The 225,588-nt window shown below is 39.3% G+C and overlaps 2 protein-coding genes across 3 annotated transcripts; both read left to right on the top strand.

The window, feature by feature from the left end:
* The first annotated feature begins 6,427 nt into the window (after window positions 1–6,427).
* On the top strand, window positions 6,428–7,482 carry LOC121642187 (hepcidin antimicrobial peptide). The gene is made up of 3 exons (XM_041988731.1): window positions 6,428–6,725; window positions 6,826–6,903; window positions 7,064–7,482. Exons 1-3 carry the CDS (start codon window positions 6,639–6,641, stop codon window positions 7,169–7,171), a joined length of 273 nt encoding a protein of 90 aa, XP_041844665.1. The 5' UTR covers window positions 6,428–6,638; the 3' UTR covers window positions 7,172–7,482.
* Window positions 7,483–80,491: 73,009 nt separating this feature from the next.
* iglon5 (IgLON family member 5) lies at window positions 80,492–217,772 on the top strand. Of its 2 annotated transcripts, none has more exons than XM_041988009.1 (8): window positions 80,492–81,090; window positions 183,228–183,306; window positions 187,546–187,778; window positions 189,107–189,226; window positions 200,205–200,336; window positions 200,613–200,733; window positions 201,304–201,455; window positions 208,888–217,772. In XM_041988009.1, the coding sequence occupies exons 1-8, from the start codon at window positions 81,030–81,032 to the stop codon at window positions 208,983–208,985; spliced, it is 996 nt and encodes a 331-aa protein (XP_041843943.1). In that variant the 5' UTR covers window positions 80,492–81,029; the 3' UTR covers window positions 208,986–217,772. The 2 variants fall into 2 exon arrangements, with proteins under 2 accessions (XP_041843943.1, XP_041843942.1); XM_041988008.1 differs by lacking the exon at window positions 80,492–81,090 and adding an exon at window positions 182,944–182,986.
* The last annotated feature ends 7,816 nt before the right edge of the window (window positions 217,773–225,588 follow it).

Genomic DNA, 225,588 nt, shown 5'->3' on the forward strand with positions numbered 1-225,588 from the left:
GATCCTGACTGATTTTGTGTGGTTTATCCCAGTTTAAGTGGCATTGCTGTCAACAAACAACCCACTGACTATCATTAAAAGTAAGATTCCAATCATGTTAAGTCCTGATTAGTGCTTAGAAGGATTTGACATCACCTCTCTTAATGAAGCTGCATCCATCAATAAGAAACTAATTAAGAAAATGAGATTTCAGGGTCTTTCAGATGAACCTAGATATTCTTTAAGACTACGAGGATTTCTCATAGGTGAGTTCTTTGCAACATTAATAACATTGAGTGATCTTGCAAATTCTGTTGGGGTTTTCACCTGTACATTGCCCTGCAGCAAAACAACGAATTCAAATGACCATCAGTGGAAAGACCAGCTGAATCCCCTCTGAAATTAACCATCTACAAAGCTCCAGTAGATGTTCTCACATAGCAGACCTAACCTTACATAAATCTGGATCTCATACATTTTATTAATTGGCATATGTCTATCCTTGATGCAGACCTCAGTGGAGACCCAGAGTATTCTGTTGAAATAGAATTCATATGTCTATGTTATAGATGATATGTCTGCAGGAATTATGTTTGCACTGATCAACACATCAGTAAACTTGAAATCAGTTAGTAGTTTGGAGACACAGAGGGCACCTTGGATTAGAAAGATCAATAGTGAATGAAAGGCCAATCTAAACCTTAAGTAAGACTGAGTTTAACACAGCAGATCTGAAACATGTTTGCAACATTCTGCTGCTCCAAAAAGAAAAACAGTAAAATATGGATATCTTTTAACCACAGACTGCGATGCTGTTTGAAACCAAAAGACTCATTAATTGTCTGTATTATTTGTCCTGACCAGGATTACAGTTGCTCTGGTTCTGTTTTTCTGTCCCTCTCCATGTTTCCAGGCTTGTTAGCTGTCATAAAACATACACAGTGAGCCAGGCAGGCGTCTGTGTGTCCCTGTGTCTGTTTGATGTGGATGATCTCTGATCCCACGTACCTCTCTGATTGGGACATACATTCGCTCTGTCTGTCTGCCTTTCACCCTGAACTTGTAAAAGCCCTCTGAAGAGAACCTGACAGACTTAAAATGAAGCTGGTTTGGGGAGTAAAATTAAATAGCATAAAGATATGAGAGTTTATTTCGCCAATATAATATGAGGCAAGTGGCAGGGAATGCGATTTTCACCTCTCAGTGAAGATAATTCACTTATAATTAATTGATGTATTAATTGGAAGAGTTTCTCCCCTTTGAGAAATAAATTGTTTTTTTTTCCCCTGAAATTATATGTAATGGATTTGAAACAGTGGTCAGAGCTGAGATTTTTGCCTGGAGGATGGGTCAAAACCACTGCTGTAAAATCCTTTATGTGAAGTATAGTTTTTTTTTTCTTCCTCTTTTCTTTTATGCTAAAGCAAATCTACCTAACTGCATGGCTGACTGATTTTCACTCAACTCACGCTGGCCAACATATTCAGCTGGAAAGCCACAGTTTCATGTCCTGCAGGCTAGTCTTACCTTTGTGCTTTTTTTAGGCTACAAGAGCATGCTGTTGGGAATGCATATTGTCCACTGCCACAGCCTTGCTCACATTGCCTCTCTCTCATCATTGTTGTGTATTGAAAATGGCTGACAGAAAAAAAAAGCATTATTCCATCAAAAATATGATGCTCCTCATATCTTGTGTACCATGCTCACTCTCATCTTACTCGAGTTTACATTAATAACAACATAGTGCCTGCCTCGTTCAGAAGAGATGTGCAGCATAAAAGGTACTGTATGTATTATGCTGCTGTCAGAGATGGAGGACAGCAGTGTGCTTGGATTTTCTTTCGTTTCCATGTTTGAACCACCAGAGGCTTGTATTTGGCAGTATCTTGAGCTGTGATCAAAATTATAGATCAAACTGTTTGAGCATGCTGAAAGACATTTTGGCTCCCACTTTACAGGTTCCTTTTGTGGCAAAATTGAAAAAGAATGATGAGTATCAACAGAATTGAAAATAGCTAATACTACTGCAACAAAAAAGATGCCTGTGGACTGAGCAGCTGAAATACTGTCTATCACTGAGATACTTCGGAGACAGATGGCATCGTCCTGTAATACCACATTGTACCTCTAGGTGGGACATAAGTCACCATGTAGTCTAATCTTTCCTACAGAAAAAGAAGCTGAAGCAGTGGCCGGCCATGCAAATAAACTGCTAGCTAACATAGCGTAGAGATGAGTAAAAGTTATACACACGACAATTCTAACAATGGCAAATGTTTCTGGCAAGCAAACACCTTCTCCATTACCTACTCTCACAAAGAAACCACATTCAGCAACTAACAGTGTGGATGTACATGAACATAGCTACAACAAATTAATGTAGCTTTGCATTTTCTTAGCTGATTCAAAGATGCCACGGCACATATTTTGGTGCTGATCTGCCTGTTTGCTATGTGTGACTTACCATAAAGTAACAGCAGCAGGTAGACAAGGACAGCCTTTTTCTGCTAAAATGGCAAAACTCAGATAAGTAAAGACTTTACTATTTATGCTTGCTACCACATTTGCACTAAAAACTCAGCCTATCCTATAAATTGTACACATGTAAAGGTAGCTGTCTTATTTTCACTGGCCAACACTGTATCCGTAATAAGATCAACTTTAGGATATGCTTGTAGACAGCCATTTTCTTCATATTATTGTGGATTTTTTTTTTCCATTTCAGTAAAAAATAAGCCAGACATTCATTGACAGTCAACAGAATTGATCAATAATAATTTGTGTCCAATCTATTGGCTGTCATTTGTCAGGATAAAAAAAAAGATAAATGAATGACAAAAACAAAAACAAATTATATATATATATATATATATATATATACACACATATATATATATATACACATATCAAACCAAGAATGAAAACGTACTCCTAACTTGCTAAAACTCTGCCCTCTTGTGGTAAAATTTTTTAAAATGCAACGCAACAAAGTAGACCTTTAAGCTTGGGGATTGCACCTATAAGTAATCTTTGATCATTCAGGATAAAATCTCTTATCACCATGGATACGGATGTCTGAGAGCTTAAGTCCGAATCAAATGCCAAAAAGAGTATCATGTAACCACTATAATAGCTCAGTTAAGGAGCTCTGAATGGTCATAATTAATAATGAGATGTAACTGATTTAAACAACATATTATTGTATGAAATATCTAAAATAAGACAGAGATGTAGTAATGGCTAAGATGCAGTATAGTGACTATTATGTGTTCTACAGCAGATCAAGATATTAAAGAAATAAATACTAAATGTTTCTTTAAAAAGTTTAGAATTTAACAGGGAATGCTCAAAACAGAGTCCATGTGTCTGATTCAATCATCTTATTCTTTTGTTGTATTTTAAACGATTTAAATGGAAAACTAACCAGAAATACTGTTCATGGATTTTATAAATTAATTTAAACTCTCTTAATGATTATTAATGATGGTTAAATTCTTAAACCAGTTTAATCTAAATGATTGAACAACTCTTAAAGCAGTAAAATGCCATGCTTAATTGCTTGTTTTAAATAGAACACAGCTGATAAGGGTTGCAAGACACAGCTTTTTACATTTGTAGATAATATCGGGTATGTTTTCTTTTCTTTTACTGATATGGCAAAAGCTGCATTTGATTAGATTTCACAGATAAATCACACATCAAAAGAATGAATGTAACAGCAGTCTTTCCAGTCCAAAATAATGCCATGGTGTGGGCTTTCATAAACATGGAAAATTCTGAAAAGCTCTTTCAAACCTCCGTCTTCATGCAAGTTTGCAATTATGATGCACTCTTTTCTGGTTGATCAAACTTCTACAGGGAATATGTTCTGTGATACATAAAAAAGCACCAGCTTCTTGTATCTGTCTGTTTTAAAGATATCACTTTTTTGTCTTTGTTAGTTTTCTATTTCCTCTTATTTCCCATGTTTTGTGTGTATTTTTGAAACCTCAGTCAACATTTCTTCGAAAACATAAAACATTTAATAGATTCCAGATGCTATTTCAGCTTGAAAATTGAGATATGACAGGAAACAAAAGGATAGAGATAAGCAAAGAAAAATGCAACTAGGTTCCAACCCTGGGCTAAAAGTATTGCAAATTTCACATCATGGTCAGTGTATTACCCTCTAAGCCATCAGATTTATTTCCTAGCTTTTTATCATGTCTTTTAGTTCTTGCTTTTAGTTGAACTAAACATGCTTTAAAAAGTGTTAATTAATTGTATATTCTGAGGGATTTTTACCTCATCTGTGCATAAATTAAGGACTGACCCTGCTCATAAGTAATTTGGAAAATCCAGTAAATATATTGTAACATGCCTGATCCAGCACAGACTGGGGAAATACCAGCAGTCATAAGCAAAACCACTGCCTCAACCTCCATACTGCCCCCTACATCTGAAAGTGATATTGCAGTTGTCTAGCATTTTTGCCAGCAGAAGCACATGATTAATGGCCATCATCATAAAAGGTTTTATCATGCCTGTTTACAGATTCACATGTTTGATGCACCAACAGACATTTGTCCATGGCCCATTTTTGAGGGAATACATAAATAATTTGGGCAACCAGTGTTGCAAACAGTGTATGTGGACCGAATTGCAGCACCATATAAAGCAGGTAGAGAGATATGGGAGGGGGCGATGGATATGAACAGTGGACAGTGATGAAACAGGGACAGATGGGGGCAATGCCCTCAACCAGGAGTGAAAAGGTAGAGTGGCGCCTGCTGAGGTGAATCTGTCCGCCTTGCTGGTGCCTGGTTTTGTTTGGCCAGAAGATTCCTAATGATAGCCTCAGAGGCTGAAAGAGACACGCATGCTCAGGAAAACACAGGACAAAACGTGTATGTTTGGAAAACCCATTAGTTTATCTTCTTTTCAACTCTTTAATACTCTTACCTCTGTCTTCTCTCACAGTCAGGACAATCTGGATCTAGAACTTTTGTGTTTATACAGTTAACAAGTGTCATATTTAGATCTCATGAGCTTAATCATGCTTTGTGAATCACGAGTGGAAATCATGTGTTTATTCTAAACTGTGGACCAGAGCCTCTTACTGTTGCCTGCTGAAGCGAGCAAAGATTCTCCCTGAATATTAGAAAATTATGGACAAATTCCAACAGAAGTGGAGCCATTCCTGATTGTATTTGTTGACTCTGTCGATGCGGTCACCCAAAGCAAGCCAGCAGGGTTATCAGTGAACGAGACAGACTGACGCAGGGGTCCTGCAACATGTTGTTCCCTAATTGAGTCAGCACAGGCAATTTGGAAAGACTTTGAAGGTGTAATGAGAATTCAAAAGGCCTCTGATTTTATCAGCATTAGCAACCCCCTTTTTATCAGTTTTACCCTTATTTTTCCATCTGTTATTTCAATTCCACTATTATTGATTTTATATTTATTCACAGTCTCATGTTGCTGCAAAGGAGATGTCCTACACTGACAGGTTAATTAATCCAGAGGTGTTTATCACTGCCTCTGGGATAATAGGAAAGTAAATCTAATGAAGTAGTTACAATTTGATTTATTATAATTATGTCCAAATCTTATGACAAATTAGTCTTTATTCAATCTGTTTAAAATACTAATAATTCTACATGATACACATTTATGAAAGAGAAATGTTTTAATGTAATGAACAGCTGTTTTTTATATATTGTTGGGTCTTCATTTTCGAAGAATTATACATGGAGGTACAGAGAGAAGTCGTATCCACAATGTGCAGAGTGAAACACCTGAAGTAATGCAATGCTGAGCTGTTCAGATATAATAAACCTTATTGCATTACTTTATTAATCTTTAATGCATATTGAAAGACTGTGACTGCTGGTTACTAGTCCACTGCTATGAAAGGAATTTAATTTGGTCCAACTGCAGGTTCCTGTATATTATGCAAAAACTGAATGTGTTAAAAATGAGGGCTAATTATTCCATCTGAGAGGTTGTAATTACACCCTTTAGACTGTGCAATGGATATTCCAAAGTGCCTCCTTCTCTGCCATGAAGGGTTTCCCAGGTTGAAACAAGGGCAGATCACTCAGCCATGCAATAGAGTGACCTGAGCAACGTTAGCCTTTGCAGTGGAATCTGCTTTTTTCAGGTTTGCTCAAGGAAAGGCCCTTTTTTTTTTACGTAATACATAATTAGATAAATTAGTGGTTTGTTCATGTGTGGGATGAGTTGTTCTTTAAGTAGAAAGTAATTCTATTTAAAAGAAAGTAGGAACCCACAATGAAAAATAGATGAGAGAAATTCCCCCAGTGTTGCAGAACTAAAGCATGACTACAAGAAATGGAGAGGTCAGAACTTCCCCAGTGGAGTTAGGTAATCACTGCCAGGAATGGGCTGGGCCCCAGCAGTGATGAGGCAACACTGGGACCATGTGTATATAAATACATAGGAGCTCTGCATCAACCATCAGACAGCGGAAGGACTCGTAAAAGAGCTGACAAGGATCAGATCTGAAGAAATCCTCTCACCCAGACAATCAGCATCCATCACTGAAGCTGAAGAATAAATTGAGGGCATTGTGGTGCTCTTTGGTGGACGGACACCCATGAGAGAGAAGACCTATCAGCTCTAATCTTCAAAAGACTTAATAAGCAAACCCAACAAAAATGAAGGCATACAGCATTGCAGTTGCAGTGACACTCGTGCTTGCCTTTATTTGCATTCTGGAGAGCTCTGCTATCCCATTGACTGGGGTAAGAATATGACACAAACTCACCTTATTTCCTTATTAGCTTTAAATGTTTTGTCAGGATGAAAAGATGTGACTGCTAAATGTGCATAATTCATTAACAGGTCCAAGAGCTGGAGGAGGCAGGGAGCAATGACACTCCAGTTGTGGCACATCAAGAGATGTCAATGGAATCGTGGATGGTATGTTCAATTGACTGAATGAATTAAGCCCATTACCATGGGCAAATTAAAATTTAAGTAGGTGTGTGTTCCTCAGAGAGCACCCTGGTGCTCCCTTCACACAGGAGGAGGATGAAGTGCTGGAGACGGCACTTTCTTCATGTTTCTGTCTTTCCCACAGATGCCAAATCACATCAGGCAGAAGCGGCAGAGCCACCTCTCCATGTGCAGCATCTGCTGCAACTGCTGCAAAGGCTACAAGGGCTGCGGTTTCTGCTGCAAGTTCTGAGGATTCCTGCAACAACCACAATATATTAATTTATTCTTCTTTTTTCCCATCTCTCCACAAGAATTACCTTTTCTTTACCTCCTCTTCTTTTAGTGCATTTACTGTTACCATTTTGAAAGAAATGAATAACAGAACAGCACAATGTCTGAGGATATACTCTTTTGTATTTATTTTGTATGTTTTAACTTTTGAACCGTTTTTTTTACAAGCTCAATGATGTGAACATTTCTTATTTAATAATAAGTCTTCTGTTGCATTCTTTTTCATTGAAAATAATTGGTACTGAATAAAATTATTACTATCTGAGGCAATATCAAAATATCTTTTGTGTCATTTATTTGGAAAAGAAAACTAACAGATCTTCACTGAGTAGGTCTAAAATAAATAAACATACATTTTCTTACACTTTGGTTTAGTGATATAAGTTCTACTTGGTATTTGGAACAAATTAATGTTATACTTTACATATGAAACCAGTCCTAAAATATTTCTGCAGTTGCTTTGGTAGCATGTCCACACACAAATTTACATCTTCAGATGCTATACAGTGTAAAACATTTTCTAGCTCATATAAGTACTTCCTGGTTCATATTTATTGTCTTCTTGGAATTCGATATGATTCACAGAGTTCATTTACAGCGGAAGCGTCAGCAGATGATCGTCATAACTTCACACAATCTCCACATAAAATGTATATTGTGCTCATCTTGGCTTGATTATCATCTATAGAGGCTTCTGATATCAGTTCAGTTCCACAGCTTTAACACTGAGTTACAAATCAGCTCGATTTATGTTCAGATGTGTGGACTTTCATTTTATCAGTTAAGGCAGAAGGTTCTGCCTCGGGATCTTTGTGAGGCATGTTAGTTAAAATTAAGGAGATTAGCAGGATCTCCTGGTTACGTCTTTTAACAGTGTGCCCTCTACTTTCTTAGTTAGTAACTGCAGCTGTTCATGGGTTTTTTGTTGTTTTTTCTTTATTAAAGATGTAATTGTCTTGATTTCCACTACTGAAATGTGATGTGATACAGTCCATAGAAAAATGTTTTTTTTTAGAAACTTCCACAATGTTTACACACATAAATAGCCAAAAAGATTGTATCTCCTATTTTCTTTCTCTCTCTCATTTTTTGTCATACCACCGAAGGACAAGCAAACCACATGCACATTTTGAATTTTAAACATGTTTAGGGCACTGGAATATTTGTGTTGCATCTCTTGTCCTTTAATGGCACATTATAATGTCACCAGCCATCAGCTTTAACTAACTTATTGTGTGTTGTTTTATATAATATTTTTATATTCAGTAAGGACCTCCATGATTAAAGATCAAAGTTTGGATGGCATCAGTTACTCCAAAACCTGTATAAGGCATTCAGCATGTGGACGTTACCCACAGCATAGGTTTTACTGTAATCTCATATCACCATGCATGCTGTTTAACTCTGCATTATTAACTTACTGTATGGACCCTCCCATATTTTCATCAAACCACAGCACAGTTTCCTACCTCACCTGTCCATCTAAAATTAACCCAGGTCCAGAAAAGGTAGCAACAAATCCAATTATGCAATGTATTTGTAAAAATATGTTTATGCAAAGATGAATTGTGTTCACTTAAAATGAGTTTCAGAAGTATTCTTGACTCAATGCAAATGTTTCAGTTACGAAGTCCTGTTTGTTTTTTTTATTTCGGCACCCAAAGGATGCAGAGCTCTGTTACGATTTCAGCCTCAGCTCTTGTGTGTTGGGGATAGCTGAAATACATTGAGAGATAATATTGCCTTACTAAACTTCTAGCCCACTTAATCTTTTACTGCATCATATTTGGTGTTGAAACATCCTGAATATCTGGGATACTCTTTTAGTTCCCGTTCATACAGACTCATTGATAATTAACCCAGTAAGTTGAAGATGGTCTGTATGTTTTTCTTTCTTTCTCTAAGCATTACATGGCTTTTCTGCTCTTTTTTTCTCCCTAATTTTTCCTGGCACATGCTTCAAGCACTGAATTGAAAATAACTGTGTCTCTTTGAAAAGATAAATAAATACAATTTCTCAGTTTCAACACATGTCATAGGGTTTCCAATTAATTACGAGATTGAATGACCTGCAAATCATCACACTGTTTTAATTTAACGTCTCAATTTTTTAATAAAAAAAGATTTCTGATTAAGAGCTTCCAAAAAGCATCAGATTATAATTAATAAAGTTGTGACCAGTTTGTAAAAACATGCTAACATTGGAAAGTCATTTCAGGCTACTATGAGTTTAATGTTTTGCCTGCAGCTGATTGCACAGACAGGAATTTCTACATACACACACACATGCACTACACATGAATAAACCAGCAAATACATGAGAAAATTTCCTGCCATCAGTCTTGTTTTGACAATAATAATCATTGCCTAATGATGGGTGGGCATTTTATAAATTACCATGTCTCTTGCTCATTGTCACCACAACTACCATGGAGATTATTCCAACTGACATCTTTCAAGATGCATTACAATGTAACAGCAGCTATTTGTAAATGCAGCTGTCATTCTTTTCATATGGCAGCAGCATGCAGGCAGTGTTGGTCTGATACGTCGATTTGAGCTTCCACATGAAGCAAATATTAAAATAATTGTGTGCAAAGAGTTTTTTTTCTTACCTAGCACAACATGTTTATTGACTTCATCATTATAGCCAATTTTATAAAATATCCGATAAATAGCTGCTTTTTGAAAGGCACATTCAATGCAGAGTGAATATGAAGATCTATTGAATCAAAAGATGGAAATATATTGTTTTAGAGCCACTAAAAGCTGGCTCTGCACACTATACACTCAAGGTATTTCAATGCATTTGGCCCTCCTTCAGTATTATTTCAAACTAAACTTAGAGTTATTCTTGGAATCAGGTGGCTGCCAAGGTTCGATCGCTGCACATCATGGAAAACCTCTCAGTACTACAGTGGCAGAGAATTGAATAAACCCTGAAAATGTCCAATCCAAGTCTGAGTTCATCCAATAAACTCTGCTGGCCTATATAATATAGCCCTGGTTTGGCCTTTAATTTGTCCAAGAGAGTTAAACGCATAGGAGAAAAGAGTCATCAAAAGAAAATCAACACTGCTGTCGGCAAATAGAACTTCAATAAGAATTTTTAATGACCCAACAAGAATGAACGCCGAAGGCATAACAAGCACAATGATCCCTGTGTTGTCTCATCTTTGTTTAGCAGTTCAACCCCAGGCAAGTTTGTTTATTGGATTTTATTCAAATTAAACTAGTCTTATTGAGTGTTTGAATACGTGCATGTGGAATTATATGCGTAGGAGGAAGAAGTGATGAAGGGCCCACGCTAGGAACATTCTGGTAATCAAAGGTCAGAAGTATGATGATCAGGCATATAGTTCACAACAAACTAGGAGATATGGAAGATTCAGTTAACATACAACTTAATGACCAACAGATGTGTATGAAAAGCTCCTTCTTCTTATACTGTGCACTTATTGGGTAGATAAAGAGCTCTAAATGCAGATGGTCAGTCACAGTGACACAGAGGTGTCAGGGGAGACTCCCTGAGACTATTTGGTGGACAGGTATGTTATAACAGAGACATCAAGACAAATATACATTACAATTACATTCTGCATACAGCAAACAGTGAGAACCAGATATTTAGCAACTCTGCAAATAGGGTAAATACTTGTATGAAAATCCTTGACAGGGTTTATACGCAAGCTGGCAATCAATCTTAAGGTTCAACCGGTGTGTTGGTTTACATCTGTCTCGCGTATTGTTGGTGTGTGCACCTTTAAAGTTGTCTACATTTTTGTTTCGCTTCAGACTTGTATTAGAATTAATCTAATTTTTCTGTCATAATTATCTAGCAAACATAAATAATTATGAATTAAATACAACATTGTATAAGCATTTAAGTACTTTTAATGACTAATGCTATTTTTATCTATATTTACTGGTGGTCTTTGAGAAGCTTATAGAAGTGGATTGAAGCCCAGCTTTGCTTAATGAAATTCACTGAACATAATTAAGAAGGCTCACATCTGTCTACATAGGTCTCACTGTTAATGGTGTATGTCAGAGAGAAAACAGAGCCAATACTCTGAGAGAATTGTCTGAAGACCTCTGAGTCAGGATTGTGTCAGGGTTCAGACCTAAGGAAGAGTAAAAGAACATTTCAGCAGGATTTAAAGCTGTACCTGAGAGGAGTGTAATCTAAAATGGAAGGAGGAAAACCATCAGCAGGGTACTCCAGCAATAAGGCCTTTAGACTTTAAAAGACTTTTAAAAATAAAAATACAACAGCTTTGTGGAAATTTGTTAAAGGCAGGTTAATAATTCTCACAGTATGAACATGAGAGATGAGGATGCAGTATTCAAAGATACAGATATGTTTCCATCCTTTTTTACCAAAAAAAATCACATCCACACAGCACCATTTACTAAAAAGAATATCTCGATCCCCGTGCACTGACACAGCGTGCTAGCAACTTTTTTTTGACTGACAGGTGATTTCATAACATTACACATGTGTGTAGCATACTAGGGATGGTAGGGATGTGTACGTTCTGCCAATGTGAAGCAAATTTTGACTTTGTCACTTTTCCCTCACACAAACAAACAGAGAGGTGAGTACCCTCTGTACTTTATCTTTTAAGGGATTGCTGCTATAATTTCAACTAAACTGATTGGCTCTTTCATTTTTTGCTGAAGTGATGTTCCCATTGTCATGTTGAAATAATTAGTGGCGCTAACTAGTGACAGAGAGCGTTGCTAACGGTAATCGAGTCTTCAGATGAATGTCAGGAACAAAGAAAAATAAAGGAGTTTAAGTTAGTTTAAGAAATTATTTTCTCAACTGCTACTACTGTAAGTAGTCAATAATAGTAACAGTCACTGAGCAAAAACTTGTTTTCTTATTGTGCTTTGACATGCAATATTAACAGGTGATAGAATCAAAGTTGCCAGGCAGCTCAGAGAACGGAGAGGCTGAGGCTGGTGAGTTTTAGTATCAGTTTCTGTCAGTGTGCCCCAAGGCAGCTGTAGCTACACATGCAGCTTACCATCACCAAGTGTGGATGAATAATGGATCCAATGTAAGCACGTTAAGTGCCGTCAACAGTAAAGGGTAATATAAATCTAATCCATTATTATTAGTATTAGTAGTCCTCAGAGTTGTGACTTGGTCTACATAACTAATTAAATTTTATCAATGTCAGAATATGGCATACTAAAGAGTTTACCTGGTTTTCACATAATATTGTACAGACTTAGAAAGACATTTTTCTGTGTTTCCAGATCCCTGCAAACATTGAACCTTAACAATTTTAATATGATTTTCATTAAAATAAGAAAAAAATAATCACGTAAAAATGAACAGTTCCTCTAATACCACAAATGTAATTGCAATGAGTCAAAATCATCACATAGATGTTTTCCAAAATCATTACAACTGCAAGGATGATGATTCACTGTAACACATGTCTTCAGATCACAGATTGCAAAATTATTTAGATAATCCTGTAATTAGTAGGCAAAAAAAAAAAAAAAATCTATTTTCAAGTCAGTCTCTTAAATTTTGAATTATAAAAATTTTACTTTTTTAGGTGTTCTATCTGCTCTTAATTGCATAATATTGCAAAAAAAAAAAAAAAAAAAAAAATCTCATAGGGGCTTCTAAGGTCCATTTTTGTGTTCTGACCAATAAGAAAATCAAACCTATGCCCTTAAGACCAGCCAATTAAATCAAGGAGATAGCAAAGCATTATTTAATGTTCCAAGCCAGTTTTTCCACTGTCAGAGTTGGTATAAATCGTTACCTTGGAACAAGTTTTCCAAGCTTTTCGGTTTCAGTGCTCAAAACTGCATTTGGATGGGGACATGCAAAGAAAATATGTGGTTATATTTCAACAACAAGAGGAGGCATGCCACTAAGAAATCTTTCTGAAGTTCTACATTATCCCATATAGACATTGGACCTGAACCCTTAGGGACCATTTCCTTAAAATAGTCCTTAAAACCTTCTGTGTTGCTTCCCATCCAAATGTCTCTGCCAAGAAGAATGGGAGACACTTCAAAGAAAACCAAGCTTGCCAAGCTTAGACCCTTCCTAGGAAGACTTGAGACTGCCATTGCTGCCAAAAATATTTTTACCAAGTGCTAAGTGAAAGTCTTTTAATGAATTCACATGACTCTCCAGACGTCTGTTTCTGCTTTGTCATTTTGAATACAAATCTATGTGTAGGTTGATAAGTTAAAATGCCTTCATTTAATTCCAAGAATTGATAATCTAAAATATTAGGAAAAAATGGAGCATTTTGAAGGATCTACCTGGACATTTTTAAGACAGCTGTGTATATTTTTTTGCTGACTACTGTGTTTTTATCATCTCAGACACAAATATTTAGATTAAAAAAAATCCTGCAGGAACCACAATCCCTCATTCAGTGATGCCATTTTCACCAAGATCATGCAGGAGTTTATATCATTTTTTTCTTTTAAAGTTTACCTCATATAAGTCATTTTAGTGTGTCAGCAGGATATGATACCTGTGTCAGTAAATACTCAGCTTGAACTAAAACATTGTGGTCTTCAAAATACCTTTTACTCAGATTGATTTTCCAGATTTAAATTCAACCATATTTTATACTTGTGATGGTGCGGGCAGTATTAAGAAGCTTGCAATTTGTCATAATTATGGATCTGTGCTGTGCAGCCTGTGGGTAGATTTGTGCCCTGCAGTGTGTGCTTGTGTGTGTGTTCAAGGAATGTAAGGATAGCTTTTGGGCTACAGAGATTTAGTGTGATTTAAAAAGATGGGAATGGGAATAGACAAAGTTGCTCTCTCACTCGCTTCCTGTCTTCCATTGATCACCAGATACCTCAAAGGCTGAGCAGAAAACATGTTAATCGACTCCTTCGCTGCCAGGAAGCAACCTTCCTGAATGCAAAGCTTTTTGAGGACATTTAGAAGTCTGATACTGTCATTGACTTGCTGCCAAAATCCAAGCCTTACCTCTTTTGCTTAAAGAAAGCTTTTCCATCCTTCTGTACATGTCACATTCTCACGCACCTTTATAAAGCATCCCACATAACCATTTGCATTTAGATCACCCCCCCTTGTTTTTTCTTGCGTTGCTTATTGTGTGGCTGGATCCAAGTCAATACTGTGGTAGTTTCCTAAAGAGAATGGATGAGGGTAGTAATGAAGGTAAACCACCAACACAAACAAGCCGCCTGGCCATTCCTCCGTTCGGCACCATGCAGCACCTGGAGTCGTTAGTTTTAATTAGTGGAGGGGAGTGATAGGAGCTCCTCTCTCCTATTATCCCTTTGGTGGTGAGCAGCTGAATACGGATGTGCTTTCATACCTGTGCATGCAATTTCTTTTTTTTTTTTTTTTTCATTATTGGATTAATTGTTATAGCAGATGCAGATTATAGTGGATTCTGAATGCTTGGCCAAAGTAAATCATCAGGTCAACATATTGATTCCCTCAATTGGATTGTTGATCAAAGTGCTTATCCTCATTTGTTTTCAGTATTAACGTTGCATACATACTGTACAGCAGCAGCAGCAGTGTGAGCTTTGTTGTAAAATCCGCAGAGGAGAAAAACGATGGTTAAGAGAGAGGGATGTGATTTGTCAAGTGGGCAGCTTTTCGCAGATGTTTCAAAGAATTAACCTCCTGACAGCTGCAGAAAGTTAAGCGGAAGATTCCAACATCCGTAAAATTCAGCGCTCCTTGCTAACCCTGCTCTCAACCCTGATAAGACCAGCAGTAGCTTACGCTGACCTGACACTCCTCCCACACACTAAGCAGATGCCTGCTAGTTCAAGAAGACAAAAAAACAGCAAAATTCTCTAAAATTTTAGAAAAAGAAAAGATTAGTCAGTGCAAACTGATAATGTCTCTTGATATTTCTGAGAGCAGTACTGCAAACCTCCTGTTTGTTTAGTGTTTAAGTTCCAATGATGGCTCCTCCAAGCTTTATCTGTTTCATTCTTATTCAAAGCAGCATGTTGAGGATTGGAGTCCTGATAGAAGTGCTCTGCTTCACCCCCCTCCCTTTTATCCATTGAGGCAAGTTCCATGATTTACATTACCCATCAAATCTTCCAATACCTTGCTGTCAAATACTCAAACCAGCCTCCCAGCCAACTGGAATAGCTTAGGCTCCACCTCATCCTTGGAGTGCGTGAATGCCAAGCTAAAGGAGCAGGGTGGAGATGTGCAGCAGTTTTGACAGACTTATTTCTAAAAAATAAGTCCAGTGTTTTGGAAACCACTCAGTAACACTCCGGCGGTTCCATTGGTATGTAAAGTCCTATCTTGGTTTAGAGATGTAGAACTTTTTTTTCACTTCACAAGGTCTCCTGAGTTCCAGCCAAGATGGAAAAACGTATACGGCTTTTAACTATTATGCTCCCACCTCAAGCCTGCGCTGGGATATGAGACGAATTGCGTGGGTAAGGTAATGCATCTGAGGTGAAGCATAGCCATTACGGCAGCTTCTCACACAGCTTGTCTCTGCAAAAATGAACAGGCAATATTTCCTCTTGGAGTGGAACCATTTACACACTTTATACACATGTATACACACAGCAGAATGGGCATACTGTATGCTTACACAGTGACTTTTTAAATATTTCACAGGTCTCCAAAAACCTGTCACAAAATTGTGTCCTCTCACATGTGCTACTGCACATAGCCATGTCTTAAAATCTGCATAAATCATGTCAGTTTTGCTCAGCCTTATATTACCCTTGGGAGGGTTGTGTATTTGAGTGCTGCACAGTACCCTCTGGTCCATGTTGATTATATCAAACAATATGCAGCACGACTGGAATACATAAGGAGATGGGGCACATCTTCCCCCATGGCTGAACTATGTAAGAAGCCTCTTTATCTCAGGGCTCAGTTTAATACTCTAGACTTCGGTAGAGCCACCCTGGGATGGGTAGATAGGGCTTGTCATTGTTTTATTGGCTTAGACTCCACTATGAAGCTGCACAGGCTCCCCTGTGTGACTCAAGTTAATGTAACGGTACTGCAAAATCATACAGCATGGATTTGTCATTCCAGTTTTCTATCTCCTACCAGCCAATATGAGCTAAAACATTGAATTGAATGTCACTAAGTGTTGCTGCATAAATGTAACTGTTTCAGATTAGAAAGAAAGATAAAAAAAGAGATAATGAGATTCCTTTCTCTGCCCTTCCCCAAAGAGACTCTTTGCCAATTGATGCATGTTAATATTCCATTGTATAAGCTTGTATAGAATTATACCTGTAGCAAAGGATTATATTGCAAAACTGTGAAAGCGTGTCCAGACTTAAGTAGTTAAATTAGTCCAGGATTTATGTAGAAGACTACTAGCAGGAATATACATTGCACTGTGATCATGCATTGGAGCATTTTCATGTAAGACTATAATGCCATAGATGACTTACATAATCTGTTCACACATTCTAAAGGTCTCTCTCGTTCTCTGTCTCTCCTTTAGCCTTCATTCACATCCATCACCACGAATGGCCGGTGGCCTGAAACAAGCCTGCCCCCCCATAATGGATGGTTCTGATTAGCTGGCTGTGTGTATATGCTCGACAGAGCCACAACGAATTTAGCAGTGTGTGGCTGGTGATTTGTAAGGTCATGTGTGTCGATGCAGTTGGGACGGATATTAGCAGAGCATTTGGAGTCTCAGGAGAGCTATGTTTCCTGCTGATGCCATCACATCTGTAAGCAAATGTGCACGTATGGCTTACGCACCCCATCTCCAATGCCACAGTTCTTGCACAAATAACTTCCTCCCTGACTTAAAAATGAGCTTTGGGTTGCACCACCCATCGATCCGGCATTCTTTCTCTGTTTTCCCCTCCCCAGCTGTTGTCAAGGCCTTCTGAAAAGAAATTCTCTACATTTAGCTTGCTAACCTGTTACAGTAGCATGAACTTCCTTTTATCACTTTATTTGGTTATTTCCAAAGCTGTTAAGGTAGGTGAAAAAAAATCTTTTATCTGAAAATATGTCAGTAAAATACAAGGAGACAAGTATATATGTTTGATTAAAGGGGCTCTATTATACTCATTTCGGGATAATTTGTTTTAATATGTGAGTCCACAAGGGGAAGAATCCAGCATTTTTCACTAACCCCTTTATTTATTTTATATCGATCCTCTCCATAGGCCCTCAGATCAGCCTCTGCCAGAAACTAGCAGAATGAGACTCTTCCACCTGAGCCCCACCTTCCCCTGATGCAGGCTACCTTTGGTTGGTTAACTGCCGGGCGCGCACCATTTTCATTATAGAAACACCGGCAGAACTCGTAAACAAACTGAAGTAATATAAATACTCAGTAAACAATGTCAACACAAAACATACAGCTGTACATGTCCAAGCCCAAATCAGACCTCGAAAACGAGAGCAAACAACTCAGCAACCTGCAGCAAGGAATGCAGCAGGACATGTCTGTTTGGTAAAAACTCTGCTTACCAGCTAGATGTTTACCATCCTTTACTCACCTTATATATTTATACATGTCCCTGTTAATAGGTGTACATGTGGCAGGTGTACCACAATGCCAACAGAGGTGGAAAACGTATGGCAACAAGATAAGTTGATGATGCTACTTGATCTCATTTTCATGCATTGTTACACTATAGTTAGCTGTATTTCTAGCCACTCCATGTACAGCTATTGTTTCATGTGGCTCAGCTGGGTCTTTTTAGCCTGGTTGTTACGTTTGTAGCATTTCTATCTACAGTGTTGATAGTTAACTTTGTGAACCTCATTACACGTGTGTAATAAGTGTTGGTTAATTACCTTAGTTTGACTGTCACTCACACACTAACTATCAAAACAGACAACTTATTTGGTTTTACTTACAGCATGTAGCTCAGGATCTGAAACGCGGTTCTTGATTGTAGGAACAGACCCCCCATTCAGCTAAAGCCTGGTCAAAAATCCCTCATTGTACCGGCCCTTATTCACCCAGCAGTTTTCGGTGAAGTGCCGGTTACAAATACAAACATTGGCACAACTCTGTGGCTGGCTCTCAAAATCAAGCTCCATCCATTGCTGCCTAACCATTGTTTTCCTTGGGAATTTGAACAAATGATGCTTTCCCTCTCAGCCAGTGAAGGATTTCTTGTATCACATGTTGACACTGAAAACGTTGTCAAACATGCATTTATGTGATAAAACAAACGGCGCCGCTTACTTGTCTGATGAGGCTTCAACACTATAACACTGTAGAAAGTTTAGAAAAGTCAAAATAGCATAACGGGGCCCCTTTAAAGTGTAGCTGTGCAGGCTTGTGGACAGATGATGTGAAACTCATCTCCAGTGACTCTCCATGGAGGCTTGAGACCACAGCATTATGGGAAGGAGGAAATTCATTTTGAAACCGATGCTGGAGGAAAATCATCTCTAATTAAGAAAACTCTTGACTGCTTTCTTTGCTGTGCTGTACTCTCATATGCATACGCCTCCCAAATTCCTTACATCCTCTTATGTAATTCTGAACCGACTCCCAAAGAGAAGTCCTCTGATGGATTTTCTAAGCACCTCTTGAAAGTCATACATTAATGAAAACAACAGCTTTGTTTGATTTTCACGTCACCTTGGAGGGATTTCAGGAGAAGTCTTTCTTCTTTCCCCTTAACCATTTTCATTCAAACCATGTAATAAGTGTACACTCAGCACTTTGACTGCAATTTATAGGATCAATAAACTTGTTGTAACTACTGTCAAGTCATCAGCTGTCCTCTGAGATCAGTTTTCATTAGAAAATAAAGCTCACACCAGCTCCATGTTGGGGCGCCTTCAGAAGGTTCCTCTTCTCTTCTATGGGTGAAGACACTAACCTGAAGAGGAGTTATTTATTACAGACACATGCAGCATCTCTACATCTTGCTGATTCAGGTCTCTAGTGGCTCTCCACAACATAAATCAGCAAAGCCTGTTCCTCATTCCCCAAACATTCATCCATCTATCCTGGCAGTGGCCCTGTGAAGTGCTGCAGTGTGCGTGTGTGAATCATCTGTTGCAACCAAATGCCACACCCAAACCAAATGTTTTCCAGTCGATTTCTGGTAATCAAATAGCTACTGTGTGGCACAGTGCTCTGGATGGGATCCCTTAAGTCCTTGAGTGTGGTTTCCCCTAAAAAAAAATCCAATCTGTGATTGCTGCTGCATGAAGAGCTAAATGGAGAGAAACAGTTTTGAGAAGGGGAGCGGGGATACCCCCCAGCTGTTCTCTGTGTCACAGGGATTGTGTAAATCTAGGCTCTAGTTAGTTTGGGTTATTCCCTTGTTGTCATATCTAGTCAAGTGGCCATCCACCACAATTCACTTTACATTCTGAATGAGTCCTTGTCCAGTCATTAAGGAGCAAGAAGGGTTGCCAGGTGTGATCCTGGTGCCTGCTTTAATCTGGAGCTTTCAAACAGTCAGAAGTCAGTATTTTCCATGGTTTATTAAACATAGCTGCCAGATGCAGGCCTGACCCATAGACTAGATTCTCCACAATAAAATAATTAAAATGATTAAACATTATTCTGACACAAGTCAGTCAGACACAAAACAGTTTGCAGTAATCCAGTGTGTGTTGTTTTGTTTTTTACTGTCTCGTGGCTGTTAAAGTGCCTTCAACTTGTTTGGATTCACAGTCTTTATATTTCATATCTTCAGGTAATTGAAGTTATAAATAATAGCTGTTTACTGACATCCAATTTTATTCATTGGACTGTCTTTATGTGGCATTTGTTCACTATTTAGAATGAAAAAAAATCAAAAGCTAAATCTATTGTTGCAGAAACCAAGCCTTTTACGTGAGGCAACACATTTTTACACATTTAATGAAGGCATGCACCACAAACCTGAAAATATGCAAGCTGTGCTGGAGCTGTCAAGGCCAAAACTGACTAACTCTTTTGCCACTCTTTTCATTTCTCATCTCCTTTATAAATTGTTTGTGGTCAGATAAGGGCCTTGGAGCAAACTTGTATAAAATTCAACTTCCTTCTGCTCCTGTTTTATGCTGTCCTCTATTCTAGCTGGGCTGATAAAGTATCGACTTCTCAGACTGTAAAATGTAATTACCTTTTTGCCATTTTTTTCTTTTTTTTAACTATCATGACAACACAAAACAAAGCCACAGAAAATTTACCATGGATAGTTTAGTCAGGGTGAATGCCTGGAAAAATTAATGATAAAATAAACATTACTGACACCAAATGATTACCAAGAATATCACTTAGTGATGACAGTTTTATTTAAGTCATTCCTTTGAATTTAGAAGTTTGGAAATTGAGAATCATCAGCCACCGTGGGACTACGTAACCATTCATTCAACTGGTTCTTTTTAAAATATAACTCATCAATGAGTCATGAAGAACAGTATCATGACTTTGAGCCTCTTTATTCTGTCTCATCCTCTGTGCTTGGGGTATTTTTGTAGAGCACTATATTTCTCAAATGTAATATCTCTTTCTTCTCCGCCTTCTGAGCCTCCCTTAAAACATAAATCCACTCCAGACTAGCGTGCTCCCATCCAAAGAACACTGTTCCTGACACTGCACTGATTTTAGATTAATCTAAACAAGTGTCATTTAGAATAATAATAATTAAAAAAGGCCAATAACATAGACTATAAGCAGAGGATGGCAGTAGAATAAAACAAGATGAGAGGAAGGGTGAGAGGGAAAAAAATGAAGCCATAATACTGACTGGGATGATGCAACCCACAAGATGGGGTGGGGGAGTGGCAAAAGATGTGTTAGCTTCATTTAGACAGGCAAAAAAAAAAAAAAAAAGAGAGAAGGGAGGAGGGGAAATAGAAAGCTGCAGCTCCCTTGTGTCTTCTTTTAAAAAAAAAAGACAAAGCTAAAAGAGTATGAGATTTTTGAACGAGTAGCATAAAGAAGAAAGTCATTTAGGGACTCTGGGCTAAGACAAGGTCAAAAGCATTAAGGCATCAAGAACAGAGAAACAACACTTTGCCAAAAATAAATGTCATGGAGAAGACAGTGATCCCATGTTGCTGTAAGGGACTAGTGTGTGTGTTGGTGCAAGTGTGTGCATGTGTGTGCATGCTCAGTCACAAGCCAACAGCCAGCCTCTCAATATGGGGCTACAGTCCAGAGAGCTCAGGTAATTTGACGGATCGTGCCACTCAGGCTGTGATGCTTGCAGCTCTCCCTTGCTAGGCATTGTTTCCCCAAGCTTGTTTGGCCAGGCTGGCATGCCGACAGAAGATGAATAGTGGCTTCTTCTCCCTCCCTGTCTGTCTCTGATCTGTCCTCACTGCTCCAAGGTCGGCCAGCCACAGAGTTGGGGAGAATGGGAATGTGGATATGGGAGGGCTGGCTGGCTGATTTGGGGAAAGGGAAAAACAGAGGTGGATGGGGCCAGACGGAGGTGTGTGTGTGTGTGTGTGTGTGTGTGTGTGTGTGTGTGTGTGTTTGAGTGTATATTAGAGGGAGAAGACAGATGTCAGGGAATCTACTAGGCAGGTACATGACTTGGGTCTGAGCAGGTCTGCTTATGCCCTCTGTTTGTCCTGTGGGTTTTTTAGTGTGTGCACATTTTTGTGTGTGCAAAGAAGTGGAAAAAAAAAAAAAGTGAGAAATACATCAAACGCCATCAACATGCTGCTGAGAAGGAGCCTGCCAACATGCAGTTTGCTTGGCCCACCTGCAGCTCAGTGTGCCGGGTCTTTCTTTGGTTTCTGCTGCCTCTTTGAACAGCAACCAAAACAGGGAAGAATGTACTGACCTTAATCTATAACAATATGACATACTGTATATAGATTACATTTCAGTTGCAGTCAGTCAGAACGGTAAAAAAAAGATTCTCCTGGTGGAGGAAATATTCATCTATAAACATCCAATTTTACCAAAGATACAACATCCTATTTAAGGTGGACGTGGCAGTTGAGGAGGGAGCTGCGTCTGCAGAAGGTGTCAGCAAGTGCATGGTTGTCACAGAGAACAGTGATGAGAGTGCATTTACTAAAAATACTTTCCCAAAAAAGATACACTGTTTGAACATTATGATTTATTACCATATGAAACTAAACTAAAAATAAAAAATTATGCAAAGAGCAAAGTCAACAAACTAAATGGTGCATCTGAAAAAGTTATGTCTTTTGCTGAAAGTGATAATTTACATTAGAACACAAAGGCATTCAAAAGGAAAAAGAAAAAGGATTCACCATCCTATAAAGAACTACATGCTTACATAATTTTGCAATCAAAGTGAAATTGGGTGGAGGGGGGGCATAACTCTAGTGAAAAACATTGCAAGTTTTCAGGAGCATTTTCCAAAAAGTGAGCATTCAAAGAAAAACACATACTAAACAAGATCAAGCAATGCTTCTCTGATGTTCTTTTAAATTAACGTAGATAAGTGTAGAACAGTTTTATGGTCTGAAAAATGAACATTTCAGGGCTCTGGGCTAAATACGAGAGAGAGAGAGACCATCTGTTTGTTATTGTTGTCAGCAACAGTTCAGAAGCCACTGTCCATGATGCTACAGTGAACATCAGTGAAGGCACCAGCAATTAAGACATTATTAATGCTGCACTTTGCAGTACACACAGCCAGTATATTAGGAGCAACATATGTTGCATCCAGATTATTTTCTGGAAAGACAGTGCTTTTTTTCACCAGGGCAAGACTACACCACATTTTGCATCTACTGCAGTAAGATGACTCTTGTGGGTGTTTAACTTGCCTCCATGCAGCACAACTTGTGCAACATTTGATATTGCTATCTTTGTGCTGTTCTCTTTGCTCACATTTTACATAGTTTTGGAAACAGGGTTGCAGCAATGCTGCAGTAAATAATTGAACAGTAACTGCGTACTGTACTTTTATGCAGATTCACCAGTTTTAAACTGAAGCCATACTTCATTTTTAAACCTAACATCATTTTGAATTAAGCTTTGTGGAAATCTTCAGCTATCTTAACATATCTGGATAAGCAAACGTTTTATTTTAAAGTTCCTGTGATAAAGTAAAACAACAACACACAAAGAAAACTAGTTAATTTTTATGTAATGACACCCTTTACCTCAGAAGGTTGCATTAGACCTTATAGAATAAATCACTTGCACTGCAGCAGTTTTGCATAATTGTCCAGTAGTCTCTGACATGAACTTAATAGAAGTTTTAACCTTTCTTCTTGCAAAATTCCTTTAGTTGCAAGATGTTTAAAGGTTTTTCTTGCGTGTACTGTCTGCTCTAAATCCCCTCACAACGTTTCAATAGGATTTAAATCTGGGCTTTGAGTCCACGATTCCATAGCCCAAGCACTCTTTGATATTATGCAGAATTCATTTCCACCACCATGCTTCTCAGTTGGTTTGGGGTTCTTTTTGAACAACTTTGATTCATCTGTCCGGAGCGCATTATCCCTAAAGGCCTGGTCTTTGCCTTTACAGGATGTTGATTTTCAAACTGTAGTTCTATAATGTTCGTCTTGGAAATACTTTTACCTGACATGCCTAAAATGTCTCACTTTTATTGAATAAAAAAAAAGCTACCAAAGTTACCTGCTAATCCTGTAATTGACTGATGGGCATTTTAGAGATTTTTTTTGTGCATTAAACGGTTTCTGCTTGAGGTGAGTTTGCCTGCGTGGTGAGTACACATTAAAAGTGGTTTTCTTTACAATGTATAGGGTAAAAAAATTATGTATATTCAAGTCCTTTGGTGGACTAGTTGCCATTCTTTTCTAAAGGGTTTAACAAAAGTTCTTTAGATCTTGTTATGATGACATTTTCTTAAATGACAAACAGTCCAGAATTGAGTTTTCTTTAGTACATGTACAGTATGAACAGTACCCAGTACACAGTGAAAATATATTTAGACATGTAACAATATTTTTTTTGTGTGTGTGTTAGGTGGGTAAGTTGTGCAGGAGCAGCCTGACTCTTTCAACATCAATGAAAGATCATAACTAGAAAATGAAGGCAACTCTTGTGCCCTCTGGATGGAAATCAATGTTGTGACATTGAACATATTTATCAAAAAAGTTATGGAATGGTGGTGATCTAACAAAATATAAAATAACACAACTGTGTATCTTTATTTAACATTAAATTAAAACAATAACCTATTCATTTTATTTTATTTTTAGCCAAAAATTTCTGCTTTAAATTTTTTCTTTTAAGTTTGTGCTGTTACGTTTCATTTAGTGACGTCATTTTATAATTTTAGATGGAGAACATGACAAAAGCAATTAGGTAAAGATCATAGTTATGGTTCAAAGATAATATTATAAGCAGTCCTGTACACATGCTGGTTTCTCTTGGCTCCAGAAACTCATTTTTGTATTCTTACTTTAATCTGCTCTTCAATCACAACCAGGACTAGAAAAAAGCTTTGAACCTTTTTTGAGGTTTTTTGAGGAAATGATTTGAACTAGAATTGTAAGGTCAAGACTTAAGACTCAAGATAAAGAAAATCTCAAAGCTTTAAAAAAAACTTCAGATAAATTAAAAACATGTATTGCTAATGTGACATTTCTGGGACAGTTTTCCACAGCATTGCTAATGCTGCTGTGTTTACTCGCAGTCATTGTTATTCTCTCTTCCGCATCACATGTGGCTTTAAAGCAGCTCCCTTCAGATCATCCTCTGAAGCTATGATTGGACTTTCCACTTTGTGGCCAGAGCCCGCTTTATTCCTACTGTATCTGGCTGTGCAAGGAGGATCAGACGTGACTGGCAGTGAGAACCATAAAGAACATGTCTGGATTACAAGCTTTTCAGTCCTGGTTTCTGTTTAGTCATTTAAATGTAGTATTTTTAAATCATTTTCTTTAACTCACATTGTGTGTGTATTTTTAACTATTGAAGGACCATTTGGGGTATTGTTTTCCTTTTTTATTTAATTTTAGTGTTTTTTTATTAGTGATTTTATTGGACAGTCATGTTTGGTGTATATGATTGGACTGTATTGTTTGATGTAATGTCTAGAGAACCTGTCTGTAACAAAATTTCCCATTAGGAATAATAAATGACTTGAACTTGAAAACAACTTGAACAGGCTGGGATTTGCTGCTGTGCTTTGTTGCAGATGTCTTTTTCAAATTTTTATTTGTGATGGTATGTTTGTTTTCTTTGGAAATCTAATCTTTTGCTCTGGATTATTATAAATTTGCTTTTGGCTATAGCTGTTACTCTTGACACCCACAACTTCAGGTGTGTGGCTATTTACATGTAGTTCTTGTTAAACCTGTGTGTTTTTGTTTGTGTTTGCACAAGAGTGCAAGTGTGCATATGTGAGCCTGTGTACTGTACGAGTGTCACCAGATCATCTCTTCATGGATGCGGCTGAATAAGTATAGCTCAGAAAAATCAATTTTGTGTGCCACAAGGGTAACATAAAACCCACATAACATTTTTTATGTGTCAGCTAAGCTTTAATCTCAAAGCGTGGACTGCAATTTTTTTAGTATTATTTTTTTTATTTAACTGACTAATGCAACTGAAAATTGCAATGCATGTGGATGCAGCTCTTTCTACACTATATAATTTATTTTTCTAGCAGGCTGCTACTCAGGCGCCGCTTAAATTAAAATGTGATTTCCCTTACACAACATTTGATTTGTGTTGGAATGGAGTTTTTATAGCAAATAAATTGTTCTCCTGTTTGGGGGGGGATGCGTGAAACACTTGTCTCTCTTAGAAAAATGTGGTCTCTTGTAATGTGAGCATTGCAGCTACCAGTAATGAGAATTTGATGTTTTTCCCAATGCGCAGTCCAAGAAAGAGCCTGTACATTCTTCAACTTATTTCATCAGCTCTCACTTCACCTCTGTCCCATTCACTCTTCCTCTTAACTAACCTCCTCTCCTCCTCCCTCAACCTACCGCCCTCTTCCCTATCCCCGCACCCCCTTGTTCAATCTCTGCACTGTCAGTTTGTGGCTCTCGCCTCTCCTTCAGTCATTGATCACGGTGGCAATAGCGCGGTGTTTGCTGGTCTGGAAATGTGTGTCTCGACGGGGAAGGGAGGGAGATCAAACACTTTAATTACAGCAGACTTGTAGGTGGTGCCAGCTACAGGCAGCAGTCATGTAACAAGGACAGGTAGAAGAGAAATGCCAGGGAAAACATGGATGCATCAGAGCACAAACCTCCTTAATCTTGATGCACTCACATTCACACTTGCACACATACATGGAGGAACATCATAAATACCTTGACACTCAAGCGCTCATACTTCCTGTCTGTACAGCGGGGGCAGAATGTGTATGCTAGGTGAAAGCTGTGCTGAGCTTATTTATAGGAGAGGAAATCAGTCACTTGTGTGCAAACACTACAAAAGCATTACTGCACACACACAGTCAAATCACAATTCCACTTCTAATCAAACTAAAAAATTTGATCAGCCACACTAAAATCCTAACTTTATTTAATAGCTAACCATTGCCATTCAGCCTCTATCCCCTCACGGATTTATTTGTAGGACCTGCACTGATCCTGCAGAGAAATACATAGAAAAAAAAAAGGCTGACACACTCACTATGATTGATGCCCTGTCTCGCTCATCCTAGTGCTGATTCAGAGCTCCAGGCATTGTGAAACCTATGCTCTACTTCAATGGGCTTTATTTCTACCAGAAGTGCTTCCCTGTCACTCAAGGTCCAGACATGACGACAGACAGCGTCAACCAGCTGATTCCAATGTGTGAGACACCTGGACTTGTCAGAATTGCAGTGTTTATAAAACAGAGGGTCAGGAGGTTGTGTAAGGTCTAAAGGAATGTATATGTGAGCTAAAGGTCCATACATTATTATAGAATGACTGTCAGTTGTGGTGAACATGGTAACAAGAAATGAAGGTTGGATGTCAGTAACAACAGGAAGGACAGAAGAACAGGTGGATCACAAAGACTCCTAAAGAAAAGAACAAGATAAGCCATGACCAGTCTAATTTCTGCTGCGACACAAAGCCTTTTGCTGGTGGGATTCTGTTGTAATTGTCAAGAACTCTTTGTTTGTGGGTTTCTAGCTAAATGAGCAAATTAACTCAATAAAGATTTTAGTTAAGCTCGGGTGATGAGTTGTTTTTCCTCTGAAAAATTTAAGCTTCTGGGTACAATGCAATCAAAAAGACCAATTTTGTCTTATTGTCAGTGAACATAATTCATATTTTCACTAAGATCCTCTGCAGGGGGTACTGCCCCTCAAAGGCCACCCTGAAAATGAAGAGATAATTAGAGAGATATGTGAAATAATGCAAGAAGATGATTATTCTCTTCTTAGTGTTTATCATTTCTTACCTCAACAATACTTTTGCAGTCTGTTTAAATGTGGTTTTTCTACCAGTCCCTCAGGAACTGTCTAAGACATATCAGCTTTATGGTTGTTTGGTCTGGCTTGCGCCTCAGAAATGGATTTTTTTTTTTCTTTTTTCATAGAGAAGCGAGGTCTTTGATATGGCAGATCAATTTTTCAGAAGTGTTTTTCTTTGATAAACAAGGGCCTTTTCCTCAGCGGGTGAGCACAGGCACAGACTTGGACCTCACCCAGCGCAGGTTGGAACAAGAGCAGTCAAAGAAATTATGGAGAAAATAGAGAAAAAGAGAGACTAAGGAAGAGAGAGGAAGGAAAGGAACAGATGAAGATGGAGGCAGCAGCAGTGAAGAGTAGAGAATAAATATTTATGCCCTGTAATGTTTCTGCATGACAGGTTCTACATTTTATTTGAATGTGCTACACCTCAACCATGAGGAATATGCAATGAATTACACACCACACCAATAAAGCACATTATTGGATTTGGAACAAAATAGAAAAGCTTGTGCAGAAAAGAAGGGAGGGAATTAAGGAATGATGAGAAAAAGATAGAAACACAAAGAATGAAAAAGAAAACAAGTGTGAAGAGAGGAGCTGAGGGAGGAGATACATACGAAACCTTGACGGGAATTGACATCTTGGGTGCAGAAAATGGGACACTGTACATCAAACAGGTCGCAATAGTGTACACAGACAAAGATGGCAAAAGAATGAAAGAGAGATTTGTGGCCTGTGGAGTGAAGGGCATGAAATGAATAGGGCCAGGAGGACCAGTGGAGTGTGTCCTGGGGATATGTGCAGCTAGATCAGGGAAGGGAGTGGCTGTGGGAGCAGGGATGGTTGCGGGATGGATCCATAGAGCCGGCTATGGGAAAAAAGAAGAGACGGACAAGGCCCATTAACCCACCGATAGTAGCTACCAGGATCACCCAGGGAGGTGTGGCAGTTTGGGATCTGCAGCAATGGGGAAAAGGAATGAGGATGTATGTTGTGTAAAACCCTCAGTATCCCATGTCTTTGTAGCATCTTTTTGGTAAGTAGGATATTTTTTGCCACCCTTATGTTTACTGAAAACCCAAATCTTCAGCTTCTTTTTGTTTATCATAAAACTACAACCATGCACATCAAATATTTGAACCTGTCAGGGCTGGTGTAAGGATCCAAGGAAGAGAAAGCCCTGGGAAAAGTCAGTGAATACTTTCTTGTGAGATAAACAGTGGAATACGAAGAGTTCACTTGGAGGGCGGGCTGGAGCGGGCAGACAGGATTCTCCGAAAACACAGGCGATTTCCAGGTTGGGTTCTTGTGGAGAGAAAACACAGGAGAGTCAACAACAAGTTCCGAGACGGAGACAAAACTTAGGTCATGACTGGTTACCACAGATTGTAGTATAATCCAGCGAAGACTGAAGGTCCGCCTGGAGTTCTTATGCGCGAAGAATAATCAGTCTGATGTCTTCCAGCCTTTGTGGACACGTCTGTCTGATCATCCATTTTTCAGCCAAAAAAAAAAAAAAAAAAAGTCTTTAGAGATTTCTTGGGCCATTCCTGCCACTTCAGTTTGTGAATCTATTCAGCGGTGGTCATTTTTCACCCTTTTTTACCACTTCTCTGAGCATTGTACTTGTGGACTCTTGAGGTAGCTTCAAGGTTTGAAATACCAACGAACTGCAGGATAATGGCTTCATGCTGCTTACTTTCAACTCTTTTTGTAGTCAATTTGTTGCTTTTCTATTCATTTCAACTGCATATTTTTGTTGACGTTTTATAACAAAATCATTGATTATGCGGTACTCATGCATCAATACTTCAAGGAAAAGAGTGTTGCATTCATCTTTGACTATACCAAGTTGTTTTTCTTATCATCACATTTTATGTGAGGTTGTTAATACATACGTTAATATAATGTATCACTTTATCAATGTTTCTCATTATATATATATATATACACATATATATAGCACTTTTCTGTACCTGGGATGATACCCAAAGTGCTGATGGCAGAAACTGCCATGCAAGGCGCTCGACCACGACCCATCAGGAGCAATTAGGGGTTCGGTGTCTTGCTCAGGGACACGGCGACATGAGCTCTACAGGCGGAGGATCGAACCAGCAACCCTCAGGTTACAAGACGGCCACTCTACCCATTGAGCCATGCCGCCCCTAATTATTATTAGTATTCAAGTTTCTGTGGTTTAAAGTTTAAAAATGTAAATCAAAATACTTCATTAATTACAATGTTTATGTATATACTACACAGCATTTGTAATAAACCTAGAATGAACTGAAATTACATTATACATAAACATAGCTATATCCTCATTAGCTGCCTTGAGCACTAATTTGTGAACTAAAGATTTTTTTCAGATGATTTTAAGATTTTAGTGCTTTCAGCCATGAACTGATTCCTAGATTTTTCTGTTTCAACTCTGTAAAAAACAAACAAACAAACAAACAAACAAACAAAAAAAAACAGTAATGGGGAATCTTACAGTTCAGAAGGATAAAAACAAAGGACTGAAAGGAGCACATGTTCCAAACTGACACACGACTGAGGAAGAATAATGAGGAAAAAATTAAATATTGTCGATAACAAAGAGGAAAAGTTCCATTCACATGGGACTAATTTCTCTTGGGCGTATCAAATGATTTGTAGAAATTGCAGAACTCAGTGGTGGTTTTAATCCACAGGGAATCTGCCACGTCTACTGTTTTAATCTTCCTTGTGCCATGAAAAATGAAGGCAGCTAGCAGAGGAATCGATGAAGGCATTTTGCTTTGCTTTTTTGCTGTGCTGAACAGGAACGTGACAAATGGGGAAATTTAGAAAAACCTGCACTAAAAGTAGGAGATGTGACAGTTTAAATAAGCTGAGCAATGTCATTTATGTTAATATTAAATCAAATGACAAAAGGAAATTAATTTATTATAACTTTTGCGTTATCAATGTTCAATCATATCTGCAGACCTGGATTCACTGTTTCGGTTTCCTCGTCTATACTGATGACTCATTTCTGATGCCTGCATATTAAATTGTGGGTTTGGCTCCCAGGAGATAAGGAAGGCCTCATGCCCACTGTGAAATGATGGGGAGCCAAAGTATTTGAGTGGCTAGTGAACATAATTGAGTAATATGAATGCTAGAGGGAGCCAGATGTTTTTCCCAGAAGTAGCACTGCCAGGAAATCCTGGACTTGATTCAACAGGTGGTGAGACAGAGGTTCAGCTGAATGCCTACACTGCTCTACTTGCTCAAAATAAGTAAGCAATACTTGGTAACCCTTTTCTGACACATTGATACCATAACAGATTATTTGTATAAGCCATGTTGCTGTGAATTTGTTTTGGCCAAATGATTTGTTCAGCCATAAATTGTCAATTTTGAAAGTTTACAACAATATGTATTTGGAGCTAATACACAGTTAATAGCCTCTGTACCAATCAATCCCCCTCTTGCATTTTTCTTGGTCCCTAATACAGGGACAATTATGCAAACATTTTCTCATGCACTTTAATGCCATACAGCACTGAGAGCATGCACTGATGTGTGACAAAATTGCTTGGTGGCTGATGCAGTGCTAGCCTGCCATATCAATAGAACTGTCTTCCTTGCTTCTCCTAAATGCACTCAGACAGAAACAAAGTCAGAGGCTGCAGACTGAATCCCTGAAACGGACAGCCCTGGAAGGCAGAGTGAAAGTCAAACAGTTTAGAGCAAAGTAAGTATATGGACCTCTGTCTATCTTCTCCACAGTCGAGCAGGTTAATGGTGCAGTGGTCCAGAGGCTGACGAAAGTCAAGCTGAAGGAGTGAGACTGGCACAGCTGGGCCTCTGCTTTTACTGCCATCTGTCACAAAAGGGAACTACGTGAGTGAAAGTGAGTTTTTTTGTGTGTGTATGTTCATGTTCTGCTGTGCAGCAGTATGGAGCAAACGGAAGATGAAGCAGAGAGAAAAACAGTAGTGACAGAAAACCTGGCAGATAAAACATGCAAGCACTGCTGCTGTGTATTTATAGTTACAGCACTCAGAACGGTGGAATAACGGGTGAGGTAGAGTTAACTCTGCATCCAAATGAGTAAAATTGAGAGAAAAAAACCCCTAAGCTATAGCTTGACTGCTCTGAAATTTCCAGATATATTCTGGAAGAGCAGAAAGTGTGAACATAAATGTCAACATTTCTTCTTGACTTCTTGTGAAGGTCAGTCCGCCAGCCATCTAGAGAGAAGTCTGGAAGATCAGCAACTGCAGCAACGCATGTGTGTGCTGATAATATTGTTGCTTGTTGCTTTTTCTGCTGACCAGTGTGTTACTTTTCCCCTCACTGTTCGACACATAACACAAAAATGCTCATCAACACTCTAATTTCAACAAGCTGTATACAAATGCAGCATTTCCTAGAGCAGACATTTTACATCCTGTCCCGTGTCTTGTGTATTTTATCAAGAGACATTGAGTCATGACAAACATAGCATTGATTAGTTTTGTTAGCTCATTGGCTAATGCAATGCTAGTTTAGATTAAACTTTAGTTTTGAACTTTTAATTAAATTTTGTTTAAACTTTAGATGCTGGTTATCTAATTATTGTCTACTGTTGCTCAAAAATATACATCAAGTCTTGGACTCATTTTTACGGAAGCGTGGAGCTGTCACCCAAATAAAAAAAAAATTGGACCATATCATGTTATAACGTGATAAGTTTATTGTAAAAACGTGAAACCTATCACGTTATAACGTGATAAGTTTATTATAAGAACATAGCCTGTACTGTATGCAGATGTTGTTACGACCTATATTGGAGCAAAATACATTTTATGGAAAATATACTCATCAAGCAGAAACGTTTCAGTTCTTTTTGACAATGATTAATTGTTCTACTCTGGTTTATTGTTGTACAGAAATGTGGGAGAGTTATGAGAAACACGTAGGTCCCCTGCCCGTGAGACGGTGCGTGCCTGTGTGTCTGAATTGCCACAGAGCAGGCATCCCCAACTTGGGACCTCTTGAGCCAGTGTCCTGCAGGTTTTCAGTATGGTTTATTATTTCCAGAGAAATTCCTAATTTACTACATGGGATTAAGTTTTACTTCATTGGAGAGATTTGATGAAGTTTGGAGGACACTTGTTGACGTTGCACCCTTTAAGCAGACAGGACCACGTCTCTGTGTCGGCAACTTATTTCTCCCAGTCCCAGCGGTGCATATAGCCTTTATAATTTTCATTATTATTGTCAAGAGACAACATATTATTAACTGAAAGCAGCGCGCACACTCTATTGCCACTCAGACACATGCACGCACCGTCTCACTGCGTGCAGGCAGGTGACGCACCGTGTTGCTTATAACGGTCTTGTGTACAATAATAAACCAGGTCTGCACCAGCCTCTTAACGACCTATTATTTGAGTCAGGTGTGCTGCAGTATGGACATACTGAAAACCTCTATTTTTGTCTTCTCCTCGTAAATAATCTCTGTTAGACATTCCTAAATTGTCTGTATCACAAATCATCCTGTTAAATCCTTCAGATTCACCTCCTCGGCACGTCTGTCCTCGCTCCCTTCCTGTCTCACTCTGTATACAGGTGACAGAAGTGATGCTCTTACTTTGCCAATAATAACCATGTTTTTTATTAGCTAGAAATATACTAGTACTACGTAGACGCATGCTGCATCTACAGGCATTAGTAACCAAACATTCTTTAATTAACTGACAACACCACAATCATTAATAATAAGGACATCAATAAATAATTTATTGATGTCTTTATTGTATTGATTTCCTTTCAGTAAATGAATTTATTGATGTGGCAGGGTGATGCTTAAGGAAATTTTAGGGCAGCTCAAGCCACTAACAAAAGGCTCACAACATCCATTGTTGGAGCTTTGTGTTTTAGCATCAATTTTATGCATTTAAAAAGTTTTGCAGCACCCATCGAAGTAGTTTCTCACACAACTGAAGTACCGTATTTATCTGTAGAGGTGGAAGTAAAATGTTTTCATATCTGTCATTTGACAAACTAAGTATAGTGAAGAATCTCAAAACATTTTCTGAACACGTTAACTGTAAGCTACCAAGATAAATTTACTTGCACCTAACAAAAACAGGGAGAAAACTTTTCTTTATCTTTTTTTCTATCGATTTGGTCACATCTTAGCTCTTAAAGATTTATCTGTACCAAAGTAATTACCTCTAAATCTTTGATATTCAGCTTCCCATTCTGGATGTGAAATAAAGTTGGTTCATAAAAGAAAAAAGTCAATTCAGCAGAGCAGAATGCCAAAAAGTCATTCATACTCAGGCACATAAGCACAATACTTTATTATTCATGCAATTCCCCATTTTTATTTGGACTCTCTTTTTTCTTCTTTTGATGGCAAGCTTCAAACCCAGGCCATTCTTTGTCACACTTCTTTTTCTGCTTGTAACACCATATAACCCCCTCTTGAACTTCAGTTTATTATCAGTAGGCTGAATGATTGCTTGCTGAGTGACTTACAACCTGCAATGTTCCCTTTCTTCATTTTATTGTGATGGCAAGAAGGACAAAGCTTTGCAATGAAGTATTAAAGCCAATCAAAGCTCAATTTGCCCTCAGCATTGATGGTGAGATTAAAACACTCATTGTGGCTCAAGTGTGCACTTAAGAATGAAAAACTACACAGCTTAAAACCTAATTTATTATTTCAGTTGTAAATTTTCTTACTGACCTTAAATATGTCAAAATAGTTTGTTGACCAATGGGTTTGGTATTATAAGTCATTTTTTCTTTCTTTATTTTGCAACTGTATGTGTCCCTGCAGGGAGTTTAGTCTGTCAAAAATGCTACTTAATCTGTCTATCTCTGTTTTGAAAAGACCTTTTTCGCCTCCATCACTGTTGCACTGAGAGACATTTTGTTCTGACTACAAAGGCGTCTGCCTTGCATGTCTGTCTGCCTATTTTTTTTCCATTTAACATCTTTTCTTCTCTTTTTGCTCTGGGCATTGTATGTCATTTTGTGTGTTGCTGACAGTGTGTGACGTTTAGGTGAGGATTCACAATAGCCTTGCAGGTCATTTTAATTTATTACAAAGCTCAGACTGCTGTGAAATATATTTCAAAGCTGTTAATGTGTCACCTGTTTTGTCAATGTTGAGCTCCAGTCACAAGGCCTGAGCTTAACCAACAGTGGACATGGAAAGTTTTTATACCTTTAGAAACTTCCCACCTTCTATTTTATGTCACACTCACCTTGAAATGTATTCCATTTATTTTTTTCTTTACTTGTCTACACACAATTCTCAACAATGGCACAGTGGAAAAGGTATTTTGAGTGTTGTGTGCATTTATAGTATATATAAGTATATACTTCATCCAGTGCCCTTGCTGCCAGCCACTTTGTCTATGCAGCCAGATTTAGTAAGCCTGTGGGTGGTTCCTCAGTTCCAAAGTAAAACTTTAATGTCTTTTCGGGCAAATTTGTTTTCCTAGATAGTTTTCCACCACACAAAATATGGAACAAACCTCAAACAACATACAAAATTCATCTGGCTCACTATCAACACTGCCACTATGAATCAGGGAGGAAAAAAAACAGAAATTAGGAAGGAATGATAAAATGTTATCTTATTTTAAAGAATAATTGCAGAGTGATCAGAAGAGTCTGTCTCTAATAGCGCTGACTTTGAAAGACTAAACTAAAACCAAAATCAAAACCTGGCATTTAAAGGATATTTAATTTAAAACAACTGACTGTGCTTAAGACACGACCCTCTTTTAAACAGATGCTGACAGTCATTAAGAATAGTCTTCTTCTTGCAACACACACATCTTGACCATTTAAGTTTGTTCTGGTTTTGAAAATTAAACCAGTAAATCAAGCTCAAAGAAATAACACATTAAAAAAAAAAAAAAAAAAAAAAAAAAAAATGTGGCACCATCTGTGGGGGTATATTGGTACCTTTAATTAAGAATGTAGCTCTTTGGTGTGATGTTTAGCTCAAATGGTTGAGCAGTTACCCCATGTACAGCCACCCCTGGTTTCAGTCCAGGCACAGAGCCCTTTGCTGCTTACCACATCCTCTTTTCCTGTCAAGCTAGTGTCAGATAAGGGCCAGTGGAGCCCAAAAAATCCTTAGAAAACAAGAAGGAATGTAGCTTCTCTTTGAGAGTGGGCTTCCTTGCTCATTACAGTCAAATGTTGTGCTGCTCCATCAAACTCGGCTTATAGTCTTATACTAGGCCTTTTAACTGCATCATAGTGTATCCAGCATAATGTGTCAAAGTTAAAAGTTAATAAGGGAAAGCATTAAATGCTGCGTGATAATAAGTAACTTAGGGTGGGAGAAACAGAAACCAATTAACTAGCTATCTTCAGTACCCTACCAGGATTAGCACTTTCTGGACACGCATAGTTCATGGAGTCTGACGGCACCAACATTTTGGTCAATTTCTAAAACTGTGTATGATGCCCACTCTTTCTGAGTTGTTTTACCATGTAAACTCACAGTGCTCTCTTTGCTAAAAAAAAAAAAAAAAAAAAACATTTTCGCCACAGATTTGGGGAAAAACAGGTGGGAAATATTAGATAAATATCAATAACTGATATAAAATAAAATCTGTTGTAGAAGTATGACTATATTTATTTGTGTATATCTAGAAAAGCTGTATGAGCGTTTCATCTGGTTCAACTATCAGGGATCTTCATTTTACTCTGCTGGCTTGTCTGAGAAAAATGCTACCACGTTGGAGTATAGAAAGTTAGATAAAATGCACATCCCTAGTCCATAGAGAATATCTCACAGACAATTCTCTATGAACTAGGGATGGGCATTTTAGATCATTTTTGAAGTCGACTAGTTAATCTTTCAAAATCAGTTTGTCGAATAGCTGTGATGTAATAACGACGTCATCAGTATAAAATGAAAAAAAGGAAAAAGGAAATTATAAAACATGTGTGAGATATTTTTTGTATATGTGTGTTCCAACAGCGAGTATTTTTTTTACTTTGTTATATTTTTAACATTGTGTGGGCTCTAGTGTGCTTTATTGTTCAGCAGGTAGATAAGAAAGTGGATCAGGGAGATGTCAGGATTGAACCTGGGCTGGCTGCGTTTATGTGGCGGCTGTTATGCCAGATGAATTAAACACTGGCACACGAGCTTTCATCAGAAACAAAACCAGTTATTTTCCTCATCTCTCCATCTGTTTTTGATTTTATATATTTTTGGTCCTGAAGTGCAGCTTTTCTGTGAGGGGTTGCATAACCGTGTTTCTCTGTTTTGTTACTTCCACTAGTGGGGAAAACTCTGAGAAACAGCTGTTTAAACTTTCATGCTTCCCCCTCCAAACCCAGCTTGGAAGGCAGAGGAGAGGTGGTTACTTATGGGTGAAGCTGCAGCTAGCTTCAGGATTAGCTCCCCTCACTTTACCCAGCAGCAGTGAAGCAGACACAGGACTGTGCTGGAACTGGAAGAGTTGTGTGGTGTTTATTGCAAAAGCTTGTTGCAAAAACATTCACCACTAAGCAGATAGTTTCTCACAGCTAGCTTTCCCCACTCCGACGTCCCCCCGCTCTAAATAAGACCTGCGCTGACATGCTCTCTCTCTCTGTCTCTCTCTGTCTCTCTCATTAGGTCGACTTCAAGGCGACCATGCTGTTCTTTTACCACGGCATAATAAACAGCACCATGTCTCTGTGCAATGACACAACTTTTATCCAAACAAAAAGTCAACTTAAGAAAAAAGTTGTCAACTAATCGACTAATGGACTAATCGATTAGTCAATTAACTAGTCGATTCGTTGATTAACTAATAGATTAGTCATACACATCCCTACTATAGACCCAAAACTAAACCATTACTGACAAGGATGCAAAATAGGATAGGATAACATTTCCCTACACATTATTGAATGAATAGTTGTCTTTTGAAGTTTTATTGGTACGAAAAGAAAATTTACTATGCAGTGTAGACATAGAACACACTGATGCACATCAGGTGAGCATTTGTGGAAAGTACATCTCCCTCCAGTGTATGCAGATGCAACAACTACAGTAGAGTGCTCCACTGGGAATGAGTAATAATAGTCAGTATAAATGTGTTTAGATAAGCTCAGGCTGAATCATCATGGTGTTAGAAGGCCGTGTATTGTGTTCGCTGCTGCAGAGGAAATAAATTTGTGAGAGCTGCTGCAATATGTGGCCTACAATTATCAGGAAAAGGTAACAATCCCTGCATACAACATTTAAACCTGATGTTTAAAATGAGTCAGAGCCAGAGTATATTAAACTTTTGTGACTTCTTCTCTAGGATAAAAAATAAACAGCTTTTGTTTATGAACATAACACCAAATTAGCTAAAAGCTAAAGATAAAAAAGAAACAAAAACAAGAGTTCATTGGATCATCAGTAAATCAAGAAAACAACTGCCTAATTTACAGTTACATATCATACATGCAGTAATCGTGAAACATCTGTAACTGATTGAAAAACAATTTTAAGAGCTCCTTCAGCTGCTCCACTGGAAAAAATGTGTAACATTTTTAACTGCAAAATCTGATTCCGTTTTTTATTGTGATTAAAAATAAATAAATCAATACTTTACAAATGCTTTCAGGAATGAAAATGTGTTTAAATACTGGAACTCATTTAAAAAAAATCCACATCATTAGAAATTAACTGAGAAGTGATTTTATAGACTAAATAATAAATAAATAAATAAATAGTTGAAGTGAAAAAATACCAAACTGATCTCACAGAAATACATGAAATGACCACAAGATCGCAACACGCATTTATGTGTTTGCAGCACATATTGTTTAAAATGTGATGTGCTGAGAACACAGAAATCAGGGCAATGTTAAGTCAGTAATGGAGCTTAGTCATGGTGAAGAGAAACTGGAATGTCAAAACTACAGTATTTACACAAGGCAGTAGCATATAGCTTTGAAATTGGTCATAAAACATTTTCAGTGTTTGCTTGTGCATAAGTAATTAAATGATGCACCACGGAGGTTTTAGTGCAATGCACCAAGTCCAGTTTGATTAAATAAATGACAGTAAAGCAGGGTAAATGAGGGATGCAGTCTATAAAGACCTGTGTAACCCCATATTGATCATGTTTTTATGGTAATAGTTCAAGATTCGGTCCACACACACAGTCTTTCCAACTATCCCTGTAGGTAAGTGTGATTTTGTAATTTCAAGTTACCATTGTGACATAAAAAACCAGCTTTACTGGATGTCATGGCAAACTGTAAAAACAAAAAGAAAACAAGCAGAAGTATATTCCTGAAAACTACATAAAAATAGATATAGACACAGCCTATGAAGCTCCTAATGCTGCTGGCTGACCATAATTTGAAACGGAACGCAACCCATGGACGACAGACAGCACAAAAAAAGTGTCTGCGACGTGTTTTGTCATAGCAAGGTCTATAGTAACCATGTTAGCAACAATTTCACGAAATCCGTGTAAACAGTTCTATTCATCCAGGACTCACAGCAGGGTGGTGGCCCTTAAAATCTTGGAATGAAAAGTTATTTTGTCTTCCATTTTAAAAAGATTTAATTATCTAATATCACAATCACAGTCAGTTTACCTGAGTGAAGGTGCAGATGGAATTAATTTTGAGCTAACAATAATGAAGGTTCTTTGTGGGCTCTACAACTGTGCAAAATGGTTTAGTCCATACCTGCACTGGTCTGTTCACCCAGTTACACACAGAGTTCAGCCTGACAGCCAGAGGAGAAAATCATGTATTTCCCAAAGAAAGTGAAGTCTTGACACCAGAAAAGGGAAAGAAAAAAACAAAATGAAGTGAGGGAAAGCAGTTTGTTTGTTTTGTTTATTTTTTGTTTTGTTTTTTTCTTAGAGAAGGGCGGAGCAGCACCTGAGCTGGGACAACACAGATTGATTACCGTCAGAAATTCATCAAAGTTGTTCCCGCAAATCATTTGACTTTTGTGGACCTCGTGATAAAAACAGTTCAACATTGTATCAATATTTTAGCCCTTTTAATATTGATCAATCATAACATTTGGTGTCAATGGATTCCTTGTAATTTCAGGATTGTGAAAATGCCACTGCCATCACGCTATCTGAAAAACTGAATGCACCATTTTCAGAAGTCTGTAATGTTGATAACAAATAATTATCTACAATATTTTTTTATTAATAAAATAAAACAGGGGGAGAATTTTCAGAAGCTTTTAGTACAACTTTAACATTGTAACATCAGTATTAGCAAAGCTTAACATCAAGAACCACATGATCCTCAGTTTCATAAACAGCAGCAGGTCCATCATCATGTCCAGATGATGACTGAGGATATGAGACAAGATGATCTCATGTAGGCAGTTATGTTTTTCACTTAACAATCAATCATCTGCAGCTGATTCATGTGGAAGACTCTTAGTAACACATAAAGTTTTATTCTATCATATGTTATGCTATAAGCCGCTAAGATAATCTTGTATCTATCTAGCTCGTATGGGGTCTTTTCTCCTTGTAGTCGAGAGAGAGAGAGATAGATAATGTAAGTGAAGAAATGAGAAGTTGCTCTGAAGGTAGTGAGGAGGTAGAGGAGAGGAAAGATGAGGAACAGGAAGACAGTGAGAAGATGAGCAATGCAGAAAAGTGTCTGCCAGATGAATCAGGACTATGGCCAGAAAAGCCATTTTGCTATTGAGAGGTTAAACTAAGATCATGTGTATTATTGCCGTCCTAATTATGCATGAGAACTATCGATCAAGTCCACATAAGGGACAACCAAGATGGTTTGTTCATAGGGCCCAGAATATCCTGCTACGCCCCTGCCTGTTATTACCAATATCAGTGTTAAGTTGACAATAGAAGAGCAAAATGATCTTTTCGGTAATATAAATTAAACAATCCAAGAGTCAGTAGTCAGGCTTCATTCAAAATCAATGATAAAGATATTAAAAACAAGATGTTACAAGGCAGGTAGCTTAGATATTTGTGTTTCAAATCGAAACACAGAGGCATGGCACCGCTGGGTATTGGTTGTTGCAAAAAGGATTTAACATGACTAAACTGAATTTGCTGTAAGACAAAGGGGAATTAAATCCAACAAAATTTAAGAATAAAGTTACTGCAAAGTACAAGCAAAACAAAGACTAAGAACTGGAACAAAAAAAAAAAAAAACACACACACACACACAAACTAAGTGAAAAGGGGAGAAACAAGAGTTTATACACACAAGGTTGATTGAGAAACAAACCACAGGTGGGAACAATCAAGACAGTCACAAAGAAGAGAACAAGACAAGCACAGGAAGAAAACAGGACAAGGCATACTAGGAAAAAAACAGAAAAGAAAACCTGACCAACAACTAAAACAATACAAGCAAAACTGAATTAATGATAAACAGTTGATTTCCATTAAATTAAAGGTTACATCATGCAAAGTATGGCTGTTTAAAGTCTCTAAACACTTGATTTTACCATTATTGTCATATTTCTATACTCTAATAACTAGTTATTTATTAAAAATATAGTTTCTATCCTATTAACACACAAACATAGATTGGATGCATCACTAGGCATCCGACCATATGGAAACAACAGCCTCCGTGGAAATACAAGGCAGATTTACCAGGGAACCGAGCCTAACAGGGAAACGCGTCCCACTTGGAAGGAACACCAGCAGTGCATCTTGAAGCTAAGGTTTTGGAAGCAAGCAGCTACCCAGAAGTAGTGCCTGAAGCCAGAATTATTCCCTCTTCACTCTATGAGCCAATCTTAACCGTGGGGATATGGACATGTTTGGCCTCCTTAGGGAGGGATCAGCGTCTGAAACCGGCTGCAGTCTGGGTTTACAGGTGCATTTTGTCCCTTCAGGGCATTAGTTAGCAGCTCAGACCAATTTCTTGAAGTGGGACCTGGGAGAGACAGGAATAAATCAAACTCAAGTTAAGAGAAATCTGATGGATTTTAGGACATAGTTCATGAAATAAGTGGTGTTACGAAAGCATTTGACAAGCTGACAAAGGTTTGACAATTATATTTAACAAGCACAAGTGCTTGTAGAGTGGCAAACATTGAAATAATTTAACAAAATTTTCATAAAACTAAATGCTTCTTCAATTAAAGGTTATATAAATCCACTGCAGTGTGAGAAGCAATTTATATTTCTGCTGGAAATATTATGTCTATTTCAATCATTTTTTTTTCTGTCAAAGTACAATCAGCAGAGCACTGTGCCAATATAACTCAAAAGTCTACAAAAGAACATAACTAAAAGGAAAACCTTGAAAAACTTTTTAATACTGCTGCTTGCTTTTCCTGTGAAAAGCTTTTTACTGTGAGACTTAAATGTTTGGGGTTCAACATGAGAGCCATCTTTGTGTGCTGCCCTCTTCCAGCACCACTTTTCACACGTGGAGCTCAACTCATCATCTTTTTAATCCAGAGTTGAATTCTAAGCTATGAGTTTAGTTTGTCAAGACCTCATGTTGTGAATACTCAAAGTAAAAAAATGTTAAATTCTCCTCATTTCTAGTTTGCCCAGAAGACAGAGCTGTAGAGCATTTCTACAGGGGAGGGGGAAGAGGACACAACACAAGACCTGTGAACAGGCTGCACTTTCCCATGGAGGAGATTTCCAAAGGTCACAGTGCCCATTCACACACCAATTTACACTGATCAGTGTTCCCCCTCCATTTGTTTATGTGCCAGGAGTTCTGCCCAGAAACCCCACCATAAATCAACCCCCGATCTAATCCAGCATCAAGAATGATCTTATAAACTCCTTTTTCACATGAACTCAGTTGAACAGTCTCAGCGAAGGCTTTTCCTTGACGTATTTCTTTGTGTTGTAAAACACCATTTGGTTTTCTTTCCCCATGTTTAGTTTGCAGTTAAAGCAGATCAAAGCACCGCACATTTCACAAAGAATCAAGCTGTGAATCCCAGTGGTCACTTGAAAGCACAGACAAAATAAATAAACAAATAAGGAAGAAAATTCTGCTTGACATGTATTCAGTCAGTCTGTGTTTCAGCATTGTAGAACTATTTGTCTAATAAAAATATTACTTGTTTGGCTAGGGTAAAAGGAATAATGAATACAAATTACTTATTGAGTTTATCCACTTATTTTATTTTGTCTATGTTTCTCTTTTTTTTTTTTTTTTTTGTCTCTCTTAGAACTCACAATTGTTTACCGAGGTTGCTGGATATTAGACTTCAGAATTCACTACAGCTGAATACACACTGTACATAGGCTACAGCACAAAAAACCATGTTATTGAGAATGGTGGACAGCGGGTGATGGAGTTTTCCTGTCATATATGTAAGTAATCATCAGTAACCCCATTGGCAAATTACTTTCAGTAACTACATTTTTGTGAAATTTTGTATTTCACACACACACACACACACACAAAAACCTGACAGTTGCTTGAACTGACAAGTAAAAAGTACTGTAACAGAATTGCAGCCAAAGCTTGAGACTGTTAATCTGTTGTGGTATGTAGTAACTGATAGAGACCATTTGTTGCAGTATGGCATGATACCATTATTATTATGATCATAGCAGAGTAAAAATGAATGGTTTAGCAGTTGCCTTGGCAACTAAACTTTGTGGAAAGTCTCATGCAGTTGTCTGGTTGGGCAATGGAAAACAAATATGATGCCTTCATTTATTTTTCAGTGCTGAGAACAAATTTAAGCCCAGCAATGGACTGGCAATCTGTCAAAGGTGTACCCACTCTCTCACTTCCTGGTTGGCCATAGGGTCCAGCCCACTCATGACCCTGAAGCAGGTACTGAAAATGGATGGAGGCAGTGGCATCACCAGCCAATTTTTCCAGGGCTGCAGCCCCTGATGTTTTGAGTCCCAGATAGACAAAACAATTGTAACCTGTGTTGTAGATTTAAACTTTACTGTCACTGTTGTGAATTCTCCAAGTGACGGACTTGTGTTTATTTTGAAGGAAGCGTTTTACGTTGCATTAGTTTGAGTAGTTCCGCTTCCGGTTCGGCACGTAATTCTTACGATGCGTTCAGCGCCTTAATGCAGTCCTTGACAACGTAAGTTATGTTCATATCTGGAGAAAGTAGAGTATGAATATGACCTGTTATAATTACTAATGTTGTTTAGTCTGTTATATGTTTACACTTGGGTGTATGTGAGATTACCGCCGATGTTATGTTGTGGATTAGCCGTTAGCCATGTACAGTAGTAGCTAACTTCCGGTTCTGCGCACTACGTTACGGTTTATGTTGTAATGATGTCAATCAGTCAATAATCTCGAATGTGATAAGGAATTGTGACCAATACGTCCCCTTTCTGTTACATTCCAGAAACTGCCTAAAACAGCCTACACTGTTTATCCTGCCTGCTCATGATTATAATGTTGTATCTGGCTGCTCTCAAGTAAAGAGTCAAAACTCCTTGGATGACGTGTCAGCTTTCTCACCGAAGCCCTGCATCGGTCAGTCACCCTTTCTGAGTCAGCAACCGGGGGTCGTAACTTCCCCACACAGTGGTCCTTCGAGCCGGATACTGCCTGCTGCAGAACATGTCATCAGAGGAGGACGTGACACGACTCCCACAGACTGATATTATAGAGCAGCATGCTAGACAGCGCCGCACGCCCAGGCATCTGGAAGACTACGTCCTCGCCTACCATCAGCGTGGAGCCGCCCTTTCCTCCCAGCCCAGCAACGGAGGGCATGAGGAGCAGAGAGGAGCAACCGCCACAGCAGACAGTAGGCGAGCGGACGCTGGTCCCCATCTTGAGGACAACAGGCCTTCAAACTACTGCAGCCCCGCCGATCCACTGAGCTCTGCATCACTCAGGCAACTGGCGGCAACCATCTCTAGGAGTGAGGAGGAGGAGAAAGCTAAAATGGCTCGTGTCGCCCACCAGCTCCGCCAGTACGAATACCGACAACGCCGCCGCCAGGAGCTACTAGAGCACATCAACACGTTCCTGCAGGATGAAGAGGAAGAGTACGAAGGGAGAACGGAGGAGGATCAGGCCGTGAAAGGCACAACACCCCCTGCCATATTACGGCCGCCCCAATGTCCTCCCTCGCCCGCACACTCAGCCGAGCGCCCACCGCCAGCGGACAATCGCGTGCTCCAGAAGCACCCCACAGAACTACACGCCTCAGCGAACGAGACAATCATCGGAAAGGTGGAGACTGCTCTGAGAGACTCCCCCCCTGTAACTGCCGGCAACGCCACAGATTCGGCATTTATGCCAATACATCCGTGTCCCCCAACACGAACGGAATCCCCTTATTCCAGCATCTCATATGGCGTGGTGACGCCAACCCCGCTCTCGCCACAGCTTATCAAGCCAATTCCCGTACCCTCACGGGCAACCAGACCATACGAGTGGGAGGACAGACCCTCCCCGGGGAGCCTATACCAGCCAAGCGGGGCCGTCAATGCTATGCCGTACACCGACATTGCCCGACAACACAGGGCACCACTGTCAGGGGGTTATCCACTACCCGACTTCACCCATATCCAGGGCCCAGCTATGCAGCTCCCACCAGCTCCGCTCATGGCTAACCCCCGAGCGGCGGGCATCACACAGTACCCCGCCAGTGCACCCGGGGCATCGCCCCACATCAGCCTGCAAACACGCTCCCTATACGGCGTTCCCAAGCCAAAGATCCCAGACTTCACCGTGGACAGTGAGAAAGAGTTCGCTAACCTGAAGTTAGCCATGGACAATTTACTTGAGCCCTACCCAGAACTGACTGAGAAATATAAATACCACGTGCTGCTTGAACACCTTAAGCTCCCAGAGGCGCAAATGATTGGCCAGGCCTGCAGACATGACTCACGCCCATACACAGCCACCATGCACGCACTACAGCTGCAGTATGGCCAGCCACACCAGCTAGCCCAGAGCGAGATAGCAGCCATCCTCACCGCACCTGACGTGAGGTCGGGCGATGCACGCACCTTCCAAAGCTTCGCCCTCAGGGTCCACCTCCTGGTCAGCATGCTGTTGTCACTGGAGGGGCCCCAGGGGGTGGAACTCAGCTGCTGCTCACACGTCGACCGCCTGCTCAGTAAGCTCCCCAAATATCATCGAGATGGGTTCATCGACTACCTACAGCAGCAGGGCAAGCTCAACACCGTGAGCCTCAACCCCTACAACTTACGAGACCTGAATAACTGGCTTCAGAGTAAAGCTCAGCAACAGCGGCTGTCCGACAGATTAGTACAGCGTTATCAGCCCGAAAGACCCCCCAGCAGCGGGAGGGAAAGAGCCCCCGTAAAGAGCAAAGGTCAGAGCGTAGCCGTGTATCATGGTGGGGAGCCCGATCAGCTGAGCGGCCCAGGTAAAGTAGCAGCAGCCGGCCACAAGCGGCCATCGAAGGTGCATTGCATTTTCTGCGGCAGCAAAGAACATTATATCAGCCGCTGCCCCAACATTAAGGCGCAACCAGTGGCAGAGCTGGAGCGGTGGATATTGGAGGGGAGGCGCTGCTGGAAATGCGCACGCACCCACTCATCCGAATCTTGTGATCTCAAGAAGCCCTGTAGCGACTGCGGTGAGATCCACCTACAAGTACTGCACAACGTCGCTCGGCGACGTCCCACCGAACAAAGGCCACAGGCACCCGAGAGCCGCATCTATCTGACGCCCAGTATAACCTCTAGTAAGGTGTTCCTAAAGGTAGTTCCCGTCCAGCTACACAGCGGCTCTAGCTCCATGGAAACGTACGCCATACTGGATGATGGGGCACAGCGAACTATGATACTACCCGCAGCAGTACAGCAGCTTCGGTTGGAGGGTGAGCAGGAGACCCTCACCCTACGCACCATACGGACAGACGTCACACACCTGCGAGGGTCAAGGGTCGACTTTCAAATCTCCCCCAGAGATAGACCACGGAGGCGGTTTAGGGTGCAGGGGGCGTATACTGCCGCAGGCCTAGATCTAGTGGAACAGACCTACCCCGTGCAGCTGTTGCAGAAACGGTACCCCCATCTACGCAGCGTACCACTAGTATCATTCACAAGAGTACGCCCCTTAGTGCTGCTCGGCTCAGATCATGCGCACCTCATTACCGCCACGGGACCAACCCGTAAGGGTCCGGGCGGGCCCATAGCCATCCGCACAGCTCTGGGATGGGCTTTGCAAGGAGCTGGGAGGTGTACATCGGAGCCAACCTCAGAGACACAGTGTCTGTTCGCCGCACAGGCCGGCCCCGATGACTTGCTGCACCAGAACGTCGAGAGGCTGTGGCAATGGGACATTTTGCCCTTTCGAAATGAAAAACTGGTTGTTCGCTCACGAGAGGACAAGGACGCCATGGATATGCTGGAGACAAAGACCCAGCGACTACCAGCAGGGGGGGTCCGACGGTACGCCACCCCCCTCCTGCGTAGGTTGGAAGCGCCCAGGCTCAACAGCAGTGTACACTCAGTCATGGCTCACCTCCGGGCCACCGAAAGGCGCCTCGCGAGGGACCCGGCGACAGCTACAATCTACTCAGCTGAAATCACCAAACTTGTCCAAGCAGGATACGTCAGGAAACTCCAAACGAAGGAGGTAGAGCAGTCGGCGGAGGCATGGTATATTCCCCATCACCTTGTGAGCCACAACAACAAGTCACGCCTGGTCTTCAACTGCTCGTTCAGGCATCAGAACACCTCCCTGAATGAACAACTGCTGCCCGGGCCTGCGTTGGGACCATCGCTAGTTGGTGTCCTCATCCGGTTCAGACAGCATCGGATTGCAGTAAGCGGGGACATCCGAGCGATGTTCCACCAGATTCACCTCCTACCCGAGGACAGGCCTCTCCTCCGGTTCCTCTGGAGGGACATGCGCCGAGAGGACCCGCTGGATGTGTACGAATGGCAGGTGCTACCATTCGGCACCACCAGCAGCCCGTGTTGCGCTATCTTCGCCTTACAGCTACATGCACGCCACCACCAAGGCGAGTACCCCGGAGTACTGCAGACGGTACAACAGAACTTTTACGTCGACAACTGCCTCGCGAGCTTCCCGACGGCATCGGCAGCCAAGCAGCAGGTCGACCAGCTGCGCACCGTGTTAGCAGATGGCGGATTCGACCTCAGGCAGTGGGCCAGCAACCAACCAGCGGTGGTGGCACACCTCCCCACCGACGCTAGATCATCGGCGACAGAGCGGTGGTTCAGCCAGAGCCGCACCGACCCGCTCGAACCCACGTTGGGCCTGAGATGGAACTGTGCCACCGACACGCTTGGCTACCAGTACCGAGCTATCGAGTACCCGGCACTGACGATGAGGACCGCCTACCAGGTACTAGCCAGCCAATATGACCCCCTAGGGTTCGTGGTGCCATACACCACCCGGGCCAAGGTGCTAATCCAACAGCTCTGGCACAAACAGCGCGGTTGGGACGACCCGGACTTACCTCTAGCCCTCCAAGCAGCCTGGCGGACCTGGGAAAGCGAGCTGGCGCACCTTCGATCCGTGTCCATCCCCCGCTGCTACTCGCCACTTCCTGCTGAAGGTTTGGACGCAGGATATGATCTCCATATCTTCTGCGACGCCTCGGAGCGAGCATATGGAGCGGTGGCGTATCTCGCCGTGAACATCGGGGACAACATCCACGTCTCCTTCGTGATGGCCAGGTCCAGGGTCGCCCCAAAACGGCAGCAGTCCATACCCCGCCTAGAACTCTGCGCAGCCCTCGCCGGTGCCCAGCTGTTTAAGCTCATCGAGACCGAGCTAACACTTACCATTCGACATGTGACATTGTGGTCTGACTCCACCACGGTGCTGGACTGGCTCCAGTCAGCGTCCTGCCGATACAAGGTGTTTGTTGGGACACGCGTGGCGGAGATCCGAGAGTTAACCGATCAGCAAGCCTGGCGGTATGTTGACAGTCTGAACAACCCGGCGGACGACATAACCAGAGGGAAGCCGCTACAGGAGCTAGCAGGGCCGGGTCGCTGGAGTCAAGGGCCAGCGTTCCTAAAACAGAGTGAGGAGCACTGGCCGAAGAGACCCCACTCAAATCCAGCACTGAGCTCCTCAGAACTGAGAAGTACTGCTTCCTGCCACTTCCTGGCTGCGGAGTCCAACGAGGAGTTACCCGACGCCGCTGAGTACAACACTTGGAAGGAGCTGGTGGAAGCAATGCGGCAGGCGCACGGGGCGGCGGCAGAGGACCCCACGCGCCAACTTCTCAGTCACAGAGAGGCGGAGGTCCTGCTGCTGAGGGGGTGCCAGCGCCAGAGTTTCCCAGGTGAAATTGCTGCCCTCGCGGCACAGAGACCCATACCAAGCAACAGCCGTTTGCTCAACCTTGCCCCAGAGTGGGACACCGAGACAGGTCTCATTCGGGTGGGAGGGAGACTGCGCAGGCTGCGCGACCCCAACATCGGGGAGATCCACCCGATTGTACTAGACCCTAAGACTTCGGCCGTCAAGCTCCTCATTAAAGACATGGATAAACGTCTGCTGCACCCGGGCACAGAACGAGTCTACGCGGAGCTACGGCGACAATACTGGATCCTGCGCGGACGGCAAGCCGTCAGGCATCATCAGCTTAACTGTTCCGCCTGCCAGCGCTGGAGAGCTCAACCAAAGGTGCCACAAATGGCGGATCTGCCCCCGCAGCGGCTCAGGCTCCTTTGCCCGGCCTTCTATTCGACTGGGACTGACTGCTTCGGGCCTTATTCAGTGAAGGTGGGCAGAAGAGCAGAAAAGCGCTGGGGCGTGATCTTCAAGTGCCTCACCACAAGGGCGATTCACATAGAGGTTCTGAACTCCATGGATGCGGATGCTTTTCTCCTCGCCCTTCGCCGCTTCATTGCTAGGAGGGGGCGGCCAAAGGAGGTGCTCTCCGACTGTGGCACTAACTTTCGTGGAGCTGAGAGAGAGCTCAGGGAGGCCTTCGCCGCTCTGGAGCCAAGGCTGAGGGACCAGCTAGCGGAATACCAGATAGCCTTCAGGTTCAATCCGCCGAACGCTCCTCATTTCGGGGGGGCGTGGGAGAGAGAGATACGCTCTGTTAAATCTGCCCTTCAGGTTGCTGTGGGCAACCAATCCGTGTCAGAGGACGTCCTGCACACGGTGTTGGTGGAGGTGGAGGGTATCCTGAACTCTAAGCCACTCGGCTACGTGTCAGCCGATGTGGCAGATCCGGACCCAGTCACTCCGAACATTCTCCTCATGGGGCGGCGGGATGCAGCTCTGCCTCAGGTGGCATATGCCCCAACGGACATTGGGCGACGCAGATGGAGACATTGCCAGGCGTTGGTGGACCAGTTCTGGTCCCACTTCACGAAGCACTACTTGCTGCATCTGCAGACACGGCAGAAGTGGCAGAGGTCGTCGGAGAATCTTGCAGCAGGTACTACCGTGCTGGTCGTCGACTCATCGACTCCACGAGCTCACTGGCCGATCGGGCGGGTGGTTAAGGTGATTGCTGGTCCGGACGGCTGCGTGAGGACGGCGGAGGTCCAGGTCCGAGATAGGATCTACGTAAGACCGGTGGCCAAGCTCATCCAGCTTCCCGAGCTTCAGGAGGAAGCTGAGGACACTTGAAGAATCCGTGGTCTTACACATTCACCAGTGAATGTGGGGGCGGCTGTTGTGAATTCTCCAAGTGACGGACTTGTGTTTATTTTGAAGGAAGCGTTTTACGTTGCATTAGTTTGAGTAGTTCCGCTTCCGGTTCGGCACGTAATTCTTACGATGCGTTCAGCGCCTTAATGCAGTCCTTGACAACGTAAGTTATGTTCATATCTGGAGAAAGTAGAGTATGAATATGACCTGTTATAATTACTAATGTTGTTTAGTCTGTTATATGTTTACACTTGGGTGTATGTGAGATTACCGCCGATGTTATGTTGTGGATTAGCCGTTAGCCATGTACAGTAGTAGCTAACTTCCGGTTCTGCGCACTACGTTACGGTTTATGTTGTAATGATGTCAATCAGTCAATAATCTCGAATGTGATAAGGAATTGTGACCAATACGTCCCCTTTCTGTTACATTCCAGAAACTGCCTAAAACAGCCTACACTGTTTATCCTGCCTGCTCATGATTATAATGTTGTATCTGGCTGCTCTCAAGTAAAGAGTCAAAACTCCTTGGATGACGTGTCAGCTTTCTCACCGAAGCCCTGCATCGGTCAGTCACCCTTTCTGAGTCAGCAACCGGGGGTCGTAACTTCCCCACAGTCACCTTTGCCTCCAGTGTATTGCATCTCTGTTCTAGTGCCTGCAGACCAGAGTGCTTATTGAATGGATGGAGGTGTTGTATATCTGGACTCATTTGCAATAACACAAATGTAATAACACTATCGTTGTCTTTTTACACAATGACTTTATTTTAAAAAAATTCAGGAAAAGTGGTCTCCTTCTCCTAACAGGTGCCTCACTGTCATGGTCCAACGCCAAAACAGATTATGCTGAAGGTGAAGCAGTTTGCAAATACATAATAATGAGATTCATACTGAGTTGCAAATCTGTTTGCATCAGAAATGTCAGTGAACTATTGTATAACAACATCTGCTGGCCTGTCATGACAACTCTATCAAAGGAGACAAAGCATCCATTCTCAGCAGTCATTTCCACTGTTCCACATGATTGGAGTGAAAAGAAAAAAAATGCAGTTTAAAAAGTACCACCTAAAACTTGGGACAGAACATCTGATTAGGCATGATCAATGTGCATTGAGCAAGAGCGATATTGAGGAAGGTCAGAGGAGAGGAAAGAGAAAGCTGGAGGGGCAGAGAGATAGATGGATATCCGCCGAATGACTAAGATGCACAGCGACAGGGACGGACAAGCTGAGGAGCAGGTGATGTATCACTAATTGACACCGTCATAAAGCCACATCAGCACTTAAGTGCTTGACTCAAAGTGTATTGACGAATGTTCCCTCATGTTTTCTAAGGTTAGGATGTGTTTAATTAATGGACAAAACAGGGGGTATATGTAGGAGAATTTAGCAGGGGCAGGGCAGAGGGGATGAACAAATTTTACACAAATTGCAGAGAAGCTTGGCAGTGTCTACAATCAATACATTAATTACAGCAGTGTGTGAGAATCATGCAGAGATGTTGGTGACGGCAGTACTTTGATTAATGATTTCACTGGGAATCAGTCCAAGTGAAAAGCAAATGTGCCAGAACTGTGACACTGACAGTATAGCATATCCTGTATACGGCTGTTTAAATGTCTATTGATTGACCGCAGTAAATGAGTTAAGACATGCTGCAAAATAAACCGGCAGGCCTATATACAATCAAATATTTAATCGTATATTCTATTCTACCTAGCATCTCCATTAGGTAAAAATAATCTGTGTTAAAACCCCTGAGTTAACTTTCAGAAATGCTTTATCTGTTTTGAGTTAGATTTAATGCATTATTGATGTATTACCATCATATTGAAACCCTAAAGTATTCAACTATGCAAAGAAATTATAGCATTTATGTGAGTATCTCATTCACTGCAAAATTCCTGATCTTTTCCTTTCTCTCTATTTCTTTTCTCCGGGAGCATTACAAATCCCCCCCCCCCCAAAAAAAAACTAAGAAAATGCAGTATGGCACAGATTGATTATAGGTCTCTACTTATACACGTTGTAGGGATGTTGCTGAGTTTTGAAGAGGAATAGATCAATCTACAGGCATATGCTTGTCTGATTGCACTGCACAAACAGCTGACTGCAGCTTGTTTTAAAATTGTTTTACATCTACAAACCGACGAGATGGTTATTGTAATGATGAGCGTATATGTTTTTGTATACATCTTGAGCTGTCAAACAAAAATATGATTTTGTTATTCTTTTCCTATCAATCACATATTCATCAATTCACCCTCAGGAATAAACTGTTTCCAAGCAACTGCTCACTAGCTTAGAACTGAGAATCAAGCGTTGAAGAAAAGGATGAAATCACAACTCATTCATGACAGAGGTTGAGGGTTAAGCTGAAGAAATCAATTCTTGCCCTACAATGTTCTTGTATAGCCGTTTGTTACGTAATAGAACAGCACGGAAGCATATAGTATACCATATTTAGCACACTGATTGCTGATTCATCAGTCAGGGGATGAGTTTCTTGACTGGAAGTGATGCATTTTCTGTTGTAACTCATATAACTTATATATTTGGTTGATCTAAACAGTCTTAAAAGACCTTTTTTTAAAATGGTGGCTTTCAATGTTTTGAAAAGCAGCTGGAAGCAACCACGTATGGCATCTGCCAGAAATACATTGGATTTTTTATTAAGCTGCAAACCAAAGTCAATATGGTGCTTACATGTTTGGCAAGATTTCCTTCCTGCTTTGAAACTTGCTCCATGTGTTGCTAAACAGCACTTTGCAGGGCAATGGATTCTTTCTCTCAACTCGTTATTTTACTCTGAAGTTGGAAGATTGCACCAGTCGTTTTGCCCAGTTTTCAGCCTGGTTTTAATCTAGTAGGTTTATTGCAGTCAGGCCTGTCACAAGGTGTCTGAGAGGCTCTCTGTAATACTATGAGATGCAAAGCCTGTGCTCATACTTGTGCACTCAGAAATCATATTCGCAGGGAGAGAACTATAAGTTCTCTTCTGCCTGTAGTATAATGAATATGGACCCAGCCAGCTTACATTCATACTTTGGATTATATTTCAAAGTGGTCCTTAAATAAAGGTATTGGTTACATTTATATGTAGAGACCTTTTAAAAATGGCAAGCTGAGTAAAAGACAATGCATTTCAACCAAGAAGGCTAGAATGATATCCGCGGATGTTCGTTGGCACCTCAAACAAAAGTCAGACAGATTTTTTTTTTAACTCATAGAAGGGATGGACAATGGCAGCTCTGTGGCATGGAGGTGAGCAAATATTTGAACTTTGATCAGATTCACTTTCTCAGGTACCGGTGTGGATCTTGTAAGCAGAGGCTTTAATTTTTTAATCTAAAATAATCTCTTTAAATAGCCTATCCTCAGCTCAGGAAACACACCTCTTTGTGTCCTAAGATTTGGATTTGGAGTTGGGCATCTCCACTGACCTATGAAGAATCCCATACAACAGTTCTGGCTGCTGGAGCACAGGTGATAATACACAAATTCAAAGTTCTACTCGCACTGTCCATCCAACTCAACAGACTAAATTGGACCTGAGATCTCGAGGCTAGCTTTAAAAAAAAAGAGGCTCAGTTTGTTTGCTTAGAAAATACATTTACAGGTTTTGCTTTAACTAAAACTGTTGAAAGCCAACATTTCTTTATTTGGTTATAGATTTGATAGCTCAATGCACATCCTTCATTGGTTAATGAGAATCTTCCCGCCTTTGCCTCCAAATCTGTGTGTACACACTTCATTCACAGTTTGTTGCACATAAAAAAAGAAACTGCATATGAGTGAATGGATGGATGGAAAAAATGTTTTAAAGCACTTGTAATCTTGGATGAGTTTAATTTAGTTTGTTTAAAAGATTAATGTGTTAACCATTTACCAATTTTAACATCTGTGTGCACACAAAATTTTGATCTGAGTACAGTTTATAATCTTTCAAACCAAGACAACTTTGATTACAAAGCCATTTAAAAACATTAAGTACTGACCAAAGTGCTGCACAGTAAGAATACACAAAACATTTAAAAAAGACATAAATCTGACCGAATTCTTTATAACTAGTTTAACCTTTAAAAGGTACCAAATGTCAGTGGACGGTTTTGTGCTTTTGAGGGGTGTAAAAGTAACACCAGACTTTATCCTTTACCTGCTGATCCTCACCTGGCAACAGATGGCAGCTGAAATCATAGCAGCGGCAACTTAGAGCGGCACTTCCTGCAGCTGCCATAATGCTGCGAATCTCCACAGCTTTCCAGAGCTGCTGGAGCTGTTGACAGGTCAGCGCAACAGCGCCAAAGGCTCAGCCTGATACCGTTCAAGACCACCTTGTTCCTGTGTAGCTGCAGTGATTCAGAAGGGGAAAAGTCTTCCACCTCAAATAGCGTTCTGTGGTATAGGTGCTTTGTGAATCTCGCTTTCCATCTTGCCAGTGGAAATAGCAAGATGGAAAGCATGATTGACAGACAGCATCAACAGACAGACAATCATTTCTGCTAATCCCGACCCACCCAGTCTCCGCTCCCTGATCACCCCACACCACGCACCCAAGCAGCTACCTCTGCCTGTAAAATGTGAAGCTTATGCGGAAGTGCAAAAAATTGTAGTTCACCCCTAGTCCGCTAGGGGCTGGCTAAAAAACAGAACAAATCCCCATAAACTCCCATGTTAAAAAGACTAACTTCACAGTAGAAAAAAACATGTTTAAAGCCTGGTACAAAAACCCACTTTGGATTAATAGTGTTTACCTTCATGGCAACTGTGAGGGGAGTAAATTTTTTTCTAACTCATCCATTTTGATGTTATTTAATCTTGAAATTTGGCATGGGGCATGTCCTTTTGATTGACAGGTATCCAATATCCACGGCAGGAAGGGAGAGTGCAGCACAACCGCGGTTTTTAGCCGGCTAACATAGTGCCTTAGCTTTAGCCCGCCTACCTCCGTTAGCTGGTTAGAGCTGGGTGGAGCTAGCCAACTGCCCTCCACACCCATACTACTTTGAAAAGTTTTTGCATCTCAGTTTGTAAAGTGAAGTTGCAGAACGAACAGAGTAAGCATCTAAAGCATAATGTCCAAGCATAAGTGTAAAAAGTGGTTCAATAATATGGTTTATACAAGCTACAGGGAAGGGGTGTGTATATATTCTTATATATATATATATATATATATATATATATATATATATATATATACACACACACACACCTACGTATGATGTAGAGAGATAGAGATCTTTTATTTAGTTTTTCTTTGTCACTTATATAACTACATATTATAAAACCCTGCTAAGTAAATGAGATTTTGCTATTGTTGCTACAATTGAAAACTCACTTGGACTTTATGATTCCAGTATATAATTTACATAGAATTTCACTGGCCCTTGGGGTGTCACATGGCTTGAATGTGCTCTTTGTGATTCTGACTGGTAATCTGTTTACTGTGTCAAAATCACCACAGCTCAGCTCTGTCCCTGTGGGCACAGTTCTTTGGCTTGTCCAGCTGATAAATGTAATTAGTTATTTTGCTGTCAGAGCAGTTCTGTCACATATGTATACTCCAAGTATATATATATATATATATATATATTAAAAAAATCATCTAAATATGCAGTGTGGTTTCTGTATGCATGTCATTGATTCAGTGTGAATAAACTGTCACTGTTGTTGCCCCTTACAGACATGTGGTTTTGTTATTTGTGCTGCAGCTGCAGCTGGTAAAATACAAGGTATGTAACCTGTTTTCATGACAGATGTGAGTGTTGGATTGAATTATATCTGGACATGGTGAATTACATATAAAATGCATCAGTGTACATCAGTATTACTGGTGAATCATACTTTGATGTAAACATTTCGACTGGAAATCTGTCTTCACACTACTCTCTATCAGCAATCTGATAATGAACTGATAGCTGCCAACATGACGTGTATGCAAGGAAATGAGTCTACAGCACAGAAGCTTAACAATGCCAACCACTTTCAGTCATTGTCATTTCAGTCAGACATTGTTCTGTAACTCAGTTGAGGATTCAAAGTACAAGAGCAGTAAAGGAGCCCAGTTTGTAATGAGTTGCAGGGAACACAGGGCAAAAGATAGATCTGAGTAGAACTGGATGAGGGAGAACTGCAGAATTGCACCAAAAATAAGAAATGCCAAATCAATTCTGGATGAAAAGAGAGAGATTGATTTGTCGGTGAGACAAAGGAAATGGGAATGAGAGCAGGTGTGGGAGTAAAGAGGGAGCAAGAGGAAGGAAAAGATGACAGAAAAATAGATGTCACTTACAGGTGACTGAAAGTCACTGACATGTCGAAAATATCAAACAGCTAGGAAGTTGCTGAGTACTGTCAAGGATGATATAAAAACATTTTTTTTCAATTAAAATCTCAGTGGAAATCACTTTAACATGCCCATTTAATGTTTCTTCTTTTTTTTTCCTTTTTTTTTCTTTTTCTTTTTTTTTTTGTACAACATGATGGGAAAGAAATCGTAAGTGAAACAAGCTATCATCACCATACCAAATCCATGTAACTACATAATGTAAAACCAGCCAACTTATCTGAACAACCAGTAGTAAACTAGGTGTATTTAATATTTAGGTTATAAAACACATTACTAGCTGTTTGCAAAAAATTACAGTTTAAAGGCTCATTTCATCTGGTTTTCACTTATTTGAAGACACAAGGGCCATGTGAACACAAAATTCAGTTTGTGTCATTTCAGTATGTGGTCCTAGATCTGACTTTCATCTGTAAAAAGCTATGTGACATGAGTCACATCACAGATATTTGACTGCATGCTGAAACATGTACCAGGTGTTGTCGCATAAACCTGCAGCACTTCAGCAGCACTGCTAGCAATAGCTGCTATAAGAGCAGGAGCTAGCCTGCTAGTGTTGATTGTCTTTCTCAGTATTTTTCTGTTTAGCTAAACACATGTTGCCATCTTCATCCACTACCTTGCTGCAATATCTACCATTTCAGAATTGTCTGTGTCTCAGACTAACCCCCCAAGTGGTCTCAGAAGTATGATGGCTTCTGTAGTTGCTAGTAGAAGTTATGCATTCAAAATGGCTGGTAGTGTTTTTGCTAACCAGTTCAGCAAGCAGGCATGTTCAAATAAAATGTAAGACACTGGTAGATATGATCTAGAACTATAAATCTGATCTGTATTGGATCAAAAATTGTATTACTATTTGAAAGCATATGTATGTGTTTAATCTGCTTTTGTGTGACTGGCTTATTCTACGCTCCCTAAGTTGAGGCATGTGCTGTGTTGTCCGCTACTCTTAATAAGTTCTAAAGGTTTGCTAAAAAAAAGAAAAAGATGTTAAATGTTTTAGAATTGCATTAGCCTATTAGCCACAATGCTTTTTTGTTTTGTTTTGTTTTTATTTTTATTTTTTTTAGCCCGTTACATACTGATGCTTTGTTAGGACTCTGCTCCGTTGGTTTTGAACACAGATGATACTCCCAAAGTGGATACATAGTTATTCCAGAGTTTAGTTTAGTTTGAGAATCAAAGACTGTATTGATGAACAGATCCTTGACCAAGCATCAGTATGCGATAGATTTTTGTAATTTTTTTATTTTTTGAAGAGCTGTTAAAGTGGAGGTGAAGTGGATCTCCATGCATACATAAAACAAACTTGTAGATTTATATCAAGACCATTTTATAGCATGAGGAGAATATTTTCTGGGGAAACATGTTTTTCTAATTCTCATGAAAACAGATGAGTTTTAGGAGCTAATGTTTAGAAAAGGACTTGTTTGAAACAGATCATTCACTTTGTCACTCAAATACAAGTTACATTTAATTAGTTTTCTATTTCCTTTTCTTATTCTGCAAACTATTCCTTCCCATGGTAGTGTTATCTCTCCCAAGTGGTCTTTCAGATGAATGAGAATCTCAATAGCACAATTCACTCCTCTGTGCAAAGCTGATGAACTGTGTGGGTTGCTTTGTGTGCTTGACAGTATGTCCATGTTTGATTTTTAATTTTTATTAACCACAGGATCCTTGGCAAGGCAGTTAAAAGATAATAGTTGGAAGTTTTGTGAATATTTCCATTATATTGAAATGCTAAATGACTGATTGTAATCAGTGTTGATAAAGCTATCAATATAAGCCTGAAACAAGTGCAGAGATTTAAATGTGTTTGCTGAATTTGCTTTTGCAACTGCGAGAACTATCTGTTTGTCCCTGGCCTTGTTCATTCATCAACCCTATCTTTACCACAGGCAAAAAACAAGGTTCCCATCCTCATTAACCTCCCTGCTTTTCTCCAGCTCACCTCAGGCCAGCTCCACCTTAAGCTCCACTCATTACTGCTGCATCAAGCTGGGGAGGCAGAAACTGAAGTAACACAGAAGTAAGAGCGAGTGAGACAAATAGTCGTCTGGAGATGAGAAACTGTCATAATGGGTGTGCGGAGGAAATGAAAAAAGGGGCTAGAAACTACAAAAAAAAAAAAAAAAAAAAAATCAAAGACAGGTGGAAAGAAATGGTGATTCACTTTATATGGTTTAATGAAAAAGGATGAAAGACACCGAGCGACACAGACGACTGGGGCAGAGAATCCATTAGGGAAGTCGAAGGTGGCTAAGATGATGTGTGAGCCAGTCATAAGCAGACATGCTTAAAGCTTTAAACTGTGGCACTTGCAATGCTAATCCATGATTGATATCCACCTTCAGAAACCAGTTATTCATCAATGCCATATTTTTGTCAGCTTCAGACTGCCAATTGTCAGAGCATCTCTGGGTAAAGTGCTTCACAGCCTCGCCGATGTTCTCTAAATATTCTTACTACTCTTGTTCACCCTTCTGCTGCTGTCTTAGCTTAGTCAGAGTTCAATAATCCCCACAAATACACCATTGATTAATGATTTGCTGCCTACGATGCAGCAGTTATGGAAACATATGGATGCAAAAGCAGTCTTAAGGATAAAGAAGCATTTTGTTTTCTTCCTGCCACTCAAAAGTTCTGGTTTTGTGTCTAAGATCAGCAGGATATGTAGATGATTAATGGCATAAAGATCTACTCTGAAGGGCTATTATTAAGATTATGTTAATTAGTGGGGGATGGCTTGAGGATTGAGAGGAAGCATGTATTCTTGGACAGAAAGAAAACACAAATTTGCAGCCAAAGTCTTGTCATGGCCAGAGGGCAAACAGCGGATGCTAAGCAGGCTAAGGCATTGGTGTGACATGAAACGTGACCATCTGGTGTGACATCACTTTTGCCTAGTAAAGCAATTATGTTGATGTTCTTGTGTGTTCAATAACACATTCCAGTGACTTGGATCTAGAAAGTAAGACCATTTCAGTGGTGGAAAATTGCAAAGAGCAGAGAACTAAAATGAAGGGAAAATTGCAGTTTCACTTTGAAAGCCATAGAACAGAGGGGGGAAAAGAGGAGAGATAGTGTTAGGCAGCAGACGTGATTAAATTCAAACATCTATTAGTGCTTGGCTCATGGCTTTGATCTGGCTTGAAGGCCAAGCTCTTTGACGTGCTCAGGCTCCATTCACTTCTTAAAATGACACTCTTCCCATGTCATGTTTCATCATTTACTATCCATCATTCTCTCCCTACGTGGAAACCACATCCATTTGGATGAGCACACCTACCCCCACCCACACACTCATCATGCAGTTACAACAATCAACAGCTTGGCTAGGAACATCAACATTTTTACCCTCAAAATAAAAATTCTTTTTACTAATATTTTCACTTTTTTCGTGTTTCCCATTTCTTCCTTTTTTACTTGACAAGCTCTATTTCTCATCTCAGTTTCAAAAACAGCTCTTCAATCTCAAGGCATTTTACAACTGTAGCACGTAGGAGCAGCAGCAACCAGCAGTGAAAACAATAGAGTGCTCAAGGCGGATGTAACGGCTGAGGCACTAAAAACCCAGGGTTTTGTTAGTTGTGGAAATTAAACAAATTAATAGGCTTTTTTTTTTTATTTATTTATTTTTTTTAGACTGCACTGTTTGTTACTTCTGGACATTTTTAAGGTTTTCAGAGGATAAAAAATTGTATCTTCCCAATCAGAGAATACAGAAAAGTTTTTATTCTGAATATGCAAGACAAAATAAATACAAAGGAGTGAGAAGAAGTATAACTTGTAAACTCCGACTCCTTCTCCTTGAATAACAATAATAATAAGTTTCCTGGTTTAAATGGCCAAATGGTGATTTAACCTGGCTTTATGGTGACATGGTCTGTAGTGCAATTGTGCAATGCACAAAATGTTAAACATATCCACATTACAATTCACACAGAAAAAAAAATAACAAAATGGGCATGGAATGTTTTCGGGGCTTGAAATGTGTTATATCATGTATGACAGTTAAATGTACAATAATGGAAAATGAAGGCTTGTTAAGATTTTAAAAGATAAATTTAGTCACCAGCAGAATTATTCAGCCGTTATTGTACTTTACTCGGCACGAAGTAGGGGGTGAATAATTTACTGGCAACTGTAGACTGTGGAGCCTAAAAGGTGTTGTGTTTTTACAATTCAAATTCTGTTCCTTCTTATCTCAAGGATTGTTCATGACAGAGATAATGGAAAGCTATGTAACATAACATGTTAACCTGTTTCTGGGAATGGATCCAATCACCTTGTTCCTTGAAAAACCCTCATAGACATGTTAATTTCAGTGTCAAAAGAGTATTTTTAACAAAGTGGAAATGACACCAGAGTCTTCAAGCTGAGAAATGTTAGGATTATATGCCTCTGGTCTCTTGAAACATAAAATGACATTTTAACCTGGTTGAAATTAGATTAGGTGCAGCTTTAATGTCAATCATCTTTTGTCATCCTCTACTGAACCACTACTCCCCTCTTTTTCCTTCTCATCTTCTTCAAGTCAATTGTATATCCTAACCTCCATCTCCTTGCAGCTTTTCTCTCAGATCCAACTATCCAATCTCCATCAGTAATCCCTTACATGAAACTCAGATTTCTTCCCAGTTTTTTTTTCTTTGTCCATCTGTCATCTTCAATTTCTCTGGCAGCAGGAAGCTCACATCACAATTTCCTTTCCAGCTTCAGTCTGTTTTTTGTGATTGTTACATTTCCTCCAGTCTAGCTTTTCCCCCCTGTCTTTCTGCTTTCTTGCACCTCTTGGGATAACATAATTCAAAGAACTCTTCCTTGCTCTTCCCCTATCCCTCTTTCCTACAATCTTTCTCAGTGGGGTTCTCAAAGGGACAGTGATTACAACCAAGTGACTGCTGCCTCTACCATGCCAATTAATGTTGGGGGATAAAGATTGAGAAGAGAGAAAGAGGAGGGAAAAGTGCCTGTGCCCACATCTCCATACATTACCATACAAAACAGGCTGCTGGGGTGTTTCAGCTCAACTGGTTGCTCTACAGCAGACACTTCAGGGACGAGTTTCCCAGCCAGACGCACTCCAAGTTAGACATGTTTGCATAAAAACTGTCCCGCTCTCTAAACATGCTCTGTGAGGTGTCCTTCTGTGTTTGTCCTTTCAGTGGAGTTGCCAACATCTGACATCAAAGTATGAATTTTTTTTTTGTGTGTGTGTATTAACTGGCTGTTAAATTGGTCGTTTCAATCTAGGGGCTCAAATATTTATTGTGGACAAAATGTGCATAAAACCAAGTACCCTTTTGAGTTTTCATTTTATTGATTAACTTTACTTCCTGTTTTAGTCCTAAAAGATTATTGTTCCTTCTGTATTTCAGAAAGTTTTGCTTCACGCTTGAGTGTTAGTTGATTGCAACTCATTTTGTTAGATATTGCCTTCCCAATGGATTTCAACAAACTCCTCAGTTTTGTTTCTTCTTGTCTTTGTTCTGAAGCAGTCAAGGGTTTGACATAGTTTCCTTGTTTAACAACTGTTTTTTTTTTTTTTTTTATTTGTTTTTATTAGCATATTTTCCTACCCTTGGATATTTCTAGCTGTTTGGAGATTCAGGATTCGTTTCTAAACTTTGCCTTTTGCCACCTTCTCTTCGGTTTTTGTCTGCAACGCTGACTACATGCCTTTGTACAGAGTCTGAAAAAAACTTTAATTAATCCTCCACCTAGGTTAGGTTTTCAACATAAATTGCAGTGATGATGCACTCCAGTAAGAGGTGAACGGGCTTCCTGATGCTGAAGTTTATATATAATAATGCTGTAAAATACAGCTCCTGATCAAATGCACACAGCAATGCTGTTAATATGAAAAGCAAAGTGAGTAAGTATGTGTATATATATATATATATATATATATATATACATACTTACACACATACATACATACATACATACGAAATACTTTATATAATTAATTGTGCTAACATTTTTAATGCAATTAATGCATACTCTCTCACCAAGTTCTGTGAGACAAAGATTGTTGTGGCAGAGACATCATTCCATGACCTTATAAAGAAAATGAAATGAAAACATTTAGAGATACTGGCCACAGTACACACACAAAAGTTAAAGGAAAAGAAATCACACAATCACACACTAATCCCACCAAAACTTGTTTGTCAGATTAATTGTTGTGGAAAATGTCAGACAAACAAACATAAATGAAAATCTCTACAGTCTGGGTCCTTTGCCACAGTCCTGTGCCAACTTTGATGGCTCTCTAGTAAAGACGGCCAATTTCCACTGGGTGCATGAGCGCCGCGTTCTGGCTGCGGTGTGGCCTCCGGTGCTATTCGCGGCCCTTTTAGTCAGTGGTTCAGTTCATATTAGGCGTGCCACGGTGATGGAGCATGCCTCTAGCACACGTCAAGCTCAGCAGTTCAGACCAGACAGGAAATCAGACACAGGAGCAGTGTAAAAGCTTCTGGTAATTTTCAAAATCAAAGCCCATTGATATGGGATGCTGTGGCTCTGATGCAGCAGCTAAAGCCACAGCCAACATTTGGCTTATATGCTGACCATGTCTTGAGGACACTGGTCAACTCAGCCAAGGAAACCAAGTCGACAGAGCTCCATTTATTGTGTGACACATACAAACACAATAGCATCAAACACGCTGAGTGAAACTAGTGGGCAGAACAAGGCTGTCAAAAACCTAAAATATATGGCAATGATCAAAAAACACCAAATGCTATAAAAATTAAATACTGCGGGTTCAGGACTTGGAGACAATCCAGGAAGAAACAAACACTAGACTTATGTTGCATGCCGCTTATGCAGCAAAATACAGTAGTGACTTCGTAATCAAGAGCCCAGACACCGATGTCTTTGTGCTGGGTTCTGCAGGAAAATTGATGACCACCTGTTCTTCCACACATTCAAGGGCAGAAATCCACATATTATTAACATTAATGGACTTTATGCTCATCTTGGTGTTGATAAATGTGATGGTCTTGTTGGTCTGCATGTATTTCCTGGATGTGACACTGTGAGTGCTATGTATGGGGTGGGGAAAACCAAAGCTTGTGAAAAACTAATTTCCCAGAGACAGTACAGTTATTTGGAAGTACTGCAAGGCAGTGGAAGCTTTCATGTGTGATCTGTACGATTAGGAGTGTATGGATGTTAACAAGGCAAGAGTTAAGCTGTTTAACTCAAGAAGGTGTTTTGAGAGAGACCTATCTCCAAACAAAGACTCCTTGAACAAGCACATCCAGCATGCTAACTAGCAGGTTGCAGTCCACAGAAGGAGCCTGGAGTGTAACGCTGACATTCCTGCCCCTGAAAACAATGGCTGGAAGATTTTTTATTTTTTTTTTAAGAAGTGGATTGGATGACACTTCCCCCAGCTCAAGAGGCAATACTTGAACTGGTGCATTGCCTCTGTAAAAAAAAAAAAAAAAAAAAATCTGTGTTAAGGGGAGCTGAACCTGCAAACTGCTTGAGCAGACATGCACAACCCTGTGAAGATGACTAGGGGTTCCAGGGTTTAATGTTTAGGTAAAGTTATCTTTTTTTTTTTAAATCATTTAGTTTGTTCCTATGAATATGTACTTCAGCAGTCAGAGTTAATCAATTAGTGCTCAATGAATTGAAAAATTTCAAATAACTGATATGCTACTAAGCTGGTTAAAACTTATGCTTAGACAACAAGCTCCATTCTGTATCTAATTAATCAATTACTTATTAGCCTAACTACTAAAATATACAACTATCAGTTCAGAGATACACCAAAAAATTGCATCCTTTGTAGTAGTGAGAAGTATGTAATAAAGTTAGTTAATTACTTATGTTTATCAAAATTTAAATTTGCTGACTGAGGTATACCACAGAGGATGTTTTTAGATCATTTTTTTTCCATTCTCTCTCTCTCTCTCTCTCTCTCTCTCTCTCTCTCTATTTACATTTCGTTACCACCAATAAAATACATTAAATAAACTAACCAGTAACGTTAATTATACTTCAACAATGTGAGTGTGTGGCTTAGCGATTAAAGGCCACCTGCCAAATTACCACACATTATAAAAAAAACTATAAAAACTGAACTCTGATATTCTGTATGTCAAAGTTTATTTTCTATAGTGTTGTCCTTTGAAACTATATAATGAAAAATTAGCAAAAAAGTGAAGGGTCTCTGCCCTCGGGCGGTCCTTGAGAGGCAGGGGCGCCTACAGCGGTGTTGGTCGCCCAGGAGAGAGTTCTTCCTCCCAGTTGTGCCCCTCTCCTCCCCTGCCACCCCACACCATACACCCCACATACGGCATTGTGGGGTGTGTAAAAAAAACATTGTGGAGGCAGTGGGTTTGGCTGAGGGGTCCCCAGTTACGGGATCCCTTGGTGGACCCCTGCGATTTCCTACCCCACTAAATTTTAATTACAACTTAGACACCAATATACATTTAGGGCCTTGTGGGGATGGGCATATGGGCTGTGGGTGGGGGGACAGGAGCCACTGAGGTGGCCCTTCCACCATCCCCTACCATTGTGACCTCTCTCCCCATGATTTTATTTACACTTTAGATACTACCATATTTAACACCTCAGCACTACACACATAACACACACACACACACTGAGGGAGCCCTGAGGGGGTCCTGCTGCCTGGCAGCAGTGGAACCCACCACCACCTCATGGCTCCTTCCAGTTTTTAAGTGCATTATAAATAGCCCACACTCATGCACACACAACTCAGGCGGGGGGACAGGGGGGAGGGGGTCTTCCTATGCCCTTGTGTCCTGGGACTTGCTTGGGGCCGCGGTGGGTGGAGGTGGGTGTTCCGTTGGGTTCCTGGGTGGAGCTCTGCCGGGGGGGATGGCCCTTGGATCTGTGGGGTGCCCTCCATATATATATATATATATATATATATATATATATATATATATATATATATATATATATATATGGACTAGTTATGGACACTAGTTTCTGTAAAAAAAAAACAATCCTCAGGAGGCTTTCCTGCACTCTGAAGAACCTCAGTTCCTGAATGCCCTGAATGTTCGCAGGAGTGGTGATTTTACATTACCAGCTGTTTAGTTTTTCCGGTATTAATCTGGTTGCAGTCCTAGTCACACCAGGCTGCAAAGTTCTGGTTAAGTTCTTGGTATTACTTCTATTCAACGCTGTTGATGAGTCCCAACAATGACTGAGTTGACCAAGAACTTCTGTAGATGGCAGCTTGTGGTGTAGTATGTGTTTGTGTGTATGCATGTGTGCATGTGCGACTGTGTGTGGAAAAGACTAGTGGGCAACCTTGACAGAGTCCAACCCTCACCAAAAATTGATCCAATATATCAGCAATGAAGACCAAGCTCTGGCACCATTCGAACAGGGACCGAGCAAGTTAATATTTCAAGGTTCAAAATATTTAGTTGCAATAAAATTTCCTCATTATTCTTAAATACATTATTCTTGATCTAGCAAACTTTAAATGTTTTCTGACTAAAACTACAACTAAAACTACAACTTGTTCTCTGAAATTTTGCATCACAAAGTACATTTTCTATAATTTACTTTCATAACAAGTCTAGGTCATTCAAATGAAGACAGAGCCAAACTTGGCAATGAAGTAGTGTTTGACAGTGATTAAATAGAAATACTGAACGTCAAACACAGGAGTGTTTTTTAGAGAATTGTAAAAATGTCATTCAGCTAGTGGAAGCCTGCTTCAAAAACAAGGACTTTAGTTTCAGTGTGAACAGAAGTGGTGCATACCCGGTGTAGGATTGGCCGGATTTCCTTCACGATGGAGAGTTCAGGTCTCTTGTACATAAAATCCAGCAGACTCATGACCAGCATTCCAAAATCCATACAAACATGATCTCTGTAGATAAATGCATTGTTGCATTTCACAAAGTTGTATCTGTCATGATCAAAAACCCTCAATCTCATGAGTTCATTCCCCTGGAGGACATGAGAAGTTACATTTTAAGTTAATATTGAATTTTTCAATGTCAAAGGAAACTATGTTTTATTACAAAGCACCAGTGTCCTACCTCATGCCTGGCCTCAATTGAAATGTGCCTTGTCTTGATGATCTTTACAGCAACTATTTCCTTTGTCGCTGCTTTGACTCACTTGGCCATTTTAACGAAGATGCCCTCCCAAATGAAAGATTGAATCAGGTAATTAGAGGAGGGAGAGGTGAAGATGCCCAGAAAGGGCTGAGGTTCCTCATCTGAAGAGAAGGATGACGTTTCATCCTCACTCTCAGGTGTAGCATGAAATTTGGTTTGTTCACGATAACATGTGACCTATTTAACAAAAGACAGGCACAGGCCCCCAGCTGGTTAAATCTTAAACATAAAAGTTATATTTTAGGTGACATGAACTTAACTTGCTTCCTGTTACTATAATACAGCTGCTACTGGAACTGAAATAACTGATACAAGAAGAAAAGGTAAGCCAGGGATAAAAATACTTACATTAAAAAAACAAAAAAAAACAAAACATAAATCAAAAAAAAAAAAAAAACATTTTAGGCTTAAAGATAAGCTTTGGTCTTATCTTCATCACTGCTTCCTGCTCCTCCAGAGATCATAATTTCTGTAACACTCAAAAGACAGACTCTATTGAACTTTCAACATTACATGGATAAACATGGTAAAAAAAAAATGTCCCAACATTAAATGACACATTTGTTACATTAATTTAATTCTCACTATTGAACAAACAATTATTTTTAGATCATGGTGTTTCTTGTTCATTTGTTTTAATACCATGAAAGAGGAACAAATATGTGTATAAAGCAAAGGTATTAAGGAATTTAATTAAGTGGATTGTGAATGTCTGGGCAAAATTTTTGTGACAATCTAATCACTAAAATATTTATTTCTCCACCAACGTTTTTGTTTTTCATATTAAATCTGTCCTTTAAGCATATATATAAACCTTAATCCTTTTTAGCATGGCTTTAAATTTACACTACATAACTTTCTGACATTAAAATTCTGTTCTTTTGTTTTGGTTTGATGGTACACTGATATTTATTATGTATATTAATGGAGCTGTCATTGCCCTGCAGTGTCCTGAGGCTGAGAAACAGCACTTCTCGACTTTCTTTTCCATCCTGGAGCATGACATGACAGCTGCATTTCGTTTTATGGCACCACATCACACACACTGGCACACACTAAGAATGTGCACTGTGGCTGAGTCAGCAAAGAAAGTGCAAGATTATTATTATTACTATTATTGGGAGACGAGATGAAAAGAAAGAGATAAAGGGACATAGCAAGACTCACCATCAGGCTAACTTTTACTGGCTGGAGAGAGCTCAGAGAAGAGACAGGAGTTAAACAGATGCTTAACTAGCATTGGGGGAGGGGGGGGGGGGTTAGTAGTGTTGAACTCCTCTTCAATTTTGGTCTTTTTTTTTTTTGTTTGGTTTGATATTGTTTTATTTGGTTCTCTACAGATGGAGCCTCAACTTTTTGCAGACAATGATTTATCTATAACCTCAATGTTAGTTGATGGCATTATTTTCAGCATGCAATAATCTAGTTGTCATTCTTAGTTTATGTAGCAGTTAATTCAATATTGTTTAGAATTTGTCGCTCTGCAAATCAGTTATTCCTGTTTTTTTCCTGTTGATGTATTAAATCTGAGAATAATCTGCATATTAACTGATAACTTATTTTTTTCTGTCATGAGTGAATTTGTTGTCATAGAAAATGGTTACACAAGTTTATCATTAAATTTGACCAGAGAAAATTGCCCTTTAAGTACTACATTTGTAAATGTCCTGTTCCTCTCACAAACACATTACATTTAAGAACAAACTTTTCTCTTTAACTCTTATTACACAAGCTTAACACATTCTTCTCAATTATGTGAAAAGATTCAGATATGATAACTTTCTTGCTGGATGCGGTTGGATTTTGTTTTTTAGTGCTATAGGGTAGAAAGGAAACAGAAGATGGTGAGGAAACTGCAGCATATACAATACTGAGATCACACACCGTTGAACTCTGCACATCCAAGCAGGCACTACAACTGTTGCCAGTACAATGCATAATTTGCAAACACAAAAAATACAAACATCAATCATACACTCAAAAAAGAATCAAAGAAAAACTGAGTCAGTGTGAAACACACAGCCGGGATACAGCTTCTTGCCGGTGAATCAAGAAAAGATGAGTCTGCTTCTGCATAAGGACAGGGATTTAGTGGCCTGCAAAGCAAGTTACCACTTCACCTGTTTCAGAGACTATACTTAGTACCTTTCTAAAAAGGAAAAGGAGACAACAAAGAGCAACTTGACTGAAATGGTACATCAGAAAGGATAGGTCTTGGCTACTATGTCATGCAGCTCTCAGACTCAAAGACATCATTCAGAACACAGCAAAAACTTCACCAAAGTTCCCTTGGTCTCTAACAGCATAAGATCTGACATTTAAAAGTGCCTTAAATATAGTACCAGACAAACTTTTTAACTGTGTTTGTCAGACAATGAGCCTGTTAAATCACGTAAGAAGACAGCAGAAAGATAGTCTCTACCTGTCAGGACATCATTACCTTATGCACCAAAGGACAGTGGCTCGTACTAACACAGTGCTCACTGGTGATGGCAGTTTGTCACGACTGGCTCAGCACAACTCATAGCCCTGCTAAATGGCCTTGGCCACTGCCCATCCAGTTCTCACGTTCTTAAACATGACACAGCTCTTGAACAAACTGAAAGAGGAGAAATATACATCCCAGACAACATAAGTGCTGAAGTACGTGCCACACTTGTCTGGGACAATACAGACTTTGGAGAGGAGACACTATAAAGTAAAGGGACAAGACACAACAGCAGTGATATAATTATTCAGCAGGCCATGGCTGGTGATTTAGGATATTTACCTAGGACATCATCAAGACAGAGAACAAGAGACCCATCTATTAATCCTCCACTTAATCTGGTGACATACACAAAAGAAACAAAGACTGGTCCACAGAATTCTGCAATTAAAGGTAGATCTCCAGCAGAACAAATACAGACATGCTCAAACAAATGCAAGAAAAGTTGATGCTACGTTCTTCCTCATGAAAATGCCATAGCCCCAGGGGAAAATCCCTCCTGGGTGGACAGGTTTCACCATTATATCAAAGCAGGACACAATCCTACCCCCTACAAATGTAGACTACTTACCGGTCATTGATGCCAGCCCAACATATCTCAACACTGTCATACTGCCACTCCATTGCTGTTGCTGACAGTCTAAAACAAAAAGAAATGGGGATAACCATGAATCAAGCCATATATGCCAAAACTTATGAGTTCTGCTGGCAGACCAGCTCTTACATAGAGAAACTTATAATAAGGATGGGAGAGTTTCACACAAACATGGCATCAAATAAATAGCATAGCTAGCATTTTCAAGCAACTTTAATACTTACCAAAACACACAGAAGCAGCTTCTTCAGCTCATGATATTTAGGTTTTTCACATGCATCCACCTCATTTCCACCAGCTGATGTTCTTGAGATCAACATGTGGTCTTTACATCTGATTGACTGAAGAACAACATGTGATTTGTAGCTTTGGGTGCCATTGGTTCAACTGAATTAGTAAGCTGAAGTGTTTGCCTGTAAATTCAACAAACTTCAAACTATTATTATTTAAAAAATGTGCAAGAATTACGAATGCCAACAAAGAAAATCTGATTAAGAAAAAAAAAACTCAATTTAAAAGATCCAGGTCCTCTCACATTGGGGATCCTTACTTTCAAAAACTAAAACTGATACTAAAGTGTCCTTGGCCCACCGCCTATGTATAATGTACTTTATTATGGGGGAGTGGTGACATCTGTTAAGGACACCTCCTGGACGTCTACCTGGTGAGTGTTCTGGGCACATCTAACTGGGAGGAGGGTCTGGATCCAGAATACACTGGAAAGGCTACTTTCTTGGCATGGGAGAGCTCCAGGATCTGTCCAGACAATAATACGAACTATGAGGGAGAAGTGGCCGGAAAAAAGGAAAGTTTGCTGACTCTGCAACCCATACCCTAATAAGTGGAAAAAATTGGATTGGTAGATTAGGACTGGATAATACTGCAATTAAACTAAATTAAATTAAATTAAATTAAACTATTAAACTAAAGTTTGGTACTGAAAACTTACTCAAATGACCTTTTATATGTTCATTTTTTTTTTTTAAATTAATCCAAATAAAACATTAAAAAACATTTCAAATATAAATATCATGTGCTTGTGCTTGTTGAGATGCTAGCCATTTTGGAAAGACAGGAAAAGGAAAGTTGGCACGGCCACAACCCCACACGTGTGATGTCATCTTAAAGCTAAGGTTGCCCACTCTAAGAGACATTAGGACTTAGCAGAGTGGCATGTATAGTATGAGAGAGATGAGCAGAAAATAAATGTGTACTACAGTGCACAAAAATGCATTGCTGGGTAGGCTACACAGAACAGCCGACTTCGGTAAGAACAGAGGAGGGGGACTTTGTGCGTACATCAAAGCCAACTGATGTACCAATACTGTGACTGTAGACTGTCACTGCTCCCCTGACCTGGTGTATGTGGCCGTTAAATACAGGCCCTTTTACCTTCTGAGGGAAAGAACCTGAAGAAAAAGTGGGTATCCTGCCTGGTCAGGATTGACGTAAACCCCCTTTGGGAAATATCACAGCTTGTAAACAATTTTTTTAACAAGCTGAGAGTCCTTCAGTTTTTATTTTGGGGGGATTTGTCCTACCTATAAAAGACTCCTAGTTTTGTGAAATCTCATGTCACCTGCAGCGTGGCGCAGGGGGGCCGTGGCTCAGTGGGTAGAATGGTTGTTTTGCAGCCTGAGGGTTGCCGGTTCAATCCTTCGCTCGTCAAGCTCATGTCGAGGTGTCCCTGAGCAAGGCATCGAACCCCAAATTGCTCCTGATGGGTCGTGCATGGCAGCTTCCACCATCAGTGTGTGTGAATGGGTGAATGTGATGTATAATGTAAAGTGCTTTGGGTAAAAGTGCTATATAAAGACATTACCATTTACCTGGCACAAATACAGCCAATTTTCTATATCTGTTAAAAATTTATTTATTTATTTATGTTTGATATGAATACCACAGTAAAACTTTTACTTTATGCAAAAGTATAATATATTTAGATGCATTTAGGTAAGGTAAAACAAATTCAGTTAAACAGCACAATTCAACAGCAAGATGATTGAAAGTGTTTTGCAGAGAACAAAAAAGGTACAGTACAGTTAATGTTATTAATCAAAGTCCTTCAAGTGAATTCAATCAGTTAAAAGCAGTAGCAACCAGGAAAGTCTTCAGATTTGATTTAATAGAAGAAAGAGCTGAAGCAGACCTGCAGTTTCCTGGCAGATTGATCCATGTATGAGGAGCATAGTAAAAGGTTCTTCTCTATCATTATTTTTTTACTTTGGGGATGGGGACACAAAGCAAGCCTATTTCAGATTACTGAAGACGTCTGGCCATTTCATGATCCACAAAAGGATCTAAAATATGTTTTGATGCAAAACTCTTAAAGCTTTACTCACCAACAGCAGGCTATGAGTAATAGAAAACAGGTTTAGGGACATATGAATTGGACTGATATGGATCACTTTTCTGGTTTTAGTAAGGACTTGAGGATCATAATTGTTGTAGAAGTTATCCGTCTTCATCATCTGTTTGTTTTTTCTTCTTTTACAGATGGAAAGATGTTTGCAACCAGAATTGACTAACTGAATCATTCTCCTCCTTTAGTGTAGTGCTCTGTGAAGTGGCTGCTACACAAAGCTCTAGCGTGATTGATCCATCTCTTAATGCAACAGTTGAAAAGGTGAAATTGTGCCATTTTTATTAATTATTTGTTTATTTTTATCAGATCTCCATTTGCTCAGTGTGGTCAAAAGGTTGAAGATTGATTTTCAAGCTGTATCACTCATCTTTAGATGCTATTTTTTTAACACTGATGATGAATTTTTTTGGGAGTCTGTTAAAAATGTTTTCTTTTATTGGCTCTTATATTGGGTCATGTTTGTAGAGTTTATCAATGAAATGATGGCTATGATTTGACTTTTTGGCAATTCTACAAACAAATCTCTTTAGAAAGTGTTCTTGCTCTTCTAGATCTTAACCTTCTGTAAACCGTTATAATTTATTTATTTTTTAATTGGTTCATTAACTGAGGAAACTGTTATCTTTCTATCTTATTTTTGTCTATGTCAGTTTTGTAGAGGGCAAAGTAGTTGCTTAGTGGAGGTCATGGCATCTGGCTGTTTGGACGGGAAGCCACATTGCTTATAAAACTTTATCATTTTAATCATCCTCACAGTCAAAGATGGTGAACAAGCTGCAGCCCTGCCAAGCTAATTAAAGACATAATACATGGGTAAGACTCATCTTAGCAAACTCTCTTGAGGTGTCAAACCTTTGACTTTGAACTCCTTAACATACAAAAAATTATGCTCAAATCTTGCTCTAATCGTACTTAAAAACTATTAAAATCATGTTTCATCTGTAACACCAGGCCTCGAGGAGATCGATTTATGTTCTCCTTGCAGTTACAGACATTTTCATCACGAGTATCCAAACATTAGCATGCTACTGTATTCTGCACAGACGTGCTTGACTACAAGAAGTGTGTATCTCTGTGACTCGCAGTAAAGCTGAAAGAGGAATGAAGGAATCTTTTTAGTTCACTTCAGTAGCTCCATGACAACACTGTGAAGCTTGTTAGCTCTGTACAAGAATAACTACCAGAAAATGGACGATCATTGAAGTAATGAGTCACAGCGATGGTGACGGAGTAACATTTCTGAGAGATGACTGCGATTAAGTCGGAGGTTAGTTACAATAATTGGTTACTGAAGCTAAAAAAAAAATTCTTTTAGAGAAATTAGAAATTGAAGGTAAAAGAAAGTCTGCAAAAGGTCAGAGCTCTGTTATCACTACAGTAATTAGCGTTACCTCTTCAGCTAAAACTCTCATGTTCTTCTGTGAGCTGGAGAGTAAGAGGGTTTTTTTTTTTGTTTCTGCAGTATTTCCTGCTCTGTTCCATTCCAACCACTTCAAACATTACCCCATACAGAGCTTCTCTAGCCTCCTTTAGTCCTTTACATTATTTTGCCATCAGTCAAATTACTGAGTACTTGTTTCTTAACCCTAAACATACACTCAGCTGCCTCTTCTTTCTTACCTACATGTGTTTCTTATGAAACTCTACTCTCTCCATTTGCCTTCTCCACTAAAGTGTCTCCCTGCAACATTTGGTCTAAAAATGAGAGTACACTACCAGTCTTTGCAAGTTATCATAGTGACTCTCTTTAGTCTCTGCAGGCTCTTCTGAGTTCCAGCTTGGTGATCATTGCAATGCTGCACATTGATGCAGGGTTAATATGATTGCTCATGTTCTTTTCTGCAGAGTTGCCCTCAAAGGAAAACAAACTAGACATAGATCTAAAAAAGAAAAAATGAGGTATATTTCAATAGAAAATTTTCAACATAATGTCACTGAGTAATCTGAAGCAAAATGAGATTAAACTCTCTTCTGTCCATTTCTAATGATTTCAGCCTTTGACTGCATTGAAAAAAGAGTAGTCAATGCAGAATTTATCATTGTTTTTCCAACACAAGTTACCCCCCATTTAGAAAAATAAGCTTCTCTTAAGCACCAAATGTTTGGGAGATTTTTTTCTCTTACATAAAAACTAGCTTGTGATGTTGTTTGTCTTCTGTTTATTTGCTGTGTGTACACTAGTGTAAATCTCATGTTTTGTGGCTGCTCATACAGCACAGGTCATAAAATGATGAGACATTTGCTGTGCTCAAGAGACAAAGAAATTTGCGTTTGTTTGAGTAAATGGCCTGGGCTAAAATACAGCATAAACCAAACAAGTTCACTATGAACTTGTTTGGTTTATGCTTTATTTTAGCCCAGGCCATTAGCCACTTTACCTGCCACCCATACCTGAAATGTTTTAAGGGTAATGCTTCCGTCTTCATCAGAGGTCGACCTCTGACGAAGACGGAAGGAAACTAAAAATAACATAAAGCATGATTTGCTTGAAAAAAAATCTACTCATGATAATTACTCATGATAAAAACTTTGACTAAGCATGGTTTATTGTATTATGCCAAAATGAATCATTTTGACCTCCAACAACCTTTTGTTCCACTGTGCTGTTTCAGTGACACCAAAAAGACCAGACTTATTAGGGAACTACTGGTTAATTATTTGCTTCATTACTAGTGAACGCTATACAGGCGAATCAGGAAGTAATGGGCAGTTAACCAGTACTTACTGGTACCCACAAAAACCAGACTTATTAAGGAACAAAAAGAGAAATTCTTCATGTGAGTACTGGATTACTCTGACTCGTTGAGTGAACAGCTCATTTAGTCAAAAACTTGTTTCCTGGTGGTTTTGGAAGCCTTTGTAAGGATGAAAAGCAGTACCATTTATATATTCTTGTACTGCTGTGTCATCTTACCTTTACTTGTTCATCACTTACTAAGTAATAAGTCATTACTTAATCATTGACTGGTAATTATCTGTTATATTGTTTACTTCCTAAAAAAGTCAAACATCATACCAAGTACTTACTGAGGAACGCATCATTAACTAATCAGTACCTGACCAGTAACTACTACTTTTGTGTACCTTCATGATCATTTGCTACAGGGCACTTAAGAATTCCAACATTTTTACAAGCCCATTTCTTAAGATATTTTCTTTTTCCACCCAGTATGGTCAATTATTTAAAAAGTTAGCTTTTTTCCCCTCAATTAAAAATACTTTTTGGTAAATATACTTTACATGTATAGCACTTTTCCAGTCATGTTGACCACTCAAATAAATATTTTCTTCCATAATCTTTCAGTGGTTGCCATTACACCCATGACCACTATCAAAGTTCTCACCTGTAATTAGTCAGGACTCTACCAGCATGTAAATAATATGAAATACGACTGAAACAAATTGCACTTGAGCTTTAAGACCTGCTGTGTGAATGTAGCCTAAAAATTACTTATAATTCAAATAAAAAAGCCTGAGTTTAACCCACTTTCTTGAATGGTTCCATTAGGTTTTCCTATGGTTGCCTCTTTACAAGACATGAGGCTCAAGATCTTAAAAAAAAAAAAAAATCTTATTTCTTAAAGTATTAAACAGCTTTATGCAATTTGTTATGAATTCTTCCAATTATAAATGTTCATGTATTCATACCTTTAATTTAAAGTAGGCATTTTATTTTGAAGACGGCTTATGCACTTCCTCTTCCTTTTCTTCACGTTCTACATTCGACATGTTTCCAGCGGTACAGCGATCACTGACGATGTAAGTTGTGTTTATTCTGAGACAAGATTAATTTTTAAATGTAACTTACTCTTTCTGCTAGTGTTGTCCCGCTCATGTGTATGTTTGCATTCTTTAAAATGCCCATTTCTGCCCGTTAGCATGATCGCGATTTAGCATCGTTTAGCTAACTGTATAACTGTTAACTTCAGATTACTTTAAGCTAACATGTGCATGCATGTTTAACACTTAAACATACCATGTTTAAGTGTTAAAGTAGCACTGATGAATACTAGTTGATTTATGCTGATATTATGTATTTTATTCACCGTGAAGTGTTTTTTTAGGACACTGTATTTAATTTACAAGACTTACACACACACTTTACTGATAGCTTAAGTGCTTTCAGACCGAAGCCCTGCAGTGGTCAATTAGGGAAAAAATCAGCATCAGAGGTCAGATTCCTCAACACTATTGTAACCAGATAATGTTATTTCGGATGCCATGTTCTAATGTCGTTGCAAATCAGTGTAATTTTACAACTTTTTCTTCATTTAAAAGAAAAAATGTGACCACACTTTGGTTTTGTGATCTAAAAGTGGAATGATAATATCTTGTAAAGATGTTTATAAGTGATTTTTTTATACATTGTTTTTGTACTTTTTAACTCTGATGTTTACACAGCCAATTAAATTATATAATAGTATATCCAATTATATGATATTTCTATGTGTTTTTACAAGTAAATACAAAGAACTTTGTGAATTTCTGGACAATATTAAACTTTCTTTTACTACCATGTTTTCTTATTTTGAACAGTATGGTCGGGGAAGATTTGGACGAATCTGGAGGAGGCGAACATGGGTCTTTGGAATGCTAGGCATAACAGGCATGAGAAGGCGGCCCATTCTGAGGCTAGTCAGAAAACAGTCCTGGTGGCACTTGATCCCAGTCATAAGGTGTTATGATTGCCAAGGGACCACTATCATCTCAGATCAATGGAGGGTTTAGATGACGGCACTGGCTAATAGTGGATATGTTCACTATTCAGTAAACCACAGCCGGTCATTTGTAAACGCAGAAACAGATGCCCATACAAAGAACATTGACTGTGAGTGGTCTACCTACAAATCCCAGGTCTGGAGACTGCCTGGCAATCGAACAGAGAACACCTTGAAGAAACAGCTTGCCTCAATAGAGTGGACACATTGGGTGGCCAAATCTCACAAGAATGGTGCACTTGGACATATGCTTCACGAGATATGCAAACAGTACAAAGTTTAAAATATATGGAAACGATAGTTTCCATTTATTGGGGGAAATGCTTGCATGTGTGTGTGTGTGTGTGTGTAACTTTAGGTACATTTTGTGTAATAAATACTGTCTCTTCTTCTGCAGTTGTTATCAATTTTGAATGGTTTGCACATGTTAGATAGCTATATGCATAAAGCCTAAAGAGATCAAACTGTTATTTTCAATATAGAAAAAATGCCACAAAACTAGTAGGTACTGTTCAGGTAATGATTAGTTAATGCTTCGTTCCTCAGTAAGTATTTGGTATGATGTTTGACTTTACAATAATGTCCACAAAAGTAGTAGGTACTGGTCAGGTACTGATTAGTTGTTGCTTCGTTCCTCAGTAAGTACTTGGTATGATGTTTGACTTTTTTAGGAAGTAAACAATATAACAGATAATTACCAGTCAATGATTAAGTAATGACTTATTACTTAGTAAGTGATGAACAAGTAAAGGTAAGATGACACAGCAGTACAAGAATATATAAATGGTACTGCTTTTCATCCTTACAAAGGCTTCCAAAACCACCAGGAAACAGGTTTTTGACTAAATGAGCTGTTCACTCAACGAGTCAGAGTAATCCAGTACTCACATGAAGAATTTCTCTCTTGTTCCTTAATAAGTCTGGTTTTTGTGGGCACCAGTAAGTACTGGTTAACTACCCATTACTTACTGATTCACCTGTAAGGCGTTCGCTAGTAACGAAGCAAATAATTAACCAGTAGTTCCCTAATAAGTCTGGTTGTGGTCACCAGTAAGTACTGGTTAACTACCTGTTACTTACTGATTCACCTGTAAGGCGTTCGCTAGTAACGAAGAAAATAATTAACCAGTAGCTCCCTAATAAGCCTGATCTTTGTGGTCACCAGTAAGTACTGGTTAACTACCCATTACTTACTGATTCGCCTGTAAGGCGTTCACTAGTAACGAAGCAAATAATTAACCAGTAGCTCCCTAATAAGCCTGGTCTTTGTGGTTACCAGTAAGTACTGGTTAACTACCCATTACTTACTGATTCGCCCCCAAGGTGTTCCCTAGTAATGAAGCAAATTTGCGTCCAATATTGTAAAGTGTTGCCAGTGTTTTATTTAACTTTTGAGTCTGATTTTAATATATTTAACTTTTAGCATAGTTACTTTCACCATCGGAGCAAAGAGGTGTTAAATACACACACACACACACACACAAAAAAACAGAAGGTTCCTGCTGTTCTCTGGCTTGAATCTCAATATGAGTCTGGATTCTTAAAATATTTTGGTCTCATTTTAACACAGAGGGGGGGAATGGAAATTCACCACAATTTTCTTTTGCTGCTTCAAGTCAGTTTCACCAAAATTAAGAAATTTACCTCTGTGCTTGCTTGCTTTCACAGTGCTCAGGTTGTCATGCAGCTTGATGGGAGCTGGCGAGGTCTGAGGGTAATTGGCTTCGTGAAATCTGAGTCAAAATGCAAATTTATGTCAACATTTTTCCAGGTGTTTCTAGTTGTATAGAATTACTAGCAAAAACAGATTACAAACAAGCTGTGACATGTGGCAGGTGTATAAATAATATCTGCAGGTACAACTGAACCCAGCTGAATCGCTGATTACATTGATGAAAACCATTAATGAAGCTAATGAAGAATGCAAACACCACATCTTTTGTTTGGACCTTATAGTTTGGAGTTTTGAGTGTCACACTGAGGCAATGTTACTGTGTTAATGTGGAAGCTGTACAATAAGGGTCCTGCGGCACTTCAGTGCAAATAATGAATAGCTCTTACAAACAAAGAGGTGGAGGAGGACATGCTGATTAGAGGAACCTCATACCATACTGGGTTTGACTTAATTGTTTAGTACAAACAACAGCATACAGTAAATGGTGTGTAAGCCCATTTTGAAATAAGCTTTCCCTCTGGCCAGAGCCCATCCTTCTCACTTTATTCTGTTACTTGTTATGTTTTCCAGCAAATTTGTTGCACATATAAAACATACATTTTATAAGCATTTATGGTTGTGATGTCACATAGTAATAAAAAAGACAGCAGTAAGAAAAACAAACAAAAAAAAAACAAAGTGACATTACGATATTAGTGGATAAAGTGTTCAACAACTCCTTATTTACTTTGCGTTGTCAGAACTAATTAACAATGAACAATAATGATTTACAAACAAGTATCTCACTATAAATAACTAATGCTTAAGTTTCAATCTCTAACTCACTAATCAATCCCTTTGTTCTTATCACTGGTTTACTAATCTTGCTCTAAACTTTTTAATCAAAGGCACACATGCAGTTCATTTATCCCCTACTGTATTTATTCTAATTTAGTCCAAACACCATGAATCAGCCAGCACTGCCATATTACTCATACACTCAGCAGTAATAAAGAATTAATTGGCTATTCTGGGAATAATAGAAAAAAATAAACAAACAAACAAAGCAGCCATTCTAAAATGAAACAATAGATCAGCTAATATGGAAATAATCATCTCAGAGATACTGTATGTATATATATATATATATATGTATATATATATATATATATATATATATATATATATATGTATATATATATATATATATGTATATGTATATATATATATATATATATATATATATATATATATATATATATATATATATATATATATATATATATATATATATATATATATATATATATGAAAAGGTCACAGCATGACCTGTGTATGTTTTTGTTCAGGCAGCTATGGAGATAAGATGCAGTCTGACTGTAAGGAGCTGCAAAAAAAGGAGTTATAGAAATTTGCCACATCAAAGTTTTCCATGTTTCACAGCTTCCTGTCTGTGTTACTGGAGTCAGGTTTTTAAAAAAGATTACTTGGCCTATTAAATCTTTAGTGAAAAGCAACTGACTTTTACACTTTTAGGGCCAGATGCGGCACAAAGAGTCTAACATGCCTGGAAATCGCTCATTAGTATTTCTGCATCTGAATGGGTTTGCCTTAGCGACTATTACGCCAGCAGTTACAGATAAAAGCCAGTGCACCCAGTTTACATATGGCTTAGAGGCTTTGTGTGCTGTTTTCTCACTCACATCCTTTGGTTTGTTTATATTTTCAACAACTAAGCCAAGGCTGCAGATCAAAATCAAATCTATCCTTTAACATCACTGTGTTTACATCCAGCAGTCTTCAGAACCATCACCATAACCGATGCTGGTCTACCTGCTCCATACTCCACGTCTGAGGTTGTAGTTATTACGCCTGCCTGTCCCTCAGTGGACTGCTTTCTCCGAGTACTGCAGCAGCACCAAACTGACTATAAATCACATTGCATTATCACCGCGCCGTGCTTCCCCTCGCGCTCTGCTCCGCCCACCGCGTGCCTTCGATTGGCCGGTGAAGCTACTTGGTCGGCGGGACATCGGCGCAATCGTATGTCCCGCCTTCTTCCTTAGGGCCCGTGATTGGGAGAACGGGGTCCTCCTTGAGCTGTCAATCATGCTCTTTTCTGTGCGCCTCGCGTTCAATGCTGCTGCCTGCGACGCGCCGAGTGCGGAGCGAAGAGACGCGCTGCATACCAACAGTGGCATACGGACACGGACCAGACTCATTTTGGGTCAGGACGCACGGACCCTCCCCCTCGCCCCATCCCCTTCTTAGCCCAAAAACTGACTTATCATTCGGTTATTGGACGGCTTTTTTTTTCTTTACATCTTTGCTTCTCATGCGTTTTCTGAACAAATCTCTCTGCATAGAGATAAAACTAAGTGTCTGGAATATTAGTTCACCCTGCTCCAATCTTTTTCAGATTTAGAGAGTCTACACTGGGTAGATAAACAGCCCTGTCAGTCTCTCTCTGGCGGGAGTCATCCGAAAAGTCAAGTGTGATGTTTTCGACAACTCACATGTAGAATCGCTGGACTAACGCTGCTGACATACATCCACTGGGTTGTTTTTATAAATAGATCCCCCTCGGCGGTTCCCTAAGGTTGGAATATCGTGGCATTTGGCTTGGTAAGAAGAAGAAGAAGAAGAAGAAAAAAAAAAGAGCAAGCAGCAGTAAATCAATCAGAACTCCATCATGGGCTACCCTCTCTTGCGGAACGCATTTGCTGGTTTGATCCTGGTTCTGCTGTCAAAGGGTAAGTTCTTACAAGCTTCTTAGTTATGTGTTGACGGTTCTTCGCTGGTGCGCCTCAATCTTTGCCTTTCATGTAATATTTTTTTATTTTTGTATTTTTCATTTTGTCTGTGGTTGTGGAGGTGAATACTAATGATAAGGAGGAAGTGGGGTGTCTACCTGCATGTGAATCACTCCTGTCTGTTGTGCCACTACGCTCCTACGCTTTCTATTAGCTTACACAGAGATGTAAAAGAAAGGTTGTTTGTACCCGCGCACGCACTATGAGCGTGAGCGCATGCACGTGAGCGCAGCGCCAGGTTCATCTCCAAGCAAACCTCGTGGCTCACTCAGTGTAAGCATCGAGTGGTGCATGTTAAGGTGTTTACTACAGAATAGGGGGAGAAAAAAACAGCCCCTATGTGAACATTCCTTTACGTGACTTGAATGGACCGGCATCCCCCTGCATTTCGATGTGTGTGTGTTTGGAGGGGGGGCATTGCAGTGAGACTCAGGAGAGAGAGACTGTTTTGTTCCCTTACTTAAAACCAAGGTCGGGAGAGACTTAAAGATGGATGTTGAAGGGTGGGCAGTTGGGAGGCCTGGAGTGGTCTAGCATAAACTGTCTGGGTAGTCAAGCCTTAATTCCCAGTTCTATTACTGGCATAAATTATCTAAACATCTAATCTTGAGCTCCACAAAACAGATAAGCACACTTTTTATATTAGCTCTAAAATTCTTCAGATTAAAACAATTTACAGTTTGGAGCGAATTTGCACAACAAAAGGATTTGGAATAACAAAAAAAAAAAGACAATTTTTATGCTGCTGTTTTTTTTTTCAGAGCATTAATCAGACAACATTTAAAAACCTTTTTACATTTTATAATGTAATCTACAGATTTGCTCACTGAAACTATGGGATGTCCCATATATTTTCATCATGCCTTGTAATTTCCTCACTGCCCATCTAACATGAACCCACACAAATACTCACACCTGTCTTAATTAGTCCTGCCCTAGTCCAGTGGGAAATCAGTATATAAATAAATTACTCTGGCCCTTAATAACAATAATTGATGTGTCAGTGCAATAAGATGTGAGGTTAACAACCTGCAGATGCAGACAGGCTTTACCCTCTTGATCCTGCAGCTCCTAGTGGGCAAGTAGAGCCCAGCTGGTCATGGTTGGCTTCCCACAGCAAGCCCCTTCTCCACTCAAGGCACAGAACAGACGGGAAGCCCTGCAGGAAGTACACAGCACATAAACACAACGGGCTCAGCACCACACAATCCTGCAACCATATTGGTGCTCATTTCAGGTTTCAGCCCCCTGAATTTGTAATCTGTGGGTTTTGTGATATGAAAGTGTGACCAATCATCTGAGGCACAGTTGAGGAATGATTGGTTATTGATGTGAGTTGTGCACATTGCAGCACATATGAATCAGATTAATCTTTGAGAGGGATACCGCCCACTGCTGCGGGTTGCTGTAGGTCCTTAAAATGTCCATCTTTTTAAAGGTGCAAAGCATGCATTATAAAGGAGGAACATGACTGTTAAAAGGCCACTGTTCACTGCTTGATAAATCATGCAGCAGTGGAATAATCCTTTGTATCTGTGCCCCTGAGAGTCAGGCGTGTGCAATGCAGTTGCTTAAATGCTTTACCTCACTGTTTAGCAGACTGTGTGTGAGTTGTTGTTGCCTGTTTAATGATGTAGAAGACACATTCTCTGAATGATTGCGCTACCTCTGCAATACTTAATTTATTTAAGATATTTTATCCTTTAATTCTAAAACATTTAGACATTCACAACACACATAACAAAATATGTTTGAATAGAGTAGTATGTTATTGTAGAAATGGTAAAATGTGTTTCAGACCACAAATATTTCTCACAGACTTGGCATATAAATGCAAAGAGCACTCCATGGATGCAATGTCTAGGTCTTGGTACACCATAATACCTTTCTCTTCATAATTTATTTTCCCGTTCTACTTAAAATGTATTAGTACCATTATAGGTGGATAGCCAAGCGCCCATTCATACATACAGTAAAATATCTGCTTATTCCTGGCACACAAGCCATCTGCAATTACTCAAACTGTTTTATCACTGAAAACAGATCATGGACTAAACATTAAGACTGAAATGTATCCAACATACTTTCATGTGTAATCAAATCATTTAATATCTGCTGAAAGGATTTCTATAGGTTAGAAATCCCCAGTTAAGGTTGTATAAAAAGATAACTTTCTAAGAAATTTCTGCCTTACAGACATTAATTGATGCACTTAAGGGATTTTTACTTTTACACTACGCCGTACACAGTTATTGTTGTGTTCAAACAGGTCAACAGATGGGTTTTCTTATCAGCATGAGGGAGGTTCTGGTGAGAGAAAGAGTTCAGGGCAGGAACAGGTGAAAACAAGCAGTCGCTTTGTAGCCCATCATCATTCTGGTTTCGGCAACATATGGGGGCCAAGTGGGGTCAATGCACATTGCACATGTTAGCATGTAGCCATCCTCCTTCTTTCCTGCTCCCTCACACACACATAAATGCATGAACACACATGCTCAACTGGATCACCAGTCTTGGCTTAGAGATGAAGAGAAGGGAGATGCCAGCATCAACAGATGCCTTGCGCTCCTATTCTGGAGGGACCTCTGGTTTTTTTCTCCCTCCCTTTGAAACCCATGGCTTCTGTGTGGTGTTGTTCTCCATGTTTGGCTCAGATTGCTCTGCCATTTTGGCAGATTTTATTTATCTGCAAGTGTCGGAGTGAGAGGGCTTGAATGTGGGTTTTAAGAAACCTGGGGACATGGGCTGGAGGTATAAAACAGAATGGAGAGGACTTGTGGTCTGAATGTTTTCCCCTAAGGTTTCCCTTTTTTATATATCTCTTGATGTCATAAGGTGGTAAGTGTTGCAGTGGATTCAGTGTCTGACAATGAATCTGTTCCTTATATGAGGAGACTGCACCTCCAGAAAACTCTGCAGCTTCAAATAGCAGAAACAGGTGGCATGGCTGAAAATGAGGAGAATTGAATGCTTTACATAAACCTCATTAGTTGATCATTTATTCCTAAATTAAAACATGGTGGAACCTGAATGAAACATGGCATCCTTGAGAAGAGGAATGGTCATTCATTGGTATTGATTGTATGATAACATCGCTGGGTTGACACCCAGTTTCCACACAGCTCTGTGTGTATACATGAGTCAAACAACAACGCATTCATTCTTGTGAGACCCCATTCGATCGCTGATATGAGAAACTCCTCCTTCCATTTTCTTTTGGTTCAGAATTTTCCCCAAGTATATTACAAAATGTGAACTCTTGGACTGCTTGCTTTACTTGCATGGACAGTCAAAGTTATAAATACTTTATTAATACTATTTTAGCTGACAAAGTAAAAGCCTTATTCACTTAACAAAGTGCATGCATACATAGCGGTTGATGTATATTTTAACAACAAATTTTACAAAACAATATCCCTGCCCAGCTAGCCGTTTAAATGATTTTCTCTTTATATTTTACTTTTTGTTGCAGTAATTCTCCATTCTCATATTAAGCTTGACAGAAAAAAGCTGATAACATGTTCCTCTGTCTTTTGGATGCAGTAAAGTTTACCTTTATTTGTAGAGAAATGAATTTGCTAAGCCGAACACTGAAGAAAGTAACCTGCAGCAATACAAAGCTATCACGTACATGTGTTGCGGAAATGGTGCCATTTTTCTGGCTTTAAAGCTTCACTCAAAAACTTCTGAAACTTAAGCAGGAGTGGATGTATAGCCTTCATTAGCATGTATGTCGCAGTCGCTGGACAGCTTGACATTGTCAGGTCATTCGCCAAACTTTTAGAGATCCTTTTCATTCATTATATGTAGTCATTTTAGTTTATGTTCTGTTTTCAAAAACATATAAGCCAGACGTATATTTATGTGCTTTTCTGTATGTTTACACTTGAAAAGGACAAATTATTGTGCCAGTCCGACCATAACTGGACTTTTAAAATAATTTAAGCATGTTCGTCCAACTAAAATCTTAAGAAATCAAAGTTTTGACGATTGAACTAAGACTGAAAATGTACTTGCTTTTAAAGACACAGAAATCATAGATTTTCTATTACTGTGCTGATAAGGTTAAAGCTGTCATGCACTGAGATTTAATCTTCTTAAGTGAGAATAACTAACGATATTTAATGTAATGCTTAATAGTTAATTTTGCATTACTGTTAATTTTTTATGGGCTGTTTGGAATATTTCTCAGAATGCATATTATTCTAAAAAATAAAATGAAATCAAAGAAGACAAAGAAAGAAAGGTATAGTCATGATGGTGACCATGGCAACAGTTGCAGTGTCCAAGCATTTTGGTCAGTCTGACAGAAATTGAGAGCCGAGATGAGATTTTCTGATCTTTGTCTGTATGTGTTTGAGGCATGTTATAAAAAGTAAGACATGTTGGATCAGTCAGAACAAGGTAGAAACTGAATGTATGCATACTGTGTGTAGGATTACACACAAATAAAAAAAAGCAGCCCTGAGTATTCAAAGTTGACAGATTATTGTATTCAAAGATGTTTTACCTGCTTTTACAGCATTTTTACAATTATAATTCAGACAGAGATGAATGACCTCAGAGGTGGTAACCTTGTGATCTGTCAGACTTAAGCTGAACCCAGCCTTCATTGTGTTAGCAGCGTTTGTGTCAGAGAGGTGACAGTCAGGTCACACGTTCAAAACCTTTGAGGATGGTTAGCTTTAGTCCTACAGTGGATGGCAGGCAGGCAGCACCATGGTGATACCTTTTAGATATCTCCTGTTGATTTTATAAACATTTTATTAGGCCACATACATTGGTTTTAGTAGGCTGGCAATTACACATTGGCAGTGCCATAAATAATGATTACAGGAAGGCTTGTTTGCAATTATAATTACAGTTATAATATATTGAGTTCGGTGTAATAGAAAGTCAGTGTGACTGCTTTCAGCTTGGGACAGGTACACCGTGTTTAATCACTGTTGTAATTCGCTCAGTAACAACCTTTCCTCATCCTCCTTGTGCTTAAAGACCTTCACCGGTCTGAGTGTGATTATGAGCATGGGCTTTGGGTTCTCACTGTAGCAAATGAAAAAGGGCTATGTTTTATTTAGCGCAGGGGAGGGATTGTTGAAGAGGGAGCAGAGTGGCTGTAGAAACAGGAATAAGCGGTGGCTCATGTACTCAGATCCACTCACTAAAGGACATACACACAGTATCATAGCAAAGGTAACATGCATGCAAGCACTGTGGAACTGTTCCTTCACTTGGGCTGCTGGGAAGATAAATTTCAACAGTTTTCTCACTGAAAGAATAAGTGGTAAATCGATGGAAGGGACATCTTTAGCGTGTATAGAGTACACATTAAAATGGATATTAATTCTTCCATTGATCTCCTTTCACAGGATTAATTTTAAAAAGTTAAATAAGTCTCAATGCAGGTTTCTTCTATTTAGTTTTTGAAGCTTGAGTCTGCACTGCAGATTAAGCTATCTGCAGAGAGAAGGCGAGAGAAGGAAAAAGAGATGTTTTTCTTGTTTGGTTATTTGCAGATGTTACACATTTAGGAGGAATAAATGTTCGAGGGGAAGAGAGAAAGTATGCTGTGTAATTTTTTTTTCTCTCTTTTCCTCTGCCTTCTAGTGTTTTTTTTTTTTTTTTTTTTTTGTGCCAGGGAGTTAGCATCATTCGAAACACAATTCAGATTAGTGCAGCCGGCTTGTCCTAGGGGAGCCGGGAGGGACGAGGGTCCTGCTTTTTTCCCTGTCCTCATTACCAAAAGACAAGGCACTCTCCGGCAAATCAATGGAAAAGGCTTAGGCACTAATGCAGGCCATGTCTGGTGATGGGACTTAGTGTGTGTGTGTGTTCTTTCAGCATCCCACTGTGGACATGTGTTGTATGTGTGTGTGTGTGTGTGTGTGTGTGTGTGTGATCCCTAATTTATCTATGTATGTGCTTAATAAATTGTGCTACATCAGAAGGCTGGAGCAAACAACTGCTGAATCACTTGGTGTTGGAGAAACCTCAAAATTCCCAGCTAACTGTGCTGATATTTACCATCGGAGATAAGTGATAGCTCAGAAGCCTCTTAATTAAGCAAAGATAACATCAGATTCATCTGTGAATCCATTTAGTCCAGTACTAATGTTGTTACCATTGTAATTATAATTGCTCGGGGCATTGTTACCATGACTACTACTACTTCAATATACAACAATGGTGTACAACTTCTTTACTGACTCAAGAAATAGAACCTCCATGTTTTCTGTCAACAAACCCCTGCAGCAGATGCTGGTACCTGTCTCACGGCTCAGTCTATGCTGCAGCTGTTGATTCTCTTGTTCTCACATTTCCAGCCTGCATCCCACGCTTGTGCCTCTCATTTTGTTTACACAGGTAAAACCACTGGGTGCAACAAATGCTAAATAATAGTTTTATGTTGTGGATTTTTAGCCTCTCTAGTGCCTCTGACATCTCGTGGTGCTGGAGGTGTTTCTGGGTCTGTGTGGCAGGGATTGAAGAGCAAAAGGGAAGAGAGGGAAATAAATAAAACTGAGGAAAACAGATCAATAAATATTTCAGCAGCTGCTCCCTTCACAGACTTCTCCCGAAGCCATAAGAGATGGAGAAAGAGACAGAGAGCGGGAGGGATGGATAAAGTGCAAGAAAGAGAGAAAGAACAGGAGTAATTGTGTTCCAGACTCTCATTCAGAGTGAGCTCTGAGAGAGATGGAGGGTGAAAGAGACCAGCAGAGAATGGGGATAATTGTGTCCCAGACTTTAATAGACAGAGAGAGGAGGCATGAGTGAGGGGTGGAAAAGAGACACAGGGCGTGCTAACGAGCACCACATACCAACATTGTCCTCCATGGGAACAAAAAAAAAAGCCATATGAGAGCCTGTACTCTGAGACTTTGGCACTATATAACAATGACTATAAAATTCTCTCGCTTCCTGACTTTCACTTAATTCTAATTCCTGTCAGGAGTAAGCGACAGACTGTGTGGGTGTGTAGTTTGTGCAGCAAGCAGTTCTAAATGATAATGAGCCGCTCAACAGCTGAAACTGCTAACGTGTCGCTGCGGATCAGGCGTGGCCACCGTCAGTGCCAATCATCAGCTGATATGTTCTCACATTGTCATGAAATTTGCTCACCCAGGATGCTAGTTACATGCCATGTTTGTAGCATGTTATGCATGTTTGATGCACAGAGCAGAAATGGCAAGGAGAAAAAAAAATCTAAACAAAACAGAGGAAGTTCATGAGGATGGACAGGTCAGAGAGATGGGGGAGTTATGAAAAAATGATTGAAGGAGGACTGCTAGGAGGGAGCGAGGGAAGAGAGACAGATGGTGTGAGGGAGGAAGGGAAGGAAGGGTGCAAAGACCCGCAACAGGCAGTGATCGAGATGGATTGATTTTGCAGGCAGATGATTAGGTGGAATAAAAAAACATGGCAGGTTTATCCTGCCAATAAAAACTGAGTTTGGTCATATTGCTGCATGAGTGGGAGTAGTGAAACTGTTTCAGGGTCACTTGTTGTGCGATATTGCAGCATTAAGGAGCTGGTGCTAATGTGATATGCTGCTGGTTAGGGAGTCATTCCAGCAAGCAGCATACCTCTAACAAGATGCTCATGCAGTTTGCTCACATAATAAGTAGTTTGTCAACAATCCACAGGTTACATGGGTGATTGTATTTAGATAAAAATACAAATTGGCAACATACATGGCAATCATATACCAACATTGCATTCTTTGGTGTTGTTTTTTGGGCAAACTGCATGATTAGAAATAGAGATATTTAAGAGTTCTCCTGACGTTTAATGCCAGCCCGTTTTTCTGGCTCCTGCTATGAAGGTGCCGGTGGGAGTTCTTTTAATAAAGTGTCCATGTTAGCACGACATTCTGACAGAAAAGACTCTGTTAGGCAGGATTTGACTGTGACAGCCCATAAATGGACTTGCAAGAAAAGTTCCTTGAACACTTTTTATTTCACTCCTGGTCTTCTGGTTATTGCATGTTCAAAAACTGCAACACAGATTTTGAAGCAAAAGATCACAGGGTTAGCTCTGGAACAAACCATCACATTTTTGATGGTGTGGTTCCATTGTGGTAATTGCGATGTTGGGTGAGATTCCATCAGACATTTACACTGCAAGAGACCTTTAATTGGGTTTGGAAGAGGATGCTGCTGTATTGTTGCATTTCACTAATTAGATGTGGAGTTGGATAACACTAACAACCTTTGCTGGTCTTCCAAGTTTTCCACTGAAGTGTGCAGAGTTCCATTAGTCTTTGGACCTATGCACATACTTGACATAGATTATTTAAGACATTTCAAGGATATTGTGTGCTTTTAAATTAAGCTTTGATCACATTTAGGTTCTTTATTCACAGAGGAATGCGGTGAAATAAAGGTATCTAATTTGTTGAGTTATACTTACGGTGCCACTGTGGCATCCTAATTCCTCCTCAAAAATCTGTTTCTTTTGACATTTCAGGGCTGTGTTGCACTTTAAATACTTATGCCAATTACTTTTTATTCCCTTTTGTGTTTCAGCAGCAATAAATAAAAGGGAACTTGGCAAAATTGTTCTTATTTAAATGCAAAATATCATTCCAAAGTTGCAGGATGAATTAGAATTTGTCATTAGGCTGTCCTTGTTCACCTGCTGTTTACTTCTTGCCGCAGCCGTCACTGCAGATCTAAAGCAACTGTAAGTGTATGAATGAAAATAATGGCCAGATCTTTAAGTGTGTACGGTTAATAACATGTTTGATACACAATCAAATGCAGAGTTGGAAGCTCCAAATAGGTTTAGTAGATAAAAAAACAAGTATTGCAGCAGTTCTCCTTTCAGAAATGACTTTGTGAAATCATTTGGTCACAGTGTCCGAACATCTTATGCTCTTCCCATCAAGGGTGCACTGGCTGTATCGATGTGACCTTTATCCGGTCAGAAGACCCCCAATTTCATTAAGAAATAATGGACGTGTCAGAAAAGGGCAATTAGCTGCTTAATGTTGGGAAACAGTACTCTAATACAACATATATTTGCTGACAAGTCAATATCTGTACCTGACAACAACTGCTGCACTTTAGGAAATGCTGTGATAGGAATTGCTGATTTAAATTTGACAGATCCTTTAAAAGCAAAAACACTCCTGCGGCAGTGGAAAAGCAGAGATGAAAATGTTTTAAATCATGTTGAGAAATGCTGTTGTGTTCTGAGTGATAATGTGATTAGATGCTTCAAAACATGTGTGGGTTCAAGATAAAAAATAACAAAACAAATTCATTATCAAGCCGATATCAGAGCCACACTACAGAAGATTTAATCTGATGTGAAGATGCAGCATCTGAATCATAGAAGATAAACAGCCCAATTCAACGCTTGTTATTAAGCTTCATGTATTGTAAACATCTGCTTTATCAAACCTTCACTTACCTTTGTTTGTTATTTTGGATTTGACAGCTGTAATCAGAATTGATCTGTATGGTACAGGGAGGCTGCTAAATGTGACATGACAAATGTTGGGCAGGCTGTGCAGGTGTTTTCTCAATCAGGCAGACGTGATTGATCCACTCTTGAATCCATCATGATCAAGCCATATTGACACTCTGCTTCTGTGAAGATTTTGTTTTGACAGAAGAGAGAAAAGAAAGATGGCAGCTAATCCGCTGCAGTGGGAAAAGTTTCTGAAAAAAATATTAGCATTTTCATTAATGCCTATGAAGTGTTTATTAACCCACAAATGTTGGAAGGACTTCTGCTGCTGCTATTGATTTTCATTTAATTAGACTTTTTTTCCCCACCAGTCTGGTTTTGCATGGTGAATTTTACGTGAAGAGTTATGATGGTGGGTGAACACTTGCCTTAAGGTCTGATTATTTCAGACAGTTTATTAATGACATTCCATAAAGCATGTAATACACTGCCTTCCCTATATATATATATATAGTTGCCACCTGGATTTAACTAAGAAAATAAGTAGAAGGCTCCCATTGGATAATTACTGAATGGGTGATTTTCTATTTTCTTTCAGCTGCAACAAGTTCTTTAACCCCAATGAGTAGCTTCTCATTTCTTAAACAACCACGTGGAAAGACACATCCTGTGGTTGAGGAAAAGATGTAATTCTGTTGAAGAAGGGTCAAAACTGGAAGGATAGTGGGGAACCATTGTCTTTCAGGAAAAACCGTGTTTGGGAAAAAATCCTGCATGATCATGATCGGCGCTCACTTAAACATTTTTTAAATCAAATCAGTGAAAAATAACAGATCTCAGGGCTATGTTTTATAGTGAAATTAAGAGCATTTCCACACAGACAATGCAGAGGGAACTCAAGAGGATTGGGACTAAATAAACTAGAATTAGAATAGACTAAAACAGCTGAGTAGCCACTGCAGCGAAGAGAACCACTAATCAGTGAGGCTCTGGAGCAATGGAAGAAGGTCGTGTGATCAGATGAGTCCAGTTCCAGCGTGATGGGAGCATCAGGGTAAGAAGAGAGGCAGACAAAGTGACACAGCCTCCAGGCCTAGTGCCTACTGTACAAGCCTGTAGGGGTAGTCTATGATCTGGGGGTGCTGCAGTTGATCAAGTCTAGGTTCAGAAACATTATGAGGTCAGCTGACTACCTGAATATACTGAATAAGCAGGTTATTCCCCCAATGGATTTTTTCTTCCCTGATGACACAGGCATATTCCAAGAAACTGATGCCAGGATTCATCGGGTTCAGATTGTGAAAAAGTGGTTCAGGGAGTATGAGGCATCATTTTCACACATGGGTTGGCCACCACAGAGTCCAGGCCTGAACCCCATTGAGAATCTTTGGGATGTGCTGGAGAAGGCTTTCCACAGTGATCAGACTCTCCCATCATTAATACAAGATCTTGGTGAAATATTGATGCAACACTGGATGGAAATAAATCTTGTACCACTGGAGAAGCATTATTTAAACAATGCCACAGCGAATGCTGCCATAATTAAAGCTAAAGACTGTCCAACAAAATATTAGTGTGACCTTTTCTTCTTGTTGGCGACTTTTGTTTTGGCCAAGCAGTGTGTATTGGGCTTAACAGAAACGTGTTTTGTCTGTAAAACTTGGTAAGTAATGATGATCATAATGCACTTGAAAAAATATGTTTGATATTGTATACTAACAAGAGGCACTTCAGTCGATGCCTGTCACTTAATGCCTTATTTGTGCTCGCTGCTGAAATACATACATGTCTGTTGTCAGAGGTGTTTTTTTTTCCTTGAAGAATTGTGTAAAGGTATGTTTTTATACCAGTTTGCTGCACTGGATGAAAGTAAACATGACATAACATGAATAGTTAACTCTAGACTGGCTGCCTTTGAAATATATATGGAACCTTTAAAAAGGCACATTTAAATTTAGAGGACAGCAATTACACAGTCAAACATGAAAGTAAATGGCTGTGCATTACAGTAGTGCCACATTTATAATAATCCAGACAGTTTGTGCTCTATGCTTAGTGCTCAGCCCTGGGGAGCCCACAGGCCTTCTGACTGTGCCCACTCACCCAGTGCAACTTCCTGCTCTCAGCTCACACTTCAAGACACGAGCACACATCCCAAGGCCATCTGTTTGCTTTTTTTCTGGGGCAACTTGATGCCTACAGGGATATGGACATATGTGGTAAAAAGTACCATCAGAGTTGTCAACCTGCTGTGTCTGCCCTGATTACCTTGGGAAGATACCACATCCTTACAACCTCTGATAAAAGCGATGGCTTTCCTGCTGTGTCCCCCCCTGTAGTGTAACCCCTTTGCAGAAAACTTATTGGGAATGTTCACTGATTTTTATGTGCTATGCTCATTCTATCAAAGATAAAGTTGGAAGACATACCTTTCTGATCATTTCTCATCAAAGTGGTCTGACAGATTTCAATATCACAGCATAAAAAAGTCATTTAACCTGTATATAAATGCTAAAAGTGACCACAAAAAAATTGCAAAACATTTTTACCCTTCTGATTTAAAGGATTATTAAGATGGTTTTTCTCCAAAATTTGACTTATTGTGAAGCTCTATGGTAGTTAAAACTCATTCACATCATTTTATTCCCAGATACAACTGAAGGGAGCAAGGAAGCAGTTAAAGCAAAGTCAGAATAAACATCCTGCTGGTGCAGGGGTGTTGCAGTAAATCATTGCATGCATCCAGTCTTGCTGAGTTTTGCATGACCTTAACAGAAATTGTATAAGGAATCATCAATAAAAAATGTGCATATGTCATCACCCCACCCAGGTTGCTCCTAAGGTTGCTCCTTTCTTGCAAAAAAGAAAGTTGACCCTATCACTGTGGGCTCTTTGACCAGTATGACACAATAGAAACCAGTTCTTAAGCCTAATTTATATTTTCACTTTACTATGTCAATGGGATAGAAAAAGTATCTCATCTCATCTGAATAGGTAAGTCTGTTTCAAGTGTTGTCAAACGTTACATATCATGCATCCTAAATGCTGACATGGTTGTACGGCAGTACATCTCCTAGAGACCAGTGCAGAGTCCAGAGTTCCCTTCTGAGTTTCAACACCAGTGCACTTGCACTTCAGCAAACATGATGATGGTGTAGAAGATCAGAAAGATGCAGTCCACATTAGCTGTACTGTACACTGCCCCCATTATTTCTGGTGGAAATGCTCTATTTGCTTAGTCTGGCTCAGCATCCACAGGCTCTCTGGAAATAAACTGTAATATACATATAAATGATGTATGTATGGACAGAAGGTTTTGTGTAAACATATTTAATGTAGAGCATAAATGAGGTTTTAAAGGGAGAGGAGCTGTTATGTAATTATGTAAAAGAAACCCAGGTTTCCACTTTAAGTATGACACAAAAATGCAAACAAAGCCAAATAAATAGCTGCAATTGAGTGATATAGTAAATAGTTAAAGTTAATTAGAACACAACTGGAATCCAAGTTTGGACATATGGGATTGTAATGAACACCTGTGGTAAAAGTTATAATTGCATGAAATTTTGTTTAACCATGTACTAGATGAGATATTCATCTAATCTAAAAATTTATCCAGAAAGTGCCTTAACTTCTTAAGTGTGTATAAAAACACATTATTATAAAGGTTTGGATAGATAGCTAAATCACACTCCCAACTTGCCCTTGTTAGAAACTATGTGGGGTACACATGAAAATACCAAATATCACAACAATAAGGCAAACAGGGGCCTGCAGAGCCTTTTAACTCACACAACTGCACTCACATGATCTAATATGGGCTGCACAGTGGATTCCAGATTATATAAATTTATCCATGCACAAAATGTCAGCAGAGCAAAAACTTAATTAAACCGTTAGTACGATCTGAAGTATAAAACCAGAACACCCATTAGGGTCCTCATCACCTTAACTTCACTGACAAATCCAGCTTTGAAGTACAACTGGGCATCCAGGCTTATATATGCCTCCAGGCTTTGCTTCGTGAATTTCCCCAGTGTAGAAACGAGGTGCATATAAATATCAGAAAATACAAGTTCCGGCCAGATGTCCATGGTGCAGTGATCCTTCAGTGGGTCCCTAGGATCCCTGGCAAGACCTACTGCCTTTAATTTAAGATGATATTACATGACTTGTAGTGGCAGCCATGTAAAATGTTTTGCCCCTTGGGGGGTGTTGATAGAATAGAGATGTAGGTGCATTACTTCTATTAAAGGTGATATAAATTCTTTACCAGTGTTAGTTATCATATGGTCTTACTTCTAGCAGTTCTTTTTTCCAGTATAGAGTAAAGTTTGTCTTCTTTTTTCTTTTTTTTTTGTCTGTTTTTGTTTTTCATTCACTGGTTGTTGTCCTTAAAATGACTCCCGTTGTCTGGCTTCAGTCTCAAAAATGATCTTAAAGTTAGTTCAAAGTCAGTTCAATTTCAGAATGTCAAATTCAAAATCAAAAGATGTTTTTGTAAATTGAGCTTCAGCACAGAGGCAGAATCTGATGCTAATTTCTTGGTGAAAAGTTTTTTTTTGTACATCGAGCTCTGCTTGAAAAAGTGGGATTGACCAGATGGATTCCTGTATACTGCTTAGTATAGTGTTATTGATAAAGTTATGATTTGTATTTTAACCTCTTTTTGAGGAATGCTGGCATTGCAGTGGGTAAAAACACTTGCAAAGAATCTCAGAAATGGATTTTAGGATTGACGGGAAGCCAGTTGAGGATCTGTGTGTATTGAGGGGAAAATATGGACCATGTTTTTACCAAGTCTGAAGAGGGAATAGAATAAATAATGTATAAGATAATATCATTTTTCTTAGTTGACATGTCTATACAGTTTAATGCACATCCCATAGATGATGTAAACTCCATGCTGTAAGGCTGAAGTATCATTTTATGGTGAGGAAACAAATCTGTGGAACTCAAGGATCCTGTTTGCAATTAGAGCAGCAGTAAGCAACACCTGTAATGGCTCTTCTATGTGAGAAAGTGGCAGGTGAGAAGAGAGGACAGCTTTGGGGAGGGTAAGGCCACTCTTGAGATGGACTGTGCTTTATGCAAAGGATGGATGAAGGCAGATTGAGACAGAAACGTACCATATGGAGGACTGTGTCTGGCTCTAGTCGGTTGTTTTATTTATTAGCCCTGCCACGTTGGTCACAACATTAATTTCATGCCTGTGTTACCACACCTGCATCACGAGCTGAGGTTGCTGACTCCATGTAGCTCAGAGCAGGGGAACACAAGCTTTTCCTCAAACTGCAGAGAAACTAAAACACAGTAAAGTGATTAATAATGTGTTAAATAATGTGTTGAATTTTGCTGCATAAGCTTTAAGCTTCTGATCTTTTGCAAACACTGGCCTTTTGAACTTGTATGTTCCCCTTTCAGATATTCTTGATTGTATCATGTCATTCAGATCTGCATGTATATAACCACAAAATCATAACATAAACTGCAAACATCCCAAACATTTATGTTCTCAGGCATGTAAGCTCTGTCAGTTAATTTCTTAACAATGTTTTTTGTATTTACTCAGTTTGTCAGAGATGACTTTTAAATATAGGATTTGTACAATAAAATAGATAAAATCATTTATATGACATCCTCCTATTTTAAAAATGAGACATAGAATATCCATGTGTTAGGTTAGAGTTGCATACAAATCAACCTTTTGCATTTTTTGGATCACACTCTGGTTTCTGTGTGTTTTCAGCCTCAGCTAGAAAGGTTGTTTTTTTTGTAAATTGCAAGCGACACACCAAAGTGAGGATTGGAGAGGGAAAAAAGCAAAGAGTCAGATCCCTAGCTTATCGGTGAGGATCAGTTTGGAGGAAAGGAGAAGCTCTCAGTAGGAAGCTTTTTTCTGTCATTTTGAAAATAAACGCCTGAAAAAGAAATCAGCCCAGCCTCAAGCATCCAGAAAATATGTCAGGCCATTTTTATTTGTCGCACACTTTAATTCTAAAACTGAAGTTGTCATTTCGCCTATGTAGATTTCTGTGTCCGAAAATGGAACCTTATTGTCTTTTTTTCAGTCAGCAACAGGATGACCTACCTGTCTGAAAGATTGTCTGAAGCTATGGCTGAAGTGTTCAGCCCAGCTCGTCTCATGGTTCATCAAAACCCACTTGAGAATGACTCTCAGCTGTCTTTTTTTCTTCTATTCTTTTCCCCATATCAAACACACAGACACTGCTAAAAGATTCATGCATGTGGACTTTGGGGCCATTAAAGAATGATCCACTGCAAAGCTGTTTTTTCACCCTCATAATGAAATCCAATATTCATGAAATGGATTTTCCTCTCTGCTCGCCCACTCATTCTAGCCAGAGATGTGTGTTTGCTGGTGTATTTGGATTGTGTTTGCTCAGCCTTGTTCGGCTAGCATGGGTTAATGGTATCCTAAAGGCGCATTTTCAAGCTAGTCACTTAATTACACAGGGTTGACGGATGACCTTCCTCACATTACCTGTGTAAAGCAACACAGTTAGGTCCTATCTTAGCTTTTCTAAGACTGGGGTCACAGTAAATACCAGTTAATCAAAGCTTTGTTTACACAAGGATTGTGCTAACCGCTTGGAGTTTCCAGGTAGACTATCAGATTGGCACATGTGTATCTCAAACCTATGATATACAAATGTTGACATTAGAATAATATCAGGGATAGAAAGAAAAAATACATTTGCCGTAGTTAGTGTAACTTCGACTATTTTTATGTACCTGTGTTATTTAAGTGATTTTCAAAAACAATAAAAAACATATTAACTATACAATAATATACTTCTCCTCTTTTTAAGTTCCTTTCACGCAGATATTCCAAATAATAATGAGTTTCTAGTTTTCATATGAGCCAAATATGGCCTGAGGCCTAGATTCACCTTGTAGAGCATCCCTTTCCAATCTCCCAAAAAGGAAATCAAACAAAATAGTTTAAAAAAAATGTACAAAAATAGGACTTTGTTAATAACCACTAATGCAGGTGGAAACAGTCTATTCTGCTTTTATTCAAACACAAAGTCTATATTTGATTAGGACCAAAACAGGCCACTAGTTGTGTCTGACTGTGACTGTTTTTAGAGTCAGACGAGGATGAAAATTTTAAGCACCAATACTGAGATTTTCTCACTTTCTCACACATCTATCTTGCATTTTTTGAAACTTAATTACTCCAAGTCTGACCACAAGATGGCATTATAATAAATTTTAATTATTAGACTTAAAATTTAAAGTGTGTCTCTTATTTCACATCTGATGGCAAATTCTGCCTCTGCCTGGAGAGTGGACAGCTTATCAGTATGTGTGACAAGAGTTGGACAGTATCTTCATCTGCTTGAAGGCGAAGGAGATGGAAAAGCTTAAAAGCTTTTCTTCTCTAGGTATAAATTAACCTTGTAGGCCTAATTGGACTTTTAGTGTTAGTAGTTAATTTGAAATAAAAGCAAGTTAGTGACACCGGCATTGATCCCCCATGGCAGTGGTGGCAGTTGAATATTGATGAAGTCATATGAGGGACTGTACTATGGAATGTGAGAAATATCAAGAAAAAAAACCCCAAAAGGAAAAACACGATAAATAACAGCTTCTTGAATCGCCGCCATGAATTATGGCAGAATACGTAAAATCTGGTATCTGTGATTAAACTCTGCCAACAAAATATCACTATCATCACAGGCATCGTAGCAATTTTAATCAAGTCATCTTTTTTTTGTCATATCATCAAGACATTATTCCACATTCGATCCTCACCACCTTTATTATGAGAACCACCAACACTGTTATCATCAGCACTGATAATCAGCAGAATCTTTCCTCCCCATCGTTTCACTGTTATCTCCATCTTTATCACTGCTGTTAATTCTCAGCATCATACTCAGTTCTCTGCAGCACAGTTGTGCTTTGTTGTCGCAGCAAGGCACACTGTTTCTTTTACTATAATTACAGACTCCAATGAAGCAAAGAAGGTAATCCTTTTTCTCACTTTGATTTCATTTCATTATTTTCTTTCTTCAACCCAACATCATCCAGCCCATCCTTATGTCATTCCATTTTTATGCACCCTCTTTTGAAATCTGCAGCAAGCACCAGATGTGGACATCCTGTCCTAACTCCTGTATTTTAAACCCCAAGTTCCCTTGTTACCACTTGTTCTTTGTCTGTGTGTGTCTTCCTTATTTCTATTTTTAATGTTAGGTCTCTTTCTGCACCTCTGAGTGTTCTTTCTCAACCCATCTGTTCTTCTTACGCTGGACTTCTGTTGATCCTCCGCTCTGACTGTGTTGTAAACTGTGATATTGCATTTAGCACTGGGTGTGCTGCCCTGCTTGGAGCTGTTTGGGGTGCAGATGGTGTGCAGCGGGGTGCAGCCTCTTGACATGGAAGGATTGAGTGTGTGTTTGCTTGTCTTTAAATGTGCATGTGTACAAAGCCATCATTGACACGTGGACATTTGTACATTGGTTAACCAGGCCTATTCACAGTGTAAATATAAGTGAATTTGGAATACTGGAAGAAAACTAATAGTGGGAAGACTTTGGATGTGAACATAAAGCAGAGTGCTCACAGATGTGTGTGCAGCACGTGTCCAAGGCTGTGTATGCCTAGGGAAAGACAAGCCACGTCTCTGATCCCTGAGGGTTTGAGCACAAAATGATGATCCGCTGGGTGAATAGGTTACACTCGATAAGCCCCCCCTAAGCACGACTCACCACAAAAAGTATAGAATGTTACTGGAGGGTCGAGTTCAGCATGCACACCGTTCCCACAGTGGACACCCACCCACAGGGGCGTACACCTCGTTCTTTTTCCTTCTGCCATCCACACCTTGAATGCTGTCACTGTAAGGGAGAAGATAGTAATGCCACGTAGGCGGTTGCAGGGATGAGAGCTTTAGTTCCATTAACAAGTATTTTCTAATTGGATCTGAGCACTGACAGACAGCCATGTGCTGAACAAGAACGTGAGCTTTCTATAAATACAGACTTGCTTTGCCTCGAAGTGCAGCCTCGAAATGCTCACATGCACAGTCACACACATACCTGCACTCACACAGACACACAAAGTAAAAGTTACACAAACAAGTGAATAAATCAGAGCCTGAATAAATTGGGAGATCTTGATATATTTTTCCCTGATTTCTTTTGCTTCAGTCATTCCTGCCTTCTGCTTGATCTTTCAGCCTCAACAGGAAAAGAGAAATTGAATTAAAAAGTGCTTTTGATATCCCCTCCTTGCTGCAGATAAATAAAATGATCAGACACTGTCAACAAGATGACTCCCGCCTCTGTTTTACCCTCCTTCGCCTCAGAACACACCCTCATGCTTCCAGCTCCTCACCCCCGCCTGTTGTCCCTCTCCTCTCCTCTGATTGGAATCTGGAAACTCATTTGCTATCTTGCTCTCAGACCTAACTCAGACCGTGTCAGGTAGTCTGCACACGTCTCCTTCAGTGCTTGTTCTCTCATTCCCTCCCTCTCCCATCCTTTCCCTTTTTTCTCTCTTTTGCTCTCTCCTTTCGTCTTTATCCCCTCGCCGTCTGCTGCAAGCTCTGTGGAGAATTTGCCCAAATTACCTGTCATACCAGCAGCTACGTGTAAATAAGCTAGGAAAGTGTGTTGCTTTTTCTGAGTTCCCCTCCCCACTTCTCTCTGCCTTTCCCCTACCTCTACGATATCTCGTCTCTTTTCAAACCACCCATATTCTTCTTTTCAATCCATCACATCTTTCCCCTATTTTGTGTGTGTGTGCCCTTAACCCCAATTTCTCCTTGCTATTTCCCTCTTTCTCTGTCTCCGCTTTGCTGTTTGCCAACAGTACGACTGGGGATCCTTGGGAAGTCTTTACAGGTTTTTCTTGTGAGAAAACTGAGTTTGTAGCTGACTCTGTGGGAGATGCTGCATGTTGAGAATCAGGCTTCATCATCTGTCATTTGGCCTTTGAGCTTTGGTTGGTGGGGTTTTGGGAGCAGAGGGGAGGCAGCGTGTTCCATGTATTTATCATTGAGAAAGCACAGGTGCCTGTCTCTACACGATTCTTGGTTTCAATGTACTCCATCCAGCAAATATTCATGCTATTTACTCACCTTTGTAATTCTACGGTGTATGCCACTGTTAAGCTGTTGTTTCAGGATTTCCTCCTCATAGGTATAATAGAAGAAGATGGAGATGTGCAAAGGAGGTCAGGGCCAAACTCTCAGGTCCAATTTGAGCTTTGGAAGGTGTAATCATCCCTCACCCAGGGGTTACAGGTGCAAAGACTGTGATTTGTAGGGAGGTGAAGGCAAAAGCTAGAGGAGGAGGCTGTAGCGAAGTGGAAAGAGTGATAAGGAGGAGGACACAGAGAGAGGGGGTTTTTAAACCTTGTTCTGCTACTAGCCAGCTATCTTGGGAGATTTATTGAGACTCCCACACTCTACTCCCTCTAATTATGAGCCGAGATTTATCTTCCTGATAAATGAAGGTGCTTTTTGATTTTTCCGGATTATTTTGAAGAACGAGTATAGAGTTTTTTTTATTTAACCTTTATTTAACCAGGTAAAAAAATGTTTGAGAACTAGTTCTCATTTACAAACATGACCTGGCCAAGAGGCCCCAGCAGGAATAAATAACGTACATACATATAAACAGACAACTGTGCATACACAGGACCACAATACAACAATACAATACAAATAAAAAAAAACGCAGAGTGAGTACAAATATATAAAAATGAAAGGGGGAAAGGGAGTAGAACACAGTGTATAAGACGGATTTATGTGAGAGAAAAAGTAGTGGGTAAATGTTTGTATATAAGGGCGAGTCAGCATCGTCAGCAGGAACAAGTATCTACAATAATCTGTTGAAGTCTCTGTCTAAACAGAGAAACAGATATCAGAGCTGGAAGTTTGAGAGTGTTCTGCAGTGTATTCCAGTCATATGCAGCGGCAAAGTGGAAGGCGTTACGGCCAAAAACAGTGGCGGTTTTGGGAATGATGAGCTTAATAAATTCGGTTGACCTGGTGTGATAAGTGCTGCGAGCGAGGTGGAGAAGAGATGAGAGATAGAAAGGTGTCTTGTGTAAGATTGACTTGTAAATAAAAAGAAACCAATGATGGAGTCGCCGAGTGTGAAGGGAGGGCCAGCCCACCAATTTATAGAGATCACAGTGGTGGGTGTGGAAAGGGGCGTTTGTGGCAAAGCGTATGGCTGAGTGGTAGAGAGTGTCTAGAGTAAATACCCCCAAAACTCTTGCAAGTTCAAGACTTGTGCCACCCTTCCCCTTTAGATTAAATTTGTTTTATAGCTGGTGAAAGCTGCAGTAAAAAGCAGCAATTTCCCATTGAAATGGCTTCTCCTGAACTCCAGAACACCTTATTTGCAGTAAATTTAGCTGATGCTTTCATCCAAACTGACTTACAAGTGACTAACACACAATTTACTATCATGCCAAACAATACTTTGTCATGTATGCTGGGGAAAACTAGTATTAAACCAATAACATTCAAATAGTAAAAAAAGATCACTCTACTGTCTAAACTGCAGGACTACAATGTTGCCTCTTGGATTTGACAACATCATCATGATACATTTGCATAATCACCATAGTCTTACAGGGAATTTTAATATGTATATGTTTGTTTATACATACAATGCATATGTTTTACAATCCAGGATTTTAAATGATAAGATTTCAATGCTTTTATTAGGAAACAATCTTGTGCTGGGCAGGGCCAAAGTGGAAATTAAAGAAATCACTTTAAGTAGACAAGGGATTAGACTGAGGAAAAGGTTGTAAAGGACAACATTTGAATGAGCAATCTTTTACTTGAGGTTTGGAAACTTACGAGTGGCAGGTGCTGACATCTTTACATCATGAACACAAACATATTGAAAGATAATCAGTTATGCAGTTGGAGCTATATCACTATTGCATTTATTGTGAGATTGTTCCAACATTTTTTTATGGGCCAATGAATAAAAAAACTCTAACATGAGATAACATTAGTGTAATATTTGCCCTTTTGTTCACTTTGATATAGCTTGAACAGAAACTGTGTACAATATTTTTCACCAGATCAGAGCAGACTGGGCCTTTCTGGAGAAGAGCCTTAAAGATGGTGCAATTCCATATAAATCAGTCAACAGATATATTAGTTATTTAAAGTGGGGAGACTTAACAAAATGCAGTGCCAATTTTATGTGTTCCGATTTATTATATGTCAGCAGAGTTGGATGTCATCGAGGATTGCCTACAGAAATTCAAGCAACCAACCCTTTTCTTCTTTATCTTGTAGTCTAAAAGTCTACTTTCAATTTTCATTCATTCTGGGATTTCATGCTACGCCTCTCTTTGTGATCAGATAATTTATACATTTGCTCATCTTTTACACCGTGTGTAGGGGCTTTAAGTGTGAGGTGCCAGTAAAGGTTTGCAGAGATGATAGCACCTGTTAGCTAAAGGGGGCTCAATCATGAGCAGTCACGCATCAGCTCATTGCGAACCCACCATGTGGGAAAGATATGCACTCCAGGCCCAAGCTGTAACAGGAGCAGAGTGTAAGATTTCTAATTGGCGCTCTGGTGAAAGGTGGAGGAGGTGGTAAAACATAAAAAGGTATAAGAACAGGATTTTTCATGCATGTTTTTCTCCTTGAACATATGGATGCAAAAGCACACACATGTACCTATCCATGGCTATCTGTGTAATGTAATTTAATATATGCATACAGCAGCAGTCCCCAGAGTCCTTGCACATCTACGAGGAAAGAAAACTAAGATAGAAATTTCTTCTTGTTGTGAATCTTATTAGCATTCGTGTTGAAACAATGCTCTGCAGGGCTTTTTTCCCTCATGTGCAGGTTTTTCAGACATGGAGGAGAGAGTAGATGGAGGTGTGTGAGCAGGTGTGGAGGAACATTCAAAGAAAACAACAGGGGCTGTTTCCCCTGCTGGACCATCTCTTAACTTGGCAGCTTTTTCTTAGAAACTTAGAAGACAACAGTGGATCTTAAAGGCAGCAAGAGGTAGCTGGGATTAAGAATTCCAACCTGCAGCACCTTCACATCACACAAACTTATTATATGTAACAGTATGTTGCTGTCATTGTCTTCAGATGATGCTTTTTGGGCAATCCTCCATCCACATTAGTCCAGTACCGCCGCCAGTCAGTCAACCAGCCAGGAAAGCCGGGCATAGAAGCAACAAGAAACTGACAGCAAGCTGAGAGAGAGGTATTTGATCAGGGAAGCTCTGTGACTCCACACAGTTCTATTTACCCTGGTCTCCCTGACACACAGATGCCCTCTTGTCACAAAGCATGGGGAGACTTCAGGACCATCTTCCTCATGCCCTCTGTGGCTCAGTTAGTTTGACAAGCTGAAAGCCAGGCTTGATTTCTCCCACGGCTAGTTTGGCAAAGAATATGCATGCAGGACAAAAAGCTCAAAAATTTCTTTTTAAAAAATCGGGGAACCAGACAAAAAGTAATATTGTGCACCGCTACGAGCAAAGGAGGAAACATGCTTTAACTAATGAGCTCAGGATAAAATTCCCCACCATGCCATGTTGGCTTTTCATGGCATGATTTCACATCCATTTATCCACCCCCTCACAGCAAATGGGCTTGAGAATTTATGCTTTTCTACAACAGCGGTGCTATCAAAGCGGATAGTTGCCTTTGGTTGGGGGAAAAGATAATAAAAGGAGTATACGACTGGATCAATACCACTAGCACTCGTTTGTGTTCAGACGGCAGCATAAAGGTGTTACAGAGATTGAAGTGCTTGAGCCAGATGGCAAGAAGACATTGTCTTATAAAGAAGTTTTGTTGGTTTAATTTTGTTTCTATATCTTTAAAGAGTCATTTATATGCGCTGCGCCAGGCCCTCTTTGGCTTTTTTTGAGAAAACACTGCATTATGTTACACTCTACTGGTTTAGTGTCTTTTTTTTCCCCTCCTTTTCTCTTTTGGCTTTGTTTGATCTTTTTTGTTGTCTTCTTCTCACTTGTTTACGCAAGACACAGACACAAGGCGAGCTGGATCACATACAGCTTTGGTTGTCCAAGGCTGATTGAATTCCTAAGCCCATTTCTCCTCGGAGGGAAAGATAATGAGGGAAAGCAAAAATTATGCATTTTCCAAGCATTCCAAAACTATCTACCCTTTCATTCTCTATCCAATGTTGTGTTTAACTGTGTGACAGAATACCAAACTTCAGATTGAATGACATGACCTTCTTTTTCATTCCACCATTGCACTTGATCAGAAGCTGTCTTTATTAATCTTCTTCCTAGTGGTGAAACACATTTAAACCAAACTTTAATTTGATTCCCTCCATAAATCTAATTCAAACTTTTCAAAGAGAGGTAGAGCTGAGCTGGAGTAAGGTTTTATTCATTGATTTCAGCAAATTTCCATGACAGGAATGCTTTGCAGTTGTACAATTGAGCACATAATGTTATCCCCATGATGGATTTTGATCTGATTAAACCAGTATGTACGAAGATGCCAGTTCAATATGTTGGCAGTGCAGAGAGAGTTAAAAGGACATACTCAGATTGGAATTGATTTAGCATGCGGGATCACTGCAGCACTTCTTACTCACCAATGTTTCCCCTACCACCAAATTATCTGGAAAACCCAAGCAAATTAACCCTAATATCTGTCTTAAGAGGCAGCCTGAGTGCATTTTAACAGCACTGTCCAATAAATGCATCATCCATGTTGACCTGAGGCTGAATTCTCAGAAAAGTTCCAGTTGCATTCAGCTATATCATTTAATGACAGCAAGTCTCCTGCACGAACTATTAGCCATGTTTCTTTTAAACAATTTAAATGTAAGAGTGTCTCCATTTGATGTAATTCCCCAGGCAGATTAGCACTGCACCTTAGTAGTAAAACATGTCTGTCCACTGTAGCTTTCCTGTGTGCCCAAGCAAGTACTATAGCAAAAGCCTGGGGTCTGGTCAGCTCCCCTTTGTCTTTTATAAGAATTCCGGGTAGAAGGAAAGGAAAAAAAATAATAAAGCTGAGGCAGAGAATACAGAAAAGAGTGATAGATGACTAATAGGAGTATTTGTTCAAGTGAAGATGAGAAGTCATGGCAGTGTCAAAGGGAAACTCTTTGCTGATGGTGGAAGCGCTGAGGAGTATTGTCAGCCTTGGAGGAGAGAAGTGAAAATGAGAGTTATGGGGAAAAGAGCTTGGTGAAGGGAGATAATGAGGTGGTCAAAGTTGAAAAGATGGCCTTATATTTTACAATGAGGATGAGAAAGAATCAGAGATAGTCAAAGAAAAGGTGAGATACAGATACAGAGACATATGCTTGGCTCATGTATTATTGCTGAATATATTGACAAAGCTGGAAGAGTAAAAAAAAAGAGAACTGCTGGCTGTTTTGAAACCAACCTCTGATGGATAGGAGCAATGGAAAGGAGGATGACAATAGCATTATTTAGACGAATGAGGCAGTCAGTCTTCACGGCGAACGTCATCCTAGAGTCTAGTGTGTATTCAAAGCCGTGCATAAACTGTGGTTCATCCTATCTTTGTAAACAACACTCTCTCTGAGGTTTACAAGGCAGTTGCTGTTATCCCTCTTGGTTAGAGGCTGATGATCTGCTAACAAAATGATTGAGATCAACACTCCCAGGGCGGACGTACTGCATGTTTACCATCACTGATTGTGTTTTGAATGACTTATTTAGGCAAATACAAAATGGTAGTTGGTTGTACCAGTGTCACCCCACTGGCCACAGCCTCTCATGGAGGCAATTAGAAATCAAGCAAAGACATAGACAAGAAGTGGGAGTTGCTCGTCTGACTACGTCTGTCCCAGAGTGAAAACCAATGTCTGTGACCTTGAGTGCGGTATATGCAATTTTCAGTCGCAGTGGATGTGACAAGCAAAGCAGTTGCAGTTGAACAGAGGTTCTTATCAAAATGGGAGTTGTCTCATCAAGCTGACATGCAGATAATATAATAGGCTGAAATAGGAGACAGACAGAATGTTTCTGAAGAAAAAGCTTTCAGCTCAGGGTGTCTGTCTGCTGACAAGCTCTCGTCCTTGGCCCCAAATGTGGTTTAGCTCATGCTTGTGTGGATTCTTCGCAGCTGCGTGCGTGCATGCAGTATAGTCAACAACGTGCTTCAATTGTGTGTGTGCCCGCACGAGTTTGCACACAAGTGATCTGTGGTTAGAGCAATCCCTCAGGTGTCTGATATCTGATCGCCTGGATTGATCGCCCCAAGGAGAGCGTGACATTCACCTCGTACTATCAGGCTGCAAGCTCACCCAATAATACTGCTGCAGAACAACAGTGGAAGAGCCCTTTGTTACAGAAAGTCAATTAACTTTCTCAAATCACACAAGCGACAACAGAGAAGAAAGGGGAAGGGGAACTTTTAGGAGCTGTGCTGATTTCCCAACAGTGGATTGACTGCATGACGATTCTCTCCATACCTATGACGCAGTGTATGTATTTTGCGGGGGGAATTTCCTGCTCTCTGATATAAGGTGAGCCCCCTGGGAAGCTAGTTTCATCTTCAGATGAGACACTGAAGCTTTTAGCAAGGCTCCAGGCTGCAAAAGGTGCTGCCCCTGCAAGCATTGATCTTTTGCTGTTTTATAGGGAATATCATCCGTAGCAATGGAAAACACCCCAACGTGGCTATGGTTCACTATTACCACGTAATGTAGAGTGTGCAGCACTATCATCATTACATCTTTATGTAAAATGGAAAAATGTTCTGGTTCTACTAATGGAGTTTAATAGCTAAAGTACTTAGAAACTTAGGGTGTATACATTACCACTTGACTCTATAAAATGCATCTGTGCATTTGCTCTCCATATGTTGTGTGCTTAAAGTGCTAAAATATTTATTTACAGATCAGCCAAAAACTTAGAACCACTAACAGATTCATTTTCTTCTGAGAAAAACCTGCATCCTTTCATTTAGTGTTCATTTGGACAGCACCGTTTTAGCCAGTCTTATGACTCAGTTGCCATTTAGTTTTTGTCATGATTTAGTCTTCTGAATCATGTGAGTTTTAAGTCTAATTTTAGTGCAACTGCTGTACTGTTAGAGCAAACGGCTCTTAAAATGTGCCATTTAATTTTATTCATTCCAGATTACTGGTCCAGTGGCGATTCACTTCTCTAATCTGTTATATTAAAATGACAGCTGTGGAATCTTTAAGTGCGCATTTGCACTGATGCTGTTTAAGCTAACCCTAGTCTGTTTCCATGGATAGTAAGGTTTGTTTGGAGCAATGTGAATACACATACGCACTGTCCAAAGAATCAAACTCTGGTCATCTTGAAAACAGAGGGTCTTGGTTCAATTGCAAGTGAATTGTAGAGCAATTTGCTTGTTTAATCCAACAAACTATGTAGTGAACCAGAGGAAATGACGTAAGACGCATCATAGCGCAACATGCTGGATACCTTGATGCCTCTCCTGCTGCTAATACTGGACAGATTTGTGTAAAAACCTAATTGAGTTTAAACACCAAATTAAAAACAAAACCCAAAGACTGCATGAATATACATTACAGCCATTTATCAGATGCTTTTATCCAAAGTAACTTACAATGATTAGGCAGTAGCGTAAAGGGTCTTGCCTAAGGACCCAACTGGAAGGTGTTAATGCTCGTCACTTGGGGGAATCGGACCCTGGTCTCCTGCATGGGAGACAGATGCGCTGCCTACCGAGCTATGACAGTTTATTATTCATTGTGGCTCCATAACTTCACTTGTGGTGAATGAGCTGTTGTCGGTCTAGGTAAGTGTCTGGTTAGTGAGCTAGAGTTTCTTCTTTCTTCTTGGTCAGTCATAGTTTCAGATTAGCATCGCCCCTAGGAAGCAGATGTTGTAACTATGTGATGTTTTACAGGTGATTTTGTCAGTGTAAAAGTGTAAAAGCAAACCAAACCAAACAAAGGTGCAAATTTTTCAGAATTCCTTGCTCAATCAAACTGAGCACCTTATACTATCTTTGTGTGAATGCACCCTTACATTTCATTTGATTTTATCATGCTAAGGCTGAAGTGGAGCCTAAATATACATGACCACTGTTTAACTATAATACAGCCTCAAAAATAAATTATCTATGATGGTGCACAGTGCAAAACCAATTAGTTTCACAATAACAACTATAATATTATATGGCTTGTTTTGTTCCATGCTTTCTTTTGGCTTTGGCACATTATTTATTATTAAGTAATATTAATAGATATTAATGGAATGATGATCATAATAGAAGTAGCTGGACTTTCACACTGGAAATATTACCATACAAAGCTGTTACAAACCTCTATTTTCAATTCTGCGTTTCCTGTGTGACACTGTAACCCTGTGCTCTAATTGTATGGACTGAAATGAAATTTTGCAATCTGAACCAGTATTGCTGTTGCACATTTTGTTATGAGCCTGAGCTTAAACCACCTTTTAGATTTTTGATCAACGTTCACATCATGGCTGCTTAAGATATCATTTCATAATTGATGTTTTAATGTCAGTGTGTTCAAAAGAAGTGTGTAAGAAGTGTGAAATGCATCTTTGCAGCCTTCTCTCCCTTGTTAAACTGGGCTCTGCTGTCCCCAGCACCACTTGAACAGCCTCATTTCTGTGTAGGAATGTAATAATTAGGTTTAATGAACAGCAATTTTCAATCAATAATAATTACATTTTCTATTTAATTTATTGCATACATGATAGAATACATACAGTAATTTCAGCTTTTCAAAGATTGTTTCTTGTCTTATGTGCAGATCAACTAATGGCAAATAAAAGATGACACATTTAAACTGATTTTGATAGATCTCTTTGCCTTTTCTTTTTGCTTCTCCTTTTGCTGCTTTGGTTTAGTTCAGCCTATAATTATCTCTGTAACTCATAACCTATGTTTGCTCGAAATGAATTTGTTTAATCAAAGACAAATGTCAAGGGAAACCTTAGTTAGAATGAAGGTGAAAACATGGAAATAGAGAAAAAGATGCAACTTGTTTAACATTTAAAGAAAATGGCAGAGGATAAAGAAAACTGGTGCAGTCCTGATGATCTATGATGTAATGTGCCTTGCTCCAAAATATGTGATTAACAGCTAATGCAGCAACCTGCACCGTGTATCAACTGTGTTTGTTGATGTTGTTTATGGGATGTTTGCACAATGAAATTTCTTGTGACATAGTTAGAATACCTTTGTTCTTGTCAGTTCTTTTTCGTCTGTTTATCATGCCAACTTCAAATTTACTTAGTACTGATTTGTGATAAAGACCACATTAGTTGTGTTTGAGACTAACAGGTCAATCTTCTTATGGTTATGCTGCTTGTGTGAGACTGTGACAGAGGAGGATTTGCCTGGACTTTAGTTGAGCGCTACAACGCTGGTTATGGACTGAAGCGACATAATGTTCCTTAATGTGAGGGCTGTTAGGACGACAGATCGAGCCCCGGCCATCAATTCAGTGAATGGTCTTTTCTTATGTGCTCCACAGGGGCACTTTTTCAGTGCAGAGCCCTGGGATACCATGACAGCTCCCTTTTATTCAACAAAACTTTTTTTCTTTTTTATTTTTGTCTATAAGATTCCCTTGGCAAAGCTGTCTCGCGAGCTATTTGGAGGAAAAAAGCTCTGAAGGAGACCCATGGCCTTACATTTTAACATGTTAGATAATCCCTTTAAGACTTTTTTTTTTTTTTTTTTAATCAAGAGTTTAATTCTGTGAAAGAGGGGTTAATAGTAGAAGTTATCAGAAAGCTCCATAGCCCTGCAAGAACTCACAGTGGATCCCTCTGGATCTCACAAGATCCCACAAGACGTCATTAAGATTATCTTGGCTTGCTGGCTGGAGGGACATATTCTTTTTCTCTAATGTCATGTTCTGAGCAATCCCAAGATATGAAAACCTCTTTAATATGCGCAACCAAAGTACAGTCATTACTAGCTAAATGAGAGAATTCAAGGTTAGCAAAAGCAAAGACAAAAGATTCCATGGATAATTGATGAGATATTTTTCAGTTTCTGTTTTTGTGTCAATGTGCTACAGTGCCAGCAATAGTATTTTTCTGGCTGGCATTACTGCGAAACAGCTGACATCGTTACCCGCATTGTGCATTTGGTCTGGCCCGCAGCCACGGTCATCACTGGCAGTTAGGGCTGTCTTTGATCATCAGCTGGGAGGGCAGAGCCTCACACTTCGTGGCACCTGTTTGCCTCGTGCCTTTATGTGCTATACACCCACCAGTCTTTCCTGCAGTCTGTTGTGTCCTTCCAAACACCTTAAGCTACACTCCTGACATCCACCACAGCAAACAGGATGAAGGCGTTGATTGCAAGACTCCATCACATTCAACACATTGTGTTTACCTTTTTTGTTTAAAGTTGTATTCAAAAGTTTAAGCATCACTATTAGGAGTCAAATGAGTAAATCACTTGCAAGATTATATTTTATGCACAATTGTTTAGATTTTTTACAAAAAAAGGCATAAGGAAGAAAATTTGAGCTCTCAATTTTATTTAGCTTAGGGCTGTAGCTTGTTTAGAGCCACAGTTATAAGTCAGGTGACGTGATTAATCAATGCTTTAAACTTTGATACCTTTAGCTTAAGTTAACAGCCAAAGGCTCCACCCAGCAACTGCCTATATTACTCAGAACTGTATTATAATTGATGCCTACTAAGCAAAAAAGTCTTTTAATAAGTCACAAAGTGTTCTCAGTTGGCTGTTTCCCTCATCTGCAGTGTAATTAGAAAATGTCAGTTAACAGGAAACAGTGGAGGTCAAGCTGATGTCTGGCAGATCATGAAACTTTCAAAGAAAAAACTGCTCTCAGGATTGTTAGAAAGGAAATCAAAAGCCTTGTCTGACTGGAAAAGACCTTTAGGAAGATTTAGCAGACTGATTTAGATTAAGCACACTAGTACTGACCATAAAGGAGATCCAGGTCTTTGTTCAGATCGTCTTTTAGCCTCTTTGTTATTCACCATTGGAGGAATTTGAAGCATTGGTGCCCAGAACTTTTGCAAGCCACCATGATGGATTCCTTGTTTCTGAACTTAAATAATGTCACAAGAAGGCAAACTATGTTTTTTATTTATTTATTTTTTCTGTGCAATTCCAATTAGTTGCTGCAAAAATGACCAAAAGAAACAGCAGGTGCAGAATGAGATTAATAATTTTGTGTTGAGACACACTGTCTGTGACACTGTTGGACATGCAGTCTTCGACGTTCCCTTGCTGATGTAATTGCATATGTTTTAGTCAGTTCTTATTTATTTCCAACAGATCAAAGGCCATAGCTGACATTTTCATAATGTGTGTGTGTTTTCTGAGGCTGCTGTGTCCTTTTCCTTCCTAGTCATTATATGCGGGGCACTTACTAAACCTTTCATAATTTGCTAATGTAGCATTTCACTTCTGAGGTCAGTTGTAATAACACATTTCTCTGAACATTTAGTCTTATCCGGGGTTTTGCACAGAAAGCACTATTAATGTTCCATTCCAATTTGTTATTGGTAAACACTGTGAAATCGCATGAGTCAACAGCTTCTCTGAAGACCTGATTTGCACGAGTTTTCCTCTTGAAACAACATCCTCCCTCTTAAAGCATGTTTTAGTCTGCACCATCTGGTCCTTAGTTCAGTGCTGCATCAAGGCTTGATAGTCTGTCTCCTATGAAGAATTGAAGGTTTCAATTTTCTTTCAGTATAAGTGAATATAACATTTAGCATCAAAAGCCAGCAGCAGCAAATTATATGATGTAGGACTGTATTTCATCTGCTGAGCTGAGTAAATCCTAATGATTATTTTGTGGATGGACTAGCATCCATCTTCTGTGTAGATCTCTGATCCGTGTCTTTAGTTTTCACTGTGAAGAATGTTTATTTTTCTCCTCCTGAAATGCCAACTGCACAGACCATAAAACTCTGCTGCACAGCAGTTGCAATGAATATATCTAATGTGTATTTTATCACGCTTTTGAAAATTGTTGGCTGCCAAGTGAAAGGATAATAAGATGTGGGACGTGCGGGTGAATTTTAAAACAATTCCAATTTTGCCCCCCGTTTCCATTATCATAATCTTCAAAGATGCTTGTCTTGTTCATTTTGCTCATGACCCTGGCAAGTAAGTCATTGAATTTCCTGAAATAACTGCAAATAAGAGAGCATCATTAAGATCCCAGTGTGTAGGAGTGATAGGACAGCAGAGAATTTGGATATGAAAGGACATCCAGTTGATGGCTTTGCAAATGATCTGAACTCCACTCATGACATGAATGCAAATCTGTCAAGTTTTCCTCCTTCTTCTGTGGTGCTGACTGACCTCCATAATTAGATGAGTGCTGAGAGATGTTGCTCAGCTTGTGGCAGTGCTGACGTGAGAGAGAGTGAAGTGTTTTTCAAGCATGGGTTTAAAGGTTGTAAGACACAGGGAAAATCTGATAGTAACACTGTACCTTGAATTAACTTGGCACAGCGGTTCTAATCTCATAGGAAACCTTTTTGTATTGAGAAAATATGTTCTTTCTGAACGCTTTGCTTTTGTTTTGCTTTTTTTTTTTTTTTTTTTTTTTTTTTGTCACTCGTGCTTGTAAGGGTGAAAAATTTTTCTGTGGTTGCTAACAATAGTGATGTTGGTACCACTGGGAAAAAATACATTCAGTGCTTTAAACTCAGAAATGGTTTATGACAAAGCCCCTTTGTTCATTTAAGAAAACATGCTGCCTTTTTAAAGTGTGAGTATTTAGTGTCTTTACACAGGCAACCACACTAGAGGACTGTATAATTATATGGTTTATTCTAACTTGTCCAGTTTCTTTTAATATAGATCGGCGAGTATTTGATCGTAAGACTGAGGGCCAGATTTACTTAACTGGCAAATTAGTGTGAGTAGATTGAGTGGCCAGTTCTGGAAATGATGATAAATATGCACTGTTCTATGAACATGACCACATCCAACTCACTTTAACAATGCCTGAAGAAATCAAGAACAGTGAAAATCAGCATAGTGTCTTAAACAAGAAGACCTTTTTCTAATCAGGTGTAGCCAATTTACTGACAACACAGGCGGTGCTTGTTTCATGTACGGACATAATAGGCCATATAAGCATGACGGTGACTATTTATGGGGCCTTCTCCATTAACAAATTCCTGCTTTCATGCTTATAATTGCTAAATGACGTCCATATTCAGTATAATTATTTTCTTTTGTTTCTCATTTATTGTCCGCATGGACAGTACATGACAGTGAGATAATTATTGTATATCACTAAAGCCTGACAGGAAAACTATCACACAAATATATCCTTCAATTTGTATAGGTCAATGTTAATGTCAATTTTATTCATATAGCACATTTATACAGCCAAAGCCTCCAAAGGGCTTTACACAAACTAATAAAATATAAAAACACAGGGACACACAGGGACACACAAAGGTACAACATAAAAATGCCAATACGATGCCTCTACTCAGCCAAAGGGCAAGGCAAACAAGTGTTTTAAGCATAGATTTAAAAGCTGACAGCATGTTTTAGCAGACCCCTCAGTTAAAGGCAAAGTGTTCCACAAGAGTGGGAGCCACAACTGCAACGGCCCGGTTTCCTCTAGTTTTTAAGTTAGATCGAGGAACTTCCAAGACCATCTGACTGGCTGAATGAAGCGTTCCTGGAGGGCCAATGCAGTACAATGCGATCAGACAGGTGTTCAAGGGGCCAGCCCATTATGGCACTTAAAAACAAATAAAAGAATCTTAAAATCAATCCTGTACTTGACTGGAAGCCAGTGAAGTGAAGAGAGCACCGGAGTTATATTCGCATATCTCTTTGTCCCAGTGAGGAGACGGACGGGCTGCATTTTGAACAAGCTGCAGGCAGTAGAGTTCCAACTGTTCATTTGCACATACAGGGAGTGGTACATAGTCTAATCGAGAATAAATAAAAAGCATTAATGACTTTTTCAAGCTATCTTTTGCTTAAATAAAGCTTGACTTTGGTAATATAAGTCTTAGCTGGGAGATGCTAGACTTAACAACTGAGCTGAGCTGTATGTCCAGCTTAAAAGCACCATCTATAATCTCACCAGACTCCTGGCATGGATCCTCTGTGAAGTGGCCCAAGGGAATTAGCAAGACCTGAACCAGCTCAGGACACCATGCTCAATTGAGCACACCATAAGGCAAACTCTCACTACCCTGGGTCCTAAAGAGAGTTCTATCTGCGCCTGTGTCTGTTGCAGCCATTTTATATTTGGTAATTCTAAAAAACATGATTTTGGATCAGGGTGATCCAATCCTATTTTTCTATGTAAAGCCGGATTACGTGAATCCACCATCCCAAAAAATGGATTCCTAATCCAGATAGCTTTATCCGATACAATTTTTGAACTGGCCATTGAGTTGAAGATCATTTGATGACAGTTTGGGCCCCACCATTTAAAAAAATCCCATCTGCGCCCCTGCCATGAAGTAAGATTCAAACCACTTATGGCAGTGCCTTTCAAACGACACGTGCTCTAGGAGCCATAAAGGAATTATATGGTCGACAGTATCAAAAAAAACTGTCAAGATCCAGGAGAAATAAAAATGACACAATTACCAGAACCAAGGGTCAGTAAAAAAAATAGTTAAAACTGTTTCAGTGCTATGAATAAGCCTAAAACCAAACTAAAACCGGTTCACTGATATTAGCTGTTGGCAACCTAGTCTCATCAGAAGAAAAAAAACTGTTCACATATCCCTGATGTTTCCAGGCTTTCAAAATTGTGAAATAACTACATTTCAGCTGGCAGCTGTTTTGAGTCAGATTTCTTTGTGTGAAAGGAGGCACTTGCAAGCAGCAATCCATAACTGTGTGTAGTTTTTTCAACTCAGACCATGTGTTTTGAACATAAACACCTAACCATGTAGATTAATTCCAGTCTTTACCATTCAGGATGAGAGGGGGGGGAGTAAATGATCAAATCTTAGATAAAGAGGGATGTGGACTTGGATAGAAACCAAGATTTTCAGCAGGGTTAGGATGGAAAAACATCTGGTCTTTAGTTGCTTCTGCAATCAGGGGAATATCGAGTTAAAAGTGTCCAATCTTATCTTAACTTAGAAAGGCAAATTATTAACTCTGTAGCCATTTTTTCTGTTATTGCAAAGAAGTAAGATCTATATTCAGTTTGAGAATTGGAACATTTTTAAGTCCTAACCCTAAGCTCAGCATATTGGTATAAATGTTAGGAATCTTTGACAATTAAAAAGTGAATGGACTATGAAAAATATTGTACAGGATGGGAATTGAAGTAGTGATCTTTACCTGAGGGATTAGGGTATAACATCACCTCATGCGCATCAATGTTGTTATGATGTGTCAGGAGTAGAAATGCCTTCAGTTGTATTTCAGTAGAGATTGAGCAAAGAAAATCCAGCTATTGTGCAATCTTTAAACCTTTATTGTAAAATTGCTATGTATTTTTATGGTCTGTTACTGTTGGTGGTAGATGTTTTCTATTCCTTCCTTACCTTGAAATCTTTGCTTCGACTGCCCATTTATTGATTTTAGTAGCTCCTAAACCCAATCAAATACAGACTGAAATTGAATACAGAAGCCACATTTGTTAAAAAAAAAAAAAAGTTTTCCTAATTATTCTTTTGTTTTCTTGTTGTTTTTGTATAATTTTTATTGCAGTTGGAGGTCTTACAGTTTCTACATGTCCCTCCAGCAATTAAAATATACCATGTTCCTGACATCAGTAATGTTCTGATATCATCATCATCTTCTGTTGTTTCAGCCCCCAGCAGCAAATATTGCAGTCACATCCAGCAAGTGAAATCTTTCTCTGTAGTATTAATGGTAAAATTAGTGATACCTAGTAGTTCTGCAAGCCTCACTTGTCACACTGCCAGAAATTCATTTACATACTTGCCTCCCCAAATATTGTGCACTGAGGATAACTCCCAAACATTACATATTTACACTATATAACTTAAATGTAAAGGCTGCCTCAAGCAAAGTTATTACAGATATAAAATTTTAAATAAAAATGACTTTAAATTACTCAATAGTCATAGCCCTAGTCCACCCAAAGCAACAATATTATGAGTGAGTCACAGAAAAGAAAAAAAAATCCAAAAATGGATGGAGGCAAGCAGGCAAAATCCGAGAAGAAGCACGAATAATCACAGAAGAGACAACTGAACCAGTGCCCTTAGCATACGAGAGAGGATTATGGATATTTATGGACCCTTGTATATACAGGGTGGGGTGCTACTGAAGAGATTTTTTCATGGCGTATTTTTAATGTTACATGCAAATAATAGGCCAATAATGGAAATGCATTAGAAAAAATATATAGCAAAAATGTTTTATAAGGTTTTTATGTTCTGCTGAGATGGAAAGGTTTTTTTTATTATTGTTCAGCTCAAATAGTGACAAGGTGACAGTCACATAATATTCATAAATTTAATCATCTGTTCACTAGATGGTTTGTCTGAATATTTCCTCCAGGACGGCAGTTTAAAATTTTTTAAGCTACTAACTGAATGAAACACCACAAAGTCACAATTTGATTTTATTAACATCTAAAACTTGTCTGTAGGACACTGTCATTGTGGTGTTTCAGCCTGTTTCCAGACATAGCAAATAAGCAGTACCACTGTAAACCGTGGGGGCAGTATTGCATAGTATTGCTTATATGCAACTCCTGAAAGGAACAAATATGAAGAAGCTATGCAATATTCAATGGCAACACTGACCACTGCTGTTTTTATGTCTCTCCATCATTTGCTATTGTCTAAAACTAAGTTGGACTCTGCACTGCCCTCTAATGGAGGAATGAACCATCTATAAACGAGAATAATTTGCATTTTCCTCTCCCAGTATATTTCCAGCAGTGTTTAAACTTTGTGAGGCATGTTGATGTAAACCCTGATAGTGACAGATGTGCCTTAAGATGGAAATTAAATGCAAGCATGCAGCTGGGTGTGAAGATCACATGACCGTGAAAGGACATCTGCCAAACAGTGGGGAATGCAAGACTGGAAAGATCCATTTATAAAGGCTCAAGAGGAAATGAGAAGAATCGGAAAGCTGAAGGGAGAGACAGGAAACGTGTCCTTATGACAACTAGAGTAGACCAGGGTGTAATTAGTTTTGTCTTTCACATCCTTATGTGGAGATCATTAGGAAAGGATAAATTTCAAACCATCAAGGGAAACTGGCCAATGAACCAAGGCTAAAGCCGTTCCCTTTGAAATAAATTAATGATAATGCTCAAATCTTTTTATTTTATATCTGGTCCAATTAACTGATTGTGTTGTTTAGTCTACAAGCAGGACCTAAAAGCTCAGCTTCAGATGAATAGGAGGATGTGCGACTCTAAAGCTATTTGATGAATAACATATTGACTCCTTAGATTCAATTATTTTCAGCATATCATTGAAATAAATATAACAACCAAACAGGAATGGTAACATCAGCAGCTGTATTCTGAGGGGAATAGGCTTATGATAATTTTTGTGTTTTTTTGTTTTTTATGTCAACTCATTCATGTCACTGTCACGTTTCTTTGTATGGCATTTCTATTTTTGCAGGCATTATCTATTATTGCTGCTTACAACACTCCTGGCATGTAATGCAAGTTTTATTTTGATGGCAAAGCTTAGTTTTTGTCTGTAGATAAAAATCTTAACTGGCCCTGGCTTGCGTTGTACCGTTTTATGAGCTTCCTCCTAAATACACAGAGCCTGAAGGTGAGCAGGAACAACCACACTTGGCCTACTTTTCTGATCCTTCTTCGCTCTCTCCTGCTTTTGCTTACTACAATATAGTTGTAAATTCATTAAAATATATTCTTGATATCTTTAAAATTTAAAAAGGAGAAATAAATCTCGACTTTTCTGCAGCACTTGATTCATTTGACTAAAATAGAGAGCAAAGTAAAAGTAAGCTAAAATTAATGAGTCTGTGGTTCAGTAAGTTAGTTTTGTCTCTGCTGAGAGTTGTTAACCCAATGCTCTTTATTTTGTGATAAACTTTTTATTATCATCCGTTATCAGCCATTAATGCAGTAGTAATTTTTCTTTAGCTTTTTTTTCTTTTTTTTTTTTTGTTCTTTTGCTCTCTCGCTGCTGAATCGTTGCAAGTGATCCCATGTGGAAAATGTGTGTGCCAATTGTCAGTGTAAACACATACACAGAGGATTTACATTAGTGTTCTGAAATCCGCTTAGCACATTTCATATTTCTGATCTCATTCTACACTGCTGATGAATTTCTAATTATTATCTGATGGAGGAGCTCACTGCTACTGTAAACCTGAGATGAGTGGGGCAGGGCTGGTGATGGAATATTTTGCAATAATACCCACAAAAAGTATTCAGAAGCAAATCCATCACTTCTGAAATTCTGCAGTAAGTCTTGGTAAACAGCAGCTTGGGATCAAGGGACACAGCTGAGGACAAAGAAAACTCTGATTTGCTGTATACCAAGTAAAGTTCTACCTGGCGCTGCAGAAAACTAAAAGCTGTGGGGAGAAAAATGCAATGCAGCAATTTGATCTATTTTCAGGTGTGTCGTGGTCACATGGCACCATGGTGACACAAACTGCTGCAGCAGTACAGTACATTAATAAAACACAAAGTTTCTAAACCACATTTGAGGTTATATGATTGTAATTTAAGTCAATATTCACACAGAGAACAAGATAACAAGCATTACATCTCCCACAGCTAGAGGTGGAGCATGTCCAGCTTGCTGTCGGCAGTGTGGCAGCAGTAAAGCAGACCTGGGGACGAATGCTACATGCTTTTTCTCCCTGCTGGTCCAACTCCCATTGAGACTTATTGTTTTAGTCTGTCATTTATTCGCTTCAAGGCTGCCTTAATCTAATGCAATTTAAGCCACTTACATTTTTCATACAGTGCACATTAGCGAGTTAGTACTGCTTGAGTGGGCCAGGTTAAGGGCCTTCCTGAAATGCATTGTCACCGTTACACACTCACTCTTCTTGTGACTCATCTGCCGTCTTTTATACTTTTAGGGTACTCTCTTTTTCCACCATTGTATGGAGTGGATGTAATGGTTACTTCATGCTGGGGCTTCTCAATAGGTAGCTCAAAACCCCATTTGCAGCTTTAAATGGCCTGGGTCAGTTCCAAAATGCAGACATTTGTTTTCAAGATTTTTTTTTTTTTTTTTCCTGTATTGACTGAACAGTTAATCAAACACCACCTAAGAAAAAAGGCAATAAGTGCGACCGTAGAGAAAATAAAACACCATGTCATCTATTAAAGTGCTGAATTCTGGCTTAACATTAATAGTGCACATACAGTTGCAGGTAGATTTGAAATAATGAATAGTTACACTGTATGTGTGTGTGTGTGTGTGTGTGTTTGTGTGTGTGTGTGTGTGTGTGTGTGTGTGTGGTGTGTGTGTGTGTGTGTGTGTGTGTGTGTGTGTTTGTGTGTGTGTGTGTGTTTGCGCTTCGATTTGTGGGCTTTTCAAGACAAGTTCTGCATGTTCAATCTTCCATTTGCACACTTAATACAGCCAGTTAACTTAACGTGTGCCATTCAAAGCCAGACACTTTTCAGGATTACTTAACAGTCATGCTTGACTTACACGACTTTGTATATCTGGATTAAGTAGCCACGTAGTGAGCAAATCTGTCCTTTCATGAATTACCACATAAAAATATAGAGTGCTTATTAATGTGGGGGGGGGGTAATTAATTCTCTTGTTTTGCTGCTTCCATCCCAGTGGTGTAACATGGCAGCGTGAAGCTTGTCAAAGATGGAGGAGAGTATTCAGGCTGTAGAAATCAGAGCGATTACATGGCAGCGTGAAGCTTGTCAAAGATGGAGGAGAGTATTCAGGCTGTAGAAACTCACATCGATCCACTCACCCGCAGTCCACAACCAAACCTGCTGACTCCCAGCAGAATATAAAGGCAGATAAAAAAAAGGGAAAAAAAGTAAACCCTCAGCTCTTTTAGTCTTGCTCCACCCCTTTTGTTATCATTATCATCAACAACCCAGGTTGCCCATACACTCTCACCCTTCCTTGCAATCATAACTGATATTATCCACCCCACGTTTCTTTCTTTAACACCTCCCCAGAATTATATGTGATGCTCCCATGTTTGTTTTCTTGTTCAGATTTCTTTTTTTTCTTTTTTTTTTTTATTTACATCCAATTTTCTAATTCTCCTCCCATCCCTCATATTTCTAACTCCCCATTTATCTTCCCCTTGTTCCCTTTTGCATTCTTCAGTTTGGCTTCCTTCTGCACATCTATCGGTCTGAACAAAACACAAGTGACAAAATGCACATGCACATGCACATGCTCACACACACACACACAGACATCCTTTTTTTTTTCTTTTGTCTTGCTCCCTGCTGTTTGTAGGCCATATTGAAGGCTCAGTCATAAGGGATTAGCCACAGACTTGATCAGAGTCACAGTTGTTGCCAATGTTGATTCTGAGGCATGAAGATTTACACCCAACACTTAATAACACACACATTGGGATATTGAGCTTGATGTCTGTTTTTCAGCTTTGCAGGGCAGGCTGGGTGATCATTGTGTGTGTGTCTTGAAAGGACCTTGTTCTTTTTTGAAGACATGAAAGCCCTGCACTGCACACATCATTTCTGCACCAGATAAAACATTTCAACCAGAATAGGTTTTGTCACATGCCATTTACCCATCAACACATGATTTTATATTCTCTTATTACTCTGCACCCTTTAGGTATCATGTTGTTCCAGTCAGGCGGTACCAGCTCTAAAAATACTTAAGTTCATAAAACTAGGAAGTAGCCTCATGACATGTGATTAAAAATCATTAGTAAAAAAGAGACATCTATCTTAGAGATTTATTAAGGGAGTAGAATTAAAACAAATCAGGAATTTATAAAGACGATAACACCTAAAGCCATTATACCCCTGGAATTCTAAGATATTTAATCACAGGTTTCAGATAATTATATTCTCATTTAATATAGATAACACTTTAGGATAGAACTATTCAAATATTAAGTGATTAAGAATTTCAAAGAGAGTGCAAAACTTATTTTTCATGAGCGACTGCTGTGCAAGTGTGTGCACATTCCTTATAACATCTTTTATTTCAATAAAGCTGGGATTTTTTTAGGATTGGCTAATTTCCCCAGTTATTGAGTCAATATGCTCTAATTTTCCAAATCAATCACCATTTACAAATTCAGCTGGCACCGTCGCCGTAGAAGGATTTTCAGTGTTGTACTCTTCAGATGCTCTTGCATGAGCATCAATGTGGAGTTCCTGTGATTTGATGTTTTGCATATTCACCGTCCAATATGCAAGGAGCGCATTACGCATTCAGTTTTCCATCATGCGGCCCTAATTCATAGAGCGTTTTCATCAAAGCCGTATGGCAAGCTGGAAGATCAATAGGCGTCATGTCTCTTGATCTAGATTGATACTGGACGACAGGAGAATCAGTAACCATTCAGTTCGCCTCTGTTTACAGTTTGGTATGCTGACATGCTATTAGGCTACAGCGGCTGCCAGTCAGAAGGCTAAGAGCTTCCCCTCTCCCTACTGCGATAAGACAGATCGGATTCGTTCCTTCACTTGGCTGATGTCAGCACTATCATTAGAATAAATGAATCACCATATTGCACTGTCTGTGCTTCCTCACTTCATGCATACGAGAGGAGGCGTCTGTTGGCAGAAGCTTGTGTACACTTTGTGTTATTTTGTTTTTCATTTATTGACCTCTGTGCAAAAGCACATGAATTTAAGCTATTCAAATGCATTAGAAAAAAGAAAAATCCCTGTTTATTCACACAAATTAGTGTCCATGTTCCTCGTTAGGCCTCCAAACGAGACCTTAATTAGTTAATTGGCTTGTTACACCAATTGCTCCCACTGCAGCCTGTGTGGGTTGGCTGTCTTTCATGGGAGGAACTATAAATGAGGGGGAGTTGTCGTGACCACTGAAAGAGAAGGAGGGAAGCAATAGGAAGAAGCACTGCGAGACAAACGTGTCAGTCACTTGTTGATTTAATAAAGTGTGGCAGGTCAGTGGCTCACCACTCTTGAGTGGGATGATCACAGTCTGCTCTCAGTCTCATAGCAGAGCAGTGGGTGAGGGGTGACTTTCAATTAGCAGAATGAGCCTAATTAATCAGCGAAGAGCTGATCTGTTATGGGGACCAGCAACATTGCCTGCTCATGGCTGTGACGGGGTGAGAGGTTTTGTTGGTTGTGTTGCCATGCCGTGGTGACCTTCACTGCTACAGATGGAGAACAACAGAGTGCACACATGACAGCCCAGATTCACCATCATCCTCATAACGGGGCAATATGGTAGAAATTTCTTTCTGTGTCATACATATTGCAAGTGACCTGTGAATGATGGCGTCAGCTACACGGTTTGGAGCATGACAGGAATACTCTGTATTTAAATGAACTCATTAATTTGGTTAATCAGATTTATCTAAAATTTGTAATGTAATCTTGTCTCTTCCAGTACTTATTAAAAGAGAAATTTTACAAGTCATGGTGCAAGATTTTATGTTTTTTGTTTTTTGTTGCAGTAGCTGTTATCTCCCAACTGGCCCAGCAGAAAGCTGTTCCAATTTCTGATTAAAGAAGATTAATACTGACTGATACAAACTCCTGAAGTGCTTACTTGGAAGGACTCAAGAAGACTGTGTGAGCATCAAAGAGGGAAGAAGTTTTGCTCAAAAGTATCTGGACACTCTTTAGTTCTATCTGTTTACCAAAACATATTTAAGTTATAGTTAAATATAATACGTGTATACAGGCATTACGTGCTAACTTTTCTTTGAGGATTAGCACATCAAACTCGATAAAGGGTTTAGTAATTGCAGCTCTTTAATATCTTAAATCCTCTTTTTCAGGGTTTGATATGATGTAAACTTTTAATATTTTATCAGATATATTTTGCAGGCAATGAAAGTAGAAGCCGTGGGCATCACCTTTGTGATTCTTTATTACACTTTTTCTTTATGCCTTTAGTTCTATCCTGGGCTAGTGAAATACAGTTAGGTCATGTTCAGATCAGGCGATCAACTGTACTCATGCAGACAAACTCCTGGGTTGTTTGCAGTACGTTTTTGGGTCTGTGGCAGTCTATGTTGTAAAGTTCTTTATAGTTAACATTGCTATATTATGCTGAATGTGAGCAGATCATATATAACTTTCCACTTTAGAATTCATCCCGCCACTTTTATTGTCTGTCCAATCATCATAAAACACCACTGACACAGAGCTATTGAAAGCCAAGCATGCCTATTATCATCTTTTGAATTGATTGCCCAATTATATTATACCCCCTGCAAAAGAAAGTTTCACATTTTAAAGAACTGTAAATTTTGACAATTTTTTTTTTTTTCCAGTTTCAAATAAGGATAAGAGATTTCACGTTAAGCCTATATTTATTATTTAAATGTGATCTGAATATGTTTGGTTATTAAGCCAGAGCAATAAAAAAATCCTCATCATTAAATTCATTCGAGCAAAGTGACAGTCTCAAGATTTGAGAGAGGGTCTTAATGGGCGTCTTTGTTAGCCACAATTTCGAACGCGTTTTGCGGTCTGACAAAAGACGGAGAAAAATATGTGAATGAGAGCAGCATTATTGGACGTTTGGCTGTAATATTATGCACTTATGCTTTACTGTTCTTACAAAAAGATGCACACAGATACAAGAACATATAACTTTTTATGAATCTATGGCAACGTGCCTCAGCCCATGTTATTCCTCCAACTCTATTAACAGGATTAATTGTTTAGTTTGGGCCAGATTAACATAATAACTTGTCCTACTTCTTGTATAATATAAACAACCTGACTTTTTCATTTAGTCAGAGCCCAGATTAGAATTTTCTGAACAAATTAAATTGAGTGAAGATATAAAAGAAAATAAGACTTTATTCATTCATGTTGAGAAATTGTATTGTATTGTAAAATGTAGAAAAATAGAAATTTGTTTAGATTTTTATTATTTTTAAGAAGATAATTGAAAAAATAACTGAAAATAAAGCTAATAACTAACTGATCATTCAAGATAGCTATAACAGATTTTTACAGATAAAGTGAGGAACTCTGCTCACAGGGCAAGAAGCTGCTGGAAAACCTGCAATCTTAACAAGGGTCCACATACATTTTTAAGTAAAGAATGCACTAGTCCACATGGCAAAAAAAAGAATGACTTAAAAAAAAATAATTAAGGTGCACAACCTGGAATTGTGAAATTATAACATTAAATTCAATGTTATTAAATCTTATAAAAACTAAAACATACATATAAAGGTTTTTAGTTTAGTTTTCTATGTCTAATTTGGTTTTTCATTAGTTCTAGGTAAAAAGTTTAATCATGATTAATCACATGTTACACTCAATGATCATATAAAGTGGTTTATTGAAAACTTATATATCGAAAGTACAATCTATATAAACTCAAATGCATAAACCTTTGGTTTTAAAAACAGATACGCTTCTTTTAGCAGAATTCTCTCTACACAGTAAGCCGTTAAAATATTTCTTGTAATCTCACTTAAGTATTTGAATAAAACAATATTTATGACAAGAAAATGAATTTTTAGGATTTATTATCTTAAAGATAACAAGTCAGAGAGGATGAATTTCAAGCTGTTGAATACGGCTAGCTTCCTTCATAAACACAGAGGAACAAGATCTGATAGTGAATTTCCAGCATCAGGTGTTTCCTGCTGGACCTGAACAAAAAGCAGGATTACAATCACAGATCCCCTACAGTGTAAAGAAAGAAGTTTATTTTTCAAGACAAAAGTAAAGATAATGACCTCAAAAAAAATAAAAAATTCAACATTTTGTCTTAAAAATTCCCATTCTGACATATAAGCAGTAGGAGATAAAAATGGCATCTGATCATTAATGAGGTGATGACATGTTTGTCCTGTAATGTTATTTACTTTAACTATTAACTATTTAACTTTTAAAATTCTTAAAAAAAAAAAATTCTAAATTTCCATGAAGCAATCATAGTACGTTAGGGATGAGTTTTCATTGAGTGGTGTTTATTTCCTTGTGTGGGAAGTCGAGTGACGTTGCAGCAGCACATACAGGTGATCTCAATGTAGCGCTGCCGCCTCTGCCATACCACCTCTGGTTTGTCTGTGGGGACAGGGAGCAATGGACTTGAGATTGCATTAAGGCATGATAAAATAATTGTTGGCGTTAATTAATTAATGCAATAAAACAAAAATAATACATCAGCCTGTCCAGCCCTCATTTTAATTGAGTCTACAACATTTTACAGTAAAGCATTATTAACTTTTAAATGTTTTGTCTACAGTCTATATTAATGGACATTAACATCTGCCAGGGTAAGCCATGTTGGATTGGTCAGAGACAACTGAAAAAGGGCCGCTAGCAAAAAAAGTTCTAGTTTTGTTGCTAGTGGCTTTAAAAAGAAAAAGAAAGTCACAAAGGAGGTCACAATACTCAGTAAATACAGTGACAGAGTCACTAAGTTGGCAACACTGCAAGGCACAGGCTTTTCCATAGTTGCACAGATGCAATCAAAAATTAGGTGCACCCTCTTCAATTTGACGTTGACAAACTTACACAGCATGTGGTATTTCCAACCCTTGCAACAGTGAGTCTCCAAAATACCCAGCTACCCAAGTCCAACCTAATAAAGACCCAAGCCCAAAAACCTCGGATGGCAAAAGGATTTTTGCCAACACCCTTAACTGGTTGGAGCTCTTTTGGCAGAATAAGGATGACTTGTCTCAATATTATTTGTAGTGGAGAATAGGACAATCATTTTCCAACTTCATCAAGTAACCTTCTTAGAAATAACTATATTACATTATGGCATTGTAGAAAATGTGTCCGCATAAGCTGTTTTTTGGAAAGATCCTAGAGATTTTATTACCTTGCAGTGTTGTAGATATAAAGATAAGTGAAATAGGAAGACATAACTTATTACATCCAGGTGTTTTTATTAGGAAATTAGCTATTAGGCTCTCAGGCAGCATCATTGCTGTTATTGGGTGATGTGATGTGCCTCAGTGGTAACATTTTCAACTCAGATGAGCTTCATATTGTCTCCAGTGCTCTGCACGGTAATGGAGTGGTGTAACAGCTTAAATTACCTGCTGTATAATTTTCCAAGTTCGCATATTTGTATAATGTGGAAGCATTTTGAAATGGCACATGAGAGCGCTGATTAAATATATGTGGAGAACTTGTATGGTGTGTGTGTTTGCAGTGTTCATATGCATGAGGTGTGGGCTTGAGTTACTGCAAATAGTGTGGGTGTTGAGGTGCATTCATATTGGCAGTGGACTCTGGCAGGTCTTCCTCTTAAGGCTAAAATGTTTGCTCTTGACTAAAAGCAGAACACCCACACACATGCAGGCTTTTCATAACTAGCTGGGTTTTATACAAGTTGAATGCTAATGCTAGCACCTCCATGGGATCTCTCTTTTTCTATTCCTGTTCCTGTTTCTTTCTCTCTGTAGTGATAACAAAGTCAATAGATCGTTTCAGAGGCAAAGTTCCACACATGGTTTTACAAGGGCGCAAATTATTGTCAGATCCATTTGCTTTCTATTCATCACCGTAGCAGTGTGTTTTTTGTTTTAATTGACTGTGAACCTGCTGGTGTGCATCCAGCTCCGTGTTCGCGAGACGCCAGGACCTCACAAATGAGTCTGGGGGGAAATAAGAAGAGGCAGCAATTAGCCACTTCGCATGGCATGTCAGGAGTACTGCATTTAGGTGATGTTGCAATGATGGACATGATAGAGAGCAGGAAAAGAACAATATAAAACAGCCACAACTGTGAGAGGATCTAATAGCTGCATCAGTTCTTCTTCACTGTCACTCAGCAGCATTGAAACGAGGTGTCTGCTTCCCTACTTCGTCGTGTTTCTGCTCAGATTACTAATTACTGGGGTGCTTGCATATAAAAACATGTTTTTCCTTTCCATTCTGTTACATTTGAAATTATGCTGTGGCATTAAAAGGAGGTGAGCACTCGTGACAGAAATTAATTTGCAAAACTCGTGTTGAGAAAACAACCCAGTTAGAAAACAAAGAAACACACCATATGTGTCAGTGCTGATAGTTTTATATATAAGATTAGACTGTAGCTCCCAGAAAGATTAAGCTCTGTAAAATCTGTAATAGCAACCAGTAACATGAGTGGCAAGAAGGAGGTCACAGATCACTGGGGTAATTGTCACTGATGGGCAGCACCCAGGGCAGCCCTGGGACTAGCTTAGTTTGGCTTGGTGAATGTAGCATGTAGTGTGTGCGCAAGTGTGTTATGTTTGGGGTGTGAGGAAGACAGTAAGAGACAGAGACAACACACATAAGTGAGTGGCATTTTTCTCCTCCTTCCCCTCTGTTTTAACTCTCACCCCATCAGATGTCCCATTACTTTAACATCACTCCTTCCTCAGCACACCTCCAGGGCCTGTTTCATTAGCTGCTATTTTCAGCTGCTGTCTTTGTTGTCTTTCCTAAATTATACTTAGCTATGGATTATGAGCGTGATGACTTTAAGAATGCTGTCAGGATCTCTGTCTCATATTGACCTTTTACTAGAAGTGGTTTGGTGGAGGCAATCATGCGTTGGTTGGGGCTCTCAGGCTGTCGCTCATATTGACAGTTTTTCTGGCCATGTCCTCAGAGCGAGTGCTCGTCACTCTCTGCATTTTTATCCCCCATCAAATGGAAATAACCCTTGATATTTCACTCTGAATAATATTAAAACTTTACAAGTGAGATTTGACAGAAAGGGGTGCATGTGCTAAAACCTGGTTCAGGACCTTTTGTGAAAGTGAAGGACACAGTGTCTCACTCTAGGGATGCATGTTTTCTGGAAGCGGTATAAGTGGACAGGCTGTTCAGATAATTAGCAAATTAAGTGGTTTCTCTGTATAAGTCAGTAAGCCCATCATGTTTGCCTCCTAGCAAGCGGATACTGACAGACATGCATTTAATAACTATAATTAGCAATATCCCCATTTCCCTCATTCTGACAAGAGTTCATCTGCATACAAAAAGGACTGTTGTGTCGAGATTTATGTCCAAGCTAATGCACCTCTTTGTTGTGTAGGAAAACCCTATTATCCATGTAACTATATGATACTTATCATGGTAACACTCTCTACTCAATTTTATTACAAATTGGCTAATAATTAACCCAGAAGTGGCAACTCTTATTTGACATATAGTCTCCAGTGTTGCAGTATCAATAAGTGTGACACACGACTACTGAGTTTTTGAAATACATGTCTACACATGCATGTCTCAAAAAATGAATAGTTAAATTTTTTATAACAACATCGTCCTGTCAAATATAAGAACTACTTTTCAGCTTATTTGTAGCCCAGTTACAATAATGTATTGTTATTATTTTACTTCTCTTTAATCAGCCCAGATTATCAGCCAACTTCCAGTCCTCAGTTTTGTGGGGGAAACTTAAGGATGAAAACACAAGCAGTGAAAAAATGGTTTCACTCAGGACTAAACTTGGTGTCCACTGTGGATCTATGTGAAACAACAACAAGCTCACATTAGAGTCAATCTCAGATCTCTTCAGAAAAACTTCACATCATCTTCCAAGCTGAACATTTGCACTTAATCACTGTTTGGTGAGATAAATGATCTGCAGTCATTCCCACATTCACACACATGCTCTCAGGCACCAATGCTTCACAGTTGCCACACAAGGTGCAAGCTTGCCAACCAGGTGCATCATACAATTCAGTTAACTCGTGCAAGGACTTTCTAAAAGTTTAGCGGCTATCCCTTTGCCCCTGTTATTACAAGTGTAATTAGTGAACATCATCAAACAGAACATTTCAGAACAAAGTAAACTAATTGGTGATAATAAGTTCATTATGATAAATAATGAACCCATGGGTTGGAAATTTAAAAAGAGTGCTTTAATATATTTAAACAGCAGTGAAATGCAGTTGAATCCAGCAAATAAGATTGATGCCAGATTCTAACTTACAAACATTACAGAAAGCAAAACTGCCATAAACAGCCATAAGATTATAATAAACTTCCTGAATAAGTTTACATTTTCATAATTTGTCATTTTTTGTCAACCCAGCAATGAAAAATCTTGATTGTTTTTAGAAAGGAAAATATGTATGCAGACAAATCCTAAGATCTGTTTGTTCATGTTACCTGGTGTTTAATAAGTTCAGTAATATGAAAATTAGATGAGTTTTGTATTTTAAATAACAGTGACTTTGCTGCCTCAGTCTACTCTGTTACTGGCCTGGATCCACAATCCTCATTTATTTTGACCTAGGCAAAGCGATGTGATCCTCTTGGATTTTTTAACAATTTTCATTCCTCTTTTTCTATGTTTGTGAAGTTAACTGTTCCTGTTTTAGAGCTTAGTTCTGCAAAACAAACTGAGCTCAGCACTGCTCTCTGATCCCTACTTGCACATTCACCTCTGTGATAATGTTGCATAGAAATCTGTCAATAGGAAGACTAAAAAAAAGGAAAAGTGTTGGAGGTAGGTTTTGGAAATTATCTATCGTAATATGCCCCTCAACAACGAGTTCAGATGCAAGCGTGGTGATATAGAGAAAGGCATAACTTCACTGATGGAAGTCAATGCTTCAGCAGATACTTTGCAGATACTAAGGCCACATTGCAGTCAGAACCAAACATAAACCAGTACGGTCAAGGGCACGACTGAAGGCCACAGAACAATACAATACACCGTTATTGCTTTTGTGATAATGTAAGCTTATTTTACTTAGAAAATTCAAAATGACACTGCATTTTTTTAGCTTATGCCACAAAAGCAGTACCAATTTAACAGTCACAGAACCTGAGCAACCTTGAGCCTTTATTTCAAGAAAAGTAAAATGAATGCATTATATTTAGAAAAATATGATGTATCAGATGACAGAATATTTAAGCTGATAACTCCCACCTAAAAAGGAAAGGAAACATTCAGATATGATTCAAATATTATTCTATAAATACAACTCACAGTCATATATTTGAACACTTCAGAGCCTGTTTTAATTGAAATGCTAAAATAGATACTAAATAATAAAGCTTTAATTTGTATATACAGCTGGATAAGTTCTTTCTGAGGACAATCATACCCCTGTATTTTATTTTCACAGAGCAATTCACCACCTGGCATCAAAGTCTTTTTTAATATCAATGCCTCCTGCATCAGCCCAAGCTGTGCCAAAAAACTCATTAGAACTTCTACCAAGCAGAAATGAGGTCACGGACAGAGGGAATGGGGAAGTAAGCGATACCGTTGGAAAAGTAATCACAGGAGACAGTGTTAGCATTTTGGACTAAACATCCAGGACACAGGAAGCACCAATAATGAATAACAGGAAGCTTCATAAAACTCTTGGCTTCATAGTTAAACTTTAGATCCACTTTAACTCATGAAACACCCTTACACATCTCGTAAATCATGTCTGCAGTTCATTAGCATCACCTACCTACCAGTGCATGTGTAATAACGCAGCTCCATCCAGCATAGCAGGAGTATTAACACGCCTGAACGCGCTAATTAAAGGGATGACTGTAAATCATCTCTGGCTGCTTAGCGGTCAAAACCCTGTCCTACGCTCTGACCTTTGTCTTTGCAAGTCAACTGTTCTATTTCAGCAGGACCAGTCCACTGGTTTCAGGCTAACGAGCTATGAGACCATCCAGATGATTACAGTGGCTGGGGGAACAGGCTTAAACAAGTCTGGTTTATAGTGAGCTAAAACTCTGTGTGTGGTGAAATGTCTGAAACCATTTGGTCTCCCTGGGAGCCATCTCAAGCTCATGGTTGCAGGCTGATATGAAGAGAAAAAAAAAATTCCATGCATTTCCCTTGAAGCTATTTTGCAGACACTTATAATCTCTTTAGAGGGAAGAAGAATAAAGCTGCTGTTGCTGCTCCTTTTTGTTTTCCCTCTTTCCCATCTGACTCTAGAAGGGAAGCAAACTGGAACAAAGATGCAATAGGGACCAGCATAGAAAAATTATTCAGCTGATTTAATCAGGTTGTTTTGCCTTCTCTCACCAAGTCGGTTTAGACCTTGCCTCTAAGACAGGAGGGAACGGTGGCAGCGACAACCAGCATTTCTCTGATCTACTGTAACCAAGAGAAGAGATAATAGCACTCATCTGGGGAGGGGGGCATGCAAGGTCAGATACAGTTTAATTGTTATCTCATTATAAGAAGTCTTTAAGACTTAAAAATTGAATTGAAACAGGCAGTATGAGTTATTATTCAAATGACCAGTTGAATTTTGTAATTAAGGCCAAAAGTGGAGAGGAAACGTACAAGCCATTTGGCTTCTCAGGAGGGAGTCAGCACACCTGGTGTTGGTTAACCTTCTCCTGCAAGATTCTCTAGCCCATGGAGCCTCAACATGCTCCCACAGCTGCAGGCCTAGTAGGAGATCCCGGCACTGGAGGACAAATTTAGAGCCAAGTTAGATGATTGAATTAAGGAAATAAGCCTGGCTGAGCATATAATTTCTCGCCAGTCCTACTCACTGATGTAATCATGAAATCCTGCAGGAGTGAAACTGGGTCTTGATTTGCTATGCAAGCATTCCAGCAGTGCCTTGATGTAAATATATGTTGGTAACAAGGAGGAGAAACACAGGAGAGCCAAAGCAGATTTCCAGAGGCCCATAGATTTACTAACAAGGCTTGGTTACTTAGGTGGTTAAAGGAAACAGAGCTTCGGTTTAATGTTGTATCAGTGTCAGGCACTTTGCAGTAGATGATAGGGACATATACATTGGCCTGTGTACCATTTAACCCACATGACACATTTCCTGATACACACTGGCTGTCTGACAGACACACTTCCTTAAACTGACTGAGCTGACTGGCAAAGTGACTCACGGCAACATGAAATCTCATTACAGGTAGGGGAGCAGAGGATGCCCATGAGACTTTGAGCTTCCCACCGTCCCGGTACATATACAGGTGCTGTCCAGGATGTAAGAGGGCAGTAGAGAAGGTTGTGCATAAAAATTGCCAGTCTCATCGAGAAGTAAATGAATTGCAATGAAGGAGTGAGTGAAGAGCAACATCATCAATGGGGTCAGAATAGGACGTCTCTCTAGACACGAGTGGGCGTGTTTGTCTTTTTCAGATCAATAGCTGCTGCAAGGATAAGGATGCCATGAAAGACAATTTGTGAGGCATAAAGAACGGGCACATTGGTTTAGTTGAAGTTGCCCAACCCCAGGATTCCTCTGTTTGAGTTTCTTTTATTCTTTTTTTTTTTAACTATTTCACACACTTTCAGAGCTCATTGTCCAACATGCCATGGTTTGTACCCTCTATACTAATTGGACACTCATTTAATTTAAATTTAACTTTTCCTTTTGTTTTGGTGGGGGGTGCTTCTCTTGCTGCTCTTGTTGCTCTTCATGTCCCTCTGCCCCTCCTTTCTCCCAGCAGCTTCATCTCTTTCCCCCCTTTTTTTTTATTACCCCCCCCCCCCCCTTTTCATCTGTCTCTGTGCCACAGTGCCAGCTGTGTGATGAGCCAGGGGCTGATAAGCGGTGGTCAGCCTCTCTCCAGATGGCAGCCTGAGCAGCAGCTGCTTTGGTGAGGGGGAGCTGTGGGTGGTGTTGGTGTGGGGAGTGATTACAGTGTTGTTGCATTTCCAGGTGAAAATGGGCACAGACAAAAGGAAATCAATTGTCAGCGGCATACTATGGTTAGCCTGCTTGAGCCACTGTTCGACACCCAGGCAGCTCCTCTACTGCGTGGTTTCTGTTCTTTCGCCATGGGTTCTGCCTTTGATTGGCTGGCTTTGTGGACTTACAAGTGACGTGCTTGTGTTCCTGTATGACATACCCCTGCCATCGTTGCCTGAAGGGAAGAGCCTCTATGTGGAATACTTCCATATACAGAAGAGAGTAATCCAAGTGTGAGCAATGCTACATGTTCAGGTTAACATGTTATGCAACTACATGAATTTTTCGAATGATGTCTAGAACAAAAAAGAAAAAAAATCCTCCCTCCCTCAATATTTACTTGAATGTGAGTCATTGATGTGTCATCATAGCCTGGTATGTGATGTAACCCTAATTCCTTTCAGCGAGAAATCTTTTTGTTCTAGCCAATGCTCTTCGTCACGGTCCTTGCTTGTCTTCAATATTCACAGTGTGGGTCTGAGTGAGAGGCCAATGCAAGGGAAGAACACTTACATAGTCAATGGTTTCAGTTTGTTAAGAAAAAAGCTAAAGTGGAATTCCTCACAAGTACAACTTGCAGCTTGCCATACTGATAAATCTTTTGTATTAAAGTTAAACTAAATGCAAAGTCCTGTGCCAGCTTTTTTTTTCTAAATTGTTACAAGGAAAACACAGGCTATATGTTATAGTTGTTTTTTTCTGAATGTCCATATCATTTGCTCCAATTCCTCCCCTGTCCTCACCCCTTTTCTCAAATTTGGATCCTAACAAGGGCTAAACTCTCAGCAGCTCCTACATCCACTTCAGACAAGGCCAGTTTTCTTAGAGCTGTCGGTGGGAAAAAGCCAGCGCCGACGATGGAGGGTCTCCAAGGGACTTGTATGAGAGGCATACAAGAGAAAAGGCGGTGGGCGAGTCAGAGTGGAAAGAGAACGATTGGGAGAGAAAGAAGGGAGTGAGTAGAGATACCTCTTGTGCATGACAATGAGGAGACCATTCAATTAGCATCACTTTATGGCCCCTGATGTTGATTACCTCAGACAAGCCAGCAAGTCCCATCCTTTTGCTGATTAAAACCAAGAGGAGCACAGCAACAAGACACTTGGAAGGATTGGTCAGACAGTGGAGGCTTTCTAATTTCTGTTTCATAAGCAAAGAGAGACAAGGTCAATGTATTCTGCAAAACAGAACCCATTTTGTTTGCCACTCCTACCTCCAGGTAATGGCATGTAAATGAAACACAAGCTGAGAGAAGCTTGTGTCTCTTTTTTTTCTTTTCTTTTCTTTTAAATGACTGTGATACATGTCTTCCAAGATTTACCTCCTCCAAGAAAAGTGTCACTCAACATGTGATTAATTGCACTCAGAAATGTCATTACCCCCACTGGGTAATCAGGCCGGCTTCCAGACGAGTTGTGTGCTGATTGCCAATTGTGTCAACCATGCCAGTCTTTGATGATGGGCCACCTATGCAAGCGTTATGGCAGATTATTCTCAGATTACAAACTGGATGCAGTTTGATACTGTGTGACTCCAGTTTAGGATAACAACAGCAACCTTACTTACACTACTCTGGAGAATTGATGCAGTCAGTGATGTACATAGAAGTAAAGCAGATAGTAATAATTGGCTCCATTAGATGCCATTCTGAATGAAAAACATTAGTCAGAAGTTATAAAATCTTAGCTTCTGAAAAACATCTCTGATGTCTCATCTAGAGTTTTGTACCATCAGTTAAGGGTCATCTAGCAGAAGCAGGTTAATCAGAAAGACATGCATTGCTCTGAACTGTCTTGTGCATGTCTATAAATATGTGTTTGTCTCACCTGCTTTCATGCTTTCACTCAAGGTGAGTCTCATAAAATGCTGGGTGATGTAATTGTGGACTCTGAAAAATAAAATACTGACACTGGTGTCTTAAAGTGCCAGTTGCAGCGTGTTATCTTCCTGTCAAAACTGACTGCGAACACAGTTGCGAGAACCATAATGGGGGCTGATGTAAGAAGAAATGGGAAGGATGGAAGGCAATGAGTATTGAGGGGGCAGCACGAGCATGTAATGTTTTTAGTCACTGCTGTCAGCAATGTTTGCTGCTTTTCTAATAATTCATCCTAAAGCCACTGACCCACTCAATTTAAATCCTCCACTATTCTGTTTTGCATTTTCCTTTTTCTTCAAGAATGTAAAGTAGAGAAATAAATCAATTTCAATATTCAAACAGGGAGGGATAAACAAGCTGAGGGGAAGTGGTAAATGTGATTGCTTCAGTAATTAAAGACAGAAGGCGAGAAAGGAGTGGAAGAAAGGAGAAAAAGGGAATGGACGGGAGGAAGTGTTAGTCATATCTAAAATGCATTTATGACAAGATTACGAGAAGAAAAATAGAAGCAGATTACAGAAGGACGAGAGGGGAGGAGACATGTGAGAAGGAGTAGGAAGAGGCAGGAATTGGATGAGCTCTCTGAGGCCCAAAGGAGTAGGCTTAGACTAGCATGATCTCACTACTGAAAGATGCAGTTTGTTCTTATTTGTGTATATGTGTGCAGATTTCTCTGGGAGTACAAATAAACATGTAAGAGAAGTAGATAAAAGATGGATTAAGTGTGAGATATAAAGCATATATAGAGAAAGCTCTTGGTTTTCTCTGCTGTACATTATTAAAACATAGTGGTTTAGATGAACTGTATGTATATATGTGTAAAGGTGTGATCAAGTGTGACTGAGTTATTTTTTCCTTTTCTTTAAACGAGGACACCCATCAACCTCCCCATTGAGTCTCTCATGGCCTTTGCTGCCACAGCTTTGATGGGGGTCATATACCAGCATGTGTGTGTGAGTGTGCTTGCATGCACATTTTGTGTGTTTATAAGCATTGTGTGTGCCTGTGGGTGCACAGTGGTTCACCGCTCCTCTGAACCTCATTCAGTCAAAAGTGTGGGCAGTGATGGAAAATGAACAGTGATTTGATGTTGACAGAGTTGGAGAGAGGGCGGAGAGGTATGTTTCGTGTGGTGTCTTCGGGCGGGGAGTGGCTGTTTTGATGTGGGCTCACTCAGAGCAATGCAGGCTGTGGTGCAATAATGGCAGAAGCCGGAGGAGGAGACGGGGGAGCCGGTGTGCAAGCAGCAAACTAGATCAATGACACGGCGGGTGCGGCCACAACAAAGTGCCCCGGCCCTGTGTGTTGATGTGTTGGAAATTGCATCTTCAGGAAACATGCTTGATGAGATTGTGGGATCAATAGAGGACGGGGACTGCCAGGCTGCTCAGAGGCTGGAGAGGCAAAGGAGCCAAGTATGGGTCTGAATGAGAATCAGGGGGGCACAAACCAAGGCTCCATATAACCTTCATCTGACGGTCTAATACAAAATGTCACCTCGGCTACTAGAGGGGCTGATCCAGAGAGGTTGGGGAGAAGGGACCTGCCAGCAGTAAAGACTGTTAAGGTCTTTGGAATCCAGAAGCAAATTGAACAGATTCAATTCCACCACAGCATTCCTGAGGGTTGCTGAGAGGCTTTAAACAGCCTGTGGTCTGTGATGGCCATGCCATGCATCTACCAAATGTGATATCACTAATCATATTTTCTCTTATTTTTACATTAATGATATACATTGATGGGCAGGGAATTGGTTCAGTAGCTGCACACTTGTATGGCAGTGGGTGAGCTTGATCAGAAGTTTAATGGTGATGGAAAATTTGATGTTTGACTTGACTTTTAAATGAGATTGTTATGCACTTTTCTGTTTCCTTCTTTCTTTTTCAAATGCACATAGAACACACAGAGCATCCTGTCTTCACAACTGCCTGATTATACAGTCATTCATGAAGTCTCTATACATACACACTCACACATACAAAACGCTCTTCCAAGTCGAGCAATGCGGCAGAGATTTCCCCCCACCTCCCCTCCAATACAAGGCTGTTTCTATAGCAACAAGCTCCAGTTTCTGGCACTGAAAAGGGGAAAGTTACAGAGAGAATAGGCGGCCTCTGGGAGGTGGGCATGGGGATTGTTGGATGGCCGGGTTGGGGAGGTGGTAAACAGTCAGGGTTTTGGGGGCAGGTTTTTGCTTTGTGCTCAGTTCAGCGCACTGTCTCATAAAAAGCATATTTTTTCTCCTCCTCTTTTAAAAGGCATGGATTTAATCTCCCCAATGATCTGTATATCATCTTCTTAATGCTCCTCTTTCAGCTAAAATAGTTTGTTTAAACTCATCAAAGACACTGGATTGACATCAAAAGCATCTGCTGCTAAAATGTACTGCCATGTTGAAGGAGGATGGCTCAGCCTCAAGGCTTGACATGTAGGTCAAGGGTGTCTGGAGACAAACAGCTTGTTGCTCATTTCTTTCTGTGTCTGTTTTCAGACTTTCTCCCTCCCATTGAAATTCTCTAACCAATTTCCCTCCTCCCTCTTGGCTTATGGAATTATTCTGCTCACTTTTGAGCTAGTTTCATGGAAGATTTATCAACGTCTCACCTATAATCTTGACAGGGGAGTGACCAAGGCTATATAAGTGCCTGAGAATCCTTCAGTCCTGAATTATAACCCCTAGCATGAAAAAACACATTACATATGCAGCACCATGCAACTGCAGCTTGATTATCTGCCGCTAGAAGTATTTTTTTCTCCCCTTCTTCTTTTCCTGAATATAAGTGTCTGTATGTGTTGTGGAGAATTAGCCTGAAGGGGACAGGCTGATAGCTTCGCAATAGTGCTGGCAAACCAACTGGAGGCCATTTTCACACCTAAGTCTTGCTTGACTTAGTGCAATATTAATATCTCTTTTCCTCACCATCTACTCACCTCTCCCTTCACCTCGTCTCCTCTCTGGAGATTTTTGCAATGTGACTGCGACAAACATCTAAGCCTTTTCTTTTCTATCGCTTCGTTGCTCTCGGTTGCTTTGGCTCACACTCGCAGTGCCTCCTTCTTTCACTTACTTTTTATTTTTTTGTTCTTTTCCCCGCTCATTGCCGTCTTGTTACTCTTCTCTCTGTTGGTGTTTCTTTCTGTCTCAAGCTCTCTTTTAGCGTGCACTTCAAAATGACTGTGACTGACACATCCAGGCACAATCCCATAGCATCCATGACTTTAAAAGATGAAGTTTTTTTTTTACATCAAAGCAAAGAGTAGACTTTTTTTTATGACATTTCATTGACAACATTCTCCTCCACTTGATCCCAATAGATTTGATGTTTGCACACTTAGCAGATGGTTTACAAGGTGAAGTGTGGAATGCATTTTATTTTTTTAAAGGTCCCATGTGATACATTTTTTCAACAATTTCATATGAGTGTCAGAGGTCCAACGACATTGTTTTCCAATTGTTTTAGCCCAAACTTGGCCTCGGTGCCTAATTTCATCCATTCCAAATGTGGTTTTCGTGAGTTCTACTGAGAATGGGCTGTTTCTGTGTCTGGATCTTTAAATATTCATGAGTAGTGCCTGTCCACGCCCACTCCACGCCCATCTCTGGGAGAGGATCCGGCTTTTGCTGGCGCCCGCTGTGTAATTTTAGAGGACAGGCTCAGCTAGCCGGGGAGGCGGGTCAGTGGCAGTATCCACTACCAGGGGGAGTAGTTATTTTCCTTTGTGAGGTGACAAAGGGAAAGATCTCAGACTCACCTGTTTGAGCACACATTCGCTAAAAAGTGGAGCAAGCAAGTGTGAGAGAGACCGAATTTTCTCATTTTTAGGCGTCATACACAGGCTATGAGGACACATAGGACTTAGAAAACCTTTAGAAAGTGAGTTTTGCATAATATGGGACCTTTAAAGGTGAACTCAAACTGAGATTGCAACTACTTGGGATACTTGGCAGTGCTGCTCTGACAAGGCATGTGAATGGGATTAAGTGGGAAAATTATTGGTCATATACAGTATTTTTTTCCATTTTTAACATGGATTTAGACTTCACCTTGCATTACAGAACATTCTGCTATTGCACTTAAATTCTGCTGATATCTTTGGACAACCTTTCTGCATTTTACATTTGAAAATGTCAAAGTGGTGCTGAAATGTTTCGTCATAATTTGACAAGAAATGCTAGTGTGAGTTCAACTTCAACATGTGGTTTTTGTGAGAACACGTCATGATTCTGCTGTCTGAGCCACCTGGCTGAAGAGTGATATCTTGCTCTTTTAGTGAACCAGGATAAGTTAGCCAGGATCTGGCTGGCCAACTTGAAATTCTGTGATTGACTCCAAAACTTTGAAGATGTCTCTGACTGGCTTCTGTAAATTAGTTTCTCTCTTTCTTTCTCTCTCTCTCTCTCTCTCTCTCTCTCTCTCTCTCTCTCTCTCTCTCTCTCTCTCTCTCTCTCTCTCTCTCTCTCTCTCCACTGCATTCAGCTCCTAATCCTCCCATGAGTCGTCTTTTTCTTTCTGGGCTCCTTTTTTGTGATTCTCTCCCAATGTTTCAACTCCGCACTCCCTCTACCACATTTTCTCTCTCCTTTGCTCCATGTATCCCCTTGTTTACCTTTGTTCTTCCTTGGTCAGACTTAGACAAGCCCAATTCTTCTGAACCTTTTACCCTGCCCTGCCTCTAGTCTTTCCAAGGGAATGAACAAATCTGATGATCAATTTTTTTCTCTCTTACAGCACACACACTCATTCATACGCACCGGCAAAGTGCCTCAGAGTGCAGAGATCAGCTCAGCCAAGCTGTCTCTGCCAATTACAATGCCACATCACCAACCCCACTGTCGCTAAACCCCCACCTGTGTGCCTCCATGCTTCAATCTATTGCCTTCCACTTCCTTCTTCTATTATATGCCACGCTCAAAAGGCTTTTAATTACACACTGTGCCAAAGGTCTTCCTCCTGCAGTTTTTGGACTCTTGATTGTCTGACACCTTCATCCACTCCACCAATCGTCCAACAGCAGTTTACCTTTCTCCAACTTGTTTGCAATTATCACCTGAATCTCTTGTTCTTTTTTTTCCCCCCCAATTCTTACTTCACATGTTTCATCTTTCTCCTCAACACAAGCTTGGCTCAAATAACTCCCTGTTGAGCAAGCTCCCGGTCCTCTAGAAGTTTTTTCACTCAGCTCTAATTAAAAGCTGTCTGATATGAACACCCGTTTTGTACCACTCTGAGTCCTCTTTCTTGAGCATGTATTAGCAGTGTACTGTGATCTCATATCTGTTACATAATAAATGCTTAAGACTTTCCTCACTGTGGATATCTCTTGTCATTTACTCTTATGTCATCTTATGCTGACAGCAATGGAGCAAGATTTCCAGGAGCATCTGAAAAACTTAATTTCTCATTTTTCTAATCAACTGTTTGCACACAGAGCTAAACTTGTCTTTTTGTATATGTTCTTTAAAAAGATGAATGATTTAATGAACCAGAGGTTCTTAGTTTGTACTGCTGTACTTCAGAGTGTGTTTTTCTGCAGGTTTGTCGACAGACCCAATCAACCCTAGACTTTCCTACAAAGAGTCTTTTCTTCCACTTGAGCACTTCATTATATAAGAGATATTTTGGTATGGGGCCCCAGCTGTTTCTCAACTGAACGTCCACATAAAACTGTTTTGGCTTGAGCTTTCAGCTGGGTGTCCTCCATCCCTCGCCTTGCTTATTACCTAATTTGTTTGGTCTAGTGTAGCGGCATCAGACATGTTACTCTGCTAACAGGCACGATAAGCCACAAGGTCAGTGGTTAACAGCTCTCTTGATCTATTCTGTTGCCTTCTGAAATACTCAGTTAAAAGGTTTATTAAAAGCACAAGGAAAGAAACTCAAGGGTTTGGAGGTTAAAGGCTGGGTCCACGAGTTAAAGCTGTGTACATCTGAGTGAGCCTTGAGGAGAGGAGGCAGGTCTAACACTGTACTAGATGAAGGTTGTGCAGATTCCACTCATCTAAACTACCAGCTGGAACCTTTTAGAACTCTTTGACAGCCCTCTGTCCAATAAGTAGTCAGAAGCAGCCATCTTGAACAAGGCTTAGCCTTTCTATACTGGTGTCAGGTTGTGTTAACAGCAGAACACTTATTTGTCCCATTCATCTATAGTGTTTTTGACCTCTTATCCTCTATCTGAGCGGCCAGCAGCCTCTCCCTGACTCTTCACCTCAATTTGCTGCTTCAGATCCAAAGAACCGGACTTCAAAGTTCTTGTGACTCGTGTGCCTGTCGCTCCTCCTGTTTCAGAGGTTTCTTTTGAAGTGAAAGTTTAGTCTGAAACAATTCTTGAGTAACTTATTTTCCAGCCATTTCCTTGATTTTTTATTGATTCCCATCTGGCTTGGTTGGGTGGAAAAGGAGAAAAAAAGGGAAAAAAAGACTGCAAGGAGGGTGGCAGATCAATGTTAGCTTGACATCCCTAGGGGGGGCTTAGTTCAGATGCATTTCTGATGAAAATCTTTAACCGTTTCTGTCTTGGCAGACTGGGAAAAGGAAACAAAACAGCCATAAAGATTTGTTTTCTTTTTTAGTTTAATTCCAAAAGCTTCCTGCAAATTTCCATGTAATGTTCAGTGATCTTTTTTCATCTTGAACTTGCAAGCGGTGTGACTGTGAGATGTTTGTTGTTATTGGAAATCATTAGAAGACATCAATTTGTGAGCTCAAGGCCAACTTCGGAAATGATCAAGGCAAATATCTGTCTCCAAAGTAAGCACTGAGGATGTACTGTGTTGCATTACTAAATCTTGCCCCGCAGTCATTTCTCCACTTTTATTGGGTTTCTAAGTCAGTTGTCACATGCCTGACACATACTGAACAGGAACAGAGGGCATTTTGTGTTATAACTATATACTAAATCACAGGAGGAGATCAGCAAATAAATTAGGATCCCAGATGATTTATTTTAAAAAATACAATCAAATTGACATGCTGTTCATGCCCATGTAATCAGGGGAGGCAGTCATTAATTATGGCAGTGTAGTAGACCTTAAAACCTTAATTCACAAATGGCACAGCTGCATGCTGCAGCCTCCTCTGTGTACCCTGCATCTTCATGTCTATTCCTACAGCGGCTCCATATAGCACTCCCTCACCAGTCATCCTCCATGGCTTTGGCCAAGCGTGCAAATGGCAAATGGACACCGGGTGCCCCAGCAGGCCTTTCAGCCCATGTCTTATTCATGAGCAGGGGACGGTGTGATGCCCCTCGTCTCACACCATGTCAGAAACACACTCTGCCCTATGCACCGAAACCTCTTACCACGCTCCCTCTCCAAACCTCATCGTACCCACTCAAACTGCCGTGACATTTTCACTTTATGTGCTGCTCCGCTGTTATCCTGCCTAGCAAGGAAAATGATAATAGTAATCGCCAGCCGTAACAGCAGGAAACATTCAGCTGAAATGTAATCCGATGCAACACCCCAGCTAGTCACAACTGCTATATAAGTTGCTGCGTGAATATGATAATGTGATTACCGGTGGTGTTTTCGTTTATTGCAGCACATCAGTGAGGAGAATCTAATGTTGTGGTCAGACTTCAGGCAAGAATACAGCCTGCCCATCCCACAAGCATCTCATAAAGAGCAGAGAGTGGATGCAAGCAAGAGAGGTTAGATGATTACATGCCTCTGTGGTTTCATGAAGATGGGTCCAGCTTCCCGGGCAACTGTGACATCAGCAGTCTGACATTCAGGATAAAATGTCTACTGCACAGCTCTGGCACTACTAAGCCTGGGAAGTCAATAAAGTAATAAAGTTGTATTGACCACTGAGCTTTGTTTAAAGGTCGGGTCATTTTTGGTGGCCAAATGAAGGTGTTGGCTGTGCAGGAGGTGGTAATATTAACAGGCCGACATCAACAATAATGTGTGAGTTCCATCCACAGAGGACTATTGCATTAATTGTACTCATTCTTAGGGCATAAATACATTTACAAAGACTAATCTCTGTTTAACCTGATATTAAAGCAGCAATGTTTGCATTAGGTTTCCCCCTGGGACTTGTGTCTCTTAGAGCATTAGAGACTATCCTCAGGTGAGTGAAGGCAAGCCTTCTTGAATTTCACCTTTTATAGTGGCTTCTTCTTTTTTCTGGCAGCGTCATTCAGAATCAACTGATCGATTACATTTTAACAAGACACCAGTGATGGGCTCTCTGCAGGGTTTAAACATCTAATCTATCATGGCCATGGCACTCCTTCTTTTGCCTTCTACTCAGCTTTATCTGTCTTTTTTTCCTAAATGGTTTGCAGAAGAGAAAATTATCTCTTGATTAAAATTTAATTAAAAGCCAGTTAAAAAAATTTCCCTCCTCCTTTATTGCCCTCATAAGAAACAACTTTTCCCTTCAGGTGGGAAGCATCTCACTTAGGTCACAGAGAAACCGCTACACTCCCCCCTGTAATTTTTTACCATCTTTTATTACACCTATATATTAGCAAAAAGGGGGTTATAAAATGCCCGTTTCCTCATGCAATGTCACTCTGAGGGTCTAAAGTTAAATCTTTGCTATTTACAATCATCTGTCCTGTTGCTGCCCCACCTTGTGTTCAAAGTTAAGTCCATGAAAGCAGAAATCAACTCTAATCCACTTATCTAATTGATTCATCCACCTCTGACTCTTCTTGCCCTGACTCTGTGTTGCCTGGAGATCATATCTTGGGCCCTGTCCCTATGCTGTGCCACTTGGCCTGAATAACATGCAGTGGCAAGGGTCAGGAGGATGCATAGCAACACTGAGGTTGCAGCAAGGATCTCATCCTCTCAATTAGCCTCCTCCAGAGTCTCCCTGGCCCTTCGGGGCTGTGGATTTAATTAAGTAATTGAATAGATGATTTCTATTTGGCTGGTCCTTCCCATACTGGCTCCCCTTGTGGAAGAAGGTGGGAGTAGTGTGTTTTTATATGCACAGTTTGTGGTATCTGTTTCTTACTCGCCTATAACCACCATGGTGGTAAAGGACAGATGCTGCTTCTCTCAAGTGATGTCACATTTAAGTGTGTAATGTGTATCAATGTTCCCTTGTGTGTTCATGTATGTTCATGTGTGTGTATGTGTGCGGTCATCCTCCGGCTGTGCTGATGCTCCTTAATGACCCGTGCAGTGCCTGGGAGCTGGGGGTGTCACAGCATCGTGACTAACAGCCTAGGCAGATTGTCTGCTGCCACAGTCCCAGCTCCAGCCAAGCCCTTGTGCACATCGCTCTCCAGCACGCACACACTCAGTGTTACATACACAGAAAAACACACTCTTAAAAATACACATCACCATGCCTCCTGCTGCTTAGATTCCTCTAAATGTGTTTACGTTGCTGTGGATGGCTGCGTGAAGATGCTGGTATGAAATGATGTGTCTGCAGGGTAAGATGTGTTTGCAAGTTCAGAAAATGTTTGTGCTGCTAACTGAACTTATATGGCATCTATATGAAAGGTTGAGATTGATTGTGCAGCTGTGGCAGGTTGCAGCATGGAAGTACTTTTATGTGTATGGTATAGGGTAACACCAAAGCAGAGCTTTATTAACCTGCTGGGGTCCCTGGGGCAAAGATGCACGCTCAGTATGACCTCCTGTCGTCGCTTTAAAGTATCTATGAGATAGAAGAGATAAGACAAAAGAAAGATGCTGAATTATATTTAAACTGGATCCTCTGACAACAATGGAAATATGTTATAATTAAAATATTGTCCCACATTTGCACTGCCAGCTTCAACATAAATATTTCAGAATGGACAACAAGTATGGATTTATTGGAGCTAAGTATTGAGATTTTTCTGCACTAGTGCTTAATACTAACCAAGGAAAACTCCACTGTATGAGCCACACAATATATGAGAATCAAAGAGGTGCAGAATCTAAGATTTTTCAATTTCTTACAGGAAAGCTAAACTTTTTTAAAAAAAAAAAACAAATATTTTTTGAGTTAGGCTCCCTCTATGTCACAAAGAGCACTGTTAGTAAAATGTGTAAGTGAAGTTTCTTTTTGTGAGGACTCTCAAAACTCCATGTACGACCAGAAAGGCCATCTTGAAGAATTTCAAACACCCACGTCTCAGGGTAGATACTTAACTAGGCAGGTCTCCACAGATGCCAATCAAGAAAGACTCTCCTTCCCATGACAGGAACAAAAAAGCTTGCCTAACCCTCAGTTCACCAGTAATCAGTTCTGTGGATGCAATTGATTAAATCTGAGTTGTCTGGACAGAGGTAATTAGATTTTCTGTTAGCAAAATAAAGGAGAAGCATTCGGCTTTAAGAATACCATCCCTGTGGTCCAGCAGGGTGTTGGAAATGACATGCTTTGGGCTAGGAAGCCCTAGGAAGCATTTGATCTTTAACAGGGAGAAGACTACATTTGTAAAAGGTAAAGATAACACAAACCTGAAATAATTAAATGTATCATCAACATCTCTAACACATTGTCTTATAATAATCTATCTTTTATGTCACTGCCATCCAGAATTACCCTAAATGTGAACCATAAATCACTATAAATCAAAATTTGATAGGGGTTATTAATCATTTTTATCTTTTGTTTATTTAGTAGCATTAATTAATTGCCATATTAGCAACTTAATAGTAAACAAGCTTGTAGACATGTTATGGGGACATACGGTAAATGTGTTTAAGCAGTCACACTGTGGCGTAAGACATGGAGCCCATTTACATGCACACCAGAAACCTGATCATTATCTGATTGCTGGAGTTATCAGGTAATTCAAGTGATCGTGCAGACAGCATAATCTGGTATCCTTTATCAGAAAATGGCAGTTATCTGAGTATGAGAACTGGGATTAAAAAGCACTCTGAATAAAAGAAACAATAGGGCTTGTTTGCTTCATTTCATTTGCTTCAGCTGTAAAACGTGATATTAGAAATACTTAACACTGTTTAGTTTTTTATAAACTTTGGACAATTATTTTAATTCATACAACACCACTCTTGTTTAAGTTGCATAAATTCTTTACAGGGCTGCTGCTAGCCATTTGGGTGCCCTATGCACAACCTGCAGCCCCTTCTAAGTACCTTCAACATCCATACCGAAGAAGGGTTTCAAGGAATCACATACACTTAAATTATGGTGCAGAGCAGAGTAGGGGGTGCCACAAAGCAAGATGGAAATATGCAAACAAACCCACCCCCAGAATACGAACCACAGCGACTGCAACAATATATTAGTTTTGTATTGTTTATATCATCAGCATAGTTCATTTTGTAACAGACTGTGATGGACCTCCTTAAAAACGAGATATTGCATCTCAAGGGGCTATCCATTAAATAAATTTCAGATACACAACACTGTCATGTTAAGATTATTAGCGTGCTCACAAAATCACTTTAGCTAAGATAAAAAATACTCTGTTTCTGTTGTAGTGACATCTACAGTGAACAATGACGCGTCTCATTTAAAATCTCTGATTGACTGGTGGGGGAGTGGGAGGTGGTTCACCTTATGTTTTTCATCTGTGTGTGTGTACGGAAAGAGGATGGAGTGAGTCGGTACAGGCTGATGTTACAGCTGTTAACGACTAATGGCTTTTTTGTTTGTTTGTTTTTGGTGTTGTTGCAGCCCACAGCAGTCTGTGTCTTTCTGTTAATTAATTTGCTGTTCAGAAGGCTGTGAAATTTGTAACTTTAGATATGCCGTGATTATAATTTTGATTAATCATTAACCCAAAGTGGCTGACCGTGGGTTGGATATAAAAGACAGTTTGGGCTTTATGTGAGCAGAAGTAAAAATGGCTGCATTTACATCGTGTCAGCTATGAATGGGATGGGGAGAGAACAGGTGAGGTGGTAGCCTACACCTGAGAATTTATGTAGAAAGGGTTAGTGGCTACAGACGCAGTAAGTATTGGATTTTAAATGCCGTTGTTCCCATCTCATCACTTTCCTCCGCCAGAATGTGATTGTTTGTTCTCTGATTATAAGTCCCATTGTTGTTCTGTCGGACACTGAGTGAGAACATTCAGGACTGTTCTCTCTTTTCAGGCGTTTCAGAGTAGATCTGCCATCAGATCCAGTAAAGATTTTTGTTCTTGTAATAAACAAAATATACATCTTCATATTTTTACTGCGTTCATATTTTAACTTCTTTTTCAAGAGCTATTGAATTAATTAATCCTGAATATTCGCACACCTTCGCACACGTGTAGGAGTGCACACCAAACACAAGGTGAACATCGTAGTCTGAGACTGACTGAGACTGAACTTCATTTAATTGTTCAGCAGATTTTAAGAATGTAAGTTATTAATATTTAATGTTTCTGCATCGTAACAACCCTTCACTTCTCTTATAAGCTTATTGTGGTGAGGACGTTTCTTGTCAACGTGTTTTACACATGTTTTAAAACAGATGTACACAGCAATGGTGAGTCCAGAGAAAACAACGGTAAAGTGTTTAAACTAGTATCACAGACATCCCTTTTACCCCAGCGAGATAAAAAAAACAAGAACATAATGAGTAATGCTCATAATGACCAGAAACAAAGAGTTTCTTCATGTTGGCTGTAAGCTATTATAATCACTTGAAGCGCCTGACTTGAGAAGAAGACCGAGCCACGACATCCAAGCAGCTTGAGCTCAGTGTTGATGTCGATGTTTCCATTTCATTCATCATTCAGATCTAACATTGAGTTTTATTATGAAAAAACGAACATGCAGACGAATTAACAGTTCCATTAAAGGGCACATATTTAAACATTTTTAAAAAAGTAACCCAATTAATTAGTTTTTTTTTTTTTTAAATGCTGTAACTCCATTACTAACTCCGTTACTTTTTGGGAGAAGTATGCAGGGCAAGGCAAGGCAGTTTATTTGTACAGCACATTTCATGTACAGGACAATTCAAAGTGCTTTACATAAAACAAAAGCATTACAGATACTAAGAAATAGTAAAAGGCTGCAACATTTAGCAAGAATCACAATAAAATAATAAATTAAATTAAAATAATTAAAAGCAAGATGAGTTAAAAAGTTACCCTGCAGAATTCATGCATAGGCTCCTCCGTGTTTAGTCTGGACTCTGGTTGGACTAGTTGACAAGAGTCTTTGGATCTAAGAGCTCTGCTAGGTTCATATTCTCTGAACATACCACAGATGTATTCTGGGCCTAAACCATTCTGGGATTTGTAAAGTACAATTAATCACTGACGTGACCAACACTGGTATTGACATATAGGGGTTGCTGTGGTCTCAGTGCCATGTAGCTGTTCATTCTTGTCCAGAACAAACTCCCAGAAAGCCTCAGACCAGCTGAAACACTTAGTTTATTTAAATTAAGGTTAAAGACCTATTCTCCGCTGCATTTCAATATTTTCTATTTAAAAGTCCAAATCTGCACTGCTTCTTTTAAACTTGCATTTTAAACTTGATCATGTTTATGTTTCCTATTTTCTGATGTTTCAATGTTTCTGTAAAACACTTTGGATCACCCAGTTGTTCGTTAAAAAATAAACTTGCCTTGCCTTCTGATGCATGACAATGCTCTGCATGATATGGCTGGAGTGTGTCTACAGTTTCTGCATGACAAAGACATTGATGCTATGGACCAGCCTGCCTGTTCACCAGACCTGAATCCAATCAAGCACCTCTGGGACACCATGTCTCGTTCCATCCACTGCTGCCACATCGCACCACAGACCGTCCGTGAATTGACTGATGCCCTGATCCAGGTCTGGGAGGAGATCCCTCAGGAGAACATCCGTCGTCTCATGAGACACATGCCCAGATGTTGTAGGGAGTGCATACAGGCACGTGGAGGCCACACACACCACTGAACCTCATTCTGAATTTCCACAGAAGTTGGGTCACCCTAACTTTCCACTTTTATTTTGAGTATGATTCTGAATCTGGACCTCCATGGGTTGATGATTTTCTATTTCCAGTGATCATTCTTATGTTATTTTGTTCTCAGCACATTCCACTATGTAATTAATAAAGATTTTAAAATATAAGATGTGTTTTTTTTTTCCTTTGTTTCCCTTTATTTATTTTTTTCCTTTGTTTCCCTAAATTTTTTACACACACACATACACACACACTGTTTGGACAAATAAAACATCTTTCTTTTGTGTGTGTGTGTGTGTGTGTGTGTGTGTGACAGCGTAGCTTACTTATTTCATCAGATGGTTTAACCCCAGCTGATGAAATGAGTAGCTTCTCATTTCACAAGCCTGTCGAAAATTATGTGGTCATGGAAAAGATGGTCGTCTGTTTGAGAAATGTCAAATCACTGGCATGCATCAAGCAGAGAAAACATCTAAGGAAATGGCAAAAACTACTGAAATTGGGTTAAAAACGGCCCAACGTATTATTAAAAACTGGAAGGACAGTGGGGAACTCTCATCTGAATGATGGTGATCGGTGATCATTTAAACATTTGGTGAAGCAACGGTAGAACTCAGGGCTATGTTTAGTAGTAAAAGAACGTTTCCACAGGCACAATGTGAAAAGAACTCAAGGGATTAGGACAGAACAGCTGTGTAGCCATAAGAAAACCACTGATCAGTGACGCTAACTGGAGAAAAAGGCTTCGGTTTGCTAAGGAGCATGAAGATTGGACTCTGGAGCAATGGAAGAAGGTCGTGTGGTTTGACGAGTCCAGATTTACCCTGTTCCAGAGTGATGGGAGCATCAGGTTAAGAAAAGAGGCAGATGACGTGATGCAGCCATCATGCCTTGTGCCTACTGTACAAGCCTGTAGGGGCAGTCTATGATCTGGGGTTGCTGCAATTGGTCAGGTCTAGGTTCAGCAACATTATGTACCTAAAGAATGAAGCTCATTGTGAATGTATGAAATGTTTGGTTGCAAAGAAGTTTTCCCTTTAGGATGAATAAAGCTTACCTTATCTTATCAGATTTTGAAAGAGTGGTTCAGGGAGCATGAGACATCGTTTTCATACATGGATTGACCACCACAGCGTCCAGACCTGAACCCCTCTGAGAATCTTTGGGAAGTGCTGGAGAAGGCTTTCCGCAGTGGTCAGACTCAGTACAAGATTTAAGTGAAAAATTAATGCAATATATATTTGGATATTATTTAGTTTTTACATCTGCACATGTACAACAAAACTACATTGCAGTGGTCTTTACAATGTCTTCTGTTAAAAAGATATAAGCAGCGCCATCACAACGTGAGCAGAACACAAAAAAGAAAACACGATGGCGTGAAGCAGTGGGAAGTCAGAGAATAAACTAAGCAAAGTATTCACATGTAGACTGTTATGCATCTTACTGGCTCCCTCATTAGCAGCTAAAGCTAAGACCATGGGTGCTGCCATGCTCAACAAAGACTGGATGTTTTGAAAATAACAGGAATTTATGTCACTATGCACATATTTACTCTGATAGCAATCTTTTCATGTATTAGAAAATCTAGGCAAGGATTTTTTTAATATTACATTAAAAGTGCATATAGATGGGTGAGGTCAGAGAATTACAATCATAAAATTACTCCCAGTCATAGGATTTTAATTGTCGTGTAAATTGGCTCATAGATAGGCTACACAGGCAAGATGGTAGAGATAAAGCCTGTATTTGACAAAGACCATTACAATGTATAACAAAAATAATCTAAAATATTTAGAGGATGCGGTTACCTGCACTCACACAGAAAACCAAAAAACTGACGAATGCAGAAGAATATTTCCATTGCAAAGGTAAGCACACATATATGAACTCTGAAAGTAAAAATAATACATGCACTTAAGAATAAATGTAGGAAAACATGTAATTTCTCTTCCAATATTCTGTCTCCTTATAGGGGAAAATAAGTATTTCCTCACATCTTCAATTAAGAAAAATTAAGAGTAGAGACTTTAAGAAAGGTTTAATGTTTGTTAAGCTAGCAGCAGTCATATTGCAGATTAAGGTATGAATTTCAAGCTCTGGGAGGATGCATTGGTACACCTTTCAGGGTGTGTATACGTTTTCATGCATTTTTGTTAGTGTGTTTGTGTGCACGTGTGCTCTGGGCAGGTGACAGATGATACTTTGCTTGTAGTTACAAATCACAGGGGTATTCAAGTGACTTGATTCACCCTGTGTCTCATATATATATATATATATATATATATATATATATATATATATATATATATATATATATATATATATATATATATATATATACCTCCTCTCTATAACAGACACACACAACCCTTAGAGATATAAAGAAAGAGACAAAGTGAGAGAAAGGGAAAGAAAACCTTCACATCCTTTTAACTGGGTCTCATAAATCACAGGCAGCAGCATGGCAGGATTATGTTGTCATATAAAAAAACTGCATGTGTGTGAGTGTGTAAGCGCTCCTCTGTATGTGCCTAACGTGCTATTGCTGATGGCAGGACAGGTGGCGAGGCATTGACACAGCATTGTTCAGTTGTTTGTTGAAGAGAGAATACATGAAGCCACCTTATGAGGTGGTGACAGCTGAACAACTTGAAAAGGCTCTCCTAAAAACAGGTGGATTAAAAGTTGAAACAGGGTTGTGAAGGGTTCGAACTGAGTGACAGAAAGACACAGAGTCTGTTTGCACATGTATGAGGCTGAGGGTGTTGGAAAATAATTAGAATGGTGTGGTGGATTCATTAAGAGAGAGAGAAAGAGGAAAAATGCTAGAAAATGCATTTTGATAGCATGGGAGAAGTGAAGTGGGAGTATTTAGAGGCAAAGGAAAAAAGATGGAACGAATGAAAATGAGGGAGATGGAGGGGAGAGAGGCCATCATAGATCTCTGGTTGCAGCCTTCAATCAATTATTAACGCCATGCAGATTAGCAGCCGAGCCGACAAACGATGCAATGATGGCTGTCAGTTTCCCCCGCACCGCCGCCTACCCATGGAATGATGTAGAATAAGAAAAGGACAGAAGGAGAAAGAAAGAAGGGAAGAGCATTGATGAGAGATGAATTGGGAAAAAAAAGTTTGAGCAAATTTGTTTGGCAGTTTGTTTATTCTTCTGGCAGAGAGAGATAGGAGTAACAATGTATGAGTGTGATGTGTTAATACTGCAAAAATGAGAAAATTAAGATGTCATGTGCCTTAATGATTGGAGTAAAGTCTGGTTCAGATTATAGGGAAGGGGGTATGAAAGACAACATCATGAGGCGATGGAGATTCATCAACTAAGTAGGGAAGATGCTAAATTCTCTCTTTTTTTGTCTTGAAAGCTTTGCTTCTTGCCCATTTCATGCAAAACTGCAAATTATTGAGAAATAATGCTTTGTTTTTCTTTTCTTGTCTCTTTTTCTTTTTTGTTTTACCATACTTTACTTTTAAAACACGGCAGCTGTTTACTGTTTGAAGACCTTGAACATTTTATTGTATTTTTAATAAATATTTTCACCTGAACAAAAACATAGATACTAGTTAAAATTTTTTCTTGTGCAGCATGTTGCTATGCTACTGTTTTTTTTTTTCTCCTATGTGGTCTAATATACTTATTTAAAGTTATTGTGTCTTACGATGGTCTACTGGCACAAATGCAATCATGCATTCAAATTTTAATTAATGTATAGTAAATATTATTCTTGTGATTATCTTAGAAGCTGAAATTTATCAAAATAAATTTTATGGCTCTCCTTGCCTCTCTACCTTTTTACACTGCCATTGTTGAGAATCTCTGCCAGATGTGAGAGTTCAATCTAGACCTATTTAAAATTATTCCTAGCTACATACCAATGGGAAAACATCACCTTAATAATCTTTTCATCACAAGACCCCCCTGTACAGGCTGCTGCGTGAGATGCCGGCAGTATAGATGGAAGCACCAATCCTCAAGTCAAGTTTATTTATAAGTATGTTTAAAAACAGCTGACATTGGCCAAAGTGCTGAACAATTTGACAAACAACACAAAACAGACATGGACAAATACTAGCCAACAACACAGAGGCCTAAATGTCAAAAACTCAGTCTGAGTTACAAGCCAAGGAATGGAAATGGATTTTTAAATGAGTTTTAAAAAAAACACATCCGCTGTTGGTGAGGGCTGATGTGGAGGGGAAGGTGATTCAACTGTCTGGGGCCAACAAGAGACCCTGTGTTTTAACCTGGACCCCAGGACGACCAGAAGCACCTGATCAGCAGATCTCAAGGCTCTGGAAGGGGTGGGTTAAAATGTTGGAAAGATACGAGGGGGCTGGCCCATTCTAGCACTTAAAAAATATAAAAATCTTAAAATCCACTTTAAAACAGACTCTGAGTCAGTGAAGAGAAGCTAAAGTCGGTGTCCATTTACCTGTCCGCATTTTTTAAACAAGCTGCAGACTAGACAACAGAGACTGACTTATACCTGAATAAAGACTATTACAGTAGTCTAGCCTTGAAGATATAAAAACACTCAAGGTCAGAAACGGAGAGGAATTCTTAGCTGAAAGAAGCTGGCTCTGATGATCAAATGAAAACCTATGATAAAAAATCCCTCCTAAGTTTTTAACTAATGTTTTTTTGTATGGTTCTAGGGGCCCAAGGTGGATGTTATTACGATTGGCACAGGGATTAAAAGGCCCGAATAACAACACTTCAGTTTTATCTTCATTTAACTTCAGGAACATTTGTGCTTAACATAAAGCACATGAAGTCTTTTCCAAGCATTCCCACCCAACACATGGCAACACACAATTCAAACCCTAAGCAATCATATGGGTATGTGACAAAAACATGAGAATAATGCATAATCTCTTTAGTGCTTTTGTTAATGTCACCACTTTAAACCACACAACCAATGAGGCAAGTGAAAGCAGAGACACTGCTGTGAGACAAAAGCTCAGCGAGCTCACAGCCACAGCGTGGCCATAAAGAAAAAATTCACAAGATTATAAAGTATATCGGTTCCGACGGGTCATAGAAGTCTCACGGCATAGCTTTATTTTGAGACCGAGATCATACACACAGCCCTGGCTGTATGTAAAGATGAACTGAGTTTATTTTGGGAAAGTCATTTCGGAAATGAGGCAGAAAAAAAAGGCTTCGTAATGAAGAGGATGAGAGCAGCAAGTACATAAAAATGAAATATTTCTGACAAGTAATGAGTGAGACTGTTTTTGTAATAAAATGAATATAGTGTAAAGCAACCAGATAGTAAGAAAGAAAGTTATTCACATATATACTAAAGGTATGTTGTTAAAGTCTAGGTAAAGCCTAAATAAATTTACATTCTGAGTTTGTCACATCACAGACAAATGTGTTATTAACCACACTGCTAAAAAAACAGATAAAAACAATCAAGTCAATCAAACAGGGTCTAAGAATCACAGGAAAATGAGCTGTGTTCGCTGCTCTCAGATGGTAAGGGAGTGTCTGAACAACACGCTGACAGATTTCAGATCAGTTCAAATGAAACACATGGGGCAAACAGAGCAGAGGTCATTCATAGCTGAAGTAGACTTCTTAGATGTAAAATCGCAAACAGACACTGCAGCTAAAATTGTTAAACTTGTTAAATCATGAGACTTATATTCGCATAGGCTGCATGCATGGTGGATCTTAATTTGTGTACCTCTACATCTTGCATTGTGCAGCATGTCCTACAGTTTAACAAATATGTTTCACGATCATTTTGAAGATGCAGAAAATGTATTTCATCACATTTTATTTAAGTATTATGGTATAAGACAGCATATAGCATTTTAGGAACCCAAGTTTCCCTCAATTTGTTTGAATAATAATTACAAGTAATTGTACAATAAATTCTTTGTTTTCCTTGAGGAATTCAATATATGGAAATAATATGACTAGGTTTTGTGGAAAGATTTGTTGCTCTATGATATTTTTGTTCGTGTTTCTATATATCACATTGCCATCCCAGAACAGAAAATGATAAAGTGCAACAGCCTAAAAACACCAGGGAGAACAGATATATAATTTGAAATATGCAGATTCACTCTGTTATTTCCCTGAACATAAAAAAGATCTAAACAAAAACCTGAGTCAAGTGTTTTTTTTCTTTTTTTCCCCTGCCTTTCAACATAAGTACTTTGTCCTAAATGTCAGCAGTATCAAAGCACATCAAGGTGACGTTACCCAGTTTCCCAAAGAGTTTGGGAGTAGAAAGTGGGCTTGATCCTCTGACCTCTGCATGGGAGAACAGCTCTCACCTGGGGCACTGAAAGCAACCAAGGGAAATGATGATTTTGATGATGAGGCAGTTTGTTTTCAGAGGTGAGAGAGACCAGAAAAAGGAGGATGAGGGAGATAAAATGGCTAAAAAAGAGAGGAAAGCTTTATGGGGAGGGATTGAATATTTTTCTGTTTTTGCAAGACTTGTTATTGTGAGTCTCCATGGCAACGAGACTTGTTTACCATCGGGATCAACTGATAAAACTCTCCAAACTCAAGATTATCAGTGAAACAACACTTCAAATCCCAACGGAGTTGAAAAGAAAGAGAAGAGGATGCAGGGCAGGAGCGAGGCAGAGAGAAAAACGGTGGCGATTCAAACCGTTTCTTCCAACGGTTGTTATGGGAAATGTGAGATCGCTAGCTAACAAAATTGATGAACTTCAGGTGCTAACCAGGTCTCTTAAAGAATACAGAGAGTGCAGTATTATGTGCTTCACCGAGACATGGCTGCATGAACACATCCCAGACTGTAATGCGTCTGTACACGGCTTCAGGACGGTCCGTGCAGACCGCAATAAACAACTCAGCGGGAAGTTGAAGGGAGGTGGAATTGCGGTGCTGGTAAACCAGCGCTGGTGTCATCCTGAACATGTCACTGTTAAAGAGAAGATCTGCACAAGAGACATTGAACTGCTAGCTGTGAGTCTCCGCCCGTATTATTTACCCAGAGAGTTCACATGCGTTATTCTGGTAGCGGTATATATATTACCTGGTACCGCTCCAGACGCAGCCTGTGATGTCATTAACTCTGTAGTGGCCAGGCTTCAAACACAACATCCAAACGCATTTGTGGCTATCTCTGGAGATTTTAACAACATCTCCCTCTCTGCAACTCTACCAACTTTCCAACAGTTTGTCAGCTGCTCCACCAGAGAAAACAAAACGTTGGACTTATTTTATGCAAATATTAAAAATGCATACAGCTCCTTTGCCCTGCCACCTTTAGGAAGATCAGACCATAACCTAGTTCTTCTCTCCTCCTCCTACAAGCCCATCGTTCAGCAACAACCAGTCATTAGAAAGGCTATTAGAACCTGGTCTAATGAAGCTGAAGATGCTCTGAGAGGATGCTTCGAGGCTACAGACTGGAACGTCCTATGTGAACCTCATGGAGATGACATCAATGCCTTGACTGAGTGTGTGACAGATTATATTAACTTCTGTGTGGACAGCACCGTTCCAACAAGAACAGTGAGGTGCTTCCCCAATAACAAACCCTGGATCACCAGTGACCTGAAAAAGCTGCTGAACATCAAAAAGAAAGCTTTTAGGGATGGAGACAGGGAGTTATTGAAGTCCACACAAAAACAACTTAAAACACAAACGAAGAAGTGCAAGGAGGACTACAGGAAGAAGTTGGAAAGTAAGCTTCAGAAAAACAATGTGAGGGATGTGTGGTCAGGAATGAAGAAGATCACTGGCTTCGGGATAAAGGAGGATCAGACCGATGGAGGTCTGGACAGAGCGAATGAACTGAACATGTTCTTCAATAGGTTTAGCTCATCTCCTGCTTCAACCCCAACTAGCCACACACCCTCCATGAGCCCACAGCTTTCCTGTCACACCTCCACTCTGTCACCCTGCAGCTCAGTCAAGGACCTGGACACAACCTCATCTCCCTCCACATCAGGACTTCCTGAAACCTCCTCTGCCTCCACCTCCACTCTGTCTGTCTCCTGTAACCAAGTCATGCAACAACTGGTGAAACTGAACCAGAACAAGGCTGCAGGTCCAGATGGTGTCAGTCCCAGAGTTCTCAAGACCTGCTCAAAACAGCTATGTCCGATTCTCCAGCACCTGTTCAACACCAGCCTGAGTCAGAGAAGAATCCCGGTGCTGTGGAAAACATCCTGCCTTGTTCCAGTGCCTAAAAAACCACAACCAGCTGAACCAAAAGACTACAGACCAGTCGCCCTGACATCTCACGTCATGAAAGTCCTGGAGAGACTCTTACTGGCTCACCTCAGCAAGCAGGTGAACACCTTTCAGGACCCATTACAGTTTGCATACCGTAATGGGCTTGGGGTTGAAGATGCCATCATATACCTGCTTCAGAGAGCCCACTCTCATCTGGACCAGTCAGGCAGCACTTTGAGGGTCATGTTCTTTGATTTCTCAAGTGCTTTTAATACGATTCAGCCTGCTCTGCTGTGTGAGAAGCTGCAGAAATTCCAGGTGGATCCCTCCACAACCACCTGGATTTACGAATACCTCACAAACAGACCACAGTTTGTGAGACTGAAAGGTTGTGTGTCTGAGATGGTGGTCAGCAGCACTGGAACACCACAAGGGACTGTACTTTCACCATTTCTATTCACGCTGTACACCTCAGACTTCCAGTACAACTCTGAGTTCTGTCATCTGCAGAAATACTCTGATGACTCAGCAGTTGTTGGGTGTATCAGTGATGGACAAGAAGCAGAGTACAGAGAACTGGTCGGTCAGTTTGTGAAATGGTGCGGTGACAATCATCTCATCTTGAATACCAAGAAAACAAAGGAGATGATTGTTGACTTCAGGAGGAACAAGAACACACATAGAAGTGTTTCCATCATGGGAGAGGAGGTGGAGGTGGTGGAGGAATACAAGTACCTTGGAGTTCAGCTGGACAACAGACTTGAGTGGAAAAGCAACACTGAGTACATTTACAAGAAAGGTCAGAGCAGACTCTACTTCTTAAGGAAGCTGAGATCTTTTAACGTCTGCACCAAAATGTTGCAAATGTTCTACAGGTCTGTTGTTGAAAGTGCAATCAGCTTTGCAGCAATCTGCTGGGGCAGCGGCATCAGAACCAGAGACTTGAAAAGAATTAACAAACTGATCAAGAAAGCTGGATCTGTGCTTGGAGTAACTCTGGAGCCGCTGGAGTTGATCATCAAAAAAAGAATTCTGTACAAGCTGACGAAGATAATGGAAGATCCTTCACACCCTCTACACAACGCCGTGACGAAACAACAGAGTGTGTTCAGTGGGAGGCTTGTTCAAGTCCGATGCAAGACAGAGAGATACAGAAGATCCTTCCTTCCAGCAGCTATCAGGCTGAAGAACAAAGCCCTTAATTAATTAATGTGATTGTTTAAAAAAAAAAAAAAAAAAAAAAAAAATTACTACTACTACAATATTGAATTTCCCTTTGGGATTAATAAAGTATTTTTCATTTCATTCATTTCATTCATTGCTTGGCCTTAAAAGCTACAATGGTAGATCTCTGAAGGGCTCCACAACTGGGACGCCCTTGAGTAAGCATAATTAACCTATATGCCCAATGGTACTATACATAGCTCTCTATAGAGGTTAACACAGAATAGTGTTGAGCAATGCTTTTTGACCATTTGGAATCTCTCAGAATTCATAAATCTTTTAGTGTTACCTCTGGATGTGCTGACCCTAAAGGGACAGTCACTGAAGACACTGAGTACATTCTTTCTGATGACTCTGTATTTACTTTATTACCACTATTTATCTTAGAACGGTGTTGAACTTATGTGTCAGGTAACCTGATTCAGACATGCTCATCTGGTTATTCCTGTGGAGGTCATTAAAACTCCAATCCGGCCTGAGATTATCCAAAATGTCACCTTATAAATGTGACAAATAATAGGGTGATGATGCAAACAATCTGTTAAAAAAAAATTTTTTTTCCAAGTTATAATAATATGATCAGAAAATGAAATAAATGCTCAGTCAAGCAAGCGTAATAAACTTTAACATTGAACATCATAGGGCAAAGCTTGCTTGCTTGACCTTTGGTATATCATGCTGATGCTCTCCACAGCTCTGTTCATTGCCAGTGCTGCATAGCAGAGGTTGGATGGTGGCCTCCTGGCACCAGTTTCCCATCCTTCATCACTTTCCACGCAGCTTCACTGAGGGATCTCCCAAAGCACATGGATGCCTGCTGTTACCTGGGCCCCTCGTCGCTTTCTGTGTTCACCACAGTAGGCCTTTGCCTGCCATGAATTGGGATGTGACAGTTGCTGTTGCAAGACAGGTTTCCTGTTATCAAACCACCCTCCTAGGACTCTCCAGATGAGTGCGCTCTCAGTGGACTCCTCTGAGGGCTCATCATACTTCAGAGTGTGCTTGGTGGCAGGGTGTTCCTACCCTGTGATTTCCAGTCCCAGCTCCCTTCTTGGAACCTGAGCTTCAACACATTGCAGAGCTTTGCTATTGCAATCCATTAGAGATATTGTGGAGTCTTTCTTTCTCTTGAGGAAAAAAGAGTCTAATGATTTTGAGCTTACTGCACTGTTGAGGCACATAAAATCACTGCTGGGTGAATTCGTTCTCTGTGGCAACGCAAGTTCTCACACAGTCATTTTCCTTATTTTCTCCTGTCACTTTATGGCTTGGGGTGAGAAGAAGACAAGACCCAGTTTGTAACAAGAAAAAGAACTTAATTCATTATTTTTACCCAAAAAATATTTTCAGCCGTGTTTAGTTTATAATGTCCTTCCTTGTCCTTGCTAATGGCAGTGAGCCGCAATTGATATCACAGTAGCTAGCCACCAGGTGCTTTAGTCTTTTTTCTAACTTGTCATTTAGTGATATGTTTAAAAAACAAGAATAGCTTTAGAGAAGAGGTCAATATTTATCTGTGAAACCCAAGAGGATATAACAATTGTAAATGTTATAAAACCATCAAACAACGAAGCTGAAACTGTGTAATTATGTTTTTGTACTTCCCATACAACATCTTTTTGATTATTCATTCACTATTGTTCTCCGTTTTTCTCGTTAGCAGCATTTACTCATTAGGAAGAAAACTGCAGTGAGCCCAGTGCACCTGTATAAATGTTTAGGGTTGTGCTAGTGTTACAGTTCACTCATGCAATCGCCAAGGTGGTAGAAATAATCACATTTTCATCTCTTGGGTTTATTCTTTAACCCCAGTTGAACACAAGTGGGCAGTCTTAGAGCCACCTGCATCTTTCCGTAGTGAATACAAGTACCTTTCCCTCCTTTTTTTTAGGATTTGGTCTTATAAATGCAGAGCTACAGTAATGACTTGCATTGTTTTGGCATGAATTCAAAGGTTGAGAGGGGCAGCTAGAAGCATCACTGTTGTAAATGTTTGCGCCACCTCTTGCCCGTTCAAGTCCTGCTCATGCTCATAATTCATTGAAAGTTGCTTTAAAATAATTTTATTAAGACTTTTTTGCAGACCAAATATTTATAAAAAAATGCAGTTTCATCCTACACGCTATATATGCGTCTTCTCCCAATGCTTGTATTTTTCTGCTCTCAGAGTCCAATAGCAGAATGAATTAACCATGGAGTCCTTCAAGGTGTGTGAGTTGAATTTTAAAAAAAGAAAAAGAAAAAAGATAAGGATGTAGTGCTGGTTGAAAAGGTGGGGAGTGAAACTCAAGGGTTGCTCTCCTTGCCTAGAGGCTTCCTTGCGGGGAAAGAGGTTTTAAGTTTGCCAGAAAGGAACAAGGATTTGCAATTAACCAGAGTGCCACCAAAGAAAAAAAGGATGACGAGAGAGTGGTGGAAAAAAGAGCAAAAGGAGAAAATGTTAAAAAGAGAGGTGTGTGTGTGATTTAAACAGCTGTCTAACAGAAGTGTGTACATATTTCCATTCAAAGGAGGAGGTGGGGTTTTGGCGAGAGCATCTTCCCACATGTGGTGGTTTCTATCTACTTTTTAAGAGGTGTTGGCAGACGGTCTGTTGCTGCAGCATTCTGTCTTTCTTTTTTTCTCCCGCTTGTTAAGCCGGGGCCCTTCCACCAGGGGCTGCCTGCTGCACCATCTGTGGCTGCAAAGTGCCCAAAATTCATTAGTGGAGAGAATAATGACGATGAAAAGCAAATATCTACCAAGAGAGTAACACAGACAGAGACAGAAGGACAGGAAAGGAACAGCGGCAAACAAGACAGCAACTGGGCAGCAGAAACTTCTGTTTAAAGCCTTTTAATTAAACATCTATTTAAAAAAAGGTATAAGGGCAAAAAGACGAGATGGGAAGTGCAAGGAAAGAGGTGGACTGACAGTGTCAAAGTGGAGTCAAGTGGGTGCAGTGAGAAAATGAGTGAAGGGAGATATGGTGCAGAGAAAAAGAAAAATTGGGAGAATGGAGTGAAGCAAATGGAGAAATGAGGCGGAGAAGAAGTGACAACAGAGGGAGCAGCTCGAGGGAAAAGGAGCCAAAGAGGGGGAGAAAATGACGAAGAAGAGGAAGAGAAGGACTAACAGGGGGTCTCTGCGTGGCAGCAAGATGTTCTTTGTGCCTGTCAGAGTCTTGACTAAAGATCAGGATTTGTGTGACACATCTGTACTAAATCTCTAACATCGACATTCTGCCTGTCTCTGTATTTATCTGGGGAGCCGTGTCTCTCATTCATGTTCCTTTTTTTTCCTCTGTACATATATTTTTTATTTATATCTATTACCCCAGTTCTGTTTTTCTCCTGCTTCTGTTTAAAATTACACTGTTTGTATTTCTGCTTTGTTTGACCAAATCTGCACTGACAGGTGACGAGAGCTGATTAAATGCAGTTAATAGTTCTGGGCCTAAAATTTCATGAGCAGATGGATTTTTCCTGCCCATCCAGCATTGATTTTTATTTTTTCTACTAATTCTCTGCCTCAGCATTCCCAGCTAGCCCTTCCTCTCCCTCCATCTCCGTCACGTCCCCTACCTCCCACCTTCCTCCTTTTCCTCCGACCATCTCTTACACCATCATCTATCTGCAGCACTGACTTACAATTCCCGCGAGGGCTGCCAGGTGACAGGGATCACGGAGCTTTGCGGAACTTGTATGCTCAGATAAGTGACTGAATTAGAGGTAAGAGAAGATCAGCTGTGGTGTTGCTGAAGAGGGGACATGAACAAGAAGGTGGGGTGATAAGAACTGAGGGAGAAAGAGGAGAGTAGTGAAAGTGATCTGAAGGAAGAAAAAGGCCGTCTGGGTGGGATAGGGGTAGAGGAAGCTCTTCACAATTTTTATTTGAGGAGGAGTTAAAGGTGCAAATAAGGAAAGTTGCTTCACCAATTGAGTTTTAAGATTTACACTGACTGACAACTAGTTCATTCTCTCACCCAGTACAGAATAATAAATGTTTGCAACATTAAAGACTCATTGATAGGGGCAAAAAGAGGTTGTTATACTTTAGATTTTTTTTTATTTACGCACTAGATATTCATCATTCCGTTGCTGAAAAAAAACATCAGAACATCTGATATATATGTGAACCTATATGGACATAAAAATATTTTTACTTTTGCACTACATGTTGTAATAGAAAGCCATGTACGCACTAAGATGAGTTTAGATGTATCCACTAAAGTTTTGTTTTGTTTTGTGTTTTTTTGATCATTTGGACGTTTTCTCCCCTGGAACCAGTGTTTTTGGAGCCCAAAAATGCCATTTTTTTTAAACCAGGTCTTAAAGTTAATAAATCTGAAAATGGCACCTTTTGTTTCTGTGTTTAGAACCCATATCCATCTGTTCTAAACCAATGACACTATAGCCTTAACTCTCCCTTAACCTGCATGTGCAAACCCTGTCAGCAATAATGGTGGATTACAGTGTTGCACTGTGCTGCAGAAGCTACTGAGAATAAAATGGCTTTTACATCAGTAAAATAATAATAATAATAATGATAATATTAATAATAGTCCCTCTTTTTTGTGTGTATTTCTAGCAGTGTTACTGCACCACGTGGGGGTCTGGCTTCTATACCACAGCAGTTTCAGTGGTTTTGTATGGAAGCACACAATTCTTAAAACATTTCCATCTTCACAACTAAATTGGTTCAGTTTCTATGTGGATGTAGCCTTAATCTATCAACACCTGTAAAGTTAAACTTAATAACACCAATACATGTGCACATATTAGTTTAGCTGTAGTAGTATCCATCTACACAAACATTACCGCTGCAGTAGCAGTAACTTCTAATGCAAACTAAATTTCCACATGTTGTGATTTTCCATGCAAACAAATAATTTAATCTTAATGTAAAAGTAGCTGTGTAGTGGTTATAGGTCACCTGATCAAGGTTTTTAAAAGTTCCCTTATAGGAAGAGCCCAATCCTGGGCCAAATTCAAACACACACGTGCATATTTATATTGATCTGCAGATTTTTCAGCTGCAGTACATGGAACCAAAAGTTTTAGGTAATGAAACTGAACATTTTTTTTAACAATACCTTCCACTGGGAAACCCTTTACTTTTGCGAAATGTAGTTTTTGGGTCGGGATTTTGTTGTTGGATTTTACCAACAATAAAATCCACATCATAAATATTCACCAATCTTTCCTGCGACAGTAAACTTAGCCAAGTTAGCTCTGGTGCTCAAACGACAGAGCCAATATTGAATCTTGATTCAACAAACTGTCAAATAGTTTTTGTCAGTCCTACCAAAAAAGTTGCATGAAAATTTTTGTCCAGACAGAGAGGTGTTGATTTTTTTTTTTATATATATATATTTTACATAACCACTGCAAAGTATCTAAACTGAGAATGTCAACAACACAACTAACAAGAAGCTCTGGAAAGGAAAAAGGAAAAGCTTGGTGTAAATTTTAAATCTAAGCAAGGATAGCAACTAAATAATACAGGTTCGTAATTAGTAAACTAGGACCAGGTCAAAAGGCTAAAATAATTATAATACTGAACATAGGAGTAAGATAAACTCTCAGCAAACACAGAACATGAGTAAAAGTAAAGCAATGAAGAAAATTAAGATAAACCTAACAAACAAGCAACCATGGACTGTGACAAACACCTGATACACAAATGTGTTTCCAGTAGACATCTATTATTCTCACCAGGCACTCTCGTTGGGTGTGACAATCACATTAGCTAGCAGCTAAAGTTAGCACTGAATTTATTGTGTTAGTGATATGTGTATGTAAAAGAAGGATGTAATCTTTGATCTGACATTTAAAGCCAATGCACACATCTAAAAACCTACATTCTGCTTTATAGCCAGCACAGGCTCTACTGCTTCTGTTTCCAGTAAACATTCTGCATAAAAATGACATAATTTTTACTTTCACCTCTGTGAACATGTTTCTAAAGAGCTTAGACTTTCATTTTCTCTATTTTGTAGACTGTGTTCTTACCTCTGCCAAGGCAGAGGTTATGTTTTTGGCAGTGTTGGTCTGTCTGTCTGTCTGTCTCCTAGCAACACAACTTACAAAGCAGTGATGGATTTTAATTAAATTTTCAGGAAATGGAACAAGTGATTACATTTTGGGGTTTATCCAGTTCACCATCTGGATTCAGAAATTTCTTTAGGATTCTTGACTACTGGGAGATAAGAGTGGCATATATCCTGATGACGGAAATATAGTGATAATAGCTTGAAGTATACATTAAAGTCTTGGCATGGGGTTGGTTACCGGGTGGGCCTTTTGGGTTTTTCTCGGGTGAGTGACCCTATGGCTTGACAGAGGTCTGTGCTCTCTGTGTGGTTGTAGTTCATTGTGTGACTATGGTCCAGTTTTGCGAAAAAAGATAAAAACAGAGCATGCAAAAGGACAGAGCTAAAAGATGGGAGTCAACAAACAAAAGGGTCATGATACAGCAGCTCTGATCTTTTTCTTTCACAGGACAGAATAGAGGTAGGCCACAATTCCGGTGGTATACAGCAATTGTTGTGGTGTTCAAGCGGCTTCCAAAGTCTGTGCCTGGCACAAGCCCAGGGGCCTGTACCACAAAGCAGGATAAGTGACTTAGTGAGTTAAGTTAGCTCACTTCTTAATAGGGTTGTATCACAACAGCAATTTAATGAAAAACATTTCATGACTATGATGTTTAATTTTGATTGAAAGGCATCTTTATGAGCAGTATGTCAGCAGGAAATGCTTAAATAGCCTGAAACAGACTTCTTTTGATGGCACGCTGACATTTAATATGCACATTCCTGGGGCCGTTGCTGCCCTACAGAAGCCCAGGACTGAGAAACAGCACTTCATAACTTTGTGCTCCAGCCTGGAACATCACATGAAAGCTGTGTTTTGCTGTACCATATCAATACACTAGCCATTGTGGATGTGCGCCAGATCAGTCAGCCTTCAAAGTTCAGTTATACCACTTTAAAGTAGGAGTAGGACTTTGGCGTGAATAGGGTATTTTTACAATACATAACACTTACTCTGACTTAAAAGGCTGGTTGACATTTTTGTAAATCATGATAAAATGTAAATATGTAAGCGTATACAAATTGTGTTATACGACACGCAACAGAAATGTACAACTTTGTCTTTTCAGTGGTCAAATGAACAAGAAAAAATAAATCAAATGACAGTTTACTATTTGGCATCCACATGACAGTTCTTTTAGCCTTGTACAGATAATCAGGCGATAATGAGATTAAATGTAAAAACACAAACCTTAATACTGCTGTCGGCATTACGCAGCCTAACTGTGCAGGTGATATTTTACTCTCACACGTTAACAGTGCAATACATGAAAAGGACAAGAAATCACTGGCTTTAGTAGAAGTAGATGAGCTAGATTGCAGCAAAGTGGGTACACCAGAGAAAAACTGACTTCACCACAAAGTAACTTCTAGAACACACTGAACATCACAGATTGATGAGTTGCATAAGTGTAAAAGAATTGTGCCATAGCTATTTCCTTGAAAATAACCTAATCTTCTCCAGCATCTTGTCTTTGATCAAAGTTTTTCACCAGTGAGGGTCTGAATGTTCTAAGTCACATAGTCATGACTTTCCGTATGTTTTTTTTTTTTTTTTTTTTTAATCTTTTACTTCACACGTCTGTACAAATTCAGGGAATAAACATCTGGCTAATGTTCTCTCAGGTCATTTGCAGATGAAGTCAGTGCTAATGCAGTATTCACAGAGAAAAGATAATGAGACAGTTTGTAAAAAGGATGGAAATTGTGTATTTTAAAGCAATCAAACCATGGCACTCTCTCACTTGCTTCATAATAATGATGAATGACATGCAAATAAAAAAAGTCTGTCTTGCAGTCTTCATTATATTTTATGCTAAACTGAGGCTATAAATGAGGTTCATTTAACATTTAACTTTCAAAGGAGAACATTTTTATTTCCATGTCACAAAGGTTATGATATTTTGGAGCAATTCTTACAATATACTTTTACGATGGCAAGAATTATTGTCATACTTAGATATTCTTATACAGTCCTTGACATTTCAACACAGACTGTCAGCTGTGTGTTTTGTCATTAATATTTTACTTTGTGTCACAAGAAGGTCGCTACATCTTGATGTCTCGTTGTTCCCTTGTGCATTGTAGTCTATAAACTCTAAGGCACTAAAGAAATAAAGGATTCTGCAGGTTTTTCTCGCTGTGGTCACAGCTCCAAAATGACACATTGAGCTGAAATATGTGCGTATATATTACCTATTATAATTTCATGTGGGTGTATGTATATGCATAAGGACTACAATTTGCATTCTTGTGTGTGCAAGTGAAATTGTTCTGCAGCTTTTTCACAAAAACATGAGAAAGAAGCCAGAGACCGTTTTCAGTGCTTCACAAGAAGGAGCATTAATCCAATTCAAACAGCTCCAAGAAGACGACCCTATAATAACTTATAGTGACTTAGGAATCTGTTTATGTTTGTTACTGTGTGCTGAGAGATTAATAACCTCCACAATGGGAGATATACAACCCTCTCTGCTAGAAAAGCAGTAAGAAATTGCACATGAAACTGATGTGGAGAGATAAATGAAAGGCAAATTGGCTAGTGGCATTGTATTTAATTACACATTACTTCTGTCACAGCTTTAGTTATGCTCCTGATTTCTTCATAGTTCCCAATAGCTCCAGGCTTTGGTGAAACAGCTTCATCACGAACATGAGCCAGCAGATTCATAAGTGGCTCAGTCCACCAGGGCTGACATAAACGCACAGCTTAGTTTTGCCCCAAGTAACTGGCTGCATGCTTATTTCCTCCTCAAAGAGGCAATGACACATTAATTCACATATACCTCTCTACTCACCTCTCTGTTTTTCATCTTTGTGTATTTTTTTTCTTCATGTTGTACATGAGACTCCTCTCAGTTTTGCTCAGTTGCAAAGATTAAATGGCTTCCCTATTGATTGCTTCTTTCTAATGCACTGGCCTCTAAAGAAATACCAAAAGCACCATCACCCAGGATGAAAGAAGGGGCTCGAGGGTGAAAAAGAGGGCAGACGTCTTCAAAGTCTGGAATCTTTTTAACTCAGAGAGCCTCTTTTCTCATCAAGATGAGAGGGTAACCAGTGAACATGAACAAGACTATCATGTTGTCAAGGGAATGGGGGCTTTTCTGCAATTTAGTAGCGGCAGCGCGATGTTGTTGCCAAAAGCTAGTCGGGATGTCATCCGGCTTCCATCTACTGCTAGATAAGGATACATAGAGGAAGATGGGGAATCTTTAGGATTTGTTGAAGTAGAGTACACTCTTGCCTAGTGATCCAGATATTACACAAAGGAAATTCACGAAATCTAAGGTCATTTCCAACTTACAGCTTATGAAGTTGGTTTGAATTTGTGCCACGTGCTCTCCAGCATGGCTGTAGCCAGCCATAACTGGCACAGCCATTATTTGTGCAGGATCCAGTGGTGACAAGTCACAGCAGTGTGGCAACAATGGCAGGAGCTGCTGAGATTCAGAATGCAAATGAACCCTTTTCCACAGCTGTAAGGATGACTCTAGGCACAGCCAGGCAGAATGCAATAGCACACAAACGTAGGGAAGTGTGCAAACACATACATGGACATACACATACTCCTACACTTACACACAGATTCAAAAATGTGCACACAGCAAACAGAGTTGCACAAGCTTGCAAATAGACATATCCACATTAATTCTCACCTTCTCTCATACACATAAACTAATGCTCACTTCTGTGTATACCAGCATCTTAGTGCACTGCTCCATATATTCCTCCTTTCCCTCCCACAGGGGCTCCCTCCTTAGCAGGTGTTAGCTGATTTCTGTTCCCCCAGGTAATTTCGTTTGCTCTTTGCAGCAAGAACTACTGCTGTGAATTATCCTGACAGCACCTTTCTCCTGGACTCTAGCCCTCACACCTTCCCCCTTCCTGCCCTAAGACTTTTTTCCATCTTTTGCCCTGCACTTTGCGTCTCCAGCCTTTCCTCCATTCGTGGATCTCCTGCTTTCATCCTCATTCTCTTATCAAGCCCCTCTGGTGCAAGTAGCAAAACCTTAGGACTAGCAGCAAGTGGTCCAGGAAACATTATCCCCCACACATGCATTAAAAAAAAAAAACCACTCGGACACACATGCCAGGAAATACACTGGATTCACACCTGATCAGGCAGAACCTATAGCCGCACCTTAATCTCTCACATTTCTAGCAGTACCCTCAGTTATTTTTGCATTCACTGAGCTTAAAGTGTGCCAATATCTAATTGTTGACGCTTTGCTGCAGACAGACTCTGCTGTTTGTTTTGCTGTTTGCAAACGGCAGAGACAAAGAATGAGTTATTTTAGATAACTCATTAGCCTGGCTGCTTCAGACAGCGGCTAATTGCCCTCCATTCAGTCATTACCATTAACTGGTCTTATTGCTCTGTTTGAGTATATTACATATTTGCATATTTCCACAGAAATATGTCATTATCGGAATGAAATGAATGGTGGTGGTAAAATTAATAACCTAAGTCTGTGCTGGTGCTGTAAAGGCTTATGTATGCAAAAAAAAAAATTTGAACAAAAAAGCTAAATGAAATATTTTATTCAGCTCCACATTGACTTGAGACTTCATTCAGAATTGACTGAAAATATTTTCAGTGCATTATTTTATCTTTTATTGAAATTGCATGATTTTAGCTTTTTCACTCTAATGTCCGGATTAACAACAGTGGCTGTAATTCTGTAATTCTCCAGCTCTCTTCAAACCCTGTTTTTCTCATTAAACCTACTTTTCAAGTGTCATAAATGACCATTGGCAGTTTGTACTGCCTGGTCATCCATTTCACACATACTGCCCAACACTCAACTGACTTTTTGATGCCTCATTCCTTTTGACTCCACTTTACAGCCAATGGTCCTATCAAAAATAACGGTTCCCATGCTATTACACTTTTTTGTCTCCTGTCACCATCAGATGGTAATTGCTGTTTTTATTGTAGCCTCTTAGAGGCTCAAGTGTAAACTATAGGGTAAGCTTCGCTGCTGTGCCGGAAGCTTAACAGCTTGGCTGGAAATAGGCCCATTTGCTCAGACTTACCACAGCTTCTGAACAGAATTCCTTTAAAGAGTGAAAATATAGAACATTTTACTGAATGTATATATTTAGTTCATTCCAGTAGTTTAAGACTGTGCAAAGACGTTGTATGTTGTGAGAAAGATTGTGTTGTTCAGATCAGTGTTTGTAGGTTGATCATGTTATAAGCTGAACATATGCAGTGCATACCAGTGGAAGATAGTTTGTTGTGTTAATAACATTTATATTATGTGACTTTGAGTCTGGCCTCCTAAGAAGGCCAGCAGTAGTGGTTGTAGTAGCTGTTATTTAAAAAAATGCCAAAAGCGAATGTAATTTAAATGACTAAGCCCTGCTGAAGCAGTAGAAATTATGATTCTAGTCCACTATGTGCAAAGGAAAAGGTTTTGATGCAACATTCATTGATGGTCAAAGTATATCTTGAGTGATTTGTCCGTGCAAAGATAAAAACCCAAACTGAGCAACAGCCCAGTCCTACAACTATATAATGTATAATAAGTATAGTTTGCTTGTTTTTGAATGTTACAGAGTATTATTTTTTAGTGGAGCACTGTTTAAGCAACAAGATACAAACCTGCAATCAAGTGCTCATTCACACTTAAGCCTAAAAATGTGTTGTTTTTTTTATCCCTATTCTTTATACGGTATTTATTTTGTAAACCTTTTTAAAATTGTCCCTGTTCCATCTGTGCCATAGAGCTTTATTGGCGTAATTGCATATGAACAGACACATTATTCGGTTAACATTACATACCCTGTATTACTTAGAGTGATATGCACAAGAGTTCTTTGAATGGCTTATCGGATGTACTGTATGTGTGCACACACATTCTCCTCTCTGCCAGTGGAAGGATTACAGTGCCACTGGCTGCAACCCAAGCCCACAATATGATCAGTCAACCTTGGTGTTTGATATCTGAAGAATTATTCTTTTCAAGAATAATATTTCTTTTAAACTTGCTCATTGTTCCTATAATTGTGCTTTAAACTAATTTCAACGCAAGACCTGTTTCCAAAATGCATTGAGCCTGTTTCTGTGCTCGTTTGCAAACGTCTGAGGCTTCTTTGTCAAAAGTGAACATTTTCAGATTTTGTAACCAGCTGTTTAGAGGAGTCAGTAGCTGGTGGTTGTTGGACAAGGTTTTCAGATTTGAAATCCCTAATGATGACTGCAAACACCCATTGTCCCAACCAGTTGGTCTTGTCTGATTCCTGAGTATCAGACCAGTCAAGTGCTCAAATCTCTTGGGGTGACAAAACTTTTGTATGATTATTATTTTAATCTTACCTCAAACATTAACAACAATTTTCATTTTTAACTTGAGACCTCTTCACTTCAGTTCACCTTCTACTCATATCAATAATCACAGTAACATTTTGACCTCAACCAAACTTTTAGATCCCACTAAACTGTTTAACATCCAGGACAGAATCAGATTAATGCAAGAAATTAATATTAAGTGTATGAAGACACAATATAAATGGTGCACACGAAAAGTAGTGTACGTGATGCATATAAGGAGGTCCATAAAGGAAAGGAAGCTGTGCAATAAAGATGTGCTAAAAGAAAAAGATTACATGAAGATTAAGTGGATAGTAGCTTTATTTCAAATGAGATCAAAGTGTGTCAGTATCTCTGCAGTAAAAGCTTCACATAACTGGAGGTAGAGCTGGGAGCTTCAGCAAAACCCTGAACACACTCTGTACCATAACTTCTGAACATAGAACCGCAGCATTGTAATCTGTCTTCAGAAAGTACAAAGTAAGCAGTCAGCATAAACCAGAATCCAAATGGGAAAGTAGGTGATAATGTAGTGTAGATCTTGTCAACTAAATAAAAAACACTTCATTTTTTTAAAGCTAACTTTATAGTTGACTAAGCAATGCAAAGAAAAAGTGATGTAGAAACATGAACACAAAGTACAAAGTTATTGATCTAACGTATTATTGCAACATGAGGTTAAAAGTGAAACAATCTAAATATAGGACTCACAAGGTGTGTTATTTAGTTGTCAATGCTAATAGCAAAAATTAGATAAACCTAGATAAACTAGACAGTATTAACAGAGCATTACATTAGAATCTAAGGAAGCAAAAAACAAATTTATAACTAAAAACCAAAAGCCCACAGACCATGGTACTGTATGTACTAGACCAGTGGTTGGCAAATAATGTCCGGATCAATGACAATTTAAATGTTTCATCCTTAAGTGCAATTGAAATGATTAAAATTATTAACATTGAGTTGGAGGATTTTTCAGACCATCCTGCAACACTGACTTTTCTACAGTCAGTGTTGGCATGTCAATAAAAGAAAATTCAGCAGTGCATCAGCAAATGACTGGGAAAGTGAAAATTACTAGCACATGTCACATCAGCTGTGAGATTCATTTCTGGATACCAGAACTTGATACCACTGCTAAAGGAAGAGAGATTGCAGCTCAGAGCTTAGTAGATTTTTTTTAAAAGGTGCTCAAATAAAATAAGTCTTTCCCCTAAAAAAGCAATGTTGCTGGAAATACTTAAAAATCTGAAGATGAAAGGATAAAACTTGTCCGAAGCTGTTCCTAAGCCCACTGGGTAAACAATCTCCAGCACTTTCAATGTTCAGTTTCTCCGGAAAGAAGCAGGATGTGTTTCCGTAGTAACTTGCCTTCCACTCAATCTAGTCCCTGCCATGTCCCAATCACTGCAAGGGAGGAGAAGAGCGACCCGCAGACACGCACATATGCTGGGTCAGCAGCCTCCTTACACCTGTGCACAGACGTATGCGCATTCCTTTACACTCATCTGACAATAGCACTGCTCATTTCACTTTAGGGTCCAGCACACTCCCCAGTCAGTTGGCGCCTCTAGTCTCTTGCTCCATCACTCAGACCCAGTGCTGAACACCTCTGAGTCGGTCATCGTTGCCTGGATTTATTGCCCTTTTCTTCTGCTGCCTGCACCTGATCTCTGACGGGTTGAAACTTGTATTCCCCTTCATGGCTGGCTCTCATGGCCTGAGGGGTTCTGATGATCTGTTGGCCATTGTCATTGGCGGGCATCATGTCAGCTTCTGGGAGTTATCATAAGTCTTGTCCACTTTATGCAAACAAATTAATCCAACAAGGCCAAACAGCAAACCAAACAACAATCAATATACAAACCATAGCCGAGTCGGAAACTGCCATTTTAGTCCAGTTATGATTAACACACTGACACACACAATGTTAAATGTAAACAATGCAGGTTTAAAACAGAAGACCAAGGCCTTTAGAATACTTGCCAAGAAACCCAACATACATGGAGCACATTAAAAAGGCTTTAATTTGGTCAGTTCAGAAAACTTTTAAAAAACTTGATTTTATTGATAAAATTTTAAAGAAGCACTACTGAACTTTGGGAGATTTTCTCAGTGAGACATCCCCTACTGATGGCTAATTAGGCATCCATCTTGCATCCTACCTGAGCACTCTCCAGGAGGTAAAAGTCAGCCTGATGTTGAATCTTCCTCCAATAATATCTTTTTGCATAACTTTGGTGAATCTGCCACAGTGGACCTTAAAAATAGCCAGTGTGTTAATATCCATAATGCTTAAAACAAAACACAGCTGTAAAGTAACAAAGCATCCTGGTAGAAATAGTTTGGAAGTGTGGTTTATCAGCCTCAGGTTGCTGCTGGGCAATGACAGCTCCAGAAAAATCAGTATGCCATGAAAAGCATATTTTTAAGGTCAGAAAGTTACATTGTGCTACTTTAAAAATAGATAATCAGTGAAATGCTAATACTCCTTAAATTAACCAAGTATTTAAACGCACTGTGCGCTTGTGCTACTACAGAACATGAACATAGGATAATAAATAAATATACCCCAACACTTGGCATGACTGTTTGATGTCACTGATGGCAACATGTTGTTGTTAGATGTCATATGCAGGTTTTTTTTTTTTTTTTTTTTTCTTTAGTTTCCTTAAAAATATGTTATTGTCAGAGGATGTCTGATCTACATCTTCTTGGGGTGCATCCATATTTTATGTTTCTCTTTTAAAGTAGTGACAACACTTCCAAACAAATCTGTCAAATTACCTGTGCACAGGGTGTTTTTAAGGGAGTCTGCAGGGTCTTGTGTATAAGGCAGGCGGGCGCGTGTGTGAGTTTACTCACTGGGAAAGGAAGTAACAGTTTAACTACTGTATTGATTTCAAAAGTGCTAAGGGGTTTAGGCGTCAGTCCAAGTAAAATAGGGGGTAAAAGAAAGCGGAGTGGGGCGCATCCCTGGTTTTAGTACACTAGGCTTTTTTCTACAGCCAAGCTTGATTCAGTGGTAAAGATCTGTGGCTACCCATTGAAGTTGTACAACTGCTGCATTGAGTACTGTATGGCTCTGTGCACTCTGCAGTGCTCTATTGATTGATGTGTGAAGAGGGATTAGTAGGTAGGAGGGAGATGAGAGGAGGAAGAGGAGCAACCAGAGGCAGAACCGAAAAGGCACCGTGTGTACAATGTAAAGGGGCAGATGTCACGTCTATGGTTTGGCTAAGTCGGAAACCAGTGGGTAATGAGCAGCGTTTCTGTACATCTTGATTTTTTGTTTGCAGATTCAAGCTGAGTTAGCAGTTATTTGTGTGCACAAATAGTCTGGGATGACTGGGCTTCATATGAAGAACCAAATGACCTTGAATGAAGAGCAGCTAGATGTCAAACCAGTCCTCCTGATGCATCTAAACGAGCCCAACAGAGCACTTAAAATGTCAAAGTAAGCCTTACTCATTAAAGTTATTCGACTACATTCCTCCATCAGGAAAAAGAAAAAACATATTTGCTGTATCAGGAGGAAAAAATAATATTACCAGACAGATTCAAAACAATTCATTCACCCTGACTACTCTGACATTTCTTGGATTTCCTGTCAAGTGGAATCCTGCCGACATCCATTTTGCTTCACCGGCAATTGTGAAAAGCAAGCAACCTGCATATCCATCTTGTTGAGCCGTTTGAGCGAGACATCCAGGTGGTTTCTCACCGTTTGCCCATCACTCTCTTCCTGCTCTCCTGTTGCTCTGTCCCTGACAGGTGGTGCGGGGGGTGGAAGGAGCCAGGAGGGGGAATGTGGGATTTCATAAATGGGGAGTAGAGGGGCTGAGTGAGTAGTGGAGTGGAGAAGTGGATAGGGAGGATAAGGGCAGGAAGAGGGGTGGACTTGGGGTTGGATTTGAGCTGACCAGAGTTAATGGGATCAGACGAGGAAAAGAAAGGGATATCTGTGCCTGTTAATGTTTAATCCCTCATCCCCAACCTCTTGTCTCCTGCCTGCAGCTCCCGGCATCTGATAATCCTTGGGCTGCCTCTCTTCATCATCAAGGTATCGCAGGGAAGGGCCTCTGTAAATATTTAATTGGCTGCAGTATGCCAGTGTTAATTATGCGGGTGTGTCTCTCCTTTGCTTTGCTCTGTAAATCAGCAGTACTTTGTCCTCTGTGCTTTATATTAATGCTCCTCTGTTGCTCCTTCTCTTATTCCTATATACTACTATTATCACTTAATGGTAGCACTCCAGCCACCTTTGCTGCTATTGCTGCCGTAACTATTAATACACCCTGTAATTCCACATTCAGCTACAGCTTTTCCTCATTCTCCGTGACTCTCCTTTTCAGGAACTTACCTCACCTCGGTTATCTATCTTCACCTCTGCCTTCCACCATGTGCCATACTGCTCATCTTCTCTTTTCAATTTCTGAACCATAGCAGCCCCAGTTGAAACGGATTATTGTTATGGGTTTCATTATAGCCTCTGCGTCTTATCCGTCTTGATGCCAAGTGCGTTTTCAGAAGTAGCTTTCCCTCTTCTATGTGTTTACTTGATTGTCAAGGGCAAAAATGAAATAGATGAACAGTACAAAGACAGCCTTTCAAGGATTTAGCTACTAAAGTTGTAGAGTTCAATAGGGCTCTACTCATCAGTGTCTGCCAGTAGAAGTGCAATAACAAAAGGCACATGTAAAAGTCAAGAGAATACAAATCACATAATGGATGTCTCATGAGTACTGAGCAGACAGGCTTGCAACATTTAACCAGACAAAAGACACAGTGTAGGAGAGACAAAAAAAAACATAGACCACAAGTGGGGGAAATCGTGTGATCATCTTGGCCAGCGACATAAAGCTTTATCCATATGACCAATGCATGTTTCAGCTTTTGCTTGGTTTATAACACTAGGATTGAGTAGTCTACAAAACAATACAGGTGAATAACAGTCTGCTGCCCAATGTTTTTCTTCATATAGTCCCTCAGGCATGTATCTAAAATTTTATTCATCCATAATGTCATATCAGGGCTTGAGGCTCAGCTCAGTCTGAGGCTTGACATTGTCTTTTGAATAGTATTCATGTTGTGCATTTGTTCTTCTGCATGTATGTTATGGAGGTGAGGGTTTCATTTGTGTGCAAAGCAGGTCATTGCAAGGACAAGAGATACTAGCAGCCAGAGCAGACGGTATCTGCAACAGACAGCAGTGAGCGGGGAAATTCAATATGCTGGTGGCCACCAACACGAGGGAGTCACTGCAGTGTTCACCAGCAACACTCTCCAGCTCCACTATATATGGTTATTTATCTTTCATACACAGCTCACCTCCTTTTTTTCTGGTAGTGTCATAGGTTTTCACTACCAATTTTTTTTGCTTTGTTTTGTTTTAGAGTAATAAAGTGGCAAATGTGTGTCTTTCCACATTTAGAGTGTAGTTTAAGCTCCCCTGTTGGCAAGCATCCTCCTTTCTGTAGTGTCAGTGGCCAAGACTCCTGAATCATCCTGGTGGGTGCAGTTCAGTCTGTGTGCCAAATCCAGGAGGAAGCAGAGAAAATGAGAATTTGAGACATTGATCAATACGGCCAAAAGAAACCCAGAAACAGAAAGTGACATTTGAAGGTGATGTTTCTGGCCATGCAGCAGCACACTGCTGGTTAATCTCTGGCTTCATTATTATTTTGTTTGATTATGTCTGTTTTGTTTGGCTGCAAAACATTTGATTTAATTGCCTTTAAGAAATGAGTAATTGTTGAGACATGCTGTCACTCAGCCATATGATGATTACATTTTCTTTTACACCCCACATTCCCACTCACTGCTGCAGATGCAAATGTAATACGTTTTTCCATAGAGGCTGTATATTCATAAATAATTATCTACAAAGGTATTTTATTGCCAGCCTTCACATCAGTATGTCCTTCTGCAATATTCTTAACTGAAAACACTATTTTACAAAGCTGTTCTACAAAGTGTATGTATTTTTATAATTGTTTCAACTTATTTTCATCAACCTCAGCTATATATACATCATCTTCAAGGCAAACTGAAAGTCAAGATGCCTGTTGGTGCTGGCTAAATGTGTTGTGGTATTCATCAGATTTTATTTTTGTATTAAATGCGCTGCACAGCTGGGTTTATGTCTATAGAAATCTGTCAGTCTGTGTGTTGAGGATGGCCTGCCTGCGCCTCCTTAACATTTTTGAAGGACTGGAAAAAAAACTGTTGTAGTTTGTGCTTCTTTAAGACAAAATACAGTTCTGAAAGAACTCAGGAGTACATTTTCTTGTACACACACTGTTTTCAGACAGACACTGCTGTGATTCATGCTGAAACTACTAAAATTGTAAAACACATCATTAAAGGGGCAAAAAGCGAAATCTTTTTCCTGCAAGGTTTGCTGTTGTGCACTGCCAAAATAGAGTGTGTCATGAGCCTAACCTCCCTCTACCTCTTCCCCAACTCCCCTCGTCTGCGAACAAATATGCAAAGTGCAAACATACTGAGCAAAACAATATTATCATTTTGTGGAACATGTCGAAGTAACTTAGAAAGTTTATTTTACTTACTGTCCAGGAGAAGAAGAGCTAGCTTTGAGTCAAATTGTAGCTCTTGCAGTGCTCTCTTTTGAAATACCAGGTCAATGTTAATTAATTTTTACAGGTAATGTCAGATCCTGGTCATCTGCAGGTGAATGTTTCATTCCTCTCTCTGCCATTTCGCTTCGAAAATATGAACTGCTGTTGCTCGCTTGCTCCAGCGTTTTATAGGGAAGGTGGACCGTGGGCTCTGAGAGGATGGAGGAGGCGAAGATTCACATGAACATACATGAACTTGTGGCCTGACCATCTGGCAAACACGAGGTTGGAGATCAACAAAGAAAGATGATGTGTGACGTCATGCTATACTCTAGTGTTAATTTTATCAGCCATTTTCAAATTTAATCTCAGTTTTAGTCCAGCGCTTAATAATTTGTATAACATTAAGTCAACCTCATCTAATTTTTTTTTTGTCAAGTTTTAGTCGACAATAAGCCGAGCATTTTAGTCTTTATTTTATTTCAAGAAAACATCATTTGTTTTTCTAGTTTTAGTCAACAAAAACTGTCAACATTTTATTCTAGCTTTAGTCAGGACAATCATTTTACCCTTTTACTTTTTTTGGCAGCAGATAATATTGAACATTGTTAGTTAGTAGAACATTGTTAAATGAAGTTTAACATGGTAAAACTACATTTAACAATCCATTTAAACTCATACTTAAACATAACTATCCTATTTTATGCAGAAATAATTGCAGGCATTTTTATATTTACATGCATTTATTTATATTAATATTGATGCCAATTCAAATCAAATGTCCTTGTGATGGTAACCTGAAGACAAACAGAACAGCATTTTATGTCACCAAATAAATAAATTCGGATGTAAACTCCTAGAGCAGTGGTTCCCAACCTTTTTTAGCTTGGAACCTATTTAAATATCACAAAACTCTGGCAACCCCAGACATTCAAAACACAATTTTGCTTTCTTTTATACCTCATTTAGGCTATTTCATGTATGAAGGTCATTTTCAATTAAGTGTGGCGTATTATTTTATTTTATCTAGATGATTTGTTTTAGTACGTTTTAGTTTTTAGTTTGCATCCATGTGTAGCTTCCCAGGTGTTTTGTGTTAACTGTAGTTTGCTTGCAGGTCCTAGATTAGCTCATACTTCTGTCTGCTTTAATTAAACTTGCAATCCAACTGAAAACATAGTTGCCCAACCAGTATAACGTATCTAAATTAGCATAAATTCAACTTCACACACAATTCTACCAACAAGTGGCTACTATCGCTGCAAGCTACAAAGCTAGTAAGTTAGCCAATGGTCAGTTTAATGTTATTGTTGGAACATTACAGCCGGTGGTTAAGTGTTACGTTTTAAACAACCACCACCAAACTTTTTGTTATCTTACCACAATGTCTTTGTGGTGAACTGTGACATGTCTCTTCAGGTTTGTTGTGTGTTTCCTGCAACCTTGCGCCCACATTCCTTCCCTTCCTTTGATCAAGCATACGTTTTTTGTTTTTTGTTTTTTGTTTTTTCTTCTTCTTCTTTTTTTTTTTCCTTCAATGTAGCGAAAATGGATCCATATATCACGTCTTGTCTTTCTCTTGGGCTCCGTGCAAAGCATGGCCATTAATGTTTTATTTTTAACTTTTTGCTGTGAATCCACCTCCTGTCTGTCCCATGTGTTTGTAAACCTGCCCACTGCAGGTTTGACAGGGGGTGTGTGTGAGTGGCCAAAGAACCGAGGAGGAAGCGGAGGAGACAGGATTTGAAAAAGTCATATGATATAATAATATAATTTTCGTCTCATCTTTGTTCGTGAACTAAAATGTCCACAGATTTTAGTCCAGTTTTTATTTAGTGAACTACATTTTCGTCTCGTCTTTATTAGTCAACGAAAATGCATTCTGATTTAGTCCCAGTTATTGTTTATTAATGGGGGTTTTATATTTATGTTAACGAAATTAACACTGCTATACTCCAGATGAAATTAAACCTCTAGTTCTTCATATAGCCATTTTTTTAATTCCCTTAATCTAGAATTGATTAATTTTTGCTTGTGGTCGCTTTAAAGCCCGGAACGAAACTGGTAAACCATCCTCTTTGATGAAGAACTGGCCGGAGGAAAATCTTGTATCAGCATAATAAGAGATTACTTGAAATTAGGTGAATTAGAATTGAAGAAAATCAACAGTAGAACTCATGGAAATATCATGAAAGTAAGAGATTCCCACACACACTGCAAAGTTAACACCAGGGATTGAGACCTAACAGCTGTGTAGCCTTAAAAAAAAAAAAAACACTTATCAGTGAGGCAGATTTTTTTTTAAAGTCTTCCATTTGCTAGAGAGCACAAAAATTGGACTCTGGAGTAATGAATAAAGGTCATTTGGTGGAGAAGTCCAGATTTACCCTGTTCCAGAGTGATGGGCTCATAAGGGTAAGAAAAGCAGTGGATGAGCTGCTGCACCCATCATGCCTAGTGTCTACTGTACATGTGTGTGTGTGTGTGTGTGTGTGTGTGTGTGTGTGTGTGTGTGTGTGTGTGTGTGTCAGGAGAGGGGCTTGTATGATCTGGGGTTGATTCAGTAGCTAAAATGCCAGTTCAGCAATGTTCCGCGGCCAAAAAAATGAGGTCAGCTGACTACCTGAATGTACTGAATGACTAGATTTTCAAACAATAGATTTTTTTCCTCACTCATGTCACGGGCATATTCCAACAGGACAATTCCAGTATTCAAAGCTTCTTTAAAAACTGAAGCCACCTCGAAATTCTAGAGATATTAGAGTGTGCAACCGGATTTTGCTCAGGCAGTTTATTATTCAAAAATAACCTGGATATTATACATTTAAAATATCAGTGCTTCCTTTCTTTACATGTATGTTTTATCAGTAATACCATACAATCCCCATATCTATTGTACAATATTTACAACACTTTAAATGCACCCACTTGGAAAAGAAGATGCCTGCTGTATCACATCAGTACTGCAGGTTGCATTAAGTTGTATTTTGTGTTGAGGGTCTTTGCTTAAAACAGGCAGGATCTTCACAATATGAACTAAGCTCTGGATGCAGCAGTGAAGCTCTAGGTATAAAAATATATTAGTGGTATCAATAGGCAGGTATGCAAGAATGTTAACACATTCTATACAGATGTAAGATCCAAGGAGTCTTAGCTTTCCTGCATGATCCAAATCTTTACAAAAACTTTAAGGCTGCAGCTCAGAAGCTGCTGTTTCCTGAAATGAAGGAGGTATAGAAAATTATAATGTAGAGTTGGTATGTGTATCCCAGCAGTCTACCCAATAAGTCAGATTATGGTATCAAAACAGAGTAGACCATCTGCCAAGCTAATAAAGATGATAATACAGCGGCTGTTCTCACAATGCTTTGCAGGGGAATCAGGGAAAAGGGGAGCATAAATCCCTGCATAGCCCTGAGGGCACCTTTGTCTGAGGACTGCGGAGGTCTCCTGGTGCTGAAATGCAGATGTTGGTCCTGTTTCACTGATACATTTAAAGACAGTGACAGTGGGAAAAACTTGTGTATATGTCTGTGTGTTCTCTGTGTACATTTTAGCCTCCAGATGATGTAATATTTGTGTTTTAATGGTAAATTTTAATGGATATTTTCTATGTTTGATGTCACAATTGATTCTTTCATCTCTTATGTGTGTTTAAACCAGCTTTTGTGTGATTTGTCCTGTAACTCAGTACTGAAGAGGAGGTGTAGGGTGAATCTGTTGACCTGGTATCACATTATGCAGCTTCTGGGAGTGCAGACTGGGTGATACGGGTTTTAGAATGCAAGGTGCCAATCGAGCTGTGAAGATGGGAATTGAGTAGGGAAATGGGAATAGCTGCCCACTGGTTTGTAACCTTCGCAATGTTGTTTGGAGGATTCAGTGTATGCATACATCATTTATTCTATCAAAACAACTGCATATGTTGTGTGTGTGTCCCTGTGTCAAATTATGTGATAGAGAATCTTTTTTTTTTCCATTTGTGTGCCTGTAATTGCATATGTAGGGTGTATTTATGACAGCATGTCACACACGTCACCAAGCCCCGAGCCCTGAAATGGAATTGAATTAACCTAAATAAAGTCTGCTGTGTAAAGTACAGACTGTTTAAAAGAGGGACCAGCTGAGAGCTTGAGCTGAGGATGGAGGCTAAGAGAGGAAGCATGAGCAAAGCAATGCAATATTATTATTCCACAGTAAGAAAAAAAAAAACAATCACAGTAAGCGGAAGCTTGTGAAAGTTTTTTAACGTTGTACACAATGGCTAATGTGCTGTGCCCTTCCCCCAGGGCTTTTAGAGATGGAGCCAGTTCTAGGATCCTTGGCCGGCCTAGATAGCACAGCAGCAGCAGCAGCAGCCATTAATGCGATTACAGCTTTTAGTGGGAGATTTTCAGGGCCAATTTTCTTTTGAAGCGTCATTAGTTTGCCCTCTTTTCTTGTTCCCTGACAGTTTGTCAGCAAACAAACATACACATTCACGCCCAGCATCTACAATGAGTAACACATGCAACGAAGAAGATGCAGAAACTTATATAAATGCACATGCAAGAATTTAACCAGTACAGAGAAGGCAAAGCAATCTTCAGTTCATTGAAACAGGCAATGAGGCATAAATACAGGCATGATATATCTTTTTCAAAGAAAGTACAAAATTCTTTTTGTAGTTTGCAGGTCTTCTGTTTTACAGTTTGAGAGCCTTGCATGATGAGCATTAGAACACAGACGACAGTCTCATTGTTTGTGATGAAATCCTGATTTCTCAAAAGCCTCCTTTAATTTAAAACCCACATTTTCATCTGTTTAGTGCATTGCCATCACCTTCGCTTTCATCTCTTAGCAACTTCTCATATAGCATGCTTAACGTGTTTCAGCTTTTGCACAGCTATTTAACAAACCTTGAGGTGGTTTTTAGCACCTTGGTGCAGCAGCTTCGTTTCATAAAGTCACCATTTATTAAACCTCAAGGCTAGAAGGCACAAAAGCCTATTGAGATATTGAGGTCATCTTGCAGGAAGAGGAAAGAAAAGACTGTCAAAGATCATGAGAGGACATGGATGTCTTGTTTCAGCAGAGTTAGATGGAGATATTCACGTCTTGCTGGGGTTGCAGCCTGGTTTGGTATGCAATATCGCTGCTACCATTGAAGGTCTTTTAATTCTTTGCTGTTAAAGCAAGTTAACAATAAATTAATACAAGTTACACTACCGCTCCAAAGTTTAATCCAATGGGAAAGTGATCCCAAACTTTTCCAGTGGTAGTGTTGTTTTTCTTTGGTTTTTTTTGTTTTGTTTTTTTCCTTACCTGAGCATGTCAGACACTCACAGATGCCAAATTTGTATTTCCTCTTTAGCTAATGGCTCTGAGGATGTGTCTGTTCTAGTGTGAGTTTGTAATACAGTATATGTTTGTGTTTTTGTATGCATGCATTTCTGTTCTGTGTGCCCATGTGTGTGTGTGTGTTGGTAGACAGTATGAGCATCCCTTCTGTTACCGTGGCTGTCCCTTCATTTCACGCTCCAGCAGCTCCGCATGAATCCTCTTCCCTTGGCTCATTATCAGGGCTGTACAATGAACACGCATACCTCCAGAAAGCCGGGTAAAGCTGAATTATTATTCAAGTATGAGGGTCAGTGCAGACATTTTGACTCCTTTGTTTAGTATATTTATTACTTTCCTTTTGGAACAGGTAAACAGGACAGCAGGACACATCACTGCCACAAATGATTTGTCGAGGCAGTGGATCTTCGAGCACCTGAGCTGAGATTGATGAGCACTGGTGGAGTGCCTTGTGTTGTTACTGGCTGCTCATTGTGCTCTTCTCTCATTTTTCTTGGCAGGGTCCAGTGTGCACGGAGCAGAATTCGGACACCTGCCGGACAACATTACAGTTTTGGAAGGCCAAAGTGTCACTTTGAGGTAACTCTTGATCCTACACCTGCACCAAATGATTACATGAAAAACATGTTTGCCCTTCCACCACCTGTCACATTGGTTTGATTGCCAATTCTCTGCTTCATAACTTCAATTAGGCATCCTACGATGTGCCATATTTTGAATTTCTGTCCATCCTGGCTAATTAAATAATGATAACTGTCAGATATGAATAGAGTCCTCTGGTCTTTATGCCATCACCTTTTCTTTTTTCTTAAGTGATATAACAGTAATGCTTGTTGTAAAAGATGTGGTCTGTTTGCTAATTGGGGTAGACCTCCTCTGTGTCCTAATGTTTCTATTTAATTGTGAGTAGTAAAGTAGAAATCACAGCTCTTCCTGGCTCTGAAGCAACCAGAAAAACAGCCAAAGTGCTTTTTCCCCTGGATGTAACCTGGCATGGAAATACACTCAGTTGTTTAAAAGAAAGAAAACAAAATCCAAAGTCAACATTACTTACATCACCAGAAATCTCCAACAACTCTTAATAAATTCCTTTTTAATTCCATCTTTTTCCTTTGAAAGAACAGTGGACTTTCTACTAATAATAATAATAATAATGGATGGGATTTATATAGCACTTTTCAAGGCACCCAAAGCACTTTACATTGTGAATCCATTATTCATCCACTCCTCACTTATACCTGGTGATGGTAAGCTACGTGTGTAGCCACAGCTTCCCTGGGGCAAGCTGACGGAAACATGGTTGCCAGTCTACGCCTACGGCTTCTCCAACCATCACCGAACATTCATACACCAGCAATGCCAACACTGGAGGCAAGTGGGGTTAAGTGTCTTACCCAAGGACACAACGACAGATGACCTGCTCTAGCGCCTGAGCCACTGTCGAACACATTATTCTAAAGCCAAGAACAAATCTGTAAGTCTCTCTCTCAAAGTTGGAAATCAAAGCACCAGGATCTATATTGTCATCAACACATGTAACTTAAAGCTGTGCTATTGATGCTTTGAAATCAAATATATAGGATTTTTTTTTTAAACCGTTTCACATCTAAAAAACCCAAACTTTGGTAGTAAAATCTATCCTCTCAATGTGACTTTTTTCCTACTTAATAATTTGGTATTATGAAAGCTGTGCAGCAGTATTACATCACAGCCATCCCTCTTATTTCTGGGTGTCATAGTGATGTGCTTCCAGTGTTGATTATAGTGTGTGTTAGATGGATTTAAAGCTTCATCAGTGGGAATATTTTATAATCAAATGTGTGTTTAAATGTAGTCAGTGCCAGTCAGCCATGTAACTGTCAAACAAAAGACTAAAAAGCTGTATAAATAAAACTCCATTTTATGTGAAACCACTTTTACCCAAGTGGCACAAATACTTTTGTTATGCTTGAGACAATGCTGTTGTCTTGGCTTTGATGCAGGCCATTAAGAAGAGGCACATTTGATGTTAATATGGAGCTCATTTCCTCTGGGCTTTCGGTCCTGTAGCAACAGCATCAGTGCAGAAGTGATTAATTTTAAAAATAGATTATTAGAACATGTTTACAGAGATAATGAATTTTTTTGTTATTTTTTTATGGGGGGATTTGTTTCTTTATTGTCTCTTTATTTAAACATACAAGCCACCAACAGACAAGCAATATGAATCAATATTATGAGCATTGTTTGGCTTGCAGGTCATGTGTCAACCTGAACATCAGCTCAGTGATTTGCAGCCTGTTTGCTGAAGACTTCTAAGCTCACTTGTTCTGTGGTTCTTGTGCACTGTAGTGTCACATTCACTGACTTGTCAAGTGATCAGTCTCAAAGATATTTATCCAGGTCAAATCAATTAAACATGAAGATTTTGGAGACATGTCATGTCACCAAGTTAAAGCTGTGTAAGGACATCTAGTGGCCAAACCTAGAAGTGAAGTCACACATTTGGCAAAGAGTTCAAGCTTGGCAGAAAAAAAAAAGAAAGAAAGTTAGTGTTTCAGCACTTTTATAATATTTTACTTTTAGTGTGTGACTGATTTTATTACCATTAACTTTAATTATGCAAAAAGACTTGTATTGCCAAATGTTCTGTAACGTGGCCCTTATTCCTCAAGCTGTGTAGCTGGAATAACGCTTTAATAAAGTTTGCTTAATTGTAATGCAACACCCAAGAGTTTACAGACAAATAAACAGAGAGACAGCAAAACATTTGAATGGAGGAAGAGACAGAGAAAGGCAGACTCAGCACATGAGTTAATGGATGGTTTGATGAGAATGATAATTAGGTGAATCGTGTGCTATAACCTTTGCAGTCACAGCATTTCCTACTAAATGAATAGAGAGCCCTCGCATATTCTTATCTGAACAGCAATATAGGATTATTTTTTGGAAGAATTGAGGTCTGTTCCTTCATTTAACCTAAAGAGTCTTCAGCAACACCTTATATTATACAAAACTATAACAAAGCTGTTAAAAACATTTATTTCTCTGTTATGGCCAATTGTTATAATAAACCAAGGATAAACCAAGTAATTCAAAAATCATTTGATTGTCAAAAAGCATACTGTCAGTGGTGGCATATTCAAAATTTTAAATAAATCTGTGATGAGTTTCACAGGATACAAAAGCCAGCTATGAAACTTTCAGGTCATTCTTCTGCTCCATTGGCCTTGAGCGCTGATGATAGCTTCCACAGTTTGCTATGTCAATACATTTTTCACTCCACTGGTTAAATGCTCCTCATGCTTACAGGATGCAACAGACTGTAAAAGGCCATATACAACAAAGATCAGTAACTTTAATAATAACAATAAAAATTGTAGTATGTGTCCATACTGGTGAATAAAGCCTTTCTGTAAGTGTGAAGTCAAGACTGCACCAGGCATAAATGGATTTGGACGATCTGTAATGGCTGTAACATGTGTTGCCAGAGAAAGAAAAGGAAAACCAGAATGGTGCAGTTCCAGGAAATTTTACAAAATACAAAGACAAATATACGGTTTGGTGCCGTTTTAACATATCTACATTATATCTAGAATGAATCTGAATGCATCAATATTAGATTGATGTTATCCTGAAAATCATTAAAGGGGACATCAGTAAATTATAAATTGAGGCCCTGGACCGCAAGCGGCGTATCATTGATTCTTTGATGGGGTTTTTTGTGTTTAATTTTGGCCCAATATCATGTAAAGTAACATTTAAAGTGGCAGCCTCTTGGCAAGATTGGTTGATTTAAAAAAAATAGCCAATTAAAGATTGATGAAGTACATATTTATGTATTTCAACTGTTAAAGATGATAAGAGAACAGTGTGAAGCACAGCCTTGAAGGAGAAGAGGTATTTCTAGCTGTATCATATTTCATTTGCCACAATATCAGTGTTGTTATAATTGTGATGTGGACTCCCACAGACATTTAACTTTAAATAATATATACAACTTTTTTGTTGTCATCATCAAAGCTATTGCTATTAGAGAGGTTTTTTATGACATTATTTACTTTGTTCTCCAAATATACGTTTTCTCGAATTATTTCCTTCCGAAACGCATCAGGCTTGTTTAGATGTTATTTACAAACTTATGATTCAGACTTTTGTGGTGACTTAAGAGATTTTCTTCTACTGACTCTATAAAGGTCACATTTTTTGTGCAGGTGTGGCTGTACAGTAGAGCCGTGCATCTCCACTGCAGAGTGCATTAAACCTTCCCAAAGGTCTTTTGCAGTCAAACAGTGGTTGATTGGCAGTTTTAGCATTCCCGCAAGCCATTTACTGTGTTCCTGTCTTGCAGACCTCAGTTTGACCTCCACTATTCCTGTGAATGGCCATTTCTTAATTACATTTTAAACTACAGAGACAGATACCTAAAAACTCCTCTGCAGCCTTCCCCTGTGTTATGGTCATCATTCGTTTTAGTTTTTCAATGATTCAGTGACCACTGACTGCTGGAACATGACTTTTATGATGATTGCAAACAGACCACATCTTTTACAAGTAACCTGGAAATATGAGCTGTCTAGAAATAACATTAGGGAAATGTTTTTATGCTGTTTTTTTTTACAGTCAAAACCATTAAAAACATAAAATATTGCTTAAAATCTGTGTGCCTTTTTCAGCTAAGATCATTTCCGATGCACAGAAACACAGATTGACCGTTTTTTTTCACCCACATGCCTCTGTATATAACGCGCTGTTTGTTAATGACTTGGGAAAAACATCTATCGAGTTATAAAGTAAAACAGACCTCCCCCCTGTTAATCACCTCCTGTTTTCTTGCAGATGTCGGATCGACGAGGAGGTGACCCACAAAGCCTGGCTGAACCGCTCCAATATCCTTTTCACAGGGACAGATAAATGGTCGCTGGACAAGCGTGTGACGCTGGTCAACAGCAACAACAGTGATTTCTCCATTCACATCGACAAAGTGCAAGTAACAGACGAGGGACCCTACACCTGCACCTTCCAGGCCAATAACAAGCCTCGCATCGCTAATGTCTACCTCATCGTCCAAGGTCAGTAGCCAAGTTGTAACAGACTGGACTCTGTTATAAGTCGCTGTTTACGTTATAAACATTAGTCTTCAACTGTTACTCTTATGCATCCATAGCCTGCAGAATTGAGTGTGAATGCAACTAGTATTTAAGGCTGGTATTTACTCATTTCAAAATAACATGACTTGTATATGGAAAGCTAAGTTGGTCTCTTTGAGTGTAGCTAAAGTAGGGTGATCTTACTCCAGATGACAGGTAAATATTACTTGGTCTGTGAGGTGAAAGTTAGGCAGATCAGATGGATGTGGATATAGGTTGAGTAGATGTGGTACACAGGAGGCTGTCCAGCTGCCTGACTAGATAAATGTCAGTCCAGGGCCATGACTGTGGCTTAGTCATCAAGTCAGCAGCTAAGTGAGTGAAAGTCTAGCTGATCCTGAGCGACATGATGTATTTATGCAGGACTGCCCAGTGGCCAGATCTCAGACATACTTTCTGCACGTGTCAATTTTTTTAGCATTTATTGGACTGTGCTTATGAGTTAAAAATCACTAAGCAAGAAAATAGCAACCTTTTAATCAAATCTTAGAATGAAAACACAATATAAATCCATCTTACAGGTGGCATACAATGTCTATCACTTCGCTTGCTAAGATTTCGCAACACTTTTATCTCCAGGGTCAAAACGCTTGCCAAAGATCCCCAAGTATATACCCAGTTTCAAAATGCCTACAATTGCATCCCAAGCTTGAACTCACATAACTAATTACACCCTCAAGTCAGTGTATCAAGTGGGAGCAGCACTCCCATCTGTGCATTATTGTTGCAAACACTGAACTTCAGCATGTTAGAGTATCATTGGTAGATGTTTCACAAAAGCCAACTTAATGGCAAGCTCATTAAAAACAGTGATACATTATTTGAATTCAAGAGCCATCATGCTTTTAAACTAACTACAAGCATGCCGCACTAGCACTCTGATTAGGATACAAAGTTGTTTTCAAGTTTTATCATATGCCTTAAAAAGTAGAAGTAAAAAAATCATCCAACTATCTTGACAAATTTCCCTTCTTTAGAGATTAAATTGGATTAGATGTCAGAAGGAGGGCATTTTAATGCTCATTTGCAGCAATTTAGGATTTGGTGAATTCTAAGTAGACGGTCAAGTGTATTGTTGCACAGTTCAGTAAGCACTCAGGCACAGATCATTAATCAGCTGATTGCCTGCCTGTCTAAAATGCAGAGACCTTAACGCCTTAATAAACTGTGAGGCCATGCCTTATCAATAATTTATGAAATGGAAAGGTAATTTTGAGGTCAAATTTTAATGGTGGGATCTTGTTTTTCAGTGCCGGCAAGAATCGTCAATATCTCGAAAAATGTGTCGGTAAACGAGGGAGAGAATGTAAACCTTTATTGTCTGGCAGTCGGTCGACCTGAACCTACTGTCACCTGGAAGGACCAGAAATGTAAGCTACCTCTTCTTGTTTGCGTGTCTTTACTTCCAGAGATCTCTTGTTCACATGTTCACCTTTATCTCCCTGTGTGTACATTCATCCCTAACCCTGATTCGCTTACTAAAGGCTGCTTTTTTTTCCTCCGCCCTGCAGTCTTATCAGCACCCGGCTCACGTCAGTGTCTTTATCCCTCGCCCTGTTTCATCCTTTTTAAACCCAGCTGTTTAGTCTGCACCCATCTTAAATTCATTCTCCCGCATTTCCCCACATCCCGGTGTTTTGTCCCAAATAACCACACATTATACATAATTATCCCCACCGCGCCACCAGTAATCGTCAGCATCTGTCTTCATCCACCCTGTCAACCAGCATCACAGTGCCAACAGCCACTTTAGTCATTAAATCAGATGCTTTTTTTTTTTTTTTTTTTTTTTTTCAGCAAGTTAGAAGGTGGTTCAGGGTGGTCAGGACACATGGTTTGATAGATGAAGTCACATCCGTTTGATCTCGTTATTACACAATTTATTCCATATACATTCACATCTATGTCATCAATGCTGTAAATCAGGGAAATAATCATTACATGGCCTCCAGAGATTATAAAGTTGAAGGCTTTTAATGGCTGTAGTTGTCATTTATTTGGCATGTTAAAGCAACTGTGTACTGAATATTCCTCTTTCATAATCTTAAATGTTTTCTCTCAAAGACTTTATTGATTTATGAGGAGTTCAAGCAGTTATGCTGCCAGATTCTTATTCTTCTATTTTGCTTTTATTGGATACACAATTTTTTAAAAAATATTTTTAAATCAATGCTTCTTTATTTTTACATCTTATCAAAGTCCTGTGGATAAGTTGGTTTGAAACTAAGTCATAAAAAATAATACATAATGACATCTATATATAACATTATTAGAATATTATTAGAATATTTACTAAGTTGATCTAAATTTGGACAGAACATTTGATTCCATTTTGATTTTACATGTCAACCAGTAATCATAAAAACTTGTAATAATTCATAAACACAGTAACATTGAACTGAAATTTTAAATACTCATTCCAAAATGTTTATTTAACTTTCACAAATCCGTCTTTTCATAAAATTTAGTCGTGATTGATTTGAGTCAACATGTGAGCAATTTTTTTACACAACAAATCTGAGCGTCTACCCCTTTTACTAAACATAATGACATTATTGATTTATATGTCTTAGAGAGCTGGATTTTTCCTTAGCACATCTACTAAACTGGGACAAAGTTTTCATCAACCTCAGGTCAATTTTTAAATCCATTACTTTGTTTTTAAATGTTTCAAAACTATTTTGAATCTTGACTGACATTGGTTGTGTAACTGCAACATTTTAGCACATTTTCTTTGATCAAACTTAAACGGCACATTTTAGGCCTTTTCTTGACAAGTTGGCACAATTTCCTGAGGTCATAATGAAATATCTGTGTCACGCTTTGGTCAAAACGTCATAGAAGGTCAATCCTACAACTTCCTTATGAACATCCACCTCTTTTCAGAGCAGCCAGCTTTAAGGCATGGAGTGGCCCGCACTACACCCCTCCACTTCTTTCTCCCACTTATTCTGCCTCTTAAATAGCTCGGAGCTCACACAACATCAAAACTGATTTCTTGACTGGATTTTTCATTCTTAAATCTTTCCTTTTCCCTCAACTGCAACTAAACACTGCAGTTGTTACCAGTCGTTCTATTACTTACAGTCTCATCACGAGGCATGCATTAAACTGTCCCAGGTTGTTAAAGCAGCACTGCAGAGAGAACGTAAAGGCCAGCTTACCTGCAAACCCCAGTCAAAAATCCCTTCCAAATTCCTTCATTGCATTCCAGCCTAATCAAATAAATTCCTTTGTGTTCAGTTTGCATCTAGGGGCTGAAGTTAAGGCTGCACTACTGAACTTAGGCAGATTTTTCGCACTTTGATGTACCCAAACAAAAGCTAGGGGGGCTGTAAAAGTCAGTCCGATGTTGACTAGTGATCTGTTACTTTTTTTCCTTATTTTCCTTGCTTCCTCTAAAAATGTCCTCATGGGTTTCTTTGCTGAATAAGCCATGGTGTGAGTTCAAAGCAGCCAGTGTGTTGATATCCAGTTGCTGGCATGTGACACTGTGCCATAAAACAAAACCTAGCTGTGGCATGATGCTCTGGGCTGGAACATAAAGTTCCAGGATTCTGCAGGGCACCAAAATATTCAAAATGAATGTTAGTGTGCCACCAAAACGAGTCAGAAGCAGAGTTTTAAGGTTTGAAATTTATTTAGAGTTGCTTTAAGCACAGTTTCTATGACCAAGTTTATTTTTGCAGTGGCAGGTTCTGGTATAATGCTGCATTCAGTTGACAAGTACAAAATTAGAATTTCCAAATGTCAACAAATAAAAATAAATAAATAAATAATGGAAAAAAATTTAAATTCAAAGAAGAAGTTTGATTTCCCAGTCTACATGAAAAATGTTAGAAACATTATCAGTGCATTTTCTTTTTGAAGCAAACTGAACTTCTGATGACAATTTTTTGTTAGTAGCTAAACAAAAAACAACAGCAAGAAAGGTTTCACATCCTACTTCAAAAGGTACAGCAAATAAAGCATAACTTTTTCCACTCTGAGCTGGGAGTGTGACATAGACAATCAGTAGCAAATTTATTATTATTATCATTATTATTATTATTGTTATTATTATTATTATTATGTCCACTCTGGTGCCAGCAATATAGTCATTTGTGGTGTGTTTTTTTTTTTTTTTTTCAGATGCTAGAACATGTCAGCAGACGTGCAGCTAAAATGCTTACATTCTGTTTGGACCCTTTAGCTTTACTTTCATCACGTTGCTGTTTCTGCTTTTTCTTTCTTGGGTGGGATAAACTTTAAGCTTCAAGTGACCAGCGTGTGAACCATCAACACTGAACTTCATTGTGTCTAATTTCAGCCTCTGTGTGCCAGAAGGTTATATAATATCTTTAGAGAAGGTACTGAATCTGACAGATTATTTTAACAGGGAGCTTGAACAGAATAAGGGATGTTATTTTAGATATTTCAGCTTTTTTAAAAGTTAGTATTGCTAAAGTTAAAGTTAAAATGTTTTTTTTTTTTTATCCAGTACACTGACTGACTTGTAGCTTGAGTACAACAGTAGCAAAACAGCTGAACAGCAGTAGAAAAACCAGCAATAAAAAATAGGTCAGAGTGTACAAGTACTAAATATGCTGTAATTATACTTTTATGCCAGTAAATGTACAGATATGCTGTATAGTTGCATTAACAAATGGCTTTGGGCTTACTAAGGGGTCTTTTTCCCCTCCTCTTCAGTGTTTGTCCCAGGGTTTGCCTGCACGTGATGTCCTTCTCTACCCAGTCAATGTTTGTGAACCTACACAGTACAGTACAGTACAGTACAGTACAGTACAGTACAGTACAGTTCCTCAGGCAGGGACAAGCCCAGTAGAAATCACACACACCCACATGGAGGAGAAAAGGAAAACATGCATGAATGCACACCTGCAACAAACACACACATAGACACAACTTTACATCACAAACTCAGTTGCAGTGCAGTTGTCCTCAAATGAAAGCCTACAGCATTTCTCCTCTGTCAGCAGTAATCCTCCCTCTCTAACCACCCCCACCAACTCACACAGCTTTCCACCCTCCCCTTTCCCCCTCATAACCCCTCAGCTCTCAGAAAATGAGATAGGGCCCACATTGCTATTCTGTGGGAGTCTCTGCAACCAAGCCATCAGTTGCAGGAGACCAGGGGCAGTGGAGATAGAGGAGGGGCTGTTGAGCCCAAAGAAACAGCAAGAAGCTGCCGGCCATCTGTCCCCGTTACTTGGAGACTGCAGAGAAAAAAACAAAGGGAGGGGCAGTGATGGAGTGAGTCTAAGCGCTGGTGTGTGCTGGTTTTGGAGGTTGTGGATTAGGAGGAGGCACTGCAGCTCAGAGGTCAGAGGGACCTGCTAAAAGTCTGCAAACCCTTTGCAATTTCTCCAGTTACATGAGATTTTACTTGCATGCAGTAGCAACACTGTGCTGCACTGTTATTTGCAGGCACCACTGCCTGCTTCTTCATCTCCACCAAAGCATAGATACAATCTGACTGTCCCATTCACTCTCCTTGGCATCCATCAGTTGACCCACAGAGGGACAAAACATGCCACTCGTCAGACTTTTCAGGAATAGATGGCTGTGGTGATGGGGAAGGGGTGGCAAGTTGTTTTAATACAAACAAAATCAATGCTGTAATGACAAGTATATTACAATACATAATTACATTTTGCATAAGTACTCCATATATTTGATAGGTTGTTTACAACATAGGGCTTTGTGATATTTCTAGTAAGTAATGTCTGGGTGGAAAAGCTTGAGTCAGCAACCAAGCTGCTGTAATTGAAATGTATTTTTCTAGGTTTTAATTTAGAGCAGAGGTTTGAAACAGGAAAGCAGCAAGCAAAGGCAAAATAATAATAATAATAATAATAATAATAATAATAATAATAATAATAATAATAATAAAAACTGGAGGCAGATTAGGTAAGCTTCTTTAAAATTATATGCAAGTTGAGGAAAAAATTGCCTAAGGCATAAGGTTAAAGATGTTTTATGCCAATATATTACAATTAAATAGTGAGAAAAGGCAGAGCTGCATCATATTGGTCAATACCAAGATAATTAAGTTTTAAGATTATTTCAGTAAAGTCTTAGCTTGTAGCTTGTTCAACATCATTGTTACCAAAATTGAAATAAAGAAAGATTCCTGACTCTTCAACAGCCCTCCACTAACTAGCAGCTTTGTACTGCAAAATGAAACTAAATTATGCCTAAAAAGCAAGGGAACATTTTAAATAAGGGATTTTTGAGTAACTGAGTTGGTTATTTAATTAACAATCAGTAACAATGGATATGAAGTTGAGGTGTGGAAGAGACAAACTTTTAGAGAACTGTAAAATTACTAGAACAACTAAGGGTTTTCTGGAAGATTATATAGTGATTTCAAACTCTGGCAATCAGTTTGAAAGCTAACATAAAAACATGCTTCCAACTTACAGTATGTAAAACAAATAATGCAGACAGATGATGTTAATATTTAGTGCATTACCCCTAATGCTTATTTTAACAAAGAGAAAAGAAAAAAAAGATGCAGAATTTCATACATAGAAAGCTTCTCCTACAGTTTATCATGTGAGTGGATCAGTTTAGTCATGGTCTTGATTCTCAAAAATCAACAAAAATCTGTTGGTAGACCTCCATAGACATGGATGCGAGAAGAGCCTAGAAGCTCAGTGAACTCAAAGCCTTATCCAGGAAAATGGAATCTCTCAAGCATTAACTGGCAGACTGCTTTCTGCAAAAAAAGACTTAGAAGCTGTGAGGCTCGTCAAAGGGGTCTTACTGTAGGACTTACCATGCAGGTGCCCAAACCGTTTGCTTTTTTAAACCTGTAAATATCATCTGTAACTTAGCTGTTTACAGTAACAAAAAACATTGCTTTGTACTACAGTTATATTGGCAGAACAGATGCACCACACTACCAGAATTCATTATTGGACCTTCACACATTTAAATAATGTCCCCTTTGAAGTGATTGAGTGTGAGTAGCTGAAAGGGCCCAAAGCATGAGATGGATATGGGCAACAGATCACAACATCATGTCACTTAAGTTTGACTATATGAACATATTTAGCGTTGTTGTAGGCTTTTGGACAAAATAGTGTTGTTGGTGAACAATCCTGCATTTTACATCATAGCAACTGAAAGTTTGTAGGGCTCACTTAGCCCTCACTGAAGCAGGAATGTGCATTCAAAGTCCCAAAGTGCAGAGATTGGGATTTGCCTTATATATCATTAGTACAGTTTCAGTGACAGGTGGTGGTGGAAATGGGCTTCTGTTCAGATGGCTGAGGAAACATGGTCATTTGAAAACATGTTATGTCATGGACATGCCATGTTTTCAAATGACCATATGGGTAATGTAGTGAAACACATATCACTGCGCTCATGGACTCTTGGACACAAGGAAAAGCCGTGCACATTTCAGCAACACAATGCTAAACCACTACTGCATTTATTATAAAAGCAGGTTTTCATATTTGCAGAGTTCTGAGGTACGAATGCCCGTTTTTGATTGGTGAAAGGCCTGGGGCCTGTTCCAGAAACAAGGTTCAACTAACTCTGAGTCTAAAAAGAAGCGCTGGGTTAATTTAATCTTCTGGAGCTTTCAGTTCCAGAACAGCTGCTTCGAGTTGGTTCAATCAACTCTGAGAATCTTTACCCAGAGTTGGGAACCACAAAAAAAAAGTCATCATCGATGCGGCCCAAATAGCTGGATTCATCATGACAGCAACTGACAAAAGCTAGTTATTTTCTCGATTGGAGTGAGAGGTTCTTATTAAATCATATCAACAATATGAAGAGGTATTTCGCAAAGAAGGAAACACGACTGCTGCTGCTGCTGCTAAGGAGAGAAAAGCATGATGGAAGAAAACTGCTGCCTGAGTCATATACGGTATATGTATCTACGGCTAGAGAATCCGAGAGACTGCAAAACAGTACTGTTTGATGGGATGTTAATCAGGAAATACTAACACATCTGTTCTGAGTTTGGAAAAGTCCTTCCTGTGTATTAATTCAGCTTGTAAATCTCTGGAATCACATTGGTACGAACAACCCATGTTTGACAGCTGCTTCAGGTGGGAGGAGATGGGTGAAAACTCAGAGTTTCTTTATGGTAAACCTGCCAGCAAGTAGGTTCACTTTACGGAGTCAGTTACCATGGTAACAGAGTAAGACTTACATTGTTTTCTGGAATGGAAAATTTTCCCTCAACTCAGGAATATTATATTCTACATATTTCAACATAACCTGGAACAGCCCCCAGACCTTTCAACAGTGCTTCTTAAAACACTTTATAAAACAAAGAAGACCCAGGACTCCCTGCCCCAACCTTTTTTTAGACATGCTACTACTGTCAAACTCTGCCATGAGCATTTCGTGTCCCTCACTTACAACATTTGGTATGTTATCTGTAATTTAAATAAAATATTGTTTCATGAAATTAGCAAATTATTGCATTCTGTTTTTACATGCATGTTTTCCAACCTATACTGACTTTGTAAAAGAGCTAAGCATATTGGTGTGCAGTAAATATTGCTGTAGTAAATACAATGTTTTTTGGCAACTGGTTTCTCCACTGGATTACTTCATGCTAATATTTGCATCATCCAGCTTGTGAATGGTATGTTGGATTAACTCAAAATAAGCCACAGTGGCTGTGCTTAGATAATAAAACATGTCGCCCAGCGTTCTTTTGGACTATAATGAATCTCAATGGGAGCTGAACCAGCTTTACTATGCTCTGACTGCACAGACAATACTTGTTGGTGGAATCAATTCATTACTGGATTTGATCTTTTCATGTTTTTGTTTTTGTTTTTTTGTTTTTTTTGTTTTTTTTAAGATGAACAAATATTTAATTTTTCAATTACTGTATTACACACCTTTAAAACAAAGAATTTACAAATATAAGCAGTGATAGACGTAAAAAGAACAAAAAGTAGCATGGAGAAAAACAATCTTTCCTGGCCCCTAGAATATAATACTTATCATAGAATATTTATGAAGGGATTAAAAAATAGTGCAGGTTCTATTAGAAAGGATATAAATGGAGGAAAGAACACAAGATAAATTCTTAAATTAAATATTTTGTACGTTGTTTCTGCTTCTGGATTTCCTGCATCTTTAACCCCAAATAGCATGTATTTCTGCTGTTAATTTTTCCCAGAAGAATTAAGCCGTTCTCCATCCTTCTCACTGACACCAGACCTCGCTGTTGTGACTTTAGTTTTTCTAATGGAAATGGACAAGAGGAGACCAGAAAAGTGCCCTGATGATCCACTGAGACTCACAATGCTGCTGAGGGGGAAAAAAAGCACAGTTTCAATGTAGGAAGAGTCTGTACTCTTCATCCTTTTTCATCACTTTTCATTCACACTGCCCCTCTCCTCTGAGGTGCAATCCAACTATCTCTGGTGGTCAGGAGTCAGGTTCCTTCAAAAGCCGTAAGTGGTTGATGGAACTATATTTTACTGACCATTGTGGGAGTGCCGGAGGCCAGCTATGCTCAGATATGATCTCCAACCAAAGTAAAGAGAGGTGTGCAATGCAGGTCTGCAGATCTGAGAGGATGGAGAGTAAGAGGGCTCTCATTTTACACCATACATTCTGTAGAAGGTGTCAATGAAAAGTCAGTGAAAGAATGAATCATATCAAATACCAGCTTGACATCTCTCAGTGTATTTCTATTTCCTATATCTTATATCTACTTCAGTCTCTTGCTTTGTATCTCTGGTAAATTACCTTTCTGTGTGTCTGAAATGCACAAACTAGTGCTCAACTGTTGTCATGTTACATTTCATCTGTCCTCTTTATTTCTTGGAAATCATCTATTGGATCCTTGTGTGCGATTTCTCCAGTGTTTGTTGTCTGATTCTATCTTTTTTTCCCCTTTGTGTCACCACACCTCCCTTCCTCTGGCAGAGTTGGGTGCTCTGCCTGTTTGACAGAGATGTCACAAGAGAGCTATATTTATAAGACTAATGGAATGAGTGAATAACATTGCACCCACCTTACCACGTCGCCCAGCTCCCGCCTGCACTCTCTCAGGTGCCACCAGCAGCCATCACCGCGGTTGTCGTTTTTTGCTCAGCCTACTCTGCAGCAGCTGCAAGTAATCGTCTCCAGCTCAGTAGCTGCACTAATAATCCTCCAGTATAATCTTCAATTAGAAGCGCAGTGCTAATCTCTGACAGGAATAATTGTGCCGTTTAGTGTCTTTTTGTGTGTGTGTATGTGTGTCTTTATTTTGGTGTTGCTCTTAAACTTGCTCAAGAGGCTGTTTGTGAGCTGAGCTAAAGGTTTACTGATTGACAGTGGTTTTGGTGTTTGTGTGTGTGTTTTTTTTTTTTTTTTTTTTTCTTAAGTGAGGGGCTTTAAATGAGAAAAGTGAGCAGCAGTTTAAGAGCTGGATTTCCTTGTTAGTGGTGAGATTATTTATTATACTGGGTTCCACAGTCTGACTTCTTTAATGGGTTAAAGGGGAGGAGAAAAAAAAGGCTAATGGTTTTGGAGTCTAAGACAGCTGGCTGCCAAGGCTTGCAGGGGGGTGGGGGTGCACTCTCAGTCTCATTCTTCTTCTCTCTCTGCCACTGTCAAGCCAACAACACCTCAAGCATCTAGTCCCTCACATGAAGGAGCAATAATTTCTAGCCCGTCCCCTCGACTCTCCCCCTCTGAAGAGATTTGTGCCTGTTAGTCGCCCAAGGAAAAAGAGCAAAAGCGCGAGACTGACTAATTTGGTTTTTGCTGCACCTGGGAGTTTGTCAAAATCAAATAACAGTCGAATATTTTTCTCACCATGTAATGTGGTGAATTAGCCATCACCCCCTGCTGCACTCAGTGCTTTGAAGTAAAGCTCAAAATTTCCCCTGACACGATAAAAACAAAGGTGTCACTTCCACCAGTTAGACAAAACATTGCATTCACTGTTATGTAAAGTGATTAACACGCTTCCTCTTGCCGCAGTGCAATGTTTTGCTGTGAAAACCTGCATCGTAGCATTCATGTTCACTTCTAAAGCATTTTCTCAGGCCAATCAGACATTCTCTGATGAGAGCCCTCCCTACAATGCACAGGGACCAAATCATTTCTTGTTAATGCCCCAGTACCAAATACCAGTCTTGATACCCTAAGATAGTCATAGGTGGCACAAGAAGAGCTATATAACAATATGGAGATGATTGATTAGTTTAATTCATGTCTCGAGCCCAGAGATATATATTTGCACACCCAGGCTGCGCATCTTCACTTGCCGCCAACCTCAACATTCCTCCCTGCAAGTGTTAGAGGTGACAACCTGTAGTTTCTTTGGGCTGGGCCCAGCCAAGCCCAATGCATTGGCTATGGTTGCTTTTGCTCCAGGAGGATGCTCCGGTTTCCCGTTTCCAGCGATGTACCTCTTACATTTTGGTGTTTTTAATCAAGTTCTTTGAAACAATACAGCTTTCAGGATAGTGGAAGTACTCAAACCATTCCACCACTTTAAATAGGCAATTCATTGTTTATTGACTATTATAGAGGGTGAAAGGAGTTTTTTTAGGGTAATGGGGCTCAAACTTAGGATAAGATAAGGAGCTTGAGAATCTGGGATTATCTAGGAATATAACTGTTGCTCATCCTCATTAAAAGAAGTCAGCTAAGGTTTATGGACTTCTGATTAGGATGCGTCCTGCCGACCTTCCATTGGAGGTTTTTCAAGCATTCCCTACTGGGACAAGACCTTGGGAAACTCCACAACACACTGGAAGAATGATATATTAAGATTGGCTTGGGAACACCTAGAATCCCTCAGAAGGAGCTGGAACGTGGCGCTAAGGAGAGAAATGTCATTGAGTACATGCATGGATAGTTTGATGGGTGACTAGATTTTTGTCTGGGTGTATTTACCTATTTTGCATCTGTACAAAAAACAAGAAAAAAAAACACAAAAAAACTGCTTATCTATTATATTTACTGAGTAACACAGTATTAGAAAAAAACAAAAAAAAACATGATCCATTTTACTTGATTAAAGATGCTTTATTAGGGATTTTTTCAGTAATTCATTATCATCATGTGCTGACTTACTCTGTTGTAGTTGACTGTTTCATTCTTTTCAATACAGGTCTAATTACCACAATATTGATTTTTACCACATCGCTCAGCATTGTATGTCATTATTCAAAAGTAGAATTGATTAGTGCTTTATTTGCTGTCATCTGCATATTGGCCTTCCCCATGCTCTTAAATTACATTTGCCATAAGCTTGTTTGTCAGCTGCATGCTGCCGTATCTTAAATAGTAAACCATAAATCTGTAGGCTGAGTCACCTTGCATTTGATTTAAAGTGACCTTTGGTTTCACCCTTTATGTAATTAGATGGGCTGGTGAGTGAAGGGGAGTTCCTAGACATTACAGAGATCAAGAGGCAGCAGGCCGAGGACTATGAATGCATCACTAACAACGGTGTAGCTCCACCTGACCAGCGCAAGGTCAAAGTCACAGTGAACTGTAAGTACCCCTCTGTGTGCAGGACACAGTAGCCCAGTGGTGATAATTCACCTCAACCTGATATGCATAATTATGTATTAATAATGCATGTAAATGCTGTACATGCATTATTATGTATATATTTTAATTTAGTTCTCTGCAGGCGTTTTTTCAACCTTGTGTGCAAACCTGGTCAGACCTGATTTGGCTCCTCAGTGAAAGCTGGTGTATACTAATTACTGAATCCCTTGTTTCTCTGTTTGTTTATCCTTTTTAATTCCTCATTTTCTCTGCCAGATTCTCCCATGATCACAGACATGAAAAACATGCCAGCCCATTTGGGGAAGACAGCCATCTTGCGTTGTGAAGCAATGGCGGTCCCACCAGCCTCCTTTGAGTGGTACAGAGATGACCACCGGTGAGCCAACAAACAAATTCATTGTTACTTTGTTAGATTATGTTAAACTATGGCAGCCTGTTTTCATGGCATTTTATCTCATTTTTAACCTGTATTTTTAAGCAGTTATGGAGCTTTTTTGATCTCAGTTTTTCTCTGAATTATTAAGCTTTTGGAACAATATTCATTAGTGGGGGCTGCTGTGCCTTTAAAAATATTAAAAATGCATAAGTACTGTTTGAGCTTTAACAGCACCACACAAGTCCCAATTTAAAATATATTGTAAACAATGCTGTTTGATTAACTATTTATTTGGGGAAATTGTGGTGATCCTGGTGGCAAAATGTCCACAGACAGCAGTACCCAACAGTATCCAATTATCAAATTTTAAAAAGCTCATTTGTATGCCCTGTATATGGAAATTAAATTACTGTATGATGATGTGTAGTATGGTTAAAATTTACTATATGGGTCTCTGTTCCTACATTTTAAAGGATATAATTGTTATGTTGTGTTATTTATCTTTTTTTGTCAACTTTTTTCTCTTTTTCCTCTCTCCTATGCTTCTGCACCAACACTGCTGCTACCCAGGCCGGTAGAGAATGACAACACCTTGAGGATCAAAAACGAGAAAACTCGCTCGCTGTTGTTGTTCACCAATGTGACGGAGAAGCACTTTGGCAACTATACTTGCTTTGCCTCGAACCGTCTGGGTGTTTCCAACGTCAGCATGCTGCTGTTTCGTAAGTCATCACAGGGCTCACTGTGTTCAGGGAAACAACACTGCAGTATACACGTGTATGCAAACACAGGATCTCACAAACGCACTTATATTTTATCTCGTGTGACTATCAAGAGTTGTAACAGACAGGACGCTTTACTTCAAAAAGATATGCAATGTCACAGTTTTAACGTCCTCACCCGGTCTGATTTTGATCTGCACACTGCACAGTAATTTCTCAGCTTTCCCCTCCCTCCTTTTTCCCATTTTCTTTATTCTCCGCCCCATTAAAGCTTTGCTTGCCCATATTTCAGCTTTTTTTTTCTCTTTTGAGCATTCACACTCTCACCCTCCATCTCACTTCCACACACACGCCTGCCTTCACACTGTTGCTCTGTCCTGTTTCCTAGGAAGTTTTCATTTCTCTCAGAGCTCAGTTCACATTAACCATCCCCAATGAGCAATTTTCTACCCTTTCATTTCCCGTAACCCTCCTTACACCCCCCCTTTAGTGCATTTGGCATTACCATCTTAAGTGAGTCCTTCATCTATCCCCTTTCTTCTTTCATTCTTTTCCCCATTATCTTGGCCAGTCTCCCTTCAATGACTCATTCCTCCGTCAGACCCATATATCTTCCTACTTTTTTTTTCCCACCACTGCTGCCACTTCTGTCAGCCTATCTCTCCATCATCTGTCCTTCTGCCTCCTCTTTCCCTACTAATCTTCCCCTGCCATCATTACAACACAACAAACCTCTTTTTGTCCTGGACCGGGCATAGAAAATCGGACCATAATCACATACTTTTGCTGTATTTCTATTCACATGCTGTTCCTCATGGTCATTGCCCCTCCTGACTTTATTTTCTCGCTTTTGTACCTCTTTGTTCACCATTTTAAAGGTGCCATATGTAGCATTTTAACATCAGCAACCCAGTATCAAAGTAGGCATATTATTGCAATTACCCTCTATCAATGAGTCCATTACTAAGACCACTAGTAGTCCGTACCAGCTTTTACTTTACACTGATACTCTACAGTGTAAGGCACCTAGTTCAATGTTTTTAATTCGAGTAACTGCAATACTTCACAAAACAGGAATATAGAAGATTAATTAAGGTTCTCACAGCTGCTCTTTCAAGCATTGTCCATTGCACTGTCTCAAAGAATATATTGTTGATTATATCATGCAAAGTCATAGCTCTTATTTTGCTTCCTGGACAGATACATTTACATTTTAATGTTAACCAGTTCAGGCTGTGATTACACATAAAGACTGAGAATACTGAAAGTCCACCTTGTCTACAACATAAAGTTATTGTATAAGAGAAAAAAAAAAATCAGTGTCATGCTTATGCTTATTATTATTGGTTTTTGTTTCTGCATGGGCTTTGTATAATCAGCAGTCAAATTTACACACACACTCAACAATACACTTAATGAGGCTATTTTATCAATTTAGTAGATCCAAGCCTTTTAAGATCTAATTGGAGATTATAATTGATTGCAGTTTATATCATCAGTTGGAGTAGCCATAAATACAAGTGATTTTGAGGTGTTGCCACTTTGCCAATCAAATGAAGAAGTTTAGAGGAAATAAGTTTAGGGGGTTAGAAACACCTCAAGAGCCACTAAGGCAGTTAGTGGTTAGAGGCACATTTGGTAGCCTTTTTCTCAAAATAAGCATCTTCTATCTGGTTAGCTGTTTGATTCTGACCACATTTACAATGAAAAACAATATTGCATAAAAGGCTGAAGAAGGAGGACTAACTCGGAACTCTTTAACAGAACCATTAACTCAATAGTTTAGACATGTTTCAAAAGGACAAAGGTCCAAACACAAAACAGGGGATTTACTGTATGTAGTTAACATTGAGCCCTTGTGTTTACCTTCTCCAAAAGTACAGTTTCTAGGCTGATTTTAAAGTTAGGACACTGCAATGATATAACACAACCTTATTTTAACTTTTACAATTCTGCCCAAACGAGCGGTCAAAACTCAAACTCTGCCAGAAACTTGTTCGAAGCTGCCAAGAATTCTTGTCAAAATGTACCTTGCCAAGGGACATGGAATAAAATGTGTGAGTTATGTTTACAATTTGGACTCTGCTTACAGAAATAACAGTGTGGTTGTTTCAGAAAAGCTCCAAATTTATGAAAAAATAGCTAAAAGTCGTGATTTTTAAAATTATATTCTCTCTGCCTTTAGAAACTAGAAAACACATTTCAGCCCATTTTTTTCAGCCGCACTCATGAATAGTCTGCTCAAGCAGCTTCGTGAGTCACCACTACAAAAAGTTTGTCCCAGTTTTGTTAATCACTGTTTTACTGCCCTGAGGAGACATTTTCATTATACATTACATTACTTGCAGCACATTTTTTTCCAGTTTGGGTCAATACTTGGAAATATTTTCAGTACTTCCTGTTCCTGTGTTTGCAGCTTTTTGGTGTAACATCTATTTACCTGCAGCTTTAGTGGATTCCCTAAGCTCTTATGAACATCTTATCACTATTAAGACATGTCTATAGCAAAATTCTTAATAACTTCTTGTATATAATAATATGAATCCTTCTTTGGGTTAACACAGTGGTTCTCAAATATTTTCTACCGTGCCCCCCTTTGTAGGATTAACCCCCATCCCCTTTTATATCTTACTATAACTATATAACTTATAACTATATAACTTAATATACTCATAACATCACAGACGTGAGGGAGATGTAAAGAAACGCATTTACTGTTAAACGAAGAGCAAGATATCTGCCCTCTTTCATCCCAGTTACCTGTATCTCCATATCTCTTCTTCTTCTTCTTGACTGATTAATTTTGACATGTGTCAAAAGTGTTTGATACGTAAAAATGACAATTCTGAATAAAAGCTTCTTATGGCTTTGTAGCATGAAAATTGAGCATATTCAGGTTAATAGGTTTAAAATTAGATACATCCTTCTCATCAGCTGTGTCAAACACAGATGCAACCAAGTAATATAAAATTACCGTTACACTTCATCATTAATATTATGACATTTTACACACATGGGAAACTATTCATATTTAAACAAAACATTGGTCCTTTATAGCTTTACTGGTTTTTGCAATTTTATGTTGTTTTATGCAAATCCTCCACTGTACAGCAGTGGTTACCTGCTTATTGACTAACCCTTATCAGTCAATCAGTCACTCAAACTTAATTTAAAAAGTATTTCTGTACAAAAAAAATTGCATTACAAAGTGCTTTACATTTAAAACAACAACAAAAATCTTATACCTAAAAGTCCTACAGACCACAAACTATTAAGTCAAACCCACATGCACATACATGACATACACCCACTCATACACATAACCACACCAGTCGTGGCACCAGGACAGGGCGGGCAGTTGATCGCTGTGGGTGGGCTCCATTTATCAAATGAATTTTGACTTTATAAGACAACAAATTTCAATTTAATAATTCAGTTTTTGACCAGTGTCAAAGCAGATTAGGTGTAGAATACAAAAAAACAACTTTTGCCAACACTAAAAATGTCAGATCCAGCAGATATCAGAAGTAAAAGGTCAGATTTAACAGAAAATAGAACATTTAATTTATGAATGACAAAATCAGACTTCAGAATTAAATGACGGACTGTCCAAGGTCGAGTTCAGTTGATCAAAAAACCTAAACAGCGACACTGTGAAATGTTCTGATCCATATATCGAATTTGACACACTCTGCACAACGCAGATGCTTTCATCATGCTCTAGCTCCTCAACAAACTTCCACATCCCAGTCAACCTACTACACTTAGTAAGGACAAGTCATAATGAGTATAATCCAGCTGCAGGCAATGCTCCAGAGGAAGAGGAGAAGACAGGACACATGTACCTGTGGTTGCTATGGTTACTAGATTGCTAGGTCTTGTCACATTGCTGGAATCAACCAAACTGCTGGAAGTGGTTGATTCTTGCTGCGTGATACCTGACACATGTTCTTCACGTTGTCATTGGATCAGTCTGCTACCACTTCACTGAAGCAACTTTGCACCAAATATTGGGATAACTCAAAGAATGCATTGTGTTCTTTAGGTTATCGCAGGATTTGGTGAATACGCACACATAGATAAATATACAGACACACAGAACTTGGAAACAGCTCAAGAGATAAGTTTTCTCAATGCAAAAAAGCACATATGGGAACTGATTCTACTTTTGATAATCTAATACCACCACAAAAAACTGTTAAAGCCCCAGTGTGTAAGAATTACTCCCATCTAGTGGTGCGGTAATATAATGGAAGCAGCGCTCTGGAACCTCACCATTTAAGCACATTATTACAACTACGGAAATGGCGGAGAATCATAAATGTGAAGATGTAAACATCTTGCATCAGTTCAAGTGTCCCAGGTGATGAGGTACAGTTTGTTTGTTTGATTTTTGGGGGTTTTTTATGGCAATAAGTTACAAGCATACCCTCCATGTATTTGGTACCAAGCTACTACTAATAGCTAATGTTATCGTGTGAAATCGTTTTTCGTAACTTGCAGATTTAGAACCATCTGATGAAGGGAGAGGAATAAGAAGATAAAGAGGGAGAGGAAATCGGTATGACTTCTGTGAAGACTAAAAGCTAAAAACTGTTGCAACAGAGCTTTTCTACTGCAGGCTAAATAACAAATTAGCAGTTTCTGCCATTTTTTATAGCAAGTAACAGTTAAATGATCTGACTTAAATGGGAGGATAAAGTAGTTGCTGGACTACCCTGCCCTGTTTCTTTTTTTTTTTTTTTTAACTTGTCCTGTCCAGCATCATGGCAAGCAAAATGATAATCTGGTTGCTGTATCATGCTGAACAAATTTGCTCTGCCAAGGGGAGGCCTATGGGTAAGGCTCCTCTTGATAATGTGATTAATTAATTTATTTATTTGCTTTGAATCACCGAATCTATGTAATCTTGCTGGACCTGACCGGAGGGGACAGAAAAAGATGGAAAATAGCAAAAAGAGCAAAAGAAGAAAGGAGACAAAAAGATCACAGACAGAAGGCAACGACCCTTCAATCCACACCATCACCAGACAACAAACTGTTACACCTGTACATCAACACACCAGAAAATTTCCTACAACTTTTACAAAAGCAAAAACACACACACAGAAAAAACTAGTCATTAAGAGTTAAGAGCACCAACCCAAGCCACCCCACCATGAAGACGACTCCAGCCCCACCCAAAGGGCGGCAGAGGAGAGCCCCAGCAAGAGCCCCCCACGGTCCCGGGGCACAGGTCCCAGTGGGCCAAGATCAGTAGCCGCCGGCCCCGCAGCAGAGTTAATTGCCATATTAATGTCACCCAAGTCACCTAGTAGACATGGTGCGGAGATTGTAGAAATATTACATTTAAACCATGTTGACATGTCCACACATACCTGAAGCCAGAACCTGCGAACAGGTGTGCAGGACCACAAGGCATGGAGATAGTTGTCAGGTGTGTTTTCATTGCAGTGTGGGCAGATGTTTGATTGTGACAGTCCCATCCTGAACATCCTTTGTCCTGTATAATGAGTTCTATGCAGAATTTTAAATTGTATTAGTTGCATATTTGAATTCTTAGTCATTTTAAAGGTGTTTAAACATATTTGTGACCATTTATCTTTATTAAAGGTACTGGATAAGTCACCCTCCCATTTTGAAGTTGGAAGACAGATTGAGTCTTCTAGTTTGGATAATAGTCTATATGTTTTTGATAATAGCTTTGGGGCATTGAGATTCATGAATTCTGCCACCCTAATAGGTAGCTGTAAGTTTAATTGATTAATGGTATATTTTTTACATATAATAGATTTAAGCTGGTGATATTCTAAAAATGTTTTGCTACTGATTCCATATTGTGAAGTGAGAATATTAAATGACAAGAAGTTTCCATTTTCTATTATATGTTCTAACTGTTTTATTCCTTTATTTTTCCATTGAGTAAAATTGCTAAGCTTTTTGTTTTGCAGGATGTCAGGGTTGTTCCAGAGGGGTGTAAACTTACGTGGAAAAAGTGAGGATTTGGTTATTTTTAGAAAATCCCACCAAGCCACTAAAGAGGAACTGATATTGATGCTTTTAAAACACTGATGTGTTTTGATGGTTGAGCTGATGAATGGCAGGTCAGAGATAAATCCTCACACAGTGCTTGCTCTACAGCTAACCATGATTCATCCAGACTGCTAGGTTTAAGCCATTTGGAGATATACTGCAGCTTGTTAGTTAAGAAAACATGATTAAAGTTGGGTAGCTCCAATCCGCCTCTATCTTTAGTCTGTTGTAAAGTTTTTAGACTGATACGTGATGGCTTATTTTTCCATAAAAATTTAGATATATGTGAGTCCAGTGACTTAAACCAGCTGGAGGATGGTTTAGTGGATATCATTGAAAACAGGTAGTTTACTTTAGATAGAACCATCATTTTACCTGTGGCAACCCTCCCCATGAGTGATATGGGTAAGTGCCTCCACGGTGAGAGATCATCCTCTATTGCTTTAAGTAGCTGGACATAATTTAGCTTTGTTAGTTCTGATAACCTGGGGGAAATGTTTATGCCTAGATATCTAATGTTTCCAGACTGTATTGTAGTATTGGGTGTGTTTTGTAGGTCACAGTTGATGGGCATAATAATAGTCTTAGACCAGTTAATAGAGTAGTCAGATATTGATGAGAATGTGTTAATAAGTGTGATTGTCTGGGGGAGAGATGTCGGTGAGTTCTGGAGGAAAAGTAACCCTGCCCTGTTTCTAACATAACGCCAAAATAAACTTCACCTTCAGATTGAATTAACTTACCTATCCAGCAGAAAGCCTGCAACCTCCACGTCAGTTTTAAAGTCCTTCTTCTTCATCAACTGCCTCCATCTGGTAAATGCTCCACCAATGTACACTCTCGTTTGCTCCCAGTAATTATTTCTTTTTCTGTATTTGGCTATTTTTTCCTCCGTTCAAATAAATTAAGATAAATTGTAATATGTTCAATGTTAGACAACACCAACGAGTAAATTTTTAACTTCCACCAGTGGATAAATATATTCTTATTTTGTATGTGTTTGTTTTTTTGTTGTTTTTTTTTTTTTTTCTTTTTTTTGTATTACAAGTTTTACTTTTAAAGAATTTGTGCAAATTTACAAATTTTTCTCAATATTTGAAAAAGGCAGGCTCAGAATTTACGTTATATTTAGCAAAAGTGATAAAATCAGAAGACACATGAAGAACAGTCAAATTTTCAAAGTGAGCCACCGTGGTGAGTTAAAAATTTGCAACTTTTATGACTTAAAATTGTAAATATCTCTCTGAAACCCACATGTACAGTATGCCACGATAATCAAAAAGACGGAAAAAGGTTTAAAACATGTAATGTCTCACCTTAAAATGTATCCAAACAGTTGTATTTTCCTGTTTGATCTTAACATTGCTCTCCCCCTCTGCTTTCTGTTTTTTCTCTCCAGGACCGGGTGCCCTTCAGGGGCGAGGGGCTGGTTTACATGCAGGAATGAGCATTTGTGCATGGGTTTCCCTCTCTGCTGTTCTTCTGCTAAAGGTGTAATGATCGTGCTTCGTTTGGAATCGTCCTTAAACATCCCTGAGAGTCCGACTTCTCCTTTCGTTCCCTCTCTGCCCCACTACAGAAGGAAAAAGGAAATTAAATTCTTTAATTATGAACCCATCACTGTGAACTGAAAGAATATGCATTATTCCTGGAGCCATTGAATCATTGCATCAAACACATGACTCCCTAGCCCCTCTCCAAAACCTTTGCACCCTCAATTAAATTTTGAGGTCAGTCATTGTTGATATCCTTTTTTCTATTTCTCCCTTACAAATTGTCTTTTTTTGTTTTTTGTTTTATTAAAATTTTTTTGTTTCATGTTTCCCAGATTGCCTTGCAGATTTGTCTGACTTGGTACTCCCCCCCCCCCTTCACCTTGTTTCCTCATTATTACCACTGGGCTTATGCTAACAGAGAGTGTATATTAATGATGATTGTGTTGGTGATCAATGAGAAAATAGATAATCTAACAACTGAATGGTCATTTATGTAAGATACTACACCGACTATTGAGTGACCTACAGTGTTTGCCTTATGGAAATTATACATGAAATCACAATATTTTGTGGGTATTTATGAATAGTGATAATGTGGTACAGGCGATCATGTGACCTGTTGAAAATAGTCCATCTGGTGGGCATGTGAAGTGTCACCCTTTGATCACACACACACCAACTGACACACATGTATGGCTTTTTTAGTTTAACTGTGTAGCAGTGAACCTGCTATGAATGATGTCAAAATGTATAAAAAGAAAAAACAAAACAGGTGGGTGGTGATGGCGTCGATCTTATCTACCACTGTATGTAATTTTGGGGGAGTTTATACTAAGGTGTCGCATGTAGACTCCCTCACTACCCGAGCCTTTTTAGCCCCCTCTGTTCAAAGTGCTCTGTCTAGTCCCCCTTTGCATTGCTGTAGTGTTCTCAGCTGTGTCACACCCCTACCCCGCTCCCCGTGCTCTTCTTCCCCCAGTGTAAATATATGCAGTTCAGAGGCCACGGCGGTGACTTCAAGTTGCTTCACGCCGAACAACATCCCCACAAAGCCTCCACTACGCTCCAGCCTTCTGAAGCAGGAAGAGACTGTCCACTGACAACAACATCTTCTGTTTCAAAGCTGCAGCTCCATCCTCTTTGTCGCTTGTTGATAGCATGTACTGGTTAGAGATGTTCCTATTGTGAGTCCATACACTCCCTCCTTCCCTCACTCCCTGCACTGTGTCTGTTTGACTCTGCAAGATTACCTGCTTTTACTTTTTTGGTGTTAATAATACTACTGATGATGATGATGATGTTAATAAGTATTTGAATAACTATGAATAGTAATTACATGTGAGAAAAAAAAATGAACAAAATCCTGATGGTAAAGAGACGTACGTGGGAAAAATAGTTTTTTTGTACTTTACTCACACATTGAACAACTTCAATGAAAAAATAACAAAAAACAAAAAATGGTGTAAAGTTTTCGAAGTGATGTGCTCTATTTTGCCATGACAAGCTTTTTAAAAACATATTTGAAACTCTTTGAGGGATCATTTCATTTGAGTCCAGAAGCGGTGACTGGTGATGTAATTTATCATTTACAACAGTTTATGTATTTGACTGTCTTTGTCACGCTGTTAACTGCGTCAAACACACATTTACAGCACATTTGTCCACTTGTCACAGTGCATCCTCTCCAACCAGCTAGATAAATGATTTGGATCCATGTTAGTTTCTGGTCGTGTCTGTGAGTCGGTTCTTGTTCGGCCGGACCACGGGGAGATAAAGATGTAATTAGCCATTACCTGCGGTTGGCTAAGTGATGGAGCCCAGGCTCCACCTGTCCTTCCCACCGCTCAGTTATGCCCCCCATAAATCAAGCTCAATCCTACCACTGACAGGAATCCTCTTCAAGGACAACCTCGCCTCGGTGCGGCAGTACTCCCTCCAGTGCGTACCTGTGACATGCAGGCACGGGCACTACAAAACCTCCCATGGCACAATTATTCAGCCACTTCTTCTCCACAGCACAAACAGAGGGAGGAAAGCCTGTATTTCAACACCTCCTCTAGAACACTGTCCCACTCAGATGCAGCGACTATATGCAAACATGCCATAACAAGCCTGCATGGAGGGATGAGTACACCCCGACTGAACCATGTCTACTTCGACCTGAAAGGGAATAAATGTCTGAATGTGTTGTATTCTTTTGAATTTTGTTTCAAACCAGCAATAACCCCTCATTTTACTGTGCAAGAGATATCAGTCATGGTTAATGCTGTGGTGTAATATCTGAAATTATCTGCCATTAACAAGCTCATATCAAATAAGCCTGTTGTATTCTTCTTGTGCACAGACCACTGAAATGATGGTGATGCTCTGTTAAAATGGCTCTTTGTACTACAATACATGTTGTATCAAAGAAGTCTAGCTTTCTGGAATGAATTTGGATGATCTGTGTGACAAAACTCCCATGATGCATGAACCTTGTTTGTTCCCAAAACAGCAATGGATGCCATATGAAGCACAAGAGCAGGTCGTTTGGTCTGTGCTATTGTTTTTCTTTTGTCTCCAATCACATTTCCATCCTTTCAATATCTCTATCATTCCTGTATTTTCTTTTTCTTTGTCACTCAAAAACTGCTTGTTCCATGTCAACATCCCACTGGATTTATCAGTGGCATATAACATCTGTATGTACATAATATGTCCTTGATGAAGTTAAAAAAAATATAAAAAAAAAAAAACAAATGAAGGAAAGAAAGTAACATACTGTCATGTTTGTTAGTGTGGGTTAGAAAATAGCATGTCAGTATAATTGTGTATGGGTGGATTTTGAAAAAAAAATTAATTTGTTGTGTTCAGGTTTTCCAGTAAAAAGTCTGAAGGGAGAGGAACTTGAGCAATTTAACCTGAAAAGGTGGAGTGGTTTTAGCAGAATGTGAGCATTTGTACCAACTATGTGTATTTTAATATAACATTTTTTCAGAGGTAGTTATGCAGGTAGAGTACTGTGCAAGTTTAAAGATCCGGTAAAAGAGAAACGTAAAGTTTCTTTTAAAATGCAGTTCTCCTGAGAACACTGGTGCACATTATCTTGGCATTTAGCCTCTGTCAATGCTAATTCTAAGGTTAAGGAGGCGACAGCATTCCTTGCATGACTCTCTGTTCTCCTTGTTGCTAATGTTACTACTTAACAACTTTTACGGCAGCTGCAATTATGTTTTGATAAAACAATCTAAACAGCTAAAGTAAGAGCCTTTGCACAGTGCTGTATATGAGTCACACTTGTGGTACAACAGAAAGACTACAGAGTGTCGGCAAGAAGGCAACAGCTACCCCCGGGTGTACAATTTTAGGGTAGATGAGGTTCCTGCTGAGAGAGCGCCTGGTCCAACGAGCCTGTGGGAGGATACCCTGACAATACAAATCCAAAATCTGAAAGCCAGAGGGAGATGGGATGACACTAACCAGACATTGAACTCTCCACTTAGAGGAAAAAGACAGACAGGCGCTCATATTGCATTTCCAAACTTGAGCACTGTGGTCTTCCCTAAGGGAAGGTGTTGCACACACTATTTATGTCTTCACCATGTAATGTGAATATCATTAACATAGCCTTCATCACAAACACAGGCTGGCCTATTTCAAGTGTGTAAATAACACCCCAATTGGGGTTCAATGAGTTTACAATGATATAAACAAGATGATTCCTAATTGCATGCGGTGCACCCTGATGAGAAAGTGTTGATTGGCTCCTGTAGCTAAAGGTTATGATGATCTGTTTACAGAATTTTTGTTAGCAACATGCCATGAGATTTGTTTAGAGTTCACGGATTTAATGCCAGCAAATGTATAGTATTGCACTTAAATGGCTGCACTTTCCTTAGTTTTGTATTTTGGTAAGATTAGGATAAGAAGTCTTAAATTATTAGTTGCATTTTCATATCACTTTCTGTTAATATATCTTTTGTGATATTAAATGTTTTAAGATCAGGGAGAGGACAGTTCTTGTACCAAGAAGTGTCATTTAGTTGAGCTCTTTCGGGTGCAAGGAAAGGTACTAAACTGAAGAGCTGCAGTAAAAGAGTCCAGTTATTAATTTTGCTTTAACATAAAGATTTTAGAAAAGCAAATTAACAATAAGCTCATTCAGATAAGGTGTGAATGTATTTCTTTGTTTGTTTGATGTCAGTAGGCTCAAACTGTAATCTTTCTTACAACACCTTCCCTGCTTAGAACAGGAAGGGACAGACTTTCAATTCAGAAGGCAATGGTTAATCAATACATTCGACTGAATGGCTTTGGAATAGAGCAATTTCTCCCCAGCCTCAGAATCTGGATTGATCAGGTGTCTATGAAGCAGCCTTAGAACAGAGAGCATAATTCATCATGCCTGATACAAGACACTCCTAATTGCACATTGATTTTAAGCCCTTCTCTGCAACTATTTGGGCAAGCTGTAATGTCAGCTCAGTAAACTATGTGTTCAGAGCCATGACTCAGATCCAGGGAATGAAGAATTAATCATTTGTCTTTTCAAGTCGATCCAGGCTGGTATTTGTTGTTTGTTTTGCAACTAAATACACTGTTAAAAGTGTTAAAATTGCATGTGCAATTTAGTGGGTGTAATATTTTCAATAATATATCAGTAAAGACGGATTTAACTTGGAGACTAAGCAGTTGCCAGTGTCATAGCTATTGTTAAAGGGGCTTATATCCTGGCATATATAAGCATAAAGGGTACGTGCGCCGCACAATAATATTAAATTGTACGTAACAGATTAAGTTTTATTTATGAGAAATTGCAGATGTTTCACCACCAGAGTCAGTATACCAAAAGGATATGATACACTAGAGTGACAATTACATATGTGATTATTATTATTCCAAATCCCCTGCTCATGTCCTTTATTGCAAAGCATGCCTAATTCCCATATATTATCCTAATTATCCATTGTTTACCAACTATCTACAGGCTCATTTAGCTCTCATGGGCAAAGTCAGTGTTGCAAACGTATTAAGTTCCAGTGCTGATTCATTACCAAAGCTAATGTATGCATTGGTTTACAGCATGCTAAACAGCATTATGATGAGGCAGATCTTCATGACATTAGCACTGAATCATAGATAGATAGATAGATAGATAGATAGATAGATAGATAGATAGATAGATAGATAGATAGATAGATAGATAGATAGATAGATAGATAGATAGATAGATAGATAGATAGATAGATAGATAGACAAAACCTCAGCTTGCTTCAAAGATGTTGGCCCACAGAACCGCAGGTCTCAACCTTTTATTCACTGCAGCCACAGATGGTGTCCTGTCAATCAAATACCCCTCTAAGAACAGGAGCGTCTGCCTAATTAACAGCTTGCTGCACTCCACCAGCTGAGCAACAGCAACATTCACACAGACCCGGCAACACAAAGGACACATCTCGCCCACCATGTCTCCCCTAGTCATTAAGTCGCCCACCGATCACATCTCCAACATAGAAAAAGCCCATTACTTGGCCTCTGTGAATTACTATCCCACGCTTAGCATTTTCCTTGTCAATCAACCGATGAATAAATATTGGTTGTGGTGCTGAGAACTGACAGGGAAAAAGTTGGATGTCTTTCACAAGTGACAGCCTCAACTGGTGTTTTTGTGCTGATTAATATTGTAGTCATGAGACAGAAGGGATGCCAGACTGAGGTGAAGTCGCAGATGCAGCAGTGTTGTGTAAGCTGCACTGGAAGCTGGGATACGTGACAGGATATGTTATAGGGACTGGTCAGAGGCTGCGTGCTGCAGGAGGAAAAATAGCTGCTGGGTGCAGAAATGGAAAATGTCTCATTTGGAAACTAATACCAGACTTTACTAAAAGAGATTCACAGTGTACAATTGCAGGAATGAGCTGACTTTGGTTAATGTTGAATGTGGAGCCCATCTCTCTCTCTCTTCTTACTCTTTTTCTGCTTTTTCTCTCTCTGAACACACACACACACACTTATTCTTCTTTGGAATTGCCATCTTCCGTTTCTTTTTGTAGATAATCTGTAAAAATGCTCTCCAACCCCTTAGTGCTGCAGGTCTGTTCACTCTGCTGTCGTTATTATAAATAGTGTGTGTGTGAATATGATTGTGGGTACTCCAGTGTGCATTACGCTCAACCATGAGCAGTTCAAGGAGCCTCAAGTGTAAGCAGTAAGTGTGCATCTGTGTGTTTATATGTGTATTCTCTGATTTTCCACAGGGCAGGTTGTGTGGTTCATTCGTAACACACAGCTGGATTACAGGCATTTATTATAGACATTTATATATGTCTTGAGATTTTATCAATGTAACCACAGAAAACAGAATAAAAGCAAGAAAGCATTTGTCTTCCACCATGACAGATGTTCTGTGCGGTCAACTGATGATTGTACTTCCTTTAATACATTTAGTTGCTGAATTTGTTTTTCTTTGTATTTTTTATTTTTATTTAATTTCATTTCAGTGTTGTCCTTTTTTTTCAAAATCCATGAAGTGGAGTTAAACTGATATCAAGTGGAGGGAGTCAAAAAAATAAAACTGTTTTGTTTTTAACAGAACTTATTGTGTGTGGTTTGTTGCTGAAAGCACAGCTGTGGCGAGAAAAGAGTTGAGGTCAGGTGATTGGTTCCCCTTTGTTTTGGTTCCTGCTGAGTAAATAGCCCGAGCGTTTGTTGTTTGCACATTTGTCTGTTTTTTTCCATAATATTTACCATAATGTCTGCTATATCTGTCAAATGGAGGGTTTTGCTGTCATGAGGACTTTCCTCTTCTTGTCAGAGCCAAACATCTGTGTCTTCTCATCTTTAAAGTTAAACACACCTGCACATAATTAGTCATAAATGATCAAATTCGTTCAAACTGTCTTTGGGAGCAAATATTATCCAATTAATTATGAATACACAATTTAAACAGTAATGATGTTGTCAAAATCTGTCTAGATAGGGAACTCTTCTAAAATTATTAAATAAAAATCTCACATGAACGATCATGTTAATAACAGCTCTGCTGATAACTGGACAAAGTTACAAAAAAGGATGAAAAAACTTATAAATAGGAGCAGTATTAATGTTGGATAAATAGTCAGTATAGAGTTTGAATTAGCTCATGGTACTTAAGTACTGCTAGAGGGTAGATGCAGTGAATGTATTTATCCATCCATCCATCAATCCTCTACTGGCAGCTGAGAGCATTTTATTGTTATTTAACTCTGTATCTACTTTTTCTTCCAGTGTGTTATTCTACAGTCAATCATGGTATAGCTGATATCTTTAAGCAGCTTACCAGCATATGCTATTATCCAGATTTTATTTAAAGTAGGGTAGTAAAATATTCTGCTTTGATTTTATTTAAAATACCCACAACTACTAATCTTAAAACTGTACAAAGCTAAGATCGACGTAGGTAGTGAGAGTTAAATTTTATGTCAAATTATTTGCCATGATAAAACTCAAGGCTGTACAATGACTTTGTTCATCATTCTGTGAATAAGGCTCCTCACATACTGTATATATGCTAGATGCAGCTATCACTTTGGCTAGTACTGTATGTCACCATGTTGTAGTTGCTAACAGATCCCTCCTGCACTACATGACATGAATGGATTCAGATGACCCCACCAGTTTCCATTATAGCCCTGACACCACACAGAAGCTGGTGTTCTACAGATTCGTAGAAATACCCAGCCATACCATTGAATTTGATCAATAAGTATCTTGTAACAAATAAAAAACATCTTGTAGACATGTTGACAAAGTCAAACACCTGACTTTTAGGCTTTAAAATTCTAACACCGAAGTTAAATCTACCCTAAATCAAGTTTGCTCAGTAAATCCATTTCCACCTCTAAAACTGGCAAAGAAACCACTGAACACATGGATGTAAAAGATAATGTCTGTGAGTGTGGGTGGTGTATGTTGTTAGTGTGTGAAATGTAAAATGTGTTTGTAATAATGCAATGTTTTCCACATCATATTATGAAATGTCTGTCTCACAGTATCACTAAACATTACAAATGGGTCACAACTGTTCCTGTTTTTTTTTTTGTTTTTTGTTTTTTTTTTAGTTATTAGACCTGTAAGAACCAAAGTAATGTCCCTTTAAATAACTGCAATTATAGTGTCTCTTAGAGTGACACTTCTCATTTCCATTAAGCAAATGAAATTTCTTTCAATTAAATTTGTAAACAGAGGACTTTTTCATCAAGTTCAAACTCCAAAGTTCCTTTTTCTAGTTTTGATGATGAGAATTTCACCTAACATTTCTCCCCTCAAAGGGCACATATTTGAATTCATTATACAGTAGCTCATTAGAGCATGCAGGACATTTATATTCAGTTCTAGCACAAAAAAAAAAAAAAAAAAAAAACAAAGACAAAAAAAACTCAACCAACCCAAGTCAAAACAAGAGTTTGGGGATTTATCAGCACATTCTGCAAGTATTCTGAACAGGAAGAACTAACTTTCCATGTTTTTGCTTGAATATTGTGTGATATCTTTTTACTTGTATGAAGTTTCTTTTACATGTCATGGTTTATTGTTTTTACTCCCTTTCTGAAAATTCTAAAAATAATTTTAATGCTCTATTAAAGTTTCATCCTTGCTAAAAAAGGGAAATAGAGAAGTCTACAATTACAATAGCCCTATTGCACTGTTGTTCCATCAGCATGCACAAAGTCCCCCTGATTGTCTGCAAAAATACAGAGTTTCTTTCATTTCATCACTTACAAATTCAGGTCTGTGCTGAAAGATGACCTATTAAAAGGATTTAATCTCAGACTACAGTGTGTGTGTTAAGCTGATCACTGTAATGCTTAGCAAACTTCAGACAAAAGAGTTCTAGAGAATGTGTGTCATTATTATAAGTAGTCACAGTACTTCCAGTTTTAAGGGTTTATGTTTAATAATATGTTTAAAATTTCTTTTTTTTCTCTTTCTCTCTTCCTTTTGCCAAATTTCAACTCCTGGAAAACAATCTTTAATTCCCATATTAAAGTATAACTGTAAAAAATGCTATATTTGACAGTTTTGTACATTTCACAAAGCAATAAACAGCATACTTCTGCCAATATATTTTTTTAAATCTAATCAGTGAGTCAGTCAATGTCAACTCACCTAAACCTCTAAGAACATCTTACAGATTTTCTCCAAAAAAAGTTCGTCTCATGCTTTTGTATAGTTAATGTACCTTTACACAATCAAAAAGTATATGTTTAATTAACCATTAAACTAACATTTAAAAACCGCAAATCTACATCATTAGTTGAGCTTTGATTTCCTGAGATTCCACCTTAAAGTTAATTTCCATTTTTTTGTGGTTCTGCCTTTAAGCCACTCCAAGCACAATTTTTCTCTTGAAATTTAAACTAACAAAAAGGTTATTTGCAACAAAACAGTTGAAGTTTAGTCTTTGTTGTTAATTGTTAATTACTGAAAGAAGAAAAAAAAGCTCAGCTCAATATGTCCATTTTCAATTTTGCTATAGTTTATTTATTTATTAATATAAAAAAACTAAGCCACAGAACTTGCTAAACAAAGCCTTGGAAAACATTTAGTGAATGATATATCTTGAGACGGCCTTGTTATGAATTGGAAATGTACAAATAAAGTGGGATTTAATTCTTATACAGAACCACATTCTGTGTTATATAACTATTAATAATCCATCCATTTCTATTCCTGTTTATTTCAATGCAGGCTCAGGGAGGGCTGAATCCTATCCCAGCAACTACCTGGTGAGAGCAGGGTGCCCCTTGGACAGACCGCCAATCTATTACAGGGTCCAACACAGACAATCACTCACACTCACTCCAAGGAAAGAAATTTGGTCGGAGATCCCCAGTCCTGGTCTTGGAAGGGCCGGCATCCTGCAGGTTTTAGAAGTTTCCGTGCTGTAACACATCTGACTCAAATCAATAGGTAATTAGCAGACTTGTGCAGAGCTTGACATCAATAGTCCAGATCAGTTGTGTTGCAGCAGGGAAAACTTTTAAAAGCCTGCAGGATATCGGCCCTCAAGAAACAGGATTGACGATCCCTAATTTAGAGTGGTCAATTTACATGACATACATGTCTTTGCCCTGTGGGAGAAAGCCAAGGTACCTGGAGAGAACCCATGCATACACGGGGAGAGCATGCAACATCGATACAGAAAAGCCAGACTCAACCCAAATGCAGGACTGAGACATGTAAGATACAGATGATTCAAACATAAAGAGCTGCAGAATGAAGAATGCTCCAGAGACTGAACAAAAGGCAAAACTTAAGAGAACTGACTGAAAAACTGACTGACTGACTGACTGGGAACATCATGACTCACTGAGACAACAGGAAATGACAACCAGACTAACGTGGCAAACAATAAACTGGTCCTGAACAAAGGAAAATCTGGAGCATACAAACTGAGAGACTAATTACAAATAAGAAGCAGGTGTGACAATTGACAACCAGAAAACAGGGAGCAGGAAGTAAACTCACCTGAATACACAAGGGGATAAACTCAAAAAAAAACAAAAAAAAAAAAACAAGAAACAAGACACAAAAAGAATCAAAGACAATTGAGACCCAAAACTAAAGTACAAACAACAGTAATTCAGCAAAAACTAAACCAAAACCCATAGACCCTGACAGAAAGTTTTCATTTTATTTATCTTTGGATTTTAATTGATACTCAGTAAAAACTTTTATCCAGTCCAGTGAAAAGAATATCTTGTAATGCTTTGAAAGTATCATCCTTCAAGGGACCAAACTTTCCAAATTAAAGGTTTTGCATTGAGCTTCAGTATTTTATTAATTTTCTATGAACAAAACAGAATCTTTATCAGAAGTTTTTACATAGATTCTTCCCAAGATCTGCAACATGTGCAGAATTTGCATGATTTTCATTAATGACTGTAAACAGACGGTCATTGTGGTTTGTAGTTTTTGTTTTTTAAACTCCAGTTGTGAGCATGTGTTTTGCTGTTTATCAGCGAATTATCCATTCATCATGGCCAAATAATGTGTCACAAAAATCAAGTGTCCGCATTAGACTTTTTAAAAGTGTTTTATAAAATAATCTACATTTTAATTTGCCAGTTGTTGGAGTAGTCGGCTTTGACCTCAATCCAGCAATCACCCAGGTACACTAAATACACATTTAAAGTACTTAAAGTTCCTTGTATGACACATTATATTAATGGTTCTGTCTTTAGCCCTGACAGCGACCCCGGAGGGAGCAAGGGTTAGACAGTATCTTCCATCTTTCACTGTCATACGCAGCAAAACAGGGACCCTGTCCTGTCATCTCAAAGTTAAAATCCCTCAAGTACGAGGTTCAGTGGTTCAAAATGAAGTCAGGAAAGCAGCTCATCCCAAAGTCACCGGGGCAGATCTTTTTGTAAAGGAAACCAACCTCCTCTAACACTGGAGGATTCTGGGTGGTATTACTGTGAGGTGAGCATCCTGCAGAAAGACTCAGAGTGGGGAAACAGCACCAAGTTGTTCATCTTGGGGTAGAAACAAATAGCTGGTTTCATAAATTAACATGCCCGCAATTCATTAGGTTTGCTGTGTTTGGGAGATGTTGCCTCGCTGGTAATTATGTCTCATTTGTATTTTCTGAGTCACACAGTGTAGCTTGGGCCCACGAGGGCCATGCATCACCATAAAACGAATGGCCAGGACCAATCTATAAAAATTCAAGTCGTGAAATTCCTTCAGAGTTCATCTTTTTGCCTGAGCAGTTTCATGACAGATCTAGAAATAATCACCCCGGCACCATTCGCTGTGCCTTGTATCGATCTAGCCCAGAGAATTGAAACTCACCAGAAAACAAGGCAGGGAGGAATGGCCAAATTATTATGTGGAAATCCTCCATGCGGAAGAAATGCTTTCTTTTGAGTTTTCCCTGAAAGCAATGTTGCCCCCACCAAATCGTTACTGATAATGCATGTTTTCACGCATTTTGCTCTTATACAATTATTTTCTATTAGATGTCTTTTTTTTTCAAAGTATTAAAATTTTTATTATTATTATTATTAGTTTTGTAACCTACTTTATGTCTCAAATGACACATCCTAATGGTGATTAGATGTATTACGAGTAGAAGCAGTAGAAACAGGGACAACAGCTACACAATTATTCAAAATATGAATTTATGTGGTTTAGTCTTCGCAATACATTTAACTCCCTTTCTCTGTGTCCTTTGTTTTTATTTTTACCCTTTCCTCCAGTCAGTTGTTTTCCTCTAGATCAGTGTTTCTCAACCCTTGTCCTCAGCAGCCACTGCCCTGCATGCTTAGATGTTTCCATACTTAAACACACTTGTTGTGTGCCTGATGGTCTCTTCCTGTATACCACAGATGTTAAATTCTGGTCCTTGATCTGGTTTTAGGTGTGATGAAGCAAAGAACCATTTTAAAGCTGCAGGACAGCAACCCTTGCGGACCAGTGTTTGACATCCCTTTCTGTACATCATTATTTGCCTGCAAGTAGACAGTTTTATTGAGGGGATTTCATTTGATGTCTTGTCTTTATTCTATAATCAATAAACCAGCTCCACCTTTTGCTCCTTAAATTTACCTTCAGCTCTCCAAGACACACATACCAGTCACTCTCCTCATCCTCACTGGATGATTTCGTCCTAGTAGCCTTACTCTCACCAAGACCTACCAAAGTGCAACAGTTGATATCGATCACATCAGTCACCAGCTACACCCCCCCTTTCCAACAACCCTCCCAGCAGCCTGTCTAACCGCCCACTGTCAGAGCCCTGCTGTCTTCATGTTGTTTGGCAAACTCCATTTCTTCAAACCAGTCATTTTCCTGGTGCCCAACAACCACAGCCCAGACATGTAGACTACTGCTCTGACGTCATTTCATTTCCTGAATATGATGCTTTAACAATTTGTATTGAAGCCAAAAAGAGAGTTTTTATTTTTACAGCTTCAGTTTCAATTTAAAAGTCTTCTATTAATTGCTCTTTAATCATCTTTAACATAGAAAATGGTGGTATGTGTTACAGTCACCGATGTAGTCGCTTAGAAGTTTTATTTGTCTCTCAGTTTAGTATGACAGGATTCTCTAAATACAGTATTATTTCTGCTGTTAATTAAAAGGCTGGTAGCTTTAATAATCACTGCTGTGGCAAATGTATAGCACATATCACTGCACAAACTCTGCCTCTTGTTCATCTTACATCAGCCCAGAGTGCAAAATAGAATTATTTTCGATAGTTGAATGGATTTTCAGATTTCCTCGAAGATCACATTTTATCTTCACACAACAACAACAACAACAGGACTTTAATTGGAACTTTTCTAACTGAAATACATGAAAGATTTTGTTTCATCCCATCCAGGGATGTAGGAGCGCAACATAAAAAGGTTTTTTTTTTCCTTTCAGGCCCTCAAATCAAAGTCAGACATCTTTCTGGCAATCAACCACAATTTATTTGCATTCAGTGGAATAATTCACAAAACTGTGAAGCAAAACCTTCAGGGGGAATCAAGGCCAAAATAACAAACAAATGTAACTACCCAGACCCAGAAAAAAGGCTAACTGAACCCTAAATGAAAATAAACAAAAACACATTCACAACCCTGACTGCTTACTGCACATAAACAGGAGAAAATGGCAGTTCGCCCTAGAGCTTCATCCTCATCAACCCAGGGCTGCCACAGATCTTCAGTTGACTTTTTATAAACCTTTAACTCCCTTGTTGTAAATACTTTAAGTATCTCTACTGATATTTGGCAGATTTTTGCACTTTGGCGCCCCCTAATGAAGGCTAATTCAGCATCCATCGTTCATCCTGTTTCTTTTTCCATGACTTTTGTCATAGCTCTCGCTTTGTCTTTTTCTTTACCTTCTTTCTTTTCACTTCCTCAAATCCAGTTTTCTTTGCTGAATGGGCCATGGTGTGCATCCATACTGTCTAGTGAGTTAATAACCAGTTGCTGGTGTGTGACACTGTGTCATAAAGCAAATGCCAGCTTTCACGTGATGCACTGGGCTGGAACACCAGGTTGTGAAGTGTGGTTTCTCAGCCCCAGGGTGCTGCAGGGCAATGATGGTAGTTATAGTGGTTTATGCTTCACCAGCTATGTGTGGCTGCAGTGGGTGTGCTTGTCTCACTGGCACCCTTGATCTGCACCTGCTTTCCAGCCTTTCATCAACAAGTTTATCTATCTGGTTAACTTTCCACTCCTCACCAAATTGTTGTTCCCCTTGTGGAAACTGCTCCAGACCATTTGACTCTTCTATTGTGCTGTTTTGAACCACTTCTCTATGTCCTTCAGGAGATCCTGCCTCCCTGCTGCTACCTGCCCACCTGCCAGTCCAAATCTGAATCTCTTCTAGGCTTAGTTCAGTTTAATTTTAGTTTATTCACATACAAAAAGAACATTTGAAGTGAGCATGTTTTTACAGTGGTAGGAGTGTGAATGGGTCACCCCAAGGACGCTACTTAAAGCTTATAATAGTGAGGGCAGTTTTCTACACATAAAATAGTGATGGACAGAATATGGACCAGTTATTCTTTGACTACAAACAAGTAAGCATATAACAGACACACACAATAAAAAATAACCCCAGCATTCTAAGTACATTAGATTTATATATATTCAAGAAATAATAGAACAATGCAACACAATGGAACAAAATCACAGAATGAAGGTATAAATAATATTGGGGTATAAATCTATAGCAACTCATCTATAGCTAAGTTTGTGATTTAGTCAGTAGTTTGCCTAGAATGAATTGTACGATAATAAGAGCTGCATTTTTAGCTTTTCTTGAAACCGGCAGATGAAATTAGACCTTTTTAGTTCCTCATAAAGTTCAGCTGGTACATTTTAGCCTTAATTGTTTCAAGTAATCAGTTTTTATTCTTGGTGGCATAAGGATGTGCATAATAGAAGATTTGAATGAGGCTACAGAATTTAAGGTTACATTTACTGACAACCTGATACATAACACAAGCATTTTATAAAATAATTACACTCAGAAAGAGATCATAACGATGAAAAAGGGGGTTCATAAGAGAATTAGACGTAGACCATGACAAGGTACTTATGACTTGCTTTTGGAGAATTTCCAGCTTATTTGAGTGAGTTAGAAATATGTTACATCAGATAATATTGTAATAATGTAAATGAGGCTCAAATAAAGTTTAATACAGTTTGAAAGGGCAGAGAGTGGAAAAAGATATCTGATAAGACAAAGCTGCATTTTTTTATTTACTTATTTTTTATTTTATTTTTTACAAATCATCAGTACGACATTTAAAATGAAGACATTCATCAATAAGGATCCCCAGGAATTTGGTAGAACTGACTATTGTAATTTCCTGTCTATTTATTGTAAGCTAATTTGTTTCTGTTTTTTTTTTTTTTTTTTTTTATGTTTGTAACATAGTTTGCTTTTCAAAAGTTAAAAGAAAGTTTGTCACACTGAAGTTACATGTTTATCTAGCTCTAGTTTCCCTCCCTAAGTTATGAAAAATTTTTATACAGTTCTGTGTCTGCGTTTGAGTAGTGTTGCTTTAAACATTTACCCATATCCTGGCATCTTGTTACACCCACACCAGGCTCTGCCATGGACACACCCATTCCTTTCATGCATCTCCACAGTCAATCACGGCCGGTTTTCTATTGATTGCTCCAAAATACCCTACGTCATCTCCCTTCTCTCTGGACGTGCTCTCCATTGGACTGAGGCATCTGGTGGCAAGAGGGCTCTGTCACTCTGTCCTACACCTTGTTTTATTCTGTCAATGAGGAGGCTTCATTACAGATCAAATGAACTTACGCTCTAAACTTTATTGAGCTCATGTTCAAATGTCCATACGTACTGTCGGTGACAGCCCCACTTCTTCATGCCTACTAGCTTAGTCACAGTAGCAGGTAAGTTCAGTAGTAGTAGTAGTAGTAGTAGTAAGTTCACATTCACATAATACATCATCACATATCACAACACACCTGGTTCATGCAGCACTTCCAGGAGGTTTTCAGACTCTCTCTGGGTGATTCCACAATCCAGGAGCATCTATTCCAACTCCGGCAGGGACGCAAGACCATCACCGAGCACGCCCTCGACTTTCAAACGCTTGCCACTGCAAGTGGTTGGAATAAAACGGCATTACTCACTCAGTTCCAGATGAGCTTAGAACCTTCACTTCACCTTCAGCTCTCAGCATGTGATGACAGTCTGGGCTTGGAGCTCTTTATCCAGCTTCTTATAAGTGTCAACCACTGGCAAGAGAGCTGCCTCTGGAATTGTCACCTGCAGCTGCTACTCCCGTATCAAGGTGTGTCCTGTTCGACCTCCACGACACCTGGTGAGTCTGGCTACCGTTGCATCTATTCTCCTCACTACACCAGTTTCCTAGTCGCTGCCTGCTGGTTCCACTACAGTCATGGCCCTCCCTGACTCCGGCTCCCGATGTCATCACCTCCAGCTCTGCAGCCACCGCTGCCCAACGCCCCTAAACATCCAATCCATCACAGGCAAGAACCTCACCCAATCCGTCTTCCATCAAACTCCACCTTTATTCCTTGCAGTAGGGTGCTTGCACAGGAAAGAAATTACATTTCTGGTCTAGGAGCACTCTA

This window comes from Melanotaenia boesemani, chromosome 6, assembly GCF_017639745.1.
Source record: "Melanotaenia boesemani isolate fMelBoe1 chromosome 6, fMelBoe1.pri, whole genome shotgun sequence".
Classification (NCBI taxonomy): Eukaryota; Metazoa; Chordata; class Actinopteri; order Atheriniformes; family Melanotaeniidae; genus Melanotaenia; species Melanotaenia boesemani.

Coding starts and splice junctions, on each gene's coding strand:
- LOC121642187 (XM_041988731.1), top strand. CDS start 6,639: ATGAAGGCATACAGCATTGCAGTTGCAGTGACACTCGTGCTTGCCTTT. Junction 6,726..6,825: donor CTGCTATCCCATTGACTGGG/GTAAGAATATGA, acceptor ATTCATTAACAG/GTCCAAGAGCTGGAGGAGGC. Junction 6,904..7,063: donor TGTCAATGGAATCGTGGATG/GTATGTTCAATT, acceptor TCTTTCCCACAG/ATGCCAAATCACATCAGGCA.
- iglon5 (XM_041988009.1), top strand. CDS start 81,030: ATGGGCTACCCTCTCTTGCGGAACGCATTTGCTGGTTTGATCCTGGTT. Junction 81,091..183,227: donor CCTGGTTCTGCTGTCAAAGG/GTAAGTTCTTAC, acceptor TTTTCTTGGCAG/GGTCCAGTGTGCACGGAGCA. Junction 189,227..200,204: donor CACCTGGAAGGACCAGAAAT/GTAAGCTACCTC, acceptor TTATGTAATTAG/ATGGGCTGGTGAGTGAAGGG.